At 42.7% G+C, this 288,358-nt stretch overlaps 2 protein-coding genes across 9 annotated transcripts in view; both read left to right on the top strand.

The window, feature by feature from the left end:
- GREB1 (growth regulating estrogen receptor binding 1) overlaps nt 1-114,522 on the top strand; it is a 117,109-nt gene extending 2,587 nt beyond the window's left edge. The window contains exons 2-33 of one of the 5 annotated variants that reach the window (XM_060233837.1): nt 33,583-33,743; nt 40,106-40,225; nt 49,205-49,381; nt 60,641-60,823; nt 64,962-65,105; nt 67,632-67,745; nt 69,916-70,038; nt 70,885-71,025; nt 71,124-71,309; nt 72,756-73,106; nt 75,785-75,913; nt 78,027-78,152; nt 79,541-79,738; nt 79,824-80,004; nt 81,024-81,216; nt 82,014-82,150; nt 83,567-83,906; nt 84,927-85,042; nt 87,629-87,828; nt 88,116-88,205; nt 89,819-90,384; nt 92,057-92,159; nt 92,980-93,135; nt 94,469-94,611; nt 97,022-97,183; nt 98,608-98,812; nt 99,623-99,797; nt 99,885-100,103; nt 101,781-101,916; nt 111,346-111,546; nt 112,875-113,013; nt 114,002-114,522. In XM_060233837.1, coding sequence (XP_060089820.1) covers nt 33,587-33,743; nt 40,106-40,225; nt 49,205-49,381; nt 60,641-60,823; nt 64,962-65,105; nt 67,632-67,745; nt 69,916-70,038; nt 70,885-71,025; nt 71,124-71,309; nt 72,756-73,106; nt 75,785-75,913; nt 78,027-78,152; nt 79,541-79,738; nt 79,824-80,004; nt 81,024-81,216; nt 82,014-82,150; nt 83,567-83,906; nt 84,927-85,042; nt 87,629-87,828; nt 88,116-88,205; nt 89,819-90,384; nt 92,057-92,159; nt 92,980-93,135; nt 94,469-94,611; nt 97,022-97,183; nt 98,608-98,812; nt 99,623-99,797; nt 99,885-100,103; nt 101,781-101,916; nt 111,346-111,546; nt 112,875-113,013; nt 114,002-114,165 — 5,775 coding nt within the window. In that variant the 5' untranslated portion in view covers nt 33,583-33,586 and the 3' untranslated portion in view covers nt 114,166-114,522. Of the gene's footprint in view, nt 1-33,582; nt 33,744-40,105; nt 40,226-49,204; nt 49,382-60,640; nt 60,824-64,961; nt 65,106-67,631; nt 67,746-69,915; nt 70,039-70,884; nt 71,026-71,123; nt 71,310-72,755; nt 73,107-75,784; nt 75,914-78,026; nt 78,153-79,540; nt 79,739-79,823; nt 80,005-81,020; nt 81,217-82,013; nt 82,151-83,566; nt 83,907-84,926; nt 85,043-87,628; nt 87,829-88,115; nt 88,206-89,818; nt 90,403-92,056; nt 92,160-92,979; nt 93,136-94,468; nt 94,612-97,021; nt 97,184-98,607; nt 98,813-99,622; nt 99,798-99,884; nt 100,104-101,780; nt 101,917-111,345; nt 111,547-112,874; nt 113,014-114,001 lie in introns of all 5 variants that reach the window. The other 4 variants (XM_060233820.1, XM_060233828.1, XM_060233844.1 and 1 more) reach the window with 4 other exon arrangements.
- Nucleotides 114,523-125,083: 10,561 nt separating this feature from the next.
- Nucleotides 125,084-271,624, top strand: LPIN1 (lipin 1). Of its 4 annotated transcripts, XM_060233799.1 has the most exons (23): nt 125,084-125,352; nt 176,914-176,970; nt 220,441-220,641; nt 221,784-221,879; nt 222,486-222,814; nt 223,806-223,913; nt 226,233-226,340; nt 236,055-236,184; nt 236,766-237,081; nt 239,716-239,809; nt 241,989-242,179; nt 245,805-245,898; nt 246,189-246,258; nt 248,915-248,992; nt 249,128-249,220; nt 251,053-251,108; nt 258,743-258,887; nt 260,101-260,249; nt 261,698-261,784; nt 262,957-263,109; nt 264,779-264,893; nt 268,670-268,773; nt 271,444-271,624. In XM_060233799.1, the coding sequence occupies exons 1-23, from the start codon at nt 125,293-125,295 to the stop codon at nt 271,601-271,603; spliced, it is 2,994 nt and encodes a 997-aa protein (XP_060089782.1). In that variant the 5' UTR covers nt 125,084-125,292; the 3' UTR covers nt 271,604-271,624. The 4 variants fall into 4 exon arrangements, with proteins under 4 accessions (XP_060089782.1, XP_060089759.1, XP_060089776.1 ...); XM_060233776.1 differs by lacking the exon at nt 248,915-248,992 and having other exon boundaries at nt 125,086-125,352; XM_060233793.1 differs by lacking the exons at nt 226,233-226,340; nt 248,915-248,992 and having other exon boundaries at nt 125,088-125,352.
- The last annotated feature ends 16,734 nt before the right edge of the window (nt 271,625-288,358 follow it).

Genomic DNA, 288,358 nt, shown 5'->3' with positions numbered 1-288,358 from the left:
CTTTATTACTTTTCTATTCAGTGATAAACAAACAACAAACAATATTGCATTGTCCCAAATACATAAAAATAAAACTTAGAACAAAAATGCAGTCTAAAATAATTAAAGCAAGTGTAATAATTTAGGAATTTTAGTGGAATAAAGCACCTTTAAGACCAACAAAGTTTTATTCAAAGTATAAGCTTTTGCGTGTATGCACATACTACTTCAGAGCAGGACTTTTTTGGTAGAAAAAGCTCAGCAAGAGTTCATTTGCATATTAGGCCACACCCCCTGATACCAAACCAGCCAGAACTGTGTTGCTCTGCATTCCTGCTTAAAAAAAAAAAGCGCCCTGCTTTAGATACAATGTAATGGGAAATGAAATCCCATTTCATTGTATCTGAAGAAGTGTGCGCATACTTACAAAAGCTTATACCTTGAGTAAACTTTGTTGGTCTTAAAGGTGTGCTGGACTCTAACTTTATTCTGTTGCTTCAGACCAACACAGCTAGAAATCTAGGAATCTTAGTGTTAGTGTTGCACAAAATAGTGCTGGCCAGTTGGCTGCAATAAAGAAAATTTAGATTCACTGCAATCATAAATCAAGTTATATACTTCTAACCAGGGCTTTTTTTGAGCAGGAACGCACAAGAACGCCGATCTGGTTGGCTTGATGTAGGGGGTGTGGCCTAATATGCAACTGAGTTCCTGCTGGGCTTTTTCTACAAAATAGCCTTGTGTGAAACAAAGGTGATGTCAGGGGGTGTGGCCTAATATGCAAATGAGTTCCTGCTGGGCTTTTTCCACCACAAAAAGCCCTGCTTCTAACCCCATTGACTTCTGTCAGTTTGGAAGGGTGTAACTCAGTTTAGAATTGCACTGAAAGATTGCAGTCTTAAGTACACTTTTCTAGGAGTAATCTCTATTGAATAAAATAGACTTACTTTGAAGAAGACCTTTCTAGGATTGTTGCAGTGGCTAACCAGACTCATATTCTCCTAAATCTGCTAAGAAGGGTGTAGCTCTGTTTAGAATTGCACTCTAATAGTGCCTAACAAATCTTGTAGTTTATTTATTTAAAACATTTTAATGCTGCCTTTCTGCATGATCAGGGTCCACAATGTTGTGAACATAGAAACATTTAAACAATTAAAAATACAGTTAAAGTTATAAAATAATTCAATTAAAACACATAATTGCTTGTAGCACAAAAGCCCCCCAAACAAGTTGACTTCAAAAAGGAAAAACTGCTAAAGTATCCTGTGCTTGAAAGACAACCCCCCATTTAACATGGCAGGAGCTTCTGTAAGCAATCGCCTATTGTGTCTGATGCGCTAGTTTTCGAAATGCCACAAGTTTGTTTTATTGTTGCATCAGACTAACATGGATAATTTACCCCTTCAATAGAAGAGCATAAATTTACCTTTGAATGAAGAATTTGTTTGCGGTAGTTGAATAATTGTGGGACTACAGCAACCAAAGGGGGTTAAAGAGCCAGGGAGGGAAATAGGTTGTGATCCAGTGTGCAGTTATAGGCCCTTTCTCTGTAGGGTTTATATCAAATGTGCATAACTGTCCAAGGGATTGTAGTAGCCACTGTCTTTGGGTTAAAGAAACTCTAAAATCTATTGTCAAGCCAGAGATTTTAAATTATTTAATTTTGAAACCCTAGAGAAGCTCTAAAATATGCCTGTTTTTCTCTTGAGCTGGGGAGATCATTCATTCCATCACAAGTTATGGCTGGTTAGGAATTTATTGCAAGATGGCATAAATATATCAATGGTCACTTGAAGCCATAATTCCAGCTAGTATGAGAAGTAAATAAAGGAAGGCATATAAAAGTACAAATTAATCTCTGTAAAGTGAAATGTATGATCTTAATGCCAGCACAAATTCAGACAGCAATGGCATTTTATGACCATTTGTCATTGCTTATATTAATTTATTTCACTGGTAACAAAGTTTTAAATTGCTGAGCAAAATCTGATGGGGGCAAAATACCTAGTTTTAAAATTGCCTTGGGGAAAAATCATAATTTCATGGCTCCAGGATCTGGAAGAAGAGTACCGATTGTAACAACTGTGAATAATATTTAAGTCTAGGATTTTGAAACAAAAATATCAGCAACGGGTAAAAAAAATCAGCTAGGCCCGTTTTCTTGATTTACTGGGAGACTTATATGAAAGAGCACTCTACTGCCGCAGTTTAAAATCACACAGTCCATTCTACCACCTCAATATTGTACCGCCACCTTATGCCATGCATGTGTAGACCAAGCTAGATACAACCTAGTTAATATATTTTGTTCTTCACTGTTAGTCCTATGTACTCTGGTAAAACATCTTTCAGCGTTCTTATAAGTGAACTATGTTTTTCACTTTCTTCTCTTTAGGTTACAGCTATGCTACCGGTTAGAAATTTTAAGGCGTAGATAGGTAACCCCTATAAACTACATGAAAATGAATGTTTATAGCTAGATCCTAATTTATGATAGATCTCTCTGGATACTGTAGTCTCCGGCATCACCACAGGGGGGCACATTTAGCTGAAATACTTTATAAACAGAGCCGATAAATAGCGCACTTCAGTGTTAAAAACTAACATGGGAACCACCATAAGTGTTGCCAGGATTTGTCTTTTTTCATTTAAGATTGTCAAAGATAGATCTATGAATTGGAGAATGAAAGTATAACGTTGGGGGGGGGGGGAAGGAAATGCAAAACTGAAATTGCCTTCAACTCACTATTTGCAATTCTTCTCTCTCATAAAGTGTTGTAAAATTTTCATGAGCCTTGAGGGCAGACAAGGTGTAAATATTTTAAACAAAGGTTAAAAGAGGAAAAGAAGCTTCTGTAAAATATATTCCTTCAAGTTAGGCAAGCACAAAAGGGGACTGGTGAAGGGGGAAGAAACAGTAACAGAGTTAGACTGTACACTGCTGGGACAGGATTTGACCATGCACTTGTGTGAGAGAACTGGCCCCTCAGAGTCTGAGGCATAGACCCAGTGGCACAGGGTAAGGCCGTATGTGAAGCTGAACACATGAAGCTGCCCTATACTGACTCAGATCCTTAGTCCATCAAGGACAGTATTGCCTACTCAGAGTGGCAGCAGCTCTCCAGGGTCCACTTGTGACCTGGGCCTTTCTACCAGAGATGCCAGGGGTTGAACTTCTGCAAGTCAAGCAGATGTAGGTGATTGATATAAATCCCTATAAAAAGTTACTCCAGTCCTGTTGAAATCAATGGGCTTAGAGCTGAGTCACTATGCATACGACTGCAATTCTAGTGCCTTTGATTTTCTCCAGATTGTGTCATTCATTCATTATGGTCATATGAGCAATCACGTAACACATTTACACCAGATTGTGTCCATTGCTGTTGTCTTCTTTTTCAAGACTCCTGACTCAGGAAACTTTCCCAGGAGCCCTGCTGCAGTTAATGGAGTGAGGGCTTCACTTTTAGTAACTCTTCATTACAAGGATCGTAAGGGATCCCATTTAGGCTAGAGACCTTTGATCACTATTTCAAAGGGGCCTTGGAAGGAAATGGAAGTCTGTTTGTTTATGCATTTCCCTTTCTGCAAGAAGCACAAAGGATGTGAGGTTGTCTGGCTGTGGAGAGGCATCACAGACCTCTAGGTTCTTCCTGTGCCCCCTTGCACACTACTGGGATCCAACCTGAATATAATGTGAAAAAAAATCACAAGACTTAGCCAGCTCCATCGCCTGCCAGGGTGACCAGAGTCGATTGAAGATTGTTCCCATAGTGCTCCCTCTCTCGCCAGTCCTGTTGTATGTCTCATTCTATACTAAGAACAGTCCAGTGAGGCAGGTTATTCTGAGATGCAGTGACTAGTCTGGGTTCACTGAGTAAGATCCATGGGTGAGTGGGAATTTGAACCCAGGTCCACCAATCCAAGTCCAATATAACATCCTTTGCATCACACTAGACCTTGGAGTCAGGTTAACTTGACCTTTCCCTTTTGTCTCTCTTCCTCTTCTGGCTGCTTTTCAGGAGGGCCTAAGAGAGCACAGTTCAGAAGTCCCCCTAACCTAACCCCTCCCAAAGCTGCCCTCTTTCCTGGCTGAAGTTATTAGTTTTTTACAACTAAAAGTAGACATTTGTTGTCACAGGTGTGAACGTGCGTAACCTTGTCCTTAAAGGACAAAACAGCCTGAGCTTCCTAAATCTTGCTTTTTGGATTAACACTTGTTCTTATGCAGTTCTCCATAGTGAGAATTATACAACAGGTTTACTGTGGTGCAGATTTTATTTCCACCCATGGAAAACAGCATTTCATATGAGTTGCACATAATCAAGAGAAACAAAAGAATGTATATTAGATAGAATGCAGTTACATTCAAGTAAAGGGGGGGGGACTCCAAACCAGAGGCACAGTGAATGGATGTGCCAGTAAGAAGGAAATCAGAAGCTGTCAGCAAAAGAGGTCAGACTTTCTACAGCTGTGCTTATTATGCTCAGTAAACAAGTTCTTATTTATTCTTGTTATTAAAAATATATATTTTTTTAAAAAGGATTTTGATTCCAGCTGGAGCATTCAAAGACAATGGCTTTGTGGAAAAAGCAAAAAAGAAATCCTTTTGCAAAGTAGCTAAATTTGGAAAGAATTTTTAATGGGGCTGGCAGTACTTCCAATGAGATCTTTGTGTCACAGTGCAGAGGTCAGGGTATAGAACCCTTTGGGATATCAAAAGGGGATGAGAAGAATGGATAGGATTTCCAGCAGCCTGAGAGAGTGCTCTTTTGTTTTCATTGGTCAACTAGGAAGGATGATGCCTGTGGACATCAAAGCGACAGCTAAACAGTGTTATCTAACCCCATCCTTTGCCCCCCTGCCATGCAATTGGCCTCTTTTCGAGGGGAAAAAAGCACTGGGGAAGGCTGAGAAAGTTAGTTAGGATGTTGTTTAATTAATTCTATAAGACAGCAGATACATAGCCTTAGCAAAATAAATAAATAAATCTGAATTTGTGAAAATGCAAGTTGAGGAGACTCTAAGTTCATCCCATATGAAGAAGTTGTACTAATTATATTTTATTCTTCCCCACACTGGAAGACCTTCGTTTGTAATTTGCTTATTAGAGGTTTGCAGTGGTCCTTTTACACTCTGAGAAAATGTGCACTGGATTACAGCTGAGTAGCTCAATCTAATTCACATTTACAATACTGGAAAATAAGTCCCAGGGGAATTCAGTGGGGAGTTCAAAATTCAGTGGGGAGTCACAGAACTGCAGATAGACAATCAACACCACTTAAAAGGGTTTATGTTTGCCAGGATTCTGAGCCATTGTTATCTTCTCATTTTCACTGTTCATAATGGATCTGAAACATTTCTCTCCAAAAGACAGCCTGCAAAACTGGTTGACAAACAGTTCTAAGAAATCCTCATAGGATCCTTTTACTTATCCATGTAGTGCTTCTGGGTGTGCTCAAGTGATTTCATGTATGGTTACAGAAAGATTTCCTTTTGACACATGCTCAAAAATGATTCTGTTCAAAATATGTTTTTTGTCTCTGTGCTGAGTGCTAGAACTCTGTGGCCAGGACTGTTTCTTATGGACTGTATGCAGTTCTGATTAGTGGCATCTTTAAGCAACATGTTGTGCTGTACATGCCATTTCCTCAGAGTGCTGTTTTGTTCTTTCTCCCAGTTATGTCGTTTTTGGTCCTCTTTGTTCCTTAGAGAGCATTTTCCCCTGACATATCTCTAGGTTACTACAGACTTCCCACAAGAAGCAACAATGAACTTGATGGAAATATACTGTGGGCAATAAGTAATTAATTGTAACTGAACAGAACTACTTAATTAATTAGAACAGGTCCTGACCCTGATGCCTTCGGTTACTTCCAAGGATCCAAGAGAGTAACTAAGACTAGAGGCACTTCAGATACAGGGAACGAAGTGGTAAGAAACTTCAGGCCTGGAGCTTGAGACTCAGTGGACCACAATTCAAGTTGTTTGTGCCAATTCCTTGTCAAACCATAAGCCTTTTCACAGAATATTCTGTGGTGACTGAATATGTTTGGAGGGGAAGTGGAATTCTCGTGACAAACTCCTCCCTAATATACAAATAAGACCTCTGCAGGCCTTAAGGTGGTGTCTCCATTCACGTGTTTCAGAAACTGGCCAGCTGTGTGCTTCAGGAACATGATATGCAGAATCCTGTAAAGTGTGAATTGGGCAGCCCGTGCATGGTTCATGTGGGGGCAGCTTCCATTCATGTGAATGAGATATCAGGGTTCTAGTTTGCATGAATGGCACTCATTGCACAATTCTCACATTATAGAATTGCAGGTTATATATTATTATAGAATTATGGCATGTACAGCACAGCACGTTGCTTTAAGATGCCATTAATCAGAACTGCATAACTGATGGGGGTTTCAGAAAGGCATGCTTCCGCCAGGCATTCACATGATGGTAACAACTGCAGCAACTGGACTGGCCCATAAGAACACCACCAATGGCCTATCTTACCACGCTATGGCGATCCTGAGGCCTCTGAGTACAGTTAACCCCCAGAATTCAATCGCAGTAGGCTTCCCAATCCCCAGGTCCCAGAGGGTTTTACAGGCTTCCCCCCTCCCCCAGCCAGCTGGCTGGCAGGGGAAGCCCCGCCCCCCAGAGCCATCATGCACCTCCATGAACAATTCCCATAGGAAATGATGGGGAATTGATCTGCGGGTATCAGGGGCTCTGGGGGGGCTGTTTTTTTGAGATAGGCATCAAATTTTTAGTATAGCATCTAGTGCCTCTCCCCAAAATACCTCCCAAGTTTCAAAAAGATTGGACCAGGGGATCCAATTCTATGAGCCCCCAAAGAAGGTGCCCCTATCCTTCATTATTTCCTATGGAAGGAAGGCATTTAAAAATATGTGCAGTCCCTTTAAATGTGATGGCCAGAACTCCCTTCGGAGTTCAGTTATGCTTGTCACACCCTTGCTCTTGGCTCCACCTCCAAAGTCCCCAGATATTTCTTGAATGGGACTTGGCAACCCTAAATCGCAGCCTGAAGCTATTATGGTAGCACATGCAAAATGTTTTAACCAATTGTTTCAGTGTTTTTATATTTTACTGTTGGTTATTTTACCAGTCACACTAATGTGTTTGTGTCGACGCTTGGTTTGTGAGCCGCCCTGAGCCTGCCTTCGGCAGGGAGGGCGGGATATAAATAAAATAAATAAATGAATAAAATAAACATAGAAACAGAATTTCACTGTCACATCTGCAGATGGCTACAATCACTGAGAGTTTTATATAAAGATACCATGTATTTACAAGTGTGTACGTGTGTGTGTTTCTACTTGTAATAAGGAAACCCACTTTCTCTTTATATGCCTTAAAGGGAGTACAAGGACATTAGAGCAAAACCTGCTGCTGTGTTTCAATCTCCTTCATCCCTTCACACATATTGACTCCAGAATGTTTTGTAAAACGGGCTCTTGTACAACTTGTGTAGTGGTTAGTTGTACGTTCTGGTTAGTTCATACCATTTTGATATGTACAAGTTTTGTACAGGTGCAGCTGACATACGTTACAAAAGTTCAGGACTTATCCCTATGTGGTTTGTATGGAATATAAAATCCATTATTGTAACTTAATAGCTTTAAAGTATAGTTTTTGTCTAAGTAGTACCCTCCCTTCTGTACTGCTTTTGTCCCAGAAGTTTATCTCCCCACTCCTCCGGTCTTTTATTTCATTCATGTTATGATAGATTGTCCTGGAGAGAGGCTTGAAGCTCTACAATAATAAGAGACAGAAAAAATATCTATAGAAGCTATAGAATAATAAGAGACAAAAAATCCCCCTTGTATCCATTTTGCTTTATATGTGACTATAGCAGCGCCCGCCTCACGGTCTCACTGGATCTCTTTAACTCAGTCTCTTCGGGGTATTCTACTTTTGTTATCTGATGGAAATAGAATTCACTTCATAGGGGACTACAGCAGATTTGTTAGTTTTCCCCCAAAATATAGGCTCTCGAGAACTTTAACTCAAACCACAGATTTATTATAACACAAAGTCTTTAACTTGGGGATATGGGAGATATTTACACAGGTTAACACGTTGCTCAGTTGTTTCAGGCTTTACAAAAACTTTTTCCTTCTTGAGTCTCTCAGGTTCCAGTTCACAGTTCCTATATAACACACTCTCCACCTCTAGCAAAGGTCTGGCCTCTTGGGAACGATGTGCCAAGTCTCACCCCTCGACTAGAGTCTCTGCTCCTAGCTCTTCTGGTGTCTCAGACCCACATCCGCTCCCTCAACCACCTCACTAGATCTCCAGAGGTGTATACAGGTGTCTGTGACCGTTCGGTCTTGACTGACTCACACTGGTTCCTCACACAGCCCTCGTGGCTATTTTTGTCGAGCTTGCAGTCAGCTATTCTTCTCTTGAAGACTTTCCCGCCACTGTCCTAAGCTCCGCCCTCTCAGCCTCTGCCAGGCTCCAATTCAGACAGACTTCTGACAGGCACCAACTCTATCAGACACCAACTGACTGAATGACTGCCTCAGCAGTTTCTGTCACTCAACCACTTTCCCTCCCTGAGAGCGCCGAGCACTTTGCCCCCACCCTCAGGTCACCTGACGCAGGCCCTGTGCGTCTTCAGTTTCCTGTTAACCCCTAGCTTTCCGTCACAGTGACCCATCCTTGACCTTATTTATATTTTATTAAACTTATGACTCACCCAGTCTCTGGTATTGCAGGGCTCTGGGTGATGTACAGCACAATAAAAACATTAAATTATAAAATAAGAACATAAGAGAAGCCATGTTGGATCAGGTCAGTGCCCCATCCAGTCCAACACTTTGTGTCACACAGTGGCCAAAAAAACCCAGGCACCATCAGGAAGTCCATCAGTGGGGCCAAGACACTAGAAGCCCTCCCACTGTGGCCCCCAAGCACCAAGAATACAGAGCATCACTGCCCCAGACAGAGAGTTACAACAATATGCTGTGACTAATAGCCACTGATGGACCTCTGCTCCATATATTTATCCAATCCCCTCTTGAAGCTTTCTGTGCCTGCATGGACATGATAATATATAAAATCTCTCTCGCTCTCGGCTTGGCTTCGCGAACGAAGATTTAAGAAGGGTGCAATAGTCCACGTCTGCTGCAGGCTCGCTGGTGGCTGACAAGACCAATGCGGGACAGGCAGGTCCGGCCACAGTGGCTGCAGGGAAAAGTCTGATTTTGGGTTGGTGCTGTAGCAGTGCAATTCTTCCTCAATCTCCTTTTGTCCTCAAGACCAGCTATGCGTGCGTTCTCAAAGGAAGAGACGGCCTGGTGGATGGTGTGCCTCCATGCTTTGCGATCTGAGGCTAGGTCAGACCACTGGTGATGGTTGATGCGACAGGTGCCAAGGGATTTCTTCAAGGAGTCCTTGTACCTCTTCTTTGGTGCCCCTCTATTTTGATGGCCGGTGGAGAGTTCGCCATACAGAGCAATCTTGGGAAGGCGGTGGTTTTCCAATATTGAATATATAAAATAGATACATGACAAAATATATAAAAGTATTATTTTAGGGCCAGTAACTTGTTATGGGTTGTTATGGTTTCTTTCTAATGAGCAGAGCTTTCATAAATAACAAGGTGACTTCAGAAGTCATAGCTAGATTGCTAAACCACAGCCTGTCACCAAGTGCTTTCCTGAAGATGTCATGGAACAAATACATCTTTTACAATTTTTGCAAAAACATATTTGTCTTACGTGGGTTGGGTTTTCTTTTTAAATCTCAAATGTAATTTTATCACATGTTTTGAGGAATGACTCAGAATTGGAAATAAATCATTGGAACAGTTGTCCAGTATGTCTGTTTGCTTTCCTGTGGTTTTATGGGCACAGTTTGGATGTTAGTTTTGGCATATAAAGCTCCCTGGTACTTTTACCCAACTTATCAAAAGGAGTGCTTCATCCTCTGGAACCTGTTGAAGTTTTAACATGAATGCCACCCTTTAGCTTTTTTTTTTTTGTATTTTATGTGTGTGTGTGTGTATGTGTGTATGTGTGCCTGCACCTAGAAATCATGGCGACTTCTGGTGACTGACACCTGCTTGCAGCCTGGAGGGTGTTTAGAGATGTGGCTGGATAAAGCCTGCCCATGTCTCCTGACTCCTGGTTTTTCAAGGAGGTCTCCTATTCATTTACTTGCCTGATTTGACCTTGCTTAGCTTCCAAGATCTGACGAGATCAGGCTTGCCTGAGCTATCCAGATCAGGGTCCTTTTGCCATTTTTTTTACGCAACGAAGCCAGTTCTCAACCTTCCAGCTCCCAATCCTTTTCAAGCCTGCCGTGGTCCTGTTTATCTCTCCACTCTCAAATCCTGAAAGATAATTTGGTAGCGTCCAGTGCAGCATTTCCATTGGCACAAGTTCTGCTTGTGGAGCATAGATTTCTTGACTCCCTCTTCCTGAAACATCTTGAAGTATTTATTTATCCCAATCCCTGGGGGTTCCCTATCCCCCAGGAACAGGATTTTGTGCTGTCATGGGAAGGGAGAGGCCAGAAGATCATGTTCATGGGCAGAAATCCTTGCACCAGCAAAAACCCTGAGCCAGCCTGTGACTTACAGTCCTCAGGTTTTACCACCCAGCCATCCAAAAATCTCTTTTCCATGAAGTTACTCTTTCCTTTCCCTCCTCTTAGAACTATCTCCCAGTGCACGTTGTGATACCTTCTCTCTGACATTCTTCAGATCCCTCCCTCAAATCTCTTCTTTTCTGCAAAGCTTTTGCAAAGTCCTTACTGAACAGCAAAGCCTAAATATATATAACTGGAACAAACATGACTCCCCCCCCCCCCCCCCCCATTTATCAAAACTTCTCTCCTCTTCCTTGCCTATCTTCTTCATGTCAGTTTTTGGAGGGTAAATTCTTGGGGTGTTTTATTCTGTAAACCACTACACACATTGATGGAATACTATATAATCAATAATACAGCTGCACACAGATGGACAGACTCAGTGACCCATAACTATAATTGTAAGAACTTACCTTGAATTCATGAGAGGTCAGTCTTGTCCCTGATATGGAGTCTAGAGTGAGTACTGCAAATGTAGTAGATTTTATGCTTGGAGAGTATTGTTACTCTTTTTGACATGGGTCACTCTTCTTGATGGGAGGGAGGAATTCTAAAATGGGGACCATTAGTGAAAGGAGGGCAAAGAACAGAAAGAAATCTTCCCATTGATTAGTCTGGAAGTAAGAGCAGCTGCAGGAAGCTTGCAGAACAGTGGAAAGGAATGGGCTGCTTTATTCTTTCCCTTGTTTCCGTCTGTCTGTTCAAAACTGCCTCCATTCAAACTGCTTTGATGCCTTTGCAGGAAAAGGGAACAACTATTCATTGCTTGATTAGTGGTTGGTTGCATGTGGTGCATTTTCAGTCTGGTGAAGTGACTGCTTTCCCTTTCAGTGATTTTCCTCCAGCCTTAGTGAAAGGCTGAAAAACTGTTTTCAAGGTGCCTGGTGATGTAGGGGACAGTGGGCTCATCCCTATGGCCAAGGCAAACCAGACACTTCCTTGCATTTAGATGTGCAAACAGATGTGCATATGAACGCCATCTCAGTGCTCTGAGGGGAGGGGGTGTGACTCAGTGGTAAAGCATCTTTTTGTATGCAGAAGGTCCCAAGTTCAGTCCCTGGCATCTCCAATAGAAAGGACCTGACTGTAGGTGATGTGAAAGACTTCTGCCTGAGACACTAGAGTGCCACTGCCAGTCTGAGTAGACCAGGGGTAGGGAACAGTGGCTCTCCAGATGTTTTTTGCCCATAACTCCCATCAGCCCCAGCCAGCATGTCCAATGGCTGGGGCTGATAGGAGTTGTAGGCAAAAAACATCTGGAGAGCCACTGTTCCCTACCCCTGGAGTAGACCATGCTGATCTTAATGGGTGATGGTCTGATTCAGTATAAGGTAGCTTCATGTGTATGTTTGTGCGTATGTCATTCTTTTACATTGCATTATTTTCAACCAGAAGTGTATTTGGACATGCCTCAGTGGCAACCTGGCTCGCTCATCAAGGGAATGCCCCTCCTTCAAGTAGCACTTCAGCAGAACATCTGGGAAGAGGGTTCTCTTTAGAAGAAAAGCAGTGGAAAAGACTCCTAAATGTATTACATCCTAACATTGCAAAAATGGAATTACAAAAACAATGCAGTAAGAGCACAATACTACATATATTAAAGAGTGGCATACAGACTACAGTTATGTTCCATTTATAAAAGTATCTTCCTAACCAGTTCCATTTTACCATAGCCCTACGTCATTTTTTTAATGCCCTCCTGAGCCATTATGGTTACATAGTAGACACCATTTGATCTGTTAGGGGTGCTAGATAAGAATACATGCTTCTGTGTTAGGGGTGGAAAACCATTGACTGCCTTTCCAATTTTGAAATTCTGTGAACCTCTTGGATATGAAAAAATTCTTAATTGTAAATTTCCAAAGAAGGACAATTACTCTAGTGATCAAGCTACGCTCCCAGATCCTCCTGAGTGTTAAGTGTGGTGTTTCAGATTTGCAGATGAATTCCATCTCAGTGGCTTTGTGTTGGAGTCTTCCTTTGAAACTATTTGCAGAACTATTACAACTTTCAGATATGTTACTGACTATGCAGATATTGAAATGGTTCCTTTAAAAAAAAAAACTACTCTGATTTGAGTCCCTTATTTTCCTCCATAGGCACAGTCTAGTTTTGTCAGTGTAAATGGCAGAAGAGCACATATAATATATATGATATGGCATTAGCAGATATGCTGATAAATGAGTCTTTAGTGGTTTATTCAACGTTGCAGGGTCCAGGGCTGGATTAACAATTAGGCTGAGTAGGCACTGGCCTATGGGCCGCCGGGCTGGTTTGACTCTCTCTGCCACTCCCCCACAGCTTTGTCAAAGGGGCTTTTGAGAAGGTGCCTGCAGGAGATATTAGGAGATAATTGGCAAGGTCCCCCCCCCCCCCAGCAAGATTTCAACTGCCTAGGGGCCTCCACAGGGTTTAATCCGGCACTGGTTGGGTCCTATAACAAAGTTACCTGAGAAGCAATAGAGGCAGAGTTGGCATTGGGGTTTGTTCTGAGAGTAGTTCATGAGTAGTCTCTGGTAGCCCATTGAGTTCTGATAGTAATCTCTGGTGGTCCATTGTTTCTGGTGAGTAGTTGCTTCACCGAGGGTGGGGGGGGGAGGGTGTAGCAAAGAAAGGAATTCTTCCTAGACTATGAGACATCCAGGACAGGCAAGAAATCTTCAAGACATTAGCTGAGAGCTATAGATGACGACTACTGGCATTATGCAAGTTTGCTGGACCTAGGAAGGTAAATCTTAGCTAGCTCACTACAGAAAGCAGTTCTGTGTCCCCTCTTCATCCTGCTTTCTGAATTCATCATCATTCCATTCCTGTTTTTTGCCAGTTTGTACTGAATCTTGTTTTTATTATGTGCTTCACAGTAAATTAAGTCACTTATCATTTGACTCCCCTTGGTAGTAGTATCTTCCCCTATCCTCTTGGTTTTTTGTTTGTTTATTTTTGTTTTTTACAATCTCTCTGTCAAAATCATTCCTCTGGAACATGTTCCAAGTTGCTGCAAGAAAGAATTGGACATGGGGAAGGGTTGAATCTTTCTCAGCCAAAATAAAGCTGTGGCCAAGTCAAACACCCCACAAATTAAGCAAGAAGCCATTTTAAATTGCTTTGTAAAGTTTTCAGTGATTAATTAATGGCACTGATGAATCAATTCAAAATGAACACTGTGATGATGATGATAATGATGGTGGTGATGATTTGAAATTCCTTTCCTATTAGATCTGGAAGGGTGTGCAGTTGCTGATGCTATGACTGCAGAACCCACTGGTAGTTTGCTTCATGTAACTGGTACCCATGTTCTAATACAGAGCCAAATATTCTATTTCTGGCAAAGGCTGTACCATATGTCAAATAATCTGTCTATTTAATAATGCATTGTATTGAAAAAAGAATGGAAGGGTCTGCTTAGACGTGATTCATCATTGTATGTCACAGCAATTATAAGTTTCCCCCCCTCCTTAGGTCAGAATGACCTTTGCTATAAAATAATTTTTCAGCACTTGTGTGCTCTACTGTGGGTTAAAAAAAAAAGGTTTAGGAACAGAAACTAGCCTACTTTGTAAGTTTTCAGCAAGTTTATAACCGTCTATGGTATTTTCTTTCACATGTCTTTTTCTTTGTTTTTGCAATGCATCCACAGCACAAACATTGGCACCGAAAAACTTCAATAGATCAACTGGTGCATCAGTCCACTAGTAGGGGTTTAATTGCAGATTAAGGTAGATTAATTGGTGCCGCCTTGCTGCATGCTTGGTGGGGGAGATCCCTGTTTCCCCCCAAGAAGGATGGATTTTCCTTCCAGGTTGTATCTGAAACTAGTTACTTTCTTTCTGGAATGAAATTATTACAGCTTTTTGTCAGCTGATAATTACCGTACTGCAGAAACTGAAACAGATGTGCTTAGTTGAAATCTTGGCATTAGAGCTGCATTTCAGACATCACAAACAAACTTCACTGAGTTTGTGATTAGTATGACTGTCCTAGAAGTTATCTGGGTTTCATGCTTCTTTCATTCCCTCTTCTCCTTGTATATAACTGCATATAACTGAAGACCTCCTGATTTTGTGTAATCACCGTTTGACATTTAGATTGTGTGAAAAACCAAATTGTGGTTAGTTCTCTTGCTTATAATCCAAGCTTTGAAGTCACATTCACTCCTGGTTTGTAGGCAAGAGATCTGCTGTTTGGATGTTGCATCAGGTTGATGGAGTGGCGAAGTCTTCAGTTTCCCAGCCCTGTGTGGGGAGGAGGAGAAGTATTATGCAAGCAGGGGACTTCCTGTCTCATTTCCTTTATAAACTAACTGCAGATGGTTTCTGACACCTGGAAGCAGCATAGCATTGGTGAATGTTGGTTCTGTTATCATAGACAGGGTAAGCTGTCCCTGTTTACCCGAAACAGTCCCTTTTTTTATACCTAACGCTGATAGAATAGTGTTCATATTTTATCCCTGTTTTTGCTTTTGGGGGTGCTTTGTTAAAATGTTGTTTGTTTGAGTTGCCCGAATTGTTCATGGGCTTTGAAGAGTATAACTCTGTTTAGGATGGCATTTTTAATCTAAGCGGGAATCAATTCATTTTACTTCTAGCAAATACGTATATGTGTAAATACCTGCAAATTAGTATGCCACCAAATATACAGCCTTATAACTCTATACATAGCATTTCACAGGTAGAAGCTGCTGATCCCATGTCTTCAAGGTAGTGAGTGGTGGGGGGTGCCAAAATGGGGGCCTGATGGCAGCACAACAGAATGGGGGAAATTGGTTCATCTCTAGTATTTTAATTGGTAGAGAATTGGCTAGTGCAGAGGAAACTAGAACATATGGCAGGTGGCATATGGCATTTCAGCAATATGACTGGAGCAGGAGAAGGGCACTTGCAGATTGTAAATAGAGGGTGTTGGAGGGTGTGATTTCAGGGGATATTCCATAGTCCCAAATTCTATTGAGAAGATGCAAATGGTGATATTTCCTTGTAACAAAGATGATTGCTTTCCTATGCAAGCCATATAAAAACAATTCAATGGCAGTTTTCAGATATGCAAATATATTTAGTACAAATGTTTTCTCCTTGGCATACCTCCTGGAAAAGAAATCCCCAGAAACTAATGGGAAGGGTCTTTCAAGCAAGCATAAACAGGGCCAGGCTATAATGTCAAATGCTTGGTAGTCACAAGACCATTATAAGTACATCCAGTATTAGAGTGACAGTTCTGCTTCTGTGTGGTGACATTCACTTTTATTTATAGTAATGTGACAATTTGTTTGTCACTTATAAAAATAAAGTTATAATAAAATGAGCCAGGAAGTGAAGACTATCATTAGTCCACATACCTGATGAACTAAATCTTGTCCAACATGTAGATAGACTACAGTTGTAAAGAATGTTACAGATGCATGAGGAGGAAAAAAGAGGAACAAATGCATACTTTTTATTTGTGACCAGTCAAGCCAACCTGTTGGCCATATATGTCAGAAGCTGAAGCCCTTCCAATATTCTCCTGCCTTTTCTGTCTTTGGTAAGATGGTGAATGTGGATACTGATTTTGCTACCTTTCAAGACAGGAATCCGTTAGCCGCCAGGTATTAGTACCCCCACTGCTGAACAAACCTTGGGGTAGTGGCAAGGCCCCTAAATGATAGTTGTTGTGGGAAAGAAAAATAAGGGGCCATCCTGGAGGCGAGCAAGAGAAGCAGCAAAACTGGGAAGGGGATCTACACCTGAAGGCAATAGGGGCACTTTCAAAGGAAATTGTAAGGTTTTGCCCAGATACTATCATAAGACTCCTTGAGTATATGCATAAGAAGCATTATTAATAGATCAGATAGCAACCATTATCAGCATGCAATTTGCAAGACTTGTGTCTTGCCAGACTAAAGCGGCTAGGTAGTCCCCCTCCCCCAGTAATTATACCTTCTGAAGTAACAGCTCCCCGTTTTCCTGTGCCTGCCAAAGTCATTTGAATTAATTTGTATAAAATCTTTTCTCAGGCCTCAGTATTCTTCCCCATCAAGGTCACATACCACATGCTCTTCCCAATTCAGTTGGTCCAAATCAGCGTTGCTCAGAGAGATCAGATTATAGTTGTCTCCTCACACTCCCTTTCCACCTGTGAGCCTGGAACATCCCATCCCACCATACAAAGCACTAAATGTTTAGGAAGTACAATGGGTGTTAGTAGTCATAGATACATTTGTAATATGGGATTAGTACATCATAGGGATCACATCTGCATAATGATAGGTTGTTAATGAGCAAAGATAATCATAACAGCAAAGCCAGCAGTACACATATTAGTGCCACCCAAGCTATAATTATCAGGGATTTGTTCTTCACAGAAATCCCCCTTCATGGAATATTTATTTTTTACAAAAGCAGCGGTACATGCATCGCCCCTTGTCCTACTCATAACCCTGAGATTATTGAGACTGTGACTAAATATCTGTGCTGTGCTTCTAAGAGGAGAGGAATGTTTCAAATGTTGGGGTAATATATGTTTGCTCCCTTGCTGATTGTGCACATCTTTGCTGTTATGCCAATAAAGGTTGTTGTAATTTATTTTTAATTTAGATTTATATTCCATCCTCCCCATTGAAGCAGGCTCAGGGTGGCTTTCATATCAGTAAAACATTACATAAAACCAATTAAAACAGAAACAGACATAATATATGAAAACATTAAGATATTACAGGTGCTATAACGATCTTACAATGAAAGTATATTTAATGATGGCAGATAACTGCCTATCCATTCACGTATCTAATTTCATTGTCAACTGTTACATCCAGATGTTCTGTAAAAAATCATAAGGTCAGGCCTGTGCTTCAGGGTGGTTCAGATCACTTCATTCATGTTGCAGTCGCCAATCTTATCTATCAAAGGCTTGGTGGGAGAGCACAGTGTTGCAGGCCCTGTGGAACTGAGAGAGATCCCACAGGGCCCTAACCTCCTCAGTAAGCTCATTCCACCAGCATGGAGCTGCAACAGAGAAGGCCCTGGCCCTGGTCAGCTTGGCCTCCTGTTGGCTAGGAAATGCGATGTCACCCCATGGGTTGACCATTATTTGGTGCTTGCAAGGGAACTGCCTTTATCTTTAAGGAAATAATACTTTCTGTCCAGCTGCCTGGTCAGTTACTTCTCCTGTTAATATCCTTGGCTTGGCTAGCATCTGGCAGTGCTGTATTGCTGGTGCTTGCCTAGTTGGTGCCTGCAGAGAAGTCCATTATTACAGTGCCTGAAACTATAGGTATGTAGAGGCAGACGCATTAATAGTAGTGGTGCAGAACTAAGTTTCACATGGGGCTGAGGGACACATGCAGTGGTAACCTGGTGTAAGATACCCAAATCGTGGTGACCTCCTAGGGCTCAGACAAGTTGCCTTCTGGCCAGGGGCACACTATGCCAGGGTTTCCAAAATGTAGGAAGGGAAGGACTACCACACACACCTTGTGACATTTGTATAAAAGTGAATTTGCAGTAGTAGTCAAGAAATGTTGATTTGAAAACACAACAAGTCACATTTGCAGCACAATTGTGGGACTGCAATCTTGGCACACTTTCAAAAACATGCATATTGGGCTTCTGAGTGCCCAGACCTTCCACCCCTCCCATCATTCCCACTTTTGTGTCATCAAGGGAAGCTTTCTCAGAGCCCTGAGACCAAACTCCATTCTTGTTGAGGGACAGTAATAAGATTTCCTAATGAAAACCCATCCTTAGTCCATAAATCCCCATCTTCCCCTAAATAAACACAGTGAAACTCTTTTCCACGTACTCTTGCTCTTACACAAGAGGCCAAAGATGCGATTCATAAGAACATAAGAGAAGACAAAGCCACGTTGGATCAGGCCAGTGGCCATCCAGTGCAACACTGTGTCACATAGTGGTCAAAACCCAAGTGCTCTCAGGAGGTCCACCAGGAGGGACAGAACTCCAGAAACCATCCCACTGTTGCCCCCCCCCCCACCCAAGCACCAAGAATACAGAGCATCACTATCCCAGACAGAGTGCTCCATCTATACCTTATGGCTAACAGCCACTGATGGACCTCTGCTCCATATGTTTATCCAGTCCCTTCTTGAAGCTGTCTATGCTTTTAACTGCCACCTCTTCTTGTGGCAGTGAATTCCATGTGTTAACTACTCTCTGGATGAATGACTTCCTTTTATCTGTTCTAAGCTTACTGCTCATTAATTTCATTAAGTACCCATGAGTTCTTGTATTGTGAGAAAGGGTGAAAAGTACTTCTTTCTTTACCTTCTCTATCCCATGAATAATTTTGTAAACCTCCATCATTTCACTCCTCAGTAGTGGTTTTTCCCAGCTAAAGAGCCCTAACCTCTTTAACCTTTCTTCATAGGGAAAGTGTTCCATCCCCTTAATCATTTCAGTTTCCCTTTTCTGCACTTTCCCCAATGCTATAATGCCGTTTTTAAGGTGCAGTGACCAGAACTGTACACAAATTGTACACAATTTAGCTCACATTTGATGTAGCTATATTCCTAACTTCTGTTTATTTGTGAATCCTTTCTTCTGTGTGATGAGGAACACTTAAAACACACAATACACAGTACTGTGAAGATGTCTGTGCAGTGCAAAACTCAGCCCTGTTCCTTTAAAAAGGGAGGGGGGGGCAGTTGTTGATGTTCATAGTGCCTTAGACTGACAGATTGGGTAGTGCTTGACTGGGAGCACCGTGACCTAGCACAACACTTCAGTGTTAATAAGACATGGAGGGGGGGAGCATGCTATTTATCATCTAGCCCATTGGGCACACAAATTATACAACAGCTTGCTAGGTTGTGGTGGAGTCCTTATTTTGTTTCTGCTGTGGCCACAGAAGAGAGATAGCTTTGAATCCTTCCTCTGTTCTGCTGTCACAGAAGAATGTTCATGTCACGATGACCTGACCAAGTGTTCAGTTGCACACTGTGCTTGTTTCCAGAAGGTTACTCAGTCAGGCTGACAGGCTCTCTATCAAAGGGAGGTAAACTCAAGCAAAGCCAGAGTTGGCAGCTGTTAACTAGCCACCCTTCCAAGCTCGGCAGGGCTCAGTCAGTTCATATAATGGTTCAGGCCATGGGACTGACTTGCAGGGTGTGATTTTCGGACCCTGCATGGCTCATCTCTGCAAGTTACGGTATGTTTTGGTGTGTGTAAATATTTGTGTTTGATTTCACTGTTTCCATGCACCTGATTTCACTGAGGTTTTCCAAAGAATCTTGCAAACGGCTTGATTACCTGGTCCAGTGGCAGGCTATCTTCTGTCTTGCATGGTCTACTAACCCCCCCCCCACAGCCCCCCCCCTCCATTTTGGGAAAATGTACATACTAGTCCTTGATGCTGATACTTTGAGTCTTGGAATATGAAATAATTACAGAATTCAATTAGTTTAGCTGGTCATTACCCTTAATTTTGCTTCCTTTCCAGTTGTAGCCCTACAAGTGGAAACAGGGCTTCTAACTCAGAACTTTTAATACTGTCTCACAGAATTATAAATTTCTGAGATAAACTGGTGGTGGAAGGGAGGAAGTGTGCTGAAACACAGTTTAAAGCATTAATAAGATTATTGTGTGTGGTGGGGGATTTTCTCTCTGTATCCAAGGAATACACTTGCCAGAAAAACAAATAAACACTTCAGAGTCACATTTTCTTTATTAGGAGTCCTTGTAGGACTAGTTTAATTTTCAGCACACAGGATAGTACCCAAGACACATTCAGTAACACTGACAGCTGTATCCTGCAGTATTTTACTAATTTATAATACTTATTCTCTTAATTTTACCATACCCTGAATTTTGTGTGTGGTAAATGTAAACTTGGATTGTACTTAGAAGAGTATCCTATCCTAAGATGTTACATAGCTTTATTTTTGGATTTTGTTTTGGCCATGGTGGCTACCTACAACCTCTATTATAAGGAAATGTTTGATTTTAATAGCTATGGATTTTCATAAAGCATTGATTGCTTCAGCGCCAATGTTCAGATTTTCTCATCTCATTAAAATTCTAGCCTACAGATTTACAAAGGAAAGTGTGAGAACCATTACCATATGCCTGAAGAACTCAGAAACAAATACCAAGGGGGCCATCGGTAGTTCTCCAGATGTTTTTTCCCTACAACTCCCATCAGCCACAGCCATTGGCCATGCTGGCTGGGGCTGATGGGAGTTGTAGGCAAAAAAAAAAAAATCTGGAGAGCTACCATTGGCCACCCCTGAAATAAACAACAACAACAAAAAAGATCTGGAAACACTTTTTAATATTTTAAGTAATTATAGATTTAAAACAATATTGGGGAAGGAAAGGCTTGCAATTCCAAATTTTGGACTGAGTACCTTTCTAATATGCTGGTTTTCCATAGACTTAAGTTTACATTTTTATCCCAGTTTAGATAGACCACATTCCTGTGAGACTTTTGAAAATGATTGTTCATATGATGGTGCACAGTTATGAGCAGAGTATTTTATAGACTTCAGTTATTCGTCTTCACAGTAACTCGTGTGAGGGAGGTTGTCCATACTCTTACTATTACAGCTGGGGGAATTTAAGAGTCATTGGTTCTCAACCACAAATGATTCAAAGCTGAGGTGAGAATGGAATGCCTGTTTCATCTATTGCTCAGTCCAGCTTTGCTGTTTTCAGAAGCAGCTAAACCTTTTTTTTTTTTGAGGATGGGGAAAACAATAGGTTCCTATGGGCCAGGGCAGTAGCCAGCAGGCTATGGCCCTGCTTTGGACTAATGACTCTAAAGTTCAAGAGAACTCTGTAAGCTGCTTTGCAGAACTACAGTTTCAAAATGGAGTATTTGAACAATCGTGGCATTTAAATCTTAACAGTATATGGACAACATTCAGTAAACCCCTCCCCCCCCCAAAAAACAAAAACAAAGCACAATTAAATCCAGTTGCTTTCAGTGGGAGAATTAGTGACCAAGCTTTGACAGGTCTACGCAGGAGTAAGTTTCATTTTATTTAGTGGGACTTACTCCTAGGGAAGTATACTTAGTACTACAGCCTTAATGTGTTTGTTTGCTCCTGATGAAAACCATGATAAATACAAATGCTTAACTTTGCCTAGAAGACTTTTCACAAATGATGCTAAAAATATCTTGTGTTCTATAGTACACAGTATAATCTTGTTAGCATGGGGGGGGACTATATATAAGAAGAGATGATGTTTACATGCTAGAGAATTTTGGTTTTATATTAAATTCATTTTAAATTCAGGGGATGCATACGCACACACACACATAAAATCCCCAGTTTGACTCTGGAATTGGATATTGGTGCAAATCACAATCCTCAAGTTTAGAGCAAACTGGCGATTAATGTAGTTTTCACTCAGGCCAATGACTGTCCTTGTTTTTATCTGCTGTAACCCCCTATTAAGCTTTGCCCTACTGCTTAACAAGCTCAGTTTGTTTTGAGGTAATTTTTTTCAAGAAATGTGATAGTGGTTTTTTCACGCTGATCAGAGGAAGAAGAGACAGAAATGAGTTGTTGGATGGGCAAGTGCAGGCATCTGGGTCTGCACTACACAGGCAGGAGAACAGCCAGTCAGGGACACTTAAAAGTCATTTTTTTTCTTCTCAAGTAACACCTGCAGCATTTATGAGATGCTGTAGGGAAACCCAATAAATCTGCATTAGAATACAGTGTTTCCTGTAGGGGAGGCCCATCAGGACATTTACAGGATACAACTCAATTGCTTGAATGTATTTATAGCCATATCGTATATTACCTTTCAGCCAGTGTTAGCAGTACCAGACTTACAGCCAATTGATTTTGGAGCTGTTCTCAAAGGATGGAATAAAAAGCAAACACCATGACTGGGTGTCTGGGAATTGGCCGTCCTCATTTCAAGGCAAAAAACAATAAGTAAATCTTCCAGATTGAATAATACAATGGTTAAGGCCAGTATTATTTGGAGTGTCATTATTAGTTTTCTTTTTCCATACTGGAAATAGGAGAAGAGATGTCCTTTATTTCAGGGATATTATATAAGGCCAAAATGTTTCTTCATTCAGCCTTGAACATTCCTTCAGTCTGGGGAGTCTAATGTGGCAACACTTATGTGGCAACATAGGCAATATCTGCCTTGTAACATTTTAGAATTATATTTCATGGAGATTGATTTTCATTGCAAAAAAAGTGCACTGGACTTTAATCACAATCTCCTTTTTGTGCTGCCCCCAAAGTTTCTTTCCTCACACACATCAGACTGACATGTGGGCCAGTCTTCGCTTTACCTTTTCTAGGGAAGTTGATGGAGCATGTGGTGTCAGATCAGCTCCATGACTTCCTCCTGGGTGACACATCTGCCCTTCATTCATTTCTGTCTGGGTTCAGGCTTGGGCTTGGTACCAAGAAGGTTTTAGTACATGGGTGGGCAATCTGTATTTAAAGTAGGACAGGGCACCATCTTCCCTGTTGGTACTTCTGGACCTCTCAGCAGTCTTTGACATAGTTGACCGCACCATTCTTATCTATTGACTTTAGTGGTTTCACTCTTTATTGTGTGACCAGACACAAGAGATGTAGAATCAGCTGGGTGGAAGATGTCTTGTGGAGGGCCACAAGGTTCTGTTCTCTCACTTATGCTCCGTACTATATATATGAGGCCTCTGAATTAGATTGTCTGGAGCTTTGGGATTAGGGATCATCAACATGCAGGTGAAACCCAACTCTATATTTCATTATCCAAGACTCTGGCTGAATTCAGATGGCCAATTTGAGCTGACATAGGGACGGCCAGGAGGCAGATTAAAAAAGCAAGGTCAGACAGGCACAGCTGCCACCTGTCTCACTCTCACACTCACCCCGCCCTCTGACGTCTCTGAGACAGATCAAATAGCTACCACTTGGGAAGTAGTAGCAAATTCTTCTGCCACACTCCATTCATCTTTCCGCCCATCTGACTCCAGGTTTCCCAGAGCTCATGGCCACTAGAAATGTAAGGGAAAAAAAAGAAACCCAAACTGCACTAAGGGTCTGGTAAGCAGCAACCATGTTAATGTTCCAAAGTGCCCCTGTGTGATATAGGCACATCGTGAGGGAGCAGCTGATTGGGATTTGGCCACTCCAGTTTGGGGCGGCACAATTTGATGCATCCGAAGCTGCCTTTCTGTACCCAGCCTCTGTCTTGCATCCATCTTGGTTCTGAATAGGTGCTTTGAGGCTGTGGTCTGGTAGCTACAGCAGAGCAACCTGAAGCTGAATCCAGACAAGAAAGATGTAATGCTGGCTGGGAAGGTTGCTATTCAAGAGGGACTGAATCCACTTGTCAAAGATGAAGTGGTGTTAAGAGCTTGGGGATGCTCATGAACCTTGCCTTGTTGTTTGAAAAGCAAGCTGGCATGGTGGTCAGCAGAGCCTTCTGTCAGTTGCATTTGATCCACCAACTCTGTCATTACCTAGACCCAGCTGATCCGGCCATGCTGCAACATGTTGTATATGGGGCTGCTTTCAAAGACAACTGGGAAACCACGACTGGTCCAGAATGCAGCAGTCCATCTTTTGTCAGGGGCTAGCCACTGGGAACATATGTTACCAATTTGGAAACAAGTACCTTGGCTACCAGTCTGTTTGTAAGTTCAAGTCTAGGTGCAGGTTATGACCTTTAAAGTCCTCCATGACCTGAAACCCACACATTCGAAGGAGTTTCCTCCTCCATATGTCCCTGTGCACTAAATGTGGCTATTGATGGGTTTGAAGAAGTAAACAGCATAGTATTGATAATATTTCAAAACATGGTAAAAAATGTTAACCTAGCAAAAGAGACTGATGGGTTATGCTCACATTCTGAAACAGATGTGGTCAGAATGCTCTGGTAAACTATAGAACCTACTTTATAAAAGAAGATTGTACTTCTTTAATTCACAAGTAACAGACAAACTGACTTTTGATGGGGAGCAGCAAATAAGATTATTAAGTTGTAGTGGAGCATTTCCAGGAGAGCATTGCCGTTGCAGATGAATTTGTTAGGTTATTTGTAATATTCATGGAATCATAACCCACTAATTCAGCAGTGAAGCTGAAGAATGCTGTTTGTGATGTCTTTACCAAAATGTGTTGTGCCCTAATAATTGCCGTTTATTCTCCTAGCAGTCCTATGACCTAAAGCACAATTATCCAGATGTTTAAACCAACTTTATTCATTCATGTATACCATGCCTTTCTCCCCAGTGGGGAGGCAAAGTGGCTTACATCCTCTTCTCCTCCATTTTATGCTCACAGCAAGACTGCGAGGTAGGTTTAGTCTAAGAGTGCGTGCCTGGCTCAAGGTCACCCAGGAAGCTTCCCTTGCAGAGCAGGGACTTGAACCTAGTCTGACTACTATAACTAGTGACCCACCCAGACTCTCAAAAGGTTGTCTTCTCTCCTCTCACAAGCCCCTTTTTATGCAGCCTCAGTTTAGCATGACCTATAGGCAACTCTTTATCCTACTTATTTGGAATTTTCAATTGTATTGTAATTTGTGCAGATGTTAAGACAGCTTACTTGTTTTACAGTGCCAGGGTAACAGCTGCCTAAGTCCACTGACTTCAGTGGACTTTGAAGTTTGTAATTCTGTTTAGGAATATGATACTGATCCTCTTAACTGTTGTAGTTGCTCCAAATAGTTTGATTTTTCAGTGTAAAATTAAAAGGGAAAGGATGCTTTCCCCGCTCTGAGCATGTGTCTCTCTCACTCTCGATGCGTTTGAAAGCTGGACATCTCTCAATTTGAATCCTTGTTGCTGGGCAACAAACAATGAAAGCTCCTAGCATAGGCTATGCAGGTGAAATCTAGCCCTTCACATCTGACTGATATCTGACCAAAATAATAAAGGATGTAAAATATTATTTTTAAAAAGAACAGGAAATGGAAGGGGGCACTTGGAGTGTTTTACCATATGTAAACTTTTCTTACTAGCTGGAGCTAAAAAAATCCATAACTACAACTTTCCTTTGAGACATGTCAGCTTGCCTTACTAGCACTTTTGTTTTGAGTGGAGAGCATCTGTGTTCTTCATGCCAGGTTTCATTACTGGGAAACAGCTAGGCTTAATAGGAGACAGCTTTGCTGGTAGTATTCTGGTCTAAGTTCATTTTTTAAATGTTTTTCTTTCTTTTTTTAAAATACATGCCCTGGTCATTTCTACCATGCCAGTTTCTAAAGCTACAATGTGTCAAGAGTGCCTCTTGCCATTTGGCCAGAATGCTACTGTCGCTTCTCACTTAGCCAGTTCCTATCTCTGTGTAATAACAGAAGCATTCCTTCTGCCTGATCTCAGGGATGGCCAAGGCCATCTCTGTCTAATATGTGTGCACCTGGGAGGGAACTGGGAAAGAACTAGGGGGGAGGGACTGCTTGCTTCATGCCTTGAATTTGAACATATAATGGTTTTATCATAAGGTAAAATTGGCAGAGTGGTAAAGCAGCAGTACTGCAGTACTGTGGTCTGAACTCTCTGCTCACGACCTGAGTTCAATTCCGGCGGAAGCTGGATTCAGGTAGCCGGCCTAAGGTTGACTCAGCCTTCCATCCTTCCGAGGTCAGTAAAATCAGTACCCAGCTTGCTGGGGAAGGCAATGGCAAACCACCCCGTAAAAAAAAAATCTGCCGTGAAAATGTTGTGAAAGCAACGTCACCCCAGTGTCGGAAACGACTGGTGCTTGCACAGGGGACCTTTCCTTTTCCATAAGTAGAGGGCATTTGTTTGCCAAAGCCAGTTTTTGCAAGAGCCATATTGAGCCTAACCTGACAGTAAATCAATAAAAAACTATATTTTGAATGGCCTGGTGTTGATCACTGAACTGTTGGAGACTTGACACAGTGGGGATAGGGGTGGGGAGCTCACACAGGAGACAGGCATAATCTGTGGCATTATTGTGTTGTACTCCTGTAATTTGCACGCCTTTCAAGACCACTGTCAGGATCTGATGATCATGCCCAGATAGTTCCTGGTTTTCTTGGCAGGGTACATGGTAAATCTTTATCCTGCTTTATGCTTCTGAGGTGTAAGCCCTGAGGAAAGGAGCACAGTTGCCTATCAATTATTACTGTGACTTTAGGGGAAAAAAGGTAACGAGGTGCAAGTAAACCTTTTCAATTCAAGTACGTAGTTATCCCCACAGCAAGGCATAAAATGGCGTTTAGAAAAATTCAGCAGTGATAAAGGCAGTGGTGGCACAAGGCCGCTCATAACATGGCTTCATCCTGGCCTTCTCCTTTGCTCCTGAGACTTGTTCAGCATAGATGTTGGATGTTGTGGGACCCAAATGAACAGCAGCAACAACAAAACAAATATGTGGCAGCAATGAGGAGGGGGAACTGTGTGGAATTACTCTCACTGCCTGCCTGCAAAAGAAACCCCATTGATGCAAGAACAGTGTTTGCCTACTTCTCGTTTCTGACTGCAGCCAGTGGGGCTGTGTAGCTGTTTGTCCATTCATCATCAACTTTTCAGATATCTCAGAGGGTTCCTGAGTGGGAAGGGGCTGCATCTGCAACCTTCATTGTTCTCACACTGTTATAAGAATAGACTGGTGATGTATCTTGTTCAGTCCCCCAAGACTACAAACACTGTAGAGCTAGACAGATAGCTAGGTTCATATCAGTCTTCTTCCTGTCTGGTTCTGCTCTCACTCACCCTCTCTAACCAATAGAATGTAACTCAAGGAACTTCCTTCTTGTTTGTTCTCCTCCTCTTCCTTCTTTTTCTCTGCATGCATTAGGAGGAACACCATGGTGTCTCCCTGATCTGAACTTAGCAAATGGCCTACTACAATCCAAAGCCATCCAGTTAGATAGAATAGTTTAGACACTCTTTTTCGCCGCTAGTTATACGTTATGTTTCACTAAATAAATCCACCAGTATTGGTTTCTTAACTTAAAACAAAGGCTCTCTATGCAATTTGTGAGATAGTGTGGTAACCATTAGACTAGGCCATGCTACTGCACTGGAGCTCAGAAGGAACATTCTGCTAATATTCTGATTTAGGATGGCTGCCTGACCAGTCCAGCCATCCTAAACCAGACCCAATATACACTTCATAAGATTCAATCTATATGATCAATTTCTTCAAAAAGTAGAATGATATAGGAGTTAGTAGGGCTTTCATGTTTTCTCCCTGGCTGCTTACAGTACCATAGGAAAAGGTTTTCTGTATTATCCTATGCAGGAATCTGATACACTGCATTATAGTTGCAAAGATTAATGAATGCCACACCAGTCCTAAACACAAATGGCATCATTCAGGCAATATAAATGGAGGATCTGACTACATGATACTTTTTGCCCAAACAAGTCCCCAGGTTGGATCAGCAGATGTGTTCCAGTAATACAGAGAGAGGGTGCTTGGGTGTTCCCCCTGCCACTATTTTTTAAAATCTGAAGCAGTCCCTACAATATAACCCATTGATGTATCCGGAACTCCCAAAAGGGCAAACAGTGCCCCTCAAGGCTGCTTCCAGTTAGGAAAATGGTACAGAGAGAAGGCTTAAGCACCCTCTTCCTGTGAGCTGTTGTTCTCTTAGGACTCATGCCCATGTGCCCTGGGGAGGCAAGAACTCCCAGAATGCATCTGTGAACTTGACCAGGGAAATTACCTGGAGAAAGGGTATCATGTGGTTAGATCCTCACATTATTAATCACCCGTCCCCACCTCAAGCAGCACCTGGATCAAGTGAAGAATTACTGAGTATTTTAGAGCAGTTGGAAATGTTTTACCAATGGAAAGAAATTGCATACCTGAGCTGGAAGTTTCAGATACCAATTTGTTCTGCTGCTTCAGTCTCCCACACTGTCACTTCAGCTTTTGTTATTGTTAGAACCTGTGTTATGATTGTGAGGATATTCCTTTGGCAAGCCTTAACTCTTTGGGGAAGCAGCACCAAATATCACTCAAGTGGTTCCCTTTGGAAGGAACTGAAGAAAAGTGACAAATCCTGGCGATGATTGAACTTGAATTTGGATTCTTTGCCTGATAGGAGCCAGCCGGTCGTATGATCCACTTTGTCTTTGTGACTTCTTCTTTCGCTTTGCTAACCACAGAAATGCTATTTATGTTTGATTCTACTTACCTGGGGGCAACAACAGAAGCTAAATCTGCTTGAAACTTCCTTATCTAGTTCTTATTTTTATATAAAATGCAAGGAAGAGGTTTTCTTTTATATTATACTAGCTATTTTCAATCTTGCACTTATTCATGATCCTTTTATACCAGCTTTTTAAAACAAATTAAAGCTTACCAGGTGGTCTTCATCCTTCTGCTTGCAAATTACACAAACTTAAACTGCTCCCCACCAATGCTCCTTCTAAGCTGTGGAGTCCTGTGAGCAAAAATTCTACTTTGTGAGCTACTGGCATTAAAGTTGTGAGCGAGCAGTTTGGCTGCTGCATAAATTAGTTTGCTCTGGGGCCATCCTTCCTGAGCTAAGACAAAATTCTGTGAGCTGGAGACTCAAAAACTGTGAGCTAGCTCACGCTAACTCAGCTTAGAAGAAGCACTGCTCCTCACTTACCTTTGTGTGATTTCTCAGTAGCATTTCCAGAAAATCAGTTACTGGAACTGTCAGACTTGCTGCCCTTCCTTATCCACTTCTTGTTACAGGGGGCCTTTAGAACAGAGCTGGTCAATTTCTGATCATTGTTTGGAATTTCACAGGCATTTGAAACCTTTTCCTGCACCACCCACTTGTGTTTGAGGGAGGCCGAAAGGCATAAATCTGGGCAGCAGATAGGAGAGTTCAATAGCACAAGAAAGTGGGCTCAGCATGTCAGACTTCCTAGTGCTGTTTTATTACTTCACTTAGCACATTCAGGGTCACCAGCATGTATTTTCTCCCCCCACCCCACACACAGAATAGTTAAACAGAAATGTTACAGATTTGCCTGGCTTTTATCGGAAGTTGAGTTTAAATGGTTTAAATGCATGCAACTCCTGCAGGTTTATTTATTTAGTACATTTTATCCTTCCCTTCTGCAAGGAGTTCAAGGGAGGCTTACATGGCCCTCCTTCCCACATTTTACCCTCACAACAATTTTGTGTAGGTCAGGCTGAGAATGTGTGACTGGTCCAAGGTCACTCAGGGAACCTCTTGATTTGCAAGGCAGAGATATTTCTCCACAGGACGGTAAATAATCTGGTGCCTTCAGGTTCCCAGCCCCACTTCTTTGCCCTCAGAAGTTAGGGAGTGGTAACATCTACTTTATTTGCCATTTGAATTGTTTAAAATTATAATTTTGTATTTTTAATGTTATTTAATATAATTGATCTAGATTGTTATTTTAGAGTTTTTTCTGCTCTGAGTCCTCGTGCAGGGTGTCACGTTCTCAAGGTGCAGGCTGGCAGGAGTCCAAAGCCAGTCCAAGGTAAAAGCCCAGGAAATCATGCAGGAGCCAAGCCACCAATGCAGAATCACAAACCAAAATCAGAAGTCAATGTCCAAAAGCCAAAAGGTCAGGGTGCCAAGGAAATCAAGCAGGTCAAGATCAGGGATCAGGAAGGAGCTTGGATGCAAGCCAGAGAATAGACTTGTTGCTTCCACAAGGTTACCAGGTCCTGGGTGGGAGCTATATGGGAGTCTTAATTAGCCTGCTCCTTGGGTGGCAGTGACTTTGCTAGAACTCTGGGCTGAGAGATCTGAAGCATCGGCGTGCCTCATGTCTTCGCTCTGAAAGTTCTTTCCGGAGCTGCTTACGAACTCTTGAGATGGGAGGAGGAGAGCTTGGAGGAGATTGATTGTCAACAGCTGACACTGGTGCCTGGAAAGTGATTGATGGGCCAGCTGCTGTTTGTTTAGCTGAGGAACTGGCTAGCAACTTTTCCAGGTCTATTAACCCTTCCAGCTCCTCCTCGTCAGGGCTAGACACAGAAAAGGGTGGCCTAGAACCCTAAAGAATAATTTTTTTAAAAAAAGTGGAGAATTGAACCTGGGTCTCTCATATCCAAATCTAATACCCTAACCACTACACATAAGAACATAAGAGAAACCATGTTGGATCAGGCCAATGACCCATCCAGTCCAACACTCTGTCACACAGTGGCCAAATAAACCAGGTGCCATCAGGAGGTCCACCAGTGGGGCCAGGACACTAGAAGTCTTCCCACAGTTGCCCCCCCAAGCACCAAGAATACAGAGCATCACTGCCCCAGACAGAGAATTCCATCTATATCTTGTGGCTAGTAGCCACTGATGGACCTCTGTTCCATATGTTTATCCAATCCCCTCTTGAAGTTGTCTATGCTTGTAGTTGCCACCACCTCCTGTGGCAGTGAATTCCATGTGTTAATTGCCCTTTGGGTGAAGAAGTACTTCCTTTTATCCATTTTAACCTAACTGCTCAGCATTTCCATTGAGTGCCGACGCATTCTTGTATTGTGAGAAAGGGAGAAAAGTACTTCTTTCTTTACCATTTCTATCCCATGCATAATCTTGTAAACCTCTATCATGTCACCCCTCTGTCAATGTTTTTCCAAGTGAACCCCATGCAATTTAACCTTTCTTCATAGGGAAAGTGTTCCAAACCTTTATTAATTCCAGTTGCCCTTTTTGGACTTTTTCCAGTGCTATAATATTTTTTGGAGGCGTGATCAGAATTGTACACAGTGCTCCAAATGAGGCCACACCATTGATTTATACAGGCGCATTATGATACACCATGCAAACAGACAGAGTAATGGGATTTCATCAGTACAGGTTAACATTGCCTGTGTTCAAGCCCTCCTGCTTCTTTGTTCTAAAAATTATTTAACTCTTTCAGGCAATCTAGTATCTGGATCCAGGACATTTATACATTCTTTTAATTTTGATGAGAAGCCATAAGTCTGGTGATGGCATAGTGAGAATTATATCCAACAAAGAGCTGGTTTGCATATACCTGTTTGCTGTTTGGTTTCCCAGCACTCAGTTTCTCAAGGCTGGTTGATAGACTGATGAATATATGAACTGACCTTCTTGAAAAGTGTTGTGTTTGAAGTGCTGTAATATTCACTCCTCATATTTCTTCACATTTGTATCCAAAGAGCTCAGAGTGGCATACATTGGTGGGAATGTTCCATTTTTACAACAGCCTTGAGAAATAAGTTTCTTGTTTTATTGGGGAATAAGTGCAGCAGAGAGAAAATGAATGGTTCAGGGTCACTCAGTGAGCTTTATAACCCAAGTGGGGGTTATAGGCAAACACACTAATCCCTACACCGTTGCCACTCTCCATGAGGAAAAATCTGACTGTTGTTTAATTTTACAAGGCTTGTTCACACATGGAAGTGCTATGGTCACCAAACAGGCCTAAGTCCAATCAAATGTAGTGGGAGATCAGTCATAGCAAAAACTAGTTCAAAAGTAAGTCATGATGAATTCAGTAGGATTTATTCACTTGTCAAGATTGTACTATTCGGTGGCATTCAGTTGGCTTTAAAGGTGCCACTGGACTCAGACTCCCTTCAGTGGCACTTACTCATGACTAATTTGTTCTGGATCATATCTTAGTGGTCCTATAAAACATAACAGTCCACGTGTTTTGTATTCCAGATTGATTTGCATTCACAATTGAATCCATGCATATTTGCGGTTGATAAAAGAGAGAAGGTGAATTCTGTTCTCTGACAACTAATTAGGGATATGCCACTTGTGGCTAGGTTGATGTTAGCTAAAAATTGTAAACTAGACCCTTGGATCCCAATATTAACAAATGGCTAAGAAAAATTGTAACACAGTAAGTTTGACAACGTTGGATCCAATCAAAGTCCCACTGATGGAAGGATGAAGGATATTTGTCAGCAGAGGGCAACTTGTTTGCTTGCTTCCTTACAATGCAACTCAACCCGCCCCCGTCCCCATGTTGCTCCTGGGATGTGAGGCATCTGTAAGAGCAGCAGAAGTGGAGAGTTAGAGGTCTGCAGTGTGGTGTGTGTGAAAATTATCCCCTTATTATCAGTGGAAATCCTCTGAAATAGCCGAACCAAGGAATACAACAGTTCTATGTGGAGTATTACAGTAAGCCCATAGAAATCAGTGTGCTTAAACTCTTCCACAGATGAACCGGTGTTGTATGTTTCTGTGAATTCCACCCCCACCTCAGTTCTGAGATCATTTGAAAGCATTTCGTTAGACATTTAAATAATTGATTTAGGGATAGCAAATGCTATCAGTGTTTTCTTGTTTTAATAACTTGCCTTTCTCTCTCCATTTGTATATTTTAATATAAAGAAAGAAAGAGAAAGAAAGAAAGAAAGAAAATACATGATCCATAAATAAATATCTTAATGAGGAAAAATGCTGATAGATCTTGGGTCTATTTTTTCAGACCTGTGTATGATAAGCAGTATCACTGTATCAAAAGAATTGGAGGAAAAAAAGTCTTTCTCTCACCTTTGAATCCATGTTAGTTTGTTATAACAAAATAAAAACAGACGTCCAGGGGAAACTTGAAAGACTAAAGATACGTCTAATGGGTGAGTCATAAAAATGCATGCTGGTATAATAATAGTTTGAGTCCAGTGGCACCTTTAAGACCAACAAAGTTTAATCCTGGGTATAAGCTTTCATGTGCATGCCCTTGAAAGCCTATACTCAGAATTAAACGTCATTTGGTCTTAAAGGTGCCACTGGACTCAAACTTTTGTTCTGTTACTTCAAATCAACACAGCTACACACCTGGATAAAAGTTTTTAGTGTTGCCCCTGGAGTTCTGTTTAATTTGGAGGAGGCCTTTGAGTTGTGTCAGTTTTCCAAACCAGAAGTTTAACTAGACTTGATTTTAACCATCTTCAGGAATATCGTCAGAAGTGCCTGCTGTCTTTATGGTGAAATACTGAAGTCTGAGACCATATCTTTCTGACATTTTTTCCCTCAGGTTCTCTCCAGTGAATGTTTTCGACTTTCCTTCATTTTTGCATCAACAACATCAAATTTGTTCCTATTATGAGAGATGCTCTCATTTTGTTTGGAATTATAATATACATTTTTTTAAAAATAAAAGTCCTCAGAACTCATTTTTAAGGAAAATGGGAAATTCTTATGCTGGGCAGCTCAAGACAACTCGCTTTGAAGAAGTGCTGCATAATTCTATTGAGGCCTCTCTCCGATCAAACAATTTAGTTCCCAGGCCTGTTTTTTCACAGCTGTATTTGGAAGCAGAGCAGCAGCTTTCTTCTCTTGAAGGTAAGCAGTGTTGATTTTGGAACTTATATTTAAATATGCATTTTCTATTTAGAAATAAATCCCACTGATTTCAGTGGGATTTACTGTCAAGCAGATGTGCATAAGATTATAGCCTTAGGTTCTGTTATGGAATCCCAAACTGCATTGTCTATAATAGCTTTTCTTGCTATCTTTTTGGCTACCAGCAGGGAATGGCAGTGTAGGGTTGCCAGATCTGGGTTGGGAAATGCCTGGAGATTTGTGGATGGAGCCTGGGGAGGACATGGACTTCAGTGGCATACATTGTCATAGAGTCCACCCTCTAAAGCACCCATTTTCTCCTGGGGAACTGATCTCTGTAATCTGGAGATGAATTGTAATTTGGAGTGGGGGGATCCCCAATCCCACCTTGAGGCTGGCATTCCTGCTATCTGGGAATGAGGTAAAACTTCTTTAACAGATTTCTTTTGTGATTCTAATCCACAGTATGTTAACTGGTTCAGCAAAAATTGCTAGAATTTAGTTTAATTTGTGATGCAAAACATTAGTATTTTATGTTTTCAGGTAGCCTTAATTTGGGTAATGAATAAAAATAGAAAGAGTATATGCTTTATTTTGAGCTTTGTTGGATTAATTTTAAAGTTCTATGTGCTATGCTTATAATGTTTATAGTTTGGGATTTCATGGTAGTTAATATTATTTTGACTTTTAGTTTTGTCCTGTTAGGTAACAAACCTTTGCATCACTCTTGGGATGTGAAATATTTAGGCACAAAGTTCGGATTCCACAGTCAAACTCACTGAGTTATTTAAGTGAACAATCAAGTCAAACTTTTTTTTTTAATTGCTCAAGTTCAGAAGATTTTGCAGATCTGACTACATGCAGGCATTATTAGCCTTTTGGTGGAACTATTTCCTCCTGCTAATTTCTGGTTTCTGTTTATTGGCTTGGAAAGTGTTTCCTTGGTGTTGCCTTTTGTATGTGTGTCTTTTCAAAGTTGTCTAATGGCGATGTGGGAAATATAATTATTGATGGAGTACGACAGTCTTTAGTAACTTGTGTTCCAAAGTCATTCCAATAGTATTTCAAATAATTGTGTATAATGTCATACAGATATTTGCCACCCATGTAAAAAAATCTTCTTAGTAACCAATCTGGTTATGCATTTTAAATTCTTCTATTCTTTCTTGCTGAACAAGAACATTTGCATAAGAAAACATAACCTTTTTCTAAGTGTCCATCTGCTCCTGCTGTTTATTCTCCATGTGGAATGCCTGAGACTTTCCTCAGTAACGAAGTTTGATGTCACAAAGTGGATTATGACATTGGCTGGGAAAGGATGCTGTGGGACTACAGCCATTGTTCTTACACAAGTGGGTAGTTTTTCACACTAGTCTATAGAATTTGTTTGGGGGCTTTTTTTATTCTCAGAGGATTTAACACATTGTTAGAACCCCATTCTACTTTCCTCTAATGAGAATTGTAATGCTTCTGAGTCTACTACCAGAATGAGGAATGACTGGAAACAACTTTATATGAAAACATTAAACAGGAGTCCAGTAAAACCTTAACGGCTAAATAAATTTATTTTAGTATGAGCTTTTGACACTCCAAGCTCACTTCTTCAGATCCAATCAAAACAAAAATCAATTCACAGAAAGTAGGTGTGAGGCATTCCCAGCCAACAACCACAGTGGAGAATGAATATCACATCTAGAAGATGAAATTATACAGTGGAACAATTTAAGAACTATAGCAATATAGTATATTAGCAGCTGTAGTGAAATAGGAATCGTTAACCTTTTTGTAGCAAGTTAACCAGGTCTTTTTTTGCAGCAGGAACTCCTTTGCATATTAGGCCACACCCCTCTTATGTAGCCAATCCTCCAAGAGCTTACTGGGCCTACTGTAAGCTCTGGGAGGATTGACTACATAATGGGGGTGCGGCCTAATATGCAAAGGAGATATTTCTACAAAAAAATCCCTGAAGTTAGCCTTTTTAAAGTTAATCTGCTCACAATAAGTTAAATGTACCTACATGAATATGTTATGTAAGATGCGCTCCTATTTTTAGAATTAAGTAGAATCTCTTTCTCTTGTTACCATTGGAGCCAGATCATCTTTGTAATTTGTTTGAACAGCATTTTCCTCTTAACCAGGAAATGTGGAGGATTGGGGATACTTTGAAAAGCTTCTGTGCTTCCAAGTCTTTTTTTTTTTTTTTTTACATTCAACCCAATACAATCATGCAACCACATTCCCTACCTCTAATGGCAATGGACCACCTAACTGCAGGGGGAGAAGATATTTTAACAGCAGCCATGTCATATAGTTTATGTGCTTGGAATATGTAACACCCCCCATGAGCTTCCTCAAGGGAAGTGTATTCTTAATAGCATCAAAATTTGGGAGATATTGGTAGAGGATTTTACAGATGGAAGGGATTTTTTTGCCGCACATATTCTCCCTTCCTGCAACTGATCTCTGACTCCCCCCCTCCCCAGCAGCTGTTCCTGGGGGGTATTTTGGGCTGTGGTAGGAGAGAGAGGCAGGGAAGTCTGACTCTGTGGATGCAGATCCCTTCTATCCATAGAAACCTTCACTGGATCCAAGCTTGAAATTGCTGACTTGTATGGCTTTCATAGCTGCCCAATAGGCAAATGACCCAGAGAAACCATTTCAGCTATCAGAGGGGGAGATTTTGGACAGGAAGGGGCAAGATTCACAGCAAATGTCAAGGGTTTATTCTTGGATATGTTCAGGATGAAATTGCAAAAGTGCTGTGAATGTTGTGATTTTTGTCCTCATAATCATTTGAAATATTCTAGAAGGTCATTTGTGAAACAGCTGCTTAGATTACTCTCCCGAGTAGAGCCTTCTGATGGAAGTCTCTCTCAGAAAAAGGTGGAGATCTGGCTAGGGACCTGCTCTATGCATAGCTTGCCAACTGTGGTATAATAAATGTTTGTATTGGCAGGAGTTTGGGGAAGCACCTTTTGGGCCCGGGGATGGAGTATGGTTTTAAATGGGTCTGAGCATATGGCCTAGCTTTAACTACTTACCTATATTGCTTTAAAAATGCTAAGGGACAACCCCACCACCACCTTTTCTGTCAATTGAAAGCAAAAGAAACATGCACAACATTTTCTTTCTTGGTTGATTGAAAACCCTGTTTCATTGGCAGAAGGGAAACTGTTCGTTCTTGTTCCTTGCAAACAGCCACATAACTGCCTGTACAATTAATGACATGCTCATTTCCCTACCCCCCACCCCATTTCAGCAGTAATTGTTTCCCAGGGCTATCTTAGAATCCCTCTTAAACACTCATGCTCCCTGGGGCTGTGGTCATTTACTCTGCCTCAAAGGACAGGTCTTGAAAATGAGGAAGTTAACAAAGGAACACCGTAGACTTTCAGCCCTTAAATGTTCATTGCTATTTCCTCTGCTGTCTGCCTCTTTTATTGATATGATTGTAGGTCAAAAGTATATTAATTAGATACAGGAGCATCTGAAGATGTTTATGATTGCTGGTTTGTTTGTTTTTTGCATCATGAAAGGGTCACAAAAACTGTATTTATCCAATCAAACTTTTTAGACAGCATTTTTGGAACAAAAGGACAGACCTAGACAGTAGTTTACAGACAACTTAATGTCTCTTGCTAAAACAGCTGTATGCTCCTCAGTAAAGCAAATGCTTTTAAACATTAAAGGCTGCTGCTGACTTTGCATAGCTTTTGTTATTTTTACTTTCTTCTTTCTACCTTGCTTTGTTGCTGGGCTTCTTTTACAGATTGACATGTTCCCTTGATATAATCATAATTTTTTGTGAGTACTTTTTTTAAAAACCAAGCTAACTAAATATTATTTGGCTTTATTGACTTTGTATTAAAGGTTTGTTTTGTTCATGTTCAGTGCATGGCTCATGTTTAATTAAAATTCTAATTCAATGATGGCTGTAAATCAAGTGGCATTTTCTTTGTTCTCTTCAGGCCATTTTTTAAAAACTCATCTTGTAGCCTGCGAGCTTCTAAGAATATAATGTGCCTCTATCTCCTTTTTTGCCTCCTCTGGTGGACTCTTAGCGTCTCACCCTGCTGAGGTCTCTACCCTCCACAACAATACCCCCAAAACTTTAGAATTCCCCAAAACAAAGTTAGCAACCCTATAATCTGAGCAGTTTGCAGTGTATTCATGTCAAATGAATAAATACATTCTTGCATACCCACATAGTTTATGCATAACTCAGCAAAAATATATATCTTTAAATAACCAAGACCAAACTTGAGTTACATCAAATTCTACACCTTTGGGAGCATGTACTCTGCAGTAAATTTGGATTTTGGGAGGCAGGGTTGGATTGTATGAGAATGGGGAAGAGGAATTCTGACAAGTGGTCATAGAATGAATAATGGGGGAGACATTTTTTTTGGGGGGGGGAAGAAACCAGATAATCCCATCACAGTGTAATTTAAGATGGTTTGAACTGTGGAAGGAATAAAAAAATGACTGGATGAAACAGAACTTGAAAAAGAAAGAGTGTACAAGAGGTCATCCTTCCTCTGGGTGTGGCATGACTCAGGTGCAGATATAGTTTTATGGGGAACAAGTAGCAAATGCTGACAAAACCTTGTCCAATATCAAAACATTTTGTTGGGGTTGCCAAGTACAGCTCACCCACCAATAGTATCAGCTTCAAGGCCAAGCAGTTTGTCTTCTGCACAAACCTTTGCATTTTCTATTCAGAAATAATTCCCACTATGTTTCTGTGGATGTAGTTCCAAGCAGGAAAAAAGCCCTGGTTCCAAGTAAGTCTTCACAGGATTGTGATCTTATTTGTTGGGCAAATTCTTTTTAGTGTTTGCTGCCTGTCCATATCGTTGATTTATGGCATCCAATGGCATCTTGGTGCTGGGCAGAGGACAGAGCAACAAAGTATAGGGCAGTTCTACGTAAAATGGAAAGTTCAGAGGTGTATGGACATGTTAAAATCTTTAAGACATGATTGCTTCATCACTCTATTGCAGGGGTCCTCAAACTTTTTAAATAGGGGGCCAGTTCACTGTCCCTCAGACTGTTGGAGGGCCGGACTGCCGTTACTGTACAAGGCCGCGGGCCGTCAGTTCTCCGTCTTCTGCATCTCTCTCCCTTCCCCACATCACACACCCCGGCCTGGGAACTCACCTCACCTGGGTATCACCTCACACTGTCTCCGCTGCCTCAGCCCAGTGCCGGAAGTGTGCATTGCTAACGCGAGTTTAGGTCGAACGTCGCTTTCAGTCTGATTTTGCCATAACCCGGCGGGCCGCATAAACGTCCTCAGTGGGCCGCATCTGGCCCGCGGGCCGTAGTTTGAGGACCCCTGCTCTATTGTTTTGCCCATTATCAGTCAAAACAGAAACGTGGGAGCAGTTCACTCAATCATTGGCTCCCCAGTGTGGTGCCCACGGGCACCATGGCACTCACTGACACCTTTCCTGGTGCCCACCAAATACTTTTAGAAAGTGGGCAGGGTTTTGTCCCAGCAGGGCTTCTGATTGGCTGTGAACATTAAAAAGTATTGTGTTAAAGAGAGCTTCTGTTTGAAATTACTATTAGATTTTGTATATAAAGTTGATCCCTGACATTTTCTGGTTGGCCCCAACTCCTGCAGCAGCCGTTTTGGGATTGGCTCAGCCTCCTGTGGCAGCTGTTTTGTGATTGTGCCCACTGCCCTTTATCAGAACTCCAAAGGTGCCCACAGGCACAAAAAGGTTGAGGGACCTTTACATTAGCTCATCATCTTGGTATTATGCGTTTTCTGAACTGCTTCAAGAGATTACTCACATGTATGAAACAAGCATCACACTTCAGACATTGTAGAAGTTTCATATTACCTAGAATGCTTTTTCTCTGGAAGTACTTTGCACTTTCAGTTGCTAGCCCAGTATGATATGCAAGCAAATGTTTTTGTCCCTGAAAAGTTTCTTTCCATATGATACCTTTAGACACCTTCCTTCTGGCTCTTGCTCCCCTGTAATGTATAAAGTTGTCATAAGATTGGCTTCAAATTACTGTTCATGTCACAGGGTAGACCTGGGCTCAAATCCCCACTCTGCCATGGATCTTTTGGGGGTGAACTTGGACCAGTCACATACCGGGTGTCCTACTTCACAGGGCTGTTGTGAGGATAAAATGGAAGTGAGGAGAATAATGTAAGCTGCTTTGGGTCCCTGGCTGGGAAGAATTATAAATTAAATGAATAAATCCTCAAGGCTATGTTTACTACGGGATACTTGCAGTTACCAGCTAAAAGTATGAAACTTTTATCATTGATATAGCTAAAATATTTTCTCTGAATATGCCATTATTTGCTCTCCAGTGATTGTGTTCATGATACCTTGCAGCAGCCAGTAGAGTGGATAATGAAGAAGAGGAGGAGGATGAAGAAGAAGGTTCAGAATCAAGTAGCCCTCCTATTGCTTATCAGATGAAACCCCCTCCTGAAGGATGTTGTACCACTGATGGTAAGAAATGGTAACTAATTATACATATGAGCTCCCAGATCTTTCTTTATATGCATGGCTAGGAGTTCTTTCTTCAGATGGATCCCAAAGAGTGCAGCTCAGCAAAAGTTTTTTTTTTAATTTTTTTTTAATTTTGTATTATAACTCATATTATTTCCCCACCTTACATTCCTACAATTTCTTACATTCATATTACAGATCCATCAGTTACCTCCCTCCCTCCTCCCACCCCTTATCCCATATTGTCAGTTGTTTCTTGGGCACCCACTCTGGGAGTACCTAAATCAGATACATCAACTTTGGTATTATAAACATTTTAATTGCTTTCCCCCCCTAATATACTCATATACTTGTCCTTTCACTGAGGGGTAATTATAATAATAAATGTTAAGAAGTTAATGACATTAAACTATAAAATAGTTTGAAAAAACAACAGTAGCCCAGCAAAAGTGGGACATTACTGAATTCCATTTGAAGTCCAACAGACTTAAATCCTGTTCCATTGATTTGATGCCAACAGACACAGCTAGCTTTGGTTGGGTTTTATTCAGCGTATTTATTGTTTACTTATCAACATTGGTGTATTTAGATTATCACAAGATTTCAAATTGTGCATCCTTTTTCAATCTGTCTTTCTGACTTGTAGCAGCTTTTCATCTGCAGAACTTTGTTTTACATTTTTAAAATAACAATTAGAACTGAGATTTTTGTAATTTGAGAACTGGAATATAATTCTAATGAAAAGAGGAATGATATAAACCTGGAGAACTTCAAACAGAAGGTTCCACTTATAACTTCAAATGAACAATTTCAGTCCAAAATAGTGTGACATAGCAGAATGAGACTGAGGTGTCTTGTTTTCTGTTATGTTGATCAATTCAGACTTCACTTTTATGTAGGCTTTAGTTATACCTGCCTTTTGAAGCACTGAGGAGATGCCATCATGAAAAAGTTATCCACTGAAATCCCTTTTTGATGCTGCTCACCTGTGCCTTACCCTTATTTTTGAAAATAGTTGCCACCTATCAAAGCAGAATTCTGTGCTTCTAAGTCAATATATTTAGAAGAGCTTTGCTTTGCTTAGGATGTCTCTGTATATGTGCTTTAAAAAATTGTGTGATGCTATCACTGAAAAGGGCAGCCTGGAGCTGGTGCAGTTTCCCCCTTATTCCCTTGTCTTGCCATTTAGTGTCTCTGAGCCCAGATTCATTTCCTGGTTTCTCTGTGTGAAATTTAGGACCTCATTAACAGGGGAATAACTTTCTCTGTGAAGTTCCTTGGTTATGTTTCAACAAATGTCTCTCAAGTTTCCTCTTCGATCTTGCTATTCTCCTTCTCATGTGTTTTCATTACTGGATCTCCCAGGCCTCCCTCTACAGTTCTTTTAAAACACACAAAACCCTGAAATTGCACATTTCTGCATACTTGCCGCTTCCCCAATGCTTTGTGAACTGCACTGAGGAAAGTGGTGCTAATATATATTTGTACAGAATTTTTTTACAGCCTTCACATGCTTTTTCTCCTGTGTCTGCCTGTTCACGCCTTCTCTAGGGTTGCCAATCCCCAGGTGGAGGCAGGGGATCCCCCGGTTTGGAGGCCCTCCCCCTGCTTCAGGGTCGTCAGAAAGCAGGGGAAGGGGAGGCTAATGTCTTCTGGGAACTCTATTATTCCCTATTGAGATTTATTCTCATAGAAAATCATGGAGAATTGATCCACGGGTATCTGGTGCTCTGTGGGGGCTGTTTTTTGGGGTAGAGGCACCAAATTTTCAGTATAGCATCTAGTGCCTCTCCCCAAAATACCCCCCAAGTTTCAAAAAGATTGGATCAGGGGGTCCAATTCAGTGAGCCCCCAAAAAGGTGCCCCTATCCATTATTTCCTATGGAAGGAAGGAATTGAAAAGGTATGCCGTCCCTTTAAATGTGATGGCCAGAACTCCCTTTGGAGTTCAATTATTCTTGTCACAGCCTTGATCTTGGCTCCACCCCAATGTCTCCTGGCTCCACCCTCAAAATCTCCTGGCTCCACCCCCAAAGTCCCCAGATATTTCTTGAATGGGCAACCCTAGCCTTCTCCCAACTGCCCCAAACTCCCCCCTCGTTTCAAATTTGTTTACAACTAATTTTGTTCATGTCCACTTATTCACCCCTCCTCTTTCATTACTTGGAGGCCTTTTCCTTTAAAAAAAATTAACGTATGTTTAATGTATGAATCCACAAGATGACTAATAACAGCCCAAACAAAGCAATGAAAGCATAATAAAGCATCAGAGGAACATCTATATAAAATGAAAAAGGCCACAAATGGTGTACCAACAAAGTTGCAAGAGGCAGCAAAGCAAGTGTCAGATGTACCAAGGAAAAAATGTAAATATTTTAAACCTGTTTATACACATTTCATACACTCTTTCACCAATTTCTTCTGCTATTTTCTTTTGAGGTGAAAGGAAGATTTGTTTATGTCCTTGCATGACCTAGCTTACTTCACAGTCTCACAGATATGTGCCTTGGTTCTCCCTCACCCTTCCCTAATTTTCCACATTGCATCAGGGCCTACTGTAAACTCTTGGAGGATTGGCTACATCAGAGGTGACTCATTAGTTGTCTTAGTGGAGTCCTTGCATGACCGACTCTGTGGCCATTGACAAGATTGCACCCTGGCGCCCTTGGAGCCCTCATTCTATGCTGGCACTGTGGTATAACCTGGAATTGTGGCTGATGAAACAAAGGCTCAGATGGCTAAAGAGGCAGTGGCAGCATACTCAGGATGACGTAACTGGAACATCCTATAGAGAGTTTATGAGATCCTATGAGATGGCAGTCAAAGCTGCAAAGAAAGCCTACTTTGTGGCTAAGATTGCGTCCGCGAATTCACACCTGGCACAATTGTTTAGTTTGATTTAATCTGTTACAACTCTGCCACAAGACAGACCAAATGTTAGGAAATTGGACATCGGCTGTGAGGCTTTTGGGACTTTTTTCGCAGATAAGATCTCATTGCTCAGTCACGACCTCTCTACCACATTTGAAACAGTATGTGAACTCGAGACTCCGTGCCTGTCTTCTGGTTCAGTTTTGGATCATTTTACAGCACCCAGCCTGGAGAAAGTTGACAGCATCCTCTCCACAGTACACCCAATGACATGTGATCTGGATCCTTGTGCATCCTGGCTGATTAAAGCTTGCCAGATGGAGCTACGACATCCTTTATGGGGGTGTCATAAATAGATCCCTCTCTGAAGGGCTTTTTCCATCGCCTCTTAAAGAGGCAGTGGTCCACCCTCTCTTGAAAAAATCAGCATTGGATCCGGCCGAATTGGCAAACTACTGGCCGGTGTCAAACTTTCTGGGTAAGATTATTGAGAGGGCAGCGACACTACAGTTGCAGAGCTTTCTGGAGGATGCTTCCATCCTATATCCCCATCAGTCCGGCTTCTGCCCAGGCCATGGGACGGAGACAGTACTGGTTGCCCCGTAGATGATCTCCAGTGGCATCTGGATCGGGGTGGTTCGGCAATGCTGACATTGTTAAACATGTTGGCTGCATTTGATACAGTCAACCATCAGCTACTGACCCACCATCTCGCTGATGCAGGGATTCAGAGGTTAGCTCTACAATGGCTTTTGTCTTTCCTTCAAGGTCGGGGACAAAGAGTGGCGATTGGTGGACAGTCATCCCAGAGACACCCGCTCAATTGTGGTGTGCCTCAGGGAGCAGTGCTTTCCCCAATGTTCTTTAACATCCACATGTGCCCCTTGCTCAGATTGCTCAGAGTTATGGGTTGGGTTGCCATCAGTATGCAGATGCCACCCAGTTCTATCTATTGATGGACGACTGGTCTGACTGTGTCCCAGAAAATCTGGACTTTGCATTGCAAGCCATAGCAGGATGGCTTAGGCTGAGTTGACTAAAGCTGAATCCGGTGAAGACAAAGAACCTTTCCCTGAGCCACGGCTGTCCTGACATGGAAATCGCCTTACCGGCTTTTGATGGAGTGCCATTTACAACAGAACCCAGGGTTAGAAGCATGGGAGTGCTACCGGAGCCTTCCCTAACAATGGAAGCCCATATAGCAGCTACTGCCAAATCTACCTTTTATCACCTTAGGCAGGTAAGGCAGTTGGTTCCCTTCCGCAAGCGCAGCAACTTGGCAACTGTGATCCATGCTACGGTCACCTTGAGATTGGACTACTGCAATGCCCTCTACATGGGACTGCCCTTGTCCTGATTCCGGAAACTGCAGCTGGTGCAGAATGAGGCAGCCGGGCTGCTCTTAGGGCTTTCCATGCAGGAGCACATACAGCCTGGGCTGCAAACGCTGCACTGGCTGCCAGTGGTATACCAGATTCACTACAAGATGCTGGTTATTACCTTTAAAGCCCTATATGGCCAAGGACCTGCTTACCTTAAGGACTGTCTCTCCCCACATGTTTCCCAGAGAGTACTTAGATCAGGAACACAAAATTTGTTATCAATCCCTGGGCTGAGGGAAGAAAGACTGAAAACAACACAAGAAAGAGCCTTCTCAGTGGCCATCCCTCATTGGTGGAACCAACTGCCTGAGAAGCAGGGACCTTGCCCAGTTCCGCAAGGCTTGTAAGATGACACTATTTCAGTTAGCATTTAACTGAAATGCTGTCCACCACCACCACCACCAAGACACTAGATCCAATGGATGCTTAAGATCATTGAACGCCATCTTAAATTTGTATTGAAACTAGCACCAAATTATTTTTAAACTGTTTAATACTTTTAATGTAAATGTTTTTTATTGTAAGCTATGTATTGTGAGTTGGCCTGAGCCTGCTTCGGCGGGGAGGGCGGGATATAAATCCAATAAAATAAATAAATAAATATGCAAAGGAGTTCCTGCTACAGAAAAAGCCCCGGTTCACATTCATGCTTCTGAATTGTCTGGTCATAGAGACACCACCTCTTTGATCCTCTGTGCCATTTCTGAGAGTGTGTTTGCACACTCTAGCCTATTTCTTTCTTCATAACTCAGCACCCCCCCCCCAAAAAAAAGAGAGCCAAGGAAAATACTTGGATATGCTCACATGACTTCTGCAAATATGATTCCCATTGTGATGAGAAAGTGGGCAATGTACTCCATATGTTGTTCTCTGTACATAAAGAATGCATGAATCGAAAATGTATTGGACACGTGCTCCCAAACCATCTCTGCAGAACAATCCGGTGTTGTTAACGTTTGTTAGAGAGGAAATTTTTAGAATTATTTTTATTCAGCTGCCAGTCCCCACACTATAGCGTTTATCTAGATCTAGTAGCCCAGAGAATTTAGAAGAGGATGCACTTGCCCAATTGTGTCAAAAGATAAATCTGGACATGCAATTTGGCCTGGATGAGGCTCAGTAAGGACTTCCATGGCACAGGAAGGCATCACAACAGCCTTCCTTCCAATTTTTTGGTTTCCTCTGTGGTAAGGCAGTGGGGGCTGGTTTTTCTCCATAGTTCTTTCTGTTTATTTCTGATGTGCAGAAACTTCCCTTTCCTTTGGAATAAGTCCTTTTGTGCTGCCTTTGAGATCACCTGGTAGTTTGTTATTAAAGCATATGATACATCATTTTTTTAAAAAAGGCACTACCCAATGACCTCAAAAACTCCCATCCTACTTTCCCTCCCTCACCCCACTAACTTTAAAGAACAAGTACTAAAGAAGCATCATCACTAATTTTAACATATTTTTAGATTTACTTTAAAAAATCATATTGACAATGTGGTGTAGTGGTTAAGAGCAGTAGACTCTTCTATGGAAAGCCAGGTTTGACTGCCCACTCCTCCTCCTTCTGGATGAAGGCTCCTATGAAGCCTTCTGGATGACCTTGGGCCAGTCACAGTTCTCTCAGAACTCTCTCAACCCCACCTACCTCAAAAGGTGCCCATTGTGGGGAGAGAAGAAGAAGACTGCAGATTTATACCCCACCCTTCTTTCAGAATCAGAGAGTGACTTACAATCTCCTATATCAGTGATGGTGAACCTTTTAGAGACTGAGTGCTCAAACTACAACCCAAAACCCACTTATTTATCGCAAAGTGCCAACATAGCAATTTAACCTGAATACTGAGGTTTTAGTTTAGAAAAAACAACTCATAGTGAAATTAACAAACTGAAAGAACATTTGGTCTGGATAGCATTTGCTTAGGAAACCAACAAAATAGTAACATGTCAGAATTGGAAAATAATGGTGAGAGTGTCATAAGGCAATAAATGGTGGCTGTTCATTGCTCTGTTGCTTGCCAGTCTGGGTTAAACTGAGAACATGCCTTTCCCAGAGTGTTCCTGTCCACCTAATTTACTTTTGAACATGTAACATACATTATAAACATCATTCTAGTTTGCCGTAAGGAAAAAATAATACATTAAAATATAGTGTGTTTAGTAGGAGCTGGTGGTTAGGGTGTTCAAATCAGACCTGGGAGGTCCTAATTCATATGCCCACACTGCTCTGGCAGTTTACTGGGAAACCTTGGACCAGTAATATACTTTGAGTTAACCCACCTCAGGTTCATTGTGAGGATAAAAGAGAAGGGAAGAGTGTGTCAAACTACTTCAGTGTCCTTTGGGGGGAGGAAGGCAGGGGATACATGATGTTAGTTAATAAATTAAGTTGATGAAAGAAGTCCACTGATTTATATGGCTAAATCTGAGTCCAGCAGCACCTTAGAGAACAAGATTGTTGAGAGTCAAAGCTCCTTTTATCTAATTGAGGAAGCTCTAGTGCTGGAAAGCTTGTGCCCCCTCCCCCAAATCTTGTTGGTCTCTAAGGTGCTCCTAGGCTCGATTCTAGTTGTTCTACTATGGACCAGCATGGCTACCTTTGGAAACTTCAAGGATAGTCTGTATTGTATTAACTAGAAAGTCTGATGTGAGAAAGTAGGGCCAGTTTGGTGTAGAGGTTAAGTGTGTGGACTCTTATCTGAGAGAGCCAGGTTTGATTCCCCACTCCTCCACTTTCAGCTGTTGGAATGGCCTTGGGTCAGCCATAGCTATCACAGAGCTGTTCTTGAAAGGGCAGCTTCTGGGAGAGCTTCTCTCAGCCCCATCTACCTCACAGGGTGTCTGTTGTATGGGAGGAAGATAAAGGAGATTGTGAGCTGCTCTGAGACCCTGAGATTCAGAGTGAAGGGCGGGCTATAAATCCAATATCTTCTTTCTTTAAACTAAAATTGCAATCCTGTGCATGTATAGAGAGTAGGTGCCACAGTGCTCACTGTAGATTACTTCCGAGTAACAATGGAGAGCAAGCCCAATTAGGAAAGGCTAAGGGACTTGGGGATATTCAGTCTGGAGAGGAGGCGGTTGAGGGGGGAGACATGATTGCTCTTTTGAAGTATTAGAAGGGCTGCCACTTAGAGGAGGGCAGGGAGCTGTTCCTGCTGGCAGCAGAGGAGAGGACTGGCATAGGAAAAACTTTTTAACAGTAAGAGTTGTTCAATAGTGCAATTGACCCCCTCACTGGCGGTCTTTAAGCAGCGGCTGGACAAACATTTGTCAGGGATGCTCTGAGAAACCAGAACAGCAGTGCAACAGTTCAAAAACAGCTTATCAACAATTTGCCTTATGGTCCCTGTAGCTTGAAAGAGCTCTGCTCAGATACTGCTATCAGAAGCATCATATTTGAAAGCAAGGACTCCTGCAGTTCCTCTCATTCCATCCCTAAACCAGAGGCGATCCCGGCTGCTGTTTCTGCCAGATTAGTGAGATCCAACATTTCCTGTAATAAATCAACATCCCTTCAAAAAACCGTGCTTGATTCAAGGTCCTGATCTCTCCCCGCCCCATTCCCAAACACCCGTGTTCTCTTCTTCCCTTTGGCTTGGACCGTGCCACAACAGTTTTAAAATATGAAACACAACCAGGTCTTGGCCACATGAACATGTGAAGCTGCCTTATACCCATTTCTCTAGTGCAGGGGTGGCCAAACTGTAGCTCAGGATCCACATGTGGCTCTTTGACACACATTGTGTGGCTCTTGAAGCCCCCACCAGAGAAGGCATTTGTCTCTTTAAACCACTTCCTCAAGCCAAGCCAGCCAGTGGCTTGGAGAATGCATTTAAAGTTCAAGTTGCTTTCTTTCCACCTCTCCCTTCCTGCTCCCTCCCACCATCTATTTTCCTTCCTTCTCTCAGACATCTGACGTTCGTGTCTGGTGGCTCTCACATATCTGACATTTATTCTATGTGCCTCTTATGTTAAGCAAGTTTGGCCACCCCTGCCCTAGTAGGTCCCATCTAACCCCCTCCCTAAAACTGCATGAACACCTGCAAGGAATTTTCCTCAGTGTTGTGCTTGGGGCCTGCATTGTGGTTGCACCCCGCCCCTTGTCAGAATTCCAAAGGTGCCCATGAGCTCAAAAAGGTTGGAGTGCCCTGTTGTCTCTCTGAAGGAGGCCCAGTTAGGGTTGCCAGGTTTGAGTTGGGAAATACCTGGAGATTTGGGGGAAAGATCCTGAATTTGAGGAGAGGAGGATTTTCAATTACTCCAGAGTCCACCTTCCAAAGCAGCCATCTTCTCCAGGAAAACTGATTTCCTGTGACCTGGAGGTTTGTTATAATCCCAGGAAGTTTCCAGCTACCACCTGGGGGTTGGCAACCTTGTTCTGCACCCATGCTCAGAAGAGTATAATGCCACAGGGGCCACCTTCCTGTGAGGTGGGTGTGACTGAGAGGACTCTCACAGCAGCTGCCCTTTCAAGGACAACTTCTGTGATAGGTATGGCTAACCCAAGGCCATTCCAGCAGCTGTAAGTGGAGGAGTGGGGAATCAAACCCAGTTCTCCCAGATAAGAGTCTGCACACTTAACCACTACACCAAAGAGGAAGGGAAGGAAATTGTAAGCTGCTTTGAGACTTCTGAGGTCTTCTTCTATATATATGCCCTTGCCCTAATTAACTTTTCTGTCATGAGGTCAAACATAACCTGGGCAGCTGATTTAAAGAGTTATATTTTCTCTCTAGGTTTCTGTCAGGCTGGTAAAGACTTGAGATTGGTTTCAATTTCCAATGAACAAATCGAAGTGCCATCGGGATTTCTGCTTGTTGGTGCTAAATCACCAAACTTACCTGATCACCTTTTAGTGTGTGCTGTAGACAAAAGATTCTTGCCTGATGACCAGGGGCGCAATGCCCTTTTAGGTAAGTGATGATTATGGTAACAACTGGATTTTATTTGGAACTGCATATTGCTGTAAGGGAAAAGAGGGCAAATTAGCAGGTTCTCATGCTTCTTCCCAGTAATCTGATCTTCTGGTGTTGGTGGCACTTTCAATAGAAAGAGCATAGAGTGAGACACTCACGTTGCAAATGTCACAGCACCCCTTAGCCTGTGACTCCAGCTCAAAGATAAAGTCATTGGCAGATCAGTCAGTACGCTTTACAGTGGTCTGAACTATACCTTGAATTTACTGGGTTGTTAACGTGTCCCGTGGCACAGAGTGTTAAAGCTGCAGTACTGCAGTCTTAACCTCTGCTCACGACCTGAGTTCGATCCCTGGCAGAAGCTGGGTTTTCAGGTAGCCGGCTCGAGGTTGACTCAGCCTTCCATTGTTCAGAGGTTGGTAAAATGAGTACCCAGCTTGCTGGGGGGAAAGCGTAGATGACTGGGGAAGGCAATGGCAAACCACCCTGTAAAAAAATCTGCCACAAAAACGTTGTGAAAGCAACATCACCCCAGAGTCGGAAATGACTGGTGCTTGCACAGGGGACCTTTCCTTTTCTAACCACTGCTTTTGCCAGCTGCCTGTTCTCTTATGTTGCGCTGAAGTTTAAAAAATGCTTGTTTCTCCAAATATAAGGTTGGTGCTTACAAGCTATTGGTAAAGCAAGTTACAGAATTCATAAAAAAACCAGAGGAGCTTACAAATTGCATTGGAACCTTATGTCTCAATAAGTTTGATGAGGACACCAGCACTGTATTCTGATTACTTCCCAAGAAGCGGTGCTACTAGTCTCCAACTTCTTTCTATTGCTTCAGGCCTGGGTCTATTCATTTACTTGGTACATTTTTGTCCCTTCATTCCTCACGACAATCTGTGACGTAGGTCAGGCTGATGGTGAGTGGCCCAGGGTCACCCAGCAAGTTTTGTACGGAAGTGGGGATTTGAACCACGATGTCCCAGCTTCTAGTCTAATATTCTAACCACTCCCCCTTTGCCAGTATCTCCAATTGGCAATGATTCAAAGGAAGCTGTGAAAGGGACAAAAATGAATGCAAACGTGCCCGTCCAGGCAGCTGTGCTTCCCATCACCCCTCCCCCTCAAAAGAAGTCTCTCTTCTCTTAAAAAAGTCTCTTTACAACCAGTCAAATCTGTTTGGCTGATGAATCAGCACTCTCCCTGCCTCTTGCCCCACACCCACCAATCATAATTCCTGAAAAAATAACACCATCACATAGCAGTGAGAATGGCTACTAGACTGTCAACTGCCAGGAGGAAAAAAATGTCTTGTTCCTTTCATAGAAGCTTATTGTTTTTTTTCTGTCAAGTCATAGCTGACTTACGGTAACTTCTTGGGATCTTCAAGGCAAGAGATGTTCAGAGGTGGTTTGCCATTGGCTGCCTTTGCATCAGGACCCTGGTATTCCCTGGTGGTCTCCCATCCAAGAACAGACCAAGGCTCACCTTGCTTAGCTTTTGAGACCTGATGATGAGATCAGGCTAACCTGCACCATCCAGGCCAGGGCCATAGAAACTTAATGAGATGTTGTTTACCAGGTGATGTTATTTACTTCCATGCCATGAAAAGCTTCAGTTGTCCATTTGTTCATATTACTCCTCTGTTAAAGAGGTAAGACATTTTTCCTCAGGTCTTTTAGCAACTGTATTGGCGACATGCTGATATCATTGAGAACAAACAATGCTAATGCCAGGTAAAGGGGAGTAAGGGCTGTTTTCTCAGAAATAATTCCCCCTGGGCTTTACTTTCTGGTCATTATGCACAGGATTACAGTACTTTTTCCATGAGAGAGCTGATGTTTTATATGAATAAATAAAACATAGTTTCTTGTCCATCCCTTCCCAAAACCCAGAAGGTACTGATTCTATGCTTTCTTATTTGGAAGTAAGCCAAATTATTCAGAGCCAGTGTAGTGTAATGAATCAGATATTGGATTTGAACTCAGAACCAAGTTTTGAAGGGCCATTTTAGCAAGTTTTTCCTCTCTCAACCTAGTTTCAGTCTTTCTTTCTCAGCCTAGTTTCTCAGTCTAACCTACCTCATAGGACTGTTGTCAGGATGAAGTTGGGTAAATCCTGTGTATCATCCTGTGTTCTTGGAGGAAGACTGGGGTAGAAATATAATGGATGAGTGGATTTAGTCTCTGCATTAAAATCAGGCTTTGCAAATGGGGTAGGATCTCCACCTAGGGTGAACACTCCTTTCAAAGCTGTTAGGCAGAATTGGATTTCTTAAAATGTCTTAGAAGAAACTTTAAATTGTTTCATGCACTTCTAGGGTGCCCCATCTACACTTCCCTTGGAAACTTCAGACACGGTGTTTTGTGCCATGTTGGATTTTTATTTATTAAGAGAGGAAATGTACTTCTGGTTTGGGGCTTTGTTATCAATATTGTTAAGCAACAAGGAACCTCAGGTTAGAGCCTGAAAGCCCCAAAAATACATTGTGAAGCTTTGTCCAAGTGAATTTTACAACCAGCTTTGTGTGAAGCCACAGAGTATATAACTTCATCTAACAATAACGTGTTTTGCCATGAGGTCTTGCTGACTTTGATGGGTCACAATACAATTGGCCTACAATTGTAAAGGAATTAAAGGGGCTGTAAATCAGCTGTTTGTTGTCATTTTAAAGATACAAGCAGTAATGTTGTACCAGCCAACCTATTCACTTCTAGCACTGTTAACAGCCCAAGATTCCTTAGATTGTTAAACACAGAGGAAGTAGTATATGTGTTAATTACATGCTAAACCAGAAGAGAAAAGGATAGTAGGAACATTTGGTAATAACAACTCAGGCTGCCCTGTGCACACATCCCTTGGAGTAAGTCAACTTTCCTGGGAGTAATCTCCATTCAGCCCTGTGGCATTTCCTGCCAAGTAAATGACAGTAAGCAAGTAAAAGAAAGCAAGTAACAGTAAATTTCCAGCCAAGTGACAGTAAACGGTAAGTAGGATCTGTAATTTTTCACAGTTAAAACCCTGGATTAATTTTTTTCCAAGTTGTTTTGATGCTTATTTCTAAACACATTGATCAAATTTGAACACTACTAATTGAAACAGAGATTCTTATTTGTGCTTAAGGTGGCCAGCTCCAGGTTGGAAATTCCTAGAGATCTGGGGGTGGACCCTGGAGAAGGTGGAGTTTGGGGGAAGGAAGGGAGCTCAATGCAATAGAACCCATCCTCCAAAGCTGCCATTTTCTGCAGGGAGGGGAGCTGATCTCTTTGGAAATCCATGGTAATTTCATGAGATCTCCAGGCCTCACCTGGTGCTGGGGAATCCTATTTGTCCTGGTGCAGTTTCTAGTAGAATATAAGTTGAGTTATTGTTTCTGCTTTTAAAAAATGGATAACTCCTGCTAATAAATCAATGAATAAAGGTGAATAGCCATCTCAGAAACCTGAAATAAATTGTAATCAAACTAATGTGACAAAAGGGGAACAAAAGTCAGCAGCAAAACAAAGGCCAGCAGCACCTTTTTAATTAAAGGTATAACCATACACACACTTCTTCAGATACTTCAGAGGAAATCAGCAGCAGTTTTAACATCTGCAGCAATAAAATATACACTTAGAATGGAAATTGCTGATCCTTCTGGCAATAGTTTCCAAAAACATTGCCTATAAAGTTTTGTGACAAGTGCAAGGGTGGGGCCGGGTGTGCTGCTTGTGGTGGTGGGTGTCCCCAGACCTGCTTTTGAAGTGATCATTTAGGAATCTCCATCACCAGATGCACTGCCATGGTGTTGCTGCACCATTGGGTTATTTAAATAGTAAAATGGCAGTTTCTCTTGCCATAACCATGTCATTCCTTGGAAGACTGACCAGTATCAATGCAGAAGATTTTAGAGTGAAATGGGCACGTACATTTGTATTGTATTGCTGAGTTATATTCATTATTAGCCAGATTTTGTAGATCTAGCTCTGGTGGTAGGGAAGATAGCCTTGCAGCTAACAGAATAAATCCTTGGAGGTGGCAGGGCTTTTTTTTTTTTTTGCAGAAATGTACAAGAATGCAGTTCCAGCTGGCTTAGTGTCAGAGGATGTGGCCTAATATGCAAATGAGTTCCTGTTGGGCTTTTTCTATAAAAAAAAGCTCTGGAAGGTGGCGTTAACATATTCTGCATACTATGCTATGGGGAAGAAGAAGAAGAATTGCAGATTTATACCTTGTCCTTCTCCCTGAATCAGAGACTCAGAGTGGCTTACAGTCTCCTATATCTTCTCCCCCCACAACAGACACCCTGTGAGGTGGGTGGGGCTGAGAGGGCTCTCACAGCAGCTGCCCTTTCAAGGACAGCCTCTGACAGAGCTGTGGCTAACCCAAGGCCAGTCCAGCAGGTGCAAGTGGAGGAGTGGGGAATGAAACCCAGTTCTCCCAGATAAGAATCCACGCACTTAACCACTACACCATACTGGTACCCAGTCTGAACCATATCTGTCTAGAAGATGCTGTTGATTCACAAAATCATTCAAGAAGGTCTAGAGCCAATTAGTACACTCAGCAACAAGATACTTCTTTTATTCCTGCTTCACTTCTTGGTCTAGTTCCTTCTCGTGCATCCTTTAGATAAAAAGGAGCAGTTGGCTACTCCTAAAAGTAGTGACTTGGATACTACCGGCCTGTTCAGCAAAGTATGAAGCCTTTCACCGGAGGAAGGACCCCCTAAGTTAGGCTAGGGAAAGACCTGTGATTCTTTTGTAAGGTATTTTCAAAAGAAATTTTGGGCACACTCCTTTCTCACATTGGTTCAGTGCCGTTTCATCAGCAATCCTGAGAGGGCATACTAAAGCCTTGCTCCCCTTCCTTGGCAAATGCATAGAGACAATCAACATGCTGTGTTATTAGTGTGAATGAGAAGTCTGTGCACACTGCGCTTATCACTGACCAGCCTGTCTCCCCTCTGTTCATCCAAGGAACATGAGCTCTAAGCTTACATTACATGACAAAAGAGAAGGAAGGAAGGCTGGGAGGAAAGCAAGAGGGAAGCACAGACCTCTGTTTCTTATAGCGAATTGGTTCAGTGTCTCTATGTACATCTATGTACATCACAGGGGACAGAGACAACAGGAGTCTGTCTTTGCATGTGGGTGTAACCATCCACTTATGCGATGACCATGCCCAATGCTGATAAGAGAGACAGCATGGAATAGTGGTTAGGATGCTGGACTGCATTCTGGGAGAACCAGGTTCAAATCCCTGGTCTGTCATGGAAGCTCACATCTCAGCTAGATTCCTGCTGGGCTTCTTCGACAAAAAAAGCCCTTGTTTTTGTGAGTCCTGCATACTGTCTCTAACTTCTGGGCATTTGTCAGGTGGGAATTGTAAAGAAAAAGCATGCTGTTTTTCTGCAATTATCCATTGATACAGAGCAAGCTGTTGTAGTATTCTGGCTGAAGCATCAGGACTCCATCACTATATCTTTGCACTACCTAATGCTGTCCTTCTTCTCTGAAAAGCTGATGGGAGAGACAAGATGTGAGTAGGTGGGGGAACAGTGACAGCAGCCAGTGGTGTGGGAACAGGTTTGTGTAGACACATTCCAGCCCATTTCTATTCTGCTTGCAGCTGCCACTATTGACATTTTCCTATCCCAACATGGGTAACCCTTCAGACATCATCAGGTAACCAAAGATTGTTTGTGGTGGGCATAAACCTAGTTAGTTGCCAGTCTCCTCCTGTGGCATGCTGAGACTGAAGAGGAAGCCTGTTCAAGTTAGTTGTGATACCAGAACGTGGGCATCTGAATGAGGTCACTGACTTCCTCAGTAACTGGAATTCTGAACCACAAGTCAATCCCAGTTACTGTTAAAGAAACTAAAATAATATTAATAAGGCCACCCACATTTAAATGTAACAGAAGTTAGCTAAAAACTGATCCCCACCTGAAAAGTACTTTCTCATACTGTAAGATAGTATGAAGCGATTCTGCTGTGGGAACCTGCAATAATAGAAGTATGTCTTCTGGGTCCTTGTTGGCAGATGCCCATAACCTTAGTTCTTCCATAGGCCTTTCCAGTTTCAGCTAAGTACTTTTCTTTTCTTTTTTGATTTGGAAGGTCTTTTTAAATCAATTCTTGTTCTGGTTTTAAATTCTGTTAAATTATTTTAAATGATTTTTTTCCAAATTGTATTGATCTGTTTATACTCACATTTCAATTCTGGGGCTGCCTTGGGTAATTTTAACATGCATATGCAGTACCTGAGTCAATCAATCAATTTAAAAAGAGCTTCCATCTTCAGCTGCAGTGTCAGCCTCAGTGTACCATGTGAGGGCAGGAGGAAGGAAAGAACATGCAGACCTGGAACTAAACTGTGTCAGTGTCTCTCATTAAAAAAACCTCTGGTCCGTTCACAGCATCAGAATTGAGTTTCGTTGTTCACAGAAAATGACATTGACTGTCATGCTGAGCCAAATATCATTTGCCTTTTCTGTGCAGACAAATCTGCAGGATGGTTTTGAAAGGGAAGAGATATTGTATCCATCCTTCAGTCACTCACTCACTGACTGTATCCTTCCAATCCATATCACAGGTAGCAGTGAACAAAGACCAGTGTGAGGCTGTAGTCTGTACAATGGAAGTTCCACAATAATACAAAACAATTCAGGGCATCTTTAAACAATCCACCTTGCTGTTTTCTTATTCTGCTAATTTGGAATGATAAAAAAAAAAATTCCAAATTGGCTTCAAAGGCAGATCTGTGAAAAATGGTGCATGAATGACAATAACAAGATGCTTCTTTTTCAGAAGATAAGCTACAAAAAAGTCATTCCAAATGATACTCACTAGCCCAAACCTATGCTAAACCACAGATTGCATATTGCCCCTAAAATTCTCCAAAACCAACAAAGCATCTACTTCCTGATCAGCTGAGCCCCCACTGTCAATATCTCCCTTGCATGTGATTATTTCCCCTTATCTAGGCCTTTTTAATCCAGTGCCCCATCACATAAGATGAACAGAAGAAATTCTATACATAGGTGGATCAAATCCTTATTAAAAGTCCAGGAGCAGGAACCATTGTAAGAACTGGCCACTTACAGACATGATATTTCTATATTCGCTTACCAAAAGCACACATAAGCTTGCAGGTCCAGAAAATGAGTACACAAACCCACATCTTTGTAATAGTGTCCAAATAATAAGCTGCATGTATGAAAAGTAGTTCATGAATTTCTGAAGTATAAGACCGTTCTGATATTACATTATAGTTGCAAAACCTGAACAGAGAAATGTAACATCAGAAGCAGCTGTGATTTGGAGGCCCCACATTTAAAATAATAAAGAAATGTCAAACAATTTTTCATGGCTACTTTTCTGTCCTTGGCCTCTGTCCTTCAGGATGTCAGATGTGGTCCAACGGAGACAGCCAAATGTAATTAACATAGACTACTGAACCCTCATCAGATTGTAACAACGTTCGGTCACTATTGATGTGGGCTAGTTTTAAATGGATGACCTAAAGGTGAAAGGCCTTTATCCCTCAGACTACAAATATTGATCTCTGACCATCTCATGGACTCAACCTTATGACAGAGATAAATTGGAACACCTTCTGGTTAGTTTGGCTGCCCTGACCTTTGCCTTATCTACAATGAGTATGGAAAACCTGTTTTATTTAGTTTGCTTACAAAATGAGCAGTCCTCCTTTATCATGTTTTAAGTCCAGATGTTTGTATGTAGCCGAGACATGGAACATAGGGAGCATTTGCTTGCTGAGTGGTTGATAAAATTAGTGTGTTTTGATATGCGAGCAGTATAGCTTTAATATACTAAAACTACACTAAATTTCCACCTACCCAAGTTTTGAAATGCAGATGAACTGGGCAGGGCAGTGATGTCTACACCTCACCCTTTTCATGCACTGCTCATGCTGGGGGCATGGGTCAATGGTTGGGCACTTGTCTTGCATGCAGAAAGTCTGAGGTTCAATTCCCAGCATCTCCAGTTAAAAGGATTTGGTTGTAGCTGATTTGAAAGAGCTCAGCCTGAGACCGTGAAGATCTACTGCCAGTCAGAGTAGGCAGTCATAATCCTGATAGACCAGTGTGTAGGTATAGACTTTGTATAAGGCAGTTCCATGTCTTCATATGTGTATTGTTCATATGTGTATTTATTTTATTTTAGCTAATTCATATTCTGCGCTCCCCACAAATGGGGCTCAGGGCAGATTACAACCTATGAGATAACATAACTGATTAAAACATATATGTTTAAAAAATTAAAAACAATGTTATATTAACAGAGACATTTCACCTGAAGTGTTACTAGCCAGCCAGAGGTTATGGGGGTAACATCATTTCACATGGCCAGTTAGGGTTGGCTATATGACAGTTTTACAAAGAATGAGAATGGGAGGCATTGTTTTGTGGGGCCACATCTTTCATGAAACACATCCTCTTTTTTTGTTTCAGGCTGCTTGTACATGGGGACCTGAAAACATGTCCCTACTGCAGCAGGAACAGCAAACAAGATGGGAACAGAATGTAACAGCCTCTGCATGCAACCATTCCTGCTGTTCCTACTGCCACCCCACCATGCTCCTACCCTTTTGTGCATTTGTGATGCAATTTTGACTTCTCATGTCCTGAAACCCCTCTTTTCTCTCTCATCATGTTTCCCAGCTGCTGTGCCATTTTGAGAATGGAGCTTAGTTTCCTTGCCCTCCCCTTATGTGCTGCAGGTAGAATTCACATGGACACTTTACCCACAGCCACCCCACTATATCTCCAATGATATAGATTAAAGGATAATTTTCTATAATCCAGCTCAGTGAGGAAAAATACAGAACCTCAACAACATGTGCCCATACTGGGTGTGACATCGTGTGAATACTTCCAAATACTGCATGGGCTGCCTGCTGTCCAATAGCAGTCTACCCTATCCCACATGAAAATACTGGATGGAAGATTCAGAAACTAGAACAACAGGCATGCATTCGGATAGACCCGAGCTAAAATTATTTGTTTGGGTTTGGCCCAGGCTCCCCCAAGATGGTGCCGAGCACTCCTGAAATCCCAGGAGTAATGAACATTTTATCTTCTGGAATTTCAGGAGTGTTTGGGGGCTTGGGGGAGATGTAGGAGTAGGGAGGAAAAGCAAGAAAGCTGGCCTCAGAAACAGCTCTTATTTGGCAGAAAGATGCCAACTAATGATTAGGTAGACCTGGACTCCAGCCATTGCCCTTTAAATGTTAAAAGAGAAAGAACTGAACTGGCCCTGGACTTACCCTGCTGGCACTGTTTCTGCTGGAGATTTTTCTCTGCTGCCAGCATTGGAGGTAGCAGAGCCCACAATGGAAGGAGCGGGAGACCCTCCCTCCCTCCCTGCCTCGAATTCAGGGAACCTGGTACACAATTGCTATACTATTATGTTGCTATAACACTATTCAATTGTCAGTTTTTAAGAAAGCCTCCCAAGGGTGGTGGAGGAAACCACCACTGTGACAGCCAAGGATCTTGGGAGTTGAGGAGCCTACCAACCCACCTGTCATTTTCCAGCTGTGGGCTGGGTTTTGCTGCCACCAGTGCTGGTAGCAGGGAAAGGCCTCCAGTGGGGACGAGGCAGTGTTAGGCTTCCTCTCTTTTCCTCTCTCTTTCCAGGTGCCTGTGGGGGAGAATTACAAAAATAATGATCCAGATTTTTTCAGGAACCCCCATCCCCCCAAATATCTTGAACCAGTAACACTGCTGAAGAATCAGGATAATGAAAACTGTGCCATGCTCAGAATCTGGATCTGAAAGTATCATGACAATGTTTGAATTGGTTATTTCTGATTAGAATATAGCTATTTACAAACATCTTTTTTCTGTCCAGTGGTATGCAACCAAGAAATCATTGTTCTGTGGAGTTAGCTGCCGGGGATTAATAGAATTTCAAAAAGGATGAGGGAGAAGAGACTGTATGTGATAAAATATATTTCTTAAGCCTTAAAAAATCTCCAATTTTTTTGGACATGGTAATATGGGTAGTGGTATGCTGAGAGTATTAGAACCTTATAGGGGTACATTTTTACACTGCGAGATCAGAAATTCTGAAACATGTTATACGTGGAGGCAGCTATAAAAGTATAAATTTTAAACAAACATTAATCCAGCATTTTTACTCATCTATTATTGTTGACTTCAAAGATCTAAATGTGTCAGATATTTTTAATAGAATGTGATAATTAGCCTAACAACAGGTTGGCTGTAAATATATTTCCCACAGCAGCAAACTGAAGCTCTTTTCGTTCATTACAATGTTGGTGTTCCTACTCTGTGCAGTAGGAGATCATTCTATACGCAATCCTCTTTTTAGGTGAATTTATCATTTTTGTAGGGCAAAGTGCATTTTCTGGCTTTGGTAAACATGATCAGAAACCTGGGTTTATTGAGAGTTTTGTCCTCATGTGTATCACAGCTTGAAAATACAACATGGAAAATATGCATGTCAAAAAGATCACAAGACTCTTCTGTACGGGAGGTAGGTAGGACTGCCAAAATCATAATGATTGAAAGGGGCTTCCATGTGTTGTTAGTTTGGGAACCTGTTTCCGTACACAAAAAAGCGTTGTGGATTTGGGAAAAGTTTACATTGGCTTGAGCCGCTTTAGCAATGATCTAGTGAGTTGGTGCTGTTTATTTGCCATCAAGTGAAGGATCCAGTTTTTGGCACACCAGAGTAAATATTTGAAATGCAACATTGACCAGTGTGCCAGAAAGCTGATCCTGTCAATTCTTGTGGAAGCAAAAGTCTTAACAAACAACATCACGAAAGCTATTACAAGGACAAGGCTTTTTCTTCATTCATCACACACTAAAACGATCTTGTGTGTAGGCTTTGAATTATTTTTGGTCCTCACTGTTAAAAGTCTGAAATGTGTAACTAAGCTTGGGCCATGGGGTGGGCTTTGTGACATCAATTTTAGCATTCTTTCCAATCCCTGCCATTCTGTTGATCTGTCTGTCTGGCAGTCTTAACTAGCAAAGAAATGGAATTTCCATCTCTCTCCAGTATGCCACTGAAATCACCAGTTAAGAAGACTGAGCCGTTATCAGAAGTTGACATTTATTGAGGGAAAACTGACACCTAAACAACATTTTTATGTCTTTTTCCTGCAGGAGAGGAAAAGTTTAGACTGACTGCATTCTTTACACCCAGCTCAAACAACCTGAAGTGCATTAACGGTACTATTTTTACTTATCTCTCCCCATCTCTGTATTGTTTATTTCATCAGGTTTCTCTGGCAATTGTGTCGGCTGCAGCAAGAAAGGCTTCTGCTACTTTACCGAGTTTTCCAATCACATCAATCTTAAGCTGACCACTCAGCCCAAGAAACAGAAACACTTAAAGTATTATCTGGTCAGGAATGCACAAGGAACTCTGACCAAAGGATCTGCAATCTGTTGGAAGGGGGCAGGTGAGATAACAAAGCAGTCTCATGAGAGCTCTGGGTTTCTTTGGGAGGATTTAGATTATTGCCGATATATGACTCCTTAGAAATCAATCTAAGGTGGAAGGGATAAATGAAAACTCCTTTAAAAACCAGTAAAAAGATTCATGTATACACACGTGTGCTACTGAGGAAGTAACAGACTGACTTCAAAAGCATCCCCTTGGTAGTTAACTGAGGGGAAGGGTGAGCACTCGCCAAGTTGTGTTATTGAGGTTATGAGCCTCATTCATGCTAGATATGTGTCTTCCAAGAGTTAGCCATCTTGCCCATTGTGCCTGCAGCGTTTTCGCCATTCTTCAGAGTGAAATTTGTTTGCTGTTCCTTCTTCAGGCTAGTCAGGAGTCAGGACAGCTACCACCCATTCAAGGGCTTTTCTGCAGTAGTCCCCCCCCCCAATAGAATCATAGAGTTGGAAGGGACCTTCAGGGTCATCTAGTCCAACCCCTTGCACACTGCAGGAAATTCACAAATACAGTGAAGGAAATTCACAAATTCACATCCGTGCCACATGGAATGGCCTTCCGTAATATGTCATAAATAACTTGGTTATTAACCGTGTAAGGCCAAATTGTTTAGAAGGGCTTTCCGTTTGGGCGGATAGTTATTTTTAGAGGGCTTAGTCAGCTGCCTGCATTTGAAGACAGCTGGCTGGCCTCATCTGGAGACAATCATTTGCATCTCATGAAGGCAATAGGGCATTCAGGATTATGAATTTGACTCTGTGGTGCGTTGACTAGCATGATAGATTTTGTTGTGGGAAGTTCAGGAGGTTTTTTTTTTATCAGCTGTGAAGCTGGGGCCAATTCACAATCTACATAGAGCAAATGGGCCACACATATGATAGTGTTTACAGCAATAAATGCCATATTAGCAGCATCCACACAGAGGTTTCTCACTTCCTTCACTTCCAAACTGTAATGGGTTTTTCATTTGGAGCATCCATCAGATGTCCTCTAACTGCAGGGGTGGAATTCTAGCAGGAGCTCCTTTGCATATTAGGCCACACCCCCTGATGTAGCCAATCCTTCAAGAGCTTATAAAAAAGAGCCTTGTAAGCTTTTGGAGGATTGGCTGCATCAGGGGTGTGTGGCCTAATATACAAAGGAGCTCCTGCTAGAATTCCACCCCTGTCTAATTGCTCAATTACCTGGCTTTCCCTGTTATCAATACATTCTTTCTCAAACATGGTTTACTATAGTCTTTCCAGAAAGAATGCAGTCCAACTACATTAACAAACTGCATGGATAGGACATTTTCAAAGGTAGCACCCACATCATTGCCATTTTAACAAACCCTGGCAGCTGCCATTTACCCTGCCATACCACCGGAGGACCCTTAATATCCATTTGGTATATTTCTGTTCATATCTCAAGCCCATTGTTGCAAGTCCTATTCCATGCTGCCAACAGGAATAGCTCCCTGCCCTCCTCTGACTGCCTTCAAATGCTTAAAGAGAGCAATCATGCCCTTCCCCTCAACCTCATCTTCTCCAGAATATTCCCAGGTCCCTCAGCCTTTCCTCATAGGGCTTGGTCTTCAGGCCCCTGATCATCTTCACTCTATTCTTCACCCGCTCCGTTCTGTCTGTATCCTTTTTGAAGTGAGGTCTCCAGAACTGCACATGGTGGGACTATGATATCTTGTGATCTGGATGTTATACCTCTCTTGATATCCCCCAGTATTGCATTTTTTCCTCTGTATCACACCGAGTGCTCATGTTTAGCTTACAGTCCACTGTACCTCAAGATCTTGTTCATGCACACTGCTACCTAGAATTGTACCCCCCATCCACTATGTGTGCTTCTTATTTCTGTTACGCAGGTGTAGAACTCTGCACTTAACCTTGCTGAATTTATTATTTATTATTTTAGATTATAGCCCGCCCTTTCCCAAATGGGCTCTGAGTGAGTAACAACAGAATTGTATCTTATTCACATCCTCCTACTTGCCTGGTGTGTTCCGATCCCATGGAATTCTATATCTACTGGTGTGTTCTGTACTCCTCCCAAATTGGTGTCATCTGCAAAGTTAATGAGTAGTCCCTCAACCCCCTCATCCAGATCATAATTAAACATATTGAAAAGTACCAGGCTCAAAACCCAGCCTTGTGGTACCCCACTGGATACCTCTCTCCAATCAGATGGAATGCCATTGACAACTACTCTTTGGATATGGTTCTCCAACCAATTCCCTAACTATCCAAGAGACAATAGTCCACAATTCTCTAACTTACCCATCAGAACATCATGGGGAACCCTGTCAAAAACATTACTGAAATCCAGGTAAACAATATCAACAGCATTTCCATGATCCAGTAAGCCCATCATTATATCAAAGAAGGAAATGAGGCTGGTCTGGCAGGACATGATGGAGACAAATCCATGCTGACTTCCCTGGATAACCACGTTGTCCTTCCGATACTCACAGATTGATCCTTTAAAATCTGCTTCAATAGCTTCCTGAGAGAGAGGTCAGACTGACTGGCCTGTACTTTCCTGGGCCATACTTCCTCACTTTTTTGAAGACTGGGATAAGAGTGGCCCTCCTCCAATCTTGGGGCACATCTCCCATCATCCAGGAGTCTCAAAGATGATAGACAAAGGCTCTACAAGCTATTTAGAAAGTTCTTTGACATTCTTGGCTGTGTACCATCTGGCCCAGGGGATTTGTTCTCATCCAGTGCAGCCTCTCAGCAACCTCTCTGTCCATGTCATCCAGCAGTCTAGACACTGTGCCTTGCCTACAACCATCTCTAAATAAACCTGTTCTCTGTTTCAGGACAACCCCCCCCCCCCCAAAAAAAAAAACCTGAGGCAAAATAGGAGTTGAGTCTTTTTGCTTTCTCTCTGTCCTCTGTCAGAGTTTTTCCATTTTCACCCAACAGTGGGCCTATCACCACGTTTACCTTGCATTTGCAATTCACATGGCTGAAGAAGCTTTTCTTGTAGCAAACTTTCCTGGCCAAACTCAGCTCACTCTGAGCTTTGGCCTCTCTGATGCCTGACCTATGATGCCTAGCAAGCCTCAGATGCTCTTCTTTAGAGGTATGTCTTTCTCTTCTGTCTCTTGAACATTTTGTTTTTCTTCCTTAGCTCATCATGGAGTTCTCTATTCATCCACATTGGTTTCTTGGATCCTCTACCATGTTTCCATCTAGTTAGAATAGTGGTGGCTTGAGCTTGCAAGAGCTGTAATTTTAGCAGAGCCTACCCTTCTTTCGCTCTTTTCCCTTCCAGCATTCTTGCCCAAAGAATAACTCTCATCGTGCCTCTCCATTCATAATGTACTAGTTCATTTGAATCCCCAGCCTTCATTTAAAAAGGGTAAGTCTTTGTTCCTTTCTGTTGTACAGATACAAAAGTTGCAAATTTAGAAGACTTGTTAGATCATGAGTTCCCAGCCTTTTGGGGTCCATGGGAAACTTTTGAATTCTGACACAAGGCATTGGGTGAAAAATGGAAGGCAGAGCGAACTATAAAATGGCTGCTGCAGGAGGTGGAGCCACGCACAAGTGCACACAGAGGAAGCCCAAGTGAGGAGGTGAAGAGGAGTAATGTGGGTTGTTGTTTTTTTTTTTTAAATACACTAGAAAAGAGGAGCAAGAGGATAAAACTCACTTTTTTTTTTTAATTCGATGCTGGCTGCTGTCCCTGAAACTGTGTATTTAATAATTTGCACAGCCAATCAGATCTGCTGTCCAGTCAGGTGCCCTGCTGTGCAAAAGCCTCATCCACTTTCTAAAAACTCTTGGGGCACCAGAAACAATGTCAGCAGGTGCCAGGGTGTTCCTGGGCACCATGTTGGGGATCCCAGTTGCTCATGGTGATAGAACATTGTAGCGCTAATGCACGGAAGTGGTCTAGCAATTGCTGATTTAAAACACCCCCCCCCCCCAAGAAAAAGCTATCCAGTGGTATGATGGAAGAAAAATAGCAGCTAGTGGAGGAAAGTGTCCAGAAAAGTTGCATGTGGGCTCTCTGCTGCTGGTTTGAATGCCTCTGCAGCAGTAGTGTGAACCTGAGAGGCACACTGTACAAAAATGTAAAGGCATTAGGTGGATCAAACAGATCAAAGTGTGCCATTTGCTTGTTTCATTTTTAAGAGCTCAGAAGCCGTCAGTCCTCATCCAGCACTCGTTCCAATACCTTGTTCCAGCCTCCAGAAAATACCGGCTCCTCAGTAGCTGTTGTAAATGAACCAGTTCTAGCAGCACATTCAGGTATTCAAGCAGGGACGCACCAGATGGGTAAGTCCAACTGTGATATTCTGCAATTTTCTGTGCATGTAAACGTAACAAGCCTAGATGGCAAATATAGAAAAAGCGCAATTATGTTGGAAGACCAGAATGTACAAGGATGTCAAAAATGCATAGGTGATTCTCAGGTTCCTGCTTCAGTTTTTACTACTAAGATACATGAAAACTAGAGAGTAATGTGGGACAATCCCAATGGCAAGTCTGTTTCCCTGGCATTTCTTTGTGGGACCAGACAATCACCAGCCAAATGGGTATAGGATGAATATCAAGTGAAATTAGTGTGCATAATGAGTAATAGCAGTTCAGCAATATTGCTATACTTGCACTACCTATACAAAAGTATCTCTGCATGGGCAAATCACATGGCTTATGGTGGCACAGACTTGAGCAGTGGCTGCAGCTGTGAATATGGCATCGTGTAAAGTGTGTAGTAGCTTTTTTTCAATGGCGATAGTACAATTCAGATACATGCCAGGCTGAAGGACATATTATGGTGCACACACAGTAGGAATACCAAGTTTGTCAGCAAAAGCCAATTTGCTCTGTCTTCTGTTGATACATGTGTATATTTTTTCTAGAACAAAGTTTGAGTCCACCGGTGCCTTTAGGACCAACCAAGTTTAATTCTGAGTATAGATTTGTTAATCTTAAAGGTGCCACTGGACTCAAACTTTGTTCTGTTGCTTCAGACCAACACAGCTACCCATCTGAATCTATATTTTTCTAGTTTTCCACTAGCTATTATTTTAAATGAACGTGTTCATCACAACCCAGTCCTTTCAAAGCTTCTTCAGCAGAGTACTCAGCAAGCTGAATAGAATTTGCTGTGATGGATTTTTGAAAACAAGGATTGGGTCCAGCAAAAGGACTGCAGAACTTACCTACTCCCTCCCCTGCCTGTAGCCCTTTCCAACTCCAGAAGAGTTTATTTCTGGAGTTGCAGGGCTAGTGTGCAATAATCAGCATGTGGGTTCTGCAGAGATATCTAGGAAGAGAGCATCCCCTTCCTTCTGCTCCCTGAAGCCTCCTGACCTATGTCCAGGCAGGTCTTGTGACCCAGGAATTACCTTTTCTGGAGTTGGAAGAGCTGATGGGGGAGGGGAAAGTGGAAAAGTCCACAACCATCAGCCTCTTCTGCTGCCATATCACTGTATCCAAGCCCACATATGTATACCTGTAATTAATACTTTCTCTAAGCTCTGGAGTCTTGTGAGCAAAAATTCTACTTTGTGAGCTACTGGCATTAAAGTTGTGAGCTATTGCATAAATTAGTTTGCTCTGGGGTCATTTTTCCTGAGCTAAGTCAAAAATGTGTGAGCCAGAGGCTAAAAAACTGTGAGTTAGCTCACACTAACTCAGCTTAGAGGGAACACTGCTTGTAAGTAAACTCCACTCAGTGGGACTTGCTCCCAAGTAAGTGCGCATAGATATAAACAACAGATTATTTTAGAGTGTATTTTTAAAATACACTCACTAGAGTAGCAAATGAAGATTCAAAGTAATTATTATAGCAAAAAGATAAATACATGCTACAGTTACGGATACATAAACTGGTACAATGCAATTGCCAATAATATGTAAACTCTTTCAGAATGTGCTGACACTGTTTTGTTAAATATAACACTGTAGCATGAGTGCCAGTGAACTTTGAAACAAGAACACCAGGGGACCTGCATCATCTTAAAAGGTTTATAAATGTATAGTGATTTGAGCTCCCTTTTGGAGATGCATGCACACTGTAACAGGGCCATCCTAGGCAGAGTTCCACCCTTCTAGATCCATTGACTTCAAGGGGGTAACTCTTAGGATGGCACTGTGACATGATTACTTTTCTGAGATATGAAACGTGATTTTAGGCATCATTGCTCTATAGCTGAGGCCGGGGTGGAATTCTAGCAGGAGCTCCTTTGCATATTAGGCCACACATCCCTGATGTAGCCTATCCTCCAAGAACTTACAAGTCTCTTTTTTGTAAGCTCTTGGAGAATTGGCTACATCAGGGGTGTGTGACCTAATATGCAAAGGAGCTCCTGCTAGAATTCCACCAATGGCTGAGAAAATTAAAAAGTTATTGCACATTGCATTGGTGCTCATAGTGCTATTCATATATACCTTCTGGGCTGAAGGATGTATCACTGTAAACTCACACTAGGTGTACTAGGCCTCTCAACAAAAGCCAACAAAACAGAAGATTTTCAGCTGGGGACAAATAAGCAATAATTGTTGCTTCCTGTTCTTGTTCCATGAATGTACGTAGGTTTTCCTTTCTTAGTGGGTTATGGCATTGGACTGGGATATGCCAACCTGTATTGGAACCCATGACCTGAGAAACATGAATATGTAATAATATAATGCACCTGAGTTTAAATGATTGTTTAGCAGAGATTAGTGACTTCTGTAGAGATACTTCATGAAAAACTGAAAGGAACGTTGAAGGATATTTGATCCTGCCATGTTCTGTATTGTAAGCTGTTCAGTGTTTACATTTCAGATTTCCTTTCCTTTTCATTCTCACAGCATCAGACCACTTCCCATCAGCAGTATGTTACCCAGCTTACAACGGCAAAGACTCTCCCCAGCAGCATTCAGTGAAAAGCAATTTATCATCAGTGACAAGACCATCAGTATTAGGTATCTTCTTCTGAAACGACAGTAATATGTACACATGTATTTGGGGATTTTGCCTGGCTTGGACTCAGCCCCCCCCCCCCCCACTCTGGGGCTGGCAGTAGGGTTGCCAGGTCATTACCTCTCACCAGCAGGGGAAGGGAGGGAATCTTCTGGGAGAGAGACAGGGCTCTGCCCCAACAGCAACGTTCCTGTGCAGCATCCCTGACGCAGTGACATTACATGGAAGCATGAAAGTGATATCACCACTAATATCGTCCAAACTGCAGCACTCCATTTCACACTTCAAACTGCTCGGCCATTTTTTGCTACGTGTGAGTTTCTATGCATATGTGCAGGTTGCAGCTGAGGGTGGGGAAATCAACTGCCATCCCCTGCAGAAGCCTAAGTGCCTTCCTGCATCAGGGTCTTTGGACCCAAGCCTTTGTATTCACTGCACAGAAGCAATTCTGTTTGGGGTTACTCTGCCCAATGTTCCTTAAGTGTAATGAGCAACTCTTGTGACTGGTGCCTCTGTACCAGGGAGAGGGAAGCTACTTGGCAAAAAATAGTAATTAGTGCATAGAATCATGGCCTGAACACATTTTAATCTAGTGTGACTGGTTGGTTTTTATTTCCTGATATGAGCTACAGTAAACTTTATTGAGAGAAAGATTCAAAGACTCCAACGTAGTTCTTTTTGTGACAGTTCAAATGAAAGTAGCTTAGATCTATCAATTATATCACCCCTCCATTATCTTCAGGCTGCTTAGGGTGGCAATGGGGCAGGACAGGACTTTGAAGCAGCCCAGGAGTAAAACAGGCAAACTTCCCTGTAATGCTGGCAACACCACCAGAGTGGCTGATTTCTGACTGCTGTTAACCCTCTGATAACTTTCCCTGAAGGTTAAAGGCCAATTCTCCCCTTAATTGTATTCTGACGTTATGTGAGCTGAATTAGGCTGAGGGAAATTGAGGGCCCTAAGATCACCCAGCCATCTGGCTGAGTGGGTACTTGACTGCCTCCCCCCCCCCACCCCGCCTCAGTTCGCTATACCGGCTCATTTAAGACCAGGGGAATGGTTCTAGATCAGACTTTTTTTTTATAACGTTGTAATTGCTAGGTCACCAGAAGTCAGTAAATCTGTAACTTCTGAAAAGCATACATAACAAGAACATTTTATGTCCAGGGCCTGCCAGAACAGAATCTAGCACTCTGAGGATGTTGCTGAGAAGAGCAGCTCCTGTCATGCTGTATCTGTTCTTTGTACAGAGAACATAGTGCTAGGAACCAAAGTTCCCTGCTCATAGGACAAGTACAGGACAAGAAGCTCTAGTGCAGCCTTTCCCAGACAGCACTAGTGTAGCCTTTCATTTCTGTGTTTGTTCAACCAAGGCCAAACTTCACTTTGTGCACAGAATCAAATGCTCGCTCGTTTACAAATGGATATGTGTGCTTTCTCTCCCTTTAGTAGAAGCCACTGAATTAATGAAAATGTCCAAGAGGTGGCGTGGTTAACAACACTAATTTTTATCAATAGGGAAAGGGGAACAGTTCTTGCTAGAGAAAAATGAATGAATGTCCCAAGTGCAGTATAAGTGGCTGCATACTGCTATCTTGTGGTAGAACTGTAAAATAAGCTACATGTTCTCGGTAACCTCCGTTTTTTGCTCTGCTGAGAATTATGGGCTCTAGCTGGGTTGGTTACCTCCTTCTCCTCAGATGGGTGTCATCTCCTTTTCTTCTCATAAACCTCCTCTTTCCCCCAGAAATCTTTTTAACCCCTCAGTCACCTCTTACAAATTCCCCTTCAAGGACAAAACCCCTCACAAATTCTACCAGGGGCCCCAAACCTATACGTTGCACTTGGAATAAGCATGTAATTCAGACCAAGAAGGTGTAGTGGTTAAATGTGTAGACTCTTATCTGGGAGAACCGGGTTTGATTCCCCACTCCTCCTCTTGCAGCTGCTGGAATGGCCTTGGGTCAGCCATAGCTCTCACAGGAGTTGTCCTTGAAAGGGCAGCTTCTCTGTGAGAGCTCTCTCAGCCTCACCCACCTCACAGGGTGTCTGTTGCGGGGGAAGAAGATAAAGGAGATTGTAAGGCACTCCGATTTGGAGAGAAGGGGCGGGGTATAAATCTACAGTCTTCTTTATGGCAATAATTATTTCTTTTAATCAATGTTTTCTAGGGACTTTAACAAATTCAGGGCCTCCCAAAAAACGCCACAAAGGCTGGTCACCGGAGTCTCCATCATCCAATGAAGCCTGGCATTTGCAACCAAATCCACAGATCAACAATAGAAATAAAAATGGTAAGTGGGGGTTGTTCTTTGTAGTAGAAACTGAGCTATTGTCTTAGGAAAAATAGCCAACACAACCATAGTCACAGCACCATGATAACATCTGTGTTAGACTACTGAAACATGCTGTAGGTGGGGCCATGTGGTTCAGAAATTTGCATTGGTTTAAAATGAGGCTGCAAAGGTCTTTACTATGACACACTGGAGTAATAATTTAAAACCGCTGCTACTTTAAGTTACATTAGCCCTCAACTTGTTTTCAGGCTTAAGTTCGGGTTATCTGGCTCACGTCTGGAATTATTTACAGGATTACCTTTACTCCTGCTAGCCTGCCCGGTTTCTGAAGAGTCATGCAGGTTGTCTTCCTGTGGGGAACTAGCCTTAGATGAAATTAGGTTTGGGTGGGACCTACAGGAGAGCTTTTTCAGTCACTCCTCTCTTTGTCATTTCAGGAATGAATGAAATATTTTTCATTTCTAGTACGCCTTTAAAGTGAGTTAAATACAAACACTGCACATTATTTTCACACACACCCTAGGCTATTTTAGATGTTTTGTATTACCTTTATATTCATTTTTTGAGTTCATTGTTTCACATTTGAGTTTACTTGTGAACCACTCTGAGAATCTTTGGATAAAAGACTGCTGGAAGGGATTATAAATGAATAAGCAAGTATTGATGATGCCTACACTAAAGTCTTTGGCCTTTCCGGTCATGTGAAGTTTGAACAGAAATGAATTCAATGTGGTTCTTTCTCCTCTCTTCCCAGAGCCAACGTTGTTTTGTAAAGACATGATTTTTTTCTTAGCTTCTCTGCTGTGATTTAGTTCTAGCTAAACTCTCTGAATTGATTCCTAGAGGGAGGAGGAGGGCTTTCCTGTTTACCTCATGCTGCCATGGTAGGACCTGTGTCATCTCCCATGGTGGCCTCTGGAGAGCCAGTTTCAGTTCCTGATAACCTACTGAAAATCTATAAAGCAAAGCCAGTCCTATTTAAAGGTAACGCATAACGTTTCAAACAGGCACTTTGAAGAAGTATACTCTGTTTGCTCCTCTTGTACATGTGGAACCCAGTGCAATTATGCTTTGTTTCACAGGGCATGGAAACTTCCCTTACCTTTGCGGGAACCTGAATGATGTCATAGTCAGCCCCCTTTTGTATACATGTTACAAGAATTCACAGTCTCTCTCTAGGGCTTATGAGCAGTATGGAGCCTCCACAATACAGCCGATTTCAGATGAAATGCAGCTCTTACTCACAGTCTATTACCTCGTTCAGTTGGGTGAGTTTTCCACCTTTGACTCCTGTCACGTTAAAGAGAAATTGATCTGAATTGCAAATGACCTCTATAACCCGCCCCCCCCCCCTTTGAGATACAGTGGATGCAGTAGAAGTTTTTCTTTGACATTGTAACTGTAAATGAAGCACAGAATAAACTCTCCCTCTGGATTGTTTCTGATTTGGGTAACAGTGTGAGGAGGAAGTGATGAAGCTCATTCTTGCAGGCTTCTGACCAGAGCAGAATTAGCATAGTGAAGGAACAGAAGAGAACGATCAAATAATGCATGACTGTGACACAGTACACAGACTGGGTCCAGGGTCCCCAGTATGTGAACACTGTCTCAGAAATTGACCCCCCATTTAGCTCCAAAAGGTGTCAAGGCTGTGGTATGCAAAGTGTAAAATCAATCCAGTCATACTGTGCTAGAAATGACCTTCCTATTTGTTGAGAACAAAGTTTGAGTCCAGTGGCACCTTTAAGACTAGCAAAGTTTAATTCTGGGTATAAGTTTTTGTGTGTAGGCACGCTTCTTTGGGTGCATTAATTGGAAGAAGTGTGCATGCATGTGAAAGCTTACACCTGGAATTAAACTGTGTTGGTTTTAAAGGTGCTGCTGGACTCAAACTTTGTTCTGTTGCTTCAGACCAACATCCAGGCCCATAGCCATGGTGCATCCCACAGGGTTCTGGCCCCACCACTGAACACCAAGGCTAGGACCCCAGTCCCACCACATACCACCCTCGACTTGCTCCCACTGTCCTGCCAGCCACCCCTAAGCCGATTGCCAGCCGACTGAACCAAAGCAGTGCTCCCTCACTTACTCCCTCTCTTGCTTACTCCCTCCCTTGCCTGGGCCAGCTGCATTGTGCCTGACAGAGGAGCTCTGACCCTCACAGCCACCACCTCTCCCCACCTGGCCCCCCAGCATGAGGGTGGGGGCTACCTGGTTGGCCGGCCAAGTACGCAGCAGCGTTTGCAGGAGGAGCATCATGGCTAGGGCATCCATGCTGCCTCACCTGCAAACAGCCCCATTTGCTTTGGTTGGAGCTTGCCACCCACCACTTGCAGAAAGGGGCTACTCACCCGCACACTCTCTCTCTTTGTGCTGCCTTCCCACTCTGGTCTTGTCATGCACCCACCTGCAGAGCCTGCCAATCACCAGGCGGAGGGAAGAGGGGTGGGTGAGTGGTCTCGTATCCATACCGGAGCTCCTCCGTTTGTTTTGGCAAGGGGGTTATTGGTGACCTCCTGGCTCCCCAAACAACAATTGTGTCTCTGGCCTCACTTTAAATCCTGGCTACAGCCCTGTGACACCCCTGCCTGAATCTATCTTAATATTTGTTGTCATGCTTCTGACAAAACAAAACAGGCTACTCTTATAAGATTAATTCTTGATTTTTTTTTGCTTTTGATGCTATTTTTGGTTTTGCTCCCATCTTTCTATAGCTTCTGACCAGGTTCCTTTGATTGAGGACTTGGAACAGATCTTCATGCGTTCATGGAGGGAGTCGCACCTTTCTGAAATTCGTCAGTATCAACAAGCCATTCCCCAGGCTTTTCCTCAGGTTCCGGGCCCGATTGCTCCAGTGACATCTGCTCAACTTCCCTGGCTAGCGGGACTGGCAGCCAGCTCCTGCAACGACAGCGTCCACATCATCGAGTGCAGCTATTCTTTAGCTGAGGGGCTGTCAGAAATGTTCAAGATGCTCATTGAGGGAAAGTTAGTGAAGACCAATTATGTGGTGATCATATGTGCTTGTCGAAACAGAGCCATTGATTCTTGCATTGCTGTCACAGGTGAGCTGCTGAGGGAAAAACATGGAGCATTCCAGAATTTTAATGGGTTTTGGCTGTTAGCGCCTTGTAGGTTCAAGTGTTGGCTAATGTTACACTGCTTTCATTTTTCAAGGACTATGGCAATGTATATACCAGATTTTCTTCATGGGATTCTAAATGTCACAAAGCCTGTAAAGATTTATGGTATCAATATTATTGTTTATTATCAATTATTTATTGAAAAAATGCTCCCTTTTCAGTGAACTACGTGAGGCGGCTAGCAACGTAATATAAAATAAAAATTGAAATTCAGTTTTAAAACAACCATATCAAAATAAAACTAAATGAAATCCATCAGCCAATAAAACCAAAGTATCTAGGGGCAGAAGCAACATAAAAACAGTATGAATGCAGGCTAAATCCTTCATAAAACATGATGAAAAGTGGCATTAGATCATAAAAGAGATTTAAAAATAACCTACGAAAAGATGAGCTAAAACTCTGGGCAAGTGAGACCTGGTGTCTGAATGTCAACAGGTTTTTTTAGGTGAACCTCAGGGGATGGATATGCCAGAAATTTAGTGCCATCGCTGAGAAAGCCCTGTCCCCAGTTTCCATCCTTCTTACCTCCATGGGAGTTGGCTCAGAGCCAGAATGGGGACCTTAATTGGTGAGGAGGACTGTATGGGAGAAGGAGGTAATACTGATTTCCACTGCTTACATCACACAGTGGTGTAATGTGCTTGACTGCATGACAGGTCTGCCTTGGTCTAAAGGCTACACTGCCCTGGACTCAGATATATCATGAGCCACATGCCTCAGCTGAACAGTAGAGTTTGGCTAGGCAAACTATGGGGCAGAAGAGGCAAAGCAGTCCATCAAGCCCAACAGCAAGGGATACTTCTACAATTTAATATTAACATTGCTCAGAAGGTCCCAAAGGTCAACAGCTTGGGAGTGCTCCTGGAGACTATGGAGGCTCAGGTAGCAACCACTACCAAATCTGCCTTTTTTCATCTTCGGCTGGTGTGGCAGCTGGCCTGTTTTCTGGAACACGACAACTTAGCAATGGTGATCCATGCTACAGTCACCTTGAGAATAGGCCACTGTAATGCTCTCTACATGGGGCTGCCCTCGACTCTGACTTGGAAACTACAGCTGGTGCAGAATGCTGCAGTGTGGTTGTTAATGAGGCTCCCTTGATGGGAGCACATTCAACCAGTGCTGAAAGAGCTGCACTAGCTACCCATTGTGTTCCAAGTCAATTTAAAATGCTGATATTGACCTTTAAAGCCCTGTATGGTCAAAGGCCTGTCTATCTGTGGGACTGCCTTTCCCCATATGTTCCCCAGAGAGCATGGCATTCAGGAACACAAAATCTGTCATCTGTCCCTGGACCAAGGGAGGCCAGATTGCACTCTACACAGGCTAGGGCCTTCTCAATGGCAGCACCAGTTATGTGGAACGCCCTTCCAGAGGCCGTAAGTGCCCTGTGGGATCTCTCCCAATTCTGCAGAGCCTGAAAAACTGAATTATTTCAATGGGTCTGTAACACCTAAATGGGAGAAGACTGCCACTTTATACTTCATATTGTCGAGCAACACCTATTATGAAGAATTGTAACCATCATAGGATCACTGTCAGAAAAAAGAATGGACTGCTGATTAAAGAAAGTTGTGATCCTGCCTATATCAAAAATTTCTGAGTAGCACCATAAATGTAGTTTTCATTAAGTTTTATTGTTTTAAATTGTTTTTTACATTGTAACCTAAAACTGTTGTTTTAAATGATAGTTAGCCACCCTGAGTCTGCTTGTGGAGAGGGCAGGATAGAAAACTAAAGTAATAAGAAAGAAAGAAAGAAAGAAAGAAAGAAAGAAAGAAAGAAAGAAAGAAAGAAAGAAAGAAAGAAAGAAAGAAAGAAAGAAAGAAAGAAAGAAAGAAAGAAAGAATCTTACTATAATCTATATATACCTCAGCCCTATCCCCATATCCCCATATTGTTGGGGATGTGCTGAAACTGAGAGTGGCTTGCCCAAGTCCACTTACGACAGTGCCATTTCTAAGCCTAGCTAAACACTTTTAAGCCCGTGGATTTAGAAGGGTGTGATTTTTCTGAGTACGGTACTGTTAAAGAACTTGTGGCAGAAGTTTGAACCGGGAATCTCTTGTTTCATTATTTCATTTTTTTCTTAGCAACTGTTCTACGCGGCCTTGTGGGCTTAACTGAATTCAACAGTTAGTTCTTTAGAAGCACTGAATCCACACATCATTGGATAGTGTGCTATCCGCTTGCAATAGTAGTCATTCACACGGGAAAACCTGGTAGCAAATGATTGCTATAGTACAGCAGCCATTGCTATGTGAATACAATCATCCAAAATAAGCATTTTTTTTTCTGAGCTGATTTTCAGGAGGGAATTAACTGCTTGACGAGACTGGGCAGAAGAAGAGCAGAGAATAGAGCCATCTTACCAACTCATCATGTAGTAAAATTAAATTGCAGTTCCAAAGATAATGTTTCTTTCGTTTTCATAGCTTGTTTTGAATTGGGTAATTGGTGAGGCTTTAAACAATTTATGCAGTTGATCCAAGTGTTAACGAGAAAGGGACTAATAACTATTAATGGTTTCAATCTGCATTTCACATGAAATTCTGAAATAAGTAACAACTCCTTTCCCTCCTTGCTTTGTCTCTTAGGGAAGTACCAAGCAAGAATACTATCTGAGAGCATGCTCACTCCGATAGAATACCAGAAAGAAGTTAGTTATGAACTGGTGACTGGGAAAGTAGATGCCCTAGGGGCCTTCTTCAGTAGTCTTTGCCCAGGTAACTCTCTACAGAGACAGCTGTCTTAAAGACTTTCTAAGAATACAGAGATTCTGATTTTGTACACTGAGACAGAAATTCTGCAATTCTGTTCTAGGGGTCCCCAAACCTGTTGAGCCTGTGGGCATTTTGTTATTTAGAGAGAATGTGTGGGTTCCCATCACAAAATGGCACCTATGGGAGGCAGAGTCATTCACCAAATGGCAGCTGCAGGGCAGTCATAAAATGTTGAGGGGTTCAAGCCATGCAATGTCCTATGATAGGGGCTGCTATTTCCCATGTATTCTTCCTGCAGACTCCAAGGGGATGCCTGCTGGGGTCTTCTGAAAGACCTCCTGCTTCATTGGGTTGAGGAAAGCCATGACTGGCTCTTTGTTTTGGGGAAGAAGAAAGTGGGCACCAAGAAACACATCAGTGGGTACCATGGGACCACACTGGGTCATTGTTCTAGTCTATTCAGCTGTTTTATTTTGCAGCAATGCAGATAGCAGCTGGACAACTACTGCTGTTGATTGCTAATATTCCTGAGGCAGCAATCTGTGACAGACTGTCCAACAAATCACTGTGTAGTAAACAAACCATCTGCTTAACATGCCATAGGAGGCATTGGTCTCTTTTAGTGCCATCCTGTTTTGACTGTTTGATTGTTTTCATATTGTCAGTTTTATTGTGACTTATATGTTGTGAGCTGCTCTGAGCCCACTAGTGGGGTGGGGTGGGGATATAAGATTAATAAATCTCCATGGCTCCTGTGAGCCAACAAGGTTGCAAGAAAGTTCTGAAGACATGGGGTGCCCCAGACAGGAATCAGGACAAATCACTCATCCTGTGCTTATTCCATATAGTTCCTGTGGGCTACTAAGAAATTTCTACCAACTCGATTTGGTGTAGTGGCTAAGTGGTGCGGACTTTTATCTGGGAGAACTGGACTTGATTCCCCACTCCTTCACATGCAGCTGCTGATGTGACTTTGAGTCAGTCACAAGTTCTTGCAGAGCTGTTCCTCTCAAGAGCCATTTCTGTTAGATCTCTGTCAGCTCCACCTACTTCACAGGGTGCTTGTTGTGGGGAGGGGAAGGGAAAGGAGATTGTAAGCCGCCCTGAAATTCTTTCGGGTTGTGAAGGGTGTGGGTTATAAATCCAATCTCTTCTTCTTCGAATGCATCTTGGGACCCCACATTTTGGGATTCACCTCCAGAGTTATACCTAGAATGGGGGCCAGTGGGTGCTCCAGTCCTTTGAGCTCCCTAATAATTTTTTTCCCCAAAAGAAGAGGCTCTGAATTGAAGACCTGACAATTTCCCTTTAAATTATAAGGATTTCTTTTCAGGTATATTTTAGTTTGTTTTAAAAATCCTTTTTTTAGCTACAACAACTTTGAGCACAGCAAATTATTTTAAAGGGGGAAGGGTAACTTCTTCTAAAAGGGGAAGTAGCCAGTTTCTTCAGACCAGGCTTCACTGGCCAAGCTGTTTGGGGACCAGACTTCCCTGGCTATGATGTTACTGCTCCTCCCTGTGCAAATCAACTGGAGGGGATCTGGCCTTTCTTGGAAATAGTGCAGCCTCAGCTAGTGAAGAAGGCTGGCTGCAGCCCTGTGTAGACCCCCTTCCATTTCAGTCTGCCAGAGTTGCATTGCTGCAAGTGGTACTTCATTGAAAAAGGCTTCCCGTTGTATGTAGCTCAGCATTCTGAGTTGCACTTTACAGGAAAACATATTTAAGAAGAAATAATGCATTCAGATCCACAAAACTGCCAGTGAAAGTTACAGAACTTCTTGTGTGCAGTGAAGGAACACATAGGATCCAGGTCACTGTATTCAGTTAAGGCAAGAGGTAAGAGGGGGCATTCCAATGACACCACAAAGAACCACTTTGGCCACCTCAGTGAGCAAGTCGTAATTGATAAAGTAGACCTGGTTTCACTTACAGTGCTTCATGTCCACTGTCTTTAGTTATTTTGCATTCCTTGTAAGGAAGGTTGTTTTTTTTAAAAAAATGTATTATGCGAGATGGAAGTAGCACAAGTTTTATGGGTTGAGTATAACTAGGAGGTATAACAAATCTGATTTAATGGATTAAGAATGACGTGCATTTTTCTTTTGGTTGACTAGATGGGGATGTTGATGTTTTGCTGGATAAATTTTGTCAAGAAAACCGAGGACACATTTCCTCATCTCTCCCTGCTTCAGTCGGTAAAACTGGAACACTGGACATAACAGGAACAGCTGGGTGTACAAGTAAGTGTATGAGGAGCCAATGTGAACCTTTTCACATTTGTAGTCTTCCCTCCCTCCACAGAATTCAAGGTGGCATTTTAGCCACCTTGAATGAGAATGTCTGTGATGCTAAAGATCAGTGATTTCAGAGAGCAACAGGAATCTGACAGTTGACTTCCCATATTCAAACCCAACTCACTAGTCTCAGCCTGAAGCCACTACTTGAGATGAAAGGGAAACCTTCAGATCTGTTGGGATTCCGTAGTGCTTTCTGGACTACACCACACAGATATCAGGCAGATGGGTAAAGTCTGACAGTAGCATTCTATGTCCTCTGCAATATTGCAAGAAATCCTAGGATGCACCTCTTGGATTTCCCAGCAGTGTTCTTTAAAATATCATCTCCTCTTTAAGTATACAATGAGTCATTGCTCATTCAAGTCACCTCTCTTGTAGCTGTTCAACCATTTGCAATGTCTATTAAGGCATCAGTTCTTGAGATTAATTGTTGTATTCACCACTGATGCTCCTGCATGGGGTAATTGGGCCAAGCGCTACCCAATGGTGACCAGTTTCAATTAAAAAGCAGCCAAGTAGGAAAAGGCTAGCCCAGTCTTGTGAGATCTCAGAAGCTAAGCAAGGTCGGCCTTGGTCTGTACTTGGATGGGAGACCTCCAAGGAATACCATGATGCAGAAGCAGGCAATGGCAAATCACCTCTGAACATCTCTTGCCTTGGCAACCCCACTGGCTTGCCATATGCTAGCTGTGAGTGGATGGTATTTTCCACCATGTAGGAAAAAACGTTGTTACTTATCCTTCGAATGTTTGAAATTTATTGTTTTTCGAGTTATGTAGCCTTCATGCTTAACCTATGGCAGCTGGACTGAAACAATCATGTTGAAACAATCATGAGTGTATTTCAGTGTTTGAACTTGAGAAACACACTGCATAGAAGAGGCTTTCTAAGTCGTCGTCAGTGAGGAGGTGAGCAGATCTGCCATAGTCTTAACTGTGAAGTCTACATCCCTTGATTAAATAGATTTCAGAATGTATCAGGAATAAAGGGTTTGGTCTTTCCCCATTCAACTGAATTTCCCCTTCCCTCCTTGTACATTCCGTACAGCTGTTTTTTGCCTTCTTGTTGTCTTCATTGAGTCCAGCTCTTGTCTCCAAAAATAAAATACAGTGCCTGGTTTCCCAGCAGGTTATCCTACATAATCCAGACTATTATGTGACATAAAAAGAGCTGAAGCAAACAGAAGTGTATCACATCAAACTGTCCTTCCAAGTTGCTGATGCAGCTCTTCATAGGATTCATTCTGTAAATAATGGAAAAGCAAAACTTGTAAATATTTAAATAGTCGCTGTCCAGCCCTCTCTTATACCATATTTTTGCTTTTCTTCTAGATTATAACTTTGAGCGGCATCAGATTCGTCCCTTCCAGCTCGCAGTAGCTCAGAAACTTCTGTCTCATGTTTGTTCCATTGCAGATTCCAGCACTCAAAATCTTGACTTGGGTTCCTTTGAGAAAGTTGATTTTTTGATATGTGTCCCTCCTTCGGAAGTGACATATCAGCAAACGTTATTCCACCTCTGGCATTCAGGTGCTTATTGCCACAAATGTGTACAAAATAACATCCACATCTGTTAGGTTTGGATGGGCTGACATGAGTTGTATTCATCTTTTAGGTGTTCTGTTAGAGCTTGGTTTGGAGAAGGAGCATCTTACAAAGCAGAGGGTGGAGCAATATGTAGTCAAACTTGACACAGAAGCCCAGACGAAATTTAAAACCTTTTTGCAAAACTCTATGCAGAATCCACACACACTCTTTGTCCTGATCCATGACCATGCTCACTGGGATCTTGTCAGGTGAGAATGGTTTAACTTTTCAGTGTACAGTGTTAGATATGGTTGTGGTACAATACAGTTTTATTGCATGGTTTAGGATAGTTGTTTTCTGGCTATTCTGAACACATATTGAGAGATAAACTTGATTCCTTTCTCACTGCCTCTGCCATCGCACCCACAGTAAGTCAGTGTGCTTAAGGCATCCTGAATGTTGACCATATCACTTAAAGTCTTCCCACTCTTCCCAACTCAGTTCAGAATGATCTGGGAGGAAACAGTTGACTTCAATTTGAGGGTTTCACTGAAATGACAATGAGAGCAATCTTACGCAGAGTTAAACCATTCTATTGAATTTAATGGGCTTTGAAGAGTGTAACTCAATTTAAGATGGCGCACTTCAAAGAAATTGATTGGGGGGGTGGAATGAAGCATTGCTCAACCAAGGTACTATCAAAGTGATCCTAAATATAGTGGAAACTGAGATTATTGTATATTTGTATCCCTATAAAATGCATCTTAATATTTTAATTTTAAATTAGAACAATGTGAACACTTCCCTTATCTTCTCTGAATCCTTTGATAGCGTCCCATTGTCAAACACAACTGATTTTAAAAAAAAATTAAATTATGACTTGTCTGTTTGATATCACCAGGGCTTTTTTTGTAGCAGGAACTGCTTTGCATATTAGGCCACACACCCCAATGTAGCCAGTCCTCCAAGAGCTTGCAGGGCTACAGGGTCTACTGTAAGCTCCAGGAGGTTTGGCTACATCAGGGGTGTGTGGCCTAATATGCAAAGGAGTTCCTGAAATGAAAAAATCCCTGGATACCACTATCTGAAAAATGATATAGAGTCATAGAATCATAGAGTTGGAAGGGACCTCCGGGGTCATCCAGTCCACAAACCCTGCATATACTTATTCTGAGTTCAAGAAGGTTGAAAAAAATTGATCATGTGTATCTGTTTTATCTGTGTACATCATTTTATGAGGCTAACCCTCAGAACCTTGCATTCTCTTTTGTCTCTTTTTTTTAAGCAGCGCAGTTCACAGCCTTTATCCTCAGTCCGATCCAGCAGTGGGCCTTGTGGACAGGCTGCTTAACTGCAGAGAGGTGAAAGAGGCCCCAAATATTGTGACACTTCATGTGACTTCCTTCCCCTATGCTCTGCAGACACAACACACTCGCATTAGTCCTTACAATGAAATCCACTGGCCGTCATTATACAACAATGTAAGAGATATGTTTGAGACTCTGCTTTTAGGCTCTGTGGGAGCATTTCTTATATTGCGTTTGACTGTGAGTAAGATGTTATGTGGAGTGACAGGACTAGAACAGAATAATGGGGCTTAATCTCCAATCTGTGAACACTTCCCTTATCTTCTCTGAACCCCTTGATAGCTTCCCATTGGCCTTGATTCTTTTATCACTTTTCTTCCTACTGACAGAGAAACTTTTGAGAATGAAGCTTAAAAGTTTTTGAGCATAGCATCCATCTGTTGACAAGCACAATGTAATATTTATTGAAATCAATATCCTCACTTGAGGTGGGAATCTTTAGTACTCCTGCATTGCCAAAGAAAATGCTGGGGTTTAGGGCTTAACTATTCCATAGCTATGGTTTGCCTAACCAGACTCAAAGTCACACATACCTGTTTGCCACTTTCTTGGGCTCCACATGCCCTTAGTGAGATGATCCCAGGACATGTGGAGCATCAACCAGCAGAGTAGAGGAAAGGGCCCACCCTCCATTTGGCAAACTTGTTGCTGCCAATAGAAAAGGTGCTCATCCATCAAAAGAGATTCTGACTTTTGCACAGTGAACTGTTCTGTAATATAACATTTGCCTGTGTAACCATGCCAGATGTTAATCAGTACTAGTGAGCATCTTGGGTAAGAGGCAATATTAACCATGGAGCTAGGATAGAGAACTTTTCATGGTCCTAAGTGTATATTTGTTAAAGCTGGTGAACTGCTGAATAATTGTTTTGAAGTGTCCCTTTAAATTTACACAGTCTCATTTATTCTAGGGAGCTGACTTGTACCATGAAAGCAAGAAGTACTATGGACTGTCTGAATTTGTTGAATCCACCCTTTCTGGACACAGCCTTCCATTGCTTCGTTATGACAGCTCTTTTGAAGCAATGGTCATGGCTTTGGGGAAAAGGTACCATATGTGGCTTACAATTTTATTCAGGGTTTTTTTTTCCTGGAAAAAGAGGTGCAGAACTCTCAAGAGGGAAATGAAGGAGAAACACATGGTTGCCCCTCATGAACTTTTAAACATTTTTTTAGAATTGTGTTTCCACAAAGGGGTTCCAGAACTCCCATTTTGCCATGTTCCCTGAGAAAAAAGCCCTGATTTTATTAACATTCAAGAGATAGTACAGCTCTGCAGAAAGGATGGTGACACATGAAATAGAACACTTGAGTCTTGTTACTCAGTTTAATCTTTGCCCTTGATCAAATATATATATTTTTAAAAACTGTATGAAGTTTTTAACAACCGTAGGCATTCCTGTTATCTTCTTATGGAGATATCAATGACAAAACACATAGGCAGACATTGAAATATGAGCCCCTCTAGCACAATCTGTTATTTCTCTTCGCCTCCAACTGTGTAGTAGGAGTGGAACTACACTACATAAAAGGTGACTTTTCCATCTTCTCCCTCCTCATTCATGCCCCCTACAATATTGTACTCCCAATGGATCCTCAGGAACATCATGTTGATCAAAGTAGGGGACTACCATGAGAGAGGAGGATTAGTAAAAATCACCCACTCCATCTTTGGCAAGTGGGATTAAAGGAGGACAGGGAATTTAGGATCCAAGCGGTGATGTTTGATACAGACTGGATCAGATTCAAGGTTGGTTCAGAAGCATTATTGCTTAATTATAATAATTCCTTTCCCACTAGCCAGAAATACTGGCAAGAGTTTGAGTATCTTCCCCAGGATTTGATTTGTAGAGGTGCTTACCACAATCCCCCCCCCCCCCCCCAGCCACACATTTTGTTGCTCTTCTTAACTTGGGCCTTCACATCCCTGCTCTCTAATCATGAAGCTCACTGGGTGATTTTGGGCCAATCATGCACTCTCAGCCTAACTTCCTCACAAGGTAGTTGTGAGGTTAAAAGGGAGAAGGGCAGAAATGATGTATCCCACCCTGAGTTACTTGGAGGAAGGGCAGGATAAAAATGTAATCGATCTATAAAATAATACATGAGTAAATAAACATACATGATTTTGCCAAAGATGGAACTACAGTCTGAGAAGCTATGAGATAATAATGCTGATGGGAAACTAGACCCAGTTACTAGTGATGGATATTCAAATAATGCTTGTGGTGGTTTGCATGGGCCTACTGGGAGAATACTGTTTTCTGCTGAAAACTGGGTAGCATCTTTCAGCTCTTTATTTAAGGATTAATTTTTGAGTGACCTAAAGTGGTACCCTGACAGTTCATCTTTGGATAATTTAACAGGAAACATGGGTAAATAGTAAGAAAATATTTCATGGGCACATCATGTCCTACAAGCAATGCACCCTTTAAAACTTTTCCTGCATACTGTTTTGTTCCAGGTTTCCCAGACTGCATAGCGCAGTGATAAGGACGTTTGTTCTTGTACAGCACTATTCAGCAGCCATGATGGCTGTGTGTGGCTTGTCCCAGATGAAGAACTACACAACAGTTGAAACCCTAGAAATCACTCAGAATCTCATCAATTCATCAAGACAGTGCCCCAGCGGTCATGGGCTTATGGTGGTTTTAAGGATCCCATGCATTCCATTGGCGGCAGTAGCTTACGAACGCCTCAACCATGTGCGGGAAAGACTTGCCCTTGAGGACCATTTTGAAATCATCTTGGGGAATCCTAACTCTGGAATCACCGTAGGGAAACACTTTGTGGAACAACTCAAGGTAACTTACACAGCTGATCAGCCCTAGAAGACCTGAGCTCTAGAGCTAATGTGGCTGCTGAGCAGAAATGTCTGTTGATATGATGGCTGAATTCCAGTGGTGGACCAGCCCATTCACAGATCTAAAGATCTTTAGCAAATATCTTTATATATACTCACTCAGCTCTTCCTCCTGCTCCCGAATCTGTCGATTTGTTTGAAAGTAGTCTCATTTATTTAATAAGAGTGCATGCAGAAGAAGCCCTTAGTTGATTAATAGGTCAGGGAAAACTTCAGTTAGTGGGACTGAGACTTCAAGCATTTTTATTTTTTGTCTTTCTGTTTTATATCCTTATTTAAAATGTCATTTCTAATAATGGGGGAGGGGCTTTTGTTTATTAAATTCTGACTTCAAAGCACTTTTGTTCTAATTTAGTTAATCAGTTAATTGATTTAAAAAGCTTATAAACAACTAAAATTATTTAATTGGTTAGTAGCTTCACAGTATTAAAATTAATACTCATAGCTCTTTATTACATGCTCAAGGAAATGCTGATAGCCCTTTTGGAGTCAGTGAGCAATTTTTCTCCAGGCCAGTTTGGCAAGGAATCCTGGAGATTTTTGCCATCTTCTGGGTATGGAGTAGGTGTCATTGTGGATGTAGGTTTGTGTGGGAGGTATTAGTGAAGTTCCTGCACTGTGCAGGGGGTTGGACTAGATGACTCTTGGTGTCCCTTCCAACTCTCTGATTCTGTGTAACACTGTTCCTAAGCCATCACATACATAACTTCTGTAATCCTTACTGCAGTACTTAAAATAACCAGAATTATTCTTACTCTCTTCTGATATTGTATCTGAGGCTGAGTGACAGGAACTTGCCTAAGACCATTTGGGAAGTCTATAGCTGAACTGAGTTTTGAAGCAGGAATTTTGTGCTGTAGTGCTCACTCTTTTGACTCCAGTTTTGGATTACAGCCACAGTTTCTTTCTTCTGCAATGGTACAGATATATGCTGACTAGTTTGTTTCCAATGTAATGATAGATTTGGCAGAAAATTGAAGATGCTGAATGGAGTCCACAGACCTACTTGGAGTTGGAAGGTCTGCCTTGCATCTTGATCTTTAGTGGAATGGACCCCCAAGGCGAGTCCTTGCCAAGGTAATGACTCAGCACTACTAAACATTTCCATGAAATCCAGCCCTGTCCTTGTGCTTACCTGTAAACACAAGGTAGTCTCCAGTAGCAAGAAAGCCATCTGCCTACTACGATCCTTTTTGAACAAGAACTTGTCAGACATCCACAGAATGAGTAAAACTGACCATATGAGGTTTTTCTTTTTACTGGGCCAAATATATTCAATAAACTTCAAAAGTTCACATCCTGCTGTTTAGAGATTAGCTGATCAAAAAAAGGCAACATCAGTTTGTTGCCTCTCAAACCATGAACTGGGATGAACCTCCATTTTCTTGATTTGTGCCCATCCCTAGTGCTGTCAAAAATTAAGCCGTGATGTTGGCTAAGGAATATGTCACATTTACTGGCTGTAGAGAAGACAGTTTAGAGCAGAGGCGTCAAACTCACTTGTTGCAAGGGCTGGATCTGACATAAATGTTACTTTGTCAGGCCTGGCCATATGTGCCATACAATGTAATGCCAGAGTTACCAGATATATAAACTTTATAAATAACACAGGCAAACCCAATTAACATTATTATTATTTTACTCAAAATAAAACAAAAGCAATTGGTTTCCAGGTGGGAAAGCAACTGATTTACTGGGGAACCCACAAAAGCCCCAACAAACGTATTTAATCATATGCCGGTCTAGGTTTTTTCCAAGGGATACTGTAAAAGGGGGGGGGGGATATCTTATATTTCCCTACAAATTAGTTACTTTCTGTATATATAGGACTTTTAGAAGATGAGTCATCTTCCTTGCGAGTCAATAAAGTAGTTTTCCAGCAAAACTCCCCCCCCCCTTCCCATACCCAGCCTCAACAGCTGAGCATGACTACAATCCATTTCTTTTTCTTTGTTTCCTTTCTTCCTCCGTTCTATCTCTGAGGATCTTGGGGAGGCACACTGGACTTCCCTTTTCAGTGCCCTGTCCCTATCACCATCAACTCTGTGAGGTCGACCAGGTAGAGTGACTGGCCCCTCGTGACTCAGATGACAGGTTCCTGGCTCAGAAGGAGTGGGGGTTTGGACCTGGCTCTCCAAGATCCCTCCAACCCCAGTTCTTATCCCTCCTGCATTTCCCACAGAAGCAGCTGAGTTGAGAGGAAGGCCTGTCAGAGAGGCTGTTTTTGAAACCTCCAAGGGGTGCGTTTTGTCTGTCCAGAATGCCTTTTCCTTCATGGGCTGAAAACAAGTTGTAAAGGATTACCAAGACTAAACCCTGAAGGTTCTCAGGGCAACTGCATACAAGAACCAGAATGCTGTGTTTTTTAACACAGAAACCATACAGAAAGGAAAAAAACAAAGCTAGCTTCAACTACCTGATATTCATAAGAACTGCACTAGGTGGCACAAACCGTAATTTTGATAGGAAGGACCCAAAGCTTTTCTAGCAATTGCAGGTCAGCTAGTTTGCCTTGTTCAGCGCCGCAGTTTAATTATATTTTTGGGTCTTCACATCAGGCGATGATAACATCCAATCAGAACCTGTTTCCAAAAGAAACCTCAAGAAGATTACTTCAACAGTCTCAACAGCTTAATTGTTAAACTGTTTGAACTGTTTGAACGGTTTTAATTGTTTTATTATGTTGAAAGCCGCCCTGAGCCCACTATGGGAAAGGGCATCCTATAAATCTACGGAAATAAATAAATAAACCTCCCCTCTCCTATCACAGATCACAAGTTCCCCATAGAAACTAATTACCAGGCTTCCATCTTCGGCCTTGACAATGATAAGAAACCTGCAGGCCAAAAAAACAATTAATAACTCCTGCAGGCCCATTGCTGTCCATATTAACCCTTGAGGGGAGGTTGCCTCCCAATCCATGCAATGGCCCTCCTGTCTCCTCTTCTGGCTCCATTCCTTCATCGGCAAACCATCGCTCTGCATGCCTGCTCTTGCCAATCGAACTCACGGCCGCCATTTGGTGTGACAGTGGTTGTGTCGGCCACTCAGCTCCACCCCTCCATATAATGTCTTTAGCAATCCTTGCTGAGCTTCAGTCAGAGGAGGCAGAAGGGGAAAAAAACACCACACCACTCTTTCTCCACCCTCGTTGCCATTCCCTTCATGCTTTTTACTTCAGCATGTTAGTCCCACCGCTTAGCCGTTTCCTTTCTATTTCTTGACAGCTTTGTCCACACACACTTCATCACATGCACCTGTTTGCACCCCCCCCCCCCAAAGCAGTCTCCTGCCTTCTCTCCCTCACATGTAGTTCATGGGATGGAAAAGAGCCCTGATCAGGCCAGTTCTGTCCTCCGGGCCATATGTTTGACACCCCTGGTCTAGAGGATGTTGCTGAAAGTTGGTACATTCTCCTATTTACAGTACATGTGTAGACACTCGGAGAGCACAATATATGACAAATGCCAACTGTAACCATTATACGTTCATCAATAAAATTAACTATGAAGTGGCTACAAGGCCTCTTGTGCTGCCATTGCAGTGATGTTTAATTTTGAAATAAACCAGGTTTTGGTCAGTTTTGCTTTACTGGACATTGCAATAGGACATGATCTCAAAGACTCTTATAGTTCTTATATTTTTTCCCTTTCTCTGTCCAAGGTCCTTAAGATACTGCGATTTGCGTTTAATAAATTCCTCTTGTTTGGTGAGAACAGCCTTGGAGCAAGAACTTGGCTTGGCAGCCTATTTTGTAAGTTCTGAAACCTCCGCAGAGAAAATGGTCTCCAATGATGTTCTGGAGAGTGACCCAGAGAAGCTAAGTAGTACTGATAATGAAGATGAAGAAACAGTAACAGAAGGTAAATGAATATTCACTGACTCATTGCACTAAAAGATGCCAACAAAAGGATCTGATTGAGAAAGGTTATGAGATCCTGATGTAAATAAAACTCTGGTGTAAATAATTTTTTTAAGAAGAAAGTTTTTATTGATAAATTATCTGTATCGTTTTGCATTTATTTAAACTCTGGTGTAATTGAAGATCCAGTAATCGTGTTGAGTGACAGTCTCTTTTCACTGCATTGGCAATGTTTTGATATTCCTATCCTCTTCCCTGCCCCTTCTTTCCCTTTAAATCCTGGAACAGGCTCCATATCAGAAAAAAGAAGCCCTGTCAAAAGAGAGCGGTCTGGCTCACATGATTCTGCAGCTTCATCTGTTTCTTCTAAAACATCAAGTAAGACTTTGGCATGAATAGTTTCTGGTATTTATTTAGGTGGGTGGGGATTATCACAGTTTAGACCATGTTATTGTTGTCAGTTGAGATTTGCCACAACTCATCTGAAAGGAAAAATAAACATTTTACCAAGACAGTGCTTACATTTAAGGGATTACATACATTTTCCAATATTATTTATGAGGCATCCTTCTTACTGTCTTAGCCTGAGAGACAGAGGAGAATCTGCACCCAAGAGAGGGCTTCATTTCTCCCATAGCCCTCCTTTCTCACCCTCCATACTTCGATTGCCACTACCACCCAATCTCTGTCCTTTCTTTCTCTGTCCATTTTTAAAGGCACAGATGGGGGCTCCATGCATGTGTGTGTGTGTGTGTACTGCTTCATATACACCCTGCTCTCTGTCCAGCTAACCGGCTGTGGCCCAGTCAGGAGTTTCTGGTCAATTGCGCACATGAGTAGCCAGATGCTCTGGGTGAGCTCTTTGACCACAGTCTGAGATCTTTAAAGGAAAAAAAGAGATCTTTATTTGCCAAAAGACAATCTTAATTTACTAGAGCACAAGGACACTGGAAAATTATATCAAAACACTACAGAGTATTACAGGAATGGGGGCAGGGGAAGAAATATATGAAAGTAACTAAGTTACATGCACTGGCACTCCATTTTTTTGAATGGATGCAAGCCCTCTGGAACCTTGAAAAATAGAGGCTGGTCAAAACAGACTACTCCCAGTTCTCTGACCTGCATGTTTCTAACAGGATGTTCAGACCTTTTTAACCCTTTCTGTCCCATCCAGGAAGGTTTCCCTTTGCCCTATCATGAAATTTTGACTGCATCCCATGTGAGCCTCTGCACCCTTTCTCCAATACCATTAAGGCACATATCCCAAACCTTTATGGTCTAACTCAGGACATCCAAATAGCTATCTACCTTGCCCTTTCCTGACGGGCGGGCAGATGATTTTCGTCATACTGCCTATTTGTCTCCATAAGGGAAATTAATTCCTTCTCAGCTGGCAGTCTGAAAGTTTATAGTTCCATTCCCAGAGAAGGAATGTTTCCCCTGAGATCAAGGCCCCTCCTGAGCATTGATTAAGGAATCCTGCACCTCTTTACAAGAACAGCAGCATAATATTGAGATAGTACTTTGGATCTGTTTAACATTTCTCTTCAAAAATTCAAAATGCCTAGATTATCATTCCTCAGACTCTTCTCAATCCAGTTTTGGAATTTGTGTTATCATGTAGTGATTTGGAATCTGGGCATATGTTGAAGCAAAGAGTTAAATTCAGATTTGGTATTTACACGTTGCCAGTGGCATTTCACTGTATTTGAAGCGACTATGTGAATCGTCCCTTACTTTTTGCTCGATTAAGGAAAGGCTCAGGTCTCTTGGTTTCACTAGAATGCTTAAATATCACTTAAAATTTCATCTGGATCCAGTAGGTATCTGCAGTAAATAAAGTAGAAATATCAATGCCAAATACAAAAATGGGCCTACAGGTCCAATTTATTGCAAATCCAGGTGATATTGGGGGAGGGGTCATAGCAACTTTCAGTAGTCACCGAAGGTTTAACGACTTTTTGTTAAAACCTTTATTTTGTTCATAGGCACAGCATTCTGCAGTGAAATGTCCCCTCCATCAGTAACTGCAGGTGACACGGGAAAGGCAGCCCATCAGATATTAACCAGCAGTACAGAAGAGAGTGTGAATAACCCTGAAAAGCAAAGACCAAAAATGGATAAAGATTCAAAGTCAAATGCTAAAACTGCTCAGGCTTCCATCGCTTCCTCATCAGCATCTCCTTTCTCATCTTCTTCTGCCTCATCTGTACCTACTCACAGCTCCTTTGTCCTGCAGACCCCTCAGTGCTCCATGACCAAAGTGTCCCAAAAGCCTCCTATAGTGTACCTGCCTAAACTGGTATATGACATTGTTACCTCTGCTGACAGCACAGGACTTCCTAAGTCATCGTCACTCTTACCTTACCATTCTGTGATGTGGGCAAGTTCGTTTCGCCCACTCATGAGCAAAATGATGACCTGCACGGAGCAGTCCCTGTATTATCGCCAGTGGACAGTCCCCAAACCAATCCATATGGATTACAACAACAGGAATGAAGGCAGGATGGACACCTTCCATCCAAGGAGGCTGCTGCTGAGTGGGCCACCACAGGTGTGTAATAAAGACAGGGTAATTATTCTCATTTTATTTTAATTAATTGAGTCTCACTATTGCATGAGGACATAAGGATTACCTTATTGTATTGGGCCCTAGGTCCTGTCTATAACAGCATTCTGTTTTCAACAGATAGGACCTAATTTGTGGGTTGAATTGTGTAGTCTACCAGTGAAAAGGGCTGGTATCTGAGGATCTTTCCAGCAGCCTCAGGAAAGGTGATTCTCCAGGAAAGTTGATTCCTGGGACTGTGGGACTCAATCTGGACCCACATGGTCAGAGCACTTCACTGAGGAGGGAGAAGGAGTTAGAATCCCCTATTTGCTAGGGTTTGCAGAAAAATGAAGAAGAAGGGTGATTTTGCATCTTTCTCTCTCCTTAGAAAAGCCTCCCCAACCTGCATGGTTATTAGTCCAGCTTTCCAAGAGTCAAAAGAGACTGTTGAGGGGAGGGAGAGAATGTAAGACTCACAAACCTTATAAGGGCAGATCACTGGAGCCAACCCTCTGGAAGAACATAAGCAGAGCATGACATTGATAACTTTAATTTATGTTGTCAGCATCTGGTAATCAATGACACATCTTCAGTCTTCTGTGCAGTCCCACATTGGGACTTACAATGTATGCCTAGTACATGTGTTTTAGTATAGTAATAAGAGTAAAGGATAGCTATTGTCTTGTGTGCGTGTGTTCCTCTTTTTCCCCAAGGTTCACACTTTTTTTTTTGCACACACACTATATTGTTTAAAAATGCTGCTGTTTTATTGCTTTAAGGAGCTCCTTTTTATTGGTTCTGAAATGCTACTTGTACTTTTTCCTTTAAAAAAGAAAGCTAGTTCCCTGTGTAAGCACCAAGTCATTACTGACTCATGGGGTGATGTCACATCGCAACATTTTCTTGGCAGACTTTTATGGGGTGGTTTGCCATTGCCTTCCGCAGTTATCTGCACTTTACCCACAGCAAGCTGGGTATTACCAGCCTCAGAAGGATGGAAGGCTGAGTCAGCCTTGAGCTGGCTACCTGAACCCAGCTTCCACTGGGATCAAATTCAGGTTGTGAGCAGAGCTTGGACTGCAGTACTGCAGCCTACCACTCTGCACCATGAGACAACTTTTTTCTTAAGGGAGCTGGGTTTTATCTACTTTTAAAATTTTAACTGCTCTATTGTTCTCAGTGCTTTAAAAGGTTGTTTAAAATGAAGACATATTGGTGTTTTTCTCTGTTGTTTTAAATTTACTCCCAGTCTTCAATGTTTTACTTTCATTGTGTTTTTAATTGTTTATAAGAATGTTATTAACTGTAAGGTGCCTGTAGAATCAGTCTTGATTGAGAGAGTGCAGGCTGTAACTATACACTAAACAATTGACTTTGCTTGATTATGTAATGGTGGATCCCACTTTTTGCAGCACTCCTGATAAAGTGCACAGACCGTTGAGATGTTCTTGCACATGTTCAGACATCCAGGGGGTAGGGGTGGCAGATATGATTACACTCCCCAGTATACTTTTGTAATTCATGAGTTTGAACAATTGAAAAGGGAATAACAGGAGTGACATGCAGAGAGAATGTGTCATAAGTGGGCTTTGAATTGGACTGTGTTAGTCATTCAGATATCTGGTACCCCCCAAAAGGCGAATAGTTGTATAGTTTCTGATGTGTATATTTACAGATAGGAAAGACAAGGGCCTATCTGCAGTTCCTCAGTATCTTGTCTAGAATGCTTATTCGATTGACTGAAGTGGATGTTTATGATGAAGAGGAGATCAATACTGGTAAGTTTTTCATGTAGAAATCGTTCCTCTGGGAAACAACTTTCAATTATCTTGTTAATTGCCAATGAGACAGTTTTATTGCTCTCTTTAAAATTTGCAATCCCGTGTTATTTCCATGAACTTAAACCCCTTAACCAAATTTCATGCAATTAATCAAATCCTTTATATATATATATATTTTTAAAAAAATCTTATTTCATGATGTAATATTTTTTTTCTCTTTATTTACTCCATTGACCTCTTGATGGATGTTTTCAGTCACACAATAATGTGCATCTGTTTTTTCCTGCTGGAAAGCTGGCATTGCTTACAATCTATCTGTCTCTAAAAAGACACAATTTTGAGGCACTTACAAATCTTAAGATGTATTTTATATGATTGGAAAGTTCAAAGTATTCAGATTTGCTAGAAAACATGCCTAGTATGTGAAATGGACAGCAGCCATACAAACGTTGCAACTGTGCCACTTCTGAATCATAAACCAAGGTGACTTTAGGGGAAGGAGACTAACATGAACAGGCAGTTTCTGCAAATCCTTTGTTTTAGACTGTATACCTTGTATACCCTGAGCAACTCCATCTTGTCTGGATTTTCACCGTAATGAACTGACTTCCTTCCATCCTCATTGAATAATGAATTTCACATTCATTTATGCACTTACTGTGCGTAATGTAATAGTGTGATGATAGTGTGCATTGCAGGAGGTTGATTTCCTGTTCACTGCCCAGGTATCCAGCCAATTGCAGCATCGCCTTTTATGCAGAATTTTACTTAATTATTGCACATTTCTTAAACTTCCCTTTCGTTCTTGATGTGGCAGATCTCAAAGAAGAGTCAGGCCAATATTACCACCAACCAGGGGATGCATGGCCTGACCTAGAAACAATGAAAAAATTGCCCTTTGACTATACTATCCATGATCCAAAATATGAAGATGCAAGTCTGATTTGTTCCAGAATTCTTATGAAGAATGAAGGTCAGGCTTCTTATTTTATTAGGGTTTTTGAAAGCAAAACTGAGGGACGTACTTGCTTTGCTACAATAAAGAAATACAGTTGGAATGTTCATTGGTATAACAACCATAACTGTGATGCATCAACAACTGAAATGCAATTGAGTCTGCATAATGGTTTGGATCCAATGGCATATTTCCATGGATGGAAGATTTTGTCACCGTGCTGTAGCACAAAAAGCTCTCTGGATTTATTCCTCAAGGGCCCCCAAGAACAGCAGCAGGAGGAGGGCAAAGAAAGTCCCACTCTGTGCGGAGAAATATTTCCATCCTTGAAAATGCTCGGCTGGATCCAAGCCAGTGTATCTGGGATAAATAGTCACTAAATGTAAGAGCCAAATTAATCCAGATGACAGTCAGATTCACAGTAGCAACCAGTACTGCTGCTTTTCTGTTTTTCCCAAGCAATGTACCCATCATAGCTCCCACTGTTGTCACATCTATCAACTCTCCCCAAATCTCTCCATTCTGCCTTTCTCTCGTGAGCCCACATCTTGTTCTTTCCTTTACCCAGTCTGATCTCTATTCCTCATGGGGGTCACACAATTGAAGGTCACATAGTTCTCTTCCCCCGCCCCCCAACTGCCTCCTCCCCAGCTTTCTTCTGTCCTACTCTCTTGTGTTCCCAGCATGTAGCTGGGAATAAATAAAAAGAAAGGGACTAAACTGAACTAGCCAAAACTGCCTTTCAGCTGCAAGTAAACAACATGTATCTGCTGAGCCATTGGCTGCAAATGATCAGTAAATCTCTGCAGAAGCAAGCACATTCTGTTTTGTGGGATACCACTAGAGGGAGCAAGCAAACGTTCGTTTTCTAAGAAAAAATATACCTTGTCAACAATAAGCATTGCAGTCAGGGTTTTTTTTTTTTTTTTTTTTAGCAAGAACACAGAGGAACTCAGTTCCAGCTGGCTTGAAGCCAGAGGGTGTGACCTAATATGCAAATGAGTTCCTGCTGGGCTTTTTCTACAAAAAAGCCCTGATTAAAGTATTTTAGAGCAAAGAAAATATAAAAAATGCATGCTTAAAAAAACTTGTCTGCTTGCATGGTTTATGTAAACAAGACTGGAAAACAGTGTCAAACATTTATTCAAAATAATATTTTTGACAGTAAAAACAATTTAGATCACCATGCTTCTTGTGAAAATTTATTTTGGGACAATCTGGATTGAAAATTTGTAGCCACTGTAGGTTTGCTGAAACAAGGCTGTGAATTTAGCAGCAGCAATAGACTCAAACGTTAATTCATCATTGGCCTGATTCCCACACACTGAACAGTCCAAACCCTTCTGTACAGACAGATCAGCAAACAGAAAACAAGAGGACTTGTATATGCGCCGTCAGACCACTCGGATGAGGTTATCCAAATATGCAGCTTACAACACTTATCATCACTGTGAACAATGCCACCAGTACATGGGCTTCAACCCCAGGTACCAGGTAAGGTGGATAAAATCAAATGTTCCAAGTACAAAAGAACCCAACTAGCTCCTTGCAAGCTGAACTAGTGGCACAAGATATAAGGTTAAGGTGTGTGGGAAAGGGCTTGATGCAGTATTCCACCGATGGATATGTGGGGAAACTGCTGAGTTATTTCATTCTTAGCTTACCTGTTTTAGATATTTATTTATTTACTTATATTTCGATTTATATCCCACCCTTCCCACCAAAGTGGCTCAGGGCGGCTTACAACATATAAAATCTAACATAGGTTTAACTTTAAAAACATTGATTTACAACAATTTAAAACAGTAAGATAATAAAACATATAAAACAGCGGTCTGTCGAAATGTTACACTACAGCCTTCCAAAGTTTCCAGTGTCAGTTAGTTATAAGCCAGCCGGAAGAGGACTGTCTTGCAGGCTCTGCGGAACTGCCCAAGGTCCCGCAGGGCCCTCACCTCTTCCGGCAGCTGGTTCCACCAGCAAGGCGCTGTTACCGAAAAGGTCCGGTCTCTGGTAGATTTCAGACGGGCCTCCTTTGGCCCGGGGATTACAAGCAGGTTTTGAGAACCCGATCTCAGTACTCTCTGGGGAAATATGGTTACTTTACCTTTCCCAGAACTTTCTTAGAAGCAGTTTACAGAAAAAAATCTCCCCAAATTAAATAATGATAAAACAGGCTCCAAATAGTAAACACATCATAATATCAAGCAGAAAAAAATCATTACCAGCTTACTCACAACATAACACTCAGGGGGAGCTCAGGAAATACTTGGCACACTTTAGTGCTCAAAAACTTTTCTTTCACAAAACCTTTACTTTTCTGATTAAAGACCACACAGGGAGGCAACATAGTTACACCCCTTGAGGGAAGTTGTTCCAAGTTAGAGCTGCTACAAGGAAGTATCTGCTGCTTACTATAGATAACTTCACTTCCTGTGCAGAGGAAAAGAAGACAAGGTGGTGATCTCAAAAGGCAGATGGATCCCTAGGGGAAGAGGTGCTGTGTATGTTGCAGTCTCTTACATGTGTGCTTGGCACATTACCTCTGCTTATTTTATTGTTGTTATTATTTATTCAATTTATGAATTGCCTATTGCCTGCTAGTGTAAGGCTCTAGGCAACTTACAGACAATAAAGCAATTTATTAATGAAGCAATTTTGAAGTGATTTATGAGGAATTCTGGATTAAATGGGGATTGGAATTCTGCAGACGTGCCATCAAGCCTGGAGAAATGTGTCCTGCCCCTTTAATAGAGGGTAGAGATATAAAAATGGGCAGCTGAAGGTTTTCATGGAGGTAAATAGAATCACCACTACGCCTTTGTTTTCCTCCAGGCTATTGGCAGCCCTGGAATCCAGGTCTCCTTGGTGCTAGTCCAACATTCTATGCCAGGGACCTCTTGAAAGAACTTTGTGACAGGTTAGCCAGCTGCAGCCTTTCCTGGGCAGAAAAGATCTGGCCACTGAGAAGCATCTCATGGTCATATCTTGATTAGATTACTGCAAGGTGCTCGGGGTGGAGGGGCTGCTCTTGAGAAGTATTCAGCAACTTCAGTTGCCGCAGAACCCTGCAGTCAGGATGTTTTGGAGTGATTTGTCAGTACCGTATCACTCCAGTCTTGGCCCATCTGTGCTGGATTTCCACCTATTTCCAAGCACAATTCAAGGTGCTGGTCTTGACCTTTGAAGGTAAAGGTAGTCCCCTGTGCAAGCACCAGTCGTTCCCGACTCTGGGGTGATGTCACATCACGACGTTTCATGGCAGGTTTTTTTTATGGGGTGGTTTGCCATTGCCTTCCCCAGTCATCTGCACTCCCCCCCCAGCAAGCTGGGTACTCATTTTACTGACTTCAGAAAGATGGAAGGCTGAGCCAACCTTGAGGCAGCTACCTGAACCCAGCTTTCTCCAGGATCGAACTCAGGTTGTGCAACTTTACCACTCTGCACCACGGGGCTCTCTTTAAAGCCCCCCTAATCCCTTACAAACCTAGTCACTATCGTCTTCTCTTGACATCTTTCAGCAGCAGGCGAAGCCTTTTTTTTAAAAAAGTGAAGACTTTTTTTTATATCGTTTAGTGTTCCCATCGTGATCCCCCCTGCCTTATTATTTAATTGTTGTTTTTCTTTTTATGTATATTTAGCTTTGGTTTTAATAATGTGTGTGTTTTGTTTGCTTAAATGGTTTCTAAGATCTGGTTTTATTGTGCATGTTTTTAATCCAGTGCCTTGATGGCCCTGATGCTTTAATACACGGGATGTATCAGTCATGGGTGGTAAAACATACTATAAATTTTTATCTGGAGAGAAACCAGAGTATGTAATGCTAAGGGTGTGTGTGTGTGTGTGTGTAAGAGCCAGGCTGTACTGCAAGATGAGTTACCCTTTTATCACATTTCCTCTGCAGCTTTATGAATCTACTTTGCATGCGTTTGCATTTTCCTATTCAATGCTTGGAGAGGAGATCCAGCTTCACTTCATCATCCCAAAGTCCAAGGAGCACCATTTTGTCTTCAGCCATCCAGGGAGACAGCTAGAAAGCATGAGGCTGCCACTTGTCACAGATAAGGTAAATTAACACTAACACAAAGCATGTATTGAGTTTAGGTGTTTGTTTTATAGGGTCCAGACCATGCGTTGCCTTCACTGTCTTGGTTCTGCTGCCAGACTGAGAAGAAGACATATAATCTCTCTGCTGATAGTGAAGAAGACATGTAATTTCTCTGCTGTATAATCTCTCTGCTGATAGTGAAACAACATACCTGTGGGTTGCCTGGAAAATAGGTCTCTAACTCACCTAGTGCAAATTGACACATTCTGCATCTAACACCCCCCCACACACACTTTTCATGTGAAAATGCAAATAATTGTGCTAGGAGATCTGCCTACCATCATCCACAGAAAGGGATCTTTTGTTTTTGTTCTGTTTACTCATCTTAAATGGGTGCCATTGTTACTGTTCCCTGATCAGCCGTTTGTTTTTGCGGAAAAGGGTGGGTGGTTGATCAGGCCAGCAATCTTCTCCCAACCCCAAAATTGCTTTCATATATTTGCTTCTAGAATGGCACCAAGGGAGTTAATGGGCACCAGACAAAGGACTGGATTTGACCCTGGGGCCTCTAGTTGCTGACACTTTTATAGTCAAATAACTTGCTTATTTCTAAAAATCTTAATGTCCTGTCCCTTTGGCTCTCTTTTGCCCCAATTTATTTCTTTAGATACTTAGACTCCACTTTTCTCCACAGTGAGGACCCAGAGTGGAGTTCCAAGTTTCTGGGACAGTATTCACAAAGGGAGAATGTGTTTTTTCCTCATCCACCTTTGTCCCAGCAACTTGGGGCAACTTAAGAACCTGTTTTGCATCAGGCACTGACACTTAACTAATCCAGTTCAGTATACATTATATTATGTTTTCTATTCTGGTGTACGAGGATCCTGGGTGACCCCGGTTCAAATCCCCAGGTCTGCCATGGAAGCTTGTTGGGTGACCTTGGGCACATCACATACTCTCACCCTGGCTGGAAACGGAAACCTTTATTAGGCATTTGGTCTCTCAGCCTGGTTTGCCTCACAGGCTGTCGCTGTGAGGAAGTGAAGGAGAGGGCAGGATATAAATCAAATTAACCAAACCAATGTTCAAAAAGCTGATTTGAGTCTCAGCTGGGGAGAAGAGTAGGATATACATAAGTGCCAGTGCATTTTAAAACCAAAGCTACAGACTTTGGACTTTGACAACCATGCCTCCAAACAACCTATCTTTTCTCTTCCCCCCTCCTCCTTTTGTGTCCTTTTCATTTCAGCCTGATCTTGAAAGCTTGCATTTTGTTTTGTTTGGTCAAAATACAGAATATTACAAGATTCTTATTTTTAAAATTAGTCTGTATACCGACACTTGCAACCTTCATCTGTTTAGTTGTCAATTTCCCATCACCCTCATTTCCTTTGTTAATGTTAAATCAACACAATAACACAGAGATTCCTACTTTTATATAGGGCCAGGATTATATAAAGAGCCCTACATTCACTCCCACAACTGGACGTCACGAGCATGGACTATTTAACCTTTACCACGCCATGGATGGGGCCAGCCATTTACATGTCTTAGTTGTCAAAGAATATGAAATGGCAATATACAAAAAATACTGGCCCAATCACATCATGCTTGTCCTGCCAAGCATTTTCAACAGTGCTGGAGTGGGTAAGTACTATCCACTGAAAGAGTCCTTGAGGTGAATAAAGAAGGGATGCACACTTGACAGTGCAGCTCTAAGCATAGTTATGCCTTCTGACTTCCATTGAAGTCAGTGAACTTAGAAGGGTGTAACTCTGCTCAGGATTGCACTGTGAATCAGTTTAATAGATACATTAACTAACTAGAAATTTAGTTATAAAGCTGCATCATATTACGTAAGGCTGTTGGTTATTCGAAATCTTTATTCTGGTTGGTTGTGGCTTTCTAAGTCTTGGGGAGAAAAGTCCTTTAACTGGAGATGCCAGAAACTGAACCGAGGACCTTCTCCAGGCAAAACATCTTCTTTGCCACTCAGCCTTGGTTCCTCCCATGAGATAATTTTAATTTGTTAGAAGAAATTTTAATTGCTTGGGCTTAGAAACTTGTTTCCTTTGAAATGGTGCTCCAAAAGGAATGAAAAAGAAAATATTGTTGTTTTTTGGCAATGAATTGTAACTTTGTTTATTAAGCCATAGTGTATCTCATACTTATTATCACAGCAAGACATCTATGTTGAGGTTTGATTCATATCCAAATGTTTTTACATTTAATTGGGTAATTAAATTTTATTTCAGTTTAATTGGTTGATTAATTAGTTATTGATGATTCAGTTCCAAGTTGGTGGTCAGTCAATCAAAACATTTTAGTAAGTTGGCAGCCCTAGAATGAACCATTTATATGTTGGAGAGATATTTATATAGCAAAGGATTTATAATAAAATTAAGCTTGCATTTATCCCCCTACAGAGTGTAATTTGCTTCTTTGGTTAAAATTTAGGTGCCGCTCATTTCCTGATAAAAGAGCTGTCTTACCATAACTTGGAGCTTGAGCGTAATCGACAAGAGGAACTAGGGATTAAGCCTCAAGATATTTGGCCTTTCATTGTCATTTCAGATGACTCTTGTGTCATGTGGAATGCTGTAGAAATTGATTGCTCAGGCGAAAGAAAAAGGTAAAAGCTAATTTCTTTGGGGTTGGCATAGCAATTACTGGTCTTTCAAACCATCTGATTTGTATGTCTTTTCCCAATCCCTTCCAGTGAATATACATGGACTGAAAGGAATGTCTCCTTGAAGCAAATTCTCCAGCATATTGAATCAACTCCCAACATCACCCACTACGCCTTGATTGGGATGAGGAAGTGGTCGAGTAAAACCAAGAGTGGGGAGATCAAGGAGCCATTCTCTTGTTGCCACATTCATGACTTTGTCATGCTGAATGTGGACCTGACACAGAACGTTCAGTATAACCAGAACAGGTGAGCCAACCAGGAGAAGCAATCAAGGGTGGCAGTACATTCATTGATTGTCTCTGGCTTTATATGCAAAAGTAATCTGTGGTCCATCTAGATTTCCTGAGGTGTATTGTAGTACTGTAGGAGAAGAAGAAAAGTTGGCTTGTATAGCCCACTTTTATCCTAAGGAATCTCAGTGGCTTACAACTGCCTTCGCTTCCTCTCCCTACAACAGGCACCTTGTGAGGTAGGTGGGGCTGAGAGTGTTCTGAGAGAACTGTGACTGGCCCAGAGTCACACAGCAGGCTTCATATGGAAGAGTGGAGAATCAAACCTGGTTCTCCAGGTTAGAGTCCATGGCTCTTAACCACTACACCATACTGGCTCTCTGTAGTATAATATACAACCATAAATGCTTGTTTACTGGTCACATGTGTTAGTTTTGAAGGATGCACTTAATGTTTTGCACACCATGGCATATATGAAGCACCTTTGGTCTATGTCAGATCTAAAACTGCAGCTACAGACTGGCAGCACCTCTTCATGGTCTCAGGCAGAGGTCTTTCACATTACCTACTGCCTGGTGCTTTTAACTGGAGATGTGAGAGATTGATCCTGGGACCTTCTGCATGCAAAGCAGAGGTTCTTCCACTGAGCCACAGCCCCTCCCCTTCTATCATTGTAAGTCTTCTGTCTACAAGAGGGCAAATCCACAGGTGCAGCCTAATCTACCTCACAGGGTTGTTGTGAAGATAAAATGGAGGAATGGAGAGCCAAGTAGAAGGGCTCCGGAAAAGCAGCATAAAAATCTCCAAAATAAAATATCCAAAAGTTGCACATGAAGCAACTTATGTACAAAAGCTCACAATGCCCAGATGCTTCATCAGACTGTAAAACAAAATATTGCAAGAGTGCTAATGTTTTAAGTAAAAAAATTGTTTGTCTGCACCCCCTTTATACAGTTTATATGTCTGCTACCTGGCATTACATCTTATGACACGCATGGCCCGGCTTGACAAGGTCTTATTTATGCCAAATCTGGCCCTCATAACAAATGAGTTCAGCACCCCTGGTATAACATGTAGTTAGGTCCTCAGTTTCTTTTGATGCTTTCTGAAATGAAAACACTTCCCCACGTTTCTTTTGGAAGAATTGTTCTGTCTACGAAATTGCTTTTTCCAAAATGCCATAGTTTGGGATATTCCAGGCCTGCTTATTTGTGACCCTCCTGACCAGTTACAGCCCACAGGCCATGTAGGGTGACATGCAAGGAGACTGACAACCATCCTGGTTTTGCTACTGGGCAGCAACAAAAAACAGGCTTATCGAGCTCTTGCTGAGGGCTGCAAAATTTTGCTTAGGGGTTCACAAATTGTGCAGCAGTGGGAGAGTCCCAGTTCCTACGTTTTCTTCCCTGTAGTCTTTCTTCTTACAGATGCCATCTTTTGGACCAGCACTGTAAACTCCTGAAGGTTTATAGCTGAACATTCAGAACACTGATTCTCTTTTACAGTCAGATCTGACACCTGAACAAGGTTGTTCAATGAAAACTGGCATGTTTCCCACTGATATCACTGCAAACCACTGGGTCATTGCTTTAGTTTCTGCAATATCTCAATCATTGTGGTATCTACTCAATTTGAGATTATATCTAATATGGGTTTTGTCTTAAATGTGTGTCTTCCTTGTACCTTCCAACAGATTTATGTGTGATGACGTGGACTTCAACCTGCGTGCCTACAGCGCAGGCCTATTGATCTGTCGGTTCAATCGATTCAGTGTTATGAAGAAACAAATCACAGTGGGTGGACAAAGGTCCTTCCATATTAAGTCAAAGGTGAGACTTGATAAATATATTTGATTGCTACTGTTGGTAAAGGAGTGTGCCTTCTTTTGAGGTTTTCTGAGGTTGAGCAGTGATGTTATCTGACATGTCCTGTATTTAGGGATAGACTGTTTGGACATCTGATCTATTATTTAAGAGACATTAGAGTGCTGTGTTCAGTGTCATCCCAATGTGGGCCTGCCAATAAAAACAGCCAAGTTCTTTTTCATCTGGCAATAATATTTACTCAGACTTATATGCGTTATTTTTTCCCACCCCCACTAGCAGAACCCAATGATCCGGAGTGGGAAAACAATATGGAGATGTGTAATGTCTGACTAAACACTACAGAGACAGATAGAGACCTCAACAGAGGACTGCCATTTTCAGTGGCAGACCCATATCAAGCAGCAGGTGTAGTTCTGCCTTCAGAATTACAGTGCTGATAACATTCATACAGAAATAATTGAAGTGCCCTTGTCAGTAGCCTTTCTAGAGGCTTTAAACAGCAGAAACAGATTTTCCAATGCCAACGTTTTCTCAGTAAGCCTCAACCTCCTCTTGGGAACTTGTGAGATACAAAGACTGGCAAATAGAATTGATATGATCTCAAGGAAAGCAGTGATGTTTGTAGGACCACAGTATCATGTATCTAATTCCCTTGATGGCCCCACCATTCAGATCAAAAACTCTACACAGTGGGGGCACTGAGAAGTGTAATGTTTCTGTAAACTTGAGGAAACCTGCAGAATTGCCATAAACTTTTAAAAAGGGGTTTACCCACACAAATGCTGAATGACATCTTGTGTACCCTATACAACATCACTGTCACACACACACAGCCCCTCTTGGATACAGTGTACTGTGGAATTTACTAAAGGGCTTAGACTGCTTTTGAGTGCATTTGGTAAATGTTGCTTTCCTTGATGCATTGAAAAATGTCCATGAGTCCATCAGCAAATTCACCATTATACTCTTTCTGAGGCAGGGGGCTTTGGCAATAATATGGGATTATGTAACAGCCCCTAAATACTGAACTTGATCTTGTGATATTGTTTCACAAGAGATTGGCAGCCATTTTGAGGTTGCTAAGCAACCCTGAATGCCAAGAGGGGTTCAGTGAAAATGTGGCTGGGAGGAAATGAGAGAAGGAAGCAGAAGAAATGTGAGGGGAAAGAAATGGTCTGAATAAGAAGTGGGGAAATAACAGAAGCTAAAGCAAATGGGGTGCCAGTAAGCAGGAGCGAGGGTGGAAGAAATGGGAAAAGCACAGGGACGAGGCAAGTGTTGCGGGATGGGACTTCCCCTCTCCCATGAGGACCAAACTAGATGTTAGGAGTTATAACTGTGATGCTTCTACCCTAGCACCTGACTCTCCCCTCAGGCAAATGGCCCTCAAGCAAGAGTGTTGTAGTCCTGCTCAGAAACTAGGGAGGACAGGGTTTTTTTGTGAGGGAACTCATTTGTCACAGCAGAAATCTCTCACTGCTCCCCGACAGCCACTTAAGCAGGGATCAGAGTCTTTCCCTCAGGTGGACTGCCACCACCTCCTAAGCCAAGAGGAGTATCCAAATGAGGCTGCTTTTGTAATCTGAGCAGTAGAGAGGTTCATAGGTAATTGCTTTCTCTTAACGAGTACAGCTTTGTTCTATTGGCAAGACTTTAGAGTAAACAGAGATTATAGGACGGATACACATAAAGAAATTAGATGGGGAATATTGCTAACCTATTTGGAGTTTACAGATCCTGATCAGCTGATCTCTCCTCCCCACTGGGCGAATCAAATGTATATATGAGTAAAGAGGATGTTCTTTGCAATGGTTAAACTTCCCCCACAGTCACATACATATGCGCAGATGGGACAGCTCCTTTTCGGGTCTGTCTCTCACATTTGTAACAACAACAACAAGAGATTGGATTTATACCCTGCCCTTCACTTGGAGTCTCATAGCAGCTTACAATTTCCTTTCCCTTCCTCTCCCCACAACAGACACCCTATGAGGTAGGTGGGACTGAGAGAGCTCTTTCAAGAAACTGCTCTTAGAGAACAGTTCTGAGAGAACTTGTTTATGACTCAGTGTCACCCCAGCTAGACCAGGGGTGTCAAACATACTGCCTGCGGGCCTTTTTTTTTTTTAAACTCAAAGTTTTTTATTTTTATTAACAAGAAAAGGTTTCCATATATGAAATACAATATTACAATATTTTGAACATCAAAAAAACAATAATCCAGAACACACTCATCCATCCACACACACAAGCCACGAGAGGACAAAGAGGAAAAAAAAAAGGGGGGGGGGGAAGGTTAATTGTATTATCTTCAGCTACCCCAAGCGCCACATCCTAGATTCTTAGGATGGTCATTAGTGATGGCAAATGTACTCAATACAAAACAAAATTTAGGTATTTCACTGGCATTTTGTTCTTTTTTGACAGATTAGCATTCACGTGTTCAAAAAATTTAAAACACTTTTCAACAAAAAAACCTCCAGCCTTAGGGTTATCACTAAGTGTAAGTTGAGAGGCTATTTTGTCCTGTATAATCATTTCCCATACCTTTTGAAACCACCGAGTAATAGAGGGGACCTCTGCCTCTTTCCAAGACTTTGTGAGCAAGATTTTGCCTGCCAATATTAGAAGGGAAATAAGTTCCTTTTTTTGCTTGGAGTATTTATTAGATGGCCAGTAGTTAAGCAAAATGGATTCTGGAGTCCGAGGAATAGTTTCATTAACAATGATCTCAATTTTGCTAATCAAGGTATTCCAAAAATCTTGAATTTTCTGGCAGGACCACCAGCAGTGGAGAAATGATCCAATTTCCCCACAACCTTTCCAACAAAGAGGATTATAGCTTTTACTTGCGTGGCTGAGGGAAAGAGGAGTCCAATACCACCTTGAAGTTAATTTGAATTGTTGCAGTTTAAAATTTGTGCAATGGGATTTGCAGATTGAAGACGTCCAGATCGTGGACCATTGGTCTTCTGATAGATTAATAGAGCAGTCTTTGCTCCAAGCGTTTTGTTGTGCTGAAGCCGACGAATAATTAGTTTTTCAAAAACATTTAACTGGCTTTCGGGTATCATAACAGGAACAACTTTATTTAGCACGTCATAAAGTTGATGATACTCATACCAGGGAATTTTGAGCCTATATTTGGATTCCAATTGTTCACGTGTAAGCAGATGGCCTTTGGAGCTGACATCTGAAATTCTAAGGATGTTGTGTTGTCGCCAAATTTCAAATCCCCCCTTAGACATTCCTGGAGGAAACCAAGGCTGATCCAAAAAGACCATTACTGGAGTGGAGGGCTGGACTATAAGATTTCTAAATTTATCCCAAATCTCCAAGGTGCATCTCAGAAAAGGGTTGTTTAACACTATTTTACTTCGTTCAGCTCTAGTATTCCAAAGGAATTCATTAAGACGTACAGGGTGCACACTTACAGATTCGATTTGAATCCATGGCAGCTGGTATTCTTTTCTGGCATAAAGTAAAACATTACGAAGCTGGGCTGCCACATAGTAGCTGTTCAAGATTGGTGCAGCCAAACCACCCTTAGCCGTAGGTTTAGACAGGACCTGATATGATATCCTTGTTTTCTTATTATTCCATATAAAAAGGGAGAAACATTTTTGCCATGGTTTCATATTGTTGCTTTTTATAGGAATAGGAAGATTTTGGAATAAGAAAAGAAACTTAGGTAGAACAAAGGATTTTAATAAGTCAATTTTCTCTATCAAATTAAGCTGAAGCTTAGTCCATTTATTCAAATTGGTTTTGGTGGTTGTAAGAAGTTGTTTATAATTTGCTTCGAATAATTTAGATTGGTCCAAAGGTATGTAAATGCCCAGATGGCGCCATCATTTGGTAACCCATTTAAAGGGAAAAGAAGATTCTAAACGTTGGTAGACATCTGGAGGAAGGTGAATCGGGAAAATCTCCGATTTAGACATGTTGATGGTAAAGCCTGAGAACTCCTTAAATGATGTTAAAGTTTGCATTAATTTGGTTAACGAATGTAAAGGGTTGCTCAAATAAAAAACAGTGTCGTCAGCAAAAAGGCTGATTTTGTGGGAGATACCTCTCACCATAATACCTTCAATATCAGGATCCGACCGTATTGAGTGGGCCAGAGGTTCCAACGAGATGGTAAACAAAATTGGAGAAAGCGGACATCCTTGTCGTGTGCCTCTTGATAAATGAATTTCGTCCGATCTGTGATTGTTGATAGTTAATTGTGCTTTCGGGTTTTTGTAGATAGCCGAAATGGAATTTAGAAAATTTGGGCCAAATCCCATGTAGTTTAAGACAGCCTTTAAATAACTAATTTCTAACATATCGAACGCTTTTTCTGCGTCCAGAGAAAGAATTAAAGAAGGTATTTTAGATGTCTTGCCAAAATAGATTGAGGGTTCTCCTAATATTGTCTGAGATGGAGCGTCCTGGAATGAATCCTGCCTGGTCAGAATGCACATAAGAACAGATAATTTTATTTAGTCTGCGGGCCAATATAGTTGAAAAAATTTTGAAATCATGATTCAGAATTGAAATCGGTCTGTAAGATTTGGGGTTTTGCTTATCCTTGCTTTCTTTGTGTATCACAATCATCTTGGAATCCTTCCATGAATCTGGAAGTACACCAGTTTTCATAGCAAGATTGCAAGTTTTTAGGAAAGGCTGTAAAACGTCAGAACTAAACTTTTTATAAAATTCCACTGGGAATCCGTCTTTCCCTGTAGCCTTATTGTTTTTTATAGAGGATAATGCCTCCATAATTTCAGATTCCGAGATTGGTCTGTCCATGAAGTCAGCATCCTCTTTGGTTAATTTTCTGTCAAAATTAGTATTTTTTAAAAACGTTTTAAAATCTAAGTTGCTATCCACAGCGGATGAGTAGAGAGTAGAATAGTATTCCTGAAACACGCCAGTGATTTCCTTAGGAGGGACATAAACCTCTCCTTTAGATGAACGTATAGAATGAATTATTGTTGTTTCCCTCTGTTGATGCAACCTAGACCTCAAGAGTCTGAGGGATTTTGAAGTTTTAGTAATAAACTTCTGCTTCAAATATAGCAATTTTTTTTGTATGTCTGACGTTTCCAGCAGTTCTAATTTGTTTCTTTCAAGTGAGAGTTTTTTTAAGTATTTCTTTCCCCCGTATTTCATGTGTTTCTTTTCCAATTCATCAATTTTAAGTTGTTGCTCTGAAATAGCTTTACATCTGTTCTTATGGCATGCTGCTGCAATAGAAATTAAATTCCCTCTGAGGACAGCTTTAAATGCATCCCATATCAGATGTTGTGACACTCCGCAGTTGCCATTGTGTAGAAAATAGTCTTGTATTGATTTTCTAACTTTCTCACAAACGCTCTCCTTAGACAAAAGGAGTTTGTTTAGTGACCAAGTTGGGCCTTTATTATCAGAGTCAACAAAAGACAACACCCCAGATACCCAAGAATGGTCGGAGATTGTTCTAGAGCCTATGTTTGCATTGTCAACAAATTTTAAAAGATTAGGGGATATTAAGATATAATCAATTCTAGAATAGGAATTGTGGGTATGAGAAAAAAAGGTATAGTCTCTTGCTCCTTGGTTTAGTGTCCTCCAGACGTCTACCAAGTTAAAAGAAAGTAAAAGATCATATAAACCTGACTTCTTGGGAGGAGTACGCTGAGATCCTGTACGACCCGATTTATCCAGGGCTGAATCAACAATGTAATTAAGGTCACCTCCGATGATAAGCTCTCCCTGCCTGAATCCCATCAGTTCAGAAAAGGTTTCCTCCAGGAATTCCAATTGGCTACTGTTTGGTGAATAAATAGATGCAATTGTTATTGGTCTGCCGTTTAGAATACCTTTGACAAATACATATCTGCCTTTGGGATCAGCTTTCGTATCTTGCACACTGAAAGACACAGATTTAGAAATTAGAATTGCTACTCCCCTCGCTTTTGAAGTGCCTGCAGCTTGGAAAATCTGGTCATACCATCTGGAATGCAATAAGGAGGAGGTTTGCTTTTTTGCGTGGGTTTCTTGGAGGCAGACTATCTGAGGTCGCTCTTTGGCCAGAAGATTAGAAATGCGAGCTCTTTTAATAGGGTTTTTAAACCCTCTGCAGTTCCAGGTGAGAATTTTGATATCCCTAGACATGGTGAGGCTAAAAAATAAATAAGTAAAAAATTAAATAGAAAAATTTATTAAGATGTGCTAGCTATTGCAGATTTGGCTGTGGTGACCTGGAGCGACTTGCAACAATAACACTTAAAATAAAGAGATTATAAATGTATATGTATTGAAAGGTAGAAACACCACAAGGGAAAGGGGAAATGAATGTAAAGAGGAAAAAGCACACACACACAGCACGAAACAAAAACAAAACAACCTTTACCTTTCCTAACTACCTTGTAGGAAGGTAAACTATGGTTAATTTAACTTAGAAAGAGAAAACAAAATCCAAACCCCCCCCCCCCCCCTAATTCGGGTAACGTTTCGAAACCTCTTTTAGACAAAGAGGTCAGGGAAAACCCTATTAATTTTCCCTATTTTGAAACTTCCATACTCCTTCCAGGAGGGCGCAAATAACCTTCAATAAATAATTAAGATCCTAACTCCCCCTCCTTCCCCATTATAAATATTAATTAACAAACTCCAGCAGATATTAACTATAATAATGGTATCCATCAGTATTCACACTTTTGTAGCATAGATGCCTTTCAAGGGCATTAATAAGTAAATATAGAACACATATACAAAAACAGATTCATTGTTAAACCAACTCTTGTTTAACGTGATTGGTTACTTCAGGTCCATGGAGCCTTTAAATATAGCTGTATAGGCTAGAAGATTAAGGCCACAATATCAGTTAAAGCTCCAGCACATGTTAGAAAAATAAAGTGTCTTCACAGTTTACTCTATATGAAAACTAGCTTGTAACCACAGGAAGTCTAACTTAGACTTGTAGCTGGGCATTGGTATGCAAGTCTTGCAACACGAAGATATGCTTTTAAAAGTAATAAAAATTGATTTTAAACTTTAGGAACTGTGAAACATTCTCAACAAGTAGTATCCACTTATCCTCCCGCCACAAGTGAGATATTGCAGCAAGGAGAGGAGCAAGTACAGACTTACATATATTTAGGCATTCAAGAAGTTATATATATATACACACATATATATATGTACATATATATACATATATATATATATATATACATATATACATACATATATATATATATATACACACACACACACACACACACACACACATGCAAGCACATATATATACACACCCATGTACACCCACAAATATATTTTGTAACAAGTTGATTAACTATTGTAGAGGCAGAACATTGATTAAGTTGGTAGTTAATGACATATCAAACAAAGGAAAGAAAAAATAAGTTTAGTTTTTTTTCATTTCTACCTGGAGGTATTAGAGACCAATGTTAAATCCAGATTTTTAGATCATGCCTCAACCACAAGCCTCTTAGTAAATATGCTAACATTGAGCCTCCAATCAGCTAGAGTATTCACTTAAGTAGAGGAAAAAACATCATAAAAACACAACAGATCATGAATTCAGGGCTCACTATTTGAGTAGTAAACTCTATCTAATGTCAATAGCAGTAGAGACTATAAAGAAACAGCGAGCCAAGAGAGAGAGAAAAAAAAGGGACGGAGCAGAAGCCTTGCTGCTGTCAAAGCTGAAGTCGGTGCTCTGTCGTCAAAGCCTCTTCCGACCCCCCTGCGCATTGGTGTGCTGGCTAGTTGTAGACACGAAGGTGCTCCCGGCCAATCTCCCGTCAGTTGGAGTCATTAAGGGACCCACAGACCAGGAACAGTGACAACGAGCAGTAAAGAGTTAAGAGAAGAGGTGTTCATGCAGCTCCATTTGTATCAGGCGTTTGGTCTCTTGGTGCCGGAAACAGCTTCCACAGGTCTGCCTTCTCTTCCGGAGTGAGTGTGAGCGATAAGGCGGCCATTAATCCGATCCCTGACTGCGCATCATGAGCTCTATGTAGGATGCCATTTTTATAAAGCAAAATCTCAGATGTTGGACTCCACCAGAATCTCAAGTTGTTTATGTGTAGTTTATGCGTAATAATCCTCAGATTGCATCTTTTTTCCAGCGCTTCAGGAGATAAGTCCAGAAGAAAGAGCACTTTTTTCCCATTGTACATTAAGTCATCACTCTGTCTTGCCTTTTGTAAGATCATTTCTTTGATTCTGGGATTTGAAAATTGTACCAGGATGTCTCTATTAAAGTTGCTTCGCAACAATTTCCTAGATCCCAGCCTCTGTACTCTTACAATGTTGTTTGCCATATTTCCTTGGAACGAGAGCTTTTCTTGCAGCCAGCCCGCTATGAGAAGTAACAGATCACTTTTTTCTTCAGCCCCCTCATCAATCCCACGTAGCTTCAGGTTGAAAGATCTCCATTTATTCTCCAAGATTAATATTCTGTCCTGAAGCTTGTTTTCATTACTTTTGATGTTGACAAGCTCCGTTTTGATGGACAACCCCAGCTCCGCTGATTGTTCCGCTATTTTGGCGGTAGTGGCGAAGTCTTCAGTTAGTTCTTCCATCTGAGCTTTTAAAGGGCTGATATGCTCAGCTATAGTGTCTTTGAAGTATTTATGGATATCAAGTCGTAGGAGATCAAGGTCTCTACGACTAATTGGGCCATCTTCTTTACAAACGGGAGTCACTGGGGAAATAGGCTGGTTGGAAGGAGCGGGAGCAGGGCTGAGCGCCATTTTGCACGCGGTTGGGGAGCAGAAGTCTGGGCCACTGACCTTGTTTGGATTTTCTGGCGAGAAGTAGTCGGAAACTGCAACTTTTTTTCCCAAAGTTTGCTTCTTTCTTTGTCGCACCGTTTTCCCTTTTGATTTAGTTGTCATTGGAGTTTGTAGAGTCTTTCAATTTGTTGAAAGGGGAAGGAGGTATACGGAGCTCGTTTATTTCGCGTCTGCCATTGCCTCACGACGCTCCGCCCCCTCCTGCGGGCCTTTTCAAGTGACAAACCAGGCCCCTCCCATGGTCACTTTTGCACAGGAAAGGGACAAAACTGGTCACACCGTGTGGCAGCGGCCCTTTTAAAATGGCCCCAGTGGCAGCATCTGCTGCTCAGACTCATGAATGCTGTTACATTGTTTGGTCCTCAGTCTTTGTAGGTCACCAGCTGGTAAAACCTGTTCAGAAAGGTATTACCTTTGGATTCTTCATTTTATATCATTTTCAGGAACATCTCTATGTTCGTATAAGAAACTCAGGGCCAAAAGTCCCTAATGACTGTAGTCAAGCAGGTATTGCTTCATGCTATTTAAACCCTTTGAACTGACTTTGAAATCCATTTGTATTGTGGATATGTGAGCTTAGACAGGTACTTGGGGGCTGGATGAACAACATTAATCTCTGTCATTACTGTTTTCTTTTCAGGTGTCAGATAATCCAGTTTCTATTGCTCCAGCACAGTACATCTGTGCTCCTGATAGCAAGCACACCTTCTTGGCTGCTCCAGCTCAGCTACTACTGGAAAAATACCTCCAGTACCACAGCCATCGCTTCTTCCCTCTCTCGTTGAAGAATTATTGCCACCCAGTGCTCTCTGTAGACTGTTATCTTAATTTAGGACCACAGGTAATCAGCTTCGGGGGCTTGAAAGCTGCCTTTGGCTGGCTGTACAATATCTGAGTTAGGCTATCCATGTTCTTGCTGTAGGAAGTATTAAGAGTCAATGCCTGATACAGCTAGCCAAACAATTCTGTATATATGGGGAATGGTTGACAGGCTTTTGTCTGCATTAGGTCTTTGAGAACTGTTAATCCCTGGGTGTTACTAAATTACTGGGAATGGAATGAATGGCTTCTCTTTATTGGGGACAAGTCTGGTCACACCGTGTGGCAGCGGCCCTTTTAAAATGGCCCCAGTGGCAGCATCTGCTGGTCAGACTCATGAATGCTACAATATTTAGTTTGGTCCTCAGTCTTTGTGGGTCACCAGCTGGTAAAACCTGTTCAGAAAGGTCTTACCTTTAGATTCCTCATTTTATGTCATTTTCAGAAACATCTCTGTTTTCGTATAAGAAACTCAGGGCCAAAAGTCCCTAACGACGATAGTCAAGCAGGTATTGCATCATAGGGGAGTATTTTAACAAAACAAATAGAATAATTGATAATTATTTATAGAATGGCATATTGCCATCGCAGGTTTCCACTATAGTGCTCTCTTTCTCTCTGTATATATCTGTATATATATCTATATATACACAGACACACTGTTAGCCACGTGTGGTCCGCATCTGCAGATTGCTAAATCTCCGGATTGGGGCCACATGGAGGCTAAAGAGATTTTTCTAGAAATTTGGTGGACTTCCCAAGTTTGCAGAAAAAATTGAAATAAAAAATAAAATATATTTGCGGGGGGGGGGGGTTAAATCCCCCTCAGATCTTACCAGATGAGTAGCTGCTCCAAGACGGTCCAACAGCAAATCCTGGCAGCCATCTCTGAGCCTGGTCTCAGAGTTAAAGGAGGAGGAAATGGGCAGCTGTGTCAGGTTTAGCTGCAGCAGAAGTCACTAGCAGCTACACCAGCCACAGAAGGCACTGGCAGCCAGACTGAGCCACTGAAGGCAGTTGTTCTACCTCCACTGAAAAAGGCATCTAATTGCAGTGGGAAGGAATTATTTGTTTGTGGTGTTGAAAGGAACCTTCTGTTGATGCACTGAGCCACAACTTTAATTGCATGGCGCATGGGAAAGAGCCATTAGCTGCATTTGTAGAAGGAAATTTGTTTTTCGCTATGACAAACTTTCCAAAGGTTTGCCTTCATTATAAACACATCCCACATACAGGAAAATCTGAAACAGCAGGAGATGATTCAACATGGTATGATCTTATGCTAAAATACATGGTGCTTTGAACTGAGTAAAATAATTCCTAAATTGTCTTCTCCCCCCTTGCAATTAGATTGCCATTTGCTATGTCAGCTCCCGACCTCATTCTCTGAACATCAGCTGCTCTGATATGGTGTTCAGTGGACTCTTGCTGTACCTCTGTGATTCCTTCGTGGTCGCCAGCTTCTTGAAGAAGTTTCATTTTTTGAAAGGTAAGATGACCATCACTGGCACAAGTTAGTTATTTAGTCAATTTGCAGGCTTTCTACCTTAAAGGTTAAGGTTTCCTAACTTAAATAAAGATAGCCAAAGCAGTTCACAGTTCTCAAACCATAAAATATATGTCCATATGGCACTGGCGGTCTCCCTACAAAGGTGGTTTAAAAATTGTTTTAGAACTTTTGAGGAGGAGGAGTCGTGAGAGCAGAGGGGCTGTTTAGTGTAGTGGGCAGATGTCTCCTGGGAAGAGCTGTAGGATGGAGTGACATATTTACCCAATATTTGTCTCTGCAATGGCAGATTACCTAGTCTAGATGTCAACAAGAACTTGACAGTATTCCAAAGATTATTCATAATGTTATATTCTACAAAAGGAGTACATTTAATAAGCATAATAAATATGATAAGAAATTATTGGCATATTTGGGCAGAACGTAGATCACTGGTGGACCATGTAGCATGTTGAGATTTCCAGGATTCCTGCAAAAAGTGCTGCAGAAGCTGAACATTTCTGCTTACAATAGTATTTTCCCCTTGCAGGATATTTGTCAATTTAAATGATTATTTAATGGAGCAGTGGTGTTTTAATCCTGTCTTGCTGGCTATATCAGTGCTGTTTTTCAAACTTGATTGTGTTATAACTAGTCGTTTGATCACAGAGAGTGAAGGTCCTAAGATAGCTTGTTGCCCCTTTCTGCTGCAGCCTCCCTAAACGTCTGGAAAGTCATGGCTAAAGGGTCAGAGAACCCCTAGCAACACATGGGATGGGGCACAAGACAAGGGCTGCAGCAAGAACCAGCAGGAATTGGCTGTATTGTGAATGCTTCCACTCCTGTCAAGGAGTGGGGGCAGTTGAGACCCCACCAACCGATTTTTTAATCTCTGTAGCTTTTGTAACTGTCAACTGCTTTGTATACCCACACCCAGAAACAAAGATATGAAAGCTGGTGATAATAATACCAAAAATAACAACTCCCACAGGTGCTACCTTATGTGTGATTTGCCAAGACAGGAATTCCCTACGCCAAACCGTCGTCCGACTGGAACTGGAAGATGAGTGGCAGTTTCGACTAAGAGATGAATTCCAAACAGCCAATGCCAAAGAAGACAAACCCCTTTTTTTCCTGACTGGACGACATATTTGATTGGAAGTGATCAGATGTGTCAGTGTGGCACAGAAAACTGACTTCTTTTATACAAAACAAACTGTCAAAATGAACTGAACTTGTTCACACAATGTTGCAAGAAGGGCTGTCATTTAGACAAAAAACGACTTAGGTATTTTGAAATATTTGTATAATATATTTTATTTTACCAATTTTATGTTTATATTTGCGTACAACGTTAGTAACTATTGTAATTTAATGAATTTGGGGAAGTAACTCCTGTATATTTGCAAAGATACTGAGTGACTGCTCCAGTAGGACTGAACTTTTTCTTGTTGTACTACACAGATTGTTTCAAAACTGTGGCATAATTCAGAAATATAGAATTTAGAAGTAGATTTCCTACAACTTTTTTTGTTTATCTAGAGCCAGCATCAACAATGCTATATTTTAGTATATTGCTCCTGATTTATTGATATAGCTATTTTGAACTTTGAGCTAAGAACTAAGGGCAAAATTTATGAGGAAATTCTCCTGTGCAAGTAGCACTCTAAGATGTTAATAGAGGTGCTTTTATCCTAAAAAGTTATACCCTACCTTTCAGTCAATTGATTGCCTAGTTTACAGTAAATTAAAAAAAGACAGAAAACACGGTTTCAGAGGGATGGCGGCTGTCATTCTTAGGATTGCATTGGGTAGGGTGGCCATAATATCTGCAGGCCAGCCAGGGACACCTTGAGGGGGGAATGAATGTGCGCCGCCGGAAACAGGAAGTGACGTCACTTCCGGTGACGGCATGCCACCGCCGGAAACAGGAAGTGATGTCACTTCCTGTGACATCGTTTCCCTGCACCACCTGGCGGAAGCAGGAAGTGACATCACTTCCTGTGACATCATTTCCCCCAAATGCCACTGCCGGAAACAGGAAGTAAAATGAGTACCCAGCTTGCTGAAGGGAAAGTGTAGATGACCGGGGAAGGCAATGACAAACCACCACCTAAAAAGGTCTGCTGTGAAAACGTGAAAGCAGCGTCACCCCAGGGTCAAAAACGACTGGTGCTTGCACAGGGGACCTTTCCTTTCCATTGGTAATAACGGCTAGGAGCACCTTCATTGGAGGCTCATAGAATAAGACCCCCTGGTCCAATCTTTTTGAAACTTGAAGGGTGTTTTGAGGAGAGGCACCAGATGGTATGCTGAAAATGTGGTGCCTCTACCTCAAAAAACAGCCCCCCAGAGCCCCAGACACCCAAGAATTCTCCATTATACCCTATATCAATTCTCCATTACATCCTATGGGAATCAGTCTCCATAGGAAATCATGGAGAGCCCAGCAGACATTTCCCTCTTCCCCTCTGCTTTCTGATGACCCTGAAGCTGTGTGTGTGTACTGTGCCGTCAACTGATGGCAACCCCGGCAAGGGACTTTCAAGGAAAGTGAAAAGCAGAGGTGGTTTGCCATTGTCTTCCTCAGCAGCCTTCCTGGAAGTCTCCCATCCAAAGACTTAACTAAGACTGACAAGATCTAGCTATACCATGCCACCTTCCCTTCCAACGGATGAGTCATATGCCAGTTTCATTTTTCTTCTCCCAAAGTGGAAAACAGTACACCCAGTGTCCAAAGGGGATATAAAGAATTCCTGAAGGTCCCATATCCCAGCAGAATGTTTGTTCAACTGTGTGTGTGCATGTGTGTAAAGTGCAGTCAAGTTGCAGATGACTTATGGCGAAACCAGCAAGAGCTTTCAAGGCAAGTGAGAAGCAGAAGTGGTTTGCTATTACCTTTCTCTGCACAGTTGTCCTTGGTGGTCTTCCAAATGCCAATCCTGCTTAGCCAAAACCTAAAAAGACATTTCTACTTACTGGCAGAAGAGCTCATAACCGTCTATTGCAAGGCGAGCAACTCTCTGTGCTATTCAGCACCGTGAAATTTGCCTCAGGCAAAGGTGTTTGCACAGAGGGGCCCTGCTGGAGGCATGGAAAGTTGGATCTGTTGTTGAGGTTGCAAAATACTCTCTTGAGAACCTCGGCTGCACTCCGGTGACACAAGGCGAAAGAGGAAAGGGGACAAGGAGGCCTGGAAGCAAGAGACTTTTGGGGAGACTCCAAGACAAGAGCAGCTAAGAGTGTGCAGTGACCGAGCTAGAGCTCAATGACTGTGCAAAAAATGCTTGCACACTACAGCAAGAGAAGTCCAATCACCAAGAGCTTTTCGGAAAGGTGGGTGGGGCGGCGTGTTTGGTAGTTTCTGCTCATTTTCAGGGTCCTGCTTAACAGTGGGATGCATACATACGTTATTTATAATCGCCGCCGCCCTGATGAACTTTTTGTGAACTGTTTAAAAGTGGAGGTCTGTTGAACAAACAGCGGCGCCACTGCCAGCCATAATTTCATTGCAACAAGCAACAGACTTTAACTCTTCAGACTCCATAAGCTCAGCATTTCTTCGTTAAGACGGAGGAAAGAGATTTCTAAAACAGTGGAAATACACGTTATTGTCACTCATTCTTGCTCTGTGGTAAACTGTCTGCAACATTAGGGACAAGCAATTCTTCAACCCCAGTAATGGTCTGCTGCAGTTAAGAAATAGCACTTGCACTATGACCTGATCCTAACCATGTTGATTTAAAAGTGCCATGACGTAAATGACCCGCACAATCCTATATAGTATTGTCCGGTTTTGCTCAGTAGTCCGCTCCTAACTGTTTGGCGAGTACACTTTTTAGGACTGGCACCTAATGATTCCAGGCAGAGATACGTATACGGAAAAAATCCCATAGCCTGCTCTCAAACACGGATATTTGGGATCAAGTCCCACTCAGCTACTCAGGTTGGCTTTGAAAGTGCTGCTCAGTTTTTCATGACATCCACCTGTCCCTACACTTAGTGACTTGGAAGTAATGTCTATGTCTGTTCCTAAATTAGGAAATCAAGGACCGCAACCTTCGGCCCGGGATTTAAGTCATTTCTGTCACTTCTTTTAGCCTTTTTAAGGAGGAGGGCGTTCCCACCTCCTTCCACCAGAAAGCATGCCGGGAGGGGTCGATGCTTCTCTCCACCCCCGCTTTTCTTGCTTTCCTTCTGCTTGGTTATCCAGCTGAGTATTATATATGCAGTTTGCAACGGGACGAGGAGCGGACAAGAAAATGAAGAACGTTGCATCTGCGCCCTGCTAGCATCCCACAGCCATGCAAGACTTAAAGCAAAACAGCAACAAACCTCTCTTCTTTCTCCCCCGCCCCCTCGCCAAGCCTCTGGTCGCGCGGAGAGGCCTCCACTGTTTCCCAGCAGCGTGCGTAAGCTAAGACCAGAGCGAACTGCAGCAGCTTCCGTTCGCACCAGATGGAGCTGGAAAGCCCCACGCAGGGGAGGGGGGATCACGCAGCGCCTCTGTAAGAGCCAGGCTTGCTGCGCTAGAGCATGACCCAAGGCAGCAAAAGGCAGGCTCCGAGTGCCAAATAGGCCACGGAATTTCCTTCCCGGAGGTGTCTGGCTGACAGAACCGTCAAGCGCTCTAGAGATGTTGAGATGCACGCCGGGGTTTCGCTGCCGTGCGGCGGGGAAGGGGGGGGGGGAAGCGACGTATGCGTCGGCGAGCTAGCGCAAGCGATAAGCTGCTCGTGGAGTCTGCCCTTCCCCCACCGCTCAGCCGCACTCACGTTACACTGCCGACTGAAAAAGCAGTCCCGGCGCTCGGCGTGACTGGCTGGAGTCGGACGCTCAGTTCTCTCGGGGCTCGCAGCAGAAGTTCCGGCAGATATACACCCTTCGTGGCTGATTGATTTCCCCCTCCCCCCCCCCCCGTCGGCTCTCTCGAATAGGAAAAGGTTTGCATCTCCCTCAACGTCAACAGACTTTTGGCAGCCACTGACGCCAGCGGCGGCGAGCTCGGAAGCAAAGTTTTGCTAGCACGCTCTTGCCTTTGCAAACTAGAAAAACCTGATGCCCGCGGCCAGGGGAAGAAGCAGCGCTTTGCTTTTGCCTCGTGGGGAAGGAGGAGAGAGGGGTCACGGGAAGCCATTCAGCGTTTTAGGCTCTCGGTTGCGCTCCCCACCCGCTTTCCCTCAAGTCACAGTGGTGAGGAGCTCTTTATTGCTAACCCGTATAACTACAAAGGTGAAAGTAAAATAACAGGAGAGGAAGCCCCAGCCGGGCTCAAGCAGCTTCAACGAGCCAGGAAGGAGAGAGAACCGGCGCCACGGTTAAACCAGACCTTCGCTAAAGCCACCTACTCACGAGTAGTCCCTTTTACACAGTCTATACTTCAGGGCAGCCAGTGGCGACCGGTAAACTTCTGGAGGATAACTAAGCTACTTTAAGTAGCAACCCTTTTATTTATGAATTACGAATAGTGTTGCAGTGTCGGAGTGATGGCATTCCACAGTTTACGCTACCTTTTTGCTGGCAGGCACCAAATCGTGAATCATACATGTGGCCAGATGCACTTTAACGCTCTAGGGTGGGGCTGACAGGGGTGCTACAAAGCACCGGTACCTTCATAGCATGTCAGCCAGGCGAAGGAAGAAACTGCATGCTATCGGCTGCGCGGTTTGGGGAGAGGTGGGGGTGCTGACCTTTAGCCGAGACGTGTGACATTTCATTTCACCACCAAAGTGGGTACGACGTGTCTGCCAGGGTCTAAAAACCGATTTCCACACATATTGGAGGTATGCAGAACGCTGCTGAAGTTAGGCAAGCGATGCACCTGCAAAAAAGGTTCCAGTTGGGAATCTATTTTAAGATGTGTGTTTGTTTTTTTTAAACTTCCTCTTTCCTGCATGCGTATAACTTCTCTCCCTCAAGTCTTCCTCACGGTCACGTGCCACAAGCCGGACTTTCCGCCAGTAAACAAGAGGCAGGGCAGGCATTTCGGCGGGGCCGGAGCCGCTGCCTCAGGCAGTGGCTGTTATCAAGCGAGGGCTTCCTGGCCCGAGATAGACGCGGCGCTTTGGCGTGCGAGAAGAAGGGGGCGGGCTGCGGAGATCGCTGCCTGTCTCCAGCTCTTTCCCGGGCAACGCCGCCGCTGGGAGGAGGCTCATCCCTGAGCAATAGCAGGGAAGTGTTACAATAAGGCTGCGCGGGCGGGCGGCAGAGAGGATCCGCCGCCTCAGCCAACCTGCGTGCAGCCACAGGAATGGGAAAGGCCCCTCCCTGCACCAGGGGGGAGTCCCCGCCGCCTGCTGCGGAGAAAGAATGTACATGAAGCGGCCGGAAGAAAAGGCAAGCCGGGTGGCTGCAGGGGGAGGAGAGGCCAGCGGCGGCGCTGCAAGGCGTTCTCCGCCCCACAAGCCGCTTCTTCCTTTCGTCTCTCCGCCAGGTAGGGCTGAGGGGAAGCAACGTGGAAGCCGCTCCGCCGCCGCCACCCTGTGCCCCCTCGTCTCCCAAGACCTTGGTGTCGGTTGGACTGCCGACCGCCATTTGCACGCAAAACTTGCCAATAACTTGTGGCGGGAGAATGGCGGGAGGCCATCAATAAAGAAAAGGTCAAATGGCTGGCGAGCCTCCCCAAAGCCTAGCTCCCCCACCCCACCCCCCTCCACCAGTGCCTTTATTCGAGGGGGGGAGATAGCGCCATCCCCCACCTTCCCAACATACCCATACCTTCCATCGCAGCCCGAAGGCGAAACCAGCCGGGGGGCGGAGACAGACCTTGAGCGGCTGCCAGAGGGAGGCCGCTAGAAACGGAGCGTCCGCATGGTCCGTCCTGCTGCCGCGTGGCGGGGCGGTGAGCTCCGCGCAGTCCCACGCTGAGCGCCCCGAAGTCCAGCGTCTGCAAGAGTGTTGTAGTCCTGCTCAGAAACTAGGGAGGACAGGGGTTTTTTGTGAGGGAACTCATTTGTCACAGCAGAAATCTCTCACTGCTCCCCGACAGCCACTTAAGCAGGGATCAGAGTCTTTCCCTCAGGTGGACTGCCACCGCCTCCTAAGCCAAGAGGAGTATCCAAATGAGGCTGCTTTTGTAATCTGAGCAGTAGCGAGGTTCATAGTAATTAGTTAAACAAATTTAAATTAAAATTGTTAAATAAACTAGTAGTCGCAGTTGAATATTGTTACACTCTCTAAGATGTTAATAGAAGTGCTTTTATCTTAAAAAGTTATACCCTACCTTTCAGTCAATTGATTGCCTAGATAGTTTACAGTAAATTAAAAAAGACAGAAAACATGGTTTCAGAGGGATGGCTGCTGTCATTCTTAGGATTGCATTGGGCAAAAGTTAGTAATTAGTTAAACAAATATAAATAAAAATTGTTAAATAAACTAGTAGTTACAGTTGAATATTGTTACACTCTCTAAGATGTTAATAGAAGTGCTTTTATCTTAAAAAGTTATACCCTACCTTTCAGTCAATTGATTGCCTAGATAGTTTACAGTAAATTAAAAAAGACAGAAAACATGGTTTCAGAGGGATGGCTGCTAGCTAATCTCTTGGTGCTGGAATGGCTCAGAGAGGTTCTTGGGCATTTCATATTTAAGCTTTTCCGCAATCCTCTGGTGTTCCCTTTCTACTTTAGATGAGGGCATTAACAAATTAGAGACCAAGCTCAAATAACACTTGCGCACTACTGAATTGTTTGACAATAAATCGGGGGAACTCAAAGCCAATATTAAAGAACTGGAAAAGAAACTGAAGGAAATTAAAATTTAAAAGTTCAACAGGGATAAGTGCATGTTTTGATATTGCCAAAGTCCCTACAAACACAGAGTATGACAGAATTTTGTTTTTTGCATTTTTATTATATGTATTGAAAAAATGTACTATATAATAAATAATATACTACAAAACTATGTGTCTGTATTTCCTATTACCCATCTCTGACAAATAATATCAGAGCTCAATTGCATGAACAATTATCCGCATTACGTGGAGCATAAAACAGTAATTCTCATATGTGTAGCCAGAGAATACAAACCCAATGTGTTGCAGTAGCAGGAACATGTGAAAGTTACGCTCCACAGATAAGAAACTGTTCACAGAAACACTCCAAGCAAGAATAGTGGTAATTGAGTATTTTGAAAATACGTTGTTATAACATAACACTAACAATATTCAATTGCTGATTTAGGAAGAATCCTTAGAAAGAAAACCCCAAAAAGTTCTCCAGTTGCAGTAGGGAAAGTGGCCACTGTGGGGCATGGGGGCTAGGAAAATAGCACTGGTGTCACTGGTATAGAACAATCTGGGCTTTTCCACATATGGCTGCTACCTTGGGCTTGCTGCAGTCTTTCCCAAAATGTGGCAGCAAAGCAGGCTTAGGAAAAATAACAGGAAAAACTGGGACAACCAGGAAGGGGTACAGAAGCACCACAGTGCTGTGGAGAAGCAGGAAAAAAACCACTTCCTAATAGCATCCAAACTAGGACGAACAACCCATCTGTAAGTCAATAGTTTGTCAAGAGAAAACTGCTATAACAAATATTCTTCCTTGGCTGTAAATCTTGTCTGCATGATTCTGGAATGTAGTCCAATTAATCAGTGACTGCATATTTGTGTCTTTTCTTTAGTAATGAGGGTGAGTTGCTCATCAACAATCTCTATCAAATGTATTCATGTCAAAGTAACTTGGAACAACAATCAGTGTAATAGTTATGCAGATCTTCATGATAACAAATAATGAACACAACTTTGTGGCAACTATATCTGAATTCAGTATGGCTACTACAACAGAACTATGATTGATCTCCTTGGTTTCTTATTAGCATTGATTTTCTAACCATGATGGGCCCCAAAATGTCAACCTAAAGTTTATTCATGACTGTTACTTTGGATTTGAATGACAATACACACTACTTGTGGGGTGGCTGCTTTTGAACAGTAGCAAGCAGCTAGCCCTGGGTGAGTCATGCAAATCAGGTGGTAGCATGTCACCCAACGGTGGCTGCTGACTCTGGTTACTAAAAGTCCTCCCTCAGAGGCCAAACAACTTGGAATTAGCCCTGCCATCTCCCCCAGCTATTTAGTAACAGAAACAAAGGCTTAAGCATTGGCCTTTTGCACTTTCCTTGCACTGGCCACCAAGGGCATCCATTTCTTAAAATTACAGTCTCTCCTTTTATCATTTTTGAAGGTTAACCCCACAATTTTTTTTAAAGATTTCAGATTTTTCTGCAAACCTGGGGCTAAAAAAATGTTATGTCCAGTCAGTCAGTCAGTCAATCACAACCTTTATTGGCATAAATTAAAATCAGACAAAGCCAATATTCAAATATACAGAGTTATGGCTTGTCTGTTCATGACTCCAGACTCTGGATTTAAATACCCACAGATTTGGCCACATTGAGAATTACATATATTGGTGAGCTGGCTCTCTTCCACTCCCCACAATCACTAAATCTGACTGCATCTGCAACTGGATAATTGTTAAATTATATTTTTAAAATAATTTTTGAAACCCTGATCCAAATTGGTGAAATTTGCTTGAAAGTTTTCTCCCCGTGTTTCAAAGGTAGGGAAAAAATGCAGCCTAATTCTTGTACCAAATAATTCCATGCTTTATTTAAAATTTCCTTTTCTGTAAAGTCTTAAGCATATTCTAATACTGAATATTTAATGTACAGCCTTTGGTTAATGAATGCTGAGTTCTACCTGGCTCTGACTGAATACCGACTTGTTCATCATGATTTGTTTAAAACTGACTCTGGGAATCAGCTTGTAATAGCTTGCTATAAATAGCAAGTGCCATTATATAACTTGATAGAAAGACAGCATCCTTACACACGGAACAGCAGATGTATCAGGATTAGTGCAGCAATCTGCATTTTATTTCATTGAGTTATTGTTGGGCTGAGTAACATATGAATCAGAAGAGATCCAGATTAGTAGCTTTAATTTTAGAATTTGTAAAACAGAGCAAAAAACTACTGAGAATCTCAGCGAGGGCATTTCAGCATCTAAACTTCTGTGCCTTATCATCATTCCACCTCATACACGTGAAGCACACTTAGAAGCAGCACAGAGAAAGCTATATCCTTATTCATGTTAGTGGCAATATCATTTTCTCTGTTAGCGAACTATGGTGCATATGGATCCAATGGAAAGCAAAACTGAGATGGCAACAGGGTTGCCAGCCTTCAGGTGGGGCCTGGAGTTCTCCCGGAATTGTAAATGATCTCCAGGCCACAGAGAGGAGTTCCCATGAAGAAAATGGTTGCTTCAGAGGGTGGAGTCTATAGCATCAAATGCCTGCTGAGCTCCCTCCCCTCCCCAAGCTCCACCCTCTGCAGTCTCTGCCCTCAGATTTCCAGAGTTTTTCAACCTGGAGTTGGGAAGGGGCTTTCTGTGCCTATCCATGAAGAAAGATTTTTGAAGCTTGAATCATTTCATTTCCCTTAATCTGTGGAGGCAGGGGCAGATTAAGACATATTGAGGCGCCGAAGTATATCAAGTTTAAGAGGCTCTGAGTCTGTAGCATCACCCAACATGGTAATGTTGTAAAAAACTGTGTTGAGAGACCAATATGATCCCAGGCCTTAAACTGTAGCTTACTTAGCCCATGCATGTATTCTATCCCTCTTTGCCCTGAGGGAAGTATGTGCATGAAAACATGGCAGTTGAGATCTCACAGCCAGCTGTGCTTAGGAGTAGACTGTCGGGGTGTGAGTCTCTTGCCTACTTCCCTTTCAGTGTGGGACCTAAAAGGGAATTGATTTCAGAGCAGGCATATCTTGCAGGGTACACACACTAGACCCAGTCCATCCTATAAATATTCAAAGCAGTCAAGAGCACTGTTGTTTGGTTTCTTGAAGGATTGCTGTGGGTAGGATTGGCCTAGGAGGTTGCAGGTCTTCTGAGAAGAGTTCCCATCTACATCTGACAGTGTCAGCCACCTCTGTAGGGTTGCCAACTTCCAATTGGGAAATACCTAGAGATTTGGAGGTGGAGCCCTTGAAGGGACTTCAGTGGGGTATAATGTCTTAGAGTCTGTGCTCTAAAGCAGCTATTTTCTCTAGGAGAACTGATCTCTATTGCCTGGACAGCAGTAGTAATTCCAGGAGATCTCCAGCCCCCACCTGGAGGTTGGCAGCATGACATGACATCTGGGTCTCAGTAGCAGCAGGCAGCAACCACTGGCTATTCTCCAGCACTTTCAGTTTGCCTGAACATAAATACTGGGGTCCCGGAAGTAACAAGAGACTGTAGTGTGCTGGAATCAGAAAGAGCTGAGGTCCAACTAAAGTAGATTAGAGACCCAAGACGTGGCCCTGTATCTGAAAAACTGCTCACTCCTTTAGTATGTATTAGAGTGAGGAATGGCACTGGAGACCACAAAAGAAGTTTACCTTGCTAAATGGAGGTACCTACCTGTACTCTCCTAATGAGAACATCCCTTAACAGCAGACCTGTTCACATGTTAGAGTGAATGCACTTACATTCTGCATGTATCTGCATACAACTGTTTGTGAGAAAGAGCCAACACACATTCACTTTACAAATGAAACAAGGGACCAATAACTAGGTTTTAAATCACTCATTCAACTATACAGGCATTGAATGTTACATCAGAATTACTCAGTGTACATATGAAGAAAAATGAAGTGTACATGGATTGTATGAGCATTGACTGTAACTAGCATTCCTTTAAGCATACTATGAGAATTTGACAAATAGTTTGCAAACACATGCACCATACAGGTACACCAGTCAGAATACTGAGATTGGATGATGCTCCTATCTGTGCATACCTGATGACAAATCTGGTTTTGTTGCTATGTGATATTTGTGTGAAAAGGCTCATTGTGAAACAACCCGTTCAGCTTGCCTAAAGAAAAGCAAAAACAAAACTCTGCTCGATTCTGATAGCACAGAATCCAATCTTGTCCTCCTTAAGTGTAACTATTTGAATTGTCTAATCAAAACACTTCTTGCTGGTATCTGGTTTCCCTGCGTGTAAATGCCTCTGCTTTCAGGAAGGCTTATGACTTAACTGGGATACTTGAGGAGTCAGTTGCAAAGCAAGAGTGTACATTGGCCTATTGAGCTCATGTTTCTTGTCCCGGCTGAGGTTCCAAGAACCCGAGCAAGCTAAATTAGCAAGCAAACATGATCACTGAGAAATTATTTTCTCTCGATCTTTGTTGTCAACAACTTATTACTTTAAGGCAGCATTTTTGTTCCTGATGGAAGCTTAGACCGGTGTTAACACCCCCCAGCAGTACAATTCTTTGGCAATGGAAGAAAGTGCCCATCTCAAGATGCCATCAGAAGACACTGAGTCACCTTGGTCCTGGGTAAGGCCTTCCGACTGAAATGACTTTCAGAAGTAGTAGGAGAGTTTTTACAAAGGCAGTTCTTCTGTGCCAGGCTTGATTTGCCTTCTCAGTTTGTTTACTTAATTACCTCTTTTTTGGATAAAATAGTTTGCTAACTACCTGTTGTGTGCATTTTCTTTCTTGTCTTTGATGCTGTTCTTCGGGGAAAAACTTAAGGGCAAGGATATGTGCTGTAAATTGGGAAGTATTGGAGCAGAATACTGCTACAAGAGACCTACTAGATATATCAGGACTGAATTCATGCTTGATTTTATTCTCTTTTCCCCTGAAAGCTTAATAAGATGTTAAGGGATCATCTCTGCAATCATAAACACAGAAGTGCTACACTGATGTGCTACACCTCTGACAATTGCCATTCTCTGTGTGCATTTTTAAAAAGAGCTGTAGGAATATTACAGTTTGGATTCCATTAGCCAACTTAACTTCCTCTCTTATAAACCTTTACTCCATGATTTAAAGAGGCCACGTGCATACTTGTAGAAATTATTTGTACTCCTTGACACTGCTGGGTACTATTGGTATGTGAAGAAAATAATATCCTCTGCACTTCTGATTTGTACCGTGCATAACAGACATTGGCTGAATAGTACAGATCACCATGGCTTTGAGATGTGGCAGGGCAGCATATGTAGGTATGCATGAGAGCCATTGTCATGGGCATCAATGTAGGGATGAATAATATGGAGTAATATTTTGGAATCCCGTGTTTGCATCTTGATGACAATAACTGTGTGCATGTGTTAGCACAAAGGATAACTGGAGCAAGGGTTGGGGGTGGAATTATAGTTTAACAGTGCCACCTTGAGCAGAGTTATAGCCTTCAGAATCCACTGAAGCCAATGAGCTTAGAAAGGTGTAACTGTTTTGGATGGCACTGTAAGGCTCTTCCTTCTGATAGAGTGCTTGGGGGAAAAGAGTGATACCAAAAATAAATTTTAAAATATAAGTTTTGGGATATGATAGGTGATTCCGGGATGCCAGGAGTTTGATGATATCTAGAAGGTAAAGAATCAAAATCTGAATGTGTTAGAAATAGTTGGGTTCTCTAAGACTTAATTCATATACACTTCTTAAGGTGTTTTGGAGGTTCTCTTTCATTCCTGGTGTGCAAGTGTGAAACAATGGATCCACAGGTCATTGGCCCCTGCCCTATTATTGTGCTATCATATAGATTCACCTCCTGTATTTTCCTGTGGACAACATTATGAGGTAGATCCAAGGCAGCACCACAATGTAAAATATATATCTAGTTTCTGAATCAATTGGTAGCCATGAAGAAGGATTCATTTACAACTGCGTTTCAAACAACCCACTAGAAATGGAAGTGGTCTGTTCAATGCATATTTGTAGCCTTTCATTCACCATCTAATGATACGCCTTATGCCCATTCTCTCTCAGGAAGGATGGAAGAAAGGAGGGAGGCAGGCAGGCAGATTCCCTAACATTCTTCCCCTTTTAGCCAGCAACTGGATTCTGAACTTGGTAGCATCAACCCTAATTCCTGCTGACTCTCTCCTGCCTGCCTGCCTGCCAAGCTTCCTTTCTTTTCTGGCTCTGCTCATCCTGTCATGAAGATTCCCCCACTCTAGCCCAACAGCTGGACTCTGTGAGCTTTGAAGCCTCAGCCATTCACCTTTGGTCCTTCCATCCTGCCTGCCTGGCCATGGATGGGAGGGGAAACCTTGTGCTGCTCTTGACTGGAAGGATAGAGTGGCTGGTCAAGAATACCAGATGCAGTGTCTAGGATGTGAGAATGGTGTGCTATTATTTCCCCCATCCTTTCAGTTTTGCAGATATGGACTTGCAGAACTGAAAGACAACCCCCCCCCCTGGAAAAAAAGAGCACATGTTTGTTTCAGCAAAATGAAATGAGATCAGGAAATGGTTAATTGTTTAATGCTGGATTACAAAGCTAATTAAGAGGGAGAAATGAGCCTCATTTTTGTTCATAGAATGGAACACATGTGGAAACAAACATGTATTTAAAATGATAACTTCTCCCAGTTACAGGGCTTGATGGGCCAGTATCAGAGGAATGCCTGCTTCCACCCCAGCTGTATAGGGTGTGGTGATCTGTAAAATGGGGAAATATTATCTTGTGAATGGAGGCTGTGCACATTAACTGAAGCAGGAGAACAGTCTTGACCTGAGCAGTGATGTGAGATGTTTTGCAATGTGTGTGTTGACCCAACATATAACTCTGCAGGACTACAGCTAGAGACAATTGTCTATGAGGTGGAAAAATGAATTATATTGCTTCCTACTGCCTTATACTAATTAACAAATCTTGGACATCTGCTTGCCATCTAGGGAATAACATCCATTCATGTGATACAATTTCTTGCAGTGTTTTTAAAAGAAAAGTTGAGAGGGCGAATAATTATTACATTCAGGACTGCCAAGAACCAGCTCACCCCCACCCCAGCAAAGATTCTCTGTGCCCCTGTCTGTCACATCACACAAACACAAAACAAGGTCTGTATGAAAAATTACTTGACTTGCCTGGTTCTATGGGGCCCCCAAGGTGACACAGGGCCCTGGAATCTGGTCCTCACATCCTCTCAGTGGCTATAATTATTCAAAGGGCTGCTGCTTCCAAAAAGCAACCAGAGAAGAAAGAGGAGGAATGGTCCAGGTGATGTACACCTGGAACTGCCATCGTTGACTTTACCAGCTGTAAACTGTTTTGAGATCTATGCTCCTAGCAAACCAAAGATGCTCTGGTAACTGTAAACTATCATAATGCCAAGCACCCTGAGTATGATTAATGTTAGGTAGTAAGATATTCTCATTAGGTGTTCCATTCAACAAAGACTTAGATCTCTTCTAAACACCACTGCCAGTAGCTTGGGAGCTGTTACATATGACCTCATGCCACTGTGTAATATGTGAATACTTAACTCATCTGGGTCCATCCATAACTGTGTGATCATTTTCTTCCTAATCACAATTCTCCTGAAGAAAAATATCACACAAGTTGACCCTGCCCATGTGGTCTGGAGTATTCATGGACATTCTCTGATAGCGTAATATCAAATAAAAAGAAAACAGCTCCCAAGTCATTGGATAAATGTCTGACTATTTTAAGCATATTAAAGAAGTGATGTAAAGTCTGTATCTCTGGACATACTTGGGTGATTTGAGAGGGTTGCTTCTCTTAGGCCATTCCACACATTGGGAAATGGTCCACAATTAGGTCTCCACTCTTCACCAGTCATTTTGTAGATTTCTAGCCAGGGCTGGCCCTGCCACTAGACAAACTAGGCAATTGCCTAGGGCGCCGGCCTTCTGGGAGCACCAAATTGGGTACCCCACGTGGTTATCAGTGTGTGTGTGGGGGGGGGCACCAGAAGTTAGCCTTGCCTAGGGTACCAGATAGTCTGGCCCTGATTCTAGCATTGGTGGCTCACCATATACATAAGTTGGAGGGCTGAAAGCAAAATAGGGATGCCAGCCTCCAGCTGGATATACTCCTGATGGCCTGAAAATTTGTGTTATAGTTAAATATTCTTCCCACCCATACAATGTGTCTGATGTATATATATAAAGTACTTCTACGATAGGAAACATTCTGGATGTATAAGTTAAAAACCTGTGAGCCGGGAGGCTTGAATCTTAGTTTGGAATTTCCTCCATTCCTTTAAGCGGCTATGCTTATACATTGTATGGGCAATATGTGGTGTGATGTTATACAATTCATTAAATGTCAACTTATATACTGTATCTTGAAGCAATTTGCTGAAAGGCAGCTGCATGCTATAGGTAGTACATTTTAATGTAGTGAGCATTCTTGCAGTTGGAGAACCTAGCTCAACTGTGAAATCGACAAGGCAGCCACTATACCTGTGAATATATGGGAACGGTGTGGTCTGCAGAATAAATTTACAAGGCAGTGGGTAAGGTGGTAAGACTAAATTGGTACAGAAGTATTATTATATATGAGGACAAGATTGCATGGGCAATATATTTCATCTGGCAAATCCAGAATGAAAGTGAGGTTTCTGCGTTTACCACAACCTTGAAGAAGATTAGGAGATTAGGAAAGTGCATGGTCACAGTTAGGAGAGTCATTGTCACTGGTTCCTTGTGGGTGACACCTTTATTGTGGTTTTTGAGCAAGGACTTAGAGACTTGTTTCTCATGAAAATGAGAAGTGATTCCTTTCTCATGAATCTGTGAGTGGACTGTGCGCACCCTTATATGTTGTGCTGCAGTGATGTTGGACCTCATTATATTATACTTTGAAAGGTTGCTTGAACTTACATAAGGTGATGTATCTATCATTCACTTATTGAAGTTTGGAATAAATGTCAGTATAAATGATAAAAATCACAAACAAATACATAATATTGTAGTGTTGAATAACAGATATATTTTTGAAGGTTTTACACAGTGGATCATACTATGTTTTCTACGAGTCTATAACCCATAATCCCTTCGTTTGTTCAGACAGCCTCAAGGTGAGGCCTGGGGATCTGTGGGAATGACAGCTCATCTCCAGACTACAAACATCAGTTCCCACAGAGAAAATGGATGCTTTGGAGGGTAGACTCTGAGCTGAACACTAGCTCTTCCTGTTTCTAGTAGCATCCCCATCCCATGTTGCTTTAGGGTTGCCAAGCCCTCCTGGCAACAGGCAGGGGATAGGGGGTAGGGTTACCAGGTCCAGGTTGGGAAACTCCTGGAGATTTGGGGATGGAGCCTGGGGAGGACTGCATCCATCATGGAGATAAATGAGCTGATCTATTCCATAGTGCATAGGCGACCAGGTAGTCTATCATTGAGGTATGTCAGCCAGGCCTAGGAAGTGTTGCAGGAAGAATGTAAGGGGGAAATCAACAGGCGGTCCTCAGGCTGAAAAATGTCCCTAGACTATGGCAAGATATAACGAAACGCATTAAAATTAAGGATAGCAGTTTATATGAGAAAGCTTATGTATTTGAGAGATTGTAAGATTCAGAGCAAAGGATTCCTTTGTAAGGAATTCATACAGACAAATAGATCATACAGACATAGATCATATCATATCATATCAGATTCAGATTCTTAACCTTCAAAGCCCTACATGGTCTGGAACCAACAAATCTATGGAGCTGTCTCTCCTGGTACGCCCCAGGAGATCATTGCACTCCATGAACAACAACTTCCTGGTGGCCCCTGGCCCCTAAAGTATTTGTCTTGCCTTAGCCCAGGCCAGAGCTTTCTTAGCTGTGACCACCGCCTGGTGGAACACCCTTCGAGATGAGATCTGGGCCCTGCAGAACCTTATTCAGTTCCATAGGGCGTGTAAAACTGAAATGTTCCGCCAAGCATATGGTTGAAACAGTGGGGGTTTTCCATCTAACTTGGCCTCCTCCAGCTAACCACCCTCCCCTAATCCCCCACTTACCATATGATGTATCAGCTTTATACACCACACAGTCTCACAACCTCACCTGAATAGGGTGTGGTTCGTACCTATGGTACCATCTGATTTTAGCTTTGATTATTATTGTAGGGTATAATTTTAAATAATTTGATTATTGTTCTAACTTGTTGTACTCTGCCCTGAGCCTTGCTGCACAAGAGAGGGAAGGCTAGAAGTCCAATATTCCAAATAAATAAAAAAAATAAATGCTGTTTAGACAGAGATCTTTTTTAAACAAACAAGTTTCCTTTTCAGACCCTTAGCTATAAAATGCTTGGGGATGACATGGCGCTGGAATGTGTAAGGCATTTGTCAGTGGGATGAGAATTCTACCTGTGGGCGTAGAAATCAGAATTAGCAATAAGCTTGAGTCAGGTGATTCTTACCTTACTTAACACAACTGCTGTGCCTGAGGCAAAGCACAGGAGACTGAACAGAATAAGATGTCAGTGGCAATAAAAGACTCACCCTGAAGCTTGCTAAATGGGCTAAACACAGTGAGCTCCAGATTGAAAACTTGAAGAACAGGTTCTGCAGGAGGAGTCCCTTTGACTATTCCATAATACTAAACAAAACACAATTTCAATGAACAACCTGAGCCAGTTTTCTTCTTCTGTACCATAAATTGTTCAGGATTTTAAGGAGGATTGATTACAACCCAGCTTGCAGATGTTTCAAAATGAAATTCAGACTAACATAGATAGAGCCAGAGGCTTATAATATACCTTTTTTCTTGTCCCTTATACTTACAGAATTAATGTAACACAATAGCATCACTTGTGGTTAAATACCAGTGCCTCTTACTTGGCCTCCAAACTGGCAATGCTCTTTGGGGTTGAACATAATATCAGGGTTGAACTAAAGGACACAGTGCTGAATCATATTCTGGGTTCCGCCTATCTTTTAGCCCCTAAATCAAGATGCTTCTCATGCAACAGAATTCTTTCTCACACAGAGACTGTCCTACATAATGCCCAACAAATGCACACATTGGTTTCTTTTAGTAGTGGATCAGGATATTTTGGGTTGGAGAGTAGAAAATAGAAAATCCCAGAGACATCCCATAGTAGTTAAACATATATATATATATATATATATATATATATATATATATATATATATATATATATATATATATATATATATATATATAATAATTAACCCAATGCTGCATTTAATGAAATCTCAAAATTTGTCTTGCCTCATTGAAGATAACTAAGTGCTTCCTTGATTTTGATATCTACTACGTATATACAACTATATCTTGTGCTAGCCATGTTTTCTAATAATTGGCAGCTATTACTTGTTTAGTGTGTGAAAAAGGCGCAGTTGTAACATTATGAGCTCTGGACACTTTTTAAGGGGGTCAATATTGTCTAAGCCAGTGGCTCTCCAGGGTAGACCCTGAAAAGGTCTGTCACATTATCTACTACCAGGTCATCATTTAAACTAGAAAGACATGGACAACTGAATGTAAGACCGTCTGTGTGCCAAGCAGATACTCTACCACTGAGCCATAGCCCCTCCAGTTTTTAAAGCACTCTTCTCTGAACAACTGATTTAAGTATGAATTGCAGCAATGCATTATGCATTACTATTGCCTGTATGATTCCTCTTCCATCACTTTGCTAAACTTACATGTGTCACTATATAGTCTTGATTTATACTTGATCAATGCAGATGTACAACCTGTAACTGGAGCTTGTATACTCTGTGTTCTTTAACGAAACCCCCTCTCCCTCACTTGTGGAATCCTATTTAGTCCCTGTATGTCTGCTGAGATTTCATAAGGTCTTGCTCAGATGCTTTCATTAACTGTAATTAAGACTTTGTTTATACACATATGTACATCACCAGCAATGCAAGCCTAAACAAACATATCATCCTAAACCCATTGATTTTATTGAATTTAAAAGTGTAATTGCACTATAATTTTTTATTTAATTACATTTTGATTATTTACAACAAACACTGCTGAGCATTAAGAACATAAGAGAAGCCATGTTGGATCAGGCCAATGGCCCATCCAGTCCAATACTCTGTGTCACACAGTGGCCAAAAATTTTATATATATATACACACACACACACTGTGGCTAATAGCCACTGATGGACAACTGCTCCATATTTTTACCTAACCCCCTCTTGAAGCTGGCTATGCTTGTAGCCGCCACCACCTCCTGTGGCAGTGAATTCCACATGTTAATCACCCTTTGGGTGAAGAAGTACCTCCTTTTATCCGTTCTAACCCGACTGCTCAGCAATTTCATTGAATGCCCACGAGTTCTTGTATTGTGAGAAAGGGAGAAAAGTACTTCTTTCTCTACTTTCTCCATCCCATGCATAATCTTGTAAACCTCTATCATGTTACCCCGCAGTCAACATTTCTCCAAGCTAAAGAGCCCCAAGCGTTTTAACCTTTCTTCGTAGGGAAAGTGTTCCAAACCTGTAATCATTCTAGTTGCCCTTTTCTGCACTTTTTCCAATGCTATAATATCCTTTTTGAGGTGCGGTGACCAGAATTGTACACAGTATTCCAAATGAGACCGCACCATCGATTTATACAGGGGCATTATGATACTGGCTGATTTGTTTTCAATTCACTTCCTAATAATTCCCAGCATGGCGTTGGTCTTTTTTATTGCAAACGCACACCATCTTGACATTTTCAGTGAGTTATCTACCACAACCCCAAGATCTCGCTCTTGGTCAGTCTCTGCCAGTTCACACCCCATCAACTTGTATTTGCAGCTGGGATTCTTGGCCCCAATGTGCATTAATTTGCACTTGGCCACATTGAACCTCATCTGCCACGTTGACGCCCACTCACCCAGTCTCAACAGATCCCTTTGGAGTTCCTCACAATCCTCTCTGGTTCTCACCACCACTATATATTTCTTATCATTTAATTACTCTGAATTTGAATACTTACTGCTGTGATCTAGAGTGCATATGACACTGCAGTCATACATATATGGCCACCGCAGTCATACATATATGGACACATATATGGCCAGGGTCCTGCATACCTTAGGGACTGCCTTTCCCCATCTATGCCCCAGCGAGCACTTCGGTCCAGAACCCAAAACCTGTTGATGGTCCCCAGCATCAAAGAAGCTAGGCTTGCGTCAGCAAGAGCCAGGGTCTTTCCCATCGCTGCTCCTAGCTGGTGGAATGAGTTGCTGGAGAAGGCGAGGGCCCTGCGAGAGCTCACACAGTTCTGAGGGCCTGCAAAACGGCACTCTTCCACCATGCTTTTTTATAATGACATCTACAGTGACGGATTGGGCCCAGAAACACCACCAGTGGCTTGTCTGGGACCTCTAGAAGTTTAAAAATCGACCAGTCTGATTACCACTACTAATTGTTGTTCAGATACATCGAATTAGCACCAGCTGTTTTAAATGTTTTAACGTTTTTATATTTCCTGTTAAATGGTTGGGCATGCTATTGCTGACCCTCGTATTGTTAGCTGCCCTGAGCCTGCCTTGGCGGGGAGGCTGGCATATAAATGAAATAAATAAATGAATGAATGAATATAATCCTGACCACAAGTTCTTTGCTGCCAAGCATTATTGAGAAGGATTTATTTTGCAATGGCTGTTTCACCCTTCTCCCTCCTGCCATTTCTCCCCTGCAAATCTCCTTCCCAGCTGCCTTCACCGCCAGCATTTAGAGAGAGCAGGCATCAGGATTACAGAGCATGCAACTGCAGGATAAAGCCAGGCTTTGACATGAATTTGTGAACACCTCACGTCTTCATCATCAGGTACAAGTAATACCACTTTTTAGAGGAGCTCCTTGTTTAACTGGTCTTTTTTGCTACTTGATTTTATTGCGTGTTTCAATCCTTGCTGTTAATCATTTAAAACTGCTGCATTTGAAACATCATCTGATGTTCTTTAACGCCTCTCCCCAGATTTTTTTTTTTGCTGGTTGTTTTTCCTTGTTTTAAATTTTTTTTTTTTTGCTACCCATCACGGAGGCTTCCGTCAGGCAAGAAGCAAAACAGAAATACTGAAAAGAATCCATCGCTCCTTGATGCTGCTCTATTCCAATGAAACAAGCCAGCATGAGCCAGCCCTTGTTGGCTTTTAAAGATGGCTCCTCTTCAGTCTAGTGATAGGGAAACTGAGCAGTTTTTACGCCTCTTGGGAGCAGATGAGAACCACTAAAGGGCAGAAGGTTATTTATAAAGGAACAGTTGTGCTGATCCAGCCTACACCGTTGGAAACTTGGGCTTCTGCCCCCCCCCCCACTTGGCATCATCACTCCTTTGTAACACCTGTTGACCAAGGACTTATGAGAGTGCCAGCTTTTTTGCAAAAATGAAATGCTTTCAGATACACTCACAACATGCACTTTTGCACATGCTAAATGATACACTTTCAATCCACTTCCAATGTACTTTAGCTTACATTTGCGTGTGGATTTTGCTATTCCACACAGTAAAATCCAGTAGCAAAGTGCATTGAAAATGAATCGAAAGTGCATTATTCAGCATGTGTGAAAGTTAGGGCTGCCAGGTCCAACTCAAGAAAAATCTGGGGACTTTGGAGGTGCAGCCAGGAGACTTTGATGGTGGAGCCAGGAGTAAGGGTGTGACAAGTACAATTGAACTCCAAAGGGAGTTTTGACAATCATATCTAAAGAGACTGCACACCTTTTAATTGGAAACAATGAAGGATAGGGGCACCTTCTTTTGGGCTCATAGAATTGGACCCCCTGGTCCAATCTTTTTGAAACTTGGAGGATGTTTTGAGGAGAGGCCCTGGATATTATGCTGAAAATTTGGTGCTTCTACTTAAAAAAAAACAGCCCTACAAAGCCCCCAATACCCACAGATCAATTCTCCATTATACCCTATGGGAATTGGTCTCCATAGGGTATAACGGAGTGCCCAGCAGACATTTCCCTCCCCCCTCCACTTTCTGCTAATCCTGAAGTGGGGGGAGGGCCTCCAAACTGGGGGATCCCCTGCTCCCAACTGGGGATTGGAAACCCTAGTGAAAGTGCCTAATAAGACCAGTTTTGCACTTATTCCCATATGCCCTTTTTTCACCTTCTGTGAAAACCTGTAATTTTTTTTTAATGCAACCTTTGCCATTTATCGTAAGGCTTACAGGACACTTCAAATCATGTTTAAGTCACATTTTGCTTTGAGGCCTGGACACTGGCGAGAACAGTTGTCAGGAAACCCACCCACCTAGAAGCTCATGTTCTGCCCACTGGAAGAGATGGATGATATGGGTGGAAGCAGTTGTTTAGGTGATTGACACAGGACTCCTCCACAGCAGGTGATAATGTACTGGATTCCTTTGACTTCAATGACAACGAATGCAAACTTTATGTCGGGCAGCAAATCCCTGACTTAAAATTTGTGGGCGCAAACTTGCATTTTCCCTACATACAGCACTCACTATAAAGCCGGAGAAATATCTTTAAAGTCAGGACGATCCTGGCTTAAGAAAAAGGACAGTGATTCTAGGACCATTTCCTCTGCCCTGAACCGGTAAAAAAAGTAGAATCCTCATGTTGTATTCATGATTTAGTAACTGCACACAGGAGTGCAGTTTCAGACTTTAAAGGAATGAGAGAAAACGGTTCCAGAGGGAGGAGGAAAAGGAACCCAGTGGCAAAAGTGCACCTTTGAACTGCAGTGTACCTCTGGTCACCCTGCTTGGACATCATCATAATTCAACTGCAAGAAAAAACCCCAAACCCAGTTTGGGTTTGTAAAATAATTATAGTGTAGTTTGTGAAATAACAAGTATAGTGATGTTAGCCACAGTGCATTAAATTAGTTTAAAAGTATCATTCAGTCAATTGGGCAGACATATACTCTTGATGTGGGGAATAATCATATGGAGCCTGAAAAGCAGACAGCAGATGCGTTCTAATAATACACTTTGCAACTTGATGTTTACTGTGTAAGAATAGCAAAAATCCAGTTGCAAAACACATTATTTAGTGTAGTGTGAACACACCCACTAAAGAGCATCTCTGGTCATACTTCTGGTCATTGGAGTATGCTGAGTGAGAGATGTTGGAGATGTTTGTTGGATCTAGGGCAGCATTAGAAATGAAAGAAAAAAGGAAGTGGGATGGTTTTGTTTCACATTAAGCCAGCCTCAATTTGGGTTTTTGTCCTGGCAACGTCTTTAGGCATATAACTTCTTCATGTAGTATTTGGTAGCATGCTTGAATTAGTCACACTTTGATCAGTGACTTTCATACAATCATTTGCCAAGAATGGTGTTACTATGAATAAAATTAACGTGATGAATGCATCAATTAACATGATGATGATGATGTTGTTGTTAATACTATCCACACCCAAAGCTTTCTAGGTGGTTTACAAGTAAAAAACCATAAAATACAATAACTAGACATTAAAATTGAAAAAATAATATAAGAACAAAAGAACATTAAAACAGTAGAAGCAGTAAAGAACAATTAACAGAGGAAAGTTAATCATAATGGGCCCCTGGAGAGGCTTGCCAGGTTGATACTGGAAAATACCTGAAGACTGTGGGCGTGGATCCAGGAGAGGGTGGGGTATGGGGAGGGGAGGGGAGAAGCCTCAGTATGGTAGAATGCCATATCATCCATCCTTCAAAACAGTCATTTTCTCCTGGGAGCTGATCTCAGCAGGGAGATTGTTTCAAAGATGGGAGGCCACCACCAAAAGGCCCTTCCCCAGTTGCCACCCTCTGAGCCTCTTGAGGAGTTGGCACCCCAAGGAAGGCTCCAGAGTCTGAGCGCAGTGTCCAAATGGATTGAGGCCAGAAGATGCACTTTGACAGGTATTGTGGTCCCAAGCTGAATAGGGTGCTGTTGGTTAAAACCAGCACCTTGAATTGGGGCTGGAGACATATAGGCAGCTAATACAGGTAGATCAGAATTGGTCATGTGTTTGGACCTCCAGTTATTAATCTGGCTGCTGCATTCTGCACCAGCTGCAGCTTCTGAATTGTCTTCAAGGGCAGCCCCACATAGAGGGGGGAGATTACCAGAGCATCGATTACTGAAACCAGGTTATCTGTACCCAGATAGGGGCACAGCTGGGCCACCATCTGAAGCTGATATAAAGCACACTAAGCCATCGATGCCACCTGAACACAGTGGTATTTGAGGAAGAATCGCACTGCTACAGCACCAACCCTAAATCAGACTTTTCCCTGCAGCCGCTGTGGCCGGACCTGCCTGTCCCACATTGGTCTTGTCAGCCACCAGCGAGCCTGCAGCAGACGTGGACTATTGCACCCTTCTTAAATCTTCGTTCGCGAAGCCAAGCCGAGAGAGAGAGAGAGGTGTGCCCCTGCTCCATACAAAGTTGACTTGTCATCTACTGAAAAAGCAGAGGAGTGTTTTTAGATCCTCCAGAAAAGACATGGGTGACATTATATCCTGATTTCTCTTCCACCTCAATGAAATCACAGTCCTGAAGTGTAGACAGCAAAGCGTGCACATTAAAGCTGAGGTTTGGGTCTAACCAGACCCAGACTGCAGGACCGAGGACCCTATATGAACAGCCTTGGGTTCCATAAAATAATAAATGAAAGGGGCGGGGTATGTATCAAACAAACAAATGACATCTCACTTCCCAACTTTGCTTTGCTATGACTTGCAGCTCCTATTAAAGTCAAAATCTGACAAGTTGAATATGACCCAAAGGATATAAATACCGAATGGAAGCAGAGGGAAAACAGAAAGACATCATCCGTTCTTCCCAATTCATATTCCCCATCAGGATGTATCTACCTTCAGAGTGTTGATATTTTTAGAGGCTGACACGAGGTGAGCCAACACTCTGAAATTGTTAGAGGTCAGATTTGTGATGTCACACCAAGGTGTTGTTGATTTTCTGTCTTGTGTTATTTTTTTCCTGGTTAAGAACCTGTTTACATTGTCATGTTCTCAGGTAGAGGAAGTCCTGAACTTGCTTAAGTTTCTGATCTGTTTACATCAGCAAGGGGTGATGAAGCTGAAAAGAGATGAAACAGAAGGTCAAGTGACTCATCTCTTTTCCTATCATCTTGTTAACAATGGTGTATTTATTGACTCGTGCAAGGCTTATATTTCATTGCTGCAGGCATACAAGACCTAATTTCAATGTGATATGAGTGGACAAAAATAACATGCTTATGTGACAATCTACATGTCCAGTGCCTAAACATGGATTTGACCACTATGTGAGCAATATTGGCATATCAGCACAATACCTACCTGTGGTAGTCTAAATATTTAATTTGCATTTAGGAACTAAGTAAAGGCATTTCTAGTCACCCAGACTTTTAACTAGTTTTTATCCCACATTTTCATAGCCTATCGTTCTTGTTTGTTTATTGCCATTAGTGGTCTTTGCTATGGGCAGGGCTTTTTTTTTGTAGCAGGAACAGTCAGTAGGCAAGGGCTGTTTTCTGTGGGGCCTGCTTATGGGCTTCCTTGAGACTGGTCACTGATGGAAACAGGATGATGGACTGATCCAGCATGGCTACTCTCAGCTTCTTGTCAGATTGACAGGGTAGAATGGATTGCACCACTCAAACTGCAGGTCTGACAAAGCCAGGGATGGAATTCTAGCAGGAGCTCCTTTTCATATTAGGTCACACACCCCTGATGTAGCCAATCCTCCAAGACCTTACAAAAAAGAGCTTAATATGAAAAGGAGCTCCTGCTAGAATTCCACCCCTGGACACAGCTATTGCAATTTTGAATGCTCTTTCTCAGACAAAGCTCCCTGTAAACAGAAAACTGTTAAAACTTTCTCTTTGCTGTGCAGGTTTTCTGTTTGCCTGGAGTATTTTTTTTTAAAGTATTACACTCAAAACTGAAATCCACCTCCAACAGGGGAACAAGGTCCCTTTGTCCCCTGTGCTTCCTGATGCAGCAATGGAAAAAATGTTGGCGAAAATGACATTCAAGCAATGTTGCAATGTCACTTCTGGTCAGACGCTCTAGCAACTCCCCCCCCCCCCCAAATTCTACAGTTTTACCATACTGGGCTTTAAGTTTTAGCTGCCAACCTTAACTTGCAGTCTGCCAGAGTTCAGTCCATTCTGGCCTTTATGAATTCAACCACCTCATTCTCCTGCATGTGTTAACCAGTGCCCCATCTCCCTGAGTTGCCAGACTTCAGGTGGAGCCTGGAAATCTCCCAGAATTACAGCTGATCTTAGGGTTGCCAGGCTGGGGTTAGAAAATACCTGGAGATTTTTTTGGAGGGGTGGATCTAGGAGAGGTGGGGTTTGGGGAGGGGAGGGGAGGGGAGGAGCCTCAGCATGGTACAATGCTGTACAGTCTACCCTTCAAACCAACCATTTTCTCCAGGGGAGCTGATCTCTGCTAGCTGGAGGTCAGTTGTAAAAGCAGCAGATCTCCAGGCCCCACCTGGAGGCTGGCAACCCTAGCTGCTGGTTTGAGTGCATAGATGTTTTATGCATAGATGGGGAAATTAAATTTTATTGAATAATTATCGCTTGCTTTGCTGAGTCATAGTTTTAATGTTGTATCATTTCTTGTTTTATTTCTTGTTTCATGTGAGCTGTGGGGAGGACCTCATGTGGGGAGGGCCTCATGACTGGCTTTGCCCTCCCTCACCACTAGGGTTGCCAGGCCTGGCCTGGTGACCAGCAGGAGACCAGGAGGTGAAGTTGGGCAGTGGCCATTGGCAACAGAATGACATCATTTCCGGGAAGAACCCATAAACATGGGAATGTGCAGGAACTCTATGGTAAAACCCCAGAATTTCCAGTGATTGCAAGTGAGGCATGACATCACTTCCATATTTTCCCCAGAAGTGGAATTGTCCCATCAGCCCTGAAGGCCATTTAATTTTTTTTTCTCCCACTAGGGTACTGGCAGTCCTACACAGCATACTGTGAATTAGTCTTTTGATGGTAAATACAGTAGTTAAGAGACTTGGGTTAAAATATTTGTATTTGCTAGGTTTCTGTTGTTTTTGATATAGTAAACTGCTTTGAGTCCACACTGAGCAAAGGAAAGTGGATTAAGGTTGTGATCAGATGAACTGTTTGATACGATGTGATCACTTCTCCCTACCTGATTTAATGTGCACATCCAGACAGCATTATTTGTCCCCATTCCCCAGTAATCGGCCCCCTGTCCTCACCCCAACTTTCACAACACCAGAGAAAGTCCAGTATTTATGTATCAAATTGTTCTCACTAAACATTTCTGGATGTCTAATCTACCCATTGCACACCCAAGGGTTGTGGGAGGTCTGAGGCATCTGTTCCCTTACCACCATTTTATTCACAGTTAGCGATGTGTGCATAACCACATATTCACCCTGGGGGATAAGTGGTTCTGCTCATGCACAAAGCTGCCCATCTGCTATGTGGAGACTGCACAGCAGTTGTCTGATTGGTCAACTATGGGGTGAGGCAGGATTAGGATGGTGTGTCTAGTCACACCATGCCGAGCCTGTCATCTGACCACTGCCTATTGTTGTTCTTCAGTCACATAGTCAAGTCCGACTCTTTGCGACCCCATGGACAAAGTCACCCCAGGTCCTCCTGTCTTCCACCATCCTCAGAAGTCTGCTCAAATTTGTGTTTGTTACATCAGTAACACTGTCCAGCCATCTCATCTTCTGCTGTCCCCTTCTTCTTTTGCCTTCTGTCTTTCCTACCATCAGGATCTTCTCCAGGGAGTGCTCCCTTCTCATTTGGTGGCCAAAGTATTGGAGCTTCAGCTTCAGCATCTGACCTTCCAGGGAACTGTCTGGATTGATTTCCCTTAGGACGGACTGATTTGATCTTCTTGCAGTCCAAGGGACTCTCAAGAGTCTTCTTCAACACCACATCTCAAAAGCATCTATTCTTCTGCGCTTGGCCTGCCTTATGGTCCAGCTCTCACAGCCATACATTACTACTGGGAATACCATCATATGGACTTTTGTTGGCAGGCTGATGTCTCTACTTTTATTATACTGCCCAAGTTAACTATAGCTGTCCTCCCAAGGAGCAAACATCTTTTAATTTCATGGATACAGTCACCATCTGCAGTGATCTTGGATCCCAGAAATGTGAAGTCTGTCACTACTTCCATGTCTTCCCCTTCTATTTGCCAAGGTGTGATGGGGCCAGATGCCATGATCTTAGTTTTTTTGATGTTGAATTTCAAGCCTACTTTTGTGCTCTCCTCTTTCACCCTCAACAAAAGGTTCCTTAGGTCCTCCTCACTTTCTGCCATTAGAGTAGTGTCATCTGCATATCTGAGGTTGTTGATGTTTTTCCTGGCAATCTTAATTCCAGCTTGTGCTTCATCCAGGCAAGCATTCTGCATGATGTACTCTGCATATAAATTAAATAAGCAGGGTGACAATATACATCCTTGTCAAAATCCTTTTCCTATTTCCAGTTGTTCTATATCCCGTTCTGACTGTTGCTTCTTGACCCTTATACAGGTTTCTCAGGAGACATGTGAGCTGGTCTGGTACTCCCATCTCTTTAAGAACTTGCCACAGTTTGTTGTGATCCACACAATCAAAGGCTTTAGCATAGTCAATGAAGCAGAAATAGATGTTTTTTCTGATACTCCCGTGCTTTCTCCATAATCCAGCGAATGTTGGCGATTTGATCTCTAGTTCCTCTACTTCTCCAAAACCCATCTTGATCTTCTGGTAGTTTCCGATCGACATACTGCTGAAGCCTAGCTTGTAGGATCTTTAAGATGACCTTGCTGGCATGTGAAATGGTGTGATAGTTTGAACATTCCTTGGCATTACTCTTCTTTGGGATTGGAATATAAACTGACCTTTTCCAATCCTGTGGCCACTGTTGTGTTTTCCAAATTTGTTGTCATAATGTGTGCATCACTTTAACAGCATCATCTTTTAGGACTTTGAATAGCTCAACTGGGATACTGTAATCTCCGCTCGCTTTGTTGTTAGTAATGCTTTCTATAGCCCATTTGACTTCACACTCCAGGATGTCTGGCTCAAGGTCATCGATTTCACTGTCATGGTTGTCCGGGACATTGAGATCCTTCTTGTATAATTCTTCTGTGTATTCTTGCCACCTCTTCCTGATCTCTTTGGCTTCTGTTAGGTCCCTACCATTTTTGTCCTTTATCATGGCCATCTTAGCACGAAACATTCCCTTGATTTCTCCAATTTTCTTGAAGAGATTTCTTGTCCTTCCCATTCTATTATTTTCCTCTATTGCTTTGCATTGTTCCTTCAGGAAGGCCTCCTTATCTCTCCTTGTTGTTCTCTGGAAATCTGCATTCAGTTGAGTGAATCTTTCCTTTTCACCTTTGCCTTTCGCTTTCCTTCTTTCCTCAGCTATTTGTAAAGCCTCATCAGACAGCCACTTTGCTTTCTTACATTTCTTTTTCTTTGGGATGGTGCTGATTGCTGCCTTCTGTACAATGTCACGAACCTCCTCCCATAGTTCTTCCGGCACTTGGTCTATCAACTCTAGTTCCTTAAACCTATTCTTCACCTCCACTGTATATTCATAAGGGATGTGATCAAGGTCATACCTGAATGGCCTAATGGCTTCCCCAGTTTTCTTCAGTTTAAGCCTGAATTTTGCGATGAGTAGCTCGTGATCTGAGCTACAGACAGCTCCAGGTCTTGTTTTTGCTGACTGTAAGGAGCTTCTCCATCTTTGACTGCAGAGTATATAAGCAATCTGATTTCTGTGTTGCCCATCAGGTGATGTCCACGTGTAGAGTCGCCTTTTAGATTGTTGGAAGAGGGTGTTCGCTATGACCATTTTGTTCGCTTGGCAAAACTCTATTAGCCTTTGCCCTGCTTCATTTTGTTCTCCAAGGTCAAACTTGTCAGTTGTTCCAGTCACCTTTTGACTTCCTACTTTGGCCTTCCAGTTCCCTATGATGAGGAAGACGTCTTTTTTTGGAAGGTGTTGTAGATCTTCATAGAACTGGTCCACTTCAGCCTCTTCTGCATCAGTGGTTGGGACATAGACTTGGATTACTGTGATATTGAATGGTTTGCCTTGGATACGGACTGAGATCATTCTATCATTTTTGAGATTGTATCCCATTATTGCCTTCTTCACTCTCTTGTTAACTATAAAGGCCACACCATTTCTTCTATGAGACTCTTGGCCACAATAATAGATGTAGTCATCCTCTGAGTTAAATTCATCCATTCCCATCCATTTTAGTTCACTGATTCCCACATGTCGATGTTCAGTCTTGCCATCTCTTGTTTGACCACATCTAGCTTACCTTGATTCATAGATCTTACATGCCACGTTCCGATGCAGTATTGTTCTTTGCCGCATCGGACTGTTCTTTCATCATCAGACACATCCACAGCTGAGCGTCCTTTCAGCTTTGGCCTAGCCACTTCACTCTTTCTGTGGTTACTTGAATGATTGTCCCCAGTAGCATATTGGGCACCTTCTGACCTGAGGGGCTCATCTTCCAGCGCCATATCTTTTAGCCTTTTGTTTCTGTTCATGGGGTTTTCTTGGCAAGGATACTGGAGTGGTTTGCCATATCCTTCTCCAGTGGATCACATTTAGTCTGGGTTCTCAGCTGTGGCCTGTCCATCTTGGGTGGCCCTGCATGGCATAGCCCATAGCCTCATTGAACCACACAAGCCCTCTCGCCACAACAATCCATTATAGGGAACCACTACCTAGAGGTGTCTAAATATATATATAACTTCAAATGTGCCAAAGAATAAATAATTTTAAAATATTTTGAATGCTATAAAGGTAGCCACAGTTATATGTGGAGGACTGAAGGGATGGGAGGCCACTAGGCATTGGGCGTGTTAAATCTTGAGGGGGAGAGTAGTAGATAGGAGTACCCTATCATCATCAAGCCGCATACCAAAGTGACAGCTGCCCTCTCACACACACCCACACACACAAAAACGAATACGGTATGTTTTCCTATGGGAGACTGTAACAACTGTCCCTGATGGGAGGCTAGGGATCCACCCACCAGATGTTTCCTGGGGGGGGAAGAGGGGTCAGCCTATGCTTCTGGTGTAGTTTCCTTCATAGTGTTTGAGGAAAGCATGCTTTGCAACACAGGTGTTATTTAGAGAATTGTGGAGAAGCAACAGTTCTAAGCGGACATATTTTGGAGAGGAGACATACCCAATGGATAAAATGATGGCTTTAAACTGAACGCAGCTAACCTTATACGTGTAACATGTCCCTTTAACATCAGGTTGCATGTCGATACAACTCTCTGGGGACTCAATAAAGCCATAGAGTTTTGCATGAATCCTAGATCCTTGGTTTGCCAGCCCCCACAATTATTTGTTGAAAGGATTCTGTTGTGTGTGCAAAATGGTTTCTATTTTTGCATTGGTTTGTGTTTGCAACGGGTGAGCTTTTCAAAAACAGACGCTTTGTAATACTAGGAGATCCCCAACCCGGAGGTTGGCAAGCTGCACTTTGGGGGGAAAACTATGTTGAGGGTGTTAAAGGTTTTTTCAGTGTCTGTCTGTGTGTTTTATGGGGGAAACTGTTGCAAGACAAGCATGACTAGTTCTGCTGTCCATTCTAATAACACTGCCCCATTAATTATTAATTGCAAATAGACACTGAAAAAACCTTTAACACCCTCAACATAGTTTTTGCACAGATGTCCCAGCATTAGGGTTGCCAACCTCCGGGTTGGGGATCTCCTAGTATTACAAAGCGTCTGTTTTTGAAAAGCTCACCCGTTGCAAACACAAACCAATGCAAAAATAGAAACCATTTTGCACACACAACAGAATCCTTTCAACAAATAACTGTGGGGGCTGGCAAACCAAGGATCTAGGATTCATGCAAAACTCTATGGCTTTATTGAGTCCCCAGAGAGTTGTATCGACATGCAACCTGATGTTAAAGGGACATGTTACACGTATAAGGTTAGCTGCGTTCAGTTTAAAGCCATCATTTTATCCATTGGGTATGTCTCCTCTCCAAAATATGTCCACTTAGAACTGTTGCTTCTCCACAATTCTCTAAATAACACCTGTGTTGCAAAGCATGCTTTCCTCAAACACTATGAAGGAAACTACACCAGAAGCATAGGCTGACCCCTCTTCCCCCCCCCGGAAACATCTGGCATTCCTTGGGTGGGTGGATCCCTAGCCTCCCATCAGGGACAGTTGCCACAGTCTCCCATAGGAAAACATACCGTATTCGTTTTTGTGTGTGTGGGTGTGTGTGGGAGGGCAGCTGTCACTTTGGTATGTGGCTTGATGATGATAGGGTACCCCTATCTACTACTGGGGAGGGGAGGGGAGTTGTATTTGTGTTTTAATGTTCATGATCCTTACACAAATAAATGACTGCAGATAGTAACCTCAATGTATGCATCAAAATGAGACAACAATGGTAAGGAGTGAAAGAACAAGAAGTGAGATTGAGGTAGCCAATTGTTAAAACAGCTGGCTCTTTTCCTCATGAAGCTGCCTGAGATGTTTGACTTGTGATGTGGCAACACTCCAGCTTGGTGCTGCAAAGCCTGAAGATATGCTGTTATGTCATGTCTGCAGCACTCCAATGTTTTATCTGGGCCTCGAGCACACCATTTGTTTGCATGTGTAATTGTTCTGGAGTTCACGTTGGATCTGAAGCTGCAATTGGAAGCTTCAAGCGAATAATCACAGAGACCGGAAGGTTTGAGATAAGACTTAGAAAGAGATACCTTCTGAATACTGCAAAATTAGAACTTTTGTTTGGATCTTTCTGCTAAGATGATGCCTACAGGATTTAAAAGAGACTCTTGGGATCTTTTCAGTCTCAGCAAAGACTCTTCAAGGATACCTCAAAAGTGATCCAACTTTCTTAAAGGATGCTGGTAAGCTGGCTTCCAACTGATTTCATTTAGATGCACAGTAGTGGACTAATCATATCTGTAAGAGGGGGAAGTCATTTAAATTTCTTACTGGTATTGACTCTCTTTGTGGGCTCAAAGCAGAAGTCAGGAGGTGTTATTTTATCTGTTTTCTTACAGGAATTCCATACTGGCCCCTAAAAAAACCATCTATGAATGGTGTCAGATTGCAGAGACCAGGTTCAAGGTTTAAATGAAAGCATATGCTCTTAGAGATGCGTGAAAATAGAGGGTAGCTCAAAACTGCTTTCACGGATTTACAGATGTCCCCTTAAGGGCAAATAACTAACACAGTTCTAGTTGAGGTTTATTGAAATCAGCAAGTATGAACCACTCTATTGAGAAACAACTAGTTAGAGTGGAAGAAGAGGAGAAGAAAGTAATTGGATTTATACCCCAGCCTTCACTCAGAGTGATTTAGAGTCTCCTTTCCCTTCCTCTCCTCACAATAGACACCCTGTGAGTAGGTGGAGCTGAGAGAGCTCTGACAGAAACTGCTCTTGAAAAAACAGCTCTGACAGAGTTATGACTGACCCAAGGTGCTTGTGGAGAAGTGGGGAATCAAACCTGGTTCTCCCAGATTAGAGTCTGCACACTTAACAACTACACCAAACTGGGTCTCTGAGGATAAGCAGGTTCTCACAATTCCATTAGATTCATGGGTCCCCCCCCCTACTTCTCCATTTCTGGGGATATGATGCAAAAACCTTCCATCAAAGAGAAAGGGCTTAGTCCAATTTCCTGTGATTGGAAAATAGTCCCTCTCTCCTGACCCCTTCTTCATCCCCCTATGTCCTTCCCTCTTCTGTGCACCCTTCTTTCTGGATCTGTGTTTCCACAGCAAGAGATTTTAGTAAAAACATTTTAGTAAAACATAATGTGTAGTTCATCAATATAACAAAGTCGGAGTCCAGTGGCACCTTCAAGACAAAGTTTTATTCAAGGTATAAACTTTTGTGGGCAGGAATGCTGAGGAAGGCATGGGGAGACATCTTTAAACACCTCCTCATGATTCCAGCCTTCCCCAGCCTGTCCGTGCCTTCCCCAGCAGACATGCTGGGGAAGGCTGAAGCCATTGGGGAGGCATCTTTAAATGTCTCCCCAATGGCTTCCCCAGAATGCTGCCTCTGCAGCACAACAAAGAGGAGGGACTTAAACTTTAAATCCCCCCTCTCCATCACACCGCAGAGGCAACACACTCCCTTCAATGATAGCAGCTTCACACTCACTCACACACACACACACACACACAATTTAGAGGGGGCTAGGGAGGCATTTAAAGACACCTCCCTGATGGTTCAGCTTTCCCCAGCATGCCCGCTGCAGAATGCCTGCTGGGGGAGGCACAGGCAAGCTGGGGAAGGCTGGAACCATGAGGAGGTATTTAAAGGTGCCTCCTCATGCCTTCCCCAGCGTGCCTTCCCCAGCGGGCATGCAGGGGAAGGCTGGAGCCATGGGAAGGTGTTTAAAGATGCCTCCCTGTGCCTTCCCCAGTGCACCTGCTGCAGCAGGCACATTGGGGATGGCTGGAGCTCCCCATGTCTTTCCCAGCACACCCACTGCAGTGGGCACGCTGGGGAAGGCTGAGGCCATTGGGGAGCCGGAGCTCTGGCCAGCCCAGGCAGAGCTCCACTTTGATGCACTCCAGCCCCCAAAAAGCCCTGGATACACCATAGGGTTTGCAAGGCAAGAGACAAACAGAGGTGTTCTGCCAATGTCTGCCTCTACATAGCAACCCTGGAGTTTGTTGGTGGTCTTCCATCTAAACACTAACTAGAGCCAATCCTGTTTAGCAGCTGAGGTTGGATGAGAATGGGTGAGCCTGGGCTATCCATGTCAGGTTGCTTGCAACCTACACTCCATTAAAAGCTCCAGTGAACAGGGCAGCCCTGCGAAAGCCTCCTGCTATCAGTGGTGGCAGCTGAAGAGAGTATATAATCTCAGGCTTCTGCTCCCCAGTTTCCATAGTGACTCTACCTCCCTTTTCCTGCCCCTCCACAGGAGCCAAAGTAAGTAACATGCCTTCCAGACTCGTTTTTCAGACATCTATACATGCACAATTGGCCTTAAAACTCTCTAGTGAGAGTTTAGGAATTTGTTACACTAATTGGGCATGCACAATTAGTTCCAGCTGGGGCTTTTTTGTAGCAGGAACTCATTTGCGTATTAGGCCACACACCCATGATGTAGCCAATCCTCCAAGAACTTACAGGGCTCTTCTTACAGGACCTAGTGGAAGTTTGTAGCGGATTGGCTACATCAGGGGTGTGTGGCCTAATATGCAAAGGAGTTCCTGCTACAAAAAAAGCCCTGGTTCCAGCCACCAGGTATGTTGAGGGGATGAGTGGCAGGTAGGCTTACCAATCCCCAGGTCCCAGCGGGAGATCCCCCGTTTTTACAGGCTTCTCCCCACCCCCAGCCAGCTGGCCGGCGGGGGAAGCCCCGCCCCCCACAGTCACCATGTAGTTTTAGATCTCCTGCAGGTCCGTTTTTAAAATATGTACCTTTAAGGCTGAGCAGGAAGCAGGAAACAAAGGCTTTGGAGAACGGCCCCTCCCTTTGTTTCGCTTTCACTTTCGCTTTCAGTTCAAGTAAAGTTCTGTAGGAACAAGACCCAGTAAGTATTTGTGTGTGTGAGAGAGGGAGGCGGCGGGGGATTCCCTGGTTTGGAGGCCCTCTCTCCGCTTTAGAAAGCGTGGGTGGGGGGAGGGAAATGTCTACTGGGCACTCTATTATTCCCTATGGAGAACAATTCCCATAGGGAATAATGGGGAATTGATCTGCGGGTATTGGGAGCTCTGGGGGGCTTATGTTTTGAGGTAGAGGCACAGAATTTTTACTATAGCATCTAGTGTGTCTCCCCAAAGTACCCCCCAAGTTTCAAAACGATTGGATCAGGGGGTCCAATTCTATGAGCCCAAAAGTTGCTGCCCCTATCCTTCATTATTTCCTATGGAAGGAAGGTGTTTTAAAAGGTGTGCTATCCCTTTAAATGTGATGGCCAGAACTCCCTTGGAGTTCAATTATGCTTGTCACACCCTTGTCAATTATGCTTGGCTCCACCCCCAAAGTCTCCTGGCTCCGCCCCCAAAGTCCCCAGCTATTTCTTGAATTGGACTTGGCAACCCTATAGACAGGTCCCAGGCCATATAGGGCTTTAAAGGAAATAACCAGCACCTTGTAGCAAATCTGGTGTGCCACAGGCAAGCCAGTGCAGCACTTGCAGCCCAGGAGGAGGAGGAAATAGAATTTTTAGTATAATGGCTCGATATATACAGATGTGCCATTGGTGGGAATGTTTGCAGAGAGCTGGAGGCCAACTTTAGCGTAGAACAAATTCAAAGAAACCTTTGACTTTTAAGTTTTCCACCCATAGTGTATTTATATTAGAAATATTGAATAGAATAGTTTCTATTCCTGTACACAAACTTTTTCAACACACCCAACAACTCCCCCCCTAAAGTTACAAAATATCCAGTTATTATCTTTATAAAAGCTTCCCACTGATTACAGTGCTAACTGGGCTGTGCATCGATGCTAAACACATTTAACTGGTAGCAAGTGAAGCTTCGGCAGTAAACTTACCCTGTGAGTGTGCTAGTTGTACACTGTGACCAGAGAAGTTTAATCTTGCAAAGATGTGGGAAGTAACATGCCACCAGAAACCCGTAACACCTCTTGGTTTGGTTTATAGAGAATCCTTTGTATTTTAAAAGCCACAGGCTCTGGGCATGAGAAAAGGTAACTCCAAAGCTGCCTATTGCTTCCAGTGTTTGGAAAGAAGGGAATGGGAAGGCCCTGAAGGAGCGCCTATGCATCTGCCATATGTTTCATATGCTGGGAAAATATAGCAGTGTTTCCCCATGAAACTTTGTGAAGTCTCAAAGAGAATGTGAGGAGGACTTAGAGGGAAATCGTAATGATCATGGCATTGCTCCACAGAAGAGATAGAAAAATAGTTTATTAATAGACGCTAGGCAGACGCGCTGTACCAAATATTTAATGAGGCTGCAGGACCCACCTCAGATCAGGTTTCTAGTTCAAGTCCGGTGATGCATTCTCAATGAGTTATAGGTCAGAAAAGTAAGGGGTAAGAACTATTTGTCCTACATACTCAGTAAGATAATAGTCTTATAGCCCCGTGCTGTGCATATTTATTTGGATGAGAGTTCCGCTAACTCTTCTTCCCCTGCACACAAAGAAAATGAGGTGATTAAGCAAGAATAAATAATAGGTGTTGATGAAGTCTGAAGAGAACTAAAAGTGTCAACATACTTAGAGAGTTTATTGTAAGAGGTTTGATTTTCTCTGACTGGTTTTAGCTTCTTGTTTTGTTCTCAAGTAAGCATACATAGGTTTATGGTCTTAGCATTTGAAGCGTATGTAGCATTTGATGGTGCATGCCTGGCTGCTGAGAGAGACATAGGCCGCATGCGATCAGAGGAGTGGTCACACTGCTCATGCACTTGGAAGGTGCTTGTATGGTGCACCCCAGTCATTCAGATGGACCAGAAACACACCATAACATTAGCATCATAGTCAGTTGTCATGGGTTAGAAGTTGGGCATCATAGGTGCCTTCCAAAAATGTTCTCCCAATGTGTATTTATTGGAAACTCTTGGAGGAAATAGCTGGTGTGTCTCGTAACAGCTGTGACAGAGCAAAAGCACTGAGAGCAAAGACAAACAAGGGCTGGATTCACATGGGCAGTTTGTGGTGGCAGCCTCTTGGCTTAAAAAAAAAAAAAGCTGACACAGTTTGAGATGCCCTGCTATGAGCAGATGGTGCACGCCTGGCTGCTGAGAGAGACTTAGGCTGCATGCGACCAGAGGAGTGGTCACACTGCTCATGCACTTCGAAGGTGCTTGTATGGTGCACCCCAGTCATTCAGATGGGCCAGAAACACGCCATGCAGGTGTTTCAGCAGTTTGCTGCAAGGAAGTATCCAGTGGCTTTTTGAAGCAGAGTTGAGGTGGCTGGAGACAAGGTAGGTGTGCTTGCCGCTCGGGGCCCAGATGTGCATGTGTAAATGCACCTTTTAAATCTGGGATGGGGGTGGCTGTGTCAGGCCAAATGGACCATCTGAATACAGCCAAGAGCTCTCTGTATCTCTTTCCCTCCACAGGATCATTGCCGGGAGTATGTCCCTGCAGGAGCTGAGGGGCAGTGATCTGTCAGGCGTTTCATACCTTCTTTTCCTTTCCACATTTGGATATCTTGGTCTCTGAACAGCAGACTTCAGGATGTATCTAAGATGGAAAGCACATCTATGTAGGGTTGCCAAGTCCAATTCAAGAAATATCTGGGGACTTTGGGGGTGGAGCCAGGAGACTTTGGGGGTGGAGCCAGGAGACATTAGGGGTGGAGCCAAGATCAAGGCTGTGACAAGCATCATTGAACTCCAAAGGGAGTTCTGGCCATCACATTTAAAGGGACGGCACACCTTTTCAATGCCTTCCTTCCATAGGAAATAATGAAGGATAGGGGCACCTTCTTTTGGGGCTCATAGAATTGGACCCCCTGGTCCAAACTTTTTGAAACTTGGGGGGTATTTTGGGGAGAGGCACTAGATGCTATACTGATAATTTGGTGCCTCTACCCAAAAAAACAGCCCCCCTAGAGCCCCAGATACCCGCTGATCAATTCTCCATGATTTTCTATGGGAATAAGTCTCCATAGGGAATAATAGAGTTCCCAGCAGACATTTCCCTCCCCTCCCCCCGCTTTCTGATGACCCTGAAGCGGGGGGAGGGTCTCCAAACCGGGGGATCCCCTGCCCCCACCTGGGGATTGGCAACCCTACATCTATGGCATTCCCCCCCCTTCACCCACCCATGCTTGTGTCTGACTGTAGCCCCAAGTGTTCACTCCTACTTTTATCTTCTGAGCTCAAATAATTTGTTACTTCTGGAAGATTATTGCACTGAAGAAGCTAGCAAATGCAGTGGACTGGCCATGTATGGCATTGGCAATCCACCTGGGACTTGATAAACTTGCTATTTTTGTTGTCAGTGTGGGACTGAACAGCAAAGGCATTATCAAGCACTAGACATGCCACTGCGCATGAATCAGATTGTGATGAAAGATTTAAAAAGTTTTCTGGTCAGAGTTGACTAAAATTGTATGGTTCCTAACACTGCCCAAGGAAAAATAACTGGGAAGTTTGTGGGGCACTGTCTAGGGAGGTGACGTTTGAGCAGAATGTGATGTCACTTCTGTGTGAATTTCCCCTGATCTGTATGCCCTTGCTATAGACTGGATTACCCAAAGTTCTGGGTTGGGGTGTGTTTGTGTGTTTCTCCCTTGAGTGCTTCCCTGAGAAACTTAGAACACTTTTACATTTTGACAGCCTAAGCAGCCGCTTTTACTGCCTGCTGGACTGGACTAGAGGCTCTAGGACTGTCTCATGAAGAACTAAGGAGCATGTTGCAAGAAAACTGTCTTGTATATAACCTAATAAAATTATAATAAACATCCTTATATTAACACAGTCATGATATATGCCCCATAACAATTTCTAAAGCAAAGAAATATGGAATAGTTCCTTGAAATGAGAAATAACAATGCTTTTTTTTATTTCAGCTATAAGTAGCTCACAGTGGTTCTTTAAGTAGGGCAGGTGGGTATTTTCTCAGATTTTTATTTGCATTCTCATTCATATTCACAAGCAAAACAGGAGTTTAGCACTCTGGTTGTATATACTTCCTCAACTATTCTCCAAAAGAGCTAACCTAAATAATTTGATTATTAGCAAAAGGATCACATAGCTGTCTAAACACTGGTGATTCAATTTTGCATTTCTGCACATGTGAGGGCAAAGAAATAAACTGCTGGACATCAAATGAATGAATGAGTGAATTGGAAACCAAATTTCCCTCTTTTGAAATAATAATAGCAGGAGATTTTAATGCAAGAGTGGGCAATGATGATAAAATCTTTTCTAAGGCCCTTAACCTCAATCTAGATGAAACCTTACCACCTTTTTTTTTCCTATAGGAGGCAATCTAAAGATAGCTATTCAAATTTGGCAGGCATCTGCTTTGCCAAATTTTGTATCCAACACAATAGGGTCTGGTTAAATGGTTTGGAAAGATTTTCTCATTCGGGGGATTTTACATTCATTTCTAAGAAAGGTTGCAGTATAATTGATTATATTACTGTCCCTTTCTCACTAGAATTTTACATAAAAGATTTCTGTATAGGTGATCTCATTATTAGTGATCACCTTCCACTTATCTTCTTCTTTTACAGCAGTTTATTATATTAGCGCTTCTTTTACAGCAGTTTATCCCAGCCGCGCTAAAAATCTTTAAGGCTAAAGTGATACTGCAGCTTTTATATGGGGTCCCAGTGTGGATCACAGCCTTGGATAATAACATTGAAGGTGTCCAATCAAAATTCCTACGGAAAATTCTGGGATTCCCAAAGTGCGTACCATATGCAGTTTTGTGTTTAGAAACAGGGACGAATCTTGTGGAAACACAAGCATGGCTAATGTCACTTAAATACTGGCTATGGCTACATTTCCACTCTGACTCAGAGAGCCTTTTATATCAACTGCTCTCAGAATCTAATTTGTCAAATTGGCTAGTATTTATTGAGAGGAAAATAAAATCTATCGGCATTTATTTAGATTTACTTCTTATGCTATCCTTAAAAGAAGCTTTTTTGAAACTTAAGCTCAGAATTCTAGATATTGAAATGCAAACATGTAGCCTGGCCAGCAAGTCCTGCTCCCCGCTGAATTTCGAACTTCCTCTCTCAGTAGGGAAATTAGCATCGTATTTCTCCTCTCTGCAAGCTCCACAGCAATGGCGTGCGTTCTCGTTAACGAGTTGTAATCCATTACCATCTGCTATCCTATTTGGTAGATTTAACAGGATTGAGTACTCTAATAGACACTGTCTTTGTAATTCCAAGTGTATTGAAACTATTTCCCATGTATTACTGAACTGTCCTCTTTATGATGATATTCGTTGTATATACTTGAAAGATATCTTAGCAGATATGTTGGGCTGTGCTGATTCAGGCAAAGTCCACAAACTTTTAAATGACACTTGCGCTGAGGTAATGTTAATGGTGGCTAGATTTCTCCAACAGGCCATGGAAATACGACAGAGAATGGTTCTGGAATGACCACATTTTATTTGTTTTAATTATTTAATTTGGCTAAACTCGACTCATATATATTTTACTTATTTTATGTATTTTAGCTCCCTATGTACTCTATAATCTAGGATTTTATATTATTTATATTTCTATTTTACTGCTAAATCTGTTTTATGCCAATAAAGGCTTGCTATTTGCATATTTGCCCATAGAAAATCATGGAGAATTGATCCGCGGCTATCTGGGGCTCTGAGGGGGCTGTTTTTTGGGGTAGAGGCACCAAATTTTCAGTATAGCATCTAGTGCCTCTCCCCAAAATACCCACCAAGCTTCAAAAAGATTGGACCAGGGGGTCCAATTCTATGAGCCCCAAAAGAAGGTGTCCCTATCCTTCATTATTTCCTATGGAAGGAAGGAATTGAAAAGGTGTGCCATCCCTTTAAATGTGATGGCCAGAACTTCCTTTGGAGTTCAATTATGCTTGTGACAGCCTTGATCTTGGCTCCACCCCTAATGTCTCCTGGCTCCACCCCCAAAGTCCCCAGATATTTCTCGAATTGGACTTGGCAACCCTAGCTGCCATGGCTGCACACTTTCAGAATCATGTAACTTTGGGAGAGCCAGGTCTCATTTCAGATTGTAGGCCTTCTGTTCTAATGAAGAAGGTATACAGGGAGATACTTTTTTCATAGGCAAAGCTCTGTGGCAGCATCTGTCGAAGGCAGAGCAAAAGTGTTTTGGTGTTCATAAAGCTGTTTTTACAGCCCCATTAAAACTTGAAAGCCACATAAAACCCAAACGATTTGCTTCCAAAAATCCTCAGAATTTGGCATCTGGAGCTATTTGATTTCAACATGTGATATTTGACACAGAATGTCATTTGGTATTTGACAGCATTTGGTATCTGGGTCACAGAGAGGTATTTGACAACTACTGGAACTCTGGCAGCATATGTTAGTCAAGAGCTTCCGACATTTGAACCTCATGCAAGAAAAGCAACAGACCAGCATTAACTCTGAAGCATGCATGTTTTGACTTCAAAATTAGAATTCCTTGTTTTGAAAATCTTTTACTTTGAACAATTTCCTATTTTTAAAAGCTACAGTATATCTGCTTACTGAAACTGGTCTGGGGATTTATGTTAATCTATTAAGTGGCCCGATCTCTCGCTGCATTCCAGAATGAAGTTCTTTTCCCAGCTGTCAGGTACAGAACTCTTTTGCCAGAAGAATGAAAACCCATCACATGAGAATGCAAAACAGGGGGGAAAAATGTTCCTACAACCTCTTTCCATCCTAGTTTGTTTTGTTTCAAAAAGGAGACATGAGCAATTTGATCTCTGTGTTTCCCTATTTTAAGGGCACCCTCTTTGCACCATAAGGATTATATTAGCAACATTTCATAATGCAGGAACAGCAACTGAGGGAAAGATTACATCCTTTTGGTCTGGACCAGTCAAAGTGTTTTTCTGGTCCAATCACCGACTAAAACTTTTTAAACATGAGTACCTTCAGATATAAGAGTCCCATGGTGCAGAGTGCTAAGCTGCACTACTGCAGTCCCAAGCTCTGCTCATAACCTGAGTTCAATCCCGGTGGAAGCTGGGTTCAGATAACCAGCTCAGGGTTGACTCAGCCTTCCATCCTCCCGAGGTTGGTAAAATGAGTACCCAGCTTGCTGAGGGTAAAGCGTAGGTGACTGGCGAAGGCAATGGCAAACCACCCTGTAAAAAGTCTACCAAGAAAACATCATGATGAGATGTCACCCCATGGGTCAGTAACAACTCAGTGCTTGCACAGACTACCTTTACCTTTTTACCTTCAGATATTTAAACAAATTGCTTTCTACACAATCATCCATACTTTAAAATATCAATTTAGCTACTGCTGTCTTTTCTCACCAGGTGGTAATACTGGTGGTTGAATTTTTCCTTAGGAGGGAAATGCTGTTTTCTGGAAATTCCATATTCTGTCATTAGGTGTTGCTGTTTGACCTTTTTGCCTGCAAAGCTGTGTACTGGGTAATAAATACACATATGCACTAGCTAAAACATATGGTTTTCAAGTACTCCTTCCCTTCCAAATGACATGTATATTTTAAAAGAGACCCAGCTAACTATGCAACCTCACTATTACTCTGGATTTAATAGGAATAGATCTATCCTGGATAAATGTGCTTCAGCATTGTACCATCAGAATCCAGATATGAAACATTAAATTATTTGTAACAACACCAGGGCTTTTTTTGTAGCAGGAACTCCTTTGCATATCAGGCCACACACCCCTGATGTAGCCAATCCTCCTGGAGCTTACAGTAGACATGGGAATATGAGCTCTGTAAGCTCTTGGAGGATTGGCTACAGGGGTGTGCGGCCTGATATGCAAAGGAGTTCCTGCTACAAAAAAAGCCCTGGACAATACCATTATAGATCTATTGATGACAGATGATCCCTTATCTGGTCTTGTGATGTTTGCTTTCTTTAATGCATTTGTCTGTGTGCTTGGATTGTTTCATACTAACTTTCTTCAAAAGCAGGTTGAAAAAAATATTTACGACATAAGATAAGTCAGCATCAGCATATGTGTGCGCAAGTGTGGCTGGAGGGCACGTAACTGAGGACAGAGGCTGCCCTGCTGTGTGATTCTGTTTTAAACAACAAGCAAAGCTGAGGTGTGTTTTGATTGGTTCACACAGTCCACCGCCCACTTCTCAGAATCCATTCTAAACAGTCTCCCCATAAAAAAATGCAGAGTGTGTTTAAGCAGCTCCACTATAAACTGGGAATAGTTTTTGATGAGTGATCACAAGACAAAGTAGATAGGACCTTATCTCCATCTTAAAATGTGATGCAATAGTAAAGGCACACATTTTTTAATTTACTACAGCAGGGAGAAATCAAATTGCAAATGTGTATATTTAATTTACCTATCTTTGAAAGCTACAATGGTGACCTCAGTCTCTCAATTGTTCTCAGCAGCTGTGTTTATCCTTTTTAATTTGGTCTGGTTCCATACAAACAATTATGAAGTTTGCTACAGATTTTAGCAAGAATAACGTGACACACCTGTGGAAAATCTAGCAACTGTAAAGGGTATTCAAAAACATGTTTTATCAGTGAAGCTCACTTTGTTGAAGCTACTGTGGAAATATCTGGGATGCAAGGGGTGGAAGATCAAGGATGAGTAGAGGAAGGGGAGTAGTTTAAGGCATTGCCAATCATGATGAATCTTCTTGAACAACTGGCATTCATTGCATTGCACAAATACAAAAGACTAATCCTTGCCCTAAAGAGTTTATAATGTTCCTCTCCTATTTTACAATCACTATTACACTGTGAGGTAGGTTAGGCTGAGAGTCTAGCTTCGACTGATTCTGTGAACTTCATGCCTGGGTGGGGACTGGAACCCAGATTTCTGCAGTCTAAGGTCAACATTTTATCATGCTGATCCCACTAAGTATAAATTCAGACCCAGTTTTTTTTTTTAAGACAACAGAGGATGAATAGCACAGGTAACAAGGAATGCACATTAACAAATGTGTACTTAGGTATTTCAGTTAGAAATGAAGGCCTAAGGGGTTTGGCAAAGGTTGTGGGGAAAGGGGGGCTTTAGGTTGGAATCAGAGAAAAGAAAGGTTACATCGTTTGGTGGTTAAAGTAATGGAAGGCACATCCATCAATGGCTACTAGCCATCCATATCCAAACAGTAAACCTCTGAAACCTAGTGCTAAGAGGCAGCAGCAGAAGATAACCTTGACCTCTGTGCCTTGTTAGACCTCCCCAGCAATTGACCTGATAAGGTTGTCAATCCCCAGTTGGGGGCAGGGGATCCCCTGGTTTGGAGACCCTCCCCGTTTCAGGGTTATCATAAAGAGGGGAGGGTTGAATGTCCACTGGGTACTCCAATATACCCTATGGAGACTGGTCCTCATAGGGTATAATGGAGAATCAATTTGTGGGTATGTGGGCCCTGAAGGCCCCCGTTTTTTTAGTCAGAGGCACCAAATTTTCAGCATAGCCTCTGGTGCCTCTCCTCAAACCATCCCCCCAATTTTAAAAAGATTGGACCAGAGAGTCCAATTTTATGAGCCCCAAAAGAAGTGTTTCTAATGAAAGGAATGCATTTAAAAGGAGTGCAGTCCCTTTAAATGTGATGGCCAGAACTCCCTGTGGAGTTCAGTCATGTTTGTCACAACCTTGTTCCTGGCGCCACCCGCAGTGTTCCCAGGTACTTCCTGAGTCTGACCTGGCAACCCTAGTTGGCCCATGTGTGAAACAGGATGCTGGACTAGATGCACCACTGTTCTGATTGCAGAAGAAGAATTGCAGATTTATACCCCACCCTTCTCCCTGAAGCAGAGACTCAGAGTGGCTTACAACCTCCTATATCTCCTCCCCCAACGACACCCTGTGAGGTGGGTGTCTCACAGCAGCTGCCCTTTCAAGGACAACGTCTGCCAGAGCTATGGCTAACCCAAGGCCATTCCAGCAGGTGCAAGTGGAGGAGTGGGGAATCAAACCCGGTTCTCCCAGATAAGAGTCCACACACTTAACCACTACACCAAACTTGCTCTCACACACCAAACTGGCTTTCACTGCAGCACACCTCTTCTGTTCTTGCAGGCAAGCAGGCTGCAAGGCAAAATGGCTGCCTTTAATTTAACAATGCTGCATGTTTGATTTCACTTCCCCTGTTCTCCCAGTTTTAAAGAAGTGCAGGGATTTAAGTATCTGACAAGCCCTTGAAAAATATGAACAACTAAGAAATAATGGTTGCAACAATGTAAAGAAAATTCACCGAGACATCAAATAACAATCAAACACATTAGAAGAGATTGATGGCTGCCTTTATGCAACATGGCCGGAAGCCATCTTTTCTGTTTCATTGTATTCACCATGTTATAAATTAAGGGTGAATTAGATCAATATGAGATCTCCAAGAAATGTCTGAATCCAAAAGAAAGGGCTGGCAATTCATAAGACATTAGGCAGTGGCACTCATCCAACTGGGATTGTAATTGTATTGGCAGTGCTATAGCGTTGACACAGCTGACAGAAGCCATTTTTCGATGATACCTAAAACCGGAGTTCTCACTGCTTGCGACTTAGTGAAGGTCACTTGATATTTGGTTTCCCTGCACCACTTCTAAGCTCAGTAGTTCTATCTTTGCCTTCCTCCAGCTTCTCCTACTGTTCCCTCAGATGGATAGGGTTTTGCAATACTGTTTTAAAAATCAGAATGGGCTCACTAGGGGTGGGCATGAACTAATATTTGTGACAAATGTTGGCTGGTTCATAGTTCACAAATTTACGTTCATGGTAGGTCTACTGGCTTGAAGTTTTCACAAACTTTCAAACAGTTTGTAGGTCTGTGCCAGCCCATGAATGAACACATTTCCAGACAGACAGAAATGTTTACCAAACTTCACAGCAATGGGAGGGCATGTAGAGGAACATCTTGGGGAGATTCCCTGTGACATTGATGTCTCTAGCTTGAACAGGATATGTTCTGTACACTATTGCACCTCCTGAACCTGTGCCTGTCAAAATGACCACCTGCCATTTCCCCAGAAAGCACTTTCCTGGGAGTACCTTTTTTTTGGGGGGGGGTTGTAACTTAGACTCTGTAAACCCAATCCTCACCAAACTTGAAGGGCAGGTACAGGAGAGCCAGTCAGAGATCACCTGTGAGATACTAACTCACAAACCAAACCCATTTGTTTGGCAGCTAAAAATTTGTAGTTTAGCGAACCAGGAAAACCCACGACTGAACTGCATTTTCCTGATTCTTGCCACCTCTGGGGCTTATCACAAAATGTGTATGGGCTGTATATGCTAGTTTACTGTAGGATTTCAAACTGTCATTTCTGTGGGGAGTACTGAGGAAAAATATATTGACACTAGAAGAACGTACCAGAGAAAGAGTGCTGTCTTCGACTTAAGCAGCATTCACTGCCCAGGTTAATACAAACAAGAATTTCACTTAATTCATTGCCTGGCAATTTCAGCAAGGAACTACATTATGAGACAAACTCCTTATTAAGGCTAACAAGGCAGCAAATAAGTTTTGTGGCTAAAGTAAAATAAAATAATGTGTTTCTGGGAAAAGACACTCTATGTCTCCTTTGCCCACCAACTGTCTCTTACAAATGATCCCATTGTAACCTCTTGCTGCATTATTTCTTATGGACAGGATGATGTACACGTGTTTTTGAATACTGTCTTTGCTGGATTATCTCACAAAAGTATAAAATGCAGTTGTTGCTTGAAACTGAGCATAGGGAGTAGTAGTGCAATCCTAAAAGCACTTTCCTGGTAGTAAGCCCCATTGAATAGACTTTAGTAGAATTCAGAGTAGGCCTGTTTAGGATTCTCCTTTAAATCCTTAATTTGAACCTCCATAAGCAGAAAAGAACAGTATTCCTTTGTTGCCTAACAATACCTAGCACCAGAGCTTTTTTTGAGCAGGAACGCAGTTCTGACTGACTTGGTGTCAGGAGGTGTGGCCTGATATGCAAATGAGTCCCTGCTGGGCTTTTTCTACAAAAAAGTCCTGTGTGAAACAATGGTGACGCCAGGGGGGGTGGCCTAATATGCAAATGAGTTCCTGCTGGGCTTTTTCTACCAAAAAAGCCTTACCTAGCATCAAACTTTCTCATTAATTCCCAGTATTTGTTCTCATTTGATGGTGGAAATATGATTGTGAACTAGTAAGACTATCTCAAGCCACCTATAATGTGTGTGGATGAAATCTGAGCAGGGCATCCTCCGTTTCTCCAGTGCTTTGTTAGTTAGATCAGTCTGCTGGAGTACCACCACTTCCTTCCCACAGGAATAGAGTTCTGAATTTGCTGTTCTTACCAGAGACCTTTGAGTAACACTGTAAAATGTAACAAGGCTGATTTGCATTTAGACTATTTGCCTAATGAGCAATGATTTCCATATGTTCAAGATCAGAGAACAGGTGGGGCACTGCATTTGTTTCAGAGATGCTTATAACTGCATTACAGAAATCTAATGCATCAGGCAAACACACTAGTAAGGACCTGTTCAGAATGTCCACACCTTGCTCAGGTGTTTGTTTGTATTAGAAATCTCATATTTCATCATCTTTGGCTTCCTTCCCTTCTTCTTTTCGTCCTTATTCTCCTTATGGCACAATCTGCAAAGTCATGTTCAGATTTCCCCGAGACTTTCACTGACATCCCAAGCAGAGATACCTAAGCCTTTGAAGCCCCATCTTGAAGTCAAGGGACTTAGAAGTGTTGTGTAACTCTGTTTAGAATAGCACTGTTAGGATAGTAATGCCATGTGGACGTTTATGGCTGGGAGGTATATATTGCTGTGTACGCCCAGGTTTACTACAGAAAGCAAGCACGTGGGCAGAAACAAATAGCTCCCTGTGTTTGTTCTGAGAACAGGACAAGTTAAGTATTGACATTGCTATGATGAATGCCTTTTGTTTCCAGCTCTTAGTTGGTGCCTGGAGATCTGGTGTGTATTTTCACATCTCATACCCATTCTCTGAAGCTTGTCAACATGCAAACTGACCTGGGGTCAGCTCATGTGTCAAGCTTGCCTGAACAGGATATATGTGCCTAAACCAGATGATACATGTTTTTCTTAGGATGGCATTTTATACAAAAACAGGTTGGGCCATAACATTGTTCTGTAGAAACAAATGGAGTTATCACAGTGAATTGCAAGAAAAAAAACATTGTGTACTTCAAACGACACGTATAAACCTAGAGTCTCAACACAGAGAAATGGAGGCATCCTATGACTTCTCTGAGCAATGTTTGAGCCTTCTTCCAGCCTAAGGAGCCTTCTTCCTACATTTGGGCTGGCAAAACTTCCTTCAGTCTAAGACAGGATATGTTATGTTTTTCCAGAACTAGTGCTATGCACGAGCACTATGCCTTGTGCATTTCAATTTTTTTCTGCGCCAACATATCCCAAATTGTACACCAAGCAAAAATGGCAGTAGTCTGAATCAATAATGCAAATCAAAAAGTATTGCATGTTTATTCATAGTTTCAGAGGGTATTTGTGTTGGTCTGCAGTAGAACAGTAGCATTCGGGCTGCCAAGTCCAATTCAAGAAATATCTGGGGACTTTGGGGGTGGAGCCAGGAGACTTTGGGGGTGGGGCCTGGAGACATTGGGGGTGAAGTCATGAGCAAGGTTGGAACAAGTACAATTGAACTCCAAAGGGAGTTCTGGCCATCACATTGAAAGGGACTGCACACCTTTTCAATGCCTTCCCTCCATTAGAAATAATGAAGGATAGGGGCACCTTCTTTGGGGGCTCATAGAATTGGCCCCCCTGGTCCAATCCTTTTGAAACTTGGAGGATGTTTTGAGGAAAGGCATCAGATACTATGCTACAATTATGGTGCCTCTACCTCAAAGAACATCCTCCCCAAGCCCCAGATACCCACGGATCAATTCCCCATTATTCCCTATGGGAATAGTTCTCCATAGGAAATAATAGAGTGCCCAGTAGACATTTCCCTGCTTCCCCCCACTTTCTAAAGCTTTCTAAAGTGGAGGGAGGGCCTCTAAACTGGGGAATCCCCTGCCCCTTCCTCCCTCTCTCTCTCACACACATACACACTTACTGGGTCTTGTTCCTTCACAACTTTACTTGTTCTAAAAACCAAAGCAAAACAAATGTCTGTGCTCTGACAAAACTGCTGCTGACCCTTCTCCATAAAGCGCTTCCTGTTTCCTGCTCAGCTATAAATGCACATATTTTAAAAATGGACCTGTTTGCAGGTTTCTAAACCTGCCGGAGATCTAGAGGTACATGGTGATTGTGGGGGCGGGGCTTCTCCCCACTGATTTTATTGAATTTAAAAGTGTAATTGCACTATAAATTCTTATTTAATTACATTTGATTATTTACAACAAACACTGCTGAGCATTAAGAATATAAGAACATAAAAGAAGCCATGTTGGATCAGGTCAATGGCCCATCCAGTCCAACACTCTGTGTCACACAGTGGCCAAAAATTTTATACACACACACACACACACACACACACACTGTGGCTAATAGCCACTGATGGACCTCTGCTCCATATTTTTATCTAATCCCCTCTTGAAGCTGGCTATGCTTGTGGCTGCCACCACCTCCTGTGGCAGTGAATTCCACATGTTAATCACCCTTTGGGTGAAGAAGTACCTCCTTTTATCCATTCTAACCCGACTGCTCAGCAATTTCATTGAATGCCCATGAGTTCTTGTATTGTGAGAAAGGGAGAAAACTACTTCTTTCTCTACCGTCTCCATCCCATGCATAATCTTGTAAACCTCTATCATGTCACTCTGCAGTCGATGTTTCTCCAAGCTAAAGAGCCCCAAGCGTTTTAACCTTTCTTCATAGGGAAAGTGTTCCAAACCTGTAATCATTCTAGTTGCCCTTTTCTGCACTTTTTCCAGTGCTATAATATCCTTTTTGAGATGTGGTGACCAGAATTGTACACAGTATTCCAAATGAGACCACACCATCGATTTATACAGGGGCATTATGATACTGGCTGATTTGTTTTCAATTCCCTTCCTAATAATTCCCAGCATGGCGTTGGCCTTTTTTATTGCAATCGCACACTGTCTTGACATTTTCAGTGAGTTATCTACCACAACCTCAAGATCTCTTTCTTGGTCAGTCTCTGCCAGTTCACACCCCATCAACTTGTATTTGTAGCTGGGATTCTTGGCCCCAATGTGCATTACTTTGCACTTGGCCACATTGAACCTCATCTGCCACGTTGACACCCACTCACCCAGCCTCAACAGATCCAAGATTTCACTTATGGGTAGCTTGCAACCACCACCTGACCTCTTTAAGGAACTGCCTGCTAGGAGAGTCAGGTCTCCCAGCTTCCCTTCCATGTCCTGAGGCCTTGCCTCTGTGTCTCCCGCAGCCCAGTGCCTGGCTACCACAGGGACAGTTACTGCCTTGTGCAACACCTCTGGAAGAATAGCCGCTTGCAAACTGCTTGCCTTCCCCTGATATTCTTAAAAAGCATGTCCAAGATGCTGGAGGTCTATGTGGTACAGAGAACCCCTACCAACCTCTAAAGTGATAAGGTATTCATTCAAAAGAAAATGTTTACGTATACTTTTTAGTACCAGACTGAGCAAGGGATACAAAAGAAAAGGGTAAAATGCAAGTCCTCTGTCCCTCTCTCTATATATGCCCTATCAGATTTTAAAATATAGGACAGCTTCTTTAGTTTACAAGTTCCAGATCTCTATAGAGTCACTATTACCTTGATGCTTGCTCCAGCTCTCCAGGCAAGCACCTGGTCAAAAATGGCTGCCTTCCCAGAGGAGAGGTCTGCATCCTTTCATGAACTCAGCATCCCAGGAAAAGAGATCTCCTTCCCACTACAAGGAGTTTTTATCATATCTGTTTCTCTACCAGGTCACACCAGGTTGAAGAGGCTTTTTCTAGAAATCTCCAGGACATTTCCTCCTGGAAGTCCCTCTAGCATTTCATTCCTCCAAAAATCTCTGTTCCCTGCTTAGGGAAAGGGGGAGAGCTTGACCCACCCATTATCTCACCTATTAGATCTATTAGCAGTTGTATGAAGATGAGCTGATGTAGGTCTGAGAAGCAACTGGACAGACTTTCCCCTACCTCCTGCCTGGTCTCTGCCCAGAGGGGGGGGAAACAACTTTTAAAACACAAAGAGGAGGTTTGGCTCATTTCAGTTCTCCCAGGACAAAATGCATTTCTTCACAGAGACCAACAAGATTTTTTTTTGGGGGGGGAGTACCAGCTTTCAAAAATCAAAGCCTCCTACAAGTAGATGGAGATGCATATGTCTTTATATTCCCATCTGGAGGTGGGAGGGGTATTGCAAAGAATGTCAGAATGCAGGATGAAGAGGTACAATGCAAAAAGTAATTAGCTTGATTAAAGCAAGGGAGAAATGCTTAGGGGCAGAATATTAGCACCTATAGTGAGATAAGATTCCCATGTCTCTATTCAGCCGTTGGTGGTCCATTGTTCAAAATTTGTGGAAGAACTCAAGTTCAGCTATTTCCCCCCTGAAATTCTTTAACAACTGTTTAGGACAAGTAGAGATTACATAGGGTCATACAGACCAGGTTCACTAGAATAGTTACTAATGGCAGCATGATGGGGTTCATGAGCCAAGGGGGGGGCGGGAAGCATTGCCCTTCAGCTCTCTGTTTCCTTACAAAAGAAATCAGGAAAGGAATAAAACAGGAAAAGTAAATTATTGATAAATTAGGGATGCTGTGTGCTAATCATGATTGTGGAATCAATTTCCCGTTTTGGGTACCTCAGAAACTCTGGGGAATATTATTTTGAAGGTCTTCTCAGACTGAGATTTGAACATTAATTACCAATGATATTTCCAGCTCTCTGCTTTGAACCTTTCCTTCACTATGTAACAAGGATTTTTTTTGCATAATTTATGGTAAATTAGCTCATTTGCCATTGGCTGCTATTGGCAACAAATAATAGGAGAAATTATTCCATGGAATACATGTAGATGGATGGATAGCTATAGGCTGGCAAATAGGGTTGATAGCTTGTATCCTGGTAGATGAAGGGAGTGGGGGGGAGGAACAGGGCTTTTTTTGAGCAGGAATGCTGAGGAATGCAGTTCTGGCTGGCTTGGTGCCAGGGGTGTGTTGCCTAATATGCAAATGAGTTCCTGCTGGGCTTTTTCTACAAAAAACCCCGTGTGAAACATTGGTGACATTGGGGGTGTGGCCCAATATGAATATGAGTTCCTGCTAGTCTTTTTCTACAAAAAGCCCTGTGTGAAACAATGGTGACATCAGGGGGTGTGGTTGAATATGCAAATGAGTTCCTTCTGGGCCTTTTCTGATGATAGGAATAATCCACAATGTCTTGACACTGTTGTTGAATTTGTTCTAACAACAGAAATGGATTGCCCAAGGATTACATGATATCATTCAGTCACGCTCAGATGGAGCAGCTGTGTCAGAAATCAGTAATTCTAAGAATATTATGCAATCAGGTCCCTCCATTGCCAAGCACAAGACTGTTGCCCAAAGTTCATTTTCTAGAACCTTCTCAATTGCACATCTCATTTGATGTGTGGACATTCCAAGGTGCTCAGCTGACTTGACACTGCAGCTTGAGTATTACAGCAGTCTTATGCAAAAGGTTCCACCACAGTGGATGCTGCCAAGGGTATGCGAAAGGAAGTTTTAAGAGACATTATACCTCTTCCAGAGGAGTAGTTAATCCTCACTAGGTAATCAAGTTTTGGGGGAAAAGAAAGTTGTAAACAGGATCAAAGGGCCCATTAACTGTAGGATGTACTAAGTGAGATGTAATTAGGTAACACTGAAATGCAATGAAGAAGAGTGCAGTAACTATTCACAATAGACGTAATTGATGGTAACATAGCTTCCTATTTTTGCTAAATTAGTTAACACTTGTAATGGCTGAAGAAGCTCAGATTTCTTAATAAGCTAGCTGTAATGGCTGAGAAATGCCACATTTTGCTCAACTAGTTTGCACCTTGTTAAATCTTCAGTAGTTTCACACTAGAGTATCCCTTTTGCTGTAGAATGATGACTTATAAACCAATATGCTTACTTTTCACATATTCATACAGTACAGTTCTACCAGCAAAATAGATTCAGGTGGGTGGCCATGTTGGTGTGAAGCAACAGACCAAAGTTTGAGTCCAGTGGCACCTTTAAGACCAACGAAGTTTAATTCTGGGTATAAGCTTTCCTGTGCATGCCCACTTCTGAAAAAGTGGACTCAGACTTTGTTCTAGTGCTACCAGCAGTAATCCACACGCGCATCATTACACAGCCTAGAAGTAGTCCCGGTTTCTTCCCCTGTTCACATGCCTGTTCTCACCACTTGCCACTTGCCAGTCAATCACTTAAATAAGTAGTTAGCAAATTAGATGGTCAACTACTGTTTTCTTAAGGCCTAAGGTTTGATGTTCTAAGTCTGTGTCATCGTCACTGTTATTTCACACATGTGCATTTTTGGCCCAGCCTTATGGATCATAGTACCCTCCTCATATTATTTAATTACTCGAGGAGAATCAATTTCACCTACTAGATGCAAAAGTGACTTCCAAGGCAGAAGGACATGAAGCTGGATGGCTCTAGCTAGCATTGCCAGTCTTAGCATGAGAAATTCCTGGAGATTTGGGGGAAGGGGAAATTTGAGGGAGGATTTCACCATGTGTCTATGATATAGCCATACAGTCTGCCCTCTGAAGGTGCCATTTTCTCCAATGGAACTGGTCTTTGTAGTCTGGAGAACAGCTGGAATTGGGGGAGAACTCCAGACCCTGCCTGGAAGTTGGCAACAATAACTACAGCTACTGCATCCCCACAAAGCAGTTTGGACATCGTTTAAGCTGTCTGGTGGTGAGGTGAGGGTGTTCAGCTCAGCTCATGAGTCACTGCAGCTGTCAAATGCTGGCCTGGTGAACCTGTTTGCTGGACAGCTTGTGCATCCCTAACAGATTCTGGATTTGGGATTGTGGTATCATTTCCCAGTTACATAGGAAATCTGAAACATGTCAGAGAGCCAAAACCAGAGTCTTCCTGTGTTCTTGGCTTGCCTGTACCCAAGCCATTGCCTTAAACATCAGAGTAAGCCTTCCTCCGTTTTACTTTCTGCAGACGCACTGCCAAACACAAGATTCTGCCCACTTTGGAAAACAAGACTGTCTCCTGAGCAATGGAACTTGCTCTAATAAGAACTTGTTCTAATAAGACAGAAAACAAAGCTCTGGCTGTACACAGAGTTTTCTCCCCGAGTTTTGTGTTTCTTCTTTGAATTTTGATCAGGTTTTCTTTTAGAGGCAGCGTGATATAGTGGCTGGAGAAAGAAGTACTTTTCTCCCTTTCTCACAATACAAGAACTCGTGGGCATTCAATGAAATTGCTGAGCAGACAGGTTAAAACGGATAAAAGGAAGTACTTCTTCACCCAAAGGGTGATTAACATGTGGAATTCACTGCCACAGGAGGTGGTGGCGGCCACAAGTATAGCCACCTTCAAGAGGGGTTTAGATAAAAATATGGAGCACAGGTCCATCACTGGCTATTAGCCACAGTGTGTGTGTATATATAAAATTTTTTGCCACTGTGTGACACAGAGTGTTGGACTGGATGGGCCGTTGGCCTGATCCAACATGGCTTCTCTTATGTTCTTATGTGGTTAGAACATAGGGAAAGGCTCTGGAAGGCCAGGGTTTCAATCCCCACTTGGCCATGGAAACTGGTTGGCCGTGGACTAGTAGCTCTTGCTCTCTGTTTTCTTCTACTCATAAGATCGTTGTGATTTGATTGCTTGGGATATTTATGTTGCTCAAAGCTGAAAACTCCCCCCCTTTAAATACCCTTTTTACTTCATTATATAATGAATTATGTCAGCCTATTGAATGTGGACACTTGCACACACATTATTTTCTGGATTTGTTTTATGAAAGAAGATGGGAGACCTACCTTATGTCCACAACATCCTGTTACATTCAGCACTGAACATATGTCCTTAATTTTTGCATTGGATAATTTACTTTACAAATATGAATCAGTGCTTGGTCATAACATTAAATGCTTTGCCCTGTAATTTTCAAAGTTCACTCGTGGCTTATGCGGCTTTTGGGTTATAGCATTTGAATGTTATTTATAACTCTGCATTGTAAAGTAGTGTCAACTTGCATTCTACTGTGTGCTCAAAACTCTTGGCGAGTTTCCCAGATAGTCACGAGCTGCTGGTTATATCACTACATGAAGAAAGTTGTTTTCAAGACCGACTATACAGTGTTGCTTTTATTCCCAAAGATTTGACATCATATTGTCTGAAACACTTGAAGAATTGCCCAACATATTGCAGTACATTTATTGTTGTTACCATTCCCAACTAGGCTATGTTGTTCCCTATGCTTTTTAGACTCATCCAAAAATGCTTGAGCTCTTCCAAGCCTGTGAAACTAGGAAACATGTGATTTGCTTTCCTCCAATGTTTCAATTGCATGTATGTAAAAAAAACCCCCAGAGATTTGGGCAATTCCTGAAGCATTCTGCAGTGCCAGTTGGCATACTCTCTGCCCCCTTGATGTTCCTGGGGGTTGCCAGTCAAGGTGGCGCTCAGTATGTGCGGGATGTTATTATAAAAGATAACTGGGAACCTGCAAGGACTTACTGGAGACATCACATTTCCTCCTCCACCACCATTTCCTCTTTTCTTTCCCTGAAAGCCCCCATAGCCTCTTCTCTTTTCCCACTTCAAGTGTCACTAACTTCTGGACAGGGCCTGACGAACAGATCTCCCAACTACATAAACCAGTTCCCCCTTAGGGTTGCCTATTCCATATTGGGAAATTCCTGGAGAACTGGTGGAAGAACCTTGGGAGGGTGAGGTTTGGGAAGAGAAAAGAGGTCAGCAAGGTATAGTGCTATAGAGTCCACCTTCCAAATCAATCGTTTTCTCCAGGTTCACCGATCTCTTATTTGGAGATCAGTTATGATTTTGTGTGATCTCACCTGGAGGTTGGCAATCCCCTTGGAGGAAATGGCTGCTTTGGAGGATGGAGTATATGGCATTATAGCCTTCTGATGTCCCTCCCCTCCACAAACTGTCTTCCTATCTAGGAAAATTATGTACAAGCTGAGTGGTGCCAGCCTCTGGGCCAGGCCCACTTTCATGGCAGGAAACCCTCAAGGACTTGTGGAGGAGAACTTCACTTTCCTCTGTCTCCCCCCAGGCTATTACCTCTTTCCCTCCCCCTGGCAACCTGGTATCCTCTTCCCTTTCCCTTCCTCATGCTCTCCTTCTCAGTCATTCATCAACCTACTTTATCTGCCTCCCATCTTCTGCTATATTTATTTACTTATCTTATATCTCACATTTTTCCACAATGGGGACAAAAATAGCTCAATTATTCTCCTCTCCTCCATTTTATCTGCACAACAACCCTGTCAGGTAGGTTAGGCTGAAAATATGTGACTGGTCCATAATCACTCAGTGAACTTCCACACCAAGTTGGGACTTCGAACTCTGGTCTCCCAGACTCTACTCTGAAGCTCTAACTGATAAACCGTGTTGGCCTTCATAGGGTGGCTGCTGTTAAACAGTAGCAAGCACCCAAGCGTAGTTGAGTCATGCAAACTGGTTGCTGTCCGACCTTGAGTTGACAACTTCCAGTAGGATTGCCAGGTTCCCTCTTAGTTGCAGCAGGGGGATTTTGGGGAGCGTTCTGGGGTTGGGCAGGACATTTCACAATGATGTCACTGTTTGGAGGTTTTCCCTGCTGGCTAGTTGGTGAAACCCTAACTTCAAGGTTGGATTACCCCAGAATTACAACTGGACTCCAGAAAAGCACAGATCCACCTTCCTGGAGAAACTGACTGCTTTGGAGGGCATATCCCATCGGCTGGCCTTCTTTGCTACGATACCATCTTATTGCTATACCATCACTCATTGGGCGTTTTCGCACAGGGCTTACCCCGGAGCGACGTCCCTCTTCACCGCGCAGCGTCTGCGTGGATTTCGCACCAACTGCTCCGCAGAACCAGGAAGAGCCGCAAAGTGCCGCGGCTTTTGCGTCGCAAATGTAAACCGCCAAAAACCAGTTTATATTTGCGACGCAAAAGCTGTGGCTCTTCGCGGCTCTTCCTGGTTCTGCAGAGCAGTTGGTGCAAAATCCGCGCAGAGGGACGTCGCTCCGGGGTAAGCCCTGTGCGAAAACGCCCATTGTCTTTTTAGACCATCAGTACATAAGAATGTGCCCAACTGAAAACGCCATCTATGGTCTATAACTTGCCTATTGTTTTATTGTACTGCCTCATATTGTTTGATTGTTTGATTTTAATTGTAAGTTTTAATTGTTGTTTTGTCTATGTTGTCATCCTTCCTGAGCCCATTTCCGGGAAAGGGCAGAATATAAATTAACTAAATAAAATAAAAATAATATCCAGCTGAGATCTTTTCCCTTCCCAGATCCTTCCCTGCTCAGACTTCACCACAAAATCTCTAGGAGTTTTGCAGCCCAGAGCTGGCAACCCTAGCCAGGCCTGGCCCCAATGAATCCTGGCTCAAAGGCCAAAATAGGCTTGGATAGGGCTCTGCCCCATCCCCTGCCTTGTAATGATAGAAGAACCAAGCTTGGAATACTGCAGTTGCCTAGCAACAGCCATTGAGGGAATCCATTGCTTAAAGTTGCAGGTATTCCTTTTATCATCTTGGGTTTCTTAACCCCCCTGAACAATTTTTTTTTTAATGTCACATGTTTCTGCAGAATCAGACATTCCTGAGCTGCTTGTTGAAATTTGCATGCCAGAGCCCCCTAGTGCAGCTTAGAGGGAAATATAATCATGACTTCTTTCCCTCCCCTCCTGTTCATTCCCAAACTCCACTTCTGGGGGACAGTGGATCCCCAAGAACAGCATATGGGGTGTATGACAGGCCCTTTCTACCAACTGAGGGGAGGTGCACAGCCTCTTATGATTTGGGGAAAGCAGATTTGTTTTGAATTGCAAGCCTTCCCCTCAGTTACCAGATGTTCTTAATAGGGCTGCCAATCCCCAGGTGATCCCCTGGTTTGGAGGCCCTCCCCCGCTTCATCATCAGAAAGTGGGAGTGGGGGGAGGAAATATCTACTGGGCACTCCATTATTCTCTTTGGAGACCAATTCCCATAGGGTATAATGGAAAATTGATTCATGGGTATCTGGGGCTCAGGGGGGCTGTTTTTTGAGGTAGAGGCACCAAATTTTCAGCATAGCATCCGGCGACTCTCAAAATATTCCCCAAGTTTAAAAAATATTGGACTGGGGGGACCAATTCTGGGAGCCCCCAAAGAAGGTGTCCCTATCCTTCATTATTCCAAATGGAGGGAAGGCATTTAAAAGGTGTGTGGTCCCTTTAAATGTGATGGCCAGAACTCCCTTTGGAGTTCAGTTGTGCTTGCCACACCCTTGCTCCTGGCTCCACCCCACAAAGTCTCCAGATATTTTCTGAGTCAGACTTGGCAACCCTAGTTCTTAAGGCAGCAAGCATAAAGGTTTTGGGTTTGTTGCCATGAGGTAAGTTTTGTGGGGAGCAAGAACAACATGGAGATCACTGAAGCAGGATCTGTATGCAAACAACAAAGATTTATTTATTTACAGATTAGTTTTAAAGAACAGTTCAGCAGCAGAGGTCTCGAGACATTCAAATGAGAAGCCTGGCTGAGGCACGTTGATTTAAGCTAGCTATGGCTTCAGAGTGTGTCGGAATTCCCTTTAATGCTTGCTGGTACAAGCTGGCTTTCACCAATCAGCCACTAGGTTGGATCCTTTCACGCACACCAGCCTGCCCTATCACATAACTCAGTCTAAACAGTACAAGATCTCTCCAGAGACAAACCTGACAACTGGGTACTCTGTCCTCTCCCAAAGGTAGTTAAAACTACTCTAACATGCTGCTAGGCTGAGCGACTCTGATAACTGGCTGCTTTTTTTTGCTGAGGCAGATCTATACTATCATTGCCTCTCCCTGAGGCAGACCTGAACTACCACTACGCTTCCTTCCAACATTGCATCCCTTCTCTGAAAGGCTGATTGGATGCTGGAGCAGGACTCCCATAGGCTCAGGGATAAAAGGACTGAGTGGCTGTTGTTCTCTTCAGGGGCGGGGCAGCCTCCTGTCTGTCACAGGGCAAGTCAGAGGTCTGCCATAGCAGTGGGGAACTGATGAACACTGCCTCCCCTTTGCATGTGCATTAATGATCAGCGAGATCCAACCCAATTACACCTAATGACTACCTTACAGAAGCTAATTAGCAGCCTTGCACAATAGCTCAATTGCAACCTTACCGTATTTATTATCTTCTTTGCCATCTTATGATCAAGGTACAGAGCAGCTCATTGGAAGATGCTCAGACCCAAATTACTTCCTGTACAATCTTAAGCGAGTCATTTAATACCACAGTCGCCTTATTTTGAATTAGTAATTCCCTCAGGAGGATATTGCACAGCTCAGTGAAAATGATTTGTCAAAATGTTGGCAGATCTCACCTCTATTGGCCTGGTGGCCAGTCAACTAACTCAGTGAGTATACTGAACATGTGGTTTAGCCAGGGCGTTTTTTTTTTTTTTAGCAGAAGCACACAGGAACGTTCCAGCTGGCTTGGTGTCAGGGGGTGTGGCCTAATATGCAAATGAGTTCCTGCTGAGCCTTTTCTACAAAAAAGCCCCATGCAAAACAATAGTGACATCAGGGGTGTGGCCTAATGGGCAAAAAGCCCAACAGGAACTCATTTGCATATTAGACCACACACCCCTGATGTCAACTGCGTACATGTGTGTTCCTGCTCAAAAAAAGCCCTGGTGAGACCCATATCTCTTGCAAAAAAAGTATATGGGATACTCTGAAACCTATGCTTTAAAAACAAGTTTAAATAAAATGTTTTTATTGTGTGATCCAAGAGAACAGCTGCTTCTATAGCGCCACAACTCTGGGCCAAGTTGTAATCAATTTAAGCCTTAGTTTAGGAGTGACTGTACCAGAAACAAAAACGATGACATAAATAGGATCACACACAATGATCATGATTGATGACTATTGCCAATAGATGCAATCTATCTAGTAGCATCTCTCAATTGTTTGTGCTGAAAAACAGTAAACACCAGCCCAATTTCACACCAGTAACTATAATGACTACATATTGTTCCTCCTGGTGCCACAGCCACCTTGAATTCCTTAGGCTGAGCTATTGGTTCTCAGTGAACAATCAGCATGTTTTCTGGCTAGTGCTCTGAGGTAATCTGGAAATTAAGTGACTGTGGGTCAGGTCTGTAGCTAAAGTGGGGTCCAGGAACTTGGGAGACCTCACAAATCAACCCCGTTTCACCTTTATGGCCCCTCCAATCAGTCCCTCTCGGCTATGCTCTCCTTGGTATAGTTGGGTTGCCCAAACAGAGGAGAGGAGAGGAGCCATTATGGGCAGAACCCACACAGTGGAGATGCAGGTGAGTGGTGAGCCGCTGTGACTGCGGGTGGTGTTGCTGGGTGGCCTGTCAGGGCTGGAGCTGGAGGAGGGCCCTAGTACCACCAATGCCGCTGGGAGGGCTAAGGCTTCTGCAGAAGGCAAGGTGAAGGGCAAAGTTGTTTAAATCTATTTATTGTTTTATTGAATGTCACACATTGCCCAGAGCCTGGCATGAGAGGGGATGGGTTCTTAATTCAGTTGTCATAATCTTCTTCCTCTTCTTTTTCTTCCTCTCCTCCTTCTTCCTCTTCTTCATTTCTTTCCACTCCATACAAAATTATTTATAATTTTCTGCCATTATATTATTGGTAACATGCTTATTTGTTTTAACTATCTATCTTGTGTAAATTTTAAAAATGATTTTAACAGATGATTATTTTTGTATTGCATTTGTTATCATTCTTGTTTCCCAACTTTTTTTTTAAAGGAGTTGGTGATGGTGGGAGAAGATACTATTCTAAATAAAAAATATTTCTTAATGATAGTAGATGCCTCCTCAATGGGAGGCTTTGAATAGGTGATACTCTTGAAGAGAAAAGCAGAGGTGTGCCTGTGTTTAAAGTTCAGATTACAGTTCAGATTCTGGAATATACTAGGTTACTAGATGGAGACTGATGTGGGGACATGGGAGCTCTGTTGGAGTGATGGTAAGACACAGGGCTTTTTTTGAGCAGGAATGCACAGGAATGCAGTTCCAGCTGGCTTGGCATCAGGGGGTGTGGTCTAATATGCAAATGAGTGTCTGCTGGGCTTTTCCTACACAAATGCCGTATGCTAAACAATGGTGATGTCAGGGGGTGTGGCCTAATACGAAAATGAGTTCCTGCTAGACTTTTTCTGCAAAAAAGGCCCTGGTAAGACATCATTGCCAGGTCAAACCTGGAAGTGATGGCATTATATCAATGTGACACTCCAGGAGTCACTGGAAAATCTTTTAGCCATAGAGTTTGCAGTGAATCCTAGAGTGCCATGTCAACACAATCCTGACACCTCTATGTTCACTCACAGGTGATGTCATGTCAATTTTTTGAACATTTCTCCTTGCTGCCCAACTAAATGGCTTTTGGGATCAGAGGTGGCTATTGGGAAGTCTCCTGTTATAGTGGGAAATGCAGCAACCCTAGAGGAATCAGAGAAAGAAACAAGGAGACACTGCTCTGAGTTGGCTGAAGCACCATGGGATGCAAGATCTCTTTCTTTCTCTCTCTCTCTGGGTAGTGGATCTGCTGCCCTTCATGAGGTTCTCTGTGCCTCTACCTCTGCATTGCCTTTGCATTTTAAAATAAAGCTACTGAAAACTACAAAAATGCCACATGTCTCCAGTGTTCCCTCTTACTCTAAAAGGAACCCAACTCAGGTAAACACTGCATCTGTAACTTTTCACCCATTGGGGAGTGAGGCATATGTAACAATATGCAGTTTTAAATTGCTTATGTACCAGTTACTACATGGTGCATGACTGGATTGCACATCTCTGAACCTAAACAGTCCTGTCCCTAGAGATGAGCATCCTAATCTTCCCTATGTTTGCTCAGAGTCAGAAGTAAAATATAACAGGACCTCAGTGGTACTTTAAAGACTTACAAAATGTATTCCAACATAAATTTTGTCAAGTACCAGTAAGAGCTCTCATCCCCCGATGCATTGACATGCATGCCTATTAGACTGACACTTTGATGTTCACAACATAAAGGGCCGAGGAAAAGAGATGCTATAAAGAGAGGCCAGTTTAAAACAAGCTCCAATAAAAACAGTAGTCAGTTCACTCACAGTGCAGTCCTAAAATTGCTTTCCTGGGAGTAAGCCCATTGACTAGACCTGAGTAGGATTCTGCGCAGACAAGCTTAAAATGGCACTATGTCTTCTGTGGTTTAGAGTATATAAGGTTGATGTTTCCTGAGAGTTTTTTTTTAAAGTATATTTTTTTGGGCATTTGGGGTTCAACAGCTGTAGTGGACATCTGAAACCCATTCTCAATGGTGATAAAAATTTACAGCAAATGTTCAAACAATGTTAGAGAGGAGGCACAATTTTGTGGCAGAGCAGGAAGTCTCTAGATGTATGTTTGGTGTGATAGGTCATTTGAATGATGGATGAGTTGTAATTGTTAGTTATTCTTTCTGTTTTGCTTTTAGATTCCACTGATGAAGGATCCTGGCTGGATCCGAAATGTCTGGACCCGTAACCTGAATGTGAGTGTGCAAGGTGAAAAGATCTGTGGGTAATCTTTGGGTTGTAATTTATTGAATTGTGCCACAGATAGAGGATGTAAAAACTCCAGGCTCCCCGTAAAATTTCACAGAGCTTTGCTGTAGATGCAAATTAGATATTAGAAAGTTCTTAGCATGAAAGACCGCACAGCCAAAAAAAAAAGAGGGGGGAAACGTGGTGCTGTTTGAAATGGCCAGGCCCCTTCAAACTGCCCCATAGCTATGGGAGGGCTCTCACAAGGCAAAGTCCCCTTCCCAATTTATCCAGCCTGGCCAGAAGATTGTACCTTGTCTGCTCTGGTAGGAGACAGAGGAAAAAAACCCTTTTGTAGGTAAAAGCTATTTTCATTTCCCTGCTAGCTGTCTGGAGGTGTGAACTGACTATCACTGTACATTAGCTCATTAGCATAAAATTTTATTGGGCTAAAAAGAATTCACTACCTGGAGGTGTGACTTGACCATCAGCATTTCTAAAGGGTTGTTGAGCGAGACTGCAGACTATGAGAAAACTTTTTTTTTAAATGAAGGTGACAGTTTCGAACAATCCAAACCTCCAAAGTATTCCACAAGTAAAGTTAATATGAAGTTTCCTATAAATGTTTGTTTGCGAGCCCTGACCTGGAATAGACACATTGGCTGCTCAGTCAAACCGAAACAAGAGCAGCTTCTCCATTACTTTGCACAGCCTGATCGGTTTAGCAGGCTTCCTCAGAAGTAAGCTTCACTGTGCTAAACTGCCCCCTGCCTGCCCCCGCCCCCAAGAGAAAAATTCCTGGCTATGGCCTTGCCTTCAAAGATGGCTTATTGATGGAATGAAATCTACTATATGGGGTCCCTATATTGCCAGGCCAACAATAGAGAACATCCAGTTTAGAATAGTAATATGAAAGGGGGCATTGCATGCCCCCCATCAAACATACACTTTTAGATTACTTTCTAAATTATTCATCTTTGTCTACTCACGTGGCTCCTGTATGGGATCAGCTGATTTATGCATGCTTGCAGTCCTTTAGTCATGGTTCAGCCATCTCATGTTATGTGGTCCATCAAGAAGGTCATTACAAGGTGTTACGATGGCTGTGAGCAGATTTATATGGCCTACCAAAGGCAGGCTTGCTCAGATAGCTGGAGGCTGTTCTTGCTTGTAATCAGCAGATAATGACTCATTATAAGCTTAAAATGACCTCAGTAGGAACTGCCATGTTATATATGATTGATCAATACATCTTTGTCACTGTAGGCTCATTTGGGACAGATAAAGATTTCTTGGAAAAGACGTAGTAGAGGACTGGAAGAGGTCATCATAATAGCTCCAAATGGACTGCAGCTGGAATGTGTCATGCGAAGCTACTGATTTTTGTGGTCAATATCAGACTATAGATAATCAATAAAATTATCCTTATAACAAGATAAGTGTTGCTGTCTGAACAAGAAGGATAAACATAAGCAACATGAACAGTTACCAGGTATCAGTTCTCACTATGCACTCTTTAAGGTCTGCTTTGATTTCTGTAAAGCAGATGTGCTCTGAGGATTTCTGGTTAAAATTTATCAGGCACATGGTGGCTAATTCAGATTAGGACTGTGTTGATACATAGAAAGTACTTAAGCGTTCCCCTGAGTTGTTTCCCCAACCTGAAATGACCCTGGGAAGCTGCTATTTGGCTCATTGCAGAACTTCATGTGTGCTGATAGACTCTACATAAGTTTCTCCAACAAAACAAACAGTGGCTTCCTGTGACCATTTAAGGTCAGGAAAATGGTGTGAGGTGAGGAAGGATTATGCCCCCCGCCCCGTGTACTGTGAGCTTGATCTGAATTAAACTCCTACACCAGAGAAAATAACTTTCAACTGGGAACTCCCTGAGAATGTCTTCATGACAGGACCTGAGAGAGACCCAGGGATGGATGGAGGAGCAGTGTGTGTATCATATAGTTAGGCTGTAGAAAACAAAAACAAGGAATGCTTTCAAGACAAGGTGATATTTGCTAGAGTTACCTTATGAATCCTGTTACGAAATGGAAAGTGGTTCAAAAATTAATAATTGACAGGAGTTGTGTTGTATGCTACCTCCCCTCTCCAACATAACACGATTAGGAGCCAGGATCTCCACCCAAGTTCAGATTGCGCAAAGGTCTTGGTTTTTTTTATTTTCCCCTGCCTGCCTGTCTGAGGGAGAGAAATCACAAAATCACAATCAAACATCTGGTGCTCCTGGACAGGAAAGCTGATTAAAAGATGGTTTTAACATAGCATCTGTAATTTGCATGGGGAAGGGGGTGGGGACTACTGCTTTTTCATCATGTAAGAGGCAGAAAGCATATGAACCAGGGCTGAGAGGAAATGAATGGTCCATAGTCTGCTTTTGAGGCAATGATTCAAAGACCAAACCCATTCTCAGAGAGCACTGTATCAGAAGGTACAACAGAGGCCTTTGGGGGACAGGTGCTGGTCTGAACCTTGAGGGTATAGACAGTGCCGGGACCAAATCTGGACTTAAAATTTAGACATATATTTTAGGTATTGCCCTTGTGTAATGGGAGACCTGTAATCTTCCTGATATGTGCAGTCACCATTTTACATAAGCAGACCAATGTACATATTTTCTAGCTGTTATATGGGCAGCCACACTAATCTGAGTTTACAATGATGTGCATTGCACCTTGGGAAAAAAAATGTGCACTGCTCTCTTCACACAAAATGGCACCACACACAGCAAAAGGATTGCACATACTGGTAAATGGATTGCCACAGCTGCAATGAGGGTTCAGTATTATGGGGGTGCTTTTTTTATTCACAGATTGTTCTCTGGGCACTGGATGAGGGGAGTCTGCAGATTCTGTGCTTAAAAGCAGTGTAGGGACAGAGGAGGAGTAGCCAGATTTCCTGCTATGGTGGGAGACCTTTCACTGGCAACCTTTCCTTCCTTCGGCTTCTACAAGCAGCCATGAGAGAATTTTAAAAAAAGAAATCACTGGCATTGTGTGCTACATAATGTCAGTTCTGGGTAAAATCTGGAAGTTATGTCACATCACTCTGGGAATCATTGAAACTCTGTGCTTTTACGTCTGTCCCCCCCCCCTCACTCCCACTTGTTGCCATACATTCGCAACCCTAGAGGAGTAGTGGTATGTTGTCATGAAGTAATAGTCCAAATCAGTTCACTTTTTTGTTTTTGTTAAAAGTAATGGATACCTGTATTGGCGTTAATGAATATTGGAGAGAGGTGGATTCATGATCTGAACTAACTGTTCTCCGTGTGGACAGAAAAATCCAGGAGGGGAATGATTTCAGTGGCGCAATTTTTACTGATATGTGGAATCTCCATTGTAATTCTGCATGTTGCTAAACCTGTAAAAGGAGTGACTGAGCAGTGAAGAAATGTTGTCATGTCAAAGCACTGGTTACCTGACAAGTCAGACCAGTGGAAATCTGTACGGTTGGCAACCTCTGTGATAGTTCATGAAGGCTCTTGCCTTCGCATGGGACAATTCTGAGATGAAGCGCTGGAGCTTCCTCAAGGCCTGGGGCATCTGACATCACTGCACTGATTACTAGTAATGCTTGTGTGGCTGTGTTGTGGACTGCAGAGTGTGGAGGTGATGGGAGAGACCTGGACATACAATGAAGAGTTCACCTGGGAACAGGCAGGCATTGACCTATGGCTTTGATTCTAGGATGCTTATGGGTATGGCTTAGTTTTATTCTTCTGTATAGCTTTCTCTTTATAATTTGAATGTTGGGGTGGGGTAGGAGGTTTATTTGTTTATTTATTTGGAATATTTCTCTGCTGCCTCTTCAGTGCCCTGTTTGAGGTGGCTTACAATTGTGAGGCTTCTGTTATCATACTATCCTATGCAGTTACACCCATCTAAGTCAATCAGCGTAGAAAGATGTAACACAACGAAAGACTGCACTGCGAATTGACAACTGATGTAGAAGATGGTATTTGTATTTCTGACTTTGTATATCTTTTTCACTCTTTTATTGTGTTATTGTTCATGTTACATTAAGATTTTTCTCCCTTTAAGTTCAACATGATAGTTGTTTATTGTTTAAATCAATGGCTGTCCCATTAGCTTAAATAGAACCTTGCTAATTTACATGAGTTGAAGATCTGTCCATAAGATTCTACTGAATCAGACCAGTTGTCTGGTTAATCTACTATCCTGCTTGGCACAACAGCCAACAGATTTCCCTAAAGGTTCACAGCAGGGAAACAGAGGCCAGTCCCCCCTCCCCTGCTGCCCCAAATTGCCTCTAGTAACCAGCATTCCGAGGTTCTGTCAGCCACCATGGTTAATGGTAGACCTTTTCTCTATTTAAAATTTCAACCTGTGCTCCTGAGTGAAATTACAGAAGCAACAGTTATCCTGGTATTTCTTTTAGAAGCTGAAATGTTTTAGATTACTAACCAAATTCATACTTCTATTATTATCAAATGCATATAGTATTTCATTTTGACCACTCTGTGGAAATTTGAGAGATGTACCGGCACCGTCACTTAAGGTCACATCTACACCACAGCCTTAAACTGTTTCTGGTAGGGTTGCCAACACTAGGTTGGGGAATTTCTGGAGATTTGGCAGTCAGTCCTGGGGAGGGCAGGGTTTGGAGAGGGGCAGAACCTTGGCACTGTAAAATGCGATAGCATCTAACTCTCCAAAACCCCTTTTCTCCAGAGAAACGGATCTCTGTAGTCTGGAGATCAACTATAATTTTGGAACAAAGCAGTAGACAAGTGCACCTTTAAGACCAACTAAGTTTTATTCAGAATGTAAGCTTTCGTATACTTTTAAGCAGACTTCATCAGACAAATGGGAATGGACGCCGCAATTCTTAATATATGTATGCAGTGTGGAATCATGGGAATGTTTTTAGCAGATTAAAAGAATCACAAATAGGATCAGTGTTTGTTAGTATAGGACAAAACAGGGCTGAAAAAACACTAGGTGATAAAAAGCAGACTGCTGTCTTTTATCACCTAGTGTTTTTTTCAGCCCTGTTTTGTCCTATACTAACAAACACTGATCCTATTTGTGATTCTTTTAATCTGCTAAAAACATTCCCATGATTCCACACTGCATACTTATATTAAGAATTGCGGCGTCCATTCCCATTTGTCTGATGAAGTCTGCTTAAGAGCATACGAAAGCTTACATTCTGAATAAAATTTAGTTGGTCCTAAAGGTGCACTTGTCTACTGCTTTGTTCTATTGCTTCAGACCAACATGGCTGCCTATTGGGATCTATAATTTTGGGAGATCTCCAGGCCCCACCTGGAAGTTGGCAAGACTCATTTCAGCAATAATCACCTGAATCATGGGATCTATAATTCTGTGTGGGAGGACTGTTGAAGGTTTCTATCAAAGAATTCTCTCCAAACTAGTTTCCCAGTTTCCCAGGATTGTTTGATGGGGAGCAGATGATAGTTAAACAGGCATAACATTTCTATATATTTGCAGTGCGGATCTATAGCCAGTGGTAGTCAAGGAACCATTTGGATGGTTAACTGACAGGTGCCACACTTCTGCTGTGATTACAGAATAGTATAACTTAAAAAAAATATTTTTAAAAGTGGCCTGTCAGAAGACATAATAGAAAGAATCCATTCTTATGTCTTTTGAAAATATTTTATTTTGCATAAGTTTCCACATCAATATAAACCCTAAGTTATAGGGGATACACTTCAATTTCTATTTTGAATTCTCACTTATATCCAGTATTCATAGTTGATACAAAATTCCACACCTGTTTAGGCTAGAATTGCCATTGTTCATTTGCACAGTCCCCATCCTCCTTATATGTTATTGTGCATTTTAAAGATACAACATACAGAGTCAATAAAATTGCACAGTACAAGAAAAAAAATAAAATAAAATCAAAGTACTGTTAAAGACCTCTAAAATTCAAAGGATGTCTAAATACAGGATAAAACAAATAAATTTTTCCAAAGACTCAGATCTTCAACCATCTTAGAGATTTCCTTTTGAGTTACCAGATATTCCAAAGTAGGGAACCAGATAGAGATAAAATTAGAGGAGGAAGTTGGATGGTCAAAGTGAGAGAGATTGTCTGAAAGTTTAGCCATAAGGTAGTAATTCAACAGTTTCTTATGTCAAAGGGAAAGATTAGGAACCATTACACTTTTCCAATTTTTGGCTATGACAGTTTTAGCAGCTGAGAGGAGGAAACTATTTCCAATTTGGAAGATGAACAATGCTTTGAAACCCAACTATTCCGGAAAAGATTTTCTAGACTAAGAGGAATGTCTAGATTTGTGATTATCTTAATATGATTGAATACAGAATCCCCAAAGTGATGTCTTTTAGGACAAAAAGCCCAACAATGCAGGTAATCCCCTTTGTCTCTGCATTTTTTCCCAACATAATGGGCTGACGGATGGATTCAATGAGCTACAATAATTTCTGAAGTGTAGGATACCAATGAGAAACTAATTTAAAAGTCTGCAGTTTTAGGTCAGCAATGTTGAAATTGAATGGAGAGGAATTCCATAATGGCTCTCAGATTTCTTCAGGAAAGCTCTAACCACAATACTTGTGACATGATGTTTGGTATGATAAGGATTTTGCTCTGTCATGAACTGAGAGTACATTATAGATAGATGAAATCAGGTGATTCTTTGAGGTCTCTGAGAAGTTTTGAGGATTGCTTCAAATTCTGTTAGTGGTTGTTTTAAGATGTTAGTGAGGTTTAATGGGGAGCATAGGTGACTACTCTGGAAATACTGTATGTATGGGATTGGCTTATTTAGTTTAGTTTCTAGGTTTGGCTTAGACAATAATGTTTTTGAATGTAAGGTCTTGAAGAGTCGATTTCCAGAATTTGAATGATGTGTTATTGTAGCCAGGCAAAAAGCATTTCTGATTTTAAAAGACTTGATATCTGGATATAGGACGTAACAGTTGGTTAACATTGAAACTAAAAAAAGGATTGTTGTGAAGGTGTTTAGGATTGACAGGATTTTGCCATATTACCTCCTGGATGCCAAACGGTTGAGTGTACTCCATTTGTAATTTAATCCAATCAGAGCTGGAATCATCGTATACTATTTTGACTACATTTGAAAGATGAATGACTAAGTAGTATTGCGTTATGTTGAGGAAACCAAGGCCGCCTCATCTGGAGTGCATTAGCAGCTTGTGGCTGCCAACCCTATGTCTTTTATAGGACCAGAAAAACTTGAATGATATTTTCTGCCAAGTCCATAAACATTTAACTGAAATCTCTAATGGAATGGTCCTGAAAAGGGAAATGAACTTAGGGAGAACAGAAGACTTAGTGATGTAAAGTCTGTCCAACCAAGACAGATTCATTTTGATTTCTGCAGTTTTTAAAAATGAAAAATCCAGATAGCAATATCATCTGTTTTGCTTTTCCAACTTTATTTAAATGCTGGTTTTACAGACTTGGTGATAATTTTTAATTTAAAAGTAATTGTACAGCCAGACAATACACAGTCAAAACAACTGAACAACTGAACTTTGTGAGGGTTAGCTTTTCATTAATTTTTTGACCTTTCCTCTCCTTCCAGTCTTAATTCATTACTTCCCATTCTTTCCTTTTTTTTAGCAGGTTCTAGTAAAATTCAAGAATTCTAAATTATGTAATCATAGATTAAGAACTCTTGCTGGAAGGGGAAGGATGGCGTACTTTTTTCATATTATAGCTAGCCAAAGCCAATGCTTGTTGTTTGCATTATCTTTGTTTTGTATGCTTTATTATTCATTTATAGAGATATTTATACCCCGTTTTTCTCCCCAAAAGGGATCCAAGGAGACTGATATTTTTCTCCTCTCCTCCAACTTTTTTTCCAGCTTAAAACCGTCTATTTAAATTTCAAACCTTTTACAGAACTCTTCAATCCATTAATAATAAAACAAAACAATGTCATTGCATACAAGTCAGGGAGCAGTGAGTTCATATGATTTAAACTACAGAAAATACAGGATTACACATCCCCTTCCCCACTTTTATAGCATTTACCAAGTGTTTGAGTACAAGTTAATAAGTGCCTATAAGTACCCTTATTTTTTTTTAATGAAAAAACAATAAAGTCTGTTGGAGACTGGTAGGTAGTTTAAAAATGGTTACATTAATCTCTTGCCCTCTATTTTATCATCAGAACAATCCTGTGAGGTAAGTTAGGCTAAGAGTGAGTGACTGGCCCAAGGTCACCCAGCAAGCCTCCATTGCAGAGTGGGGATTTGAACCTGGGTCTCCCAGATCCTAGTCTGGCATTCTAACCACTACATGCAATGGCTCATGAGCCCACTGTTTTAAAAAGGTGTGTGTGGTGACTCTGAGTGGCTACAAAATGGAAAGCAGCACTTAAGCAATTCTCCACCTCCACTTAGTGTTAAGGAATTAGTAATTTGTGGGTTTGCCCTGATATCACATGATCTTTGTTTGCTACATCCTTAGAATTAGTATGTTCATAGGTGCTGTCCCCTTGCTGATGTTGAATGTGCAGGGCAGTGCACTTGATTCTGGGTAAGGGGGAGGCCTGGTTTTTAAAAAGAACCCTTAAAATGAATAATTTACATGGCAGTACCTTCCACTAAAGATAAATCCCCAAGGTTTAATGGATAGAGACTTGGAGAGTATGAAACTCCAGGAATGGTAATTCCTTTACATATATGCGCAGTTATTAGGCGTTATGTGTTTGATCAATTATATGCTACTGTCTCTTTAAGATGATGCTCTGGGAAAAGGGAGGGAAGAAGCCGACTTCCTTACTGAAGTGATCTGAGTTGTGAATAGGCTACAGTTTTTGTTTGTGTTTTCAAGAAATCAAACTTGGTGTTTATATTTCCCGCCCCCCTCCCCCACCTTGTAGTGTATCACTGTTTGTATTAAAATTGTTTTAAGCCATTTCACATTTCCTTAGTCTGGAACCAGAAATTTTATTTATTTGGTTCATTTACATTTCTCATTGGCAGTTTAGAAACATACACATTTAACCTCCATGGTTACTCTATAATATGGGAATGGATAATGACATGATTACTTTCATGTTTACTCAGTAGTAAGGCCTGCTGAGTATTGTGGGGCATTCAAAATGCCCACGACTAACCTAAGTGAGAAAGTGAGAACACATTTGATCTTGTCATATTTACAATGAGTGATACTGGATAACAGAAAAACTAAGGCATTTAGAAATATGAAGCCTGCCTATTCTATATCACAGAAAAGAAAGAGATGCCCATGTAACTTCCTTTCTCTCTTCTGGATAAGATTTGACACTAACTTTTTTTTTTAAACCTACCCTACTGCATAGTACTTTGAAACGGCTCTGTTTTGCATAATTAGGATTTAACAAGCTGGCTAACAAAAATCACATGCAAGTGCCAGAAAGTGACAGTTCACAATGACACAAAGGCAGTTCGTTGAACTACAAAATATTAGAACCCTCTGGTTAGGAACCGTTGGTTCCTAACATCTGCCTTGCAGAAGAGTGAGCCCAAGAGAAATGCTCACATTCAAGTCCTCGATTTTAAGCTGTCTACTTGCAAGGGAGAGCTATGGGACCAATAAAAGAGATATACTCTGTGTACAGCTGCTCTCTGTCTGACTCCATGAGGTCCATGGTACGCTTTGTTTGTGGGATAGCAAAACAAGATTTTGGCTGCAATCCTATGCACTTCCTTGAGTTGTGTGTGCGTGTGTGTCTTTCTTTCTCAGTGGGAACATAGCACGCCGGCTTCTTGGTAAACAGGCATAAAGATCAAGCAGTGTGCTTTTCTTCTCCATCTGTTGTGCTGTGTTTTCTTCTCTTTTAACTGACTTGCAGTTGCTCTCAGTAGTCTGAGCGCAATGCTTAGTCCTCTCCGGACAAATGTACAGGAAGAGGGTTTTGCTGTGTTTATAAAAAAATCTGAACACTTTTCTGCATACCTCGGGAGTCTTCTGAGAGGGCAGAAGCTTTAGTCTTGTCTGCTGCTGGGCTTTCTTTGTCGACTTCATGACAGCCACTTGATTATGGCGTTTACCAGGGCTTTTTCCCTGGGGGAACATGGAGGAATGGAGTGCTGCATAGAATTGCAAATCCCCAGGTGGGGGCAGGGGATCCCCCAGTTTGGAGGACCTCCCCCACTTCAGGGTCATCAGAAAGCAAGGGGGAGAATGTCTGCTGGGCACTCCATTATTCCCTATAAAGACCAATTCACATAGGGTATAATGGAGAATTGATCCGTGGGTATCTGGGGCTCTGGCTGCTTTTTGAGATAGAGGCACCAAGTATGCAGCATAGTATTGGTGCCTCTCCTCAAAACACCCTCCAGGTTTCAAAAAGATTGGACCAGGGGGTCCAATTCTAGGAGCCCCAAAAGAAGATGCCCCATCCTTCATTATGGAGGGAAGGCATTTAAAAGGTGTCTGATCCTTTGGAGTTCAGTTATGCTTGTCACAACCTTGCTCCTGGCTCCACCCCCAATATCTCCTGGCTCCACCCCCAAAGTCCCCAGATATTTCTTGAATTGGACTTGGCAATGGCAACCCTAGTTCTGGAACCTCTTTGTGGAAAAAACATTTTCAAAAAACGTTTAAATGTTCATGAGGGGCACTTGTGTGTTTTTCTATTATTTTCCTCTTGAGATATATCCAAGTAGGCAGCCATGTTGATCTGTAGTAGTAGAACATAATAGGAGTCGATTGCACCTTTAAGACCAACTAAGTTTTATTCAGAACATAAGCTTTCATGTGCATGCACACTTCTTCAGACGATGAATGAGGTACAGTAAGCAGAGCCACATTGGGGTTTGGAATAGTGGTACAAAGTTAAAATCCAATAGCAGAATAGTAAAATTAACAAATTCATAAAACCTTTGATCTGGGTTGCATTAGCGTGGGAAACCATAAACATGTCAGAATGTGGGAATGCCTGTTAATTATTCTATTGCTAATAAACCTATGTCAAAAAGAGGGCATTTCTTTCCCAGAAGTTTTTCCTGTCCAATTAATTTACCTTTTAACATGTAACATAAATACATACATCATTCTAGTTTGCCATTAGGGAAAAATACATTAAAATATAGTGGAAGATGGGTTTAGTATATGTAATGAGATAAACAGTCAATATCCCTTGTTTGAGTATGTCAATACAAAAGTATTATTCTGATACACTATCCTAAAAGAGAAATACATTGGAATACTGTGGATATATCACCATACTTGGTGAAAGTGGGTTTAGCATATGTAATGAGATAAAAAAAACAAAACAACAGCTCTGTTCTGTCCTGGGGAGGTGTTTGTTCCAAGTTTCATAATAGTTTGTAATTCAGCAATTCCCCTCTCCATTCTGTTCTTGAAGTTCTGAGAGTGGATTTAGCATCTGTAATGAGATAAAAAACCAATATCCCTGTTCAGTCCTGGGGAGGTGCTTGTTCCAAGTTTCATAATAATTTGTAATTCAGCAATTTCTCTCTCCATTCTGTTCTTGAAGTGCCTTTGCAGTAAAACAGCTACCTTGAGGTCACCCATTGAATGCTTTGGAAGGTTAAAGTGTTTCTCCACAGGTTTCTCAATTCTGTAATTCCTGATGTCAGATTTGTCTCCATTTATCCTTTGGTGGAGGGTTTGTCCTGTTTGCCCTACACAGAGAACTGAAGGGTGTCATGGGCATTTAATGGCATATATAATGTTGGAAGATGAGCAAGTGAATGAGCCTGAGACAGTGTAGTTAATGCTGTTAGGTCCAGTGATTGTGTTGTCTGGGTGTATGTGGCAGCAAAGTTGGCACTTGGGTTTATTGCAAGCTCTGGTACCAGTGTCCATGCTCAGATGAGATGTTGTATTGTTGTGGGTGAGTTGTTTGAGATTGGGGGGCTGTCTGTGTGCAAGAAAAGGTTTACCCCCCAGTACTTTTGAAAGAGAGCTCTCACTATTCAATAGAGGTTGTAAGTTGTTGATGATACGTTGAACTGTTTTCAGTTGAGAGTTGTGTGTGATCACTAGTGGTGTTCTGTTATTGTCTTTTTTGGGTTTGTCTTGTAACAGGTTTTCTCTGGGTATCATTCTGGCTTTGTTAATCTGTTTCCTGATTTCATCAGGTGGGTACTTTAGTTCCAAAAAGGTTTGTTGTAGATCCCTCAGGTGAGAATCTCTGTCAGCAGGATTGGAGCAAATGCGGCTGTAGCCTAGAGCCTGGCTGTATACAATGGATTGTTGGTATGTTTGGGATGGTAGCTGGAGGCATGCAGGTATGTTTGTCGGTCAGTAGGTTTCCGGTATAAGGTAGTGTCTATGCATCCATTGTGTATTTTAACAGTGGTGTTCAGAAAATGTATTTCTTGTGTAGACTGGTTCATTGTCAGGTTGATGGTGGGGTGGAAGTCATTGAATGCCTGGTGAAATGTATCCAGGGCTTCTTTACCATGTGTCCAGACCATAAAAATGCCATCAATGTAACACAGGTATAAGATAGGTAGGAATGGGTGGGAGTCTAGGAAGCGCTCCAAGTCAGCCATGAAGATGTGGGTGCCCATGGCTGTACTATTGATCTGTAGGAAAAGTTCATTGCCAAATCTGAAGTAGTTATGGGTGAGAACAAAATGACACAGTTTGGTGGCAAAGTCAGCTGTGTTTTTATCAGAGATTATATTACCTACAGCTTGTAATCCATCTTGGTGTGGGATGTTGGTATATAAAGATTCCACATTCATGGTGGCTAAGATAGTGTTCTCTGGAAGGTTGTTCAAAGATTGTATTTTCCTCAGAAAATCTGTAGTATCACGAACATAACTGGGCGTACTGGTGGCATAGGGTCTTAGAATAGAGTCCATATATCCAGATACCCCCCTCAGTGATGGTGCCTATCCATGACACAATGGGATGCCCTGGGTTGCCTGGTTTGTGTATTTTGGGTAGAAGATAAAAAGTACCTGGTTGAGGTTCCTGTGATGTGTCTGACAGGATCTGTTCCTGAATACTCAGTGGTAATTCCTTTGTAATCTTGTTTAGTTCTTTTTTATATTCCTGTGTGGGGTCTGAGTTCAGTGGTTTGTAAAATGAAGTATTTGAGAGTTGCCTTTGAGCCTCCTTGATGTAGTCTGATGTGTTCATGATGACAACAGCTCCTCCTTTGTCTGCCTCTTTAATTGTAATATCCATATTGTTCCTGAGACTGTCTATAGCCTTCCTTTCAGCATGGTTGAGATTCTGCTGTGTGTGGTGTTGTTTGCTGATTGCATCAGTTTGGACTCTCTGCAGAAAGCACTCAATGTAGTCATCCAGTGTGGCATTGCGACCTTCGGGTGGAGTCCATGTGGAGTTTTTATTCTTGTAATGTTGTTTTGTTGGTATGATGTGGCAAGTATCCTGTTCATTGTTGGGTTGTAGGGATGGTTAATGTTCTCCAGCAGAGTGTGTGATATGTTGTGAAGATGTGGTATGTTCTTCCTTGTTCTGTTCATGTGTATGTTGGAAATATTCCTTTAGGCGAAGACGGTGGAAAAAGGTTTCCAGGTCCCCACAGAACTGAATCTTCTGTGTGGATTTAGAGGGGCAGAATGAAAGTCCACGTAAAAGAACTGACTCTTCTGAAGGGCTGAGTCTGTGCTGTGACAGGTTAACAATATTTTTGGAGGTCCTTGTAGTTGCATTTAGCAGTCTGCAGAATGGGTAGGTTGCAAAAGAGGCTTTCTGGGAATTTGATGGCAGATCAACAGTTTGTAGAAGTCTACTTCTAGGAATTGTGCCCAGAAGATTTTAACTGAATATGAAAATAAAATGCATTACAAACACACCCAGGGTGGATTGGCCATTTATTTCACTGGGGAAAAATCTCAGTGGGCCACTCACTACCCAGCTCTTTGGTCCTCCATCAAAAATGCAGGAATGGTGGGGCCTTTTTCCCAGGATCTTTTGGCCACCCAGTTTGCTCCTGAAGATCTAGGGCTGCCAATCCTCAGGTGGGGGCAGGGGATCTCCCAGTTTGGAGGTCCTCCCCCCGCTTCTGGGTCATCAGAAAGCAGGGGGAGGGGAGGGAAATGTCTGCTGGGCACTCTATTATTCTTTATGGAGACCAATTTCCATAGGGCATAATAGAGAACTGATCTGTGGGTATCTGGGGCTCGGGGGGGAGGGGTGTTTTTTGAGGTAGAGGCACCAAATTTGCAGCATAGCATCCGTTGCCTCTCCTCAAAAGACCCTTCAAGTTTCAAAAAGATTGGACCAGGGGGTCCAATTCTATGAGCCCCATAAGGAAGTGCCCCTATCTTTCATTATTTCCAATGGACGGAAGGCATTTAAAAGGTGTGCTGTCCCTTTAAACGTGATGGCCAGAAGTCCCTTTGGAGTTCAATTATGCTTGTCACAACCTTGTTCTTGGCTCCACCCCCATGTCTCCTGACTCCACTCCCAAAGTCCCCAGATATTTTTTGAATTTGAATTGTACCTGGCAATCCTATGAAGATCCCAGAAGTCTTCAGTGATCCCCTCATCCAAAGGATCCTTGCCCAGAAGTATTCCTGCCCCTTCCACTGCATTAGCCCATAAATTAGGGTTGCCAGCCTCCAGGTGCGACCTGGAGATCTCCAGCTTTTAGAACTGATTTCTAGCTGGCAGAGATCAGCTCCCATGGAGAAACTATATAAGATAACCACCGGAAGCAATTAAACTTTTATTTATTTATTTATTCAATTTATATCCTGCCCTCCCCACCGAGGTGGGCTCAGGGCGGTTCACAACATAAAATTCCAACAATCGGCTTAATAAATAGTAAAATACATTAAATAATTTACAAAAATTAAAACAGTGACACAGAGAAACAGTCAATCAGTTTGGTGATATTCTTACAACCTTCCTTCACAGTTTTTAAATCCCAATCAGTTCAATGCCAGCCAGAAGACCATCTTACAGGCCTTGCGGAAATGTCCTAGGTTCTGCAAGGCCCTCACCTCTTCTGGTAGCTGGTTCCACCATCCAGGGGCTGTAACTGAAAAGGCCTTATCCCTGGTTGACTTCAGGCGGGCCTCCTTCGGCCCAGGGATTGTTAGCAGATTTGAGAACCAGATCTAAGCACTCTCTGGGGAACATATGAGGAGAGACGGTCCCTAAGGTAGGTAGATCCTAGGCCATATAGGGGTTTAACGGTAAAAACCAGCACCTTGTACTGAACTCGGTATATTATTGGCAGCCAGTGCAATCCCTGAAGCCCCGGCTGAATATGCTCCCACCTAGGGAGCCCTAACAATAGCCGGGCAGCGGCATTCTGCACTAGTTGCAACTTCCGGGTTCGGCACAGGGGCAGCCCCATGTAGAGGGCATTACGGTAGTCCAACCTCAAGGTGACCGTTGCATGGATCACTGTTGCCAGGTTGCCGTGCTCCAGGAAAGGAGCCAACTGCCTCGCCCGCCTCAGATGAAAGAATGCAGACTTAGCCGTGGCTGCTATCTGGGCCTTCATTGTCAGGGCAGGCTCCAGTAGTACCCCCAGGCTCCTGACCCTGTGCGCCATTGTCAGTGGTGCACCGTCAAAGGCCGGTAGGGGAATTTCCCTTCCTGGACCCCGCCGACCCAAGCAAACGACCTCTGTATTTGCTGGATTTAGTTTCAGTCTACTAAGGCAATCTGGGCAAGGGGATACATGTAGATGTTGAACAACATCGGGGAGAGCACTGCCCCCTGAGGCACCCCGCAATCAAGCGTGTATCTTCGGGACAGTTCACGCCCAATCGCCACCTTTTGTCCCTGACCATCAAGGAAAGAGGAAACCCTGAATCCCTGCGTCAGCGAGACGGCAAGTCAGCAACTGATGGTCGACCGTATCAAACACTGCCGATAGGTCTAACAGCATCAGTACCGCCGAGCAGCCTCGATCCAGGTGCCGCTAAAGGTCATCCACCAGGGCAACCAGCACTGTCTCCGTCACATGGCCCGGGCGAAAGCTGGACTGATGGGGATCAAGAACGGAAGCATCCTCCAGGAAGCTCTGTAACTGCAACGCCACTGCCCTCTCAATAATTTTACCCAAAAAGGGTAAATTCAAGACCGGCTGATAATGTGCCAATTCGGCCAAGTCTAGCGTCCATTTTTTCAGGAGAGGGCGGACCACCGCCTCTTTAAGTGGTGCTGGAAAGCGCCCTTCCATAAGGGATCTATTCATGATATCCCGTACAGGATATCTCCCTCTGGCAAGCTTTAATAAGCCAGGAGGAGCAAGGGTCCAAAACACAAGTTGTAGGGCATGCAGACAAGACGATCCTGTCAACTTCCTCTAGGCTGAGAGTACTAAAACAATCCAGAACACAACCGGAAGACAGGCATGGGGCCTTGAATTCACGTACTGTCTCCAATGTGGCAGGCAGGTCGTGGCGGAGCGATGAGATTTTATCTGCAAAGAAATTCGCAAAAGCCTCACAGCCGATCTCCAATTTGGTCTGCCTTGTGGCAGCATTGTAAGAGTCTTAATTGTATTAAACAATTGTGCCGGGCGCAAAGTTGCAGACGCAATCTTAACCGCAAAGTACGTTTTCTTTGTGGCTTTGACTGCCATCTCATAGACCTCATAAATTCTCTATAATATATTCTAGTTGCTTCGTCTCGAGTACACCGCCATTGCCTCTCTAGTTGTCTGAGTCCTCACTTCAGCTGCCGCAACTCCTGGTTATACCAAGGTGCCAGCCTGGAGCGGGGGCAGAGAGGATGCCGAGGTGCGATCTCATCGATAGCTCTGGAGCATCTATTATTCCAAGACCCCTGGAGAAACTGGCTGCTTTGAGGATTGGACTCTATGGCATTGTACCCTGCGGAGGCCCCTCCCCTCCCCAAACCCTGCCCTCTCCCAGACCCACCCCCAAAGTCTCCAGGTATTTTCCAACCCAGACCTGGCAACCATACCATAAAAGCATAATCATTTTTTACTTATTCTGTTCTTGTGACTAACTCTTTCTTTAACCATTTTCTTAGTAGGTACTTGCAATCTCTAACAGGAGAATGAATTAAAATTGGGGCCTTGTCTTCTCATTTCTCCTTCATTTCATCTCTTTCTCCACTGGAATTTCCTCCCTCTTGCAACTCTGATTTAAAGTCATTCTGAAAATGTCATAGTCTTCTGAAGGATGATGCCATAATGGCACCTTTTAACAATAGAGTTTTCATAAGATACAGGCAGCTAGGGGAGGGTGGAGGTAAGTTTTAGAGTTCATGGAGAAACGGAGGAAGTAAAGGAAAGGGAGTGTACAACACTGGAAAAGAAATGATTTGCCATCAATGAGGATGATACAGTAGACTAATTCAAATGGAGAGCCCCTAAGAACTTTGACTACATGGAGTCAGATACCTAAATAGGATTAAGTAGAGGCTGATCTAGCCACCCTTTCAGACCCCAACAGATTTGGTGACTACAGCATGGAATACCTAAGGAATCAGGTAAGAATGCTTGTTGACTTATATCCTGTTGTTGTTTTTTTCCCAAACAAGCCAAGAGATCAGTTTCTTTCTTTTTAAAAAAATGTTCTTTGGGACTTAGTCTTTGGATGCAGAAATGAAATTGACAAATATGAACAGATCAATTGCAAAAGGGCAAAAAAGTGCACTGTATTAGTACTGGGACATCAAGGTCAGTTGTGTACGCCAAACCGAAGCGACTTTTGCTTTAATCTATCCTTATGTATTGCAGATACCAGAAAGATACAGTTTGTCATGGGCTACAAGATTATTAATGTGTCTTAAAAATAAAAGTTTAAAAAAGCTTGAGAATGTCATGCTACAGGAAAATAAGATTCTTGGAATTATGAACACACTAGGAACTGAACATGCTTGTGGCATTAATATTTGTTTCTAGAGAAGCTCACCTCCTCTATGAAGACATATTGGTGCCTTCCATTTGTCAAGTTATGTGCTAACTGTAGTTGTCTGTGCCTCCCATCGGTTTCCTGTTCTGCAGTTCTTGAACAACCAGACAAATTAATTTCTAGAAACTTTCTTGTGATCTCTGCCGGACACTGTAGCAATAGCAGAATGCAGGAAGTATGACTGAAAGGATACATTACGTAATTTGCTTGGCCCATCTGTTTGTATCTTGGCATTATATATGTCTGATAGTGCAACACTGTGCTATAGACTTGGGCAAAGCACACACAAGAGCGCAATCCTCAATGTGTGTTGCTTAGAAACTGGAGTAGAAGTTAGCACTAAGATGTGATGTAAATCTCAGGCAGTAGATTTATCACAAGGTTTATGTTTATGTTTATTTTAGATCAGATACTGCTACTTCACTTTTTCTCCCAATCAGAACCCAAAGGGGCTCACATCTTCATATTCCCCTCCTCCATTTTATCCTCACAACATCATAAGAAGAGAAGCCGTGCTAGATCAAGCCAATGGTCAACCCAGTCCAATTCTCTTTGTCACGCAGTGGCCAAAAACCAGGTGCCACCAGAAGGTCCACCAGTGGGGCCAGAACTCCAGGCCTCCTACAGTGGTCTCCCCAAGCACTGACACAGCATCACTACTCCAGAGAGAGTGTTCCATCTATACCCTGTGGCTAATATTTCCTGATGGACCTCTGCTCCTTATGCTTATCCAATCTCCTCTTGAAGCTGTCTATGCTTATAGCCGCCACTTCTTGTGGGAGTGAACTTCACATATTAATTACTCTTTGGGTGAAGAAGTTCTTCCTTTTATCTGTTCTAAAAATATTGCTCATCAATTTCATTGAGTGCCCACAAGTTCTTGTATCGTGAGAATGTAGAAAAGTACTTCTTTACCTTTTTTATCCCATGCATCATTTTGTAAACCTCTGTCATGTCACTCCTCAATTGTTGTTTCTCCAAGCTAAAAAGCCTTAACCTCTTTAACCCTTCTTCATAGGGAAAGTGTTCCATCCCCTTACAGTGAATGGAACTGTGCAAAGTATTCCAAATGAGGCTGCACCACAGATTTATACAGGGACATTATTATATCAGTTAATTTGTTTTCAGTTCCCTTTCTAATAATCTCCAGCATAGCATTTGCTTTTTTAAAAAAAATTGAAATCACACACTGAGTTAACATTTTCAATGAGTTATCTACCATGACTCCAAGATCTCTCTCCTGTTCAGTTACCACTAGTTTGGACCCCATCGATATGTATTTATAATTGGGATTTTTGGCTCCAACGTGCATTACTGTGCACTTGCCCGTGTTGAACCTCATTTGCCACGATGATGCCCACTCATCCAGCCTCAACAGATCTCTCTGGAGCACCTCACAGTCCTCCCTGGTATTCATTGCCCTATACAACTTAGTGTCAATAGCAAACTTAGCCACTTCGCTGCTTACTCCCAACACCAAATCATTAATTAGCAAGTTAAAAAGCACCGGACCTAGTACCAAGTCCTGCAGCCCCCACTGCTTATCACAGTCCACTATGAAAACTGCCCATTTATACTCTCTATTTTCTGTTAATTAACCAGTTTTTAATCCACAAAAATTGTCCTCTTATCCCATGATTGTACATTTATTTAGTTCATACTTAGGAGCCTTTGATGAGGAACTTTATAAAAAGCTTTCTGGAAGTCTAGGTAAACAACATCTATTGGGTCACCCTTGTCCACATATTTGTTCACACCCTCAAAGAACTCTAAAAGGTTAGTGAGACAAGATCTTCCTTTACATAATCTATGTTGATTCTTCCTCAGTAGTTCTGATTCACATCTTTGTATTGTTTGTTAGTTTCGAGTGTTGTCCTTGTGTGCTTATGTATGTTTTCAATGCAGGTGGTGTTGAGTGTAGTTTTCCTGTGGGAGAGTAGATAATGATTTTTGATAACTAGTCCTGCTGCTCTGGTGTGCGCCCTTTATGGGTTTATTCCTTGTTTTGTGCTGGGTTAAGTAGGGCTTGAGAGGAGGCCTCGTTGCCCCTTCCTTCCCTCCTTCTTTGCGTTTCTCTAGTGGTCCTTGCATCCTTCCTTTCAACCACTTTATCCCTCCCCCCATTTCTTCCCCTGGCAGCCTTTGCTTTTCCCCACCTCTCTGATACAACCTTCCCTTCTCTACCTAACTTTTTATTTCCTTTGCCTTATCAGCGCCTTCCCCTTCTGTTTCTTTCTTCCCACACCATCCCATCACTAATTGATAAAAAATATTGAAATGTCTATGAAATATTTCAATTTACTTGGTTTTATAATTAGAAATGGAAATTGAAATGTATAATATTTTATACTGTGCCCAAGCTGAATTGTACACCTAGGGGGTTTTTTTTTAATGCCACTTGTTACTTATTTTTCTTTCTTTTTTGGATGGGTCTCTGACCGTATTAAACATGACTTGACCAAACTTTTTAAAATCCAGAACAAGCCGGTTTTCAAAAGGACTACCCACAACAAATCAGTTTTCAAAAGGGCTACTACACAATTGATCATTGAGGTACATGCAAAAGTTACAGAATTTTTTTCCTTCTTCGCTCTATGGGTGTAAAATTTTAGTGGTTATATGCTGATTATATTTCAATTATGTCTTTTGCTGAGACTGATCCTACAAGGATGCTGTGTCAAATCTGGCTGCTTATTGTGAAAGGAAAAAACTAAGAATTATGAAAATATTAAAATTGTACCTTTTGCTAACAGCAAAATTTAGCATAAATGGTTTAGTAATGCCTAGTTAATAGAACAATGCTCTTTTAAAAAAAAATGGGCACTGTATTTCATGAATCTCTGTTCTGGAAGGCTAACTTTAATGCAACCTCATTGTCAGCTCGTTGCTCAATAAGGGCTACTTTAAAATTCTTTTACTCAAAAGGAGGGTCAGTTAATTGCCCCTTGTGTTTAAATATTCCAAGGTAAAGTTATTTATTTATTTATTCCGTAACTTATATCCCGCCCTTCCCACAAGTGGCTCAGGGCGGCTTACAACAAACAATAAAACAATAAAATCGGAACAAGTTATTACATTTAAAATCAAGCATTTAAAAACCTAAAAAACCTTAAAATTTTTACATTTATTATGTACATTTATAACTTTTATATGGAGCTGAAATTTGGGGTTGAAATGAGAAAATGCTTGTCTAGATGGAAATTGTTTGGAACAATTTCTAAGGAAGAACACAGTCCTACCTCATGGTACCCTGGCTGCATATTTAAGTGTGGAAGTTGTATTGCCCTCCATTACGCTAAGAGTTCGTTTGAAACTATTAAAATACTTTTAAAAGCTTGGTACTATGTCAGAAGACCATTTAGTTAAACTTTGCTATTGGTACTACAAGGAAGGGAATCAATGGACCAGTATGTTGCCCTCCATCCTACAAACATATTCTTTTTCTACTTTGGAGATTATTAAATCCTGGGATATAGGTTAAATCTGTTACTAGTTCCTTGAATGTGATGCTACTCACAATATTAGTTTAGCTTGTCATGCAAAAATCTCTGCATGGTTTACTTCAATCAAGGAAAATAAAATTTTATCTCATTATTTAAGTGATTTCACTAATGCATCTTTAAGGAACACTTTTATATGTATGTTTTCAGGTATGTTTCAGAAATGTATGTTTTCAGGCCATGCTGTCTACTTATCTTTTCAGCAGATTTAATATAATTCATGTGTGGAACAATGGCTTTGCCCTTGCGATTATGATCAAATCAAAGATATTAAGCATCATGTTTTATAGTGCCCTCTCTAAGAAATAAGAAATCATAAGAAATAAATGGTTGAGTCAGTTCATTCTTAATTTTCAGGCTCTGATGAGAAGTGCATTAAATTTTTATCGGCAGATGCACTTCCTTATGTTACTTTTCAAATGGCTACTTTTATGTTCTTGTCTATTAAGTTTATATCCGCTACTCAATATTTAATTTGCACCCTTAAGTTTTCAGCAATGTTGAGTATTGGATATATTTTAAATCGTGGTGGAATTCAGTTTATTTGTATCCTGCCTTTTCCCCCAGTGGGGACCCAAAGTAGCTTACATAATTATCTTCTCCTCCATTTTATTTTCACAACAACCCTGTGAGGTAAGCTATACTGAGAATGTGTGGCTTGGCCCAAAGCAATCCAGAAAGCTTCCAGAGAAGGGATTCAAACCTGGGTCTCCCAGGCTGTAATCAAATACTCTAACCACTCACACCTCATTTTCATACCCCACTTTTCTCCCCGGTGGAGACCCAGTGTGGTGCATATAGTTCTCCATTTTATCCCCACAACGCCAATCCTGTGAGGTAGATTAGACTGAGAGAAAATGTCAGCCCTAAGGCCTTCCATGGTAGACAGGGGTTTTGAACCTGGGTCTCCAAAATCTTGAGAGACAAATGCTTTCGGTCCAGTGAAAAAAATGGGCATACCTGAGTGTGCATGGTTGCTGTGTTGGTTGTAGAGCTACAGTTACTAGGCAAACGTTGTTTGCAACATCTGCTCTACCACTTTTCAGTTTACTTTTGAATTCATGGGAGTACAGCCAACATAAACAACAATAGGTTGTGTCAATAGGATGTCTCATCCAGGAACTAAAAAGAAAAGTACAAGAACAGACAGGTCCTTGATACCCATTCTGACTTTGACTTGTTATAAAAGGCTGTAAAATAGAGAAAGGCTGCTTACCTACCCAGATGTACTTGAATGCTTTACAGCTAAGTCCTGTGAATTAGACAAGATCATTCCTTTATTTAAAACATTACCTTTACAGAGGCCTCAAATTCAGTGGGAGTTCACAGAAGCACAACTCCTGAACCGTTCTGAGAGTTCCACCTCCTTCTGAGAGTTCCACCTCCTTGTCCATTGAATAGTATGTGCAGCTGCATAACAATCCCTGGGTGAGCTCCACCACCTATTTTTCTACAAAACGACCCCTGCCTATACACAAACACAATGCACACAAAAAAGCAACATATTCAGAGCCCATTCTTTTGTTCGCCTAGACAGTGATCTTCAATATTTGCCATCCAGATGGCATGAAAAGTTGCACACCAGTCAGATTCCTCCATGGCTGTTAATTTTTGATGTTCCATTTCTAACCTTTCCCATTCCATGGATTCAGTCAGGCAGCCATGTTGTTCTGGAGCAGTAAAACAAAGTTTGAGTCCAGTGGCACCTTTAAGACCAACAACGTTTTATTCCTGGTGTGTGCACACAAAAATTTATACCAGGAATAAAACTTTGTTGGCCTTAAAGGTGCCGCTGGACTCAAACTTCATTCCTATTTGATTGTGTCTAGCTGGCATCAGCTTCCATTTCTATCATACTGTGAAGAAGAAAAAATGGAAGCAACCCAACAGAAAAATAACAACACTCAAATCTCTAATAGGTGATCCAATGTCAGATGCCAAACAGAACCAAGTCCCTGAAAAGTCTAAAAAGAAAATGTAGTAGTATTAACTATACTATGTATTGTGAGCCGCCCTGAGCCTGTTTTGGCGGAGAGGGCGGGATATAAATAAACTAAACTAAACTGTACTGGAGACTAATTTTAGTTAGTGCCTTAAGTAAAGAGTCTGTAGAAGCCAAACTGTAGTTGCATTAGCTAATGAGATTTCCCAGATTGTTGTCCAGTTGAAATGTCCCTTTCTTCAGTCAATAAATTATGGCCTTCACACACTAGACCAAAAAAAATGTGGGTAGCCATGCTGGTCCATAACAAAAATCTGAAATCAAACTCATGTCATGCCTTGAGTTCTCTGGAACATTTCATCAGCATCTTACAGGATGCAAAAAGGTCTTAGTACCATAGCCTGAAAGATGCGTCCCTTTCCTAGTTATGTGTTGTGTTATTTCGGTTAGCCATAATGAAAAGTATAACACAGCATTTGCTAGTGGCTTTTGTGATGAGCCTTCTCACAGGGCAGCCCTCCCACCTCTGCCTGTGGTGATCTTGGCTGCAGATCTCTCCCCCCCCACACCACTTTCAGCAACCTGTATCCCTGCAGCAGCCCAACCTTCAAACTGCCAGCAGCAGGCTGTTTTGCACTATTACAGCACACAAGGGTAAGGATTGCTCAAGAGACACAACGTATAACGAAGCAACGAAGAGCGCCAAAGTGTTGTAAGAACCCTGATCCTGTTCAAGTTTTTGGCTCGCAGACAATAAACGTTTCCTCTTTTTGCCCTGCCCCCCATCCAGTGTTGCTGTTGATCGCGACCAGGGCTTTTTCTGAGCAGGAACACACAGGAACGCAGTTCTGGCAAGCTTTGCACCGGAGGTGTGGCCTAATATGCAAATGAGTTCCTCTTGGGCTTTTTCTACAAAAAAGTCCAGCTTGAAGCAAAGGTGATGTCAGGGGGCGTAGCCTGATATGCAAATACTACCAAAGAAAAGTCCTGATCGTGACTGCCAAAACTCCACTTCCTTCCAACTTTTTAAAAAAGTAAATCGCATTTATACTCTCGGAACAGCGAAGGTGTCCGTCGTGTCTTTTTGTAAAACCTACCCTGTGAGGTAGGTTACAACCAGGGGTGGCCAAACTGCGGTTCAGGAGCCACATGAGGCTCTTTCGCACATATTGTGTGGCTCTTGAAGCCCCCACCCCAACCCATTAGCTGCCTTGGAAAAGGCATTTGTATCTTTAAATCCCTTCTCCAAGCCAAGCCAGCTGGCAACTTGGAGAATGCATTTAAAGTTGCATGCTTTCCACCTCTCCTTTCCCATCTGCTTGTCAGCCTGCCTGCCTTTCTTCTCTCAAACATCTGATGTTCATGTCTTGCGGCTCTCAAACATCTGCCATTCACTCTATGCGGCTTTTACTTTAAGCAAGCTTGGTCGCCTCTAGGTTAGACGATGCGTGGCAGGTCTCTCGAGTCTCCCAGTGACTCCTACAGCGCGCTCTTTTACAGAAAACGCATGAAAGGAGAAATGCTAGTAGCGCTAACTGCGCCTCTCAACGCATGAAGCCCCCAACTCCATTCTTGCCAACCCCACTACCCCACCCCCTTTTCTGGCAAATGAGATTATGGGATTTCGCCCTTTTTTCCAAATGTGACGCCTGTTCATTGCCAACGGGCTCCTTTCCAGCAAGGATTACACCGCCCGCCTGAGGGCCAATGGTGTTGACAGAACACGTGCCCGAAACAACTCACACAAACAACATTCCAGCACGCCACCCCCTGGGCCGCCGGTGCCTTCCGGGATCCACCTTTTTCTTGCCTGCTGTGTTCGGCTGAGGCAAAGCGGCGCCCTGATTGGCCCTCGGGATCACCTCAGTTCTCCTCCTCCGAGCGCTGAGTCACAATGCGAGAGCCGCGCGAGGGACTTGCAAACTTTCAATGGAAGGGCCCTGCCGGGGGTGGGGGGGTTCCGACGGCCAACTCGGACAAACTCAACCGGCATTTTCTCGCAATACCAGTAACAGCCGCCTCAATCTAGAACAGAAAAAGCTTCGGTCGACAGTTTCGCGCCCGTGCTAGAGTTCTGTGAAATAATAAAGCAGAGGAGACCATCGATTTTTGAGCATGCCTAGAGTGCTTTTCAGTGCAGTAAATATGAACATTACCGTATATATATGAAGCTGCCTTCTACTGTATCAGACTGTAGGTCCATCAAAGTCAGTATTGTCTACTCAGACTGGCAGCGGCTCTCCAGGGTCTCAAGCTGAGGCTTTCACGCCTATTTGCCTAGACCCATTTTAGTTAGAGATGCCTGGTATTGAACCTGGGACCTTCTGCTTACCAAGCTCTATCACTGAGCCACTCCTTCAAGGCTGAGGTGCCCTAATACAAATCCCACTCATCTAAGGTTAAGATATGGAGGGTCCATTGTCAAAAGATGACAGCACCACTGGTGATGGTGGAAAGTGCCCTCAAGTCACAGCTGACTTATAGTGACCCCATAGGGTTTTCAAGGCAAGAGAGGTGTGCACCGCAGAAAAGGGAATCTGGTAGTTATAATCTATTACAAATATTCTAAATTTATTATCTGAGCATAACCTGACTGTATTGCTGCATAATTGATAGTTATCCATGTTAAGTTTAATTTATTCATCTTTAGTACCTCTGTACTATTATAGACGCCTTTGTTTTGCATGTTTATTTTGTGAACGTTGCATACTGAAACCGACTTCAAACAGTGGAGCTGGAATTAAACATTCTGCTCAGTTCTGACAGATGCAGTGCTTAATTTAACTAGCTTCTGGAGCATCAGACAATGCTGGTTTCTGGAAAAACTTTATCTGGAAAACCAGTAACATCAGTCAGGAGAACTATGTACAGGCAGACCTAGATACTTAAGAAGCTTACAATATAATTATAGTGATCACATATAGTTCAGCACCATTTATATGTTCATTAATGTTCCTCCAAAGCATTTTATTTCTGATCGTTACAGATAAGTTTCCGACATGGTGATTTTATTCCCATTTTGTAGATCAAGGAAATGAAGCTCAGAGATTGCGAGCTGCCTAATGAATTTGTTGGGATGCGCTGCATACCTGTGAATGCATTCATATGTAGCACTGACAACTCTCCCCAATTTAGAAATGGTTTTCTGTCTAAAACCCAGATGTTAGTTTTATTTATTCATGTATTTACTTCATATATACTCTACCTTTCTCTCCAGGGAGGAAGCAAATCAGCTTATATTGCTCTCTTCATATCAATTTTATCACAACAACCCTGTGAGGAAAGTTAGGCTGAGAGACAGCGACTGGCCCAACATTACCCAGCAAGTTTTCATGACAGAGTGAGGATTTGAACCTGGGTCTCACCATATCAGACATGGAGAGATTTACATCTGTGACACTCAGTGCTATGTAGTATCTAGTCCAACACTCTGACTACTACATTGCGCTGAGTGTCACAGATGTACATCTCTCTGTGTCTGATACCCAAGCAATAATGGTAGGCTGGCTCCCAAACATTAAAGAGAAGTGATTAAAAAAAAATGCGAGAAATACTCAAAGAAATAACTCCATAGCAATAGACAATTGCTGCATAGTGGGCAACAAAATGGTACAATTTGGGATGAAGCCATTTCAAAAATGAGTGTGGGGTGTGAGTCACATATTGTAATGTTCTCTTTATTAAAAAAAAAAAAGATTTCCTCCATGTAGGTAACACATGGGCAAAAGACTTGAGCATGGATTTGTGGGGAATTTTTTTTTTTTTAAAAAATAGCTTTTATTCTTTATAAATCAAGCAAGTACAATGATAAACAATTATAGATGCAACACCAATAACTAAAGCCATATCCCAATAGAAACACAAAACCGATCAAAGTTAATAATGTCTGCAAGAATATTAGAGAGTAATTGCATCCACCAACAAGGAGGTACCCAGCAGTTTCCCTCCTGAGACCACATAGCTATAGATTCTATGATTCCATAGGTATGGCCACCATATTTCCACAAAACCTGAATGGTCTTCCTTAGAGTTTAAAGAGTTGTTACTGTTATAAGCTATCTTCTCCATAGTACAAATAGTCCATAGTTTATCAAACCACAAGTCAATTGTGGGTGGATGCTTAGTTTTCCATCGAGATGCTATAGCCATTCTAGCTGCCACTAACAAGGATTCCATAAGACTCAATGTAGTCCATGGTATACTAAGGGGATTTTTTTACTCTGGAAAAGTATTTGAAAATATTACTCCACATTGCTGTGCTCTGTAGCAGTACAGCTCAGATTTTTTAATTTTATATACTCCATCTTTCTCCCATGGAATTTTCATCTCCCCTCAAGACATTGACTTCAGATTGCATGTTGCATAGGGCGTGATCAGATGGGATTGTTACTCCACCCATAGACACCTTCACCTCCAAATTGTACAGGTGCAATCCCATGCACACACCTGTCCCCCATGCCATACTCACCCTTACCTTATCCTGTGAAGCCAATGGATTAAACAGACACTGGGAAGTTCCCGGTAGCAAAATGACAAAGGAATATTCCTGCACAAAGATTCCTGAGGTTTGTTTTTGTGATGGCAAACCATGGTTTGTTGTTATGGATGGATGGAATCTATGGATAATATGTAAAATGGCTTTAGGACAAACTTTCTATAGGGCAAGGCACACACTAACGACTGGACTATGTCAGTTTTCCCTTCTTGCTGCCCAAGGAAAACAAGGGTGTTGAACCACAGCATCTTCCTTAGTGTCTGAAAATCCCTGTGTGTGATTGGCTGTGGTATTCCTTGCTCAAAGCAGCCCAGTATTTTGTGGGCTAGGTGCAGCAGCGGAATGAACAGGTGCTTTCACACAGTGACTGTTTGCAAGTGGATTTTGCTACTCTCACACAGTAATGCAAAGCATATTATTTACTGTGTATGAATGCATCCATAGTGAGGTCTAGCTGCCACATGCTGTCTTGAGATCAGCAGAATGAAGACATTCCTTGCTTCCTTTGAAGCTCAGCCTTAGTGTTCCTTTGCCCAGCCATACATTCTCCGCCAGAGAATCTGAGGATAAAGTGGAGGACAATGATGTCAGCTGCTTTGGATCTCCCATGGGGAGAAAGGCGGGGGTATACATTAAATGAATAGAAATTTAAAAATAAAGTCTTCCTGAAAAGAACCTCTAGTACATACTTAATAGAGAAATGATTCATCACAAACATCTGTCATCTGCAGCCAGATCATGTGGGTGCCTACTGAGACCTGTTTGTCACATCCTTGGTTGCATAATAGAACCTCGTAGGAGTCCTCTTGCCTTTGATGACCTGGCTTTTGCTGTGGTAGGCAGCTCTGCTTGGGTGATGGCTCTTGCATCCTGGCCTTTCTCTGTCTCCTTTCCTATGGGATCCTGAGGGGATGGGATCTTTAATCTGTGCCCCATATCTTATTGAGCACTATTATATTACTTGTATATGACTTTGGAGGATGGTGGAAGACAGAAGGGCCTGGCGTGACTTTGTCCATGGGGTCGCAAAGAATCGAACTCGACCTGTGAGGCTGAACAACAACAACATATATATTTGGACCAAATTGTTGTGTTTCTGTCCCTCCTGGTACCATCATCTATCTCGTGCAAGGCTATTCACTTGGGAGGACTGCAAGCTGAGTTGTGCTGTTCTCAAAGCATGGTGGCGGTCATGCAGTGCCCTGCCTGTTTCATTGTGCTCCATGATGGGTGACATTATGCACATCTAGTGTTTCATGGCTCCTGATCCTGTCCTGTGTTTTGCATTGCACAGCAGATCCAAAATGTGACCTGTCTTTGAAATTCTACAATGATAACCTTTTTAATATTCTGTTTCAGATGATTTGGCACATGTTGGTCTGGTCTGGAGATATCTATTATGTAGGGTTGTCAGCTTTGAGTTGGGAAATACCTTGAGATTTTGGAGATGAAGTCTGGGGACAGTGGGGTTTGAGGAGGGGAGGGACTTCAGTGGGGCATAATGCCACAGAGTCCACCTTCCAAAGCTGCCGTTTTCGCCAGATGAACTGATCTTTATCACCTGGAGTTCAGTTGCAATCTCAGGAGAGCTCCAGCCACAATCTGGAGGTTGGCAACTGTAATATCATGCCAGATTGCCTGTCATATTGTTCCAAAGAGCTGTTCACCCACCTTGGTACCACGATCTTGAGAAAGTAGAAAGGCAACTTCAGTTGACATGACTCAGGCTTACCTTTTATTTTCCATTTAAAAGTGTACAAATAAGAGTAAAAAAGAAAGAAAGAAAATAGCCAACAACAATTAGCCACCTGTAAGATCTCAACTATCCAGAATAAAAGGGAGAACCTGCAGAAGAGAGAACAAAATGAATAAACAGTGGCATTTGTGTAGAAACTTCTGTTCTGGACATATGCCATAGCAATGTAAATAAATGAAATCCGGGGCATTGACATATGTTTGCAAAACAATTCCTCTAACTTTACTGTGATAACTACCTCCCATATTTTGGGAGCAAACTTCAAGGAGCGGCATTTCTTCACTTTCTGAATATTTGGCTAGTGTCAGTCCTGTTGACGTTACCTAATTAATCGTGCCTGGTTTCAGTGGCTACGGCGCGCATACATTCATGTAGCAAAAGAACTCTGAAGAAACGAATATATACATATATGGAGTGGGTGAGTCTCGGGGGTATGTAAAAGTGGGCGTTTCTAGACAGATCCAATATCTGCGGCTGAACGAATAATCCCAGCTGTCGTGGTTCCAATCCTGTCGTGATTTCCCCTAGATTCCCCCCTCCGCCTTCCTGCCCGTCTTCTCTAGATCCCTCCTCCAGGGCGGAGACCGGGCTGCGGTGTGGGATGAATTGACATCCTTGCTGCAGCCTGTTTGCATACAAAAGCAGCGCTCTGGCCGGGAAGTGGCTATCCTGCTCACAGTCTTCTGTGCCGGGGAGGACAGCAGCAGAAGAAACAGCTGTCTTTTGGCTTCCCTCAGAAGAAGCTCGCTGATGTTTCTGGCAGTTGACAGAAGGAACAGGGAGAGGTAACACAATAGATGAAGACTGTCTTGGTGGAGGGAGGGGGGGGATCTACTAAGCAGGTGGAATTGGGGGAGAAAAAGAAGGGCTCCATATAGGCAGTTACGGAATTGTATCTGCAAGGTGGGCTTCTTTCCTTAAAATCTTTTAATATTTTAAGCTAAGATCAAGGTGTAGGTTTTGTTTGTTTATTCCCCCACCCGCACCCGGACAGGCTCCTTCAACGATACTGTAAATTATCTTCGGGAAAAGTACATATTTGCCAGCCAGGAACTCTGGTATTTTCCCCCATCCATCACCCAGGACTGGGTATTCATTGCATTTCAAGAGCAGCGGGGATGCTAAATTGTCATGGTGTTGAATAAGCTGTTCTTTGACAGGTATAATATGAGGTATGAGGGTAGGAATAATACCAATAATGGGTGGCGGTGGGGAATTCCCTGCTTCCCACCCCCCACCTCTCAGATCCATTGAAATATTTTGGTGGTAGTGAAAGGCAAAAGGCTGAGGGCCTGGCATAGATTTGAGGCCTTCCTGGAGCTTCAGTTGTGAGAAAAAAATGGTTACATGTTACTCTAGACCCTGTGTCTTGTGTTTGTGCATTAAATGAACTGTTTTGAGGACAGGAAGAAGACAAGACTCTTTCGGTCAGGCTAGTAGAACGTTGCTGGACCATTTTTGAAGTGTGAAATGAGAAGTTACAGCCGTTGTTTGATCTGTGAGGTTGGGCTGGAATTGTTAAGGCTGCTGCAGCTTTCTTTGAAGACTCCATGTCGGTGGGCTCCCTTTGATTGTGGAATTGTATAATAGGTCGAAATACATCCATCACCCAGGCCACAGAGACCCTTTGCGACTCGGTCAGCGATCATATGTGTGTTCAGAATCAATAGCAACATGATTAGATCTTTTAAGCTTTTAACATTGTTTGGTTTATGGGCCTTTAAATATGGATCACTTAAAAACATGTTCAGTGCCACAGAAGTCGAATGTAATCAGAGCACTTTTAGGCAATTGTATGCTGTCAGCATTTTAGTGTAATGTTAACTAGGAATTTGGGGCATGATTGAGTTAAAATTGTGCAAAGTTCAGTTAGAGAGTTAAGCATATGCCTAGTTGTTCCACTGGAATCAGTCGACCTTAAAAGTGCTTAACTTTGACCTCTTTTGGAAAAATGGACCTTGAACCAGAGGAGAATTGAATCTAAGAAATGAACTGCTTTGCTAACAAGCTGGTTCTTTCACAGGGAGAGGAGAACATTTTAAATATATATATATTTCCTGTGATTTTCATTCGTTTGTACTGGAAAAAGAATAAATCCCATTCACTGCCTCATTCAGGATAATTTGATGATAAGTATGTCCTGAGATAAAAATTCAGTCTTGATACATACATATTTCTCTATAATTTTCATAGGTAAAAAAGTTAAATGAGATTTAGCCTCTGTTTCTTAACAAATTTGCAGTCTTAGTATTTAAATGATGGCAATCTAAACTCTTATGCCGCGATGGAAATGGACTCCAGTCCAAAAAGAAAAATTCCAGGTAAGAGGTGATTATGACCCTGTCCTTGAGTCACTGGACATGATTCTGCAATGATTGACACATCAGATGGCAACTTTGCCACCAGCAAAATAGTATTGGTCAACCCTTAGAACTGGTGATTATGCTTTTTGCAATTTTACCAGAGTGTTTCCAATTTTTTTGTGTGAATCTGTGCTATATGCTTTGTTTTGCATTGGAAGACCACCAGGGTGGAATTTGCCAGATGTTGCTTCTTTTCAAGATTTATTGGAAATCACAGCTTTGATATGGAAACTGTGGTTTGTGACTTGTGCTGTTCATAGCTTTCATTTTACAATTATCTATCACTTTCATGGTTCTTAAAACACTTCAGTTTTTAAGTGTTGGCATTCTGGGTGCAACTGCATGTGATCAAATCCCACACAAGGAGTTCTTTTAGAGCGTTAGCAGAGTTTTGAAAATGATAGCAATTTGAAGAGTGTCACTGCATGAGGATTTTTGCATTTGTTCTGTCATATTCAGTAAACAAATGTAAGTATTTGAACAAGGACATTCTTGGTTGATACATGCTTTGGGCTTTACAGATGGAACAATACAGGCATAACCTGGAAGCTTTCCCAGGACTTGAGCTGCATAACTGTATTGCTCTGCTTCTTTTAGTTACTTGCTTGACTTCAGTGTGTGTCTTAAAATAAGGGTATAAGAGAATTGGGCTGTCAAGATAGATGCCTATGTGTTCTGTGGGCATTGTCTACTGAGTCCAATTGCCCCTTCTCACAGTCTTTTAAACAGCAAAATGGAAAGTGCTGAGATAGGAACTTTTTACCAGGTGGTAAAATTGTAGTTTAAAGTACTGGGATGGGGAAGAATTGGGCTAAGAGATCCTGTCTCCTGAAATGCTACTTCATGGAGCCAAGAGCTCATGATGGGGGTTTCTTGGCTATTCCAGACTGGTTGCTGGGGTGGTTGTCCCCAGAAAGACTCCAGCAAGGCCTTTCAAGCTTGAGTGGAGCAGATGGGTTCCTTCCACTCCCTGGCTGCCATTTTTCTTCAGCTAGCAGTATGTTCGTAACTTTATCTTCACCCACGGTGAATAAATGGTTCTACACATGTGCGACGTTAGAGGGGTTTTTTTTAAGAAGGGTGGTGTGTCTGGATGCTCCTTCTCTGGAACAAATACTTTCAGAACGATTAGAGGTGCATCTAGACTGTACCAGGCCTGCTGTCTGATTGCAGCCTGTGTTTCCTATTTGCGTTGCATTGCTTTCAGCAGATTGTGCCCTCAAAACTGAGGAAAGGCTTCTTAGAAAGCAGAGCAATGTGGATTGATCATAATTGCACTTGCATCTGATATACACATACATTTTCTGATTGATCAGGTAATGTGTGCACAAAGGTGCATTTCCAGACTCAACCGGGGCAAGGCAGCAAGGGATGGAAGTGAGTTTGGTGTAGTTGTTAAGTGTGTGAACTCTAATTTGGGAGGACTAAGTTTCATTCCTCACTGCTCCACATGCACTTGCTGAGTGACCTTGGGTCAGTCACAGTTCATGAAAGAGCTGCTTTCTCAAGAGCAGTTCTGAAAAGAACTCTCTCAGCTCCACCTACCTCACGGGGTGTCTGTTGTGGGGAGAGGAAGGGAAAGGAGATTGTAAGCCACTCTGAAACTACGAGTGAAGGGCAGCTATAGTCTCCCAAGCCTATTCCAAACAATTATTTATTTTGTGGGACAAGTAATACAAAACCAAATTGCCTTTGAATGCTGCATAGTCTGTAATTGTATTTATAAATTCCAGACACGCCCCTTATTCATTGGCCTGGATAAAAAGACCTCTTCTGTACCAGTGAGTGGGAGCCTTGTTGGCTTCCGTATGCTTCATGAGGGGAAAAGGACACAGTAAGAACAGCTATTCTGTTCTGGGGGAGGGACAGGTTTAATGAACCTCTCCCTTAAACTGGCCTCACATCTGGGGCAATTTCAAGATGGGGCAATTTCAAGATTTATTTTTCTTTGGCTTGCAAATTTAGTTTGTTTTAACACTCCAAAATAAAATTTATGGAATTATTCCTGTGTGTATCTTCTACTTTCATTCCTGTTACCGCAGTTTCTGTAGTACAGGATGGGAAAATCAAGTAACTAAATAAATACATAGATGACCAATGCTAATGCAGTCTCTCCTCTAATAAAACCCGCAGTCCACTGGCTTGGGGGTATTGCACCCTGTTCACATGTATCTGAAGAAGTTTCCATGCACACAAAAGCTTATCATTTGAAAACTTTGTTGGTTAAAGGAGCCACTAGACTCAAACTTTGTCATGTCACTTTTGGGTTACTTCCGACTTTAGTTTGTCTTGATCCTTCCCTCCCAAACTCTTGATAGCTTTGTTCAGCGTGGAAAAAGATAATATTTTTTATTTTCTCAGTCGCCTCTCAGAACTGTCAGAAGCATGCCCCTTGTAGCTGCAAGAAACACCAGTGAACAGAGGGTTCGTTCACACACACTAAATAATGAGCTTTGCAACTGGATTTTTACTGTGTAAGAACAGCAAAATCCACTTGCAAACAGTCACCGTGTGAAAGCACCCATTGTCTCCCCACATCACACTTCTCCCTCTACCCAGTCAATCGGTTCATGGCTTAGGACAGGATTTCTCTTTCTCAGTAATGGTGAGGCTTGTGGGATTTCCCTGCATCTGTCAGTTGTAAAATGGACTGCCCCAAAGGAGTCCAGTGGTTCTTCCCTTCTTCCCTGTGGTATGCCATATAGGGGCAGAGTATGGCACAGTCCATTCTGCATGGATCCTCATTCCTCTGACAGGCTTAGTGTGGTGGATGCATGGTGCCTTAACTTTCCAAAGCACGCTTTGGTCCCTTTGTGGCACTTCAGTCACTCTAGGCTCATGGTTTGGGACTGCTGTAGAAGCATTGCTGAGATCTAGGGCCATTTTTTTTTTAAAAAAAATCTATGGCTGGTTTATGGTATTGGTTTTGCAGCACTGAGGATCTTGAAGGGAGCATTCACCTAATCAAATAGCCCTCTAGCCCTCTGGCCGTGTGTAGGATAATGTTATGCCACTTGTTTTAAGGAAATACCATTTGCACAGACTATTGCAGGTGGGATTGGCATCATCCTGAGCTTGAGAGAGTATCCACAGCAAGTGCTTCTTTCTGATTATCACTGGTGGTAAGTCACTAGTGGGTGAATATAAGTGGCTGTTTATCAAGTGGTCACTTACCATGCTGTGTGTGTAACCACATTGTAAGTTGATTGTGATCCGTGTTTACTGGGAATAGCTTGCTTGCTTGCTTCATCCTGCTTAGAGCCAGTTTGGTGTAGTGGTTAAGAGTGACGGACTGTAATCTGGGAGAACTGGGTTTGATTCCCCTCTTTTCCACATGCAACTGCTGTGTGATCTTGGGTCAGTCACAAGTTCTCTCAGAACTGTTCTTTCAGGAGCAGTTCTCGAAAGAGCTGTCTCAGCTCCATTTACCTCACAGGGTGTTTATTATGGGGAGAGGAAGGGAAGGAGATTGAGCCACTCTGAGTGAAGGGTGGGTTATAAATCCAATCTCTTCTCTCCTTCTTAGAGGCTAAGATAATTTTTACTACAAGTGCACATAAGGTCCTCTCTCTCTCTCTCGGCTTGACTTCGCGAACGAAGATTTAAGAAGGGTGCAGTAGTCCACGTCTGCTGCAGGCTCGCTGGTGGCTGACAAGACCAATGCGGGACAGGCAGATCCGGCCACAGTGGCTGCAGGGAAAAGTCTGATTTGAGGTTGGTGCTGTAGCAGTGCGATTCTTCCTCAATCTCCTTTTGTCCTCAAGACCAGCTATGCGTGCGTTCTCAAAGGAAGAGACAGCCTGGTGGATGGTGTGCCTCCGTGCTTTGCGATCTGAGGCTAGGTCAGACCACTGGTGATGGTTGATGCGACAGGTGCCAAGGGATTTCTTCAAGGAGTCCTTGTACCTCTTCTTTGGTGCCCCTCTATTTCGATGGCCGGTGGAAAGTTCGCCATACAGAGCAATCTTGGGAAGGCGGTGGTTTTCCATCCTAGAAATATGCCCTGCCCAGCGCAGCTGCGTCTTCAACAGCAGTGCTTCGATGCTTGTAACCTCCGCCCTCTTGAGGACTTCAGTGTTGGTCACAAAGTCACTTCAGTGGATGTTGAGGATGGTGCGAAGGCAGCGCTGATGAAAGCGCTCAAGGAGTCGCGGGTGATGACGGTATAAAACCCACGATTCGGAGCCGTAGATGAGGGTTGTCATCACAACCGCTTTGTAAACATTGATCTTTGTGCCTTTTTTCAGATGCTTGTTGCTCCACACTCTTTTGTGCAGTCGGCCAAATGCACGATTTGCCTTTGCCAGCCTGTTGTCAGTCTCCTTGTCGATCTTGGCATCTGAGGAGATGATGCACCCCAGGTAGCTGAACTGCTGGACTGTCTTCAGAACTGATTCACCCACAGTGATGCAGGGAGGGTGATAATCTTCCTGGGGTGCAGGCTGGTGGAGAACTTCTGTCTTCTTCAGACTAACTTCTAGGCCGAATAGCTTGGCAGCCTCTGCAAAGCAGGACGAGCAGGACGTCATATGCTGCAGAGCTGATACCGAGTGGGAGACGAGTGCAGCATCATCAGCAAATAGTAGCTCTCGGATGAGTTTTTCCATTGTCTTGGAGTGAGCCTTTAGTCGCCTCAGGTTGAACAGGCTGCCATCAGTGCGATAGCGGATGTAGACACCATCGTCATCATCTAGATCTACTGCGGCTCTTTGAAGCATCATGCTAAAAAAGACCGTAAAGAGAGTTGGCGCGAGAACGCAGCCTTGCTTTACACCTGTGCCTATTGGGAAGGGCTCCGAGAGGTCGTTGCAGTGTCTGACTTGGCCTCGCTGGTCTTCATGTAGCTGGATGATCATGCTGAGGAACCTTGGGGGACATCCTAAACGTTCCAAGATTTGCCACAGGCCTTTCCTGCTAACGGTATCGAAAGCTTTGGTAAGGTCGACAAAAGTCACATATAGACCCTTGTTCTGTTCCCTGCATTTCTCTTGGAGCTGCCTGAGAACAAATACCATGTCGGTGGTGCTCCTGTTAGCTCTGAAGCCGCACTGGCTCTCTGGGAGGAGTTCTTCTGCAATGGTGGGCACCAGTCTGTTCAGGAGTATTCTGGCAAGGATTTTGCCTGCGATGGAGAGCAGGGTTATCCCCCGGTAGTTGGAGCAGTCTGACTTTTCTCCTTTGTTCTTGTGTAGAGTGATGATGATTGCATCGCGAAAGTCCTGTGGTAGTTTGCCTTGTTCCCAGCAGGTGACAAGTACTTTGTGAAGTGTGCTATGTAGTACTGTGCTCCCATGCTTCCAGATCTCTGGTGGGATTCCATCAACTCCCGCTGCCTTGCCACTTTTCAGTTGCTTGATGGCTTTAATAGTCTCTTCTAGGGTGGGGATCTCATCCAACTCTGTTTTCACTGGTTGAAGTGGGGTGAGGTGGATTGCTGAATCTTGAACTACGCGGTTGGCACTGAAGAGAGCCTGAAAATACTCCGACCACCGGTTCAGTACGGATGCCTTGTCTGTGAGGAGCATTTGGCCGTCTGCACTGCGCAAGGGACTCAGCCTGATATGATGGGCCATATACTGCCTTCAGGGCTTCGTAGAACCCTCTTAAATCACCAGTGTCTGCACACAGCTGGGTTCTCTCTGCAAGCTTGGTCCACCACTCGTTCTGAATGTCTCGAAACTTGCGCTGGAGGTTGCTACATGCAGCGCGAAAGATTGCTTTTTCCCCGGGACAGGAGGGCTGAGCAAGATGTGCTTGGTAGGCAGATCTCTTTTTCGTTAGTAATTCTTGGATCTCTTGATTGTTCATAAGGTCCAGATGTGTGGTAAAATGACATTTTTATGGATTCCCAGTAACATCTTACTAAGAGGTGACTTGGATCCCACAGAAAAACTCTGCTGATAGAAGGAATTTCTATCAGTGAAGCAGAACTCCCTTTTCTCCCCCCTCTTGCAGGAGATCCAAATGCTGCTCCTGGTGCAGGTGTCCTCAGGAACAACATGGGAGGGGGAGTGGATTTGGAGAGGAATGGTAATCTCCTAAAATTGCCCATACCCGTAAGTGGAAATATTGAGCTGGATCAAATCCAGTATTTTTCTGGTGGAAAGTGCTGTCAGGTCACAGCTGACTTACGGTGACCGCAGCTGGTTTTTCAAGGCAAGAGATGTTCAGAGGTGGTTTGTCATTGCCTGACTCCACGTCATGACCCTGGTATTTTTTGAAGGTCTCTCATCCAAATACTAGCCAGGGCAGTCTCTGCTTAGCTTCTGAGATCTGATGAGATCAGGCTAGCGTGGGCTATCCAGGTCTACTTCTCTACTTTCCTGGATTTCTGATCAAGTATGGGAATGTAGCAAGGATGATACAGATGACCGAAGCATTATGCTGTATCAGACCAAGTATCTTCCTGGTCCACAGCAGCCAGAAAGATGACATTGTGATGCTCACAGACAGAACACAAAGACATCTTCCCTGACCTGTGTTTTTCTACTACATCTGAGTTGCAGTTATATTGCCTCTGAATATGGCAGTTCCCTGTAGCTCTTGTAGCTAATAGCTATTGACTGAATATTACACATGAATTTCTCTAATCCTAAAACCATATAAACTAGGAGTCATCAATATAGTGGGCCTGCCAGGGAGTTACATGCAAAGTAAGGTGAATTAGTAAACAGGCATCTGTATTCCCTTAACAATTCTCATATAGTGAAGCAGGCAGATCTGTAACTGCATTGTGTCCATTGTTCTACTGGAATGGGGGAAAAAGCCACTGCATTATAAAGTATAGTACTGGAATTTGGGTCCTTGCCCATTGTGACTAAAAAGTTGATTATTTCAGCAGGAGTTCAATTTCACAGCCTTTTAAAATAACTTTATTATGTTTATCCTATTTCTATTATGCAGTTACAGCTTTAATTTTTGGCTTGTATGTTATCCTGAGTGCAATATCTGCTTTTTAGTAAAATATATAAATAAAATACAGATATGGGAGATGAACACTTTAAATAAATTGATGAATTTTGAATATTAATTGCGATTTGTAAGACAAATTTGAAGCAGAAGCTTTTAAAAGAACTTAAATATATACGTGTGTGTGTGTGTGTGTGTGTGTGTGTGCATGCGTGTGTGTAATGTAACAGTGCCTTGTGATTTGTTCCTTATTTCATCCTATTATTCTGCACAAGAGGCATTTAGGGATGGCTCTATGTTACATTTTTTGACGCATACACCTAAGGTTTATTTAACTTTATACTGAAAAATAGAATGTGTGAATGAGAGAAACACAAGTTTGGAAATTCTGGTCATGCAGCTACACTAACCAGAGGGTCATGGTTAGCTGATGCTTTTCATGATATACGCTCATTCACAAACTTTGGTTTGTGGCTTTGTAAAATGGAAAAGCCCTGAGATTTTTCATGTTATCAAAACCTTGATATTTGAAAACTAAACACTGTGTATGAAGCTACTGGATGGCATAATCGGAGGAGATTACTGTCTCTTTGAAGGGATCTATAATGCTAAGTAGGCTGAAACAAGAAGACTGTATTTTATGTGAGCTTTTTATTGGTCACATTGACAAAGTACAGCTCATTCTGCGGCTGTATTCTACCACTCCACTTGTGCTGGAGAAGTGCTGTGCGTTTAGGTGAGTGTAATGGTAGGATCCGACCTACTGTCTTCAGAGTCCCACTTCTTTCCCATTCACAGACATTCTTGGGCATCAGTGTCTGCCATTCTGAGACATCTGGAGTGATAGTTTCATTCACTGCTTATAGCATCGGAGACCACAGATTTATAAACATATCTAATAATTAACTGTATGAACTCTTGGAAGTTGTATGATCCAGCTGTGATGGCAGATTCTGTCTTGACATACAGTATTTAATCATCATTTTGAGAATACTCATCCAGGGAACTTTCAAATAAAACATTTCCTTCGCATTAGCACCACTTTGACATATAAATCTATTAAGAATGCTGAGTCAGCCAAGGTTTCCCTTGGCCATGAAAAGCACTAGTGAGTAGATGTAGAAGAGCTTCTGTTTAATAATGCAAGTAAAATTGATTATATGGGAAGAAAGCACAGCAAGCAGACAGTGGGCACAGACCACAGCCTTTTTTTTTGGTCCTTATGATTGGAGTATATTTATTCATTTGCTACATTCCCCCCCCGCTTCCTCCAAGAAGCTCAGAGTGATGTACCTTGTTCTCCACACAACAACCCTATGAGGTAGGTTAGACTAAGGCAGTGCCTGGCCCCCAGCCACCCAGTGAGCTTCATGGCAGACTAGGGATTTGAACCTGGATCTCTGAGATCCTGCTCTGACACTCCACCCCAGGGGTCCCCACAGCAGTCTGTGGGGACCTTTGGAATTCTGATACAAAACAGCCATGGTGAGATGCGGAGTCACACATAACAGAAACCGAAGTAAAAGGGACAAGACCAGTAATTTTAAAAAATACACTGGGAGAGAGCAGTCAGAGAGAGAATAAAACCAACACTATAATGGCAGCTGCAACCTTAAACAACATTATTTTAATCTGTACAGCCAATCAGAAGCCCTGTTGGGGAGGAGTCCCACCTGGTACCACTCACTTTCTTAAGACACTTGGCAGGCAACATGAAAGGGTGGTGGGACCCCATACCAAAGCAACCTGCCAGTCATATATGGTGGCCCACCAGGGCCTTGATAATGATTTCATAGCTACAGTATTGGTCTAGGAGCTGAGAAATGCAAATCTGAATACCCATCCTGCCATGGAAACTCATTTGTGACCTTGGGCCAGTCACTCTCTTCAGCCTAACCTCCCTCACTGGGTTGTTGTTACGAGGATAAAATGGAGGAGGGAAGAATGATGTTGTAAACCATCTTGGATCCCCTTTGGGGAGAAAAACAGGATATAAATACATACAAATTTGCTGTTTTGCTGTCTGCTTGGGGCCACGATAAATGGCTCATGATGCACAAGCTGTTCAGCACTATTTTAGAGGCACATGAATCTGACTCATATGCTTTGCATACAAGACAGTACCAGGTTTCAACTTGAATTTGTTTCTATCTGCATCACAGCCATATTAATATCTATTCCTCATATCAACCTTTGCCTGTTCCAGATATTATGAAGGTGGAATACAGAAGCCCAGCATGTTCAGTATCTATTTTAAAAGAGAAGATTTGCATAGACTTTTTGCTGACCTTCTGTGCTTGGTAGAAATTTCCCATTTTGCATGTAAACATCTGAAGCTGCCTGATTCTGAGTCAGACCATGGATCTGTCAAGCTGGCTATTGTCTACTTTGGCTGGCTGCAGCTTCCCAGGACATTTCCTAGTTCTTCTGCCTGAGATGGTTTTAATCATAGATTCTGGGGACAGAACTTGGGACTTCCTGCATGCAATTTGTGTGTTTTATCACAGAGCAATGACCTCTTTCCAATACAAGAGCCAGGGACTGGCAAGCTAGAATATTTATTTCCATTATTTATAGTATGGTATGATGTCATCGCGCCAGTGATGTAGGAGGAGGTTCCCCCCTGCTGGCCCATCATTCCCCGCCCGGACTGGGGGCTTGGCAGCCCTAGTGTCATCTAATTTGGCCATAAATCCATTGACATTCATGGCCTTAGAAGAGTGTAACTTTAATACTTAGGATTGCATAGACAGCTGCCATTATTCCCTGTTCAACTGGGGATGACTGATATCTAAAATAAGATCAGAAACTGGGAAACTAGTTGAACTGGGAAAAAAAGAGAGATTCTTTGGTGTTCAGTCTTGTGCCAAATAGTAAATGACTCTGTGGTGGATAACTGGAATATAAGCAGCCCTAGTTATATTCTAGTGAGTTGTTTTGCTTATTATTAGCACTTCTGCTTTCTAGGTAACCAAGAAAGCTTTCTTGGAGCAGCCAGAACAAAATGAGTCATGCCTACCACAGTCTCCTTGGGAATTGAGGAATGTTCCTGGGAATGTTAATAGTTCACTTATGTGACCATAATGTAATATAAAAACGGACATTCCTCAGCAAGCCACAAATGCAATTTCAACATTTTCAAGCCTGACATGTATATAGCTAGCAGTGCGATCCAGAGCAAACCTGACTTCAGTGGGTGTAACTCTTTTTAGGATTGCACTGTACGTATATTATGGCATTCTCCAAAAGTTACTCTCCTGTCAGGAAAAGCTTGATAGTTTTCTACCTAGAAATGAATCAAGATGGATTACATTATAGTTTCTTTGCATTTTTAAAAAATCTTCAAGAACGGAGCATTGTTGATGGCCTAGAAACCACTGAGTTGGAGGTCAAATTAAGTTGGAATTGAAATACAGACTTTCCGAAGAATGAAATCTGCCAAGGCTTTTTGACTAGCCTCTGGGCTATCTTTTCTGAGCTCAACTTACCCATAGCTCAAATAAAGCATGGCATTTTCTTGGCTAATGTCTGTGGTAAACCAGAACATCAGGATGCAGTATATATGCCCCCTGTTGAGATATCACCTGCCTGCTTGCTTTTTAAAATCTTGCTTTTTTTTTTTTTGTAAGCTCAAGGGAACACAAGGCCTGCCTTTTCTTTTAAAGAGGAAGGTGGTCAGGAACCATTTATACATTTACAGAGTTTCTGTTCACAACATGAAGGCAATTCGTTTGTGGCATGGCAATTCTCTAACATGGTTTCTGTCTGTCTGGGTGTTCAGCAAAAGCACAGGAGGAGGCTTGGAGACAAAACAATAAAAAGGAATTTTATTATCATGCCTACCACAGTTTCCTCGGGAATTTTTTACCAACATAAAATATGTTAAAGTAGCAGCAGTGAAAAAGTCCTCCTTGGTTCATGATACTGAAGTGCTGGCTGTCATGGCATTAACTTAAATGCTGTGATGATTTAATATGCCTGTCTCCCCCTGCCCCCATTTCCCAAGCGCAGTACAGTCATTAGGGAGCCCGTCTTCCTGTCAGCATAAGTTAGGACCGTTAAAATACTTGCAACATTATGCTTTTGTGTTTTACACTGTTGCCATAGACTTTTGCTGCCCCATTCTCCAGTGCCTGCCCCATTGAAATGAAAGGGAATGGTGCAAATTTGCAGTAGTGATCTTGTACAGTTCTCATTTATTTTAATGTTGCCTGTGAATGTCCTGGTGTTTGTGCCCCTATTTCCTCTATCAATATCTGGGCCACTTGGATAATGTAATCAGGAGTTCCATCTTCTCCACAGAGTTGCCTACTGAAGGGTAAATGATGCTTCCACAGATGCTCTTTCTTTTGCAGTCTGCTCTTGCCTCTGATTTGGTAACTGGGCAGTCGGGCAGTAGCCTTCAGAAGGCTAGATTAGACCCAAGGGCTTGTAGTCACTGACTCCTCTCTTGGATTGTATAATTCCTACAAGAATCGGAAAATCGAAAATTGAAAACCGAATCGAAAACCGAATAAAATAAATAAATAAAAGAACAAACAAAGCGCCTGAATCTATTGAGATATTGGTTTTGGTTCTGAAGGGAGCTTCTGCAGCTGCAAGGAAGTGAGGGGAGCTTCTGCTGGCTTCTGAAGTGTTCTTCGCTCTGTCTTTCCCCCCCTGCTCTGCAGGCACAAACCATGAATTACGTTGGGCAGTTAGCAGGCCAAGTCTTCGTGACTGTGAAAGAACTCTATAAAGGATTAAATCCTGCCACCTTGTCTGGGTGCATTGACATCATTGTTGTCCGCCAACCTGATGGAAATCTTCACTGTTCCCCTTTTCATGTACGCTTTGGAAAGATGGGAGTTTTGCGTTCAAAGGAAAAAGTGGTAAGGAACAGAAGTCTCTTTGTATGCTTTTTGTTTATCAAGGTATTGCACTCTTTGCCTGTACAATCAAGATATTGTGAAGCAGGAAGATTTCCATTTTATACACTAACTGAGCATGTATATAAGCCTCTTTAACTCATGGTTCCCAAACAAAATCCATTGGAAATTGTAGTACTGTGAAAAAAAAATGTTGTGCATCTTTAACAGAGTGTTCTGAGAACTTTCACCAAACAGTGAAACCCCCTGTTGTGATAACAGTCCCGGACAGAAGGATTTCTACCTTTCTTACCCATCCACCCCTTTTGCTGAAACTCTCAATCTCCCCATCTCATGCTACATTGTGGAGAGGGGGGAATGACAAGGAACCTCCAGGAACAGCATATTATAGAGCTTTTTAGACTGCAGCGGGAGGTGAGAAATTTACTCTCCCTGAGTGAAAATCCTTCTATCAGTGAAAATGCCCTTGGGGATTCAAGCCATTATCTGACACTAGCCATCTTTTTAAAATGAACCTAGCATTCAGCTATGGAGAAAAAATTGTTAATTGTTTGAAGTTTACCACTTCTATAATGGCCATTTCAAGCACTTCCAAGAGTCTTAGATTCAATGGGGATGTAACAGGATTAACCATACATTTAATCTCCCATTGATTATAATGGGATTTCAAAGTGCTTACCTTTGACTGACTGATCATCATGAGTTGTCTGTAATTAACTTTGGTTGTATCATCCCACCATGCAGTTATGAGCTGAGAAATCAAATTGTGCCTCACGCTCAAATCTACTGAATGGCCTCAGGCAAGCATCCATTTTCTCTCCTGCTTTCTGCAACATGGTGGTGGTAGGGTATGGTAATACTGACATGACTTGCGCGTCTGGTATGTGGGCTAAGAAAATATATGTGAAGTGCTATGTCTGCTCATAGTGTTTTATATATATGCTAAGTATTATTGTTGTTATATGAATTAGCACATGTATAAAAGAACATTCATGGTTAATGTTCTTGTTTATTAAAATCGTTAGCTGCATGTTTAGCAGGCAGTGATGTCTTATTGTTATAGCAAATGAATGCACCCCCACCCAGTACTATGTAGTTAAATGAATTTATGAATATATTTCTTAAAGCATCTTTTGTTTCTCAAGGTTGACATAGAAATTAATGGAGAATGCGTAGATTTGCACATGAAATTAGGGGACAATGGAGAAGCCTTTTTCGTTGAGGAAACAACTAATGACCAGGTAAGTGCATTAACATTTATGAGACATTATGGTCTCTGATACTTGATAATAATTCAGCAATCGTAATAGGGTAACTAGTGCCATGTGAGGAGGACAGGTTGTGTCTCTGGGAGAGAGCATTCATCTTTTATGTGTGGATGATTTGCAGCTTCCGCATATACAGAATATCATGTCAGAATTTTAAAAAGGATTATACATGACAGATTTTTATGACTTGTACATAACTATAACTTCTGTGTGAATTTAAGACAGCCCCCTCCATTATTCCCTCTAAGCTAGCATGAGCTAGTTTATAGATTTTTATGCTCCAAACTCACACATTTTTGTCTTGGCTCAGGAAGGATGACCCCAGAGCATAATAATTTATGTAGTAGCTCATAACTTTAATACCAGTAGCTCACAAAGTAGAATTTTTGCTCACAAGACTCTGCAGCTTAGAAGGAACCCCCCTCTATTTCTTGACAGTGCATGTGGAGAAAACTCTAGTCTTCCTTTCAGGTAAATAGGGTAGATTTTTGTGGGTTGATGAACAAAATTGTTCTGCACAAGTGTCAGATTTCAGTTGACAGGAAAGTAAGGCTCTGGGTCATCTTTTTCTTTGTCTAGGATACAATTCCATACCATCTGGCTACATCTCCCATTCTGACTGATGGAGCAGCTCTCATGGAATCACAGATGAAGAGAAATTCCATTGACCGAATACGAAATGTGGATTCGTCCAGCCCCTCCCAAGTATCCAACTCTGCTTCTCCATCCGCAATAGACTCCACTACTGCGGGTAGCTCTGTAAAGAAAAGAAGGAAGAGAAGGAGGAAATCCACCCACAGAATAGACATTGTAAAAAGAGATACCAATGAAGATACCACAGAAGATGAAAACATGTTTCCTATAGAACTGAGTTCAGATGAAGAAAATGAGCTACTAGATAACGCAAGGTGTTGTGACTATAATGTATAATGTGGTCAGAATGTTAGACTAGGATCTGGAAAACCTGTGTTCAAATCCCCATTCTGCCATGACACTTGCTGGGTGACTTTAGGCAGTCATTCTATCAGACTAGTCTACCTTACAGGGTTGTTGTGTGGGTTCAAAAAAAGGAAGAGAGAACCATGGAGAGAAATGACAGGATAAAAATGTAGTAAGTAGATAGTATAGTGATTTAGAGTGTTAGATTAGGATCTGGGAGACCCAGGTTCAAATCCCAACTCTTCCATGAAAGCTTTTTGTGTGACTTGGGCCAGTTGAATAATCTCGGTTTAACCTGCCCCATAGGATCGTTATGAAGATAAAATGGAGGAGAGGAGAACAATGTAAGCCTCTTTGGTTCTCTTGCAGGCAGAGAATAAACTGGATTATAGAATATCCCAACTCTTCAGCATATGGTTTGATTTACTTTTGCTCAATGCTCTTAAGAAAACTAATCTGATTTTAGGAGATGTTCAGTAAAGGCGGTACTAACTGATGAAGAACCCCTAAGTAGTAGGACTGGTTACTGGACAGAGGATTATAAAAACTGGTGAACTTGAATCTTTAACTGTAGGCTATCAAAAGATAGCAACAATAATGGTTATTTTATGGGTCATGTTTTGAAGTTTAGTATACAGATTCAGAAAATATGTGAAATTAATTTTGGGGAAAGTAACAAGATCCATTGAGAAGAACTCCTTGCTGAGGTGATAAGGGTAACTATCAATTCATAGGAGACTGAGGACTTTCGTCTGTCAACCCCCCCCCCCCTAATTTTCCTCCGAAGCTTTTAAATCTGGACATTGTCTCTGATCTGGCATTCTGTTTGATGATTCATGTAGCTGCATAAGGAAAGCAGTCAGTTGGGATTCATTTTTCTAACATAGCTATGAATTGAAACAAGAGTGGTAGCTGTTTTTTTTTTAAAGGATTTTAATTTTTTGTTTGTTTTGCGCATAGAACATCTGTCCATGACCTGAATAGAGATGAGTTGCCTGATATAAATTCTGCTTCAATCAGTGTACTTCCTCACCACCATTCAGATGGAGAATGGTCTCCCATACAAAGGTACAGAATATCTTACTGTAATATTTTAGGGTCAAATGGGTCAGCTGTTACTGTGGCCCCATGTCTGAAATGTAGCAACCTAAACGTCTAGTACTGAGAGGTTCAAGCAACAGCTGAAGTGTGGGTGATTCTGCCATTCTTCTAAAAAGGTAAAGGTAGTCCCCTGTGCAAGCACCAGTCATTTTCGACTCTGGGATGTCATCACATCACAACGTTTTCACGGCAGACTTTTTACGGGGTGGTTTGCCATTGTCTTCCCCTAGTGTTGTGGAGGCAGAGTCTAACGTTTTGATTTATTATTATTATTACTTTATATATAGTCTGCCTTTTGCACTGAGACTCAAGATGGATTACATAGTGTAAATCAATGCAGTCAAGACATCTAGTAAGCAGTGTAATAGGATTAGGATTACAGCAGTCTGAAACAAGGCATAAATATTAGAGGTGATATGTTAAATGATGCAAAAATGTTATTATATAAGTATAAAAACAAAGCAGTGAGAACAGGATAATACATACAGCAAACAGATAATACATACTATACACCGTAGTACAGTATAAATCAATACATGCTGAAAACAATTGTTTTGAGTTTCATTCTGACTCTGAATTGCTTGTTAACATGTACATGCACTTAAGTAAACCTCAACAATCCCTTTCCACATGACAAAGCCACACTGGAAAGTGAGGAGGGCAGTCAAGAGCAATGTTTCTATGTAAAAACAGTGATTAGCTGAAGGGCTAAGCAATAGGAGTGTGCAAATATACTCTATGGACTTTCCCCATAGCGTATAATGGAGAACTGATCCATTTAAATTAAGTTTAAATGCCTTCTGAACTCATTAGAAGGCATTTACACGTTAGATGCCACAAGTTGGTGAGTTCAGAAAGCATTTAAACTTTAAACCCATCAGACAACAAAAACAATAAAACAATAGATGGCAGCAACAGATGGTAACAAAACCCCCCCATGCCTCATGTCAGGCAAGGAATAGCAGGTGCCTCAAGAAAGTCCAGTGCCCAAATAATATCCAAAACAGCAAGGGCACTGGGAAGGGGGGCCATGGACAATGGAGGCCAGAATAGCTGTGCCTTAATGCCTTCTAGCTTCACCCGAATAAAAGCTGAAAAATATTGGCTTTTATTTATTTGGTAGCAAAATCAGATTGTCTAATCTGTATTTGGGAATTTATCTGGCTCGGTATATACTGAATGCACACCTCTATCAAGCGATCCTTTGGTCTCTTTCTGCTTCTTCACTTCAAATCACCCTATCTCAAGAATGTTTTGACATTAAGGAGGAGACTGAAGGGTTTTTCTCACATCAGTTTCTTTGAAATGGGCAGGTGAGTGTCTGTGTTAGGCTAAATCTTGGAATTAATCTGCATTTTAGCTACATCCAGTGGTCCATTGTTACAGATGCTTCTGGATGTAGAGTCATTCATATAATTAGGATGTATCAGTTCTGTGTAGTGCCATGGATGAGAGCAGACAATTGCATTCATGCAGACCAGCTTTAGCAGAGGCAACTATGTAAAAGTATGTTGAACATTTATTGGTCATGAAAAGGAAGAGAAGTCTTCTTGGTTGTGGAATCCTTCCATGATCCCAAAGGACACCCACTTCACATGTGGAACTTCTCAGCTGTGACCTGAAGTCAGTTCATGGAAGCTCTTTAAATTTATTTCAAATAATTTTCATTATTTAGTGTTTGTAATTCTAGCAGAAAGATCTGAGCTGAGGGCTAATTTATAGAGCAGTAGGATATTTCACAAGCCAAGGAAATAAAACCTTCCATTTTCAAAATATTCAAAAATAAATTTAAATAATGTATATAATTGAATTTTATTTTTACAGCATCACGCATGTTGCTAAATCAATGCTTAAATATGTGGTGGAGTACATATATATATACGCATATATACCTTTGATCACATCTGTCCAGCTGCCTGCTTGCTTTGTAATTTCTCCCCCCAAATTCTGAATTGCTGCACCAGAAGAAACCTATGTGCTTCCTGGTGCCATTACTATTTCCCACCTATTAGAACAACGTCTCTAATATCTGCACAGGCTTGTTAGGTATTTTTTTTTAATGTGTGGTGGTTTGGTGGCTTTTTGAATGGTACTGTAGTCTTTCTGCCTATCTTCCTGTAACAGTTTTTGGCTTTGTCATCTGGAAACTCAGCACTGTTGTGAAAACTCCATTCCCTTTTTTCAAGATTGCCAGCTGAGCATTCCAACAAGCAAATGTCAACTGGAGCATATAATGAATAATGATGCTTCATTTTTCTCTCTTTTACTGTACATGGCCTTGTCCAGTAATCCTATAGCTTGCTCAGGGAAGTCCTCTCATCTTACTGTTCCGACAGAGGGAGGCTTATCTAGTTCTTGTCCTCAGCCGTCTTCTCAGTATCCTGCTACAGACAGGTAGAACAGCTACTCTCTTCCCAATGTTCTTTTTCATTGAAATGGCAATTAACCCTTTTAACAGTATGCAAACTTTATGAGACTAACCAGACTAGCACTTAGTACTAACCTAATCACTTGACAGGAAATTGGGGGATATCGCTTAGGGGGATTATGGGGATAGGTGGTAACAATTTTAATTTTATTTATACTGTGAGCACCAGCTAGCCAATGATTTGACTGCCTGGTTTTGGTTACTATGTGCAATTTGGTCCTTTTGTGGAGTATCTGGCCACGGACATCATTCATTTCCTTCTATTCTGTCTTCTTCTCCCCTTTCTCTCCTTCTCCTTCTGATTTCCACACCTTTTATCATCTCCCACATGAGTTTCAACTACCCCCCCTTCCCCACATACACACTGACCTATTATGGTGTACCTTCTCCAGCATTAGGTCTCCATCTGCCGGTCCAGCTCTTCCATGACAACAGAGCAGCTCAACCAATAGCAAGAAAATATGCTACCAAGGTCTTGTCCATGGCACTCACTCCAAGGCTTTTCTTTTCCTTTTAGAAAATAGAACTGCTCTGTGTTTACAAAAACAGTGTGCACGTTGATCTGTCTATATTAGAGTGCCTATGGCTGAGTTCAGACTGCTGGCTCAGGGCGGCAGCGTGCTGACCCAGAAGTGAGGCAGCAGAAAGAGGAGTGCCCCAGAGTGTCCAGATGGCCTGTGGAACGGTGTTGGGCCACAGGTATCTGGGAGAGCATCTGGAGCGCTCATGCACCCATCTGCTGCTCCCCAGGTGCTCCCTGGAGGCTCCCTGGCTGTCCAGACAGCTGGGAAGGTGCCTCAGAGGCACCCCAGCAATTAGGTACTACTTTGTAAATGGTACCTCTTTGGGCCAGCCCTGTTGCTGGTAGGGAAGGGGCGAGGGCAGGACCAGGATGGCAGGCAAATGTGCTTGTGTGGAGGTGATTTTTTTGTGTGCACACCATGCGTCCCTGGAGCGGCTTAAACCACCCGTCTGGCACCAGCCTATGAGGCTCTGAGTCAGTGTAGGAACCAGAATCCTAGCTAGGGTTTTAGGATCGCTATAACACCATTATTCTCGATATTTTTGAATAGCATAGGGATACAGTTTCTGGCTCATCTTGAAAAAAAGTTTGTGTACAGAAGGAAATCCAGTGACTCTAAATACATCTTTTGTGAAACACAGAATACTTACAGTCTTGCTGTAGGAAAATCAGGGTTTTCAGTGAAAGTGGGCTTAACAGCAGTTCACAGCTGAGCTCAGTTGTGGAGGAGAAAATAAAAACAAAGCCTCCAAGGCTCCTCTGGAGCACAAAGTGTAGCCACCATTTTTCACAGAGAAGAGAGAGAGATCTTGATGGAACTCCCAGTGAAGACGGGACAGTTCTTGCCTTTCTTGGAGGAAGCTTCCTGAATGTAATTTATCCTGAAAATACGGGAAACAAAAATTTCCTTTGGCACTTTCTAGATGAGCCAGAAGTATGTCCCAGGGTGCTGGTGGGGAGGATATACTACATATGCCTAGTTAGCCGCAACTTGAAGACTTCAGGCCAAATCCATTTCCCCTGAATACTACCAGCTTTTTTTTCATTTTTCACCTCAGATATATGGAAGGAGGAATTCCTTGCTATAGCAATAGGACTCTTGGCAGTCTGTTTTGGCCAGTTGCTCCCTACATAAGAAGTGCCCTGTTGTACAATGTTCCCTCTAAGCTGTGGAGCCTTGTGAGCAAAAATTCTACTTTGTGAGCTACTGGCATTAAAGTTGTGAGCTACCGCATAAATTAGTTTGCCATTTTTCCTGAGCTGAGACAAAGATGTGTGAACTGGAGGCTAAAAAATTGTGAGCTAGCTCACACTAACTAAGCTTAGAGGGAACACTGCTGCTGTATCAGATATCTGGTCCATCTAGTCCAGCATCATGTTTCCCACCGTGGCCAACCAGATGCCACTGGAAGAACCACCAAAGGGGCTGCCCCAGTGTGGTGGCTGTTCCATAAAACAAATTCTAATGTACTTTTGTAATGAGGGCATGCTGTGGGCATGCTGAGAGTCCTTCCCTTTGTGGTCACATACAAGGAAGTTCCATTTTGGGCCTTTCCTTTCTAGTAGAGGCCTGTCTCAAGATCGTTGTATGAGGAATGGCTGGCAGGAGGCAAATGCAAGGAGAAAAGTGGCTGCTGTATGGTTCTGGTAGCCATGCAGATGATAAGAAGGAGAAACTCCGAGGTCGGGAGGATAGTGGAAAGAGTGAAATTACAGTTATCCAGTACAAGTTCCTGAGGTCAGGTTGGTAGATGTTTTCTAGGAATCTGTTCTTCTCAGCTGTGTGCAGGCTAAGGTTGCTCACTGTCAGTGGGACAAGGAATTTTCTGACCCCAGGAAGCATTTCCCACCACTGCTTAGAGCTGGAACAGGAGAAAAAAAATGGCTATCAACTAATGAAATGACATCACTTCCAGGAATACCCAGAAGTAGGAATTTGCTGAAACTCTGTGGTAAAGCCTGAAGGTAGGGGAAACCAGAAAGTTCTGTCAGTCCTCTCTAAGAATCGCTAAAAGCTCTATGATTTTACCATAGACTTTTAGCCAATGCCTAGAGAGGTGTGAAATCCAGAAGTGATATCACTTCTGGCCATGGCTACCCCCCATGTCCTCATCCCATGGTCTCCTGCTGGTAACCCTAATGTGGGCCCAACTTGTATTGGGACCATGATGCTTGGGGAAGGAATCTTTTCCCCTTTTTCTTGACTGCCAGCAGTCCAAAGAGGTCGCTTTTGCCCCATTGGGGAAAGCAATGGGGTAAATGGCACACTCTCCGAAAGCTGTTTCAGGTTGGGAAAAGCTTGTAGGGGGAGACTAAAGCCCCCTTTCCCCGCATGCCATGGCCCTGATCCAAATCAGGTTCTTGTGCCTGGGAAGCACAGAATCACTGAACAAATCTACTGATCTGATGCACCTGGAGAAAATTTAGGGTAGCCAGCCCTTCTACTATGGTGAAAGGCCTCCCACTCACGTTCTCTGTTGGCTGCCACCTCTCTGAGTGGTGATGGGTGACAACCCCCCCCCCCCCCCGCTGTCCCCTATGCCAGCATACCACTTCAAGTATAACTCAGAAGTAACAATAGGAATTGCTGGAAGCTATGGTTTTACTTGGAAGTAATGTGGTAAAATTGGTGGCATCACTGATGTCAGACTCCCCCATGTCCCTGCCTCCCAACAGTTCTGCTGGTTGCCAGGCTAAGAGAATGTATAATGTCGTTTGGTCCCCTCAGCTCTTTGAAATAAGGGCCTAATATCTGTGGGGAAGGCAGCAAGTGGTATTCTCAAAATTTCAATGTGTGTGGAGAAAGAGGAATTGTTTAGATTCTGAGGAACGGAGAAATTCTTATGCTGGTGATTTCAAGATTCTGTTGAATTATTTGGTTAATAAGTAGGAACCATTTAATATCTTTGCCTATAATGTGTACCCCAGGCAAGGAATTACCTGGGCTTGGCTATTCAGTTTTGATTTATTTCTAAAATAGCCTGCCCTTGGGGGGTGGGGACTCAGAAGTACATTGCTTTCAGGTATAATCCCCCTACTCGGGATTTGAACAACCCCTGACACAACATACGAAATAAACTGGGAACAAATACGACATGTTAGTAACATGGATGATATGTAGTTGGGTTGTGGTGAAGATAGGCTTAGATGACTGATACTCATGTATTAAGAACAGAAATATAAAGAAAGGAAACGAGGAACCTTGGTTTCATCCCATGTTCATTTTCATGCTAGCTGCTTCCTAGACAGAGTTGACTGTATTGTACTTTTGTAAATTCATAGCTTCTAGTCAAAGGAGTCTACTGGCTTATGGTTCTCTGCTGCCTCTGATTTAGAAGATAACAGTATACTTCCATGTTCTGATGTTGTAAGGCCTCCCAGCACAGATCAAGGCCGGAAATTCTGCAGACAGTCCCTTTTAGGGATGAATTTGAGAAATCCTGCAATAATAGATTGCTGCAGCTCACTGTTTTCGGTGAGTAAAAATATTATGAAAAATAGGGCAATCAGAATGATTAAGTCATTGGAGTACCTTTCCTATGAAAATAGCTTTTCAGTTTAGAAAAAAGATGATAGAGAGAGAACGTGACAGAAGTTCATAAAATTATGTGTAGAATGGAGAAAATGGATAGTGAGAACTTTTTCTTCCTTTCCCTTAACATTATAACTCAGTGGCAACCAATGAAGCTGATGGACAATAGATTCAGGAATGACAAAAAGAAGTACTTCTTTTCTCAATGAGTAAATGTTGAATTTGTTGCTGGTTGATGATGCTATAGCCAAAAGAAAAGATGGCTTTAAAATGTATTAGACAGATTAACAGATGATAGATCCATCAGTGGCTACTAGCAATGATAAATAAAGGGACCCTCCTAACAGAGAGGCTACAAACTTCTGTATACCAGGGTTAGGAGGCAGCATCAGGCGAAGGCCTTGGCCTCTGGGCCTTGTTTGTGGGTCCTCCAAGGCAGCAGGTTAACCACTGGACTATATAGACCACTGGTGTGATCACCCGGGGCTGCTGTTACGTGCTTAGTATGTTTCATAATTCATCATTACTTTGACAACATCATATTAACTGTATAGATCTCAAGGCTGGAGAGATTGTGAGGGATAGGGAGCCTAGGGTTGCCAGGTTTTACCTGGCTGCTGGCAGGGGATGTGGGTCCTCTCAGCATGCGCTTGATGTGCCTGGCATGATGACATTATCAGGAAGCGACATCATTGCACCAGGCACATTGTGCAGGGGTGCACTCTAACACTTGAGTTATCATGGTCACTTTATATTACTCTATGGCTATTATAGAGTGAGTGTCCCCCTCCTGACATGCCTGGCAGGATGATGTTGCTTCTGGGTGACACCATTGCGCCAGGCACATTGAGCACGCTGGCTCTTTTCTGGGGCAGGGCTCCTCCCACTGGCCAGTTCCAATAGGTATCCTAGGGTTTCCCCCTCCCAAATTGCTAGAGCATCCGGGAAAACCATAGAGTTTTCCTCGAAACGCCTCTAGTAGCCAGCGCATGGCATTGCCGACACAATGATGTCACTTCCGGGTGATGTCATTGCACCGCGAGTGCAAATAAAGTCCCCTGCCAGAGGCCACAGTGGACTTGGCAACCCTAGGGAAAAGGGAACCCTAGGGAGTTCTCATGACATCATCAGGTATTCAGAGACTCCTGGAGGCTTGTCATGGGGACTGAACCATCTTGGCCTTTTCCAGGCTGTTCTTTTTTTCAGTTAGATGCCAAAATAAGTTTGAGTAAAAGAAACTGTCTTTTTGAACATTCCTGTCCCCCTCCTGTTTCATATTTCAGCTCTAATACCAATGACAGGTCAATCCAGATCACTTAAGGACAAAGTTCTGTAACTGCTCTTCACTCTAAAAATATCTGTCTTTTGTTCTTCCTTACTGTCTTACACATCTGTTATCTTCCAAACTGAAACTGTAAACCCTGAGCAGGGACTTTATTTGTTCCAGGACAGCTTATAATAAAGGGATGACATTCTCCATGGAAACTATGATTAAAATATAAGTAATAATTTACTGTGTTTTCCCCAAGAGTCGTATTTTTTCCAGTTCTGTAATGCAATCTATAAGCACATTTGAGCTAGGAATTAAGTCCTGCCATCTTAGTTATTCTTTGTCTATCTATCTAGTGTTCAGGCAGTGCAGAGAGATCATGAGGAGTGAATGACCATTAAGGTCACCAGAACAGTTCTGCTGGGGGTGATAACCTGGGGGGCTGCCCCACTTCACTGAACTATCCGCTCTTGGAGCCCCCTTCTGCCAGGGCTACCCTGGACCTGAAAGAGCAGCAGAAGCTGCTGTGAGGGATGGGGAAGCCCAGCTTAATCTCACTTAGCTGCTGCAAGGGATCGGATGGGGCCACCTGGCCTGGCTGCCACAATAAGGGATGGGATCAAGGTGCCCCACCTGCCTCACCTCAATGTGATTAGGGATGGGACTGCCCAGCCTCAACATGCCTTGCCCTGGCCAGGCATCTCTACCAGCCAGGCCTTCCCTGCCTCCTTTGGAAGGAGCCTGGGGTAGGCTGGAGGGACGGCCCTTTCCTAGGGCCATCCCCCTTCCCCTAATTCCCCCCACCAAAGATCATCTTTCTTTTTTACATTTTATTTTCTGTTGTGTCTTAAAAAGCAGTTTTTATGGCTGATTTAAGATTGACAGCACCATTCTTAGACCTTCGTTAATCTTTAATCAAGTTGATGGGGTGTGAACTGGCAGAGACTGACCAAGAGAGAGATCTTGGGGTCGTGGTAGATAACTCACTGAAAATGTCAAGACAGTGTGCGTTTGCAATAAAAAAGGCCAGCGCCATGCTGGGAATTATTAGGAAGGGAATTGAAAACAAATCAACCAGTATCATAATGCCCCTGTATAAATCGATGGTTGCGGTCTCATTTGGAGTACTGTGTGCAGTTCTGGTTGCTGCACCTCAAAAAGGATATTATAGCATTGGAGAAAGTCCAGAAAAGAGCAACTAAAATGATTAAAGGGCTGGAACACTTTCCCTTTGAAGAAAGGTTGAAACGCTTGGGACTCTTTAGCTTGGAGAAACGTCGACTGCGGGGTGACATGATAGAGGTTTACAAGATAATGCATGGGATGGAGAAAGTAGAGAAAGAAGTACTTTTCTCCCTTTCTCACAATACAAGAACTCGTGGGCATTCGATGAAATTGCTGAGCAGACAGGTTAAAACGGATAAAAGGAAGTATTTCTTCATCCAAAGGGTTATTAACATGTGGAATTCACTGCCACAGGAGGTGGTAGTGGCCACAAGCATAGCACCTTCAAGAGGGGTTTAGATAAAAATATGGAGCAGAGGTCCATCAGTGGCTATTAGCCACAGTGTGTGTGTATATATAAATTTTTTTGCCACTGTGTGACACAGAGTGTTGGACTGGATGGGCCATTGGCCTGATCCAACATGGCTTCTCTTATGTTCTTATGTTCTTTATGTTCTCTTACAATGACTGCATTAGTTTGTCAATACAAGTTGGATTGTACAAATTCCTAGGCAACAGTGAGGTGCTTTCAGGTACCAGGATAGCGTGCACTTGAGGTGCCCCCCCCAAATACCCGTGATCATTTTTAAATGTTTGTTGAACAGCTGTTGATTGGTTTTCTTTAGTAGTTGCACTATTCTTGTTGTTTCCTGTTCAGGACTAAAATAATTTGAGAGAGGATGACCATGGATTCATTTTAAAACATTTGACTCAATCCAGGAATGACAATCCATCTTGCTTTTCTGGATATACTTGTGTTGGGATGTATAGAGTTCCCTGCGCAGTGACCTGCACTGCATTTATACACTACCAAACGATTACTGATTTTGTCAGTTGTGACAGTGGTGCCTCTTCTTTGCGTTCATGAAGGAACAGGACCCGGGTGCCAGTCCCCTACCTGGTTCCACTCACCACCTGATCAATATTGCTGTTTAATGTTTAGTTGGTTAAAGCAGGGCTCATTTTGTAGCAGGAGCTCCTTTGCATAATAGGCCACACACCCCTGATGTAGCCAGTCCTCCAAGAATTTACAGTAGAAGAAGAAGATGATTTTGGATTTATATCCCGCCCTATACTCCGAATCTCAGAGCAGTCACAATCTCCTCTACTCCCCCCCCCCCAACAAACACCCTGTGAGGTAGGTGGGGCTAAGAGCGCTTTTACAGCAGCTGCCCTTTCAAGGACAGCTTCTATGAAAGCTATGGCTGACCCAAGTGGAGGAGTGGGGAATCAAACCCGGTTCTCTCAGATAAGAGTCCGCGCACTTAACCACTACACCAAGCTGGCTCTCACTGTAGGCCCTGTAATAAGAGCCCTGTAAGCTCTTGGAGGATTGGCTACATCAGAGGTGTGTGGCCTAATATGTAAAGGAGCCCCTGCTACAAAATGAGCCTTGGTTTAAAATACATTATTTAATTTATCAAATTCTTTGTTTTTCAAAGCAATCAGTTTTGTCACTAATGCTGATTACATTAGTGATTGGTGCGCCCTTTTGACTGAGGGTTCATCCTGGCACTGCATCTTTTCAGAATCATTCCTCTTTTCTGCATGCTTGAGACAGTTGATCCAGACCTGCTCAGATATTTTGATGAGTCAGACCCATGTTGTACGAATTCAGCTACATGGGTCTGGGCAGTTTTGTGTCCATTTCCGTGGCTGTAGTTTTCCTTCTAAGGATCTGCAGTCTGTGTGTCTGGCCATTCATACACAGGAGTTATTGGTTCACACAAATGTTTTCAAATGCCTTCCAGAAGATAACACCAGCATGCACTTGTTGACTTCAGTTAGCTAAAAAGACTGGGTGTGTGTGTGTGTGTGGCATGTTCTGACAAATGCTTTTGTTTGAACATTGTGTGAACCATGTATATTATATTGTTATAGACTATTATACATAGAGTCCAACTTTTTTCTAGCTTATTTTATTGTAATGGTTGTAATGATAACCCAGGATACCTATCTATGGTTATAATGTGGACCTTACACAAGATAAGATACAGAGAAGCAGGGATTTTTTTTCTGGAAAAAGAGGTGCTGGAACTCTCAAGAGGGAAATGAAGGAGAAACACACGGGTGCTCCTGGGCTTCCCAACCCTCCCGCCCTGGCGGAGGACCCCAGGATTTCCAGCCTCTTCCCCCGCTCCCCCAAAAAGCGGAAGCGGGGGGAGGGGGGGAAACGACGCCAAGGAGCGTGGCGAGCCGCCCCATCTCGGAGCGGGCGACACCGCTGCGTTGCTGCTGCCTCTTCTCCGCTTCACCGTGGCTGCTCCTCCGAGATGGGCTCAGGCTGGGCCCATCTCGGAGGAGCAGCTGGGATGGGGCGGGGAGGGGGTGGCGCAGCGGCATCGCCCGCTCCGCCTCTGAGGTGGAGTCGGGGGGGGGGCGGGCCAGGAGCATGGTGGGCTGCGAGTCTGGGTCCTTCTAGGACCCGGACTTGCGGCTCGCCGTGCTCCTGGCCTGTCTCCACCCTCCCATTCTCTGGTTTCGCCTCGGCTGCTCCGTGGCTGCTCCTCTGAGATGGGCTCAGGCTGGGCCCATCTTGGAGGAGTGGCTGTGGTAAAGCGGGGAAGAGGTGGCAGCAGCGCGGCGGCGTTGCCCGCTCCGCTCCGCCTCTGGGGTGGAATCGGAGAAGGGGAGGGTGGAGGGAAGGAGTTCAACTGTGCTTGTCACACCCTTGCTCCTAGCTCCACCCCAGTGTCTCCTGGCTCCACCCCCAAAGTCCCCAGATATTTCTGGAATTGGACTTGGCAACCCTAGGTGCTCCTTATGAACTTTTAAACATTTTTTGAGAATGTTGTTTCCATGAAGATATTCTGGAACTCCATTTCACCATGTTCCCCCAGAAAGAAAGCCCCGTGGAGAAGCATTCATAATTTCAGAAGTTGGGTGTTTGTATGTATGTGGGGAGATTATCAGAATGTGGGCACCTGAAGTACTGTGTAGTGACGTCTGTTATCTAAACTTCCTGGACCTGGCTAGGGCTTTTGGAACTGCAAAGGGTACTTGGTGCATTCAGTGCCCATTAGTCTGAATTATCCACTTGACATAATAAATCAGAATGAAAATTATACATATATTTCTATTTAAATGCATTTTTTTCTGTCTCTCCTCCACTCCCTCTTTTTTTTTTACAGTCGGCAAGGTTCACGGCCTCCTACTCCTAAAAGTGATTCTGAATTAGTCAGTAAACCATTGGAAAGAGGCATACAGAAGAATAACCCTCAGATGCATTGGGACTGGGGAGAACTACCTCAAGCCACAAAGGTAGAGGAAAAGAAAAGAAATCCAGTTATCTCAAAATTATTAGGATAAAGTATCTTTAATTTTTTGCCTCAGTTTTAAGGTGGTTAGGTGATAAAGAATTGTTTAGTTTAGTTTATTAGATTAATATCCCGCCCTCCCCACAGAAGCAGGCTCAGGGCGGCCAGCAAGCTTCCTAATTGGCTCCTTAATGATTTTAAGTCCTGTATATTTCCTCACTGGGGTAAAGAGTGGCTCCCCAGGAGGTTTCAGATCAGGTCATTGTGTGGGCGAAGGCCTAACACCTTGCATAGTCCCAATTCAAAATGGAACCTACTGCACTTTATACCTAAATGAGATGGGGGGTGGGGGTCCCAGTGGTCTGATCATGGGATTTGCAATGTCTCATCTGAGTCAGCTCTCAGTGGGTTAGTTTTAACACATGAAATGGTCCTAATTGACTTGAGACGCATATCATGAAAATAGTGCAGTGTGGTGTGAAGATAGCAAGGTTGCTTCTAACTATTTATAGTTTCTTTTTTTTTCCTTCAGAAAATATTTTTTTTTAAAAAAAACTGGCATTTTTTTCTCTTTTTCTTCTGTAGTCTGCTGTTCTTCTCAAACCAAAAGAACCCAGCCCGGTGAATGCGAATCCTTCTGAAAACACTCACTTTCGAGTGATTCAGAGCAACACTTCTGAAGAATGTAGTAGCTCGTCTCCCTTACCAGCCCTTGGAGATCCCAGTACTGTGACTTTTGACGACACAGAATTGCGGGCAACAGTAGCTGAGATAAATGAACCAGATATAGATGCTTTGGGGGCAGCTGCACCTCCACTCCCTGTCAATGAGGAAATAAAGCAGGCTCCAACTTGCTCCACACAGCCATCGAGCAAAACAGATTCTCCCTCCAGAAAAAAAGGTACAGAGGTTGCTTTGTTCTTCGAAGCTCTTACAAGTTAGCTTTTTGTCTTTTGGCACCCTGGCACTATTAAACTTCATGTAATGAAGATTAATTAGTTGGAATGTTTCCAGGGGTCCTGAAGAAATCAGTTTTTCTCATGTGTAAACAATTGTGGAACTGGAGTCCTATTTTCAGAGAGGCCTTTCACTGAGTAACAAGGAGACAGAAATGTCTTTAATTCACCTGATTCAAGATAGCAAAATTAAAGGAGGCAAGCTACATGAAAGGGTTTGCTAAGGTGTGTGTGTGGGGGTGGGGTGGGGTGGGAAACTGCCTTGCCTGGGCTTTGGCCATAGTGGCCAACTGGAGAGGCAGTTGTGGAAACACAACAATTACCTCAGAAATTTCACAAACAAAATGTTTGTAGTTTCTCTTGACACTTTTTCTGAAAGTTTTGTCTAAGCAGGACTCCACCAAATCCTCAAACTCTGCTCTGGGTGACATTTGATGGCCTTCAAGATAGGCAACACACATTCCCCTGTGAGAAATTTCTCGTCTTATCAGAATCCTTCACTATTTTCAAAACCCTTCAGCTGTTTATTCTAAATTGGCTTCTAATTTATCTTGAGTTAAAATGAACCAGGAATACAGAAATGACCCTGTGATAGAATTGTATGACCCAGCAGCTTAAGTTGAAGGCTGTGGTAATATATTTGTGTGCATGTGTGTGATCACACACACACAAAAATATATATACTTCCCTTGCCAGTAGATGCTGGATAGTTCTGAGGTTAAAAGATGGTCTGAATCTCAAAAGGGAAGTGAAGACACTTCACAGAAACATGTCTACAGACCTGTTCCAGGAACTTGCAGATTTTCACATCATAAGAATCTGTCATTTTTTTGGTTTATGTGGTCGTGTGCTGACACCATTTATAGAATAACTAGCTCTGAAAAATGAAGGTTCATTAGTTCACACACTTCAAAGGATACAGCAATTTTCTCTTTTATACTGCATTCTTTTCTTTGCTTTAAGCAAAACGTTGTGTGAAAGAAATTGTAACTCTCCTGAAATTGATGGGAGTTTCTTATTAGTTTTTAGTTCCTTTTGTCATCATACGGAAACATTTTGATGATTATGTAGCTCTGTGTTATGGAAGGGGATCAGTTTCCTTCAGTGAAGTTTTTAATGACCCCCTCCCCCCACTAAACAGCATGTTTTGAGCAAAAAGGCTCTTGAGTAGGGAACAAATGGGCGGGGCCTGATTGTTTAGGCCATACAATCTCCAGCTCCTGAGGTGTGCTGTTGGCATGCAGTTCATTTGTTACTACTTTGGATTTCACTGGATAAGATCAAGAAGCCACCTAGATCAGCATTCTGTTTTTAAAGGCTACAGGCCAAGTTCCTTAGGAAAGCTTGCAAACCAGACAGTACATGAAGTTGCCTAATACTGAATTATAATATCAAGGTCAGTATTGTCTGACTGGCTGTTTCCCTCCAGGGATTCAGGTAGAAGTCTTTCACATTCCTCTACTCCTTGATCCTTTTTTTTTTTTTAAACCCTGGAGATGCTGAGGATTGATGCTGGGAACTTACTACTGAGCCACGGCCCCACCCTCAGTGTTGAGAACCATTCCCTGTTAGACTCCAGAATCAAGAAATAGAATGGTATTATCCCTAGGAAAGGAAATGAAAGGTCCCCTGTGCAAGCACCAGTTGTTCCGACTCTGGGGTGACGTTGCTTTCACAACGTTTCACGGCAGACTTTTTACGGGGTGGTTTGCCATTGCCTTCCCCAGTCATCTGCACTTCCCCCCCCCCCAGCAAGCTGGGTACTCATTTTACAGACCTCGGAAGGATGGAAGGCTGAGTCAACCTTGAGCCGGCTACCTGAAACCCAGCTTCCACTGGGGATCAAACTCAGGTCGTGAGCAGAGCTTAGGACTGCAGTACTGCAGCTTTAACACTCTGCGCCACAGGGCTCTGTTGCTCTAATGGCTCAGGCTAGCCAGATCTCATCAGATCTTGGAGCTAAGGAGGGATAGTATTTGGCTGGGAGACCTTCAAGGCATACCAGGCAATGGCCAACTGACTCTGAATGTCTCTTGCCTTGAAAACTCTATGGGCCACCATGTCAGCAGTTAAGATCAATAGTCAGGGCTTTTTTTGTAGCAGGGACTCCTTTGCATATTAGGCCACACACCCCTGATGTAGCCAATCCTCCAAAAGCTTACAGGGCTCTTAGTACAGGGCCTACTGGAAGCTCCAGGAGGATTAGCTACATCAGGGGGTGTGGCCTAATATGCAAAGGAGTTCCTGCTACAAAAAAAGCCCTGCTTTTCTTTACATTTTGTTGAAACAAAATTATTTGTGTCTTCCTGGGCTAGCTTACCTTCCAGCATTGCCCTCTTGCTATACCATGTTGGGGCATGAAAGGAGAGTGAGTACAAGAGTACACATTACGCCAACATGATGGTCCTTGTTGGAGATCTGGATTGTTAGGTGGTAACTGAGAATGAGATGCTTGCTACTTGCCTGACTGCACTCTTCAGCAAAAACAGAGGCAAGCAGAGACATAACAGCTTCCTGTGAAAGAAACGGCTGTGTGTGGATAAAGCACTTTCTATTAATACTTGTTCTGTGTTTCACAGATAAGCGGAGTCGACATCTTGGTGCGGATGGAGTATATTTAGATGACCTCACAGGCATGGATCCAGAGGTTGCTGCGCTGTATTTCCCTAAAAAGTATGCATCGTATAAATTAGTTGTTATAATTTATGTTCTTGGTCCCCACAGACTTCAATAAACATGTATGCTTCCTAAAGGGGAACAATTTTATTTCGAAGATTTTTAAAATTATGCTGTTTTCCCTTGAAAACAGGGGACCTAATTCTACAAATAATTCCGGCACTCTGTGTGTGTATGTAGTGAAATGTAGTTGGGCTTGTGGATGTGACTGATTTAGCAGAGTTGCTCCTTTTCTCCCAGAGAGAAAATGGGAAGGTGCAAATGCTAGGATAGTAGCTCTGCTGAGACCTTGTCAGTGCCACCACTGTTTGCCCCCCCCGGGGTGCCACTTACTGGATCACTACATTAATCTTAGTGTCCTATGCAATGACTTTGTGCAGAAGTGAGGTTGTTGCAGGTTGCAGCAAAATCATAGGGTTGCAACCAAAGATCTCCATTCGCTTATAGAAAGAACTCTTTCACAAGTGGAAAAGCCTCTTTAGAACCAGCCCTATGAACTAGGGTTGCCAGCTTCCAGGTGGGGCCAGGAGATCTCCTGTTTTTACAACAGATCACCAGCTGGCAGAGATCAGCTGAGCTCCCCTGGAGAAAATGGCTAAAGAATGAAAGAAAAGCCCCAGGGTGACAAAAGACTTAAGTACTTAACAAAACTTTAAAGTATTTAACATCTGTAATTAAGAACAATATGTAAAGTTATAAACCTCACTTTAACAAGGAAAATTTATAAACAACAAAGTAATACAATATGCAGTGTGACACAGTGCAGTAACTCAATGCGAATGCAGATTGCTCTTAACAAATAGATGTCACGCTAGTCCAAGGGTGTGGCTCAGCCAACAGTATTCTTCTCTGGTCACTTCAGGCTTGACCACCTTAAGAAAGCAGAGCTGTACCTGTAATTGATACTGTCGGGTTTTGAGTAGCCTTAGTCTTCAGCTCGCATAAATCTCAGAGCAATGTCTCCATGTCTGAAATAAATTCCAAGAGGGGGAAAAATATATATTCTAGCTGTTGGGATGGCTATCACCTTCCTTTGGATTGAAATATGATCCTACTCCTAGGCTCAGCATTGTTGTTTTGTTTAAGTCTTTTGTCACCCTGGGGCTTTTCTTTCATTCTTTAATTACCCAGGTCTCTTTTGCTTCTTGATCCTCTGGAGAAAATGGCTGCTTTGAAGGGTGGACTCTATGGCATTGTACCATGCTGAGGCCCCTCCCCAAACCCTGCCCTCTCCCAGATCCACCCCCAAAGTCTCCAGGTAGTTTCCAACCCAGGCCTGGCAACCCTACTATGAACACATGAAATTGCCTTCTACCAAGTCCGACCACTGTTTGTCATTGTCAGTATTGTCTACTCTGATTGGCAGCTGCTCACCAGAGCCTCTGGTCTTTCATTTCACCTACTATCTTGATCCTTTTAACTGTGGAAACTGGGCCCTGCTTGTATACAAAGCAAATGCTCTACTACTGAGTCACAGACCCTCTCACATGTGGCTTTTTAATTATCTGTTAATCTGGCATCCTATTCTTGCTTCTGTTTCTACTCTGCATATTTAAAGAAGATTATGACTTCTGGGAGAAATGTTAAAATGTAGCTTTTTAACAGGATTTGTTTTTAAAAATGGAAACAGTACTTATGCTTGCATTTAATGCCTACAATTGTCCTGAGCTTAGCATGTAAAGCGGCTTCTTTCACAGGATCTGGTCAGTGTATATTTAGTCTCACACTGTCAGTATTGAGTAGCAGCAGTGAAGCTCAGGCTCTGCTTTCCACACAAAAGCTTTTCCCAGCCCTAATGTATGATACAATGTACCTCTTCCAAAGTGGGGGGGCATTTGAGCTGATCCCCATTCCTACTACAGACAGCTACCTCATGGCATCCCGGAGGGTCCTCCGGCTTCCTGGAGCTGAGCGTTTGCTCAACCAAGAGTAAGAACAGGAAACAATTTTGCTTGAATTGCCCATCCTCACTCTTGCCCCCTCCCCATACTGCATAGCAGTTTGTTCACAAGAGTTCCCCCCCCAACTCCTGTGGTATCAACTGAGAGGTCTGGGAGAATTAGCAGGGATCAACTTGTTGATAACGAGGGACTGGGAGTGTGCTGGTGGTTAAGTTTGTAAACTGACAAAAGCTGTGAGGGGGTCAGAAAGCATCTCATAATTCTCTTCTCCTCAGTGGTGATAACACTGTCCACTCCAAGAATGCCAGTGAAGCTGCGCCTCGCTCAGCAAACCAGTCCCCTCAATCAGTTGGAAGTTCAGGAGTAGATAGTGGAGTGGAGAGCACCTCCGATGGGATCCGAGACTTGCCATCCATTGCCATTTCACTCTGTGGGGGTCTTACCGACAACAAAGAAATTTCTAAAGGTACACCATTTACGTTTAACTCAGTGATCCTTGTCTAGGAAACTGCGTACTGACCTCTGGTGGTTGTTTTGTAGTATGGCATTAGGGAACAGCTCACCATGTGTGATCATAAATTATTAAGGTTCAGTCAGGGGTCAGCAACTTTTTATAATCAAAGAGCCAAACTTTATAATCAAAGAGCATCAAAATTCAGAGTAAGAAATAAGGAGCCAGTCCAAGAAAGCTCATCTGTATAACTGAAAATATATAATTGCAGAAAGTCTCAGAACAACCAGCAAATTCCACAGAACAATCAGCACAGTCAACAACCATCTTCCTTATCTTCAAACCCCTTCCAACCCTCCCAGCAATTAACACGGAACAATGGTCACATTCAACAGCCAGTTTCCTTATCACTACCCTTCCAGGAAGCCCCACCAAACAATGGGCTCATCCACAAACCTATTGCCCTTTCATCACACCCCCTCCAGCCTAGAAATAGCAGCTCTCCAGCAGCCCTGGCCCCACTCAATGCACAGCAGCCAAGAAGGTCTGAGCGCCTGCTTCGGCTGCAACACCACTGAGGATGTTCTCCGCAGCTGAGAATGAAACGTCTGGAAGGAAAACTTTCTCCAGTAGAACACGGCACTTGATCCCAAAAGATTCTACAAACCCTAATGATGTTACCAGCCGTGAAAACCTGAAATCTTTGAAAATATATAGCTAAGCTTAACATTATTGATGAGTGACCAGTTGGTTGTGAGTCCTTTATTAGGAAGCGGCACAGTCGCTGTCTAACAGGAACTAATAAATATACACTGGAGTACCTGGCATAATCATTTGTGCACTGGCATAAGCCTAGGCATGGTTCACACTGGTATTACTAGCAGCTGTTCTTCCCTATTACGTGGCAGATGCGGTTCAATGTGGCCAAGTGCAAAGTAATGCACATTGGGGCCAAGAATCCCAGCTGCAAATACAAGTTGATGGGGTGTGAACTGGCAGAGACTGACCAAGAGAGAGATCTTGGGGTCGTGGTAGATAACTCACTGAAAATGTCAAGACAGTGTGCGTTTGCAATAAAAAAGGCCAACGCCATGCTGGGAATTATTAGGAAGGGAATTGAAAACAAATCAGCCAGTATCATAATGCCCCTGTATAAATCGATGGTGCGGTCTCATTTGGAGTACTGTGTGCAGTTCTGGTCGCCGCACCTCAAAAAGGATATTATAGCATTGGAGAAAGTCCAGAAAAGAGCAACTAAAATGATTAAAGGGCTGGAACACTTTCCCTATGAAGAAAGGTTGAAACGCTTGGGACTCTTTAGCTTGGAGAAACGTCGACTGCGGGGTGACATGATAGAGGTTTACAAGATAATGCATGGGATGGAGAAAGTAGAGAAAGAAGTACTTTTCTCCCTTTCTCACAATACAAGAACTCGTGGGCATTCGATGAAATTGCTGAGCAGACAGGTTAAAACGGATAAAAGGAAGTACTTCTTCACCCAAAGGGTGATTAACATGTGGAATTCACTGCCACAGGAGGTGGTGGCGGCCACAAGTATAGCTACCTTCAAGAGGGGTTTAGATAAAAATATGGAGCACAGGTCCATCAGTGGCTATTAGCCACAGTGTATGTGTGTATATAAAATTTTTTGCCACTGTGTGACACAGAGTGTTGGACTTGATGGGCCGTTGGCCTGATCCAACATGGCTTCTCTTATGTTCTTATGTTATGTTCCTATTATCTCCCTTTCTGCAGCAAATCTCTAAAAAGCCGTTTAATCCCATAAAAACCTTTTCCTGCCATTCTTTTCGCATGCTGTCTGTTCTAATGTGTATGTATGTGTGTAAAGTGCCTTCAAGTTGCAGCCAGCTCATAGTGACCCCAGCAAGGGGCTTTCAATGCAAGGAAGAAGCAGAGGTGGTTTGCCATTGCCTTCCTCTGCAGACTCTTCCTTGGAGGTCTCCCTTCCAAGTACTGACTCTGCTTAGCTTCCCAGATCTGACAAGATTGGGCTATGCCAAGGGTGGCCAAACTTGCTTAATGTAAATAGATCCAGGTGGGCAGCTGTGTTGGTCTGAAGCAGTAGAACAAAGCAGTCAAGTAGCACCTTTAAGACCAACAAAGATTTATTCCGAATGTAAGCTTTCGTGTGCTCTAAGCACACTTCATCAGGCAGTAGGATGGAATATGCTTAATGTAAAAGCCACAGGATAAACATCAGATGTCTGAGACCCACAAGACATCAGATGTTTGAGAGCAGGCAGGCAGGCAGGCAAATAGATGAGGGGAGGGAGAGGTGGAAAGAAAGCAACTTTAACTGCATTCTTCAAGCCACCAGCTGGCTTGGCTTGAAGAAGTGATTTAAAGAGAGAAATGCCTTCTCCAAGCTGGCCGGTGGAGTGGTGGGGGCTTTGAGAGCCACATAATATGTGTGTAAGAGCCACACATAGTTGCCAAGCCAAAGTTTGGCCATTGCTGGGCTATACCATGCTGTCTTCCCTCCCAACATCCTATCTGCTCTTCTGATATACCTTAATTTAAATGTCATTTTCTGTTTTAAAGGAATTATCTTTGGCTCGGAAAGAGTTTGATGTTGCTGACATCCAGTATTTGTACTGCCTTTAAGAGTAGCTTTTTAGATAAGAGGCAATTGGTAGATTGCTTTATGATGTGCATGTTTTCTGTGGCTGCAGAAAGCATGTATAGGTTGCATGTCTTCGGAAAGAATAACCAAACAATTGGAAAATTAGTGGCTGGGTTGCAGTTAGTGGGTCTGTAATGCTGCAGGCAGCGGCCAATCAGTGTTATGTGCATCTGGCTTTTGTCCAAAGCAGACGTAACTACCTTCTTCTGAACTGGGCAGGAAATTGCACATTTGTATACTATGGGGCAAACTTGTTTTCCTTTGCTTTGAACAAACACCATGTATCTGCATGTGCACTTATTTTCTGTGACTGTTCAGTTTTGACTAACTTTTGCTGACCTGTGTTTTGTTGAAATACATAACTGAGAAAATCTCTGTATTCAGTCTGTCCACACTTACTCAGTTACCTGATGGAGTTAGAAACCAGAAGGTCTCCTGATGTCTTAATGCAATAATAATCTCCACCTTGAGAAAATAAGAGTGTTCTCTATCTGGCAGAAAGCTGAAACTGGTTGCTATAGATGGTGAAACTCCAGAATTAAAGGCTTGAACTAAAGAACCAGTTTCTAGCGGTAGCTCGTAGAAAAGTTCCAAATCCTTTCTGGACTGAATCCACAAAGCAAGCTTGTACAACTTGGTGTCCTTCCTCCAAAATACACATAGCTTCTCAGCTATCATTGGTAGCCATCTGTGGGTGCCCTCAGTTTCTCATTTTAGCTGTCTGCCTTCTTTCAAAACAAGGTAGACAACTGAAAAGATGCAGTGCTTGACTTCAGAGAGTTCTTTTGCTTAAAGAGGTGGTGGATAGGGTTCTACAAGTAATGTGAGCCTGCCATAAAATATGCATTTCTTTTACATGGGTTCTCTTTCCATAGTTCCCTGTCACATGCTATTCTTGGAGTGAAGGAATGGTATGTGTCTGCCATCTACCTCAGCATTACCTTGATCCATCCAGTAGATTCACATCTGTCTTCATTTTATGTGTCTTCCAAACAGAAAAGTTTTTAGCCCAAGAAGTGTCCTATCAGCAGTTTGTGGACAATCCAGCTATCATTGATGACCCCAACCTTGTGGTGAAGATTGGAACTAAGTAAGTGTTTCTCCATTATAAACAACTGTAGGTATTTTGCTGAAAACGGCAACTGGGTGATCTTGATGCTGCCTCAGAGGCCATTGTGGTAGTGGCAGGCTTGGTCTTGGCATTACCACTAAGACCCAGCCTTTGGTTTTGACTAAATGCCATTGTTTTTAACCTACCATCTAAACTAAATGCCAACAAACTAAACTTGCTGGCCAAATGAACATTTATAGCTACATCTTCAGCCATGAGGTGGTTTTATGGATTTTAATAACGTCTTATCCTCTGTTCTGATATCCTAGATATTACAACTGGACGACAGCAGCTCCCCTCCTGTTGGCAATGCAGGCATTCCAGAAGCCTTTGCCAAAGGTGAGCTTGACCATGCAAGCCATTTTAGAAAGTTGTCTTTTGAAAAAAACCTGTCAGAGGAAGCAGCTGTATGCTTGATAGTAATGATATGTACCTGTGAGTGGGGTTTTCCTCGCAGGTTTAAAAAAAAAAAATATTGGTTCCGGACCCATAACGTTTCAGTTTATCCCCTGATGTCTGCACATATTTTTTGTGCCTTTAGTATCCATGTTGAATTTTTTTGTTTCCTCCTGGGTTTTACTGGTTTTTTTGAGAGCACTTTTATCCTGACTTTTTTCTGGAAGCTGATTTTGAGTCAGCTTTTTCTTCATGTTGATTTTCATTGTCCCACCTGCTCCCACCCACTTCCAGCCCACAGGTCAATAATTGGACTGTTGTGGTCAAACCACTCCCTCCCCCCACTGTGAAGGCAAATGATTTATTTTCTTTTTAAAAAGAGGTGCTAAAATGTCACTATTTTGCTGGAGTGCTGTAATAATAGGCTGAGTTGGTTCTTTGAACTTCCAGCTTTCATTGAAAAGATAAGTCTCTGGTCTTTTCCCTTGCAGAGATGTAAGAAAGGCATATCTCTGTGTGGAGGAGAGTCTAGAGTCTTAAGGCGATTTCTCACACAGCTTACCGAGGAGCAAAGTCCCTCCTCACCGCGCAGCGTCTGCTCGGATTTCCCACCAACTGCTCCGCGGATTCAGGAAGTGCCGGACCTTTTGCGTTGCTAACGTAAATTAGGGTTTTAGCGATTTCCATTTGAGGAAATTTAAGGGAAATTGCCCTTACTTTTTTTTTAATGAAAGCTGGGAATTCAGAGAATCTGCTTAAATTATCATTACATTACTACTGACACCAGCACCCTCTCTTGAAAATCCTCTTTATTGATGTGCAGAAGAAAATAAACTGACTTCACAGTTGTAAAACTGCACAGGGCGGGCAAATGTACTTGTAGACTGACTCCAAAAAGAAAACCAGGAGTAAATCAAGTGCATTGCTCCCCCCTTTTTCTTTATCCTTAAGACACCCTAAAACACACTGCAGTTCTATATAGCCTGGTTTCTTCTATTTTTTTCAGTAGTGTATCTTTTCCCCAAGGCAATGAATGAAAGAATACCCTCAGCTGCCCACTGGTTTTTAATTTTTTTTTTTTAAATGAGGCACCGCTTAAAACACTGCTTCTGCAACAGAATCATAATTAAACTTCCAACTAGATTTGGCTTCCACCTGCATGCTCAGTAGGTCCCCCAAACCAAATGGCCATTGGTACTTGTGCATGACTAGACTTTCACATACAGCAGAAAGAGGTGATAAAATGTCTCCCTATGTTAACTCTTTGCAGATAGAAATACGTTCAATAGGCAAACACTGGGCTAGAACCTTTTCTCCCTGTTGTGCTTGCTTTCTGTATTTATTTTTTGTTTGTTTATTTTAATGTGAATATGAATTCAGGACTGGAACCCCCTACCTCCCATCTGAAATGGTGTAGTCCATTTTGCCACCTTGTTCTCCTACATGTATAGACCACACAGTCCTAAGCAGAGTTTCACCCTTCTAAGTTCATTGAAGTTAATGGATTTAGTTTAACAAAGAGCCCCGTGACACTGAGTGTTAAAGCTGCAGTACTGCAATCCTAAACTCTGCTCACGACCTGAGTTCAATCCCTGGCAGAAGCTGGGTTTTCAGGTAGCCGGCTCGAGGTTGACTCAGCCTTCCATCTTTCCGAAGTTGGTAAAATGAGTACCCAGCTAGCTGGGGGGAAAGTGTAGATGACTGGGGAAGGCAATGGCAAGCCACCCCATAAAAAGTCTGCCGTGAAAACGTTGTGAACATATGAACATATGAAGCTGCCTTATACTGAATCAGACCCTCGGTCCATCAAAGTCAGTATTGTCTTCTCAGACTGGCAGCGGCTCTCCAGGGTCTCAAGCTGAGGCTTTTCACACCTATTTGCCTGGACCCTTTTTTGGAGATGCCAGGGATTGAACCTGGGACCTTCTGCTTCCCAAGCAGATGCTCTACCATTGAGCCACCATCCCTCCCTTGTGAGAGCAACGTCACCCCGGAGTCAGAAACGACTGGTGCTTGCACAGGGGACCTTTCCTTTCCAATTTGGTTTAGGATTGCACTGTAAACCCCCATGATTTTTAATGAGCTACGAATTAGCATTGATAAATAAATTGCTAAAAGGCAGCAAGCCCTGATTCTTGTGTATTTTGAGGTGTGTTAGGGTATTCATGACCACTGTGTACCGTGTTTGTTTTTTATTAGGACAGCTACGCTTAGGAGTATTCATTGTCAGTTTTGTCATAGGAATAAATCCATTCTTTCCTCAAGAATGTTAAATGAGCATTTGGCTGCCGTACTAGCTTTTGGTTCGGTTACACCATTTAACCTCCTCCCTGGGCTGAGTGGTCCGAGAAGCACTAAACCATCCTGTAGAGTTTCATTATTATTTAGCAAGGGGAGCCTGCCGCCTTGTACATCTTTCTACCCTCCCAACAAACCATTTATGATTTCTACTAAGTAGCCATGGAGTAGTGACTTCTGTCTCCCCACCTTTCCTAAACATTATACTAATGTCTTGTTATGCTTTCTTCCCCCCCCCCCCTCTTTCCCTTTTGGTTTGTTCCCATTTTTTTCTTTCTTTTTTCTTTTCCAATCCCCTAAGTATTCTTGCTTGAGTTTCTTCAGTGCAGTCCTGGATACCATTAGGTTTTGCTTTGATAAGATATGTGGTCAGCCGACAGTACGTTTCCTTTGACTCTCTTTGCCTGAGTTCCAATTGTGTGTGTGTGTTTTCCTTTTATTTTGCTCCATTTGCATGAGTGGGAGTGCTTTTTGGTTCTGTTCCATTATTTATGTTACCATCCATTTATCACAGGCCACTGTGGATTCTATAATGAGGGATAAGATGCCCAAAAAAGGTGGACGATGGTGGTTTTCATGGAGAGGGAGGAATAGTTCTATCAAGGAGGTAAGTGTGGCAAACGAGATGCCCTGCGTTTTCCTTCCAAAATTAGAAATCATCCATAATTTAAAAACAAATTAATGCTCCTGTTATGAGACAATCCAGATTAGGTGGAAAGAAGAGCTGAATTTAGCTGTTTACATATATTATGTGAATATGCCTCTTTTGCATAATTAGCTCAGCAGGTGTAGACTTTTGCATAAATTTGCTGCTTCTGCTCATCATGGGAGGGTCAAGGAGCTATGCAGGCTGTTGAAGACCCCCCTGCAAATTCAAGGAACCCTTATTTGCCCACCCTTTGGATTTTCCGAACAGGGGAACTGGATTTAGCAGTCGATTGCTGTTTATAGAGGTTAATTATAGCAGAAGTTATATTCAGGCCTCAGATTCAGTGGGAGCTCACAGGAGCACAGCTCCTGAACCTTTCTGAGAGTTCTACCTCCTCCTCCCCATCTTGTCCATTGAATAGTATTGCAACTGCCTAACAGTCCTTGGGTGAGCTCCACCACCTATTTTTCTACAAAATGCTATAAATTTGGAGGGCCTCAGAACGGTTTTCAGCTTCAGTTGTTGATTTAGTTCTGTTAATTTACTTGTTTGGAGCAACTGGTTAATGCTGTCTCAAACTTTCTCTGACTCTTGGAGGGGCAGGCATATCAACAGGAGCCAGAGATGAATGGCTAACAGCCTCCAATTTTAGTAATGTAATCAATGGGAAATGGTCACTGTCCAAGCTCTCATCCACTAAAAAGTCCACAATAAGTTTTCTCAGACTGGGAGAAATGATAACACAATCGATGACACTACTGCCTAATCTGGAACTAAATGTGTACTCCCCTAGCAATTCTTGTTGCATAGACCCATTTAATATAGATCTATTACAGTGGATACAAAAATTTGCCAGGAATACTCCTGCTGCATTAACATGGGGGTCTTCAGAGTTCCTTGGAAAAATCAGGAATTCAGGGTTAGGGAATCGTGCTTTATTGTATAATGAAAGCTGAGAATCCCCATAGACTGAACTCTGCATCCAGTGCCATGTTTCTGAGCATAGTCTGCAATCTTGCTAAATCATGACAGGTACACAGCGTTATAGGTATTTTCTCAAGATAGTTTGATGGCTGCTGTCTGATAACAAGACGATGTTGGATTTATATCCCACCCTTCACTCTGAATCTCAGAGTTTCAGAATGGCTTACAATCTCCTTTTCCTTCCTTCCCCACAACAGACACTTTGGGAGGTAGGTGGGGTTGAGAGAGCTTTCACTGAAGCTGCCCTTTCAAGGATAGTTCTGCAAGAGCCATGGCTGGCCCAAGGCTATTCCAGCAGCTGCAAGTGGAGGAGTGGGGAATCAAACCTGGTTTTCTCAGATGCGAGTCCACACATTTAAATACTACACCAAACTGGAACTAACATTGGCCGGTCTAGCACTCTGGAAAACTAGCAAGCTATGTGCGATAGTGCTGGCCATCTCCTCTTTAGTGTCCACAGGCATACTGCCACTGAACTGAACATAGATAAGCATCCTGTTTAATAACCTATCCATCATTAATTACGTAAAGGAGAGTTGTTTCAGTAACTAACTGCAACAGGTCCACACTGAAGCAGTGTCAGTGTTGCAGTGTCAGCTGGACAGTATCCAGTACTTGCTGCTCAACAATAAGACTGATCTTTGCCATAGGCCCGTGCCAGTGTTTTGCTCGTTCATCACTAGTGTTCAGTTTGTTTGCCATTAGAAGTAGATAGTTGCAGTCCCCCCCTTTATCCTTGTACCAGGTAAATTCCATCATAACCACACATATAATGATCAAAATCTGTTCCATGTCTTCATCACTAGGAAACAAAGCCAGTTCCAGGTCTGAGTGGGAAAGAAGCTGCGGACATTGCAGACAGGTATTTATTTACTGTCTCATGAGAGGAAGGGCAGGAAGGGTTGCCTCAGTGCTTAGTTCTCATGGCCCTTTGTTACACACCCAGGGAAATGCTGATCGCCAATTTGGGATCAGGAAGCAACTTTTCTCCAGGTCATTTTGGCCAGGGATCCTGGAGGCTTTTTGCCATCTTCTGGGCATGGAACAGGGGTTACTAGGGGTGTATGTGAGGGAGGGGGAGGTATTCGTGAATTTCCTGCGTTGTGGGGGGAGGGGTTAGATAATCCTGGAGGTCCCTTCCAGCTCTGTGATTCTACCCAGTGTGCCAGGAATCCTTAACACTGTCCTCTTTGTATTCCCTGCAAAGTAAGAGAAGAATGTCTCATTATTTTCTTAGCTGAGTATTTATTGATCCGTGAGAAACGGGTGCACCCTCTTGCCTGCCAACAGGCCTCTGAGGGTGGCACACGATAAAAGAAGAAAAATACGAAAAAGATGAAGCAAAAACTGGCTGCAGTTTTGTGTTCATAAGTGTCTGAAAGAGTACATATGAGTGAGTGATGGTGAAAAGAGGGATGACTTAAAGCTGGTCTACACATTTGGAATGATCACATGACACTGAACCTCTGTTTTGATTGGGCCTCCAGTTTGCTGCAGGGTTATGTTCAGGGGTGGAATTCTAGCAGGAGCTCCTTTGCATATTAGACCACACCCCCTTGAGGTAGCCAATCCTTCAAGAGCTTACAAAAAAGAGCCTTGTAAGCTCTTGGAGGATTGGCTACATCAGGGGTGTGTGGCCTAATATGCAAAGGAGCTCCTGCTAGAATTCTACCCCTGATTATATGTTTGAAAAGGAAACAGCTAAAATCTCTATCCCTGACAAGGGTTGTTTTTTGGGGTGTGTGTATGTCTGTTTATTTATTTAGGGAAGGAGGCATTGAAACCCAGCATCTCACAGTGATTCTAAATATTTAGGTCAACTTTAAGCATATACATTTACATGTACAATTGGGCAGTGTACTACTCTAAATTTTATTGTGCTCTTTCTTTCTTACCTCCTCCCCCCTCCCAAAAAAAAATGCTTCTGGGCTCCATTGTTCAAACCCCCTGTGAGAATTTTGCTGAATTCTAATATCTGACGTACTTTCTAATATTTTTCCCTACAAGAAATGGGAAAATAACCAAAACATATCAAGCAGACAGATGAAAATCTTCATCATGCCACTGTGGCCGCAAAAGAGAAAATAATCTTAGAAGTATGATGGAAGTAAGATTTTACTATGTCAGTTATAATTTACGAAGCATTTTAAGGTAGATGCTGATAGAATTTAGTAAACCTTCTCGTGTGCAGCATATGCTAATGGGTTATACAAATGAGTTGTGCTAATGAGCTCCGGCACCTCTTTTTCTACAAAATGACCCCTATACAACCAGACTCAAAGGTCATCCTGTTTAACCAGCTGAGCAACTGCTCCCATGGTTTTGGAGTTTGCAGAGTAGGAGCTGTAGTTCTTGTAGGGGATAATTTATCCTCTTTTCCGGGCGTTTCTACTCTGTGATATAAAATTGCTGCAGAGTAAACAGTTTCAAGGATTAGACCTTGATGTTATTGTGACCCAGTGGAGTGATTCTTACAATCTAGAGGCAGAACATGCGCCACTTGAAAATAATGGAGTTTGTACTTGGAAGCACAGCAGTGTTGGTTACTGCTGCTTAGGAAGTTTGAAACCTCTTAATAGGCCTGAAAGTGAGAATATTAAGCAGTCCTTGCTCACTGAAGTAAAAAAATATGTTCTGGGGATTTTTTTTTCTTTTGCTGAAAACTGTTATTCTAAATGGAATATTGTAATGGTGGTATGGCTAGCTTAATCCAGTGGAAAAAGGAGATTTGGAATGATATTGCTAGCAAAGAGATGCTGCCCATGGAAAGATATTCCCCTTCCCTCTTGTCATATTCTGTGGTGTGTCCTAAAAAAGAATGGAACAATCCACAAATGGGTTCATAACATCTAATCTACTAGGGATTGTGAAGGTAAACTGTATAGCAAAAGCACAAAGTTCAAGCCCAGTGGCACCTTTAAGGCCAACAACATTGTAGTCAAGGCAAGGTGTAAGCTTTCATGTGCATGCACACTTCTTCAGATACAGTGAAATGGAAATTACCAGTCCATACCTATAAGTAGAGGGTGAGCAGTAAATTAGCATAGAGCAAAATGAAGATGTTTTAACAGATTCAAGGACCAAACAGAAATAACAAGCCTATTTTATATGGTTGCTATTTGTTTGGGTTTAATTCAGGGGGAAAACATAGTGAAGGAAATATGTCAGAATTGGAGATTGATGGGCTGATATGTCCTTAATTGTGGAATGCTGAGAGTAATTAACTGAGACCCTGCCATGATGCTTCATCCATCTTCTCTCAGGCACAGGGATGACCCTAGACAGCAAAACCAACACACTGGTTTATTTACTTTACCTATGCCCTGTCTCTTCCCCAAACAGAGGGCCAAAGCAATTTTAGTTGTTCTTTTCATTTCACCCTCACAACTATGTAAGGCAGGTTAGGTTGAGAGTGTGTGACCAGCCCAAGGTCACCCAGCAAGCAGAGCTGAGAGATTCAAACCTGAGGGTTGTTTCACACAGGAGATTTGGCCCGACCTAGCCCAACCTCCCATTCGGATTAAAAGCACATGGTTATGTGCCCTCCAAGCTGCACCCGTTCTCACCCCATCTCCAGACACCTCCTATCCCTATTAAAAAGCTACCTGGATTTTCCTGGTAGCTTCCCACTGAATCAGATGTAGGTCACAGAATCGGCTGCTGTCTGAATGCCACCATGCGACTCATAAGCAGAAGAACTGTATGAATGTACCAAGCCGTTTCCGGCACAGTCAGGGTTTTTCTCCCCTAACCCCTCTGGGAGTGCTTGAGTGCACACAGAGGGGACTTTTAAAAAAAGAACAGCCCTTTCTGCAGCAGGTCCATGGTTGAGTCGCACTAGCAGTGTGAATGGGCAACCATAGACCGCTGCTGGGATCCTGTCCTTTCAGCTGCTGCTGTCTGATAACCCAGAAATGGACCAAACTCAAGCGGGTTTTTTCCCTACGGGATAATATTGCATCAGTTTCACAGTGTGAAACCAATCTGAGACTTCCAGATCGTAGCTCAAAACGCTAACCACGACTTGCACAGATGTTCATATAACAAACAGAACAGGAAACGTATCCTACCATTTCAAAGGCCTGGGAAATGTTTTCTCGGCTTTCAGAAAGAAAACAGCGAAACCTGTATAACTTCAGGACTGAAATGCAAGACACAACACTCCTCCCCCCTTAGTTCAAGACACAAAGTCTTTCAAGTAGGCTGGCCCTCTTCTGGTGTCACCCCACCACGAGGAACCAGCAGTCCTGCCATCCCCGGCCACCATACATAGCTATGTGCCAGGGCCTTCATACGAACAAACCCTGGGTGTGTTTCGTGTAAGGCTTCCAGTACTTGCTTCCGCAATGTGGGGGAGGGGGAACCACCACCCTGCTACCCCAGAGAATGCACCCCTTGTGTATGGACAGTTCATCTCTGCGTAAAGTAAGTAAGTAAATTTTATTTTTGTATCCCGCCCTCCCCCGCCAAAGGCAGGCTCAGGGCGGCTCACAGACATGGGACAACCATGATTTGAATAAAATACAATCAAGACAAAACAGATTAAGATACAATTAGGTTACATAGGTTAGTTACATGCGTGATGCGAATGCCCTGAATTTTGCATCCAGTTTGCCCACGGGCCACCCCCTTCCCATCCAGTCTAAAACGCGTGCGAGGATGCGGCCTCTACCCGTGGCCCAGCTACCTCAGCGGCGTGGAGGGGCCTCTCGGGTAGAGTCTCTATAAGCATCACATGGTGGGCAGGGGCGGGATCCGGGTCCATAGAGGGCAGCGGCAGGCGGCTGAGGGCGTCAGCGTGTTCCATAGCTTTGCCAGGGCGGTGGACCAGGGCATATGTGTACAAGTTGAGGAACTGGTTCCACCGCAGGACGCAGCTGTGACAGAATTTGCGGTGTCTGGTGGTCTGGGGCAAGGAGGCCCAGTAGTGGCATGTGGTCCGTGGCAGTCGTGAAACACCTACCGTACAGGTAGTCGTTGAATTTATGCACACCCGCCACGATTGCCAAGGCCTCCTTGTCTATCTGGGCATAGGCGTTCCGCGGGAGTCAAGGTCCTTGAATAATAGGCCACAGGAACCTCCCGTCCGGGAGTTGGTGCCCCAGATTGGTGCCCACCCCGTATGGGGAAGCATCGCAAGCCAGAATCACTGGTAAGGATTCGTCAAAATGGTGGAGCACATCATTGGAAACTAGGAGGTCCTTGACTGCCTAAAAAGCAGCGGCCTGCTTTTCCCAGACCCACGGGGTGTGTTTATCCAGGAGCTTATGAAGGGGTTCTGCAACGGCCGCTTTGTGGGGCAAAAATGAATGATAAAATTTTAATAAGCCCAAGAAACTTTGTAACTCCTTCTTGCACGTGGGGGGCGGGGCGTGGACTATTGCCCTGGTCTTGCCGGCCGTCGGGTGGATTCCCATGGCATCTACCCCAAGAACTCTACCCTCGACACCCAGAGGGAACACTTCTCCCGCTTCACTTTAAGCCCTGCCATCTGGAAGCGGCGGAGTACCTCTCGCAGATGGCTGCTGAACTCCTCAGCGTCCGGGGTGGCGATCAAAACGTCATCGAAAAACGGTTGCACTCCGGGGATCCCTTTGAGAAGAAAGTCCATAATGCTCTGAAAGATTCCCTGAGCCACATTAACCCCAAATTGCAACTGCCGCACCTGAAAAGCTCCCCTGTGAGTCACAATGGTCTGAGCCTCTGCGGTCTCAGCGTCCACCAGGAGTTGCTGGTACGCTTGGGCCAGGTCCAGTTTCCCAAAAACCTTAGAGCCTGCTAGGGCTGCCAGGACGTGGCTGACCACCGGAACGGGGTATGGATTGTCCTGGAACGCTTTATTTATTGTGCACTTATAGTCAGTGCATATGTGCACATCTCCATTTGGCTTTACCGGAGTGACTATGGGTGTTTCCCATGCAGAGTAGGATACCGGTTCTAGTACCGTGAGGTGGTCCAGCTCTGCATCAGTTTTGGGTTTAAGAGCGAACAGAACTCGCCTGGCTTTCAGCCTTATTGGTCTCACGTGGGTATCAAGAGGTAAGGTGATGGGAGGCCCCTTGTAGCACCCTAGGGATCCATCAAACCACTTCCAGGAATTCCAGGCACACGTGCTCGAAATTGTTTGTTTGCATCTGCTGCACCCCCACTATTTGAATGCCTAGCAGTCGAAACCAGGCCAGCCCCAGCAGTGTGGTGAGCTGGCGCTTGACCAAGAGTATGTCCAGCATGCCCTTAAAGTTCTTAAACTCTGCCCTTACAGTGGCCCAACCCAAAATCAGTACGGGGTTTTTCTGGAAGCCCTGCAGTATGAAATCAGCCGGTCGCAACCTGGGCTGGCCATGGGGGCAAAGTTTTCTTAGAGACTCCTCCGAAATCATGGAGATGGAGGAGCGCGAGTCCAGCTCCATTAGGCATGGAGTGCCCTCGATGAGGACTGACACCCTGACCTTATTGGGGGTGGTGAGGGGAAGTTCATTACTTGCAGACTAGTCAATGTGGCTGAGTCGGCATCAGTCGAGTCGTGGTGGGTGGACTGGCGTCTGCGGTTGGCCTTGGCCCGGCAAGCCCGTGCTATGTGGCCCACTCTTCCGCAGTTCCTGCAGTCCACGTTGCGATAAGGGCTGTCCCGTCGCTTGTGTGGATCTCCACAGCTGGTGCACTTGATGTTGGCTGGTCTCTCTGTTGCATGTGGCCGAGTGGCCGCTGTCGGTCCCATTCCTGGTTGGTGGCGGAGCTGGTGTGCCTCCTCCTCCTCTGGGTTGCCAGATGCCATCTCCTCCTGGTGGACGGCTTCAGCTCGCGGGTTGTGGTCAGCTTTGGTTGCTCTCTCAAATGCTGTGGCTTCGTTGAAGGCGAGTTGGAGGGTGAGTTCCTCCTTTGCGTAGAGCTTTTGCAGCAGTCTTTCGTCTCAGAGGCCCCAGACAAATAGATCTCTCAGGGCTTCCTCCAGCTTGTCGAAGCTGCAGTTCCCTGCAATTTGGCGGAGGGCGGCCAGGTAGACGGCGGCCGTCTCTCCCACCCCTTGATCCCTCTTGTGGAAGAGAAATCGGCAGGCGATGATAGATGGCTGGGGCAAGAAATGCCTGGTCAGGAGTCTAACCACCTCTTTGTACCTTTTCTCGGTGATCTTTGCGGGGGCCAAGAGACCCTTGGCTATCTCGAATGTGGCCTCCCCGCAGACGCTCAGGAGCACATCTCTCTTACGGCTGTCATCTGTAATCATGTTCGCTTGTAGGTAGCAGTCGACCCGCTCCGTGTAGGTCTCCCACCTCTCGGGGTTGGCAGGGTCGAACTCAGCAAGGTGGCCCGTCATCCCACTCGGGTTAGCCATGGTGGTGGCGATGGGCGCTTCAGTCTCTCTAGACTGCATGCCTTCCTTGTCTCTGGCCAGGTCAGCGAATTCCCGCTTGGGGAGTTACCTGTCTAGGATCCCATCCTCGTCGCCACTGTAATGTACTGAGTGACAAGACGTTTTGAACATGCTTTATTAGCGAGTACATCACAAGAGAGGGAAACGTAGGCCGGGTCCCAATTATATACATACCCCGGAACAACCCTCAGCCTGGCCAGGCCCAATCCTGGCCAGTTAAAGTTCCCGCCACAGATCTTGATTGGCAGAGCGTATTTGCGAGCTACGTCCGGGGACCAGTGGACTCCCACTGGTCACCTCTGTACCGTTCGCTGCGTTGTAACTTCAGGACTGAAATGCAAGACACGACATCAGCTCTGGAAAGAAGTAATTTGATGTAAATCCAAGCCCCCAGAATGTGTGCTGACAACACGATCCAAGCAGGTGGCATAAGCATTGCTATACTGGTGCTGAAATGTTGCATTTACACAACTATTTTGTCAGGTCAGCAGGCTGTAGCACTGAGCTGTTTTAGAGCCGTTTCTGGCACTAACAAATGTTTGTGCCGAAAGTCAGATTCAAATGTTTGTCAAATTCACATTTAAATGAGTATTGTGTGCAGCAGCTGAGTTAGCAACACTTGTAACTGAATCGGTTAAGTAACTGAATTGACTTTAGAGAACCCAGAAAATTGTAACTCTGTTTAGGATTGCGCTAGTTTAAGAACAGGTCCAGGTGAAAAAGAGATGATGCCTCAAAGAGGTATACTCTAGTAGTATTTCCTAATTGTTTAAAACCTTATTGCACTGGACACATTTTTGAAAAAAAAAGTATATTATTCGCCCAAGACTGAAGATCTTCCATAGTTACTTCAACACATCCTCAGGAGTTGTGGCGTTATGGTAAAACACTATTTCTGTTTTTACACGTAGGTTCTAATTATGGTATTCCAAAGATTTAGAAAAGTGAGCTTATGAATAATCAAAAGGCATATTTCAAAAAATAACAATGAACCTGATTTCTTTACAGAGGCTGTGCACAAATCCAGCCACGTATTCTATTGTTCAGGCCTAATGGATTTTCAGAGGTGACTGCATTTGTCAGTGATCATGTCTTTACGTATGGGTATGCCTGTGCCATTTCAGAGTTAAAGAGGAGTCGTCCTCAAGTGATGAAGAACTCAGAGCTGCAAAACAATCCATTGGATCGTTATCTTCAAGCTCTGGTCACCTCTCGCTGTTGCCTGCAGTAGGTTACAAAAAGACCCTTCGACTCACTTCAGAACAGCTGGTGAGTTATTTTCATAACCTCACCCTAAGCCTCAAGAGACAATAGTTTGGTCTCCTGAACCAAATTACAGACCTCCACTGTTGTATTATAAGGAGCCATGCATCGTACACATAGCCTGGTATTTTCTGCCTTAACATCAAGTAGTCTTCCAGGGTCACTAGTAGACGTTATAACCGAAGGTCTAGTTTCTCTACTTTTACATTCAGAACTACACAATCTCGTATTCCCAATGAACCAGTTTTGTTTGTTTATTTTGATAGCTTTACCTTGCTTTTCAGCCCAAAGGGGGCTCAAAGTAGCTTGCACACTCTTCCTGTGTTTTATGTTCACAACAACAACCCAGTGAGGTAGCCTGAGAGAGTATTTCTGGCATAAAAACACCTATCGATGTTCCATAAACGAGGGGGGATTTGAAACAGGATTCCCCATATCTGACACTGTAACTACTACAGCACACTGGCTCTTAGATATTAGGGCTATCTTAATCATACGTAAGTTAGACTTCCTTGTTTGTAGAGATCTGCTTCTTTGATGTCACTTCATTAAGTTAGCAGTTTCTAATATAATTATGTCTTTGTTCAGGGGGAGAGAAAATTAGCATGATTGCAATCATCAGTGGAGATTATAAAATGTGGGTGGCATTTATGACTGAAAAGATAAGTTTTCTGTTTTTGAAAGAAATATGCCAAAGGCAATAAATCAATAAATGTGGAATGTATTTATTGATGTGAAGTCACTCAGCGAATTCATTGGTTGCAAAGGGCAAGGAGTCTTTGTGTATGTTGCTTTGTGCTGAGAAACAGCAGTGTGATATTGGAGAACAAAGGTTAAAAACTGCGGGAGAGTGTATTTATTTTAAGGAGTCTGTCAATACACTGTCAGGGGTTAAAGCCAATAATAAGTTTCTGTTGTTGTTGAGGTGAGTTGCTTTATTTTTTTTGCTGACTTGTACATTCCAGACCATTGATTATAAAGTAGAGTTTCTTATTACTTCCATTGGGTTATACATCAACTAAGAAAGGGGAGGGGGAGGTAAGGTGACCCTCAGGTCAAACTCTGCTTTCTTTGTTCAGATGTCAGAGAGACGATTAAACATGTGTGAGTAAAGCAATTTACTGTGTGCCCTTTAAGGATTCGGCTTTAACATTATTCTGAGCTGTCTGGTTTGTCTCCCTCATAGCGTTGAACTCTGGGTTTGTTTTATGTTTGACAGAAAAGCCTAAACCTTAAGAATGGTCCCAACGATGTGATTTTTAGTGTCACAACACAATATCAGGGAACATGTCGCTGTGAAGGCACCATCTACCTATGGAACTGGGACGACAAGGTCATTATTTCTGACATTGATGGCACAATCACTAGGTAAGACGCAGTTGTCTTGGGGGAACTCTGTTTTTGCTGATGAAGCCAACAGAGTTGAAGTGTGCAAAATGGTGAAAGGCACACACTGTCTGAAGGACTTATTGCATTTACAGATATGGGTAATCCAGTTCTGTGAGTCCAAGCTCAATTTACACAGTGCGTAAGATAAGGTTCATCAACTCTTCTGCTGCAGGTTGAGTGGCATAGTACTGGTGGTTTGCCAGATTGGACCATAAAGTACTATTATATGTCGCATTGAGTATAGGTTTCCTGTAGATACAGAAGATCCTGCTGTATCAGACCAGCAGTCCTTCTAGTCTAGATCTTTTTTCACATAGCAGCCAAATAGTTACCCTGGAGGGCCAACAAGGCACAGAGACCAAGGCCTTTCCCAGTGCTGCCTCCGAACACAAGTATTTATACTGCCTCTGGATATATAGGATCCCTTTATTCATCTTGGCTGGTAGCCACTGATGGACCCGTCCTCTATAAATGTGTCCAATCTCCTTCTGAAGCCATCTATATTAGAGGCTATATCCAGTGGCAGCAAATTTCACATTGTAATCACCCTCTGTCTGAAGAAATATTCCTTTTACTCCGTCCTGAATCTGATGCCCATCAGCTTCATTGGATGCCCTCAAGCTCCAGTATTTTGGGAGAGGGAGGAAAAAAATCTTTTTGTCAACTCTGTCCAGAGAGAGAGAGAGTTTGGTGGAGAGAGCCAGTTTAGTGTAGTGGTTAAGTGCATGGATTCTTATCTGGGAGAACTGGGTCTGATTCTCCACATACACCTGCTGATGTGACCTTAAGTCAGTCACAAGATCTCCCAGAGATGTTCTGCTGAAGAGCAGTTTCTGTCAGAACTCTCTCAGCTCCACCTACCTGCCCCCAGGTTCTAGTATCATGAGTATTATGGGGAAGGGCCTGCTCCCATCATGTTATAGTTGTACCATATAAAGGCTGCTCTCTCTGGAAAGGGTAGCACCAAGTCCCTCCATGCATTCTTGTACATCCTGAATTGCAGAAATCATGGAGGGTGATAATAGTACAGGCTGCACACTTTTGTAAGTGCAATTCACTGTTCCCTCGAACATCATAGCACAGAAAGCCCTTATTTTTATCTTCTGCATCCTCTGATTTGATTGGTGCATTTTTATTTTTTAATATTTTAAATCATTTTAAGGTGTTATGCTTTTTCATTGTGTTAATATGGTTTTGTATTGTTACTTGTCACACTGAGTACAGGTGTCCTGTAGAATAAACCGTAGGAGCAAGCTTGCAGCTCTAATGCTATGTAAAGTAAAGAGAACTTTTAGAAAGGGAACAGGAAGACAGTCAGTGGGAGTTTGATGGTAAAAGAGAACACATAAAATCTTGTTTGATGTATTACAACTTGCTGGTTCAGTTTTTACGACCCCGTTTGTTTTTTGCATTGTTGTGTTTTTCAGGTCAGATACTTTAGGCCATATTTTGCCCACGCTTGGCAAAGACTGGACGCATCAAGGCATTGCCAAATTGTACCATAAAGTCAGCCAGTGAGTACATTAGCAAATTTGTTGTGAATGTTGAAACTGCCCCGCTTGCTGTGATTGTAGGTTCCAGTGCACAGCACTGTTTGACGTAAGCATCAGTGCCTCAAACCAGGCTTAGAATATTTTTTGAGAGATGCAATGCAGGAACTTCTTTTGTTTTTAAATTTGGCTGTAGAAAACTTGCAGGTGGGACCAAGTGGGTTCAGTAGAAAACTACTCAGTTGAATGGTGTCCAGATGCTGACAAGGAGCCCACCTGCCCTTCCCCTACTAGCAGCTGTTTCGGTTTCTTAGCTGAAACATGCAGTTTCCTATAGTGGCAATAATATCCATTGACCATGTTGCTTCCATTTAATAACACCTTTAAATCTACTGCCTAATGCAAATGTGTCACCTTGCCTAATGATGGGACAGGCCCCATTTCCTGTGCTAACTTCACATGCACAATTATAGACCTAGTGGCTGTATTGTGTACCTGTATATATATCCATGGATGGTATTCCTTTATTTATACCCCACTGGGCATACAAAATGACTTACAAAATCATTTGTCATTGTTGCAACCTTAGTATTAGAGACATCCCTACAATAGAAAGCAATATCCGCATCTGTAACACAGGTCATCCAATATGTAGAATTGTGGCCTAAACAAAAAAGAAAGTGGTCACAGCCCAGGCTCTTCCTTGTCCTCCTCTTTCCTCAGCAGTTCCTGAAACCTCTGGAAAGCTGATGCTTGGAGTCACAAGAGCCATGTGGACAGAATGCCACATGGCACAGGGACTGCAGGGAGGAGGGTGAAGTGGGAGAGGCCCCTTCTTTTCCTTTTGCCCTCACAGATCTTCTTGCATCAATGGAAGTGACACTGGTAGAAACTGGAGGGGGCAGTTTTGCCTTGTTCCTCCTCCTCAGGAGGAACAAGGCAAAACTCCTCATCTAAGCATCAGCTTTTCAGCTGTCTCAGGGGGCCACTGGGGGGAACAGGAAGGGAAGAGTGTTTCACAGTCTGTATGCACTCATGGTTTGCAGAATCTCATCTGTAAGTATTAGAAGGCAGTATTAGTGAACAGCTTATTATGTGGTTTTATTATGTGGTTTTGTTGCGCAGTTTTATTATGAAAAAGTTTTCGACAGGTTTGTGATGAGATTGGCAAAATTCTTCTCTCTGTCTAAAATCAGAAATGGGTACAAATTCCTGTACTGCTCAGCCCGTGCTATAGGGATGGCAGATATGACCCGAGGATATTTGCACTGGGTCAACGAACGGGGAACAGTATTACCTCAAGGCCCTGTGTTGCTGAGTCCCAGCAGCTTGTTCTCAGCTTTTCACAGGTATGTCTTGCCTATTAAATATTCTCAGAAAGGCAATGGTAAATCAAAGGTGATGGTCTTGTTCTTGTTCTCTGTCTCTCTCTTTTTAATGACTAGTTTAAAATATTTTCAAGTTTTCCACTACAGAGCTTTTATATACAGTATCTTTTACTACAAGATAACTCTTGAGTTATTTTGCTGAAGACGTGGTACACATTGTCTGGAGTTCACTGGCATCCCAGGCAGTTAGTTCACTAGCTGTAGACTGGGAAGTTGCTCTGGACTTCTCCATGTAGGGACGGGCACTGTAATTCACTGGAGTTTGGTGTCTCAGTCCAGCTGGCTCAGGGGGAGGGAAGTATGGGCTGAGAGACAGGCAGCCATGTAGAAAGTATCTGCTGGCAAATGGCTAGTTGGTGGTGACAGCAACAGACCAGGGAACCACCTTAACCCTGAGAGAAGATGTTGTGGCTGTTGTCACATAGGATTGGTTGCTAGGGCAACATAGGCAGAGTTAGGCTAGACAGTCTTGAAGACTTTCTGGTAGTGGGGTGTATGTGGAGTATTGGAAGACTGTGCAGGGGTATATAGACCCTCATCACTGATAGCTGAGGAGGGCTTCCAGGCCAGAACTATTGGTGCTGGTTTGGGAGTACAGGAGGGAAGACAATGACCAAGTCAAAACCTGGAATCTTCCTTCTCAGGCTGAGGCTGAGGGAGAATTCTCAGAGGGCAGGATGGTGATGGGGCTTGCTACCACTTTGTAGTGACCTTACTGGGTTACTCTAGTAAAATAGAGAGTAACCTCAATAAAATTGGAGCATAAGAACAAAAGAGAAGCCATGTTGGATCAGGCCAGTGGCCCATCCAGTCCATCACTCTGTCACACAATGGCCAAACTCAAGTAGCTGATGATTACCTTTGAAGTCCTTTTCAGCACTGACATGAGATACTAGAGAGAACATATTCTCACATCAGATTCCTTCCAGACCACTGAGATCTGCTTGAGATAATTTGCAGCTAGTTCCACTATGTATACTTTTATACTGTATATACTTGAGATAACTTGCAGCTAGTGTAGATGACTGGGGAAGGAAATGGCAAACCCCCCCGCAAAAAGTCTGTCGTGAAAAACGACTGGTGCTTGCACAGGGGACTACCTTTTTAGTTCCACAACCTCAGGCTGGTGCTATTTATAAACAGCCATCCTCTGTTATCACCCTCCCCTTTCCAGACTATGGAATAAGCTACTCGCTAGGATTCATATAGTGCTTATCATGGCCCTATAGTTAAACAGAAGGACCATGAGCAGCAGTTTGGGAGCATCTATAAAGGGCATTACATTGTCAGTGATTTCAATTGCTAATTTTACTGTGGAAGCCAGGGGGATGTTGCCATTTAGACTTTCTGCCTCCAGTACCTAAAATGCATTTGGGCCAGTTCTGAGAAAAGCCATAAAAATCTCTGTTTTCTACAATATTAAAAGTTTCATGTATTTTAACATTTTGGCTGAAATTTAACATCTTGTATGGAAGCTTAAAGAAACTTCCTAGGAGAGCCATTACTTTTAAATGAAGTTCTTGTTCATTCGGGGGAGGAGGGGAACTGTATGTTATACTCTTTCATAAAACCCAGGAAAATACAGCATACTTCTAAAACATCACACCTTTTATGAACTGCTTTATTACAGAGAGGTGATTGAGAAGAAGCCAGAGAAGTTTAAAGTTCAGTGTCTAACTGACATCAAAAACCTGTTTCATCCCAACTCAGAACCATTTTATGCTGCTTTTGGCAACAGGCCAGCTGTAAGTACCACGTGGTATTATTTAATAAAGGCACAGATTTCTTTATGGTTTTGTGAATCTTGGTTCACAAGTCTTCATTCCATAACAAAAGTCACCTTTGTGTGAACAGCATTTGAAGGGAATGAAAGTGCTGTTAATGTTGATTGTTTCTTGCCTGTGCATTCCCCAGAAGATCAAATTAAGTGGCTACGTCAAAGTCTTTATTAATACGGCCATAAACCAGCACTAGTCTTAGCAATATTCCCGACCACAGTTAAGAGAAAGCTTAAAATTTGCTCCCATACGTAAAAATTCAAAGGGAAGCATATGCAGGCCTTGAATTCAGTAGGAGCTCAAAGGACCCCAGCTCCTGAGCCGTTCTGAGGGTTCCCCCTCCTCCTCCTCCCCACCTACCTTATTGGCTTATTAAGACCTGCCAGAGGGAGCTAAGATATCCTATACGGGATATCATAAATAGATCCCTACTGGAGGGGCGTTTTCCATCAGCGCTTAAGGAGGCGGTGGTCCGTCCCCTCTTGAAGAAAACAACGTTAGATCCGGCCGAATTGGCACACTATCGGCCGGTCTCGAATTTGCCCTTTTTGGGCAAACTTATTGAGAGGGCAGTGGCGTTGCAGCTACAGAGTTTCCTGGAGGATGCTTCTGTCCTTGACCCCTACCAATCTGGTTTCCGCCCGGGCCATGGGACGGAGACGGTGCTGGTCGCCCTGGTGGATGACCTTCAGCGGCATCTGGATCAAGGCGGCTCGGCGGTGCTGATGTTGTTGGACCTATCGGCAGCGTTCGATACGGTCGACCATCGGCTTCTGGCGCGCCGCCTTGCCGACGCTGGGATTCAGGGGCTGGCCTTGCAATGGCTTTCCTCTTTCCTTGATGGTCGGGGACAAAGGGTGGCGATTGGGGAGGAACTGTCCCAGAGACACACGCTTGACTGCGGCGTGCCTCAAGGGGCGGTACTTTCCCCGATGTTATTCAACATCTATATGCGCCCCCTTGCCCAGATTGCCCGAAGGTATGGGCTGGGTTGTCATCAATATGCGGACGACACCCAGCTCTATCTGCTTATGGACGGCCGGCCCGCCTGCGTCCCAGAAAATCTGGACCGGGCGTTACAGGCAGTGGCTAGGTGGCTTAGGCTGAGCGGGCTGAAGCTGAATCCAGCGAAGACAGAGGTCCTTTGCTTGGGTCGCTGCGGCCCGGGAAGGGAAATCCCCCTGCCAGTTTTTGACGGCGCGCCGCTGACAGCGTCGGGCAGGGTTAAGAGCCTGGGGGTGCTATTGGAGCCTTCTCTGACGATGGAGGCTCAGATAGCAGCCACTGCCAAGTCCGCTTTTTTTCACCTTAGGCGGGCGAGACAGTTGGCCCCCTTCCTGGAGCGCGACGACCTAGCAACAGTGATTCATGCTACGGTCACCTCGAGGTTGGACTACTGTAATGCCCTCTACATGGGGCTACCCTTGTGCCGGACCCGGAAACTGCAGTTGGTGCAGAACGCTGCTGCCCGGCTGCTATTAGGGCTCCCAAGATGGGAGCACATTCGGCCGGGGCTCCGGGATCTGCACTGGCTGCCAGTAACATTCCGAGTCCAGTACAAGGTGTTGGTCATTACCTTTAAAGCCCTGTATGGCCTAGGACCTGCCTACCTTAGGGACCGTCTCTCCCCACACGTTCCCCAGAGAGTACTACGTTCCGGCTCACAAAATCTGCTGGTAGTCCCTGGGCCAAAGGAGGCCCGCCTAAAATCCACCAGGGATCGGGCCTTCTCAACAGCGGCACCTTACTGGTGGAACCAGCTGCCGGAGGAGGTGCGGGCCCTGCGGGACCTAGGGCAGTTCCGCAGGGCCTGCAAGACAGCCCTCTTCCGGCAGGCCTATAACACCTAACTGATACTTTGGATGGAACATCTTTGGATGGAACAAAATGCTCTTATAGACCGCTGGCTTTATTTTATCTTGTTTTATTAATTATGGTGTTATTGTATTTGTAAATGTTTTAAATGGAATTGTATGAATCATTATGTTGTGAGCCGCCCTGAGACACTTGGGTGAGAAGGGCGGGATATAAGTCCATTAAATAAAATAAATAAATAAATAAATAAATACCTACCTCGTCCATTGAATAGTAGGTGCAGCTGCATCACAATCCCTGGATGAGCTCCACCACCTATTTAAAAAGATTTCTATGCCACCTTTCCATCCAATACAGAGTCCCCAAGGCAGTGAACATCAAACATTAAAACATTTCAGCTCCACCACCTATTTTTCTACAAAATGACCCCTGAGTATATGATAAATAAAATGCTAGATAAAATTATTAAAATTCTGCAATGGATACGTATAAAAACTTAAGCCACCAGTATTTAGTGACTTTTTCAAGTTGCTGCCCAAAACTTTACAATATGTGCTGAAACTAGTGGATTTTCATCTATAAGTAACATTCTAGCATACACTAAGTCTGATCGACCGGTTTACCTACTGAGCAAGGGAAGGATAAACTTAGATCAAACTTCTTGATATAAGGGGCAATGAAGTAGAATGTGATCTGTAGTTTTGATCTCCCCTGAACCCCAGGGACATAGCCTGTCTGCCTTGGGAGCCGTTTTATGTTGCCCATCCAAAACTGCAAAACAGAGTGCTTGACATCTGGCAAGGGAAAACGCCTTCCTGTGGCTGAAAAACTCCAATTGGGAGAGATAAGCGGTTGGGGAAAATATGTATCTAGAGTTTTCTGAAGACAGGAAAGTCAGTGACCTCTCTAAATTTGCCTGCCACTCAGAATCCATCACCCTTTGCTTTAAAACTTGTTTTGTCTGCTCGCACCCCGTTTCCAAACAGAGTGAGAGGAAAAGCCCAAACAGCTTGATCCTAACTGCCTTTAGCTACATAGATTGATAGCTTTAGTCAAAGGTTTAGCTTGCCCTACCCTCAACTTTGACCATGCCTGTCTCCAAATGCAGTTTGCATTTGAAACAGAGTGCGGTGGTTGACGGGCTGCTCTCAGGAATTTCAGTTGTACCCACTCCAGAGGCTCAAAGCAGGAAGATGACGGCCCAGTCATGGCCCTACATAAGAGCTGAGCCGATGTTTTAGCCTGAAATAATTCAAGAGCAGCTTATATATGTATATTGACCACCCTTAGTCCGTAAAAATTTAATTATATTAAGGGAAGATTTTTGTCCAGCATCAGCTACATAGTCACAGTGAACTTTCCTCAAGTCAGAGGCATGCAATACATCTCCGAAATCCTTAAAGCTGGCCACCTGCTCTACCTTATCATTGTTTATGCTTCATACCTGGGTTTTAAGTCTTCTACCAAATGCCATAATTTTAGGGTTTTTGGTAATGTATTACTAAATGGTCATTACAACAGTTTTGGGTGAATGTCCTTAGTGTTCTTTCAAGTCCTACTGCAGGATTACAGTGTCGTCTGCATATAATAACAGAGATTCTATGATCTATTAGCTTAGCAATATCTTGGAAGATCAGACTGCCCAAGTTTAAATACCTAACCTATTTCACAGGAATCTATATTGATAAAATGACCCTTAGTCCAAGACAGGGCTGTGTGGGACGAATCTTTTGATGAAGTACTCACTAAAGATGACTACCTCTTCAATATGGTAGCTGACTGACTGGATGCCTGAAAATTTATGAAGCTCCTCCAGTACAAATAAGTCTATATAATGTGTGTGCATCTTCAGTAAATGGTTTAGGAAAATAAATCAATTTTGGTTTATCTTGATGAGAAAAACCCATCTTTTTTAAACGTGTATTTAGGATGTGTACTCATACAAGCAAGTGGGAGTCTCACTCAACAGAATATTCACTGTAAATCCTAAAGGCGAGCTAATCCAAGAACATGCAAAGACCAATATTTCATCGTGAGTATTCAACTCTTCCTAATATCTCTCAGGCCATATATTTCACTCTTTGTAAACCCTTCAGTGCCACAGTTCACAACATGAATTAACTGGTCTGCATCAAAATCAGATTGTGATATTGTGATCCATTTTACTAATATATCACCAAGATTTACTTTGATTCAGTTGTCTGTCTTTGATTAATTAGTTAGTTAATTAAAAATACAACATTGTCAATTTTTGTTGTGATATTTACATACATCTTTTGCAGACCATTTAAAAAGATACTGGCAACATGAATTTTGTTCCATTTATATATGTAGCAGAACCATAGAGGTTAAAACTCCTGGGAAAGAAATTGCTAATTCCTCCAAATGTGTATAACTCTGAGTTCTGTTACCCTCTCAGTGCTCCCAACACACATCTCCCTGAGTTTCTCTAACTGTTCATCCTGCAGCTGAAAATGAGAACTCTGTTTTATGCCAAATTAATCCAGTGGCCCATTTTCCCTCATAGGGGCTTTTAAATCTCTGACTAATCTCTGGAGGCCAGCTAACAAAGATCTTTCTAGTATAAATGGAAGTAAGTCATCAGCAGCGTAAATCATCCTGTCCCTCACTTTAGAAACATCCAGGTGTACTTCAAGTGGGCATTCTCAGAATAGGTACATACTTATTTCAGTAAACCAGAGCTAGAACTGTAAAACATTAGACCAGGGATGGGGAACTTTCTTTTTGCCAAGGGCCATTTGGACATTTATAGCATCATTTGTGGGCCATACAAAATTATTAGCTTAAAAACCAGTGCTCCATCGAGTGAGAACGATTCAGGCCAGCAAAATTAATGCAAATAATTGTTTTTCTATTTGAAGTCATGTGGGGAGAGCCTAATTTGGCACACACCCCCCCGACCCACCGCTCTTGGCAAATGCAGGGCTTTTTTTGGTAGAAAAGCCCAGCAGCAACTCATTAGTATATTAGACCACATCCTGTAATATTAGCATATTAGGTCACACACTCATTAGCATATTAGGCCACACCATCTGGGATAATCAAGTACAAATTGAACTGGTGGTAGCTGGGAAATAAAGAAATGGGGGGAAGAAATGGAAAGAAAGAGAAATAAAGGAGAGAAGAAAGAAAAATAAAGAAATGGGGGGAATAAAATGGGAATAAAGGGAAATAAAGAAAGGTGGGGAAGAAATGGAAATAAAGAAATGGGTGGAAGAAAAGGAAAATAAAGAAGGGGGAAGAAAGGGAAGTTAAGGGAAACAAAGAAATTGGGAGAAATAGAAAGGGAAATAAAGAAATGAGGGGGAAACTTACCTGAACCGTGACAGTGACTTTTCCAGGCCCCGCAGCGATCCTGGCTGGCCAGCCAGGCAGGCTGCTACACAGTGTGGCTGTACCGCGCAATGCTCACTGGCCAGCCAGGCCTCAGGCAGGCCACCATGTGGCTCAGCTCGGCCCAGCAATCCCTGAGGGCCAGATCAAGTAGTCCCGAGGGCCATAAACAGCCCTCGGGACGGACGTTCCCCACCCCTGCATTAGACAGTAAACTGAAGCTGTGGTTGTAGGGACCACTCCAGTTTTGGCAAATCTACACGGGATGGTGATTTGTTTTGGAGCCAATTCAGGGTGCCGGTGTTGACTTTTAAAGCCCCGATGATATGGCTAGGGACCAGCATATCTGAAGGACAACTTACTCCCTTATGAACCTGTTCATCTGCTAAGGTCATCTTCCAAGGCTCTGAGATTAGGTGGGTGGCAACCCAAGAGAGGGCTTTCTCAGCCATGTCACAGAAGCTCTAGAACTCTCTCCCCAGGGATGTTTGTCTGTTCCATTCAGTTACTGTCTTCCACCAGCAGGTGAAGATTTTTGTATGGCGTTCCTCCTGTGATCTCTCCTTCCTGCCCTATGTTTTGTTTTATGTGCTTTTAATATGCATTTTAGTTTAGTTTTGGGGAGGGACGGTGGCTCAGTGGTAGAGCATCTGCTTGGTAAGCAGAAGGTTCCAGGTTCAATCTTTGGCATCTCCAACAAAAAAGGGTCCAGGCAAATAGGTGTGAAAAACCTCAGCTTGAGACCCTGGAAAACCACTGCCAGTCTGAGTAGACAATACTGACTTTGATGGACCGAGGGTCTGATTCAGTATAAGGCAGCTTCATAAGTTCATATGTTTTAATTGTTTTTTGAATTTTTTAATAATAATAATATGTTGTTTTAACTGTTAGCTGCCTTGATAGCCTTGATTGGCAATCACACAAATTTTGCAAATAAAATAGTATAAATAAAATAACTATGACAGTTATTTTACTTGTGGGGGCAGGTTACACCTACACATTTTTTTCCCTGTACGTCTACAAGGTCTGTTGAGGGTATTTTTAAAATGTTGCATTTAAGATCTGAACCAATCCTGTTCTACCCTGGTAACTGAAACCCTAAACAGAGTAACACTCTTGTAATCCAGTTGATTTCAATGGATTGAGACTTGGTTTATGATTTCATTGTAAATGCCTTAATATAACATTCACACATATCAGATTTAGAAACAGGGTTTTGGCTCTGTGGTTCTGTTGTATTTCCTTCTAAATTTTTGGGTGTTAAATTTGGAGAAAGGGAGAACATCAATGCAATTTTTATTATCAGTGTTCAGGGCATCAATTAATGTGTCTGTTGTTTCCCCTCCAGATATGTGAGACTCTGTGAAGTGGTCGATCATGTATTTCCTTTGCTGAAAAGAAGCCATTCTTCTGACTTCCCATGTTCAGATACCTACAGTCAGTTCACATACTGGAGGGAACCGTTGCCACCTTTTGAAAATCAGGACGTTCATTCTGAGACACCGTAACTGCTTCCGGCCTTTCCTGTCCGCAGTTTAGAGGATCAGCTGCTGTTTTATGCTTAAGTGATACTGCTGGATCTTGCCACTTAACGGTTCACCTGGAGTTTGGGATGTAGTGAACATTTTTTAAATGTCGGTTCAGAAATTTATTTTTTGTCCTTGAAAGTAACATTTCTGAAAGTTGCACTCTCAGCTCTTTTCTCCAGCCTCATGCTGAAGACACACCATATTGTCTTACTGTGGAAGGACATCTGTGAGTGCCATGATACTGGGCTTCTCAAAAGCAAATCTCTTGCGGTCTTCAGTTTTTCATGCCAACTGTCATGCCAGTCATCACCAGGGCCTTTATGCTTTTATTATTCAGGGTATGGAAGGGTGAAATCACTTCAGCCTCTCAGCTGAATTGCATTCTTATAAGACAACACCTGTGCCCCCCAAACCCAAGACAAATATTTGATCAACCAAAATGATCAAAGTTGTTGAACTCAAGTCCACTGGTGTGTAGTCTTCAAATGCCTGACTTCCACAAGGTACCACAACAGTCATTTAAAAGCTGTACTAGTTTGCATTGGATGACTCTGAGGAGCATTCCTTCGCATCCCTCAGATACATACGCTGGTGCGGAGTTGCCAAACTGCTGTTTTAGACTGGCAGGATATTTTAAAGAACAAAGTTTGAGTCCAGTGGCCTCTTTAAGACCAATAAAGTTTTATTTAAGGTATGAGCTTTCATGTTCACGCACAGTTCTTCAGATACAGTGTGCATACGCATGAAAGCTTATACCTTGAATAAAACTTTGTTGGTCTTAAAGGGGCCACTGGACTTACACTTTGTTCTGCTTCTTCAGACCAACATGGCTGCCTGTCTGAATCTAGGATATTTTTTAAAAAACTATTGATGTTATTCCTGAACAAAATAGCGATGAATGTACTGATACGAGTGTGCCATAGGCTCACCTGAATCATGGCCATAATTTGGAAGGATTGCACCTGACAGTGTGGTGCTAAGAGCTACACCCTTCTAAGTCCATTGAAGTCAATGCACTTTAAAAAGGGTGTAACTGCTCAGGATTGTGGGTCTCCTACTTCTATTTCATACTTAGTTGCACCTTACTCAGCGAGTAATGCCTCTCTGCAGTGATTGGGCCCGCTGGTTGCTTTTTGTTGCAGTACTTTTAAAATCCATGTCATGATATATATTTTTAAAAATATATACAATGATTTAGTTATTTGATTAAAGCATGTGCTTTGAGTCAGCTGAGAATGGCACAGGTGCTCTCAAATCCGACTATGTTAAATATACAAGGGAAGGGCTTTTCCTAGTTTGCTGTATTTGCAGTACTTGCAGTTTACTGTGCTATACTCATCTGACAAGCGTGCTGATCTGTGTCTAAGGGCAAAAGCAAAAAGAACAACAAACCTTCTGGAAGAAGCCTTGATTTGCTTGATGACCTTTTCTTTGCACTCTCTGTAGCGATAATATGAACTCTTCTGCTGGTTTTGGATGAAGTTCGGATTTCTTCTGCTGTTGGTTTTCCCAGGTTTATATTAATATGACTTTGTTGCCTCTCCTATTTGACTGCTTTAAGATATAGCTGTATGCGTTAATGAGCAAAACTGGCAGTCCTCTTTTTTATCTAGCTACTGGTACAAGTTGCAGCTGTCTTAGATTTTGTGTCTAGGCACTACCTGGGAGACACCGGAAGGCAAACTGGCAGCAGGTCGCACCTTGGGTTGGGAGGTGCCATTCCGTCAAAGCAGCAGCAGCTTCTCCAGAGGAAGAACCTCTTTGTCCGCTGAAGAGAGAAGGGAGATTTTTGTTGATTCCTTCCTTCCCGCTGCAGATTTCCCAGTTTGGGCCTCTCTCTGCTTGTTGGGTCCAGTGACTGGCAAGGATGCAGCTTTGAGGGCCATAGAATATTGCATGGAAGGAGCATGGGTGGGGGGAGCAGCCACCCTCTAGCATGGCTCTGCTTATGTTCCTTAGGATCCAAGCCCTTGTCTTTGAGTTGGATCACTGCCACACTCTTAAAAGGAGGCCGTTTGAAATGCAGAAGAGGCAGGCAGGAGAGGGCTGCTGAATGCTTTCTCCAGCTGTAACCTCCTCCCTCCCCATCTCAACTGTTCCTTCCTTGCCATTTTCTCCTGCTGGGGGAAGTAAACATTCTCAGAAGAAAACAGGGTGATGAGAAACAATTTGGGGGGTGGGATGGGTGGAGGAAAGGTAGATGAGGGTTGGACTTAGCAGTCCTCTGTCTTCTAAGCTTTAACACCCCCACCCAGTTGATACAAATCCTACATGACCCACATTCTAACAGGCTGGTTCTGCCCCTGCCCTGCAAAATGTGTAGACATAACGTGCCCATCTCAGAATCCCAAGTTTCATTTGCCTCTTCTGTAAAGACAGTGGCATCACTGAAGCCCACGTGAGTTGTGTCCAAGCTCCTATGATATCAGTGGGACCGGTTGGTTGCAGCTGATTTTTGTTCCAGTGACACCAACGTGACTTGGTCGCAATAAACGTTTTTGCAAGGTTGGAGCCAACAGCTGCAATCTGACTCAGCATCTGGTATACTTAATTAGGTCCATTGAACACAATGGAGTTAAGCATGCCTGCTGAGCTGTGACCAGTTTGCCTTCCTGTTAGCATCAGTGGTGCCTTCTCCGTTGGCAGTGAGAGTCAAATTAATGCCATGATTCGCTAGCTCTTTACAAGTCCTCTGAGCCATGAGAAACTGTGGAGTCATCTCACCTTTTCCTCTTGCGACACTTGCAGTTCAGTCCTAAACGGTATTTCACCTTTCCAATCTCATTGGCTTCAGTGGACTTAGAAGAGTCTAACCGCTCAGGATAGCTGGCCTTCCCAAATGATGATCATTTTTAGGTTAATATTGAAAGCCACTTAAGCCACATCCAGTATTGGAGTTTCATGATGAAGTGTTTGCACTAACATATTATCTTTATAGAATAAGAATGATTAATAGTCTGGTCTTTCAGGATCGGTATGAGGCACTAAGACTGATTCCAAGGATTTCCTGTCATGTCAGGGCTGTTTTCTTGTGGTTCTGCTTTTATGACTGTGAAGCTGCAGCCTTCCGTAACTCTGCTGAGGACGGCGCTGCTACTGCAGTTGCGTGTACTTGTCAGCTATTGTACTATACTGTGACTTGTTTTCGATTGTTGAGTATCTAGAAGGCAGATTTACATTCACACTTAGTGCTTTTTTTTTTTTGCATTGGCTAGGAATGAGAATGTTCCCTTTCTGAAGATTGTTTCCTGCCAATTGCCTGCACCGGGAGCCAATAGAATAGTGTAGAACACCAGCCATTTTAGCAAAGAAGGAAAACCCAGCTTCCCCCTCTGAACAACTTCCAGTGGAATGTTAGCATTCCCCCCCCCCCCCCCCGTTGATTCTCTCTGTGTGTCCTCAAGCTGTTCAGTTAGAAAAGAGACTCGAATGTGTTGGACCCATTTACACATGTGGTTCTCCATCCAACTGGGGATATATATGTGCAGGCAGGGCTTTTTTTGTAGCAGGAACGCCTTTGCATATTAGGCCACACGCCCCTGATGTAGCCAATCCTCCAAGATCTTACAGGGCTTGTAGTACAGGGCCTACTGTAAGCTCCAGGAGGATTGGCTACATCAGAGGTGTGTGGCCTAATATGCAAAGGAGTTCCTGCTACAAAAAATAACCCCTGTGTCTAGGCTTGCTTCTGTTTGCATGATGACCCTAGCTAAAATGAAGCAAATGTGTTTGCAGTGAGGTTGAGCATCTCCACAGGTGTGGGGATCATTGCAGTCCTTAGAGCTATGGGCACAATCCAGTGAAAACTGTGACCAAGTCACACCGCAAGGAGAACAAATTTCATCAAGGCTACAAGCATAAACGGTGAGATTGTAAGTAGAATCCACTGGAGTCATTGAGTGTAGAATGGCATCGTTCCGCTTAGGATGGCCCTGTAAACACACATATTTGGGAAGGAGCCCTAATGAAACTTAATGGGAATTAGTTTCAAGTAAGCATGAGTAGGAACAGGCTGCAAGCCTCACATTTTTGGTGGATTGTACTCAGTTCATTAGTGAGGCACTGACATCAGTTGTAGGAATTGGTGTGATTTTTTTTTTTTAATTTGTTTTGGAAAATCCCTTGATTCTTACATTAGTGGGTTTTTTGAGACATATCATGAGCACAGTAATAAACCAGCCCTTACTGCCTGAAGAACAAACATTGAAGCAGGGATCACATAAGCCTATGCAAAGTTACACCCTTCTAAGTCCAGTGAAGTCAATGGGCTTGCACAGGTGAACTCAGCTTGGGATTGCAATGTATGTGGTGTTAATATAATGTATGTGGTGTTAATATGTTTACATTCGTTATCAAAATTGCTACATGAGAAAAGAGATTAGGGGAAGCCATGTTCAGATCTTTGGCCACAACTCTTAACTTGACTGTTTTTATACACAAGAACCCTCAGCATGAAAAAGCCACAGACAAGAATAATAGATGCTAATTTTGGAGAAGACAGTCACCACTTAGGTCATATATATCCTTTGACATTGTTACTGCCTCATTAACAGCTTGTTGAATTACAAAAAAAGTTGACTAAAAATTCCTAGCCATTGCAGAAGGACGTTCTAAACCTTGGAGGCCCTTAGCTCTTGCCCTTATTTTTAGGTCATGTCTTTCTTGTGTATGCCCATTAATATTTGCAAGGGATTTGACTTTTGCATTACCTTTGAATTGCTCTGAAAACTCTTTTGGTCTATCAGATTTAAAGGACAGAAGAATTATGCATTTGAGGAGCAATGCAGAAATATCTTTACCAGCACTTACGGTGTCGAGGGTTCTCTGAATGAATCTGTGAATTTCTGCTGGCCCATGTGAAATTCCTTGCAGAAACCTCATATAATCTAGTTAAGTGTAGCTATAGAAATTATATCTGGCAAACTGAAGCAGATTTGAAGACTCTTCAGCATATACTGTGTGAAATATGCTACTGTTTTGCTCTTTGAACAGACTGCTTGCAGGTATATTTCAATCAACTAGTGTTTAACAGTGATAGTCATTGGGAAAGATCATTCAGGAATTTCTGAAGATTAGAGAAAAGTAGCTGCAGGTGCCCTCTTTTACTTTGGTTAAGCAGCTTTTATTGCACACGTTTTAAACTGCACTGCTGACTTCCCAAAGAACTCAAAATAAAATGGTGAAATACTTATTCTTTCTGTGAAAGAAAAAAACCCCTAAACAATTGACTTTGCCTTCAATGTATTGGTGGTTTTCTGTTACAGAAAAAGTACTTTTTCTATACATGCACAGACACAACCAATATATGCTTTTGTTTATACATTCTCCCACCTTTTAAATGCAGATATGCAAGAAGAGGATCCCTGTTTATTTTCATACATTTGATGGTCATTTAAGCTCCACAAGTGCTATGTGAAGGATAATGTTGCTGAAATGTGAGGATTCGGGGGAATTTCCTTTTTTTAATTATTTTAGGACTGTTGATCTATCTTTTTCTGATACTACTTCTGTATATGTATGCACTAGTGCAATGAACTGGGAGGGGGGGAATGACATCTCATGTTGATGATGAACTAAATGCAAAGAATATATATTGTAATAAATGCAATCTAATTAAAGAATATGTTCTGAAAATCTCCCTGTGGGTTGTGATTTTAAAGAGACATGGATGCAAGCGAAATTCAAAGTAAATGGCCCTAGAAACAAATTGATTTCAGTGAAAAGGATTTATACCAAAGCCATCAAATGGATGGTATTCAACTGCATAACTTAACTGAATCATGTTCTTCAAGTTGGGTTCTCATTTCTAAGTATCAGTTATATACTTAAAAGATGTGCTGTGCCATACATGTTCGTGTACCCACTGTCATTCATGCACACAAAACCAATTGCCCTCTTCTGGTTTTACAGAGCATTAAACCAATCCTATGTCAAGCAGTACATGAAATGTCTCAGTGGGATTTGGGTCTTAACTGTAACCAGGCCTCATTTTGGGCAGGATCTCACAGGAGTAGAGCTCCGGAACCTCCACATTTTATTGTGCTCTCCCCCCCCCCCCAAATACTTGTTTCTGGGCTCCATTGTTCAAACCCCTGTGAGAATTTTGCTGAACTATAAGATTTGACAAACTTTCTAATATTTTCCCCCCATACAAAAAAAGGAAAATAGCCAAAACATATAAAGCAGACAGATGGAGATCATCATGCCACTGTGGCCACATAAGAGAAGTATGATGGAAATGAGGTTTTATTATGACAATTATAATTCAAGAAGCATTTTAAGATAGATGCTGAGCTGATATAATTTAGTACACCTTCCTGTGATGTCAAGGGTGTGTGGCATATGCAAATGAGTTGTGCTAATGAACTCCGGCACCTCTTTTTCTACGAAATGACCCCTGACCGTAACATTGGCTCAGCTTTCTACTTCAGGAAACTTGAAACTCATTACCTGTTTTTCCATGCCTAGCTGGCTTCCTGCTGTGTCCGATTGAGTCTATGCAGCATTGACCAAACTGACATATTCTTTCCAGGAAGCTGTTTATGTCAGTAATTCTGGAGAAGTAACTGTTAGTCTGATGCAATAAAAATAAACAAGAGTCTTGTGGTGCCTTAACTCTTTCACATTTCCTTCCACCCCTGGGTTAAACTGGGATTTAGGGTTTTTATCTCATTGGAATTGCCACTCTCTTAGCAAAACTTGACTTCTCCATCCCTTACAAGTGCTAACTAGTTTTGAATAACTATTTCTCTTAGGGTTGCCAGCCTTGTCATGGGGCTTGCAGTTCTGGAGTTACAACCTGGGCTTTTTTTTTGTAGCAGGTACTCCTCCGCATATTACACCACACTCCTGATGTAGTCAATCCTCCAAGAGCTTACAGGGCTTGGTTACATCAGGGCTGTGTGGCCTAATATGCAAAGGAGCTCCTGCTACAAAAAAAGCCCTGGTTGCAATTGATCTCCAGATTGCAGAGATCAGTTCCCCTGGAGGAAATGGCAGCTTCAGAAGAGGGACTGTATGGCATCACATCCCTGCTAAACTCTTCCCGCCTGAAATCCCACCTACCCACATTACTGCCCCCAAATCTTCTGGAATTTCCTGTGTGGAAGTTGGCAGTTGTTATGTCTTGAAACATAAGCTGATGTACCGCATGGCGATCGCTACAGAGGCGACCCCGCGGGTCCCCCGCTGTAGCTCACCAGACGCCCCGCCCATCAAGATCTGTGGCAGGAAGTTTGACTGACCAGGATTGGACTGGTCAGACTGGGGGGGGGGGCAGTTCCGGGTAGTGTATATAAGCGGGACCCGGCCCGCGCGTTCGCTCTCTTGTAATGGACTACTGAATAAAGGATGTTGCCTTCAACCCGTCTCGCAACTCAGTACATTACAGCAGTCATACAATATCCATGTATTTTCCCTGATTGTCCCTGTTTTTCCTAACTAGATTTCAGCTTTATGCAATGACATTTTCCCTCATTGTCTCTGTTTTTCCTAACTAGCTTTATGCAATGACATTTCACTCTGCATTTTATTTATTTAGTCAATCTGTATTCTGCCCTTTCCCAGGAATGGGTTCAGGATGGATAACAGTATTTGCTGGCGTATAAGACTACTTTTTTGCCCTGAAAAACATGCCTCCAAGTGGGGGGGTTGTCTTATACGCCGGGTGCACTTCAGTTGGGATAGACATAGCTGCCCATAGTGGCCTTCCGATGCTCGCCTGGTGCCCATAGTGGCCTCCCGATGCCCGCCCACCTCATTCTACATACCGTCCAGTATCGCGCGGTATCCAGCGCGGCTGCGGCGGGTCATCAGCGTGGCTGCGGCGAGCATCAGCAGCAAGACGGGTGCCAGCCTTTTCAGCGTGACCGGCCCGTTCTGCTCAGCGGGAAGAAGCAGCACTCCGGCCCGCCCCTTGTCTACGCAGAGCTTGCACATGCGCACTAGTGCCGGTCACAGGGAGATGCAGGGGGCGGGCCGGATGTTCTTTTAACTTTTATTTGGTGTGTGGAAGGTGTGCGGAAGAGGGGGTAGTCTTATATGGTGAGTATATAACAAACTCTATATTTTGAGTGGAAATGTTGGGGGGGTCGTCTTATACGCCCAGTCTTCTTATACGCTGGCAAGGTAATAAGATGACAATTTAAAATAGACAATTAAAAGCAAAATAATGTAAAACAATATAATGAACTATATACTTTATTTATTTCTTGGGCCTGCTGGTTCCCCTAACCCAAACCTACATAAAATAACTGTAGTGAGGATCTCCTGATAGCTTCTGAAGACATGAGCTCTTGTCCAAAAAAAGGTACATCCTGAAATCAGTGTTCCCTCTAAACTGAGTTGGTGTGAGCTAGCTCACAGTTTTTTAGCCTCCAGCTCACACAGTTTTGTCTTGGCGCAGGAAGAATGGCCTGAGAGCAAACTTTTATGCCAGTAGCTCATGAAATAGTTTTTGCTCACAAGACTTCACAGCTTAGAGGCAGTATTGCCTACAATAAAGTTCCATAAAACAAGGTCAGTTTTTATTGTTCACATCAGCTTTTCCCATTCATTGAAACACTCCCCAAACCCAATAAGATGCTTCTAGTAAACACCACATGCACATACACTATGTGGCTTTTGGTATGATTGATTAGTTGAATTAGCATTGCTAGCAGACAACAACAACAAATTCCCCTGTAATCCATTGACTGTGGAGCTCTCTCTCGAGTGTTCCTTTCAGGGGTATTTTGACTCTCCAAAGGCCTGCTCTCTCTCTCTCTCTCTGCTCTAAAAGCTCTTGCAAAGTCAGGTGTTCTTCATGCAGACAAAGGTCTATTTATTGATTCAGGAAATCCATCTTGCCTTGCTTTTAAGGAGGTCTATAAGAGAGCGCCACCCCCTTCTTGTTACTCATTCATTTGTTCTCTGAGCTTGCTGCTCGCAGTCAGAGAGAACGCTGCCGCTTGGCTGAGGTTGGCCCCGCCAGACCCTTCACAAGGGAAGGAGACTGTTTTCTTTGGCAGAGGGGAATGGAAACAGGCCTGGAACTGTTGTTCAGGTTCCTTTTGCAAATTGTATAAACATCCGTTTTCCAAGACTGCTAAAAAGGAATGGTGTTGTACGCAGCAATGAGGGCAAGCGTTTTTAATGTGTTGGTTCCGTAATGAAGTTTTAGATATTTAAAATAACAAACCATTTTAATGAAACATGTCATCAGTTAAAAAAAAAACACCCTTGAGTTATAACTTAATAAATATTTTTAAAAAATACTAAAGTTACTGGGATAGGTGGATTTATTTTGGGATATATAGTTCTATGTCTAATGACTGTGGGTAGTTTTTTACCTGTAGGGTTGGTTGTCAGAGCAGGGAAACGAAATCAACAAAAACAGCGGCAATTCTCCACTTGGCTAGTCATTGAGCTAGCTCACCTGCTATTTAAAGTGCAAGTGTCAGTTGTTGGTCCAGGAAAAGCAAAACTGAACCACCTCATTCAGTCCAGGGCCCCATTTCTTGCCCTGCAAGTTGTGCTGTGAGGGCATGAGGGCTGTCACTCCACCAGGAATCTGTATTGGTAAGAAAGGCTTGATCCAATCATTTGCTTCCAACAGCATAGCCTTGCTTGGGTAGAGATGCTTCTGGGTTTCCCAGAGCCATTCCTTGACAACTAGAGGGGGGGGGACCCAGAATAAAATCGAAAGGGGGTGGAGATATTTTAAAGGAAGAAGAGATAGCAAACCAAGAACCATCTGCATCGCATCACAATGTTTTCATGGCAGAATTTTTAAAAGGGGTGGTTTGCCATTGCTTTCCCCAATCATCTACACTTCACCCTACACTTTGCCATTGCTTTCCCCAATCATCTACACTTTACCCCCAAGCAAGCTGGGTACTCATTTTACCGACCTCAGGTAGCCTTGAGCTGGCTACCTGAACCTAGTTTCCGCTGGGATTGGACTCAGGTTGTGAGTAGAGCTTGGGCTGCAATACTGTAGCTTGTCACTCTGTGCCACAGGGCTCCTTGATCATCAGATTAGCTACTATTTATTACTACAGTGAAACAGTGCTCCTGGGTGTCTACGGAGCTGTGCTGTCAGCCATGTTTCCTCCTCTGCACATCAGCATCGCATGTTCAGCCCATCCTGCCTTGGTTGGTGCAGTAGCCACAGTCCTTCCTTGAGAAGCATGATTTGGCCATAGCTACCATGCTCTGATTGCATCCAAGTTGGGCTACTGTAATGACTGTGCTACACAGGAGATGCAGAGGGATGCTCTAGAAGATGGTCTAGCAACTAACTACCAACAGCAGGAAGATGGTTAAGCTGGCATGAAGTTATATGTTTCCATCTTATCAGTGTCGAGAAAATGAAGAAGAAGAATTGCAGATTTATACCCCCACCCTTCTCTCTGAATCAGAGACTCAGAGCGGTTTACAATCTTCTGTATCTTCTCACACCACAACAGACACCCTGTGAGGTGGGTAGGGCTGAGAGGGCTCTCACAACAGCTGCCCTTTCAAGAACAATCTCTGCGATAGCTATGGCTAACCCAAGGGCATTCCAGCAGGTGCAAGTGGAGGAGTGGGGAATCAAACCCAGTTCTCCCAGATAAGAGTCCACGTACTTAACCACTACACCAAACTGGCACTGGACATAAATATGCTTTTGCTCTGCCCTGCCTTTAGAAGTGAGCAGCGGTTCCCAGAGACAGGCTGGGAACAACCTTTCTGTTGTAGGGCCATAATTGGTCTCCCCCGCCCCCAATCAAGTTGCAGCTGACTTATGGCAGCTCCATAAGTTTTCAGGGCAAGAGACACTCAGAAGTGCTTTGCCATTGTAGCAACCTTGGACTCCCTGGTGGTCTCCCATACAAATGTCTTGGATACCAAAACGTTATGGCCTTCAAGATGCTAGTCCTCCTCCCTCACGTGGACAATAAGGTTATGATTGCTCCCTGTTCCTCCCTGAATGTATGGCTTGTGGGCAGTTGGCACTCCAATGCAAAATACTGATCATTAGCAAATTGCATAAATTGGAAAGCTCTTCCTTGGATTTGGAATGTGAGGGATGAAAACCTATGGGGGAACGAGACCTGGAGCTAATGGCACTGGATCTTACTCCAAAAGGCCATCCTTCACAACCCGAAGACAAGTTTAATTTGCCAAGAAACAATAGTAACAGAGCCAAATAAATCAGATCCAACAGAACAACTTGACATGACTTTGCACTTGAGGGCCAGTATAGCTGAAGTCAAGAGTTTGCTTTGCTGAGTAAGCACAAATGTGATGAGAGATTTGAACCAAGAGTACTTTCTTGGGCCAGGAATCAGATATTTGCTAAACGTTGCAGTGTGGAGCTGTGACCTAGGCCCAGGGACAAAAGTAATACAAGGCAACATCATTGTGAACTTTTGATCCTCTGCTAATTTGTGTTCAGGTCGGAGTCCACTGCTTTGGGTTTTTTTAAATATTTATGGACTGGTTTATCAGCTTCCACCCATAAAAAGTCTGCCAAGAAAACATTGTGATGTGATGTCATTCCATGGGTCGGTTACAACAGTGCTTGCGCAGGGGACCACCTTTACCTTTTCTATCAGCTTCCAAGGCCAAATATAAAGAAAAGCAAGAAGGGTGTTTGTTCCAATCCAACATCAGCATCCAAATGCAAGATGGCACGCTGGAGAAAAGAGAGCCCATCCATCACAGGAGCCTGGAGTTAAAGCCATCTGGTTGTCAGTAGCAACACCAGGTGTTAGTAGCAAATGCAGACTCCCTGTGTTACTGCATTTTGTTTCTAAAAGATGGGCATGCAACAGTCAACTACACCTGCTCATACTACAGCAATGCAGAGAGCTACAGATACCTGGGTTGGGTTTTGAAAATTAAAAGGTGAGGATCCACATCCAGGGATCCTTGCCATTCAGTGTGTCTGACTATAGTGAGATGTAGGCTTTCTTTCTTTCCTTCCTTCCTTCCTTCCTTCCTTCCTTCCTTCCTTCCTTCCTTCCTTCCTTCCTTCCTTCCTTTCTTTCTTTCTTTCTTTCTTCTTTCTTTTCTTTCTTTCTTTCTTTCTTCCTTTGTTCCTTCCTTCCTTCCTTCCTTCCTTCCTTCCTTCCTTCCTTCCTTCCTTCCTTCCTTCCTTCCTTCCTTCCTTCCTTCGTTCCTTCCTTCGTTCCTTCCTTCCATTGAGTTTCCCATGAATAGCTAACTGAAGACAAAGGTGGCCTGTAGATAAATATGGTTGTAGTCTGCTGCCTGTTAGGGTATGCATGTGTAAAAATGTCCTGACACCTGTCTAACCAAAACACTGATTCTAGGAGGATGGTTAAAGCTCAGTGGTAGAGCATCTGCTTGGTAAGCAGAAGGTCCCAGGTTCAATCCCCGGCATCTCCAACTTAAAACCAACTTAAAAGGGTCCAGGCAAATAGGTGTGAAAAACCTCAGCTTGAGACCCTGGAGAGCTGCTGCCAGTCTGAGTAGACAATACTGACTTCGATGGACCAAGGGTCTGATTCAGTAGAAGGCAGCTTCATATGTCCATATGTATACACACCTATGATGAGGCTCAGTATGCTTTACCTTTTTGAGAGGTCCCTGAACAGAACATAGCTGTATTGTCCTAATCAAGGGAAAGAAAAGTAAAATGATAGCTTTGAAATCAATCAACCCTACGCAGCAAATAAGACAGTTATTCTAGGTGATTCAATGATAAAAGATTCAGAGTGGTATAACAGATTTGGGGGACCAAGGTTTGGATCCCCTTGAAAGAATGCTGTGTGGTTTGGGTTAGTCACACACTCTTCACTTAACCTACCTCATAGGATTGTTATGGGTATTTAATGGATGAAAGGAGAGCAATGTAAGCTGCTTTGGGCCCCTATTGGAGAGAAAAGTGGAGTATAAATTTATTACTTATTTATTCACTATATAGTCTGCCCTTTTCACTGATACTCAAAGTGGATTGCACAATATAAATCAGCCCCCCCCCACCTTTTTTTGAGACTGCAGGCAACTCTGGCATTCTGACCCAGCATAGTGGGTCCAGCAACAAAATGGTTACTGCAAAATGGCTGCTAAAGGAGGTGGAGCCAGTCCATAAGACGATTGCCATAGCTGAACTTCAGTAACACAGTGCAGCTCCTTCTGCTGGGCTGGCAGCTGCTGCCAAAGCAACATTTTAAAAAGTCTTCCCAGCCAATCACATCTCCAGTAGTCAATCAGAAGCCCTGCTGGGCAAAAGCCCTACCTGGCCCTACCCACTTCCTACAAACACTTGGCTGGCACCTGAAAAGGTGTCAGTGGGCACTGTGGCACCCATGGGCACCATATTGGGGAACCCTTGTCAACAGTGCCTCTTGCCATGATTTTGTTTGCAGCCAGTTTCAGAATCTATGTAAGCTTCTGGGGCCTGCTCTGCTTGTTATCAGTATACTCCAGCTCACTCTGCCCTATTATGTCTGCAACATGCTAAGTATCCATTTCAGTCCTGGGAACAAGCTGACTCCAAGGTTGTCAGTGTTATCTGACTCCCAGAGACTCTCACAGTTTTGTTTCTTCATGCTTAGGAGGGCTTTGGAATGTTAGTCGGGGGATGCTATTGGTAGGTTTTGGTGTTTAGTGTTTTGAATGTGTAATGGATGGACCCAACCGTATATCTGTAAAGGCTGAGGCCCTGTATGCTAGTTTCTGCAAGAACCATCTTGCATCTATAACTGTTTAGCTCACTCAATAAACAACCTTTATACAAATATGGAGTATTGATTCATGAAGACCATGCAAAACTTGACACCCCTGGTGTAAATAGATATGATCAGTATGGTGAGACACCTAATAAGCAATGTACTAGAAGTACAGAGATCCAAACAAGTGTTGCTTGTTAGAAATGGTAGAGTGCAGATAAAATGAAGAAAATAAAAAAATACAGTAGCCCTTTACTTGCAGCAATTCAGTAAAAACACTTGATTTTGCAAGATCCTAATGTCCAATTATAGTTAATCATAGACCAAGGAAAAGGCACCTAGGAGCTCAGCAAAGTGCAGAGTTGTCTCCTGAGGGACACAAAGATGCAGAGGGGAGAGAGAGAAGGAGGTTGGGTGGGAGAAGGGAGGCCCTAACTGAGAGCATGAGGTTGGGGAAGGCTCTGAGGAACAAATAAACAGTGGAATCAGTTGGCAGAAGATTGGGAGGGAATCAGGTAGGGATGAAGCTAAACATCTGTAATGGGATGAAGGGCTTTGAAGGAAGGTTCACAGAAGGACAGTGGAACAGGGGAAATTAGGTCAGATTCTGACTGTCTTGAAGAAGGAATCCTGCCATCTCATGCCAGGCCTGGAAGAATGGAAGATGGTTTGGGGATAGTCAACTCTAAATGGGCCACTCCTGCCTCTCTCAGCCCAAACTACCTCACCGGTGGGGGGGGGGGATGTTGTGAGGACAGAACAGACCAGGGCTTTTTTTGTAGCAGAAACTCCTTTACATATTAAGCCACACACCCCTAATGTAGCCAGTCCTCCTGGAGCTTACAGTAGGCCCTATACTAAGAGCCCTGCAAGCTCTTAGAGGATTGGCTACATCGAGGGGGGGGGGTATGGCCTAATATGCAAAGGAGTTCCTGCTACAAAAAAAGCACTGGAACAGAGGAGAGAAGAATGATGTAAACCACTTTAGGCCACCATTGTGGAGAAAATGAGAAACACATGGCCCAGGCAAATTGTGTGGTTACATTTGCACTGAGGAAGGGGGAAGACTGATGCAGAAAAGGAATAGTTTTTTCTTGGACTTAGTGGATGTTATCCATGAAGCTGCTCTCATGCTGCAATATTGGATGCATTTAGCCCCAGAAATGCTCTATGGGCATCAGTGTCAAGTAATTAGAAAAAACACATTAAAAATGAACAGTCACCCTTCCTTTTTTATTTTTGTTTTTCATATGGAGGAAAGTTATTTCCCTGTATTAGGGGAGGGGCTATGGCTCAGTGAAAGACCACATATTTCACGGGCAAAAATAACAGGGATCAGTCTCTGGCATCTTTTGTTACAAGGAAAGACCCTGATCTTAAATGCTAGGAAACTGTTGCTGGTTAGACAGTACAGGGCCAGACTGACCAGCTGGCTGACTCATGATAAGGCAGCTTTATATTTTGCTTCTAATGATTTTTATTTGCCCTCTGCAGTTTTTACATTTAGCCACTGGGTGCCAGTGTGTAACTCATACTGAAACCAGAAGCCTGTCTCTGTTCCATCATTACCTTCAACAAAGGCAGGGAATTATGGTTTTGTGGTTCCTACTGAGTTGCTGGTGATTGGAAAACACTGGATTCAGAGTAAGTCATTAGCAGATTTCCCCACTGTGTGCCTGGAGTGCAATTTTACAGTACCACTGGCTTAATCTACCTTGGAAAGGTGAAATATGAACAGCCAGGGGACCAAGGCGAATTCAATGATAATATTTGTGGCCAGTATTAGATAGGGTGGCCAGCTCCAGGTTGGGAAATACCTGGAGATTTTGGGGGTAGAGTCTGAGGAGGGCAAGGTTTGAGGAGGGGTGGGATAAAATGTCACTGAGTTCACCTTCCAAAGTAGTCATTTTCTCCAGATGATCTTTATTGTCTAGAGCACTGTTTCCCATTTGCAGGGTACCGGGCCATGGAGGCCTCACTACTGGGCCACAAGAGAAGCCAAAGTTAGCCCCTCCCCCAGCTAAGCTAGCCCCGCCCCATCTCTGTGTTGCGCAGAGAGGAGCTGGGCTGCCTCTCCTTCCTTCTTCCCCGCTCCCAGTGTTTGAGAGAAAAGCTGGCATCCGCTGGCACTTTGGACCCATGAAGTGTTCTTCAAGGTATGAGCTTTCATGTGCCTTGCAGTATGTTCTTTTGGGAAGATTTCCCTGGGAGGCCTGGGCGGCAAAGAAGGGTGTGTGTGTTTTTTTCAGCCAGGAAGGGCGGGGAGTGGGTATTCCAGTAGCTTTTTTTTTTTTTTTTTACCAAACGACCCCTGGGCAGAGTTGTTGCTGGCTGAGGTCATCTGATGGTGAGGAAGGCTTTTTCTTCTTCGCCCCCCCCTCTTTCTTTCTTTCTTTCTTTCTTTCTTTCTTTCTTTCTTTCTTTCTTTCTTTCTTTCTTTCTTTCTTTCTTTCTTTCTTTCTTTCTTTCTTTCTTTCTTTCTTTCTTTCCCTGCAAGTGATGCTCTGACTGTATTCTTGGTGCTGGGGAGGAGCAACAGTGGGAGAGCTTCTAGTGCCCTGGCCCCACTGATGGACATTCTGGTGCTTTTGAGGCATTGTATGAGGGAATTTTGGACTGGATAGTCCACTGGCCTGATCCAACATGGCTCCTCTTATGTTTATGTTCTTTCTTTCCTTTCCTTTCCTTTCCTTTCCTTTCCTTTCCTTTCCTTTCCTTTCCTTTCCTTTCCTTTCCTTTCCTTTCCTTTCCTTTCCTTTCCTTTCCTTTCCTTTCCTTCCATTTTTGCTGTTCATCATACTGTTGTTGCAGAGATAGGAGCTCTGCTGATGAAAAGTTGGCACCCCCAGTTGTAGCCAGGTGACTTTCTATGAGATTTCTGTGTGAGTGAGTGAGAGTAAGAGGTGTGGGGCAGAAAGAGATTATTGGAGATTACTGTGGTATATCTCAACAGCACTGGAAGAGATGGTACTATGAACTTGGCACCATTTTACTAGTCCTGCTTTTAACAGCTGTCTAACACCAAAATTAAACTCCTCCTGTAGATATTTAAAAGGATGAAAGTAGTTCACTG

Source organism: Heteronotia binoei, chromosome 1, assembly GCF_032191835.1.
Source record: "Heteronotia binoei isolate CCM8104 ecotype False Entrance Well chromosome 1, APGP_CSIRO_Hbin_v1, whole genome shotgun sequence".
Taxonomy (NCBI): domain Eukaryota; kingdom Metazoa; phylum Chordata; class Lepidosauria; order Squamata; family Gekkonidae; genus Heteronotia; species Heteronotia binoei.
This window is presented reverse-complemented; position numbering and strand designations above follow the sequence as displayed.

Excerpts from the sequence above, each read along its gene's own strand:
- LPIN1 (XM_060233799.1), top strand. The coding sequence starts at position 125,293 with ATGGAAGAAAGTGCCCATCTCAAGATGCCATCAGAAGACACTGAGTCA. Across the intron at positions 226,341-236,054 it reads CAGTATCCTGCTACAGACAG|TCGGCAAGGTTCACGGCCTC; the intron begins GTAGAACAGCTA and ends TTTTTTTTACAG. Across the intron at positions 245,899-246,188 it reads GTGGTGAAGATTGGAACTAA|ATATTACAACTGGACGACAG; the intron begins GTAAGTGTTTCT and ends CTGATATCCTAG.